The 288,358-nt window shown below is 44.4% G+C and overlaps 1 protein-coding gene and 1 long non-coding RNA gene across 7 annotated transcripts; one reads left to right on the forward strand and one right to left on the reverse strand.

The window, feature by feature from the left end:
• Positions 1-30,798: 30,798 nt before the first annotated feature.
• Positions 30,799-116,366, reverse strand: RBPJ (recombination signal binding protein for immunoglobulin kappa J region). Of its 6 annotated transcripts, XM_058670245.1 has the most exons (13): positions 115,777-115,801; positions 94,251-94,301; positions 84,732-84,914; positions 66,916-66,954; positions 57,164-57,259; positions 52,814-52,979; positions 47,039-47,213; positions 45,395-45,532; positions 45,134-45,246; positions 37,123-37,263; positions 33,624-33,779; positions 33,139-33,242; positions 30,799-32,987 (listed from the first exon to the last, which is right to left on the reverse strand). In XM_058670245.1, the coding sequence occupies exons 3-13, from the start codon at positions 84,746-84,748 to the stop codon at positions 32,669-32,671; spliced, it is 1,464 nt and encodes a 487-aa protein (XP_058526228.1). In that variant the 5' UTR covers positions 84,749-84,914; positions 94,251-94,301; positions 115,777-115,801; the 3' UTR covers positions 30,799-32,668. The 6 variants fall into 6 exon arrangements, with proteins under 6 accessions (XP_058526228.1, XP_058526229.1, XP_058526230.1 ...); XM_058670246.1 differs by lacking the exons at positions 94,251-94,301; positions 115,777-115,801 and adding an exon at positions 116,011-116,366; XM_058670247.1 differs by lacking the exon at positions 94,251-94,301 and having other exon boundaries at positions 115,777-115,841.
• Positions 116,196-219,669, forward strand: LOC131481408 (uncharacterized). Its single transcript, XR_009246307.1, has 3 exons — positions 116,196-116,325; positions 119,657-119,812; positions 219,553-219,669. It is a non-coding gene; the product is annotated as an uncharacterized LOC131481408 (long non-coding RNA).
• Positions 219,670-288,358: the final 68,689 nt, after the last annotated feature.

Raw genomic sequence — 288,358 nt, forward strand, 5'->3', positions numbered from 1 at the left:
AAACTCCCAGTGGCCATTGTCAGGCCCGGTTTTCTTAAGGCCCACCAGAGGCAAAGACAAAAGCAGTGTCAACATCAAAAAAGCCAAAGGAACATTATCTGCAAGGCAGAACGTGGCACTACGTTTCTCAAGAGCAGGAGACATGGATCGGAGTGGAAAGTTCTCTGGCTCTGAGGAGTGTTGAGGGCAGGGGGCATGGAAATATTTGTTTCTACTTTAATAATAATAGCTATTGCTTTACTTTCCTTCATGTGGTGGTTTCACAGCTCACGACTTGTTTGCCTCTATGTAATTTCTCATTGTTAATTGTACTTCCTTTCCAGAAAGATCTCCAGGTAGAAAGAGCAAGTGAGTACCTGGCCAAAAGTAGAAGCATAGGAACAGAATCAAAGCTGGCCCCCTAGGACTCAGACAGCTTTGAATGCTGATGCTTTAAAATGCCTTTGCTTTTCAGTACACTCTGTGTGTTTCCTCACGACCACTCAGCTGATGTGTATGTGTGAACCAATCATATAGCCATGCTCTTTGCATGTAAGGAAGCTCTTTGTGTGTTTTTTAAAAAGTATTTAATGGATATTAAAATTCAGCAACTAATGTCATTTTACACTCTTCTACCGCAATTGGTGTCTTATGGGAACTTCACTTCCTTGCAAAACCGGTGTTGACATCTCTGTCCAGAATGTAGGAATCTGTGTTTAAGATAAGATGCAAGCTTAACCTTCAGCTACCAGAAAGTGCTTTTCTAGACTAGTATGTATTCATGCATTCAACTAGCACGTGTTCCTTTGCTTCTTTTGTTTTTTTCTTACAACAGCGTAGTCCTGTCCATTTAAATAAGGTAACTTGGGCACTTTTGATAGAAGCACATTTACATGCTCGTGTGGGAGTGAACAGTCTTCACCTTCCTGTCTGTATACATGTAAGATGTGACCTTATCTTTTCTTGTAATCACGCCACAAATCTCTATGTTTCAAGGCCCATGTTCCTTGCGGTACCCAAGGGCCATAGACCCTAGTGGTCCAATGTCATGAATGTGGAGAAAAAAGGTGGGGAGTGACAGGAAGTGATTGCAAAGAAGGCAATTTTTTGTGAAATGTAATAAGGCATCAGCATCACACATGTTCATCACAGGGAAATTGGTCATGTATGGAGAGGAAATACTGGGGTGGAGGTGCTCATTTATTATAGAGGATTTTTTAGGCTAGGTCATGCCCAGTCAGCAATCTTATTGTGTAATCTGTCACTGGCCATCCCAGTAAGATCACAAGGTAGAAATCTAACCAATAGGGCATGGCATGAGAGCCTAGTGACTAAATCCTTGCCTTGCACTCCCAGTATCCCATATGGGTGCCGGTTCATGTCCCAGCTGCTCCATTTCCCATCCAGCTCCCTGACTGTGGCCTGGGAGAGCAGTCAAGGATGACCCAAAGCATTGAGACACTACACCCACATGGGAGACCCAGAAGAAGCTCCTGGCTCCTGGTTTCAGATCGGCTGAGCTCCGGCCATTGTGGCCACTTGGGGAGTAAAGCAGATGGAAGCTCTTTCTCTCTGTCTCTACTTCTCTCTGTATATCTACCTTTCCAATAAAACTAAAATGTATCTTTTTTACAAAATCTAACCAATGGTAATCTGTACTGCTAAAATTGCGAGGATAAGAAATACAAATGTCTCCAGTCTTTGAGTGAGCCCTGTGTGACCTATAGTGTTCCTGACAAAGTAATAAATGCCCCCCTCTGACAGTGTTAGCTTACAAATTAAGATGGATTAGGCTTCCCATTATTATGAACCGCTGGAAAATCCAAGTGAAATTCACAGATTTAAAGGATCAAAATATACATGCCCCAATGCTTTGTAATTTCCAATTAGCAATGGATAGTTTTTCCTACGGCCATGTGGCATACACTAAAACACATCCTGTATTTTGTCTGACTACACTATCTTAAAATGTTTTAAAGCATGTAAAAACATAAATAATGTTTTGCAGATATAGAACAATTAAAATTGGCTTAATTCATTGGAAAGCCTTCTGCATCATGAAAGCTTTAAAAAGGAGAAAGCTATAAGCTTGTGGAGTATGCATGTGACCTTTGGAAAGGTCTGATTTTTACTGATTGGAAAAAATTCCCACATGCAACACTATTCTCATACTTTGCTGGGTTAACTGCCTTCATCTTATGCCTAAGTAGATTCATAATTTGTATTTGGAATGAGGGGAGACAGTAGAGTTAGGGAAAAAAAACAACATTGATTTTCTATAATTTTCTAGTGTTTTCTGCTGTCACCAGAGTGTTAAGTGGGAACTTGCGTATTGGGATGGAGAAATGCATTTTTTTTCTTTACTTAAACTCGGTATTTTCTTGGCTTCCTGTGCTGCTGTCACTTAGACAATCTCTTATCAACAAAGCTGTGGAGAGTGAGAGTGTGTACTACTAGGGTTTTGTGACACATGTCACTGTCTACTTAGCAGGTGCCTTCTCCATGCACATGAAGTGTTGTCTTCGAGGGGTTGAGTGATGATAGCTGTTGAACCTCCACTGTATTCCCTTACTGTGCTTCACCCAGTACTTTACACACTGTGAGTATTCAATAAATGTCACGCCCGACTCCTGTCCTGCCTGCCATGCTGTTTGGCTTCTTCTCTTTCCATTCATAGGAGTGATTCACCATGAAACAAAACACATCCTTAGAATAGTGTGAAGGCAGCAGAATTTCTAAAAGACTTTCTCCCACTCTGTGTACATCTCCCCAAGGTTCTGGCCTTGCTGCAACCTGTCCTTCCCCATCTTCTCTCCCTGGCATGTGTGAGCAGGGAAGGGGGAGTATCATCAAGATGTTACTTGTGAATGGTGTTAAAACACCGATTTTTAAAAAGGGATTGGAAAACAGGTGTTGAGCCTACCAGCTGAGATACCCAACCCCTGTGTCAGAATATCTAGGTTCAATACTCTCTGCTCCTGACTCTAGCTTCCTGCTGATGGAAACCCTGGGAGGCAGTGGTGATGGCTTAAGGATTTGTATCCCTTCCGTGTGTAGGGATCCTCAATCGAATTGCCAGCTCACAGCTTTGGCTTAGCCTGCTCTTGGCCAGTGAGACCATTTGGAGAATAAATCCGTGGATAGGAATCTTTCTGGCGCTCTCCCTCCTCCTCCTCCTTCTTCCTCTTCTTCTTCTTCTTCTCCTCCTCCTTCTTCTCTCTCTCTCTCTCTCTTTCTCTCTCTATTAGAAAGGCAGATATACAGAGAGAAGGAGAGACAGAGAGAAAGATCTTCTGTCTGCTGATTCACTCCCCAAGTGCCACAGCGGTCAGAGTTGAGCTATCCAAACCCAGGTGACAAGAGCTTCTTCCAGGTCTCCCACGTGGGTGCAGGGTCCCAAGGCCCTGGGCCATCTTTGGTTGCTTTCCCAGACCCAAGCAGGAAGCTGGATGGGAAATGGAGCAGCCAGGACATAAACTAGTGCCCATATGGGATCCCAGTGCGTACGAGGCGAAGACATTAGCCACTAGGCTACCATACTGGGCCCTAAATAAATAAATATATGTTTAATTTTATATCCGTGGACCTCTAGAGGGGGCCTTCCTGGCTTCATCCCTATCCCCACATTTATTTTCATTTCTTTCTTCTTAAAATATCCTTGTTCTGGGAGAAGGATTTGTAAGCATTCTATCCCTGAAATCCAAACACTTCCTTTCAGGGGATGCATCTTGGTCTCATTTATTTCATTTTCATTAAAAAACAAAAAGACAGATCTACCATCTGCTGCTTCTCCCTCCAAATGCCTGATGCAACGAGGGCTGGGTCAAGTCAAAGCCAGGAGCCAGAAACTCAATCCAGCACTCCCATGTGGCCGGTGGAGACCCAGGTATTTGATCCATCACCTGTTGTCTCCCAAGATGCATGCTAGCTGGAAGCTGGACCAGTAGCAGAGGAGTCAGAATTTGAACCATGCACTCTGATAAGAAATTTGTGCGTCCCAAGCAATGACCTCACCCCTGTGCCAAACACCTGCCCTAAGATACGTAATCCACTGCTGAGAGCTGGCAAATGTTATCAAGCCTACGTGGCTCTCTTGATTGTGCTCTGCCCTGCATCTGCTCTGCTATAGGGCCCCTCCAGGAGCCTTTCCAAGTCTCCCCAGAGTTAAGTTACACCTGCCCTCTCCCCGCAGTGGTGGACTCTCCGCTCTAAACATGATCTTGCATTCCTCTGCTTGCTGGAATAGATGTTTTAGACTCCACTAACTTCTTTCCACTCTCAAATGGAACAGAGCCTGCTCTTTGCTCACAACTGTCAGCCTGCCAATTCCACCTTCCCTGGAGTCTTGAAAGTGCAATTTGGTGGAAGAGCAAGTTCTTCTTGCACAAAAAGAGCAAACAGACAAGAATGAGTTCTCCGGTGCCTAGCACGGTTCTTAGCACAGCATAGCTGTTCAGTGCATGTCTCAGGGAAAGGATGGATGAAAGCACGAGTCTGAATGCAGCCGTTCTTTTCCTAGCACTCTGGGGAGGGCACCCTTCCCCACTGAGGCTTCCTGTGCAGGCTGTGCAGCAGGTGCTTAGCAAAGGCTGCTGTTGATTGAGCGCTCACATTCCGTTTCCATAATTCCAGAAAACTCTCGTTTTCTAGTTTGCTGGCCATAAAAACTAGGTCTGCAGGTGAACAGATAATATTCTGGATGGGAAGTCTTGAAGTCCATGACCCATTCTCAGAGGCTATCACTCAGGGGGTCCCAGCAAGTCACACTCTCCTCTGGAGGCCTTTTTCTTGTGATTAGTCAAGGGTGAGGGATTGTCATGCTGTCTCTGATACTGCACGTCTGGATGGGTCAGAGCTGCCAGCATGGAGTCATCCCAGACTCTCCCTTCATTTGGTTGGCTCCATGTCAAGCCTGCAATCAGAAAATCTGCTTGACACTCAAGTGCGTGATCACCTCAGAGGAAGGCTCCCAGGGTGAGAACTAACAGGGCCCGAGAGGAATTTCCATGCTCCCAACCATTCTAGGTCATGGTTGCCTGAAGCTACCTATGGGAGGGTTATCCCCACAAATACTAGCCCTGTTCCCAGTGAAATGCAGGAAAGAAAATCCACATATGGGCTGGAGACAGGCTCCCAGCATTTATTCAGCCTGCTCTGCGTAGATGCCAAGAAAGTCAAAGGTGACAGCAGATGATAACAATTAACCCTGGCAGAAGGTGTCTGGCACCTGTGGCTTCCTGTTTAATTCTCCAAAGAGAATAAAATGTGAGAGACACACCATTTTCCAAATGGAGAAAGATCAGAGCCTGTCCAAGGTCAGACAGCTAGTCAATGTCAGAGACAGGACAGAGCCCCATTCTGATTCCACCAGAGTGGGGTGGGATTAGGTGTCACTCTTTAGTCTAAGTAAATCAATAGCTGGCTGTTGAGTCCCCTATCACACTTTCCAGTCACTGCCCTTGTGCAGTAGCAACCTTTTGGCAGGGAAAGTGTTTGTGTTCCCCCGCTTCCTTCCTCCCACCCTCAGCTCCCTTAACCTGGAGGATTTGAAATCTGAGTGTTTTTTTTTTCTGCTTGTACTCTGCATACTTCTCTCTCTCTGTTTATTTTTAGAATAGAGATAATACCTCTGCTACCTCGCACCGAAGCCAGGAGACAGTATCAGTAAATGAGCTTTAACTAGCGTTTGGCAAATCATCAGCATTATGAAGGGAGATCTGCCGGCTCAGAATGGTCAGAAAGGAGACAAACACGTGCCAGCCTCTCCATCGGCTGCAGTGCAAAGGTTCCAGGTTCCCGCTTCCACCTGTCACCTTTGATCAGGTGTGAGGTGCAGGTTACTGGTGCCGCCTCCCACGGGCATCACCTGCAGAGCTCCAAACACATAGTATCCACAGGAGAGGTAATTGCCAGTCCCACCCCAGATCATTTCTCCTGAGCCTCCTTCCATCAAAGTGACATCCTTTCTCCCAAAACCTCAGATTGCAGACCTGGCTTGTCTGTTAAACAAAGGCAGCAGGAATTGGGGAAGGTTTGGGGCTTCACATCCCAGGCCCAGGTAGGTGTGGAATAGTGGGCAAAGTACTCAGGGCCCGTGTCAAAAAAGGTCCTTTTCTCAACTCAGATCACAGCTGTAGACAGAGTGACAAGTGGCTCACCATTCCGAAAGAGGGACCAGATGCAATCCCACAATTTGCTAAGTGGTCATGATGGATGGGAATGGGGTGGGACAGGATACACAGCATGGATCAAACATGGAGCTAAGAGGAAAATGAAGCTATTCCTGATCATTTCCCACCTTACAATGAATGACTTACACATGAAGAGTGTCTGACAGGCAGTAGGTGTTTCATGAACAACAGTCGTCATAAGCAACACCTGATTCCTAGTTCAGCCGTTAGCTCTGTCAGACTGGTCTCTTGGATTTTGATTGAGAACATTCTCACCGAAGCTCCCCTCTTCCTTAGAACTCAGAAAGTCATGGGGGCCATTCAAGTCTCCTTCCTCTGCACTTCACGCCAAGCTCTGCCATCACATGGGTCTTACCATAGAAGGCCATGGTCATCTCCCTCTCTGCCCAGAGGCTCCCCATGAACTAAAGGTCCAAGTTCCTTGGTCTGGCATCAAAATCCTTAGTGATTGGGAGCCAACCTTCCTTAATATCCTTCAGTTTCCTCTTCCTTCCAGAACAAAATGGTTTGCTATGCCGCTCCCCCAAATCCTTCCTTAAACTCATGCCTCCCTCCCTTTTGGAGAGTCTCCTCTTCGCTTTAACTCTTTCTGATGAAATTCTGCCATCCTGTCACTCTTCGTATCTCTGCTCACCTTTTACCTGCCCTGTGAAACCTCCAAAATCTATCATAAAGGACTTTTTCCTCAGACTCTTCAACGTGGTCTTTGCAGGCTTCTGCGTACAAAGCTTATTCCCCTACCTGCTCCTCTTGCTTGTCAATGAAACTCTATCACATACAGGTATTGACAGTTTTGCTTTCAAAGGTGGGATGTGGCAGCCCACACTGAATTTTGGCGGAACGTGACATAATCTCCTTCTACTTTGCTGGTTGTTGGGTTAGGGCTGGGACTGTGACCCTGATGTTTAATAACATGCTGTTGGGTTAAAACAGCCAGATAGCAAGACAAAAAGCCCAAGTAGGCAGCAAGTGGTCTGATTCCTGTAGTATATTAGCTCCTGCCACAATTAGTTTCAAGCTACCAGCATGACATCTTTGATGGGGAAGTGGAAAAAGATGTGTTGTCAACACACCATTTCAGAGTGTTTCTCACCAGGCAGAAATAAGAAGCGTGACTAACAGCAGTATCAATGATAGCTAAATATAGCAAAAATAATTGCTGATGCATCTTGAGTTTTTACTGCCACATTTCCTGAAAATACAATGATTGCCCTTGAAGCCAATTCCCACTAGCAGTAACTCATCACTGGTTCTGGCCAATGAAATGGGAAAAGTCCGCTTAGGGTCTCAAGACTTGTTGGTGAGTGTGGGATGCTTTGCGCTTTGGTAACAAACAACCCTGAGATGAATCAACTGCTGGAAGGTGTTCAACACAACAATGTATGAACCCTTTATTCAAAAAATGAAGGATGGAAGTGAATATTGTGGCTCAGCTAGTCAAGCCACCGCTTGGGAGGCCATATCAAGTCCCAGCTACTCCAATTCCCTACTAATGTTGTTGGGAAGTAGTGGATGGGTGGCTCAAGTATTGGAGTTTCTGTTAGCCACACTGGAGACCCAGACAAAATTTTGGGCTCCTGGCTTTATCCTGGCCTAGCTCTGTCTGTCGCAGGCATTTCAGGAGTGAAACCAGCAAATGGAAAATCCTTCTGTCCCATTCTTTCTGCCTCACTCTTTGTCATTTTTGCCTTTCAAATAAATTAAATCATTTTTTACATAGAAGTATTTGGATTAGACTGATTCATTTAAAAGCTTAAGCACAAGGAAATCTTTGTTTTTCCCACCAAGAAGTTCAGGATGGAAGTCCAAAATGCACAAATGTTGATAGTATGGCTGAAGGCATGGGGCTTGGAACATGTCCTTGAAATCCAAAGGGACCCCTTGGGTTCCCCCAGAACTTGATTTGAAAATCACTAATTTGGGCCCTCATCAGGACCCATAATCTGTACCTCAGAGCCTGTGATGTCACCCTCTATTTATCAGGCCTAGGCAGTGACAGTGTGCTGGGCTTCCTCTCCAATTCAAGCTGTGCTCCTGGCTTTGTCCAGTAAGCAGACCGCCTTCTACTAGGCTCTGGATTGCAAATAATTCCGTGCACCATTCAGGCCCATCCTGGCATCTCCAGTAGGCTCTCCCTGTGTGGATTTGACCAGGCATGTACTGACCTGGTGCCTGCCAGTGAGGGCCTGAGCCTTGCTCCCTCTCTCCAGCCGCTAGTACAATTGTTTCCCCCACAGCAGCAGCTTTCCCAGGCTGGCTTCTGCACAGAATCATCAAAGGCTCTGATCCACTGGGTAACCAGAGGATTCCTCTTTCCCTCTGACAAATAAACACCTAAGCATGGCCTCTACTCCAGAAGGAAAGGATCGTGTTTTCTTGGTTTCTAAACCTGCCCTGGGACAATAAACTAACTGCCCAGAGATGTGTTTCAACCCAGTCTCTTTTTTTCCTTAAAATTTACTTATTTTTATTGGAAAAGAAGATTTACAGAGAGAGAAGCAGAGACAGAAAGATCTTCCATCCATTGGTTTTTCCCCAAATGGTCACAGTGTCGGATGTTGAGTTGATCTGAAATCTGGAGCCAGCAGCCTCTTCTGGGTCTTCCATAAGGTTCAGGGTCTTAATGGTTTTGACCATCCTCCATTGCTTTCCAAGGCCCTAAGCCTGGAGCTGGATCAGAAGTGGAACAGCTGGGACATGCATGCATACATGTGGAATGCCAACCCTTAAAGGTAGATGATTAGCCAGTTGAGCCCACCCACCATTACCTTTTGAGTCCTCAGCTCTGGTAGAAGTTTTCAGAAGGCCCCACTCATTGGGCTTTAATTTTTAAAATAATGAGAAAGAGAGATAAGCACATATATTTTTATCCAAAATGTCCAAGAGAGCCAGCACCGGGCCAGGTTGAAGCCAGAGGCAGGAACTCAATATAAGTCTTTCCCCTAAGTGGCAGGGCCCCAAGCCTTCAGCCATCAGCTCCTAGGAAGCTGGTTTGAAAGCCAAGGAGCTGGGACTTAAACCAGTGCTCTGGTATGAGATGCTGGCATCTAAATGTGGACATGACCGCTGAGCCACAACTCTCACCCCTTGTTGGGCTCTTTATGATACCTAGTGCATCAGCAGTGACCTGGGTGCCTGTCTGCAGGCTCTATGCAGGCTCTTAGCACCACCACAGCTGACACTCTGCTTGTTTGGAGGGAAAGCAGCCCCTTGAAACATGGTGAGGAAAACCGTGGATCCTTTCTTCATGAGCCACAGCACTTGGCTGTGAGGCCAGGGTTCCCTCCCACTCCCTGCCTTGGGCTGAGCTGTCTGTCCCTAAAACCCACACTTTGAAGGTGAGAGTGATACCTGGGACCCTTAGCGAGAAAGCCAAGTTACAATGGTGGCTTAAGGGGGCAGCTCAATCCTCGTCCAATCCAACTGGTGTATGCATAAGAAGCAAGAGATTAGGACTCATACAGCGACACTCAGGGCACTTCTGGACAGAGACAGCCTGTGAAGAGGCAGCAAGAAGGCACCAGCTCCATGCCACAGGGGGGCCCTCCCCAGAAACCAAACCTGCCACCTTGATATCAGACTTCCTGCTCCAGAACTGTGAGAAAATGCATTTCCATGACTGCTGCTGCTGTGCTTGATCGAGCTCGTCCTTGCAGGTAAGATGGCCTCCTTCCTAAAGGGCTCAGGGCTCACAAGGCCACTCTCGGCCCTAAGGGATGATCCAAAAGGCTGACCCACCCCCCCACCCCCGGGCTGATTTTGTGGCACAATGGGCTAAGCCTCCACCTGCAAAGCCTGCATCCCATGTGGTTTGGACTGTCCACTGCTGATTCAGCTCCCGGCTAGCATTCCTGAGAAAAGAGCAGAAGATGTCCCCAGGGCCCCGGGGCCCCAGGGCCCCAGGGCCCTGTTGGAAACCTGGATGGAGTTCCTGGCACCTGGCTTCAGCCTGGCCCAGGACTGGCTGTTGCAGCCATTTAGTGAATCAGTCAGCAGATGGAAAATCTGCCTCTGTCTCTTCTTCGCTCTATATAATTCTGTCCTTTAAGTAAATAAGTAAACATTTGAGAGAGTGGGAGGGAGGGAGAGAGAGAGAGGCTAGAACCCCACAATGCTCCTTTCCTGGACCTGCTACAATCCCTGAAGCCCAGAACTCAGGCCTCACACCTGTTCTAAGATCACTTCTGTCTCAATGTTACCATCTTATCCTCCTGGTCTCTGATGTCAGTAATTCCTCCAGGCACAGAGACAGCAGCTGCAGCAAGAAAGCAGCCAATCATAGCAAAGAGACAAAAGGGGTGTGCAGAGATCCAGAGGCTCCAGCGGTGGGGCCAGTGGGCCCCTAGACTCAAATTCTGCAGGAGTTTTCTGGACATCTCCATACAAAACACAAAATGTCACTTCAATTTGAATTTCAGATAAACCATGAATAATTTCTTACTCTATGCATGTCTCCTGCAATGCTATGGGTTTTTATTTATTTGAAAAGCAGACAGATGAAAGCCAGAGAAAGTTCCCATCCTCTGATTCACTCCTTAAATGCCTGTAACAGCCCCTTGCTGGGGCCAAAACCAGGACCCAGAATTCAACCCATGCCTCCCAAGCAGATGACCAGGACCCAAGTATGTGAACCGTCACTAGCATCTCCCAGGAAGCTGGAGTCAGGGGCAGATAACAAACCCAAGTACTCTGGTATCTGACGAGCATCCCAGCTGGCATTTTAAACAGTTAACCAAATGCCCATTCCCAAGGTTGCATTTGCATTTGCTACATCTAGTAAATACATCTAGCTCTACTTGGCAGACCCCATGGAGGGGGCACTGACTCTTTAGAACAGCAATGACTGGGGGGGGAGCGGTCCCAGGCTGCTGTGACAACACACCAAAGACTGGATACCTTAAGCAACACACGCTTACACCCTTACAATGTGGGAGGCTGAAGGGCCAAAGTCAAGGTGTGGGCTAACATACTTGCTTCAGAGGACCCTCCCAGCATGGAGGGGTTGCTGGCAGTCTATGGCATGCCTTGGCTGGTGAAAGCATCTTGCCAGTTATTTTCTGCATCCTCACATGGCCTCACCTTCTGGATGGCACTAAGTGTTAAGATTTCAACATACATATTTTGTGAAGTCCCAGATCTGTGGAATGGGCACATGTGTCCAAACCCATAGAGCAATCCCAAGGCCCCTCAGAGCTTGAGGGACACCAGGTCCTGTGCCATGCAGACAGCCTCTCTGGCTACCCAGGGCCTGGCATCTGTGGTCTCCAATATGCATCCTTTTGGCTAGTCTCACAACAGCTTGAGGTGGGTGTGACCAACTATGTCCATGATTATAGACTAAGAGATGGACACGCATACACTGGATCACAGGGCTGGTGAGGCCACAGCAAGAAGTCCTGGATGTGCTGTCCATTGGCCCTTCCCAAGATGGACAAGTGACAAGACTCATTAAGGGAAGTCCTCTGATGGAGAACAGAGTCCTTTATAGGAAACCAAGCAAGTGTCTGGTCCAGACTTGCCTGGAAAATCATTGAACAGCAAGAGGCACTGTCTGTCAGAGCACAGCTGATGATGCTTGGGCAGATGGGACACATGGGTTCATGGAGAGGCCAGCCTGCAGCTCCAGCAACAGCCTGCATCGCTGCCTGTGGAAGCACAGTGGGGTTCTGGGTCACAGTCTGACATTTGCCAGTGGCCCCTCTGCCCTGCCCTTTGAAAGTATGCATCTTGAGAACAAGATAAATAAGGCCACTTCCCTGGGCCAAAGCTCTGCTAGGAGACAGGCAAACAGCATTGTCAAATGCCAATTTGCAGGGGAAGACAGGAAAAATTCAACACAACTCAGGTAAGAGGCTGGAGTGGGACTCAGGAACACGCCTAAGTAACCATACCCCTAGGTGACCCAGAGAGGGTGCACTTAAAGACTCTGCATCTTCAACAGCTTTGGTCACCTGTTTCCCCAGGTAAGAGTTCACAGGATGACAGCTCTCACAGCTGCCCCTTTCTGAGAGCCATGGAGGGCAACCAGTCACACAGGTTGGGACTGACCAAGCTGGATCAGCCTGTCTATCCATAGACACTATCAAACAGAGGGAGAAGTGGCCTTGCCAGAGAAACAATATGCATTTGAGGGGCTACCTCCCTTTCTCCCCAAGGTTGGACTCAGGGCTGACCCTTCAGGAACTGCGCAGTGCTGGTGGGGATAGTGAGGGAGCCCAATCACAGATCATATAGAGGAGATCCCTGCGCAAACAAGAAGGCTTGACCAGAAGGCCCCAGGGCCAGTCTACCTGGCTCCTCACCAGCACCACCCTTCATCTGTCCCCTTGCTGGCTGTGAGCCCTGGGACAAGTTGACAATCACCCTATACTTCCATTTTATTATCTAATAGGGGGAGGAGAATGGTAGCCATCTCCAACGGAATTGCAGAGAGCAAAGGAGATCTTCTTTCTAAATAGCATTCATCCTATCAGAGGGTCATAAAAATGTTAGCCACAATTCTCAGGCCAAGGAGACCTGTTTGGATAACAGCCACTTCTGCTTCCAGAGGACAATGGCACAGAGTGGATACTACATGACACATGTTGGACTCAGGGATCTGGGTGTCCACCACCACCAGATTCCACGCAGGTGGCTTTGCAATGTGTGGATTCGCACCTGCATCCTGACCCTTTGCACTTGACAACTTCCTTGTGCATTCTTTCTATTTCCACTCTGAGATTCCAAGCACCAGCAGAGCAGGTGTAACATTCTGCAGTCTTCTATGTAAATGCCAACATGGGATTTGCCCAAGGTGGGTATCTAGAACACAACAGCCCCAGTGGTCACTTGAACAAAAGCCCAAGTGGAGACAAATTTGTTTACCTCTAAGCCCCCTTGTCATGTCTAAGAGTGGATGACCAAGGCCCCCATCCCTCACACTACTCAGCGTTGCTCCTTCTTCAATCCCCCCCACCCAGTGACTCCACAGATGCACACACACGCATGCCCCTGTAGCCTTCCCAACCCAACCCCCCAACAGCACCGGGGTGGCTGTGCTGGAGAATGGGGAGGCAATGGGAAGGCAAACCAGACACTGTTGAGCTTGCTGTGAGCTCTCTCCTGCTGCTTCTGTGAGCTGAGGACAAGGCATGAGGCTGGCTTCTCTTGCCCATGGTGGTGCCCAACACCAACTGAGAATACAAAATGTCGGGCAGCCCTTTCTAGTTCTCAGCTCTGGTGTCTCCTGCTTACCCAAGGGGACGAGTGTGAGCCCAGCCGCCAGCAAGAGGCCAGAGCACGCGCATGGCAGGGCCAGCTGGAAAACATAATCACACATTACTGTGGCCGGTTTTGATTTGTCAATTCCATATTTGCAGTTCAGCAAAAACAAAATATACCTATTAGCTAAAAAAAACACCTTTATAACTAAATTATCTATGGAAAGAATTCATGGAGGTGAACCCAATGCAACTCCAGTTGCTGGTCCGCTGACCCCTTGTTAGTACAGAAGGAGTTTGAGACAGTCAGGTAGACAGGGCACTGGCTGAGATTTCTCATGGAGGGAAGAGTATTTCCCTTCTCCCCAGTATCCCTGCCCTGCCAGGGAGGGAGGTGGAAGCACAGCCATTTTAGTCCAAGGAAACACACCACGCAGGGTTTGCTGTGCAGGAGAGTAAAGCAACAGTACAAGAGCAGGGAGCCCTTTGCAGAATCAAATTATGGTTCCTGGGGCACGGGGAGTGGTGTGACATGACCCTGAGCCCCATCTGAGGGTTCTTATCCTAACTTTAACAGGACACAAGAAAATGGAAAAGGACTAAAGCCATCCAAGCACATTGGCAGGTTGGTAAAAGATGGCCTTGGATACCCACATTGCCCATAGAGGATTAGATGATTGCTCAGCAAATATCTGTTCTCCAAATACCACCATCCGCGCCTGTGTGACAGGCATGTCCTTCCCTGACTCCCAGACATGGGGACTGACGGCACAATTTATCTTGACCAAAAGAAGGGGTAGAGGGCGGTGGCAGGGGGAGCAGAAGTGACAGTAGGCAAGTTTGGTGCTGATGACTGAACAGAGACCAATTACTCTTCAATTTATAACTAGTCCATGAAGGATAAAAGACCTTCGGAGCAGGCCTGACCTTACCCACAGCTGGGAGCCCCAGACAGAGCCTAGCAGGGATCGGCTGTGCTCGGTTGACAATAGGTTTGTGAGCAAGAAACACCTGCTTAATTCTTCTTGGTATCCTTGGGTCCTGGATGCTTTGTTACACAGCATCACCATAGCAGTAGCTCGCCACTTTCTTGCTGGCCTTGCACTGCAAATACACAGGGGCTCTTGCCCTTGGTTGTGATCTTGTTATTGGCTGGCAGCTGGGTTCACACACACACACACACACTCACCTGGGTAAACCCAGGAAATGGAGCTGGCAACCAGAAAGTGGAGACAAGATGCCTCTCTGGCTCTTGGCACCCTCAGCTGGTGCACCCCAAGCTCTTTGCTTTCCTGCCACTTTTCCTCTCTGATTCCCATTTCTCCCCTATCTTGTCCCAAACAAAACTTTGGATCTAACAGTCTGAAGTTGAGCCTTTGCCTCTTCTGACTGAATTTCAGTTACAAACTTTCCCCTCCCAAGCCCATGTATTTTTAAGTCTTGTCCCTTGACGGAAAGACTTCGCTAGCAGGAGTCTGGGCATCAGCCAGCAGGTGAGAGAAGATCTTAAAGACGGCAAAGGCCCTACGTGGTTCTCTGATTTCACACTGCTAGAGCCTAACATGGGGTGGATCCCAGCAAATGGCTGATTTTCCAGGAAGGCTCAGCTCCTGCGTTTAGGGCTTGTCCAAAGCCACACATCTGTTCCTTTCTGTCACTTGTCTGGGAGAAAGTTGGAGCAATTGGCTCTTCTAGCAGGTTGAGTGAGGACGTTGCCTCTCCACCCTCCTTCCGCTTTGGCCAGCTCCCTAGGCCTAGTGGCAGGATGTGTTCAGGAAGATAATAAATGCTCAGAGGGTGCCAGCAACTCTCTCGGGGCCCTCATGTTTATTAAACACGAAATTCCACGTGTAACTAGAATGTCAAAGGTATGACACCACCAGTGTGATCCAATACAGACTGGCAGCTTTAACCACCCATCTCTAGATGGTCTTCAAGTTCTGACTTTCAGGCTTAAAGCCTCTAAAGATACTCTGGGAAAGCTCAACCGACTCAAGGAAGAGGTCGGCAGAGGCCAGCAGAGCCGGGCTGTGTCTCCCCATTGTGTCTCCAACATCCAAAGCTGCAGCTTTTGGCTGGGGCACTGAACATGGCAGTGTCGGTATCTGGCTTACTGGGAGGTTCCCACTCAAACTGGCTGCCGGACCTGGACTCGAGAACACAGCAGTGCTCTCCAGAGCCCCCCAAAGGCTCTCGTGCTCATAACTCAATCCCTTCACCGTAGCTGCCGAGAGCCTGCTGGCTTGCTGGCTCCATGGCAGAGGACATGCAAGACAGCACACTGCCCCGAGAGTGGGCTGGCAGACACATGGAGGAATGCAGGGACTGGTCTGAGAGCAAGGACAGAGGTAAATAGGACAGGGCTAGGTGCTGCAGCAAGAAAGGCAGTGAAAGAAGGCCAAGTACTTGGACCCCCTACATCGACATGGCTGAGTCGGATGGAGTTCCAGGCTGTTGGCTTCAACCTGACCCAACCCTGACCATTACAGCCATTTGGGGAATAAAGTAATGATTGTATGATCTCTCTCTCTCTCTCTCTCTCTCTCTCTCTCACTCTATCTGGTGTTTGCAACTGTCTTTCAAATTAATAAATAAATCTGGAGAAAAAAATGGAAAAGAACTAAAGCAAGCAAGAAATCGAGCTCTGGGGCCTGGCGAGATAGCGTAGTGGTTAGTCCTCGCCTTGCACGCACTGGGATCCTATATGGGCGCTGGTTCTAATCCCGCCGGGCCCCACTTCCCATCCAGCTCCCTGCTTGTGGCCTGGGAAAGCAGCCGAGGACAACCCAAAGCTTTGAGACCCTGCACCTGTATGGGAGACCCGGAAGAGACTCCTGGCTCCCGGCTTCGGATCGGCGCAGCACCTGTTGCGCTCACTTGGGGAGTGAATCATCGGACGGAAGATCTTCCTCTCTGTCTCTCCTCCTCTCTGTATATGCGCCTTTCCAATAAAAATAAATTAAAAAAAGAAATCGAGCTCTGTGTTTGTCTGCTGTTGATCTGAGCATGACAGTTTTTAAAACAACGTCCTTTGCCCCTTTCCAAACACTTGGTCTCCAGCCTGCTCCGTCCGTGGTACTGCCTGGGCCTCCGTGCTTTGCAGCGGATCCAGCCTCTGCGCCTGCACTCCCAGTGAGACATCTAATGAGCTGACAGTCAAACCATCAGCCATCTACCCTGGACAAGTCAGCTGAGCCTGGAAGGACCTAACTGCATGCGCCAAGGGCGCCTGGGCCCAGTAGGCATGCTGCCCAGTGTCCCTGCTTCCTGCGAGAGCATTGCTTTCAGTTAGAAGTGGTTTGTTCCCTAATAGTTCATGTGCTGAGAACTGGTAGCCAGCATGGCAATGTGCATCAACTGGCAGAAACGTTAAGTGATAGGGTCTCCTCAAAAGTGAAAATTTACATAGATTTGTGCAACCCTGAATGATCCCCCAAAACTGAGCTGTTATAAAATCAGTTATGACTAGCCCCTGCACATCACCTTGATGTGGAATAGCACCTGCTTTTGCTTTATGGTGATGGGATTTGGAATAGCTGGGAAAGCTGGACTAAGAATCTTTTGGACAGCTCTTGGGGGTACCTTCGCTTTACACTTCTGTGCACCTATTTCTAAAACATCATTTTGAGACCATCTGTATTGTGATGTGAAATTGAGTGATCGTGCTAAAAGATAGCATCCTTTTTCCTTCCTGTCTTCCATGGGCACCCTACCTCTGGTACCCAGGGGGCAGTTAACATGGTATTTCTTCCTAAAGACCAAGAAGTACTGGTGCATAGGCTATATTCCCCCCACTACACATAAATGTGCTGCCATCTACTGGTCACCTCTGATCACAATCATAGCTTGCCTACATTTAAATTTTAACTAAACCCATGTGAAATATAAAACATATTTAAAGAAACTTTTGGAAACATAATCTATCCTAAAGACTTTATAGCAGGGTTGCATCTTTGAATTAATAGTATTTTAGAGGCTTAGGTGACAAATTGGAGCTCAATAAAATGTCCCACCTATATGTTAGGTGATACAAATTCTCCTATTACATACAGTTAGATACAGGATTGGGGAAAGGAAGAGAAAAAACCAGGGAGACAGGGAAACAGAGAGATGGAGGGAGTGAAGGTGATGTTCTGGAAGGATCTGCGAGAGTCAGGGCACTGGCTACAGGTGGATGCCAGCACCAGGACCCCAGAAGAAGTGAACAGTCAGGAGCCCAGGGAGAAATCGAGGCATAAGGAACCATGTGGGAAGGAGCATGGCCATGAAGCCCTTGTCTAACAGACTGAAAACTCTGGGATGGGGCCTGGCACGGTAGTCCAGTGGCTGAAGTCCTCGCCTTGCAAGATCACATACAGGCATCGGTTCTACTCCCAGTGGCCCCACTTCCCATCCAGTTCCCTGCTTGTGGCCTGGGAAAGCAGTCGAGGACGGCCCAAAGCCTTGAGACCCCACCCCCCTACATCTGCATGGCAGACCCGGAAGAAGCTCCTGGCACTTGGCTTAAGATCAGCTCAGTTCCAGCCATTGCCGCCCTCTCTCACAGATTGGGATTAGCTCCTCCTTCCACCTCTTCTTCCACAGCAGAAAAGTGTCCACCCCTGCCCAAACAGCCCTGCCCTGGGGCCTCTGTCTCCTTGCTCTTATGCTATCTCCCACTTACCCTGGCAAGTTCAGGTCCAGCCCCTAGATTCCAGAGTCTAGTGCATTTCCATAATGGCTTTTAAGGCAGAAAGGGCCAGAGCTCTCTCGGAACCCGATTTCTCGAGCTCCAGCCTCCAGCCTCAGCTGTGGCCGTGTCTGCTTCTGTCATGAGCCCTGACTCAGGGGTCCTCAGCAGAGGGGCAGACTCCCACACTGTGGGAGCTCTTGCCAGCCCACCCTGTGGCCACTGCTGGGCTGGCCCAGACAGGCTGAATGAACAATACATAATGGCGACCCAACCTGTAACTTGACTGACCCCACACGAAATGGACAGTCAGTATTGCTAATCATGGGCGCCCTCCGGGCCGAGACTGGCCACTTGAGCTGAGGCCGCCTTGTGACTGGCTACCTCGGGGCCTCGGGTTGGATCAAAGGAGTCTTCAAGTTAATGTCAACATTTGCTTTGGAACTCTTGATTCATTTATTCTGTCACTATTTGTTTCTGCTTGTCCTTGCCCTGTGTGAGAACAAGAGGCCTTGGGCTGTTCCCTTGTTCCACACCTGTGAGACCTGCACACCTGCGGTGGACGCAAACACTATGTCCCCCTTCTGGGGTGATGTCAGACTCCAGCCGATGAAGGGGCTGATGAGGTCATTTAGAAAACCGGCTCGGGCTGCCTGCCTCACCTGTCCCTCAGGGAAGCTGGCCCCCGCCGTGCTGCAGAAGGGAAGGCTCCCACTGGGGGCCATGGACCCTGACTCAGTTCCCACTTCCAGGTCCCATTATTAACTCAGGGTGCTTTTACAGCCCTTAACCTTCTGGCTGTAACTTGCCCTCTCCCTGCGCTGGGAAGGAGGGAGAGGTGTCGTTTCAGTGCAGGAATACTTCTGGAAGAGTGAACGGAGACAACTGGGGAAGAAGCAAAGCAACACCACAAGAAACTCCACTGGTGTTCCCAAGAGACCATCGTGAGAGTCCAGTGACTGTCCTGTGCTTGGGAAACCTATGCCGAATGAATACCTGTGTCTCATGGTGACACCAAGCCATGTTGACAGCGTACGTCCCTGCTCTCATTCTGAAGCTTCATCAAGCTTCCCCAGCAGTGCTGCAAGGTCTCAAGGGCCCTTTTTGTGCTGCTTGAGAGAGACAGAAATAAACACATAGCCAAGTGTCATGTGGTGATGCATGATATGGAGGGGGGAAAAAAAGGAGGCAGGGAGAGCCCAGCACGATAGCCTAGTGGTTAAAGTCCTTGCCTTGCACACATCAGGATCCCATATGGGCACAGATTCTTATCCTGGCAGCCCCGCTTCCCATTCAGTTCCCTGCTTGCGGCCTGGGAAAGCAATGGAGGATGGCCCAAAGCCTTGGGACGCTGCACCTGGGTGGGAGACCCAGAAAAGTTCCTGGCTCCTGGCTTCAGATTGGCGCAGCTCCAGGCATCGCAGCCACTTGGGAAGTGAATCAATGGACTTTGTCTCTCCTCCTCTCTGTATATCTGACTTTCCAATAAAAATAAAAATGAATTTAAAAAAAAGGAAGGCAGGGAACAGGACATGATAGGAGTGGAAACAAATTTGCAACAAGGTTTAGAGATGTGACCTGCACCAATTGAGGGCAAGGCTTGGGGACAGCAGGCAAGAGTGACCCCGAAGGAGTGAGCACGGCGCATGCAAACGCCCTGAAGTGGAACGTGACATGGTGAGACTGCAGGTTGATATGAGGTGGCTGTGTCCAATCCCTGGGGACTGGGACGTGTGGAAAGTCCTGAGTGGTCCCCCCTTTGTCTCTCCCCTTTTCCCAGGAACAATAAGAAGAAATAGTAAATCTGGAAGCAATGAATTCACCCAATTTTCCCTAAACCTCAATCCTTCCCGCCCTGATCAATCATGTAATCATTATAAAAAAAAATTAATTAAAAAAAAAAAGTCCTGGGGTGACAGCATGTTGAGTGAATCCAAGAAAGACAAGGGAGCCAGTCTGCCCTGCAAATGGGGTGGGAGGTGAGGCCCAAAAAGCCAGAAGGGGGAGGGGAGACTGAGCAGGACCCCGGCGAGTCCCTGGAAAGGGACGAGCTTCAGAGGGACAGGGCTGCTGGCAGGAGGAGGGCACGACCCCTCTTGCCATGGGTGCCATGAAAGGGGGAGAGACCACGCTGGCCGGGCCCACAGTGGTGGCAGCGGAGGTGGGAAGTGGGCAGAATGAGGGCAGATTCTGAAGTTTTCAGGGCTTGGCTTTCCTGGAGAGCTGCCTGTGGAATGTGAGACAGAGATGTGAGTTAAGTTCACCTTCAGGGTCCTGACTTCCTGGCAAAGGGAAGTCGGTGTGTTGACCCAAAGGGGAAGCAGCTATGGAGGCGCCGGCTTAGGAGCCAGGATGGAACCCTGAGGCAGTGTGAGACGTGAGTCGGGGGTGTTTGGTCATCTTCAGGAGACAAGTCAGTGGTGACAAGCACAGTGCTGGCGTCCAGGCGAGAGCTTGCTCAGGAGACAGGAAGTGTGGGGACTGGGGCTCTGTGCCTGGAAAGGGGAAGGGACAGGATGCGCTCCTGGGCCTATCTGCGGCAGCAAGGTCTGACGCGCCAGCAAAGCTGAAGCAGCACAGCCAGGGCAAAGTGTGTCAAAGCCGACGGGCCCAAAGCCTGGGTGTGTGACACTATGCTGAACTTTCTGGCATCTTACTAACCAAATGTGGGCTTGTAGGAAAAAAAAAAAAGTAACAGCTTTGAAAAATGGGAAATATTTCTGTATGCCTTTTACATGCTGCTTCCAGTATGTCACATTTGGTCACAAATATGAAGACGGGCCAAAATAGTCAAAGTAAAACTTCAGGCTACCCAGGACCCCAGTACCTACAAAACCATCTGTGTCTCCTTCTCTGAAGGGAATGAAACTCCAGCAAACATGCTCTGTCAACGCACTCGACCAGGCTTCCAGTGGCATGGCACAAAGAGCCAGGCATCTCCGCTTCACCGAGACACCTGCGGCACAGGCGCCGGGCGCTGAGCAACAGTGGCGCGCATGTGCGTGTCCCTGTTGGGTCCCAACGGGCTTCTTCCGCTCTTTGTGAGCGAAGGAGGCGCACGTCTGCGTTTTCTTTCCTCGTTGCACTGCTGGGCCCTTCAGATCCCTGGGCCTCTGCTTTCTGTTTTGCTTCTCTGCTTTCCTGGCACCTGTGGTCCCATGCCCTAGAAGGCACGTTGTGTATTTGTTGGTTTCACTCACATGTGCCTTCTCCCAGGAAGGAAGCCCAACAGAGTACCCTGGCGACTGCGGTGGAATCTCCACACTTGCAGGATACTGGAGGAGTCCAATTAAAAACAGCCTATTTATTCCCCTCAAACCAAAGAGTTTTAAAAACTCACAAAGCAGCTGGGATTTTGGCGCAGTGGGTTAAGAGAAGCCAGTATCCAGAGTCCACACTGGAGTCCCTGGTATGCCCCTTGTGATCCAGGACTCTGTTAACACACCTGGCAAAGCAGCGGAAGGTGATCTGAATGCTTGGGTCCCGGTACCCACGTGGGAGACCTGGATGGAGATTCTAGCTCCTGGTTTCAGCCTGGCCCAGTGCCAGCCACTGTGGCCGTCCGGAAGGTGGACCAGCAGATGGAAGATCTCTTTCTCTGTTTCTCCCTTCCTCTCCATCACTCCACATTTCAAATTTAGAATGTTGTTCAGGGCTGGCTAATCTGGGGGCTCGGCACTTTCAGCGAGGCTGCCAAAAGCCCCTCGATTTTATGAAAAGCCAGGATGCAACTCTGCATCCTCACCGTCATCGCTTGAGACCATTTAGGTTCTCAGACACGGCAGCCTGGAAATGAGCCTCTGAAGAGCTTGTGGGCGGCAAGGTGGGCAAGGCCTTCGCAGGAAGTTTAACTCCGAGCCTGTAAGACTTTCCTAACATCGAATGATTGCTAAAACGCAGGTGCTAATGGACTATCATCACGTTTATGGACCAAGATGTTTACTCTCTCTAATCGTTCCCATTTCTCTCTGGGAGTGTGACCTCTCAGATCCAACTGCCGGCCAAGCAGCCTAGGCATCACTTGGGGAGCTTGTTGGGAAGGCAGTCATACACAGTAACCCAGCTCCAGCATCAAGTAGTTGGAGGAACGCTGTTCAGAGCAGCAACGCTGGCTCAGTCGGGCACCTCTTGGCCCCTTTGAACTCCTCCCTCCTGATCTCAGCCGCATCAGGGCCGGACCTATGTGACCAACCCCTGGGCGTCTATGTCCAGGCCAGGCTTCGCCCCCAGCTCGGGGCCTCGAGAGCCAATGGCTTACTTTTCCTTTTGACTTGCTAGGTAACAGGCATCTTGGTGTTAACACACCTTCAACCCATGATCTCCTTTTGTGTCCCCATGTCCCCTCTCTCCCTGGGTCATTCCTTGGCACACTGCAACTTCAGGAAGCATTGGTCACTCCTGAACCAAAGAGACAGGGCTGATGGGGAACCTGCTGCCTGGTCTTCCCCAGCCCACCTATGTGTTCAGTGTCCCCCCTTCAGCCAGCTGTCCCTGTAGGAGGACCCTTCTCTGAGGAGCGGATCCGCACCAAGAAACTCTTGGGGTACCCTGCATAGGGCACCTCTGGGGTCCACAGGAATCCAGCGTTAGGGATTTGGTGGGCTTCCCAGAATAGAACACTTTCCTCCTTGTCTCTGCATTTCATACAGTGCAAAGAGCTCCTTCTTCTCTGTCAGTGTCCCCAAGAATGAGATGCCTCACAGTGGCTGAAACAGAACCGCAGGCTGACCACAAAGGCAGTGTCTCTGACCCAGCCAGTTTCCTCTGCTGGCATCGTGTGCAGGTGTTCCCAAAGACAAGCAAATTGTCACAGTGACTGTCACATCCTCCATTCCTCCAGGACTGAGTAATGGCCACTCCTGTGTACATCCCCCTGGATGCCACAAGGGGGCCTCGGCGGTCAGATTCCATCCACTTCTGCTACTCTGCACTAAAAGGGAAGCTCCATGTAAACAGGGCTTTTTCATTGAATGCTGAGCCCAGCGTGCGGCTGTGGCAGAGTTAAATAAACACTTCCCAGCACTAGATTAAAGGCAGAAGCCAGGAAGCTCACTAAATTCAAATGAACACCTCCAAAAGGAGCTGGAAATGGGTACGTGCCTGCTGTTTGGACTGTATTCTGCATCCTCCCTTGATGTGTCAAACCAAGGCCAGTGTGAGCTCCCAAGTTCATTTCCTGTGCCCTGGCCACCCAATGGTCTTAATGCACAATGCCTCACATGTGGTAGGGGCAGAGGACGGGGGCAAGATGCAGGCTAGAGCTCCTGACAGCCCATTCTGCAGACAAGATGTCTGCTCTTTTTTAAAAAATATTTTATTCTTACTTTGAAGAAACATTTTACAGAGTCCAGAATGAGCAAGATCTTCTGTTGCTGGTTCACTTCCCAGAGGGCCACAATGGCAGGTGCTAAGCCAGTCCAAAGCCAGGAGCTCGGAGCTTCTTCTGGGTCTTTCACAGGGGTGCAGGGGCCCAAGGACTTGAGCCATTTTTTGGTGCATTCCCAGGCTGTAAGCAGGGAGCTGGGACATAAGCTGGGCCCCTATGGGATGGCAGACCTAAAGGCAGATGAATAGTTAGCTATGTCACCAGCCAGTCCCACTTTAAAACACACATACACACACGATTTATTTCAAAAAACAAAGGAATAAAGAATGAGAAGGACTGAATCTTGTCACCTGGTTCATATAGCAACAGCTATGGTTAGGCAAGGACAAAAACTAGGAACACGGCAATCCAGGTACTTGGGCATCATCTGCTGCCTGTCCAGGTATATTAGCAGGAAGCTGGATGGAAAGCAGATAGGAGGTGCAAGCGACACAAGCAGTTGCTTAATCCATTGTGCCACAAAGCTGGATACTGGAAGTGGTGTCTAGAACAGGCCAGGTGAGGCACGCAGGGTTTGGAGCTAGTGCCTTAAGAGCTTTTCAGCATCTGGCCACATGGAAGACAGGATTCATCATAGAATCTACAGTTTGGAGTCTTCTGAGCAGCTGCCTGTTGGCAACGCCTGCGTCGCCACGTACCCCGAGCCGAGCGGAGGGACTAGGGTTACACAAAAGACAACGCACAAGACAACACGCAGTACACAGAATGCCGATCGATGATAGATTGATCTTTATTGCAACTCCAGGCTTTCTTTTATACTCTGCTTAGCTCCTCCCAGTGTTTATCCAGTCCTCAAGTGGCCACCCTAAATCCCTCGAGTTCCTCCCAGTGTCTATCCAATCCTCTGGTGGCCACCCTAAATCCCTTGAATTCCTCCCAGTGTTTATCCAATCCCTTGGCAGGTAACTTGACAAACAGGAAGCAGGAACTTGCGGTTAAGCCAGTGGCTAGATGTATCAGGCCAAAATTGCTCATCCTGTTACCCTCTGAGAAACAAGCTAAGCTGTGGAGTTAATCCTTGGGAGACCGGGGCCTGCAGCTGCCCATCATGGTCTTACTTCCTAGCAAGCTGTTTCCTCTTCACCTTTTCACGGGCTTCTCATCACAGAAGCCACAGCACTACAGCACGTTCCTTCCACGGAACCTTCTAGATGTGCAGACAGACGATCACTCCTGGCTCGCATGGCCAGGTACTTCCATCTGCAAAATGAATCTTGAGCAGATGACACCAGGAGAGAGAAGGGGATGCATCTCTGAAGACACTGAAGTCCTAACACGAAGAATGAGAAAACTCAGATGGAAAATACTTGGAAGTATTTCATAAGGTGGGGCTGACGCACTGCTGCTTCTAATGCCAGCACCCTAAGCAGGACTGCAGGGGGGGGTGGTCCACGTGCTGGGGTTCCTGCCCACCCACGTGGCTGACCCAGATGAAGCTGCTGGCTCCCGACTTCCACCTGGCCCAGCCCTGGTTATTATGGCCTTTTGTGGAGTGAATTAGCAAATGAATTATGTATCACTCTGCTTTTCAGATAAATACATTTTAAGTGTTTCTTTAAAAATAACCTTGATACTAATGAAAATTAGGATTTGTTTGAAAAAGAATGCGCTGGGTTAGCACAGTGGCATAGTTGGCTAATCTTCCACCTACAGTGCCAGCTTCCTATATGGGTACCTCTGTGTGTGTGTGTGTGTGTGTGAGATAGCTATTCCACTTCTGATCCAACTCCCTGTTCATGGCTTCACAGTATCAGAGAACGGCTCCAGTGCTTCAGCACCTGCACCTACATGGGAGACCTGGCAGAATTCCTGGCTTCAGGTAGCTTCAGCTCTGGCTGTTGTGGCCACTTAGGGAATGAGCCAGCAGTTGGAAAATATGTCTCTCCTCTATTAATCTGCCTTTCAAGTTAAAATAAATCTTTGTTCCACACTTTTCTGCATTTCCATAAAATGGGCATATGGAAGATGCACATTTTCAAATCTCTAAGTAGTAACTGAAAAGGCAGTGAAACACTCCAAGAAAAACTAGAGCCGATGCACTAAACTCATGTCAATCCTGGAAGCCCTAAACGCAACAGACTCCTGACCCAAGCAGGGCTACCAGGAACACAGCCAAGGACTTTGCAGTCACCTGGGAACTACGTCATTCCCCCCACTGAGAAGTCCAGCAATGGTGGACAGCTGCGCCATCAGTCGGCCCGACTGATCACCTGCAGGATGGCCTTTGTGTCTGAGCACAAATCCACTCTTACTTCAGGCCTTGTCCTGCTGAGGTCTGGTGTCTAACACCAACATGAGGTCCAACCTGAAGTCAGAACTGTCTGACACAGTTACAGAAAAAAATCCATTGCATCCAGCAGGTAGATGGCCAGCATTTTGCCATTCTCCATAGCATGTTTGTGTGGGAGATCTGTCCAGGAGAACAGATAATCACCTATGAGGTCCAGGTGCCGGGATATTTTATAAATAGGACCGCTGGGAGTCTACAAAGATATTTCCATCCAGCTTCACCAGGCCCCTTTCTCCCCTGCAAAACACACAATGAACTGGAACAGCAGCCTCTGTAGACTTGACTCATCCTAGAATTGTTCCATAAAAATTCAGTTCCCTAGACCCTGATAGTTTTCATGGCAGACATGCAGGGTGGCACTCAGCACTGTGACTCTGGACCCCTGGGAGGGGGGTGGTCCAAACCCAAATCCAAGCACTGTTAAACTGAACATGTGTCTTCAAGAAGGTTTCTCAAATATCTTCATCTCTGTTAACAGGAATATTGGCTCCTACGGTTGTAGTGAGGATTAATTAATGTCCATAAAACAATAAGTGAAGACAAAGTAATTCTTGTCCTTCAGCCCAAGCTAACGTACAATCTTAGCTATTGAGAAATCTGGTCTGAAAGTGTAGCCTTCAAAGGGGTCCATTCTGATGGACACCCAAATTGTCCTTTAGAGTGTTATCTAGAAGACTAGCAGAGCAGCTCAAGATGACTGTATAAGCAGACAGCGTCTCTAAGAAGCAATTAAGGTCCCATGAGGTCATAGGGGTAGGGTCTGGAACAATGACTTTATAAGAAAATATAGTTTTCTTTCTGTCACGCTGGGACAAGGCAAGACAGAAATCTGTAAGCCAGAGAGTCTTCACCAGAACCTAACTGTGCTGGTTTCCCAATCTGACTTCCAAACTCAAAAACTATGAAAAAAACCAACTTTGGCTGATATAAGCCTGTAGGGGATATATTCAGAAAATGGGCACATCCTGAAATTGAACTCAGAGTCTCGAGTGTCAGGATGTCACCACTGAAAAAAATCCACTCCCAACACTAGAAGATAAATGTTAAGATTGGCCGCCCATGTTTCTACTTCCAAGTGAATAGCTTAAATTCCTTCTAAAGATTACAGTAGCTCTACTTTTTGAATCTGTCTGCTACCATTCTCAGCTCAGAACTCTTACTCTGTTAGGATCACCAAGCCCGGGATTTTACATTTAGTTTTTATGTTGACCGTCCAATTGTTCTCAAAGTCACAATTACATTTTCCCAAACTTTTCATCCTATCATCTAAATTTCTGAAGATCCCTTTAACAGCTTAGTTGTGAAGTCAAGAAGCAGGAGGGAAGAGAGATCAGTTTTTGACTTGGGTGTTACGGAAAAGACAGCTGCCTTGCAGGAGAAAATCTAGGTAAAGATGAAAGCTGTCACTGTCTATTCAAGAGGCCCTTCTCTATGAGGGTGAGTTTCTGTACTGATGGTTTGAGACTTCAGCCTAGTAGCAATGATGGGATAGTGTAGAGGCAACAAAGGACGGGCAGCTATACTCGCTGTCCTGAATGGGCAGGGCAGTGGCAGGAGACCACAATCCACATACCCAGCTACATGCCAGCCTTCCTTTTCACATTCTGATGTGCCTATTCATGGCAGGACATTCCATTAACGCCATCCATTGTAAAATAACCTACTTACTTTTAGTATGTTTCTTAGCAGTTAAAACCTTTTTTCTGTATCTGAGAATATTTATCTGCATGTTCCATAAACCAAGATTCATCACAATTTCTAGGTGTGTGAGCCTGACAGCTTTGATGAAATCTTCACTGGACACCTGTGTGCCAGACACAGCCCATCTTATCCTGAACACAAAGCAGCCTGTGTGCAACTGTCTAGTGTTGCAGGTCCCCACCGGACTTGGGGTTTACAGCTGTCCATTTTTCCTTCTGCTTTTGGCTGTACGCCAAGGTCAGGATGAACTTAAATCATCTCACGTGCACTTTATTTATAACCATTTCACCTTTCTCTCTCAACTGTTTCCTAGTACTGAATTTGTTCCTAGGGTTTCCTTTTTAGTCCATCTTTCCAGAATTTTTTTTAAGGGGCAAGACTTCCTTTTGTCCTTAGACTGAGGTAGCTCACTTAGCTAGTAAAATCATTTAGAAAGTCTATCATGTTACTATTTTTCCATTTACAACAGGAGGCGCACACTGATTAAAGTCTAGCAGTTAGGGCTGAGTGGCCTAGCACTTACAATGTCTGAAGGACCTGGAGGGCTGACACCCCGCCTAGTCTCTTGACTCCACCTTTCTGCTATTGCAGCCCCTGGGACGCAGCAGCGACGGATCCAAGTTTCGGTCCCTGCAATACAAGGGACACCTCGGTTGAGGTCCCATGGCCTGCGACCAATTGTGTCCCAGGCCATCTGGCAAGCCAATCAGAAGATGCTTCTTTTCTGAATCGCTTGTCGGTCTTTCAGTTAAGATCAAGCTCAGAAGATGCTGACATCTCTCTCAAAGGGCATTTACTAACTCACTATCAAATCTCAACTGTTCAGTCCTCACACTTCAATCTCCAACAGAACTGTTTCTTATTTAAGTCAGTATTTCTACCTCAAGAGGCAGTGGCAAAATGCTTGTTAACTACACTTACATTCTTTTAGACAGCAGATTAGAACAAACTCACTATTATTTAAAAATTACGTCTCTCCTACTTTGGCATTTCTGTTGAAGCTTAAGATGCTCTCTCCAATTCTTGAGTCCCTCTGCAAGGGCACAGTGGGCTGTGTTGTACGTCACTCCCCACCGTGGTGGGCTGCCATCAGCTGCTCACCATCCAGGAATGGGAGAAGGGACCCAAGGGACAGAGCAACATGGGAGAGAGAAAAACCAGAAGCAGACCTCCCCAGAAACCACAGCACAGCTGAAAACGCTGAAAAGCAAACTATGTTGACACAGTTACCTCTGTGGGGGGCAATTTAGGAGGCAAGATTGTAAATATATAAATGGTAGCACAGAATTTAGCTGTTATCTTTACGAAATGTTCTGGAGTCGAAGACGGCAAGACACGCATCAGGCACATCCAACACACAACGTTTACAATGGTTTACATTTTCCTTTTTATTTATTCCTGGAAACTGCCCGTATTGCAGGTTTTTCATGGATGAAATATGGAACTGAGCAGATTTTCCCTTTTTTTTCTACAAAATTATGGTATAAACTTGCTCGATTTTCTATCTTATTGCTAATAAACCTTACAGGCGCACAGTTTGTAAAATAACCCCCTTAAGGACTGAATGCATAGAGCATGCCGCAAGGTACGAGAAATCAGCTAAAAAGGAGCATAGAAACCTACATCTGGACCAACACAGTACTGAATGCCGGCAAACATTTATCACGACACAGGGAAAAATGAATGAAGAGAGATACAGTTCAGTCCTGAATGGGTTAAACAGAAACCCTAATATATTATTGTTTCTAACCATCAATCCAACATCACAGTGCTTGAAAACAAAGTCAAGGGCTGGCACGGAAACTGACACATGGCTGTTCAGTACTCATCAGAAATACAGCTGCTTTCACAGAAAAAAAAAAGAGCTTGGTAGATAATTGAAGAGCATTTTGTTTCAAAAAGGACCCTCATTCCCACTGCGGATGTTCTGGTTTCCATGACTAGTCAGGTTTAGTTCTCAAAAACAGTGTTGGAGAAGCTCTACGGGGGCACAGCTGGTACTAGTTTCATTAAAAACAAAAGCAAATCAACCAGTTAGGACTCCAACTCTTGTGCAGTAACAAAGCTCTCCCCAAGGAATTCGTGCCCCAATGATGGCTGTAGGTGCCAGTTTAAGAAAAGTCAGCAGCAGGTTAAATATTAGACTAGTGTTCAACTGTGAAATCATTCAAAATACAAAGGGCATTTTACAATAAAACACCTCAGTCTGTTTGATAAATTTAATGGAACTGATTCCATGGACTGGATCACAACTCAGCATTCATGTACATTTGTAGAAATTGCATAGGATCATGAGAGTCCAAGACAGCCTTCTGAAACAGCATTCTTCAAAATGTCAAACACCCTGTGCTTTCACCTCTGTACACACTGATCTCAGAGTCTCCAAGAGCGAGAACAACCAGCACCTCACGTCTCCCCATGTGCTGGAGACAACCGCCCTACTGCAGCTGGAGGACCAAGCGCCTCCACACTACACGCTGGCAACTGACCTCAAGACCAGGGAAACGTTTCTTCTCCTTTTTCAAGCAGCTGACAAAAGAACTACTGACAAACAATAGACTACCACAAACCTATTGTTTCACTCTTCAATCTCTGGTAAGAAAATGGCAAAAAATTGGTGGGGAAAATGGACACTTAAAAAAAAAAAAAGGGTGTGTGTGTTTATAATCTGTCAATTGTCTGATTAAAAAGGAACAAAGAACCAAAATAAAATACAACCATTTAGAAAAGCAAAAGTTCATTTTGATAAATCCATGAATTTGAAAAAATTACTTTGAGCTACAAAGCTGGATGAAGAAGTTTGTTCTTCCAAAGCTTCTCCTTTGTAATCAGTTAATTTCATAACATTCCTTAACTAACCATCAATAGGAAATGGAGAATTAAAAGTGGCCCACTGAAAGTAAAGCAGCATGGAAAATACGTTTACACCCAGAATAACAAAGCACTCTGTAGTAATTACTTCCCATGACGCGACAGAGAAAATAAATACTACCCAGAAATAAGCAAGTTTGCAAGTCAAGACGAGTGAAAAGTTACAACAAAGAAAGATAAGGCCACAGTGAGCTCTGCCCTTGATCACAGATTTAAGGTGTGAGGCAGGGTTAATTGACAAGAGAGGAGCCAGTGACTGGAGCAGATCGGAAAAGGCTATATACATACACACAGATATTTACATATAGTATAATGCAGCCTGGGGGGATTAAAGGCTTTCTTTCAATAAGAGGAAACCGCAATAACATTGATTTAACCACCTCATGTGTTTTACAAAGGACTTTCCCCTTGAAAAGCAAGGACAAGGCAATTTAAGGATGTTTGGAACAGTATTTACAGTGGCATAGTCTCAGCACAGAGTATTGAAGACTGCAAAGCAGGGAAACAGGCTCCTTATATTTAAAAAGCCTAATGATGGAAACTTCTCAAAAGTGGCCCAGGACACCAGAAAGACACCAGGAACGCTGCAGGAACTCACAGTTTTGCACTCATAAGGTACTTGTGGCTCCTGTTTTATGGGACAGTAAAAGCTTACCACAATCTAGAGGTAGTTTTTACTCTAAGGATGATTGTATCTTTGCCTGTGTCCTCACACATTGCACACAGGGCTCCTGCACTCAGGTACTCCGATGAGTCTGCTGCAGTTGCTAAGAAGCTGAACAAAGGCATAACCAAAGTACAAGAATGGCAGCAACATCAGGCTGGCCAGACCAGCATCTGAGGCCAACACACAGCCCTGAACACTCAATCATGTCTTAACACATTTTTCTTTTTTTTTTCTTTCTGAGCAGAAGACATTTGTGGAGATGCCCAGTACCGGGGAGGAGACCAAAATAGGCATGGGGAGAAATGGAAACATAAGTTACATTTGCATTTTATAATCTTACAACGACCTGCTTCTAAAGTACTGTCATTCAGCTATTTTAGTTTATCACCTAATAAAAGCATCTTATGTGTAAAGATTATAATGATGGTTTGGCCTAGGCTACCAAACCAAAAAAAAAAAAAAAAAAAAAAAAGAGGCAAAGATAATAAAGCATGCTTTTGTTGAAATTTTCCACATTCTACCATAAGGGTGCCATTACCAATTGATAGCAAATAATTCTCATGATATATTTTCTTTTTTTTCCATTTGTCAACAAGGCAGAAAAAGACCTTGCTGAACGAAATCACTGGGAACATTCCATGTTCAAAATAAAATGTTTAACTTACACATAATACAAGTTATGTACAATATCGGGGCGGAGGAGGACCTGAACACGTTCTGGAACATACAGATGCACTCACGCACAGGGAAGGGGAGCCAACACTCCAAATACCGACATGTTCTGCGCCATTAACTCATTTTAGCCACATGGAATTCCACGCCAACGTTAGAACTTCTTGGATTACCACTATAAATACAATTTCTTTGTAAAAAAGGAAAACACAGAAGAACTCCCAGCAGTGTCTGAGGACAGAGACCAAGTTCACGTCCATTGCGCGTAGGCAGGCAAGGCAGAGGCATCTCTTTTTTAAAGCTTTTGCACAGACTTCATTTAATCTTTAAAAAAAACAAACAAACAAATGCAGACTTTTGAAGATGTGACTTGCTGAAATTTAAACAATTTCAACTCACGGAAAGTCATTAAGACGTCAGCATAAAAAAGAAAAAAAAAAGTTCCAGCCTTGGACCAAAGCAACCTGGAATAGGGCAACTGGATGAAACCAGTGCGGTCGGGCTTGGAACCTGGCTGTACTTCAGAGCAAAGCTCCAAAGGGCAGGGAGGGAGAAGAGCCTATTTGGTAACAAGGTGTACTATATACTGCGATATAAAAAAGGTATGGTGAAAAGGTACCTTTTACTAAAGCTTATACAAGTTCCTTGGTCCGTCAAAACTATGTTAGATTTGTGCCTTCTAGTTTGCTTAACCTTTATTCCAGCCACATATCTATTTCTTGCCCATTTAAACAAAACCGACCAAACAACAGAAAAACAACAAAGACCAAAAAATAAAAACAAAAACAAAACAAAACAAAAAACAGCTGAAAATTCAATTCCAATGCTTTGTACATTTAGCTGTTGTTTTTGTTTTACGGTGGCTTCTGTGTTTCCAATCAGCACTTGCAAGTAACAGGCAGGGGCTTTCTATAGTATCACCTGGTATGAAAAGTTTTCCCAAGAAACCACAGAGATTGTTCATTTTTTTTTCTTCTCTTTCCTTTTTCTGTCAACTTTCTGCCACACTCCAGTCAGTTTAGGTCCCAGCAAAAAGACGGTGGTTAGGACAGCACCGTGGCTGCAGATGACGCTGTGACGCTGGATGAATTTGTACTGGCGTTTGTGTAACTGCCCTCGCTGTTTGTGCTGGGCTCGCTGGGGGGCACTTGGCTGGAGTTGGCTCGAAGGATGGCTCCCGCGGCGCTGCAGTGTGGCCGGGGCCCTGGTTCGGGGGTGTAGGTAAAGGTAAGGCTGGTGGAATAAATGATTCCATCATTACGGACCAAAGTTACTGGAACTTGGACTGGCTGCCGGACCCACCTCCAACCTTCTCGGAATGCAGAAATGTCTGGGACAACACAGAGCATGCTCTCTCCACACCTGAGAAGGAAAAAGAAATCATGCACAAGCCACTTTCAGACAGCAAAGACATTTTAGAAATGATACTGATGTAATACAACCAATGCCAGGAAAGAACCCCAGTTCCCAGCATCCCTCCCCCGACGGAGGGCAGGACAAGTTGTACAAGTACCTGTACATTGTTTCAGCTTCCACATCCCCAAACCACACTCGTAAATTTGGAGTGAAATTCTGTCCTGTGAGTTCAAGCATCGCCACGTCCCCACCGCCATTCAGCTGCAATTCACACAAAAACCACGCCACTGAGAGAAAACTTCATTTGTCATTAATGTACAGCAACCACGTCCTCATGCAACTTTCAGTTCATCTGTGAAAGCTTGTGAAGGATTACAGCTGAGAAATGTTTCTTTCAGTAACATTATTACAAAGTTAGCTAGAAACGCTTCATGGCAAAACGTTCATTTACATTTGCATTGTCTTGAATGCCAGTTCCTTCCCTCCTATTTTGTTTTTTATAACTGATGTATAACAAAAATTCTGTATCACAGGATTTGGAGGAAAAATCAGAATTACTATGAGATAAAATCCTGCTGGGTCACAGTGAAGAACGGTTGGTTGTGTGGAGCTAACAGCCAGCATGTGACTAAGTGGTCTTACCTGGAGACTTTCCACAACAGGCACAGGGGTGACAGGGGCAAGGACGGGGCCCATTCCCTCGTAAAAGGTGTACTCCGCCTTGTCTGTGCTAATGATTGTCCAGGAAGCTCCGTCATTGATCATTTCTTTATTTGGTTCTTTTGGACATGGAGTGGCCTTATGAGAAAAGAAAATTCGCAAACTGAGTTTTATGTTCATTGCAGTTTAACAGTCACAGACTAAGGCCAAGAAGGAGAGGACTTAGTAAAAATTCATAAACTTCCTAAAGCCTGATGCTTCGCTATTACAATAAATACAGAATGTTAATATGGAAAGTCCACAGACAGCAGTCTTGTTATGACACAAAGTATTTCAGAGACATATTAAACAGCTAACACTACCTTCTGGAGTAACATGAGTGTAATACTGTGGGAACAAGTTCATTAACAGAATATCAATATCTGTGACATAAGCAGATATATAACAGCCTTTAGGCTCCTCTACAAAACAAGAATGGGAACCCCTCACACTGACAGCAGCTAAGCAGGGAGCTGACTTCTGACCTGCAGTCCCAGGGACCCAGCTCTGCCGTCAGGGTGCGTGCGGCCACCCCTCTGGAATATGAGCTTCGCATGAAACCACAATCACTGTTCCATCACCTACCTGATCATAAAAGCCCTCAAAGAAACTGTTCTCAGATGAGGGTCAGGTTCACTTCCAAAGCTCATCAGGACGCCCTCAGGAGACCCAGTGTAAACCTGATCCAGGCTAAGCTCTCAGAAGTGTTCCAGGCACTCACACACAGTCTCAGTCCTCACTCAGTACTCAGCACACACACTGTCACAGGCCTTACTTGGTACTCTTAAGTCTATCTGGGATATTCAGAAGGGCTGTTTCCAAGATTTAGAACCTTAAAGCCATATATGAAAAACCCAACGCCAGCATCATACTGAATGGAGAAAAACTGGAACCCTTCCCACTGAGATCTGGAACAAGACAGGGATGTCCACTTTCTCCACTACTATTCAAGATAGTCCTAGAGGTACTTGCTAGACAAGAAAAAGAAATCAGAGGAATCCAAATGGGAAACGAAGAAGTCAAGCTCTCACTATATGCAGATGATATGATTCTTTATGTAGAAGAGCCAAGAGACTCAATACAGAGACTGCTAGAACTTGTACGAGAGTTTGGTAGAGTAGCAGGGTACAAAACTAATGAACAAAAATCAACAGCCATAGTGTATGCGAACAGCCCCAAGATGGAAAAAGATCTAACCAGCAAGATACCATTCAAAATAACAGAGAAAAGTATGAAATATCTGGGAATAAATCTAACCAAAAATGTAGGAGACCTATTTGAAGAAAACTACAAACTACTTAAAAAAGAAATTGAACAAGACCTCAAAAGATGGAGTAACATCTCATGCTCCTGGATAGGTAAAATCAATATCATTAAAATGTCTATACTGCCAAAAGCAATATATACATTCAACGCAATCCCAATCAAATTGCCCAAAACATTCTTCATGGAAGTGGAAACAATGATCCAAAGGTTCATCTGGAAACACAAAAAACCACGGATAGCTAGAACCATCCTGAAGAACAGGAAGTTAGCAGGCGGAATCACAGTTCTGGACCTCTGGACATACTATAGGGCAGTGATTATCAAAACAGCTTGGTACTGGCACAAAGATAGAGAGGAAGATCAATGGAGCAGAATAGAAACACCAGAAGGGAACCCAAACAGGTACAGCCAAATAGTCTTTGACAAAAAGACAAACGACAATCCAGGCAAATGGGAAGGTCTGTTCAATAAATGCTGTTGGGACAACTGGTTGATAGCCTGCAGAAACAAAAAAACAGATCCACATCTCTCACCATACACTAAGATCAGATCTAAATGGATAACAGATCTAAACCTACATCCAGAAACCTTCAAACTTTTGGAAGAAAATGTTGGAAACACACTGCAACACTTAGGGGTAGGCCCTCACTTTCTAAAAAAGTCTCCAAAAGCAGTAGAAATCGAGACCAAAATAAACAATTGGGACCTCATCAAACTAAGAAGCTTCTGTACAGCTAGAGAAACAATCAACAAAGTAAAAAGGCAATCCATAGAATGGGAGAAGATCTTCGCACACGACATAGGTGATAGAGGGCTAATCTCCAGAATATTCAAAGAGCTACAAAACAACCAAAATGTCAAAACAAACAAGCCACTCAAGAAATGGGCACGGGAAATGGGCAGACACTTCACAAAGGAACAAACCCAAATGGCAAATAAACATATGAAAAAATGCTCAAGTTCCCTGGCAATAAGGGAAATCCAAACTAAAACATCAATGAGGTACCACCTAACGCCAGTAAGACTGGCCCACATGAATAAAAGCACCAACAACACTTGTTGGCGAGGTTGCGGGGAAAAGGGATCCCTACTCCACTGCTGGTGGGGCTGCAGGCTGGTACAGCCTCTATGGAAATTAGTATGGAGAATATTCAAACAACTCAAAATCAACATACCGTATGATCCAGCAATAGCACTCCTAGGAATATATCCAGAACAATTGTTTTATGAGAAACCAACATGCACTCCTATGCTCATAGCAGCACAATCAGTAATTGCAAAAACATGGAAGCAGCCAAAATGCCCATCAGCAGAGGATTGGATAAGACAGCTATGGTTCATCTACTCCATGGAATACTACTCAGCTATTAAAAAAAAACAAAATGCAGTTCTTTGTGGCCAAATGGGCCAAACTGGAAACCATAATGCTAAGGGAAATGAGCCAATCCCAAAAGGTTAAATACCACATGTTTGCCTTAATTTAAGATGATATGATGTTATGTATAACATGTTATGTTTTGAATGTTATATGTTGTGTATAAACTAAAATTGAAATGTAAGTGAGGTGGTCACAGAAGGTGGCTAGGAACTCGCATTTACTTTTAACATATTGGTTACTCATTACTATGTCAATTAATTCCATAATGATGTAAATTTTTGCTGATGATATGTTGGAGCTTTCAATTGACTGGGATGATACTCTGCTGGCTCTGTCTTCAGACCAGAGAGGGTCTACCTAAGAAGCCGTTGAACTTGACTGGACAATAAGATGCTGGACTCTATGTTTGGCATACACTTGCAATGGGGGAATCTCAACTGAACTTGAGCTGTGGTTATGCAACAAGGTGGAGGAATCCACCATGGTGGGAGGGTTTGGGGAGGGGCGGGAGAACCCAAGTACCTATGAAACTGTGTCACATAATACAATGTAATTAATGAATTAAAAATAATAAATAATTAAAAAAAAAAAAAGATTTAGAACCTTGGCACTAGATGTCAACTATTCCCAGGAGAGCATTTCCCTCTCCGCTGAATTCTTCCAGGGGCAGGATGGCAAGGCCACCGGAGGACCCTACCCATGAAGGATCCTGAGACCCGAGAGTGAGATCTGAAGGGAGCTTTCACACACTCGGACGCTGCTCACCTGATCGCCTGTCCATCTGCAATTAAGACATACCTGAAATTGGATTATTCTTTCTTGAGAAAGGCACAAGTACATTCTTTCTGTATCCTTCAGGTAGAATGCGCATTTATGGAGTTGAGACACAGGATCATCTGCATCCAGCAAAGCCGTCTGCTTATCAACCTTCCTAATTATCTGTAATGTAACAACGAAAGAATAAAAGGTCATTACATGAGAGTTTTCCTTCTGCACAGTCAAGAGCACACAGTAAGTACGCATTATATGATGATACCTGACAGTATTCACACATCGGCAAACAACAAGGAGAAAGAGAAGAGTGCTTTCAGTTTGCAAGCAGGTTAGAATGTGCAAAGTACCCTCTCCCATGAATATCTCTAAGCTGCAGGGAGGCAGCTGTTCTTAGACCAGCACTTTCCAAATGCTGCTGTGCACACAGAACATCCGGGGCTCCCACGGGCTCCAGGCAGCCTGCCGTGTGCACTGAATACTGCTGCACATTGGGCCATGTCTTCAGTGCTAAGTTCTGACCTCTCCAATAACATGTAATGGCAAATGTTCCAACATCAAAAGTAAAAGGCCTAGCAGGTTACTGTTTTCCACTCCTTATGTATTTGAAAACTTAACTAAAATAATTTTACAGATTAGGAAAGGGATTCAAAGAGGTTAAGTCAAATTGCTTTAATGTCCCGGAGAGGTAGCTAAAGGACCAGGAAGCTGATCCCAGGAAGGTTGTCCACTCAGCCTGATTTTCCAACACATTCTACAATTCTGAATTCCAGAATCCTGGGCAGGTGCTGTAGCTTAGCAAGTTGAGCCATCACCCAGGATGTCTGTACTTCGTAATGAAGTGTCTGATTTGGAGTCCAGGCTACGTTCCTCGGACACAGCTTGATTCTAACAATGTTCACTGGAAACAGATCTAAATGCTTAGATTCCTGCCACCCACAGGGAATACGTGGACGGAGTTTCAGGATCCTGCCCCTGGCTATTGTGGCCATTTGGGGAGTGAACCAACAGGTACAAGCCCAGTATCAATAACTGAGTGGCCAGGGTTTAACTGACAGCTATTCTTTTGTCGTAATGTAACCCACTATTTAGCTGTTTCTTCGGGCCTAAGCTTTCATGGTGGCTGCCACATCTGCTGTCCAACCACGTGTTCTGTGTAACACTACACACAACCAACTTCACTAAAGTCTTCCCCTCAAGCCCCTTCAGCTGTTGGACACACTACTTGTCAATAGCTTCCATCAGGTGGTTCACTTCTGAAGATGCTGCACAGGCCCTGGTCTTGGTGTCCCCTGTGATGTCATGGCTGTGTTTGCTATCTTCCTCCATCCTGGGTACCAGGAGCAGACACGTACTCAGCAGCTCAGGAAGCTTCTTTCAGTATTCCAAACATATTTTTAGAGAACTACTCATGAAACTGGCTGCAGTTCTATCTTCTGCCAATTAATTGGCCTACATATTTTTGAGCAAATTCTTTCTGATAACTTTGAGAAGACTGCTTTTTAAAAACATCTCATGGGAAATATTCAGCTTCTCAGAGTCAAGCCCTTTTGAATGAAATCCAGATTCAAGTTCAGCTCCTCACAGCCACGAGGAAAGACCTGTGCACTCACACCTTCATGTTTTAATATTTATCTTGTATTCACCTCTTCATTTGTTTGGGTCCAGCACCCTCCCAAAATGTGGGCTTCATGATAAAGGAAATGTGCTTTGCTTATCCGTGCCTCTCCAACACTCAGATGCACCTAGCATGAAGAAGGTGATGCAAGAACCATCTTGCAGCCAAGGAATTCTTGGTGCCACAGTTCTTCACAGTAACCACCCATGTGAGGGTGAAACACAGCATGGTGTATCAATATTGTGAAATGTTACGATTTGAGTATTGCTATTTCAAGCATTTGAACTGCTTCAAAATCTTAAATTTTCTAAGCATCAAACTATTACAATGTTCAAAAAAGTTTGGGATTTTAGAGTAGTTCAGATTTCCAAATCAGAGGTTCAATGGATAGTCTATCCCAATGTCCTCATATCCGAAAACCTCTTGAACTCTGAAACAGTTCTGGCCAAGCACTTCAGATGAGGGATATTCAAACTGTATTGAGGCTTACTATGTGATTCATGCCTCACTTGGTGATTGTTTTCTTTAGCTCAACTACAGCTGTATAAAGTTCCCATCTTTAAAGTTGACGCTATTCACATTCACATGTTTATCTCTATCACCTCTCAGAATTACTACCCAGCCAGTGCTGTGGTGTGGCACGTTAACGCCACTGCCTGCAACACAGCACATGGGTGCCACTTGCAGTTCTCACTGCTCTACTTCCAGTCACACGTGCTTGGGCCTGTCACCCAACTGAGAGAGGCAGGTGGAACTTCGAACTCCTGGCTTTGGCCTGGTCCTGCCAGGGCCATTGTTGCCATCTGGGGAGTGAACCAGAGGATAGAAGATATCCAATTGTCCCATGCCATGCAAGTCTGGCTTTCAAGTAAACAAGTGAAACTTTTGTTTTAAAAAATAATTTTGTCAACCTATTAACAACATTAATTTTAAATTTTAAGAGGAAGACAATTCATTTTGAACAAGTATGGATTCTATAACAATCTGTGAGATTAACTGAACTCAAATATTCCAATTCAGTACCAAAGCCTTAAAGCTGTATTTATATTCAGTAAAATTTGAATTTTAGAGAAATAATTTATTTTTAAACATTAGATTCCTGGGGGCTGGCACTCTGGCATAGTGGGTAAAGCTGTCACTTATGGGGCCAGTTTAAGTCACAGCTGCTCTGCTTCCAATAAAGCATTACTGATAATGTGCCTTGGAAACAGTAGAGGATGGATTAGTGCTTGGCCTTTACCACAACACGGAACACCCAGAAGAAAGCCCTAGACCCAGAAGAAAGCCCTAGACCCAGAAGAAGCCCCTAGCTTCTGCCTTTAGCTGGCCAGCTCCACCTGCTGTAGTCATTTGGAGAGTGGATCAGCAGATGAAAGATTGTGTCTTCTCTCTCTGAAACTCTTTCTTACAAATAAACAGTTAAAACTTAAAAAAAAAATTATATAAGCCTAAAGTTTCCTAAACTTTTATAGTTCTCACACGTCTATACCATGTAAGAGTCATGAATTCTCTCTAGAGCTACTACTTGTGTGCCCCACGGTTTTTACACCAGCTGGTAATAATAAGCAGATTCACAGGTCATGGTTTTCATTTTTCATAATAGCTCTTGCTTTGATGATTTCTAATTACTAAGAAAAGGAAAAAAAGAAATTTGAGAAAAAAGGTAGCATGAATTCATTGTAATTGAAGCTGTACATATGAACTGTCAGAAAACATCAAGGGTTACTCCACCTGGCCCAGCCTCCTCTAAGTTGACCTTGTAAACTGCTGGTATATTATTTCCCATATTTCTGAGATTAAATGAGTATATCCTTTAAGAACAAGAAAATTTCTTATTCATACTCTTATGTGTACCTGCTACAGGTATAGCAAGTACTGGCTGAGTCATACCATGGGTTGCTCATCAGCTGGAGACCACATAGTGGGCAATGGTCACTAAGTGTGACAGGAGAGGAAGCAGAACAGTGACAGATCTCAGCTGGCCCAGCGCCTAGTCCTGACAGAGTTGATGAACACGTGAGGCCAACAGCTAACTGGTTTCCAGATAGTGGCTAGGTCGGCTTGTAGACTTTAAGGGAACCTTAAGAGACAGAGTTTGTTTGTTTTTTACTGGGACATTCAGCTCCCTGAAACCTGGGCTTTGGGAGTTAGTATGCCCAAGCTAGGCTCTCCAGTGAGGGGACATTCAAGAGGGTAGCTTTCAGAAAATCAGGGTTGAAAGCACCTTTTTAGAAAGGATATGAAAGGGAAAATGTACTATAAAAGGGAAGGGAAGTGACTAAAGAAGTGGTATAGACATCGAAGGTCCACCCAGGATCTTGAGGACACTATTCAGAATTTTTCAGTCTTGGCACTGCTAGAAGTCTACTTAGCAATATGTTGGTGATAATGCAACTTTTTCTAACATATCCTCAAAGTTAACATTTTATTGTATCATTTTTACAGTGACCGGCACATATTTTTCAGCATAAAGCTTGAACTAAAGAAAAAGCCATTTCAGGCGTGGCATTTGACATGAAATCCTAAGTAAATACAATGCAGTTAAGACTTGAGTCTCTATCCTACAGGGTTCACACGTGAGCTCTTGCCAACAGAAGCACACACCTCTGAAGCCAGCTTCTGTAGCACCAGTGTTTACTTGCACACACACACACCTGACACCAGGAGTAGAGCCACACACAAGAGGAATAAAGTAAGTACTGACTTGCTTGCCTTCTACTTTTTCACACTCTTCCTAACCATGACAGGAAAAGAAGGTGAAAAGGCAAAACAATAAAAACTAGGAAAATACATTCCTTTAGACAGTCATGGATCAATCCAGTCTCTGGTGAAACAGCTGCAGAAATAAAGGCCAATGAAACACTTCACCAGTTATAAACATGTAGAATGTTCTTCCACTTTCCCCTTTCAACTTGATTTTGACTCAGATTTACCAATCAATTCTCTTTCACCTTTAATATAAATAAATAAGGGAGGAAACTGGGGAAAAAGGTAAGATTGCAATAAATTTTCACTTTAACTTCTTAATCAAAAAAAAAAAAATTCCAAGCCTCCCTCAAAATAAGAAATAGCAATTTAATTATTTGTGAGAGTAAGTTAGCATATTCAGACAGACAAGCACAAAGGAAACTCCTAGTAACATGTATTTGCAACAGTAAGTTATTAAGAAAGTACTCACCCCCAGCTATAGGGAATGGCCCAGATTGTATTGTACCTAGGTAAGTGTTACACTGTTGGGAGAAAAGCAGCTAAGAGCTGCTGGGCATCCTGGGCCTGGTTAATGCCAAATTTGTGTTAACTAAACCAGAGTGCCAACATAGTCACCTCTTCTAATATTTTTTTAAATGTGTGGGGGACAGACATGAGCATACCAACCACAGGGTCTGGGCTACCTGCACACTGAGTGTAGAGCCCTGGGTAGGCAAGCAGGGACCCAGGTGGGCACAGCGCACTGCCAGAGGACCAGGCATTGTGGGCTGTGGATTGTTCAGGGAAAGGGTCTGAGATGTGTGAGAGGGAGGACAGCTGAGGGAGATGCGACAGGTGAGGAGTGACTTCTGGGGGGACTTCCACCAACATGGCTACTACACTTACAGGTAAATGAGAGGGGATGAGACTGGGTGGTTTAGAGGAGCAAAACTGGAGGCTCTTTTGGGGCCTCCCAAATACACCCACCTACATATGAGACCTGAGCTAGGATCGTTGGTAGTAACCACTGCCTACCAGCACACACAAAAGTCATGGCGGGGGACGTGCCTGGCAGGGCTCAACCAGAGTACCTGTCAATGAATGTTGGAGCATGGGGTGGACCATGTTATACTGGGTCATGACATTAGCCAGATCATGAGAGAACCAGGTCTAGGAGCAGATTTTGTTGGGGTTCATGTGCTCACCCCTATGGGACTGCCATTAGCTGGTTTGCTCAAGGGCTAGGGTGGTGACAGGCTTAGGCATGACCATGAAACTCAACACTCATGGGTACTGGGGTTGGGAACAGGCTGGGCTGGTCCAGACTGTAGCACCCACAGGCACAACCAAGAATCAGATGTGGGGTGGGCAGGGCTGCAACATCTACCAGGGCACACAAACGCCAAGGAAGACTGAGGGCAGACTGCAGGTAAAGGGGCTAGCACCCACTGGCATGTGCAGGACCTGAGTCTTGGAGTGGGACTGGTGGGGGAACTTGGGGAACTCTCCTGGTGGACCAATGTTCCCGCTGATGAGCATGTGAGTCAGGGCTGGGTATTAGTCTGGCCGGGCATGGCTGCTTTACTTCTTGGCAGGTGGGTTGGTGCTGGGACAGAGTGGGAGGAGGGAGGTTGCCAGGCAGGGCTAGGTTAAACCATAGCACATTGGCATGCACAGGAGACAGGATGGGGTGCAGACCATGCCAGCTTAGGCTAGGCTATCACACCTAATGGTCTGCATGAAACCCAGGGATGGAGGCAGACTGGGCAGGGTTAGGCTGCAGCACCCACCGGTGAAAGGTGGAACTGTGGGTGAGCCAGGTGAGGCCAGACTACAGCATCTGATGGCAAAGGCCAAGCTAGGTGATAGGTTACGCTGGGATGGATTTTGGCAACCACTGGTACACACAAGGTCTGTGGCTGGGAGCAAGCTTGGTTGGGGAGTTAAGGAGACACCAGTGTAGCGCTGAGGTTCCCACAAGTGATCATCAGAGTTGGAATGGGGGTGGCAATCTGGGCTGGACATGGACTGCAGCATTCCTTGGCATAGGTGTGGACTGGGTCTGAGGGATGCCAGACTGAACTAGGTCTCTGCTCCTGCTGAACCATGCAAGAGAGCTGGGTCTGTGGGTAGATTAGGCAGGGCCGGGCTGTAGCACGGAACAGTAAGAGCCAGAACAGGACATGGGCCAAGTCAGGCTGGGCCACGAACCCATCGGTGTGCGTGAGACCTGCCAGTGGAAGGTAAGCAGCCCAGACCAAACCAGGTTACAATACCAGCTGGCATACATGCAGGTCAGGTCATAACACCTACCGGCAGATCTGAGAATGGGTAAGATCCAGGATGAGGAGTGGGCCCAGTGAGGAAACCGTGGGTACCTCTGCTGGGCTGTAACTACCACTGGTGGGCATGAAAATCAGAGCAGGGGGTAGGTCTGGTTAGACAGGCAATGGCACCGCCAGCATGAGTGGACTGAATAGTGCGTTCAGTTGAGTTGAGCTAAGATCCAATGCCCTTTGATGTGTATAAGAGCTGAAGGGGTTGTGGAACAGATTGAATCAGTCTGCTGCACATACCAGCATGCACAGGAACCAAGGCTGGGGGCAGGCCTGGTGGGAGTTACAGGGAGTCACTCCAACTAAGCTGCAGTGTCTGCTGGTATGCCTGAGGGCTGAGTGTGTGGTGGGTCACACCATTATTAGTATGTGTATGAGATGGGGCGGGGGACAGAACTGACCACAGGTGACTGTAACCACCAGTGTGTGTAGGCTGATGTGGGTGATGGACAGAGCTAGACCCCGCTCTGGCTGACACGCACGGAATCAGATAGGGGTCATCTCCGGCAAGACTTCTTTTAGGACACTCCCTTCCCCCACTGCCAACTGGATCACTAAACTCAGAACTCCAACCACAGTGAAAAATCACGGGATCTGTGGTTAGACCATGAAGCGCTTGTGTTAGAATTGGGTCCCTATGGTTATTGAGGCCTGGGCAGTGAACGCCATGCCCAAATGTTCATGGGGGACATGACAACCAGTCCACTGAGGCCTACAGAAGACATCTAGTACCATGGAGGGCAGAATAAATTGGACAGCTCTCCTGGACAAGTAACTGGGCATAAGATGGATTATGTCAGCCAATGGGCCTTAGAAGGATTTCCTCAGTCTTGGAGTAGTAAAATCAATAGCATCTCAGAATTACCCAAACCACCTAAGCAATATCCTTAAAACATGCTCCATGTCAGAAACCCTGGGATGACATCGGGTGGCCATCCCCCATTCCTGGGTACTGATGTTGTTGGGTTGCTGGGAACAGCCCTCCCCCTTCACACCACTCTCCACAGATACCAGAAAAAAAAGAGATTGGAGGCAGTTGTCTCATCTACTTTCCCCCATTCCTCAACTCTCTCCATTCTAACTGGTGGTCCATAAGGGCATACATTCCTCTCAACTATGTCAACTATGTAAAAAATCATAAAAAATAAAATTATCATTAAAAAATAAATAACAATTTTTAAAAAAGAAAGTACTAAAACAAATGGCTGATTACCTTAAAGCAGTTCCAAAATAAGGTAGGGTACTCTTGCTAATCACAGATAACATAGATTATTAATATAAGTTTTTAAATTAAAAATCCTGAAAATGAGATGTATCTTTCCATTCCAATGTCACCAGCTCCCTGTTCTAAGAATCAATTATTCCACATTTCGCTAAAGCAGAAGAAGAGCCATACCAATCTTGGGAGTGCCATGCCAGTCACAGAACACACGAGTTTGACCGTTTGTCCATAATGGATGTAGCCATCTCGGACAGTGAATTCCTCCCCTTCTGATTCATCATCATCCACTGTGGTGGGTGGACAAAGAGATCAACTTATTATTTATAGAATTCATTACTGTTTAGGAAAATAACAAAGGTTAATACAACCCTATATTTTATTATCAAAAAGGTTTAACAACTTCACAGTAAAAATACTATGTGCACATATACTCACAGAGATGAATGTAAAATGCTCCCCACTGCTGGGAACTGGCGTGGAAGTTGCCTCCTTCTACATGCAAGTATCTGGTACTGACCGTCTGGGACCGAAGGCGATTAAACAGAGCCACCTTTGTTCCTGAGGCAATGCACACTGCAAAGAAACACAGCTCCTGTGGACAAGCTCGGGCCAGGCGGCCAGCAAAGGGGCTCTTCCATTGGCCAAGTGACACTTGTTCTTCACCATGATTTAACAATCAACAGACCCCGACAACTAACAACTTAAAGTTCCCAGGAAGTTCAGATGCTATCAGAAAGACAGAAGGACACAGATCTATCCGTGAGTCATTCTGAAATGACAGTTGAACAGGATGCTCAATGTAGTACTGATCACTGGCAGGGAAATCACTTCAAAAATATTAAATAACTGATAAGAGGAATTTGCCTAAATAAATTCTAAAAGTGCACACCCACTTAAATGATGTGTCTCCAAATGCACGGATAAGAACTATTTCCCTGGGATTTCATCAAAACATTTCATGAACCTTGGTTCTAGTTGGCAAAGATGTATAGTGTTACATGTGACTACATGTAACTTTCACTGAATCCTATAGAATATGTGGGTACAGAAGAGCACAAAAGTATTTGGTGGCAACTGTGTCCACATACTATGGTTTTACTTTTTCTTTTACGTAAACACCAAGCATTGTATACACGAATTTTGGGGAAAAGAGGCAGACAGGGAAAAAAAACCTTAAATTGAAATAGTTCTCTGCCATTAAGAACCACACAAGAATTTGGGGTGGGCATTTCACATGGCAGCTAAAATGCCACTCGGGGGGCCCCACAGCCCACATCAGCCTGCCCAAGTTTTGGTTCTGGCTCTGCTTCCAGGTCTAGCATTCCACTAGCGTAAATCCCGCGAGGCAGCAGTGCCAGTTGAGATGGTTAGCTTCTTTCTACCCAAATGGCAAACACTAGACAAGAGTGCCAGCCAGGTTCCAAGCTTCAGCACTGCCAGGCTCGACTGCTGTCAGCATTTGTAGAGGGAACCAGAGGAATAAAGATCAAAAACAAAAACCCTGAATTAACAGAAAACAACAACAACAACAACAACAACAACAAACAAGTTCAAGGGCTTGGGCCCCTGCTACCCACACAGCAGAACAGGCTGGGGTTCCTACAGATCTGGTCTGGCCCAGCACTAAGTAAGTCTTGCAGGCATTGAAAAATGAGTCAGCAGAGAGATGATCTCTCTCCGTCTTTCAAGTAGATGAAAATAAATTTTTTAAAGTTTTTATTCAGGATCTTAGGCTGGTCTTGTAAAACCCTCTTGGTACAGAGCTTTCTAGGTGGTACTTTCTACATTCTGAGTACAGGAATTCGTTGTGGAATGGAAACTGGCTTGGAGACTGCTTGACTGTTAACATCAAGGACTCAAGATATCTCATGCCGATCAACATCCCCCGCCACATCCAATCACTATACTGAAGTGGCTCTAATGAAGTTACTGTCCATTTTCAATTTTTAAAATGTCACATACACACAAAACCAATAATGGATGAACTAGCTATTTAAAAAAATTATTAATTCACACAAGCTTGTCCTAGAACTTCATGGTGGGAGATGGGAACAAGAAAGGAACCCCAGCTCTACATACAGTCTGCATTTTTCAGTGACTGCTTCTTTTTGGAAGGCTTGGAGATGACTTTTATCCGCTTGCTGAGGAACACACCAATGTCATCACTGTTGCCATAGAACATCTTTACAGATAACATGAAGTGTTTTCTCTTGTCGGAATCAGATATGTACAAGGTTTTAGCTGTGCAATAGCTCTGAGAAAGAAAAGAAACATTTTCACTGCATCAACACCTTGCCAGATAAATACTTAACAACTCACAAGGACCTTGACAGTGTCTAAATGAAATAATTCCACTGGATAATCAATAAAAGCAACAGCAAAATCACCAACTGTAAAAATGACTGAAACTGATCTCTGAAAAGAAAGTACAAAATATTAAGTATCAAGTCTATGAAATACAAATACTGTGATCCATTTGACCTCTTGAAAATCAGTTTTGAAAGTTTTTTTCTTGTTTTATAGTACTGCATAATTATCACTATAATTTGGGCAAAAAAAGTCAAACAAAAGAATTCAAACAGAAGTACATTAAAAAGATTTAACAATGGTGCTTCTAAATGTTCTATATTTGCTTTTCTTTACATAGCTAAGCGCTGGAGTAACCTCTTAAAAAAACTAAGAAAGAAGGCTACATTAACTGGGTTTAGGGTTTCGCCATGTATACATTCCAGACCTATTTCCGCTGTGCCCACTAGGACCATACATACATTATCACAAACAGAAGTGCATTTCAAAAAACAGTCAAGGCGCTAAATCAGCTAACCAGAATATAAAATCTGGTAATTAAAAGTATTGTATTGAAAGCCAACACACCAACCAGACAGCAGGCACTCGTATACTTCTAATACCACTGCCACTACTCCAACAATACGTAACGACTTTAAATCTCTTTCTCTGAATTCCTGAACATCCGAAAGAGCCTAAATCACTGATCTGGCTTTCCAGGTATGATAGATGAAGCTCCAATACAGCAAGTATCAAGAACATTTTTAAAAGATCAAAGTTGGGCTTTAAAGCTAGGCTAACCAAGTTTTTACAGCTACATCGTCTTTGTATGCCTTTTAAAAGGCAGAGCAAATGTCACTCATTTAAGAAATGATTAACAAGTTCTATTTTATCTTGAAAATTTATTCACAGGCAGCACTCATGGTAGACAAAATACTGCTAATAATTAATTTCATTTCCCAATGACAAAGTGACCGTCGTATAAAGAAAATTTAAGTAACATGGATATGCTATACTCAGTTAAATTTTCATAGATTTAGTAAAGTTTTGAGAGACTTTGCTCTACAGAAGACAAATCAGCATATAGCTAAGGAGAAAAACAGAGCAGTACTTGGCAGTCAAACAGCTCCATTCACTCAAGACTTCCCAAGCATTCAAGAGTCAACGGCTTTCTGGGAAGACTGTGTCTAAAGGTCCACTCTACTTTTATAATGAGTAACATCACGAAGTCATGAACTGCTCTGTGCCCTATAATGATATGATCAAAACGGGATTCTGTATACTAAAGCAGACATCACAGGGAGCAAAAGCAAAATGTGTGTCTAAATGCGAAGAACTACACTTGAAAGTTGAAAAAGGTTGAGATCACTTTAATTTTAGTATCACTAAATATGAATATGACTTATATCGGGAAAGAGAAAATAATGAAATCTAACAGTAAGTTCTACCAGCAAACACAAGAATAAACAAACTAGCAGAAAAGGTTGGATTATAAAACTTACAGGGATTTCATTTTGTTCAATGCACCTTCCTCCCCATCCCCCAGGGTTGTGGTGCATCAGGTTAAGCTGCCGCTTACACCACCAGCATCCCTCGGCCAGTGTTGGCCTGGGCCGGACCGAGCTGCTCCTGCCCACTGGGAAGCCAACATATGAATGCAAGCTCTCTCTACGTCAATCTCTCTACTGCTCTGCCTTTCAAGTTAGTTAAATAACAATGGAAGGTATCCAAATTACAGTATGCAATGTTTTATATTTTTAAAAATTTACTTGTTTTACTTCCCCTTTTTTTTTCTCAAAATGCTTTTCTAGGATCTGAAATTCTAGATTTAGAATTTTAGATTTAGTTTCATACTTACGAATGCTAGCCCGCTTATATTTAACGCGTTTCATTGCTTCAGCCTCTGCCACATGTTTCTCATCCGAAACACTACTGCTCCTCGCATCTTCAGATGTGCCCTCTGACCCACCTCTCCATGAGCTCCCAGTTCTGTTTGGCTAGGACTACTTGACATTGTTTCCCATGCCACTGTGGTTTATTCTGGTATTATTTTCTTGGTGATTTTCTCTCTCTCTCTCTCTCTCTCTCTCTTTTTTTGGGGGCTTGTGGGTTTGATCTCCACTAGCAGGGTTTTTTTAATTAATTAAGTTATTTATGTAGTTTATTATTTTATGATACAGTTCCATGGGCTCTGGGATTCCCTCTCCGCCTTGATGTATTTACTTTTATTTGATAGGCAGATTTAGAGAGAGGCGAGACAGCGACACATTCTATCACTGGATCACTCCCCAAAAGCAACAGCCACCTTTGAGTCAATCTGAAACCAGGAGGCAGGAAGTTCTTCCAGATCTACTTCAGGCCATCCTCCATTGCTTTCCCAAGCCATACACAGGTAACTGGCTGGGAATGGAGCAGCAGGACTCAAATCAGCATCAACATGAGATGCTGGCAATGCAGATGGCGGATTACCTTGTTACAACAACACCGTGTGGACCCCAACAGCGCGTAGCTTTTTTTTTTAATGTACAGAAATTATGCCATAGATTAACCTTAAGGCAATTAATACCAAAAAGAAAAAAATTATAGGAACATAAGCTAGAAATGACTCAAATTTCATTAAGAAAAAGAGAAGGGTCCTGGCATGGTAGCCGAATGGCTAAAGTCCTTGCCTTGCATGTGCCAGATCCCGTACGGAATCCAGTCCTTCATGTGGGTGCCGGTTCATATCCTGGGCTGCTCCACTTCCCTTTCAGCTCCCTGCTTGTGACCTGGGAGGGCAGTGGAGGACAGCCCAAAGCCTTGGGACCCTGCACCTGCCTGGGAGACCCAGAAGAAGCTCCTGGCTTCAGATTGGCTCAGCTTAGCCATTGTGGTCACTTGGGGAGTGAACCAGCAGATGGAAGATCTTTATCTCTGTCTCTCCTTGTCTCTGTAAATCTGACTTTCCAAAAGTGAATAAATCTTAAAAAAAAAAAAGAGAAAAAAATCTTACTAACCCTTAGAAAATATTAAGGCCTCAAAAAAAAAAATCACAAAACCCAAGCATATAAAAACCAAAATGCACTTTCTTTACCATACTAAAATGCTGAATTAGCTGATGGCACTTTAGACAGAAGACAGCATATAATTAAACTGCAAGCAGCACTAACATAAAGACAAATCTTTGAAGACAAGATCTTCACATGACACAAATATCTTCCTGAAATAACAAACCTAACTGCAAAAAATAATATTGTAGAAATATTTGGATTATAGAAACAACAGAGTTTTAGTATTAAAAGTACAAAAAATAGCAGTATGCTAATGAAGGAAGTAATTCTTACTGTAGGGTTTACCTAGATGTAACTATGAAGAAAAAAATAAGGAAAAATATTTAATGAAGACATTAAAAGAACTTTCATATCCAAAATATTACCATCATATGAGGCTACATTCATAAAAAAACAATGGATGGATTAAAAAGATTTTTTTTTGGCCGAAATTATCTTTAAGTTCTTCAAAAACAAACCAAAATGCCTTCATACAAATTACTCGAGTATAAGCCCTTTAAAAGTTAAATGTTCTAAGTAAAGCAAAATCAATAAAAATTTTCAACAATGACTAATTAAATTACGTGTTCCATAAATCAGACTGCTGGAAAAAAAATGTCCTTACACTAGCACAGTGTGAAGTGAGGCAGCTAGGAGCAAAGGGCTCCATGGGCCACACGGCACACACTGCCCAGGACAACCCATACCACATCCCTTCAGTTTGCTTGAGCAGACTCACTTTTGATCCTTTTTTTTTAAGGTTTACTTATTTATTTGAAAGTAGTCACAGAGCGAGAGAAGAGTCAGATATTGTCAATGTGCCGATTGACCCCTCAAATGGCCACAATAGGGTTGGGCCAAGCCACAGCCAAGAGCCAGGAACGTGAACCAGGTCTCCCAAGGGGCTGGCAGGAGCCCAGGTATCTTTTGCTGCTCTCCCAGGTGCACCTGCCGGAAACTGGGTCACATGTGGAGCAGCCAGTACTCAAACTGATGCCCAACTGGGATGTGGGTGACACAGGTGGTGTCTTAGCCAGCTGTGCCACAGCTGTTTCCCTGTTCTCTGATTCTTAAACTCTGTGCACAGGATTAGAATACCTCTACCAAGTCTCAACCAGTCTTTCTCTAATAGCATTTTCTCATTAAAATCAAAAATTATGGATTAGTGATATTGTACTTCCTGACATTGTACTGCCCCGTTACTAAATGTTTAAAGTATGACCTAAATGCTCAAGAACTCAAGTGTTCTCTTCCCCTTCTGAGTTCCTCTGCCTTGGGGAAAGAGTACAGAGGTGGGAGACCGCAGTACCTGCCTGCCGCGGCAGCCGCAAGGGAACAGAATTTGTACATGCACTGCTCGGCCGTGGCCCAGGGCAAGGCAGCAGTGAGATGACCACTGCTCGACAGTTTGGTAAACTAAAACTGCGCGGGCTGTGGTTGCTTGCAGCTAGCAATGAAGTCTGATCAGAACACACATACAGCAGTGGCTAGAAGCCCTGCTGTCACTTCCCGTGCTATCTACCCATTCACAGGCTGAATATCTAGACTTGCAGCTTACAGGGCTAAGCCTCCGAGACTTCCATTTAACAGGAAGATGAGGAAACAAAACATCCAAGAACAGCCTTACCACTAAAACCATTCTTCATTTTAGCTCAGGATCACAATTCAGAAGTGGTTTGTTGTTCTAGCTCCCTTTTTTAAAAAAAAGATTTATTTATTTTTATTGGAAAAATCAGATATACAGAGAGAAGGAGAGACAGAGAGGAAGATTTTCCGTCCAATGATTCACTCCCCAAATGGCCACAATGGCTGGAGCTGCACCAATCTGAAGTCAAGAGCCAGGAGCTCTTCTGGGTCTCCCATGCGGGTACAGGGTCCCAAGGCTATGGGCCGTCCTCCACTGCTTTTCCAGGCCACAAGCAGGGAGCTGGATGGGAAGCAGGGGTGCCGGGATATGAACTGGTGCCCATAGGGGATCCTAATGTGTGCAAGATGAGAAATTTAGCTGCTAGGCTACAGTGCCAGAGCCTGTTCTAGTTCCTTTTAAGATAAAACAATTTTCATTTTTTAAAAAAATCTTCATTTTAGTAAGTTATTATCCCAAAACTAATTTAAAATCCATAGTACAGTTCTGCCCCACAATGACAGTAAGTAAATCCTAATCCTGGCCAATGGATTCGCATCACTCATCTAAGATTCAGCGCAACAAGGCAGAGCAGAATATGACTAAGTGCTGTGTTTGAGCGATTACACAGAAGATGGTGATTAGCCTAAGTGTATTATCGGCTTTCAACAGCAATCTGACTTCCAGTCTGTCAGAGCTGCTGGCATGATGAGGAAGTCTATGGCAGCCACCTGCACAGGTCACCAGCCCGAGTTCCAGTAGTGACCAGGTCACGGCTACTGAGAATCATCAATACAGTCTTACTACAAGTCATAAAAACAACAACTACAACAGCAAAAGCAAACCACCACAAACAATATGGAAGCACATCCTGGCACCACCTTGCCCTCACAAGCACTGGCAGGCTCGCCTTACCTTTCCTTCCAAGTTCAGCTGCTGCATTTCTTGGTCACTATTTCCTATTCCAATAAATGCACAAGGTTGAGACTCTTGTTCAGAACAACCATCGCGTTCCATTTGCTCTTTTTTTTTCTTCCATCCACTGCCCATAAGATACACACATGGAGGAGGGCAAAAAAACCTAAAGATTGGGACAGAGTGGGGAAATACGACAAAACACAAAGAAGTTTAGTTCAAGAAACCCTCTCCTTCTCTTGACCACTAAATATGAAGCACATACTGAAGCCCAGTGAGTTAGTGTCTTTATAATGTAAGCAATCATGTCCACAGAGAAATCAAAACATCACAAAGACTGCATTTATTTAATGAAACACTGGAGTTACACATCCAGACTAGACACGTTTTTACAACAGGATCTCCTCTGTAATTGTCACAAAGTTCACCATTCTGAACTACTGGAGTTCCAAGAAATGCAATGTTCACCACAGAGTCTGCAATTACTAAGTAAGGTCTGCTTAAAATGAAAATTATTAATTAATGGCATCACTACTGTGGATACTACATTTAACTTTACTTGGCAATTCATGTAGAAAATAGCTTTGTAGCAGTACTCCAAGTAGAAAATTTTAAACATTAGCATAAATCTCAGAGTCAAAAGCGAGCTAAACAGGATAACAAGCTCTGTGAGAGTACTACTGTCTTTTCTACGTCTTAGGCCCTGAATCCCTGGTGCGCAGCACAAGACACAAATATGTGAACTATTTTATTGTATTTTTAGAATTACTATCTGAAAATCCCAATAAATACAGTATCCAGAAAATAAAACCTGGAGTATAAAAGGAGGCTTATACCCAAGACATAGTTCATTCCTTTCTTAAAACAAACAATAGTCATGATAATATCCACTTTTTGTATAGCTGTCTATATAGGAAATTATTTCTTAATTCTACAGTAAGAAAGTAAGCACTCAATTGCAGTGATTATCAGTTGCTGGTGCATGCCTCTAACAATAGGAAAAACAATTTAGAGAGACAAATCCACCAGTATATACCCAAACACACATTGCTGAAATGCAAGCATGTGGACCCAGTGTGGGTCACTTCCTCCAATTGTTCAATGGACACATGAAGTCAAATGGTAGATGTAATTCTGAGCTTATTATCTTGGCCATAATCCATGCCTATTTCAACCCCGTGGGTCACTGTTGATGGACTAAAAGGAGATTGTTCATGTGTATATGTGGATGTGTGCACACAGAAGCACACCTGCTAAGCCACAGCCACATGGCTATCTCGAGCAGATGTACTCTGCAGAGCGAAGAAGCACATGGCTCACAGGCAGGAAGGACAACAGCCAATAGGGCAGCGACAGTAACAGCAGTTGCAGGAATAGAGAGTCAACAGGAGTTAGAACCCGAGGAACATACAACTAGGAAAGGTGAGCCCTGGGGACCAAGCTGAACGAAGAAAGTCCCTGTAGTGCTCCCAGGTCTGTCTAAAGCAACAGCAAAGCATCAGAGCTGCCTTCATGCCCACACACTTCTGCAGAGGCCATGGATATAAAAGTCACAGCCAAGGTAGTGGGCCCTGCTCCAGGTCCCTCCACATTTGGAGGGATGCCTAGATTAGCTGGGCTTGTTTTGGAGCTGATTCAGTTCAAGTCTAGCTTGTGGCACTGGGAGATGTCCAACACTTCTGATGGCACAGACTCAACTACCTAGCTTGGCACACTTTCAGCAAGTTGTGACGGCCATTCATTTTAGAAACATGTCTCCTGTTAGTATTTTATTGAACACTGATATAAGTCAATGATCTGCCAGCTATCAAATCCAAAGAGTGATGCTGTGGTGTTGCATAATAAATGCAGTAGTCCGAGCTCAATGGTTTTCATAAAAGACACTGTTATGGTGTCATACAGAGTGTTAAGATGGTAACAATGTGTGAGGGGCTGGTTTTGCAGGTGTGCTGTGACAGGTTGGTTAGAAATCCACTACTCAGAGCACTGACCAGAGTTTTCCCTTGAAAGTGGTATCTAACTATGCAGTAAACCTAACAAATGAAGACTTCTGACCTGCCTCGGAAAGAGCCCTGGGCTTTGATAGCAACTCCACAACCACTTAAAAAGACCAGCGATGCAAGAAGCCAGCCAGCCCGATACAATGCAAGCTCTGGGATTGTTCCCGTAGCTGATGAGACACACATATCTAGGATTCTAATATTGCTACACCATCCCCTAAAAAAAGTGAATCAAACTTTCACCTCCTCAGATGACAATAACAATAATAAAATACAAGATAAAAAAAGGGAAAGAATACAGACAAAAGCAAATTAAATGGAGTGTTACTAGCCATAAAAGCCCATCTAATTAACAGAAGAAATATCTGAATGTATTCTTATAATGGCTACTTAAAATTAATGACTTTTTGAAACTGGACAGTTGACCAACATGCATCAAACACTCATTAAATGCTGAACCAGTAGGTGATTAGCTTACAGAGCTTGACATCTGTTGTGAAAAAATCTCTAAGTAAACAATGTTCCCTTTCATTATCTCGGCAAGTCTAAGCAATTACGACAACCAATGTATTTTTCTGCCACTTGGTGGCGACATTCACACATTTAAGATTTTATTCATTTGAGAGTTGAAACAATCAGTCTTTATTCTCAAAGAACCCAACAACTTTTTCCTCCTATCTTCAGATGAGGTCTAGAAAAAGCCCTTAAAAATTGGAAGGTGGTTTTTTATTCAGTCCAATATATAAAATAAGAGAAAAGCCAGGCTCGTGCTAAATTAAGTTGTCTGATTACTTTGGCAGAACTGTTAACAAATTCAAGACCTTTTTTGTACACCAGTTATTTCAATTAACACAATTCTCAGAATGACTTTAGCACCACTGTCTCACTAAATGGCTTTACTGTTAATTGTCTCAGTAACATCACTACTGCTACTGTTTAATTCCTTCCCTCAAGATAAAGTTCAATGTTATGTCAAATGGTTAACATTTCCTCCTTCTAAAAGAACAGTTTTTAAAAGAATCGTTTTAGAAGTTTCCCCCACACATACACCCAAGAAGATTTTCTTTAATGAAAATTTACAACTAATCATTAATCTTAATGGCATACTAATGATGGCACGAAAGCTTATATCAAAAACAACTGAAAAATCTCCCACAATCACGTATTTTTAGCACCATTCACTGGAGTCACCGCCAAGAGGACCAACTGTGGCTGTGTCCCCAGGTCACCTCAGCCTTTGTGCTTTAGCCTGCCCTTCCAAAAGGCTGGCACCGAGATGCCAGGAAGCAGGCAGACCCTCCTCCCACCGCACGGGGCCTGCCGACAGCCAGGCCAGGAGCAGCCTCGCCAGGGCTCGCCATGCACCCAGGGTCAGTTTAACACTGGCAGGCCCTCACTGCCACCACCTATTTAACACCAAATTAATGTAACATTAATTGTAAAATACACTGTAAATATTTTAATTGCTTACACATAAATTGTAAATATATTCTAAATTATTTCTACATAAATTGTAAATATATTGTAAATAACTGTAAAATATACCAATTCAGTTTGGACATTTTTAAGAGTTCATAGAAGGTAAGCCTTTTCATCATTTTTTAAAGTCTTTAAAAAATTACATTCTTTGCCTTTTTTTTAAAACTTGGGTCAAGATAGCATTAACAAGAAAACTCTAAGCACCATTAAGAAAAACTAATCATAAAGCCTATAAATGCACCAAAAAGATAAAATCTGTAAGACACTACGCGAAATAATTACTAAAAAGCCACTTTGTTGAAATTTCATTTTTGCCGACTGCTTTGCTGCACAGCACATTTCCATGTGCCCACACTGCATGCTCTGGAGGGACAAGCCCCCGCTCTTCTGTTCTCAAAGCAGACAGACCCAGGAGCGGGGAGCCTGGCCGAGGGCCTCTCACTGCTTACACCTGCTCCAGAGGGAGTGCAAGCTGCACTCAGGACAGTTGCAGCACCAGGTACTTGCTCAACCTCTTCCTTTGTAAAACAGTACTTCAGGGTCTCATTTGTTTATAAAACTGTATCTTCTGTAGAATGGAAGGCTTCTTTCTGAAGGAGTCAACATGTCACAAAAAACTTGAGCAACATCATGTAGCCCAAAAGAAAGCTGTGGATGATCTCATTTTGAAAAGGCAGGGATTTAGCCAAATGATCCTTAACCACATTCTTGCTGGAACAAGCAACAACTCCGCTTTTTCTCTTTGACAAATTCCTTACTTCTCATTCTGTACTGACAAATTAAGCCATTTTCTGACACACCTATTTACAGATCATTTGCAAGTTCACATAATTACTATTAGCCATTCTCCAGGAAAAACAAATAATCTTACCTTTTTTCATTTCCATATGACTTTTGTGCAACTTTTGCATGAAGAATAAGCACTGTTTGATCCCCTCGCTCTTTTAAATAGTTTCGCATAGCCTCCCTAAAAGCAAATATAAATATTACTATTGCAGCGATGAAAGTTTTCATGAAACCTCTCAAATTCTATGCTCTGTAAAGAGTCCTTATGAATATTTCCTAAACAAACAAATCTAAATACAAAACAAAGAAAGAAAAAGAAAATTCATGATTTGAATTTAAAGAACACAATACAATGGGAGAATAAAGACTGGCTATCTTCCATTCTGGTTTTTTGTTTGTTTGTTTGTTTTTGTTTTGTCTTTCAAAGATGAAACTGACCCTCACTCTCTGGAACTTGTGATGTAACGCAGAATCAACATGTCTGCTAACAGGGCTTTAAACTCTTTATAAAGTTGATGACATGCAATGTCCTGCAGTTTCAGAATCTAAACCCTCTCCAGGAGCCCCCACTCAGCTATTAAAATCAGTGTTCTTCACTGAACACAAATGTCCTAACAAATCATTAGCCTACTCAAATTTTTTATCACATGATGCTAAGATGACAATCCTATAAGGGCTAAGAAAGGCCTATTGTTTAAATACAAACAACATCTGAATGATGTTACTGAATACATAAAATAAAGGCTAATTAAAATCAATGAAAATCTGAATTATATTAAGGATAAAGATGATGCTAATTCTTGCAATTATAAATGACAATGCATTAGGCAAGTATCCCACAAAATTCAGTATCTTAAAAATATTTGCTCACCCAATTATCTTGCTGTGTTATAGGAAAAGGTAAACAACCTCTAAGGAGACAAAACTATAACAATTCTTAATCACCAGAATCCCAGTTCTTGACATGTTTTATATAACAGAAATTTAAGCAATAATACTTAAAGCACTACCATCAAGAAAAAAATTTTACTAAATTGCATGCTGTTGTAAAAGTTTAAGAGGACACCTCTATAATACGAACAAGTCACTAAATATGAAGAAGCGTGGACTTATGGCAATAACACCAAGCGGCCCAGAGCCAATCATTTCCCCTTATCTGTTCTGCTCTCCTACCTCGAAATCTTGGATGAGGATAATAGACAACAGGGTGCTCTGGGGGACTGAATCAGATTCTAGTGCCAGCCTTTATCTGTCAACAAAAAGAAAACAAAAAAAAGCCTGTCCACAGCAGGTGGCAGGTGACACCAAATCTAAGCAGACTGAGGACTAACTTGCACCCAAACTGGAACACAATGCAATGATCTAAATAATGATCCAAAGTGGCACAAAGGAAAAACACCAGTAAGGCATGATCAGCTATGGAAAGGGTGGGGACAGCACAGGACTGCATGCTGGGAGTTTCTTACAGAACAGCTGAATCTTGAAGAATGCTCAACAGACACAGGAAGTGGGAGGAATTAAAAACAAGGTATTCCAGGACCTGGGAATTGCATATCACAGCAAGCGATGTGGGCTGTGGGCCAAGGCAGCCACAACAAGAAAACCACCCCAGCTGATGTCTCTGAGCATTCACTCCGTGTCAGCCCCCAACGTGAGCACATTAAGCGCATCATTTCATGTAATTCTCATAACCCTAAAAGGCGAGTACTGTTAATACTTGCTACTGCCTTGCCCAAGGTCTTGCGGTAAGCGTCAGTCAGGAACTGAAACAAACATGTCAAGATTCTGAAGTGAGCCACGGCAGTGAAGAAGGAAGCTTCTGTTGACAAGGCAAATGACCCAGGAACTGTGTTAAAGGGCCAGCTAGATACTACAGCAATTGCAAACAATGGGGGCTGCCTGCCGCTAACAGCTCACCGGTGGGAACCGGGAGCACACGGTCATCCACTGCAGGACACTGCAGATGAAGCCCAATAGATGTTGCTAAGTCAGGTGACCCACCGGACTTCAGGGTGGGTAAGGAAACAAAAGCAATACCAGGAGAATGCCAGGGTCTGACACAACTGGCACAAAGGCCACAGCATGTCGTGTAGCAATTACTTGATTAAATATTTATCACCCTTCACGATTATTTTTCTCTTCTTCTCAGGCTACAAAGACTTTCAGGCCAGGGTTCTGTGCTACGCGTCCATCCCTTCCTTGACAGTATGCACAGAGCAGCACAAGCAGCTGCCATCTGGCAACACCGAAGGACTCAATCCTTCCCTCAGAGTAAGCTGTTAATTCTAATCACTGAAACAGCTGAAACTAGTCAGTCACTGTGCCAGTACTGTTCTACACATGTACTAACAGAACCAACATCTACAAGGGTAACACGCTACCAGGTCTAACTCACAAGGGAGGGGACGGGTTAAATAACTCTACCAAGACAACACTAGAGTCACTCAACATTCAACCCAAGGCCAGCTCCCTTTCTAGACAGATACTTTGCAGTGGTCAAGAGAACAGCCTGGGTGTGAAACCAACCAAGGTGTGAGTCTCTATCACTTACTAACCCTACTTTTCTCACTTGTGAAATAAAACCAGGAGTTATCTCCTGCTGTGACAGCAACGGAAAGTCAGCTGACCCCACAAACCAACACATTGCAACTGTCACCTCGGTGAACTTCAGTCACTTTGTTCTTTGGAAGGGACTCCAATCCCTTAATGACTACACAGGGTGTTGGGGAGGGAGAGGGGATTCCACTGAAGCTTGGGGAGCAACCTGAGAAAGACCTGGGGGCAAACGACCAGCAAAGGTTTGGTAAGAGTCCCAGGAAAGTGGAACACCTATCCATCTCTCCCCTTACAGGTCACGGGACAGCCACTATGTCCAACTACCACTGCTATGCTAGTTTCCAGGACTGGAGGGACTATCCCAAATAAAGGGAGGTTATCAAGATCTTCCTGACAAACACACAGAGGGCTGGCTCCAGTTTCCCCAGTCCTGTCATAGTCACACGTACATTCCTGTGAAAGGAACTAGAGCCTCAGGGCAATAGCTAATATTAGCTTATCCTGTGACAATACTTTGCCAAGTAGCTTCTTTCAACAGGAAAAATCAACAAAAATTGTGTTCTCGGGCAATTAAAGTTTAATCATCTACTTTCTGTGTCTTAAGGAGTCATTCTCTAATTCAAGTAAATCCACAGACTGCACACCCACATGCTCTAGACCCACACAGAGCAGGCTGAGCCTTCACTGTGCAGGAACTGGCCAGAGTGTGAGGATCTTCAGCAGAGTCCAGTTCTGCTACCTAGCAGACACCAGTAGCACCCTGCTTCAAAATGTGACAACCAGAGGGGGGTGGGAGCCACCTGGGCTGAAATCACCGGAGTAAATCAGAAACAACACTGATGTAAGTCTTATTACAGCCTATTATTATAGATGTTTTATTTTACTATTAGTTACCGCTATTACTTTTACTGTGCCTGATTACAAATTAAACTGTACCTATGTAGGTATGTGCCTTTGGGAACAAAAGCATACACACAGGCTTCGGTACTATCTGTAGGCACCCATAGAACGCCCTGCAAAGGAGCGCCACAGCCGAAGGGGAACATTTACTGACCCAGGTAGACCATTAAAAAGTGAAAGGTTTAAAAAGTGAATGTGCAAAACACCCTGGATAGTCTAGGTATTTTTGTCAATTAAGTCTATCTTGGATGTTAGATTCAATAATTTTTTTCTTTAAATAAAGCTGAGCGTTCAGAAATCACAGGTGAACTTCATGCACTTCCACCTCATGGGGCTACCTACCAACAGACAGCCCCCACCCTTCCCCTGCAAAGCCCCCCCGGCTGTTGTGACAGATTCCGATAGTTCCCTCCCTTCCACTCCCCCCAGACAGCACGTCATGAGCTGAGCTCCAAAGCACTTACAATCGACAATGCCTCTCTTCAAGAGGTCTTACCAAAACCAGACACAGGAGCAGTCTTTTCAGTGCCTGACTGCTCTGTCTTAAACATCATCACGGCAGGTATCTGCATGCAGCTTCCCAACCCTGAGCCCACAATAAGAGCTTGTTCTCCCAAGGAGAACTACTTTTCCCCCTAGGGCTTGCTTTGAAAGTAACAATGCAGGGGTAGTACCAGCAGGAAGTAAGGGAAACTAGCAAGCCTGAGGCCAGAGGCCAAACAGGCTGACACTGGTGTCCCCAGAGGTGATCAGGCCCACTTGCTCAGGAGAGGCGCCTGCAAAGCCCATTTCATGTCCCATCTCTTTATGACAGAAATAAAACTGATTCTTAACTCCATGTATGCTTTTGCTAGAAGGGCCAGCACTGGAACCTGAGTAAAGCCACCGCCTGTGGTACTGGCATTCCATATGGGTGCCAGCTGCTCCACTTCCCATCCAGTCCCTGCTTGTGGCCTGGGAAAGCAGCAGAGAACGACCCAAAGTCACGGGACCCTGCACCCACATAGGAGACCTAGGAGCTCATGACATCTGGCTTCAGACTGCCCCAGTTCTGACCTTTGTGGCCACCTGCAGAGCAAACCAATAAATGCAAGAGCTGCCTCTCTGTGCTGCCCCTCACTCTGTCATTCTTTCAAACAAATAAATAAATCTTAAAAAAATTTTCTGACAAATATATAGGTATACTAGTTCAAATCCTGTCACCTGGTTTTGCCCTCTCACATGGCCACAGACCATCATATTATGAATGTAACCCAAACACTCTGTGCTTCACTTAAACAGATTTTAGAAATAAACCATTTCAATGTTTCAAGTCCTTATACTGTAGGAAATATTGGGAACAGAAGGAATCTGAGAGGCCGTTTCTTAAATTCATGTAAGGGTTCCTCAACAATAATCCAAGAGAATTTCAGAAACTGTTTATTTCTATTGGTTCTTACAAGATTTGTTTTTATGTGAAAATAAAGTTAACAGAAGAGAGAGATCTTCCATCTGCTGGTTCATTCTCCAAATGCCGGGATCCAGAAGGTTCTTCCAGTCTCCCATATGGCTGCAGGAGTCTTGGTTTTCCCAGGCACATTATTTGCAGAACATTCAGATCTAGAATTGGTGCCCCTATGGGACGCTGGCACTGCAAGTGGAGGCTTAGGGTAATACATCATGGTGCTGGCCCCTATCCCCACTAATTCTGACCAGTGCAGTTGATCACATATAGACAAGCAGCCACAGAACAGTGAGAGGAATAGGAGATGGGCTTTAAAAAAGTGTTAGTCCAGGACAAGAAGATGGCAGAGCATTCCTCTGCATACCATACTGCAGTGCCTGGCTGTGAGTCCTGTCTTTGCCTCTCATTGTGCACCCTGTGAGGTGGCAGTGGTAGTTCAAGTATTGGGTGCTTTCTACCCACATAAGAGACCCAGACGCCTGGCTTTAGCCCAGCCAATCCTGGCAATTATAGATTTAAGATCCATTCTCTCTCCCTTTGAAACAAACAAAGTTTTAAATGGTAGGGGATGGGGGTTCTGAAAAACTATTGATCAAGTAAAAAGTTTTGAAATGAGACTTTTTTTTAAGGAGAAGTAGGAAAATAACTGTAAGGTTGAAACCTAATAGAGTATGAAAAGGAAAAAACATGTCCCGAGTTTCAAATTAGTGCATTAATAGATTTTTACGAAATAACTGGTCATCGCTTTTCTATTAACTATACGAACTGTTGCTGTTAAATTTGTGTGAGTTCTCATCTCTTCAAGGCTGTGTTTGGTTACTTCAGATTTTGCATCTCCATATAATTCTAGAAGCACTTTGTCAACAGCTACAAGAAAGCCTATTGAGATATTGCTTGGGACTGTATTGGACCTGTGGGTCAATTTGGGAAGAACTGACATCTTAACAATATTGCCTTGTTAGAAGAAAAGTTTCTTACAATTTCAGGTTCCCTCAGCAATGTGTGGTTTCACTCAAGGTTTTGTAGTCTCATTTCAGATTTTCCTTTAAGAGTTACATATTTTTAGTATTACTGTAAAATACCACATTCAAATTTAGTTTCCTATTATTCACTGCTAGAACATGGAAATACAATGTAATCTTATGCTTAGCATGTATCCTACTACCTTGCTAATAAACACCGTAGTTCTTGTAGCTTTTCAAGGACCCAACAAAATTTTCTATTTAGAGATGTTTATAATATTTGCAAATAAAGATAGTTATAATTTCATTCCAATCTGAATCTCTTTAATTTTTCAGGACTTTCTACACTAATTAGAACCCCAAGTATAATCCTGGCCTGATGCTGTTCCCACTGTTACAGGAAAAACACTCAGCCTTTAGCCACTAAGAACAGTCATAAATGATAAAAGGCGTCTAGCAGGTAGGTAACCTTTATCCCAATGAGGAAATTCCTTCTCATTTCTATTTCACTGAAAACTTTTACAAAGACTGAATGTCAAAGCTTTTCTAAATCCTTTGAGATGATTTTTGATCTTCCTTATTGTTCTACTAATATACTGAATTACACTACTTTCCATTCCTCAGATAAATCTCAATCGGCCATAATGTATTGTTGCTTTAATACACTTTTGGATTTTATCAAAATTTGCTAAGATTTCTTGGGATCATTGTTCACAAAGGATATTATTCTGTAGCTTTATTTTCTTATGATGTCTTTGCTTCTGAACATAGGGTAACACTGGGGCTGGCACAATGGCTCAATTAGCTAATTCTCTACCCACCAGAACCAGCATCCCAAATGGGCACCAGTTCATGTCCTGGCTGGTCCACTTCCCTTCCAGCTCCCTGCTTGGGCCTGGGAAAGCAGTAGAGGGTGGCTCAAAACTCCCTGGGTGGAGACCCGGAAGAGGATCCTGGCTCCTGGCTTCAGATAGGCTCAGCTCTGGTCACTGCAGCCACTTGTGGAGTAAACCAGAGGATGGAAAATCTTTCTCTCTGTTTCTCCTTCTCTGTAAATCTGACTTTCCCCCAAAATAAACAAATCTTAAAAAGGGGGGGGGGAGGAAGGAAAGAAAAGACATGGGGTACTGCTGTCCTGACAGAAAGAGTTGGGCTGTCCTGTTCTCTATCTCTTGAGGATATACAAAACTGGCAGTATTTTTTCTTAAACCTGTGGTAGAACTGGACATTGATGCCATCTGGTTCAGTTTCCTATGTCAGCAGGTTTATGATTACACATTTAATTTATTTACCTAAAGGGCTACTCTGGTTATCTGTTGCTTCTTGAAGCTCAACACTCACTTATCTTTCAATCACATTTAGAACCTGCAGTGATGTCACTTTTCTTGTTGTTGACATGATAGTAATTACACAGAATCTGTTTTCTACCAGGTATGATAGTCCTCCTGACCAAAGAAATGGTTTAGCATCATGACTGTTTTTCATGAATTCCTGAAGTTTTAAAACATGTTCTAAGAGGTCTTAAATTGCCTTCACTGGGTACAGAATTCCAGGAGGACAGGTATTTTCCCTTTGAGCACATCACAACTATTCTTCCACTACCTAAGCCAAAGCACAGATTCAGATTAGAAATCCTGCTGTTACCTTTATCTTGGTTCTTATACACATAATTTATCCGTTACCTCTGCTGCTTTTAATACTTAATCAATGATTTTGGTCAAGCTGATTATAATCTGTCTCGCTGTCATTTCTGTACTTAGTAGGGCTCAGGAAACATTGGCATGGGTTCCTACCATTTGAGGACTTCGGGACACAGCACAGTTATGAAGTCACAGCAACTCCATCTGGACTGCCAAGCCTCTGCTTAGGATCTGACCCCTTACAGGAGGCATCTGCCACTTTCAGCCTCACAGCAAAGATGGAAAGCACACCTTTCCTACTTGGGACACTCAAACAGAGACGATGTGATGCTAGATCTCGTTGGCTCCCTATAATCTGGAGCAGCTCCTCAGTCTTCATTTACCATGACCTTGTGATTTCTGAATAGAAAATTTAATTTATTTTATAGAAGGTCCCTCCATTTGTGCCTAACATTTACTTAGACTGAAATTTGTTTTTTTTTTAATAAATTCATCTTTTCTCACCAGCATTGAATTGCTGTGTTTCAATCTGAGAAGCTTAGACTTTTTTTTTTAAAAAAGATTTATCATTATTGGAAAGCCGGATATAGAGAGAGGAGGAGAGACAGAGAGGAAGATCTTCCATCCGATGTTTCACTCCCCAAGTGAGCCGCAACGGGCCGGTGCTGTGCCAATCCGAAGCCGGGAACCTGGAACCTCTTCCAGGTTTCCCACACAGGTGCAGGGTCCCAAAGCCTTGGGCCGCCCTCGACTGCCTTCCCAGGCCACAAGCAGGGAGCTGGATGGGAAGTGGAGCTGCCGGGATTAGAACCGGCACCCATATGGGATCCTGGGGCTTTCAAGGCGAGGACTTTAGCTGCTAGGCCATGCCGCCGGGCCCCTGAAATTTGTTTTATGTAGTTTGGGCAAGAATATCACACAAATGATACTAAGTCCTAACTGGACTATAGAGATTTGTCCACTTCTGGTGAATAGTGTGTATACTTTGAGATAATGTGAACACGTTATTTTTCATCAAGCTTTAATTCAGTAGATTATATATCTTCCATTGATGATTTCTGCCTGAAGCAATCACTAAGGTAGTTGTCAAACGGTGCTCACTGAATGTCATCACTTCGGTGCACTGATCAGGGCACTTTCTTCTGTAAGGAAAGCCACTCCACTTCAACTATTTATTAATTTATTTATGTAAAGAAGTAGTTATAAGTTATATAAGTAGAAAATATATAGCCTGATAAAGTTAACTATTTTAACACAGGATGAATATCTATTAGCTAAAATGCTTGGGTCCAAAAGTGTTTAAGATTTCAGAGTTTTATGCATCGTGCAATGTGTGCACCCTGTAAGGGTCTGAACATCCCTCTTTCAAAATTCAAACTGTTCCACAACGTGCAGCTCTCAGTATCAGGTGGACGTCGGATGAGGGATGCATAGGCTGTGCAGACCCCAAGTCATCACTCTGTGCTAAGGGCCTCAGTCTATCGCTGTCCTTACCCGATGATCAGGATGCCCCGGACTCGGATGGTAGGAACCCAAGCCAATGTCTCCTGAGTTCTAGCAAGTCTTTCATTCATTCAGTGCAATAATTTTTAACAGCAAAAATTTGAGAATAACTTACAAAGCTAGCCATCAACAAGGTGTGAAGATGGTAGGAAATCTGGGAGTTCTTCTAGAGGACTATCACATAGAAGATGTTAAGATGTGATGTGGGGGGAAAGGTGTGGAACAACAGTAGTATAGAAGCCAACTTGAGTTTGAAAACAAACAGAAAGGGACATAGACATATCGGCATACAATTTTCTTCAAAGACAAAAAGAAACTGCTACAATCCAGTTTTAGAATTGACTCAAAGCTTAAAAAAATCACTTTCAAAACTAATACTTTTAAGTAACATCACTAATTAAAATGTAACTGCATAATTAGAACATAGTGTAATATTCATACTCATTAAAAACTGGTTAAACCCTGATATCTTTACAGTTCTTTTCTAAAAGCATTCAATAAAAAAATCCACTAAACCTTTTAAGTCTTACACTCAACAAATTGTGATGGGATAAACAAAACTAGATTTAGGAGACTGTATTGCTGCCCTCGATATATTCATTATGCAAGATTAACACTTAGGCTTACTTCCTGAAATGGCTTCTCTTTCCCCTGAACTATGTATCCTCTCCTGCTGTTTCGGAGGACACAGGAAGTGGGGGAAGGAAGCATGAGAGTAAGTTAATGAGCTAGTCAGCAACACCTGAATGCTTTGCTTGGGAACACCTAACAACATCTAACCAGGCAGGGTATGCAATCTCAGGAAGTGAGGGCTGACCAAGACAATGCTTACCTAGTGAGTCGCTTGGGTGGTGGTCGCTCACCAAATTTCCTAAAAAAGAAAAAGAGCAGTTAAGTAGACTGTGTGATAAACTCCACTGTGAGCTTTTACAGGCACTCCAAAATACACTTCAGGACTTAAACTTCAACCTTACTGAGGAACAGTCAGGTGTACCCAGAAATAACAAAACACCCACTTCAAAGTTCTTCAACAACATACTCTAAGGAGGCGGTCTCCTCCTACTCTGGGCAAGGAGGTCACAGATCAAATGAGGAAGGATAGTTTTATCTTTCAGAGACAGCTCACCAAAAAACCCCCAACGGTGAAGGCCCCGTCTCAGCTCTCCCGGGCAAGAGGTGGAACAGCACTCAGAAGTGGTTTTATCCCCTGCGAGGTACTACACTCCTCCCATCCATTTCTCCCATTTACTAGTTACAAAGCAATTTCATAAGGCACATACTGACCCCATTTTAAAGATGTAAAAAGCAAACTGTCTAATGTCACAAACTGCAGATTCAGAGTAAAGCTCCAGAGTACAAATTACCTTAAGTTCAAATCAATGAGTCAGTATGTATTTGTACTGTAATCGTTAAGCTTGTTTCCCCCAGCTATAAAACAGACATAGTGACATAAGGTACTTCAAAAAGTTCATGAAAAAAATGGAATTAAGACATGTATGCTCTGCAGTAGGCATGTGGTATAACATTTACGCTGCTGTTTGAGACATCTGCAACCTATATTTGGAGTGGCTGGTTCTACAAACTTTTTGAAGAGCCTCATCACAATGGTCACTCCGTTCTTTTTAGCAGTGAGAAGATGGTCAAGATAAACCAGGATGCTGTACAAGCAGGGTCTTCAGAAGTTCGTGGGCAATGTATTGTTATTAGAGCAGTGATGTGGTATAGAGGGTCAATCCGTCTCAGGCTGCTTCACTTCTACTTCAGCTACCTATTAATTCACCTGGAGAAACAGCAAGGGTGAACCAGTGCCTTGAGGCCCAGAATGCACTTGGGAGAACCAGACGACGCTCCTGGCTCTTGAGGCCATTTAGAGAAAGAACCAGCGAATCAAAGAGCTCACTATATCTCTCCCTCACACTCTCTCTTGCCTTTCAAATAAATAAATCTTCAAAAGAATAAAAGGAAGTGTAGATTTTGACAATATCTGCATGGTTTGAAAAATTTTATACCAAAATAAACTTTGACACAGCAGTTAAGTTGCCATTTGAGATCTTATATCCAAGTGCCAGCTCCAGCTCTGGATTCCACCTTCCTGTGATGCATGCCCTGGGCAGCAGCAAGTTCAGGGCTCCAGGAGTGGTGTTCCTACTAGCCACGCTGGAGGCCTGCACTGAGCTCCCGGCTCCTGGCTTTGGCTGGCCCAGCACAGCCTTCTCAGACAATCGGGAGAAGAGAGTGATGGGAGGTCTCCCTCTCCTCTCCCTTCCCACCTTTCAAAATAAATGTAAGGATTTTAAGGAAAGCTACCCTGCCTTTAATTTTTCACTTTTTTCTTCCTTACAAATGCATTTATTTTATTTGAAAGGCAGAGTTAGAGAAAGAGAGAAAGAAAGAGAGAGAAAGAGAGAGAGAGAGGGAGAGGAAGAGACTTATCTCCCATCTACTTGTCTATTGTCCAAATGCAATGATGGCCAGTACTAGGCCAGTCTAAACCCAGGAGACAGAAGCCAGGAACCTCACCCAGATCTCCCATGAGAGTGCAGGGGCTCAAGGTCCTAGACTGTCCTCCTCTGCTTTCCCAGGCCAGAGAGCTGGATCAGAAGCGGAACAGCTGGAACTCAACCCCACACCCCCTGGGATGCCAGTGTCACAGGTGGATAACCAGTCTGCTATGGTACCATGCCAGCCCCTAATTTTTCACTTTTAAATGAACTTCTCAAAGCCCTCTCACAGGTATCCTGTACTTCCCAAGAAGAATTTTCACCACTAACCTTATATACTCACACAATAAACAAGAAATAGCTACAGTAAAAAATCCTTTTTTTTTTGGATATTGATGATTCAATAAAATTCATGAAAACATTTACATTATGAAAACAAAACAGTACTTAACAGAACCACAGCACAGTATACTTACTACCTGCTCAGATTGATTAAAATGAACAAATAAGGCTGCCTCTCCCAGCACCAATTAGGACACAGAGAGACAGATAGGCAAGAACACTTGTGCTTTTCCTTCCTACCTATTTTAAAAACATGATCACTAGGGTCTGGCGTGGTAGCCTAGCGGCTAAAGTCCTTGCCTTGCACACTGGCATCCCATATGGGCACCAGTGCTAATCCCAGCACTCCACTTCCCACCCAGCTCCCTGCTTGTGGCCTGGGAAAGCAGTCAAGGATGGTCCAAAGCCTTGGGCCCCTACATCCACATGAGAGACCCAGAAGAAGCTCCTGGCTTCGGATTGGCTCAGCTCTGACTTTTGAGGCCTCTTGGAGTGGACCAGCAGATGAAGATCTTCCTCTCTGTCTCTCCTTTTCTGTCTGTATATCTGCATTTCCAATAAAAAATGAATAAATATATCTTTTAAAAACTATGATCAGTTGCCAAATGAACAAGTGTAGCTGCTGGACGCCCCCTCCCCACACCCCCCTCAAAAAAGAAAAACAAGCCCAGTATCACTAGCAACATGATCCGTGTTGGAAACTGACCTAGAAGTAAGCCAGACCAGTCAAACTTCCATAATGGGTATTTCATAAACTTAATGCCGAAAAAGAAAAAAAAAACACTTTTAGAAGACTATATTTTAAGTACCCTAGAAGTCCTTTTAATTTAAAACAGTGAGTTAATTTTTTATTGCAATAAATAATCACTGTAATACAAGTTCTCTTGACAATTAAAGATCATCAATATTTTAGCTGTATAAGATGTCAATTTTTCTGCATGCTACATAAATATTAATTTAAAAGTAACAATACTTTCTGGTAAATGTGCTAAAGGAAAATGTTAACAATTTTGGTTTGAAGAAGAAACAACAGTTAGCCAAATGAGCTAGAGTATTTTACTGATTTGCACCCTCCCCTTCCCTACCTGCTCTGTGTTTGTTCCTCAGCCTGGGAAGGGGAATGCATCAAACTTGTGCTTGCCCACATTTCTGGTTTACTCATACTACTATGGCAAAGAAACATTTATATTCTTCAGTATGCAAACGAGAAGTACAATTTTAATCTAGCCTGTTTGACAGTAATTTCTTTCTTGGATGACAATGATCTCACACTGCAATTAAGAAAAATTAGAAAAAAAATGTGCATTTCTACAGTTAAATCTGATTTCATACCACCTAGAAGCATGAGGACTTCTTCAAAGTTGCCATCTATCATCAGATGTTTCCTACCTGTAAATAGTAGTGAGGCTCCCATACATCCTCTAATACTGTGACTATTCAAATAAGTTTCAAGCCTGCATACCTATTACACATACACATACCTACTTCCCTGGTGCTCGTCACAGAGGTGCAATGCTGTTCTATCCCATATCAGATATATTAATCACCAATCTGCTAAGTACATGACCACAAATGTACAGAGGACAAACATGATAAAAGTTATCAAAACTGAAAAATCTTATCATCTTTTCTTGCTAAAAAATGCTTCACTTGAGAAAAAGTCAAAAACCAAAAGAGGAGGGAAAACCACAATAAGGTATAGGTGTTATAGTAATTACACCACCACAGGACAACAGAAAAACAAAGCTACCAACACTATTGTCTAGTAAAGCACCAGAACTCCAATTTTCAAAACCCAGTTTAAAAATCAAATTTAATCATGCAGAAAATTCTGCTGTTATAACTAAAATTTCCTGTACTTCACAATTTTGTTTAATGAAGTGACAACAAAATTAATGAATACAAGAAATACTTGTGAGGCACATCTATAGAGAAGAATTAGACAACAATGAACCATCTGAACTCATAATTAAACCAAACTTTGCACCAAATCTGTAACAGTATGTAAATCTTACAGAGTTGAGAAGAACTGAAATGAAGCAGCACTATACAGGAGGTATAGGAGGAAGAGGAAAGGAACCCAACAGGAGGAAAGGAACCCAATTCAGCATCAGTATCATGTTAGTGTCTGTTCTTTATCTGCTGACAACAATGACACTGAAAGCAAAGCGACTGCTGTGAAGGAGTTACAAAAACACAACACACTCATTAGAAAGACTACACAGAACATTCTCTCCTAATCTCCAGATTCTTTTTTCTTAACTAAGTATATATTTGAGAATCCAGTATGGACCAAGTACAACATTTGGATAATATTTGTGGTTGAAGTAATACAGTTGTATCAATTTTAATTTCAGTATTTTGATAACTATACAGAGATTACACATGGAAGAAATCTTTGCTTTTACAAACCTTCACTGCAGTATGTAAGGAGAAAAAGATATTAGGTCTACATCTCAACTTCACATGACTCAGAGAAAAAAGCCACTTCTCTGTGTGTGCATACATATGCATATACAAATACATTTTAAACAGCAATAACGTGCTTATAGTAAATATTAATGTTTGACATATCTTGGTAGTATTTTATAAGCTTTTCTGTGAATCAAACAGAAAGGTCACAGCCAGCAAAGCATTCATCTCTTAATCAAAATGCTGACCTGACTCTGCCACAGAACCTGGTAGTGACAGCCTCTCAAAAAGCATGCAAACAAGGGAGGTGACCTACAAAGACTCCATAGCCAGCTCCCTGCAAGAGCTTCTATGTTATTAAGACAATTACTTAAGAATTATTTGCTGTATTGAAAGTTTGACAATACAAAAAAAGAAGCAGGACCTGTCACTCACTTTAGGGAGTTTAAATTTGTGCAACCGTCTTGAAAGACATTTTAGTGACACCTACTTAACACAACATTTGTATTCCTTAGACCCAGACATTTTAATTCTGGAAATTTGCATGCAGTAATTTGAAACTGTGCAAAAACATACATAGAATGCTTAATAAAATATAATTTGCATTAATCAAGAATGTTTTAACCCATGCACACAAAAAGCAAGGCTGCCTGCCTGGCTTTTCCCAGGTATGCCCATATTGCACACACACCCTGTGCAGAATTATCAGTGATATTATGGGCAGCAAATCCCCTTTGTTTTACAATGCATTACATACTCTGACAGGTCCTTTTCTCTACTAAGTCTGGCTTCAGTAAACAGCAGAATAAAATTGTATTTTCTAGATATCAACTAACACCCACTTCAAGCACCAGCTCTAGAATCAAAGTGACTTTGCTGCCAAACAACGCCCTAAGCTAACTGGAGGTGTTGCTGTAGAACCCCCAAACTGGGTCAGCTCACCCAATGGGCAAAAAGCCAATCACTGGTGTTGGGATGGTGGACTACAGTAGCTATACTGTTAGGCACAGTGGTAGCTCTTGCTCCCTGAAGAGTTAGGGGCAACAGTTCTTAAGAGATGGAAACTGGGACTGAAAAGCTCATGACTGGCTACACCCAAGGTCCTAGTTGGCTAGTACAGCTCATGACTGCCCTTTGGTTCACTGGTCAGTGATGCTGTGCTCTTTAAGGCATTAATGATGGCCAGCTGGGTTCCAGTTGGTCTGGGGTCATGTGAAGGTGGCAATTACATTTTGCTGAAGCAGGAATTCCCATACAAAAATCATTTCAGGAAAACACCTGCCATCCAAGGTTCTTATCTATTTAAGAAGCAAATGACTCCTTGACATCACTGAGTCCCTGCAACTCCAACTGCATCACTCCCTTAAGTCAGTGAATTCCTTTTGAAAGAGAAAAGGCAAGAATATCCTGGGCTGAGGGATACAGATGAGGGGTTGGGTCCTGCTTTTACATTACAGCAACTCTGTTCCAGCTTAAAAACAGAGAACAGCATATAACAAAAATTTACAAAAGAAAAAAAAAACCCACAATTTTTTACTCAGCAAATCTCACTAGGGTAATCACATGCCAAATGCAAAGAATCAAAGACATATCTTCACAGAAACGTATGACTTCCACAAAGTGAAATGCAATGACAAGGGTTTCCAAACTTAACCATTGAATTTCTGCTAGTAACTCCCTCCGTGTTGCCTTTTCAAATGGTCTGCAGGATTTTCAATCAAGGATGACTGCCTTGGCCTTCTGGTTTTGCATTCTCCAAGGTGGAGAAAGGAAAAGATAAGGATGTGGGGAGAGGCACAGGAAGGAAGCCCCCTGGAGGACTGGAGGCCTGAAGGCCTGAACGCGCTGATGAGCACACACAGCTCAGCCAAGTGTGCAAGCCCGGGGCCAGGAGGAGCCCAAATCCTGCCTTCACGGGAAGCAGCACTGTGAGCTCCGTGCCTCAGTCTCAGCTGAAGTCAGGGATGAGAGCACTTCTGCACAGGTTCTTGGGGGAAGTCAAAGACTCAATCCCTGGGGCTGGTTTTCCGTAATGGGCACCTGCTGACATCCAACCCAACAGTACCCTAGGGGCACTCAAAGCTGATCCCAGTTACTACTACTCTAGGGTGTCACTTCAGTCACAACTAAGTGGATGTTTCTATGTAAAAGAAACAAAATACAGAATGTATTATTTTAGACAGCTTAAAGTGTGCAGTTCCATGGCATTAGATGCAGTTGGCACTGTTAAGCTTCCATGATCACCAGCCATTTCTAGTACTTTCTCATCTCCCTGTTTAACAGCAGAAGCTCTCCATTCTTTCATCTCCCTGCAGTCCCTGGCAAACACTGGCTACTTCCTGTCTTTGAATTTGACTGTTCTAGGCACTTCATATAAATGGAAGCATATAGTATTTGTGCTTTTGTTTCAGGTGTATTTCCACTTGCCATGACGCCTCCCAGGTCCATCTGTGTTTCTCCTTCATTCACTTAAGTCCTGAGGCCCATCGTGTAGGTGGCCATCTGTGTCGTTGCTGTACTGTGGCTGTTATGAACAGTGCTGCTGTGGACATACATGAACACTGTCAATGTTTTGAGTTCCTGCTTTGGCTTTCCTGGAGCATATGCCCAGAAGTAGACTCTCACAGGGCAAGTCTGTATTTAATTTTTTGAGGAAGCATACTGTTTTCTGCAGCAGCTACACTCTTACAGTAGCCACTGCACAAGGGCTCCGATCTCCCCACATCCTTGCCAACCGTTGTTACTTTGTTATTTTTTCTGACAGCAATAATTTGAGAGCAATACCATCTAATGGTGTGAAGTGTTATCTCTCACTGCGGTTTTGATTTGCATTTCCTCTATTAATGATGCTGGCATATTTTCATGTACTGTTAGCCATTTGTAAAATCTCTTTGGAAAGCCGGTCGACTCTTCTCCATTTTTAATGGGCTTTTTTTATGATTCAGTTGTAGGAGTTCTTTATATGTTCTTTATGTTAACCCTTCATTACATATGTGATTAACTACATACAAGATCTTCAAAGGTTCATGAAAATGCCTACTTTAAAGAAAACTATACATGAATGTCGAAAATATTTTGCACCAAAGAAAGATTTCTACATTACATTTTTTCTAAGTACTCCCTATTTAAGGCCATGTGCATAAGTACTTGTCTTGAAGGGTCCATTCCAATTTCATGGTATTTGTTATTATGAATCTCATTCAGTAGGTCAGCCTTGAAGGGGCAATCATATTTTATCCGTCTTGATGTTTCAACAATTTCCCCTTCATATTACTGGGCAGAAAATCAGAACCAGCTAAGGTCCTTTGTTTGGCACTTTTCCACGTGTATGCCTTAAAAAATAAATCATTACTCAGAGTCACAGAAAACATGCTGAATGTTTCTTTGCTGATTTAAAAAAATTTAAAAAAATTGTTTCCTTTACCTATTTTACCTAAAACTGAGATGAATAGGGCCCGGTGTGGGGGACTAGTGGCTAAAATACACGCTTTGAACGTGCCAGGATCCCATTTGGTTGCCACTTCTAATCCCTGCGATCCTGCTTCCCATCCAGCTCCTTGCTTGCGGCCTGGGAAAGCAATAGAGGACAGTCCAAGACCTTGGGACCCTGCAACCAAGTGGGAGACCCAGAAGAGGCTCCTGGCTTCAGATTGGCTGAGCTCCGGCCATCGAGGCTGCTTGGAGAGTGAATCTCAGTGGATGGAAGCAGAAGATCTTTCTCTCTGTCTCTCCTCCTCTGTATATCTGACTTTCCAATAAAAATAAATAAATCTTTAAAAACAAAAAACTGAGATGAAGAGAAGGGAGGAAGGATAGTAAAATAAATAATAGTTATCTCAGATTGTCACCTTCTTTTTCTTTTCTTCATCGTATAATATTCATATGCCTTATGTATTGGCTAATCTCCTAGATACTTGGAAAATACAGCACTCAGTAAACCCTTCAGTCCCTATTCAGAGGGAATGTCCTGTAGCAGAAGCAAGGGGATGGCAGGCTGTGGCAAGAGAATCTCACCTGGGACATTAATCTTACCAGACAGGTACAGTATGAACTTCATGAGGCACCAGGGAACTGGCTCAAAAACTGCTTGCCCAGGGTTCACACAATGGTAAATCCAATTCAGAATGTCACAATTTTCTACATAATGTGCATTAGTACACAATTCAACTACAGTTCAATTCTGGATGTAAACTATGAAGAGTAACTGGATATGAATGTAAGAGTGCACCAACTGAGCCTAAATATTTGTATGATACAGCAGGGATTTGGTTAGCTTCTATCGGACAGTCAACACAACATTTTCTTTTTTCATTACTTTCCCAACCCTTCAGTCACTAAAGAGTGGAGTTGGTTTGGGGCATACCAGCTAAATCCACTGCCTGCAATGCTGGCATCCCATAGGACACCAGTTTGAGCCCTGGTTGCACCACTTCCAATTCAGTTCCCCGTGAATGCATATAAAAAAGTAGTGGAGGATAGTCCAAGTACTTCAGCCCCTGCATCTCTGTGGGAGACCTGGAAGTGGCTCCTGCTTCGGACCAGCCCAGCTCCAGCTACTGCAGCCATTTGGGGAGCGAACCAACATATGAAAGATCTCTTTCCTTTTTGGACTTGCTCTCATTCTCGTTCCCTATCCCTCTTTCCTCTCTGCAACTCTGCCTTTTAAATAAATCAATTTTTCTTTATAAAAGATAAACAGTAAATGTTGCCTTAACTATTCAAAAACAAAGAAATCTTTTCTAAAACTGAAAATACATAAAATTCAGGAGATCTACATATATCTGTGGCAGTACTCAGGCCTTGTCTACTGTATACATACACAAATGTGGATACCTGTGTGTGTACAGTACATGTATGTCATAATTCAATAGTGTTTTCCCAAAGTGCTCCCTCCTGCACTTCCCCTGCACGAGGATCCTGTATTACAGGTGCAGTGAGGACTGCGAGGCTTTCCTGACTTTGTGTTGACAGGGTCAGTCAGAGCTCTATAAAGGAGATGTTTTCTGAATAAAAAAGGACTATGACTTCTGAATAGAAAACACCCTGCTGATTAGAACAATCTTTTGCATTCTCTTTTCTCAGTTGGCAGGAATCATGCAGAAACACTATCAACCCAACCTCTTTCAAACTGATTGGACAATTTCATAAACTATACAGATATGCCTGATACACATTTTTATGACTTTACAAAAATGCATAAATGACAACCACTCAGTAGATAACATACTTTGAATTTTCATCTTTTCCCGGGCAAGTAATATGTGGTAAGATATTCTCCTGAGCCTTTGGGGCAATCCATGGGGCACCATGGGGCAGCACCCTGTATTACACACAGTGCTGTGCTGCTGAGCTTTGATGCTCACTGGATTGGGTGTACTAAATGAATTTTTCACTGGAGATACCTCTGATTTACAATGAACTTTCACAACATAATCCCACCGTAAGAAGAGAAACATCTGTCTTCTTGATTCAGTAGTGCAATCACCTTATTATTTGCCTTTTAAAGACCAAAAAAACTTAAGGAGGGGACCGCCAAAATGAGACCTAATGCAAAAAGGAAAGACAAAGACTCATATTTATAAGAAATTTGGTTGGTTCAAAGGAGCATGTCCTGGGTCCAGTGCTGTGGCAAGCAGGGTGAGTGGTGACTTGTGATCCAAGCACCCCATATTAGAACATCTGCCCATTCCAGTCCTGGCTGCTCCACTTCTGATGCAACTCCCTGTGTCAATGCACATGGAAAGGCAACAGAAGATAGCCCAAGTACTTGAGCCCCTGCCAACCATGTGGGAGACCCAAATGGGAGTTAGGCTCCCAGCTTCAGCCTGGCCCAGCCAGGGGTGTCAGGAGAATGAGTCAGTAAATGGAAGCTCTCTCTGTCTCTATTGCTCTCTCTGTCACTGTGCCTTTCAAATCAATAAATATCTTTTGAAAAACATAAAATAATGTACCGCAGATAGCCTATATGAGTTCAAAGAAAAAAGTTAATGAACTAAAATAAAATGAGAATCAAAATTCTTACATTCACAAAAGGGAAGAAAAAATTTACAAAAGCATTCTATATAACATCATTGCATGAATAAGGAAATGCCTTTTTACCTGAGTATTAACATATAAACAATATATTTCTTTTAGATTGCAATACAGCTTTCTGTTATCGCATGTCATGTTAAAAGGATCAAAATTACATTTGTGGCAAAGCCAAAAACCACTCTGAAGAAGCGGTCTTAACCACAATCCAAAGCTTGAAGAATGGCTTTCTGCCAAAGTGTATCTTTGCCGCTAACCTGGCCTTAGGCCTTCCTGTACTGCTAGGATCAAAAGAGCAGGTGTAGCACCTAGGATGTGCTCAATCAAGCCTCACAATGGGACACAGCTACAGGACTCCAAAGGAGTCAGTCGCAGAAGGGCATGCATGGATGGAGGATATCTGGGTGCTGTACCTTGGACAGGGAACACAGGCCTCCAGCAGACTTGACTTATCACAGTTGGGGTCATTCATGCTACATATTTACCTGGCTTATTTGGGAGGGGCAGGGAAGGGCAGCATTACAAGTTTACATTATGCAAATTACAAAGCTGCTATGTGACAGTTCATTTACTAATTTCTAATTAAATGCCTGGCTAACTGCCTTTAAACTAATTTGTTTAATTAGAAAATACAATAGATTTTGAGGATGAGCTCCACTGCGGCCACTTCATTCTTCTTGTTTCCCCATCAATTGCACATGCATGCCCCCTAAAGCCAGTGACTCATCTCCAGCTTCTAGCACCAGCTCTTCCTGACTTCTCCCTTAACTCACCTCCCACAACCAGCCCACTGGCAAGCCATGGAGCTTCTACCTTCATTCCTTAATCCCCTCAGGGCGGATGAGACTCTCATGGCCACTTCCACCTGGAGCTGAGAATAGCTATGTGCTCACTCTTATTTAAACCTCAGGCTTAACAGGAAAAGCTGAAGTTCAGGCAGTAACAAGTAAAGGCTTTCTGCTACTTCTATTACATATTTATCACACTGAACCTGAAGATACCAAGCCCCACATACATAAAAACAGGAAAAGCCATACTTCAGCTGATAAACCACATTACCTTCCTAGCCTTCCCAGAATTTTTGGCATAATTTATTGATAACACCCTTTCACTTTCTCCATTAAACAAACAAAAAACTTATTTCAGGAAAATCGCATAACCTACAACAATTTCTCAGCATCAAATGTATTAATCCAATGAGAAAATGTAAAACAATGTTACAGGGTTAATTAAATGGGAAAACTGTGATAAACTAACGGTGAGTCAAATTCTAAGATTACTTAGTTCTTAAAGAAAACGGTAGCCTATTTGCAAACTAAATTAGAAACGGAAAGTGGATATTTTAGGGTATAATTTTTGCTCTGGTCAATTTTACATATCTTCAAGTGGTAGACAAACACATTACAGAAATGCGTCAAAGTTATTTATTTGTATTATGCACATTCAAGTTGGTTCAAATGCATCTGATGTTAGCACCAAATTTACAAATACAAGTCTGTGCAAGGCAGTTGCTCACTAAAGCAAACACACTAATAAGAAGTTATCTTAAAAGGGGTAAGGGGAACTGGCAACAAAAACCAAAAGCAATAGAACTATGGTTCTTAAACTGTAATTTTAGATCAACTATTTTGAGTTACACTGTTTATGAAAAAGCTGATCTGAAATGTCTAATAAGCTAACTTTTATAATGAACAAATTGATACCTACTTCACACATCTTATGACAAGGAGGAAAGGGAACTGTTTTCCAAGTCCAAACAGCTAAAATGACTTACTTCATCTCCAAGAAAACTACTTCACTTATCAATGCCCCACAAAGACACAATGCTATGAGTCACTGCTGTTACTTGCTCAGCCAGCAGCACTGTGCTTAACAAAGTATGCTGGCACTTTCGAAGAATGACAGTGCACAGTTACAACAGGTTTTATGAAGCGGTGGCATCAAAGTCTAAATGAAGGGTTTAGTGTTTGGCACAGTGGTTACAGTGCCGGCATATACTGGAAGGCCTGGGTTTGATTCCCACTTCCTGCTAACGCACACCCTAACAGCAGCAGTGACAGCAGAAGTGCCGAGGTCCCCAGGCCTCGACTGTTCCAGTCTCCTGGCAGAGCTCCAGGTGCTGCTGGCATTTAGGGAGAACAAGCAGATAGGCGATCCTGCCCATCCCTGCTGCTCTAAGTATGACTTCTATATAAATCAAGTAATTGTTAAAGATATTTTTAAAGATCTAAGTAAAGCTGTCAATATACATTATATATTCCTTCATGTGAAGCTGAGTCTACAACCAGTAAGACAACTGGCACACACCATACGCAGGTCTTTAGAAATTTCACCAAGCAGTTCTTTATATTAATAATAATAATCTAATATGTACAAGGTTAAGTCAATAATAATGATGTGGTTAGAATTAGCTTTCTATGCTTTAAAATGTTAAAGTATAAAGTATAAAGGAAAATTTAAGACTGAAAACAATCTTAAGTATAGGCTTGAACCTTTCAATGTAAATCAATGTTGAAGAACAGGCATTCTGTTAACAGTTTTGTTCTCATCTGCTGCTATGATTTTAACGTGTCTCCCAAAGCTCATGAGTTGGAGATTTAACCCTCCATGCCACAGTGCTGGGATCTAATAGAAAGTGTGCAGGTCATGAATGAGCTAACTTTTCATAAGGGATGAAAATAAACATTTCTGAAGAATGCTTTGGGCCCTCTCTTCCTTCCCCTGACAGCACCTATCATGCTGCGATGCGGCAAGGAGGCCCTCACCAGGTGTGCTCCCTCAGTCTTCCATGGCTCCACCTCCAGAACTCTGCTCTAACTTGCCCATGGCGTGGGAGTCTGTTGTCACAGCACAAAACAGACTAAGACATTCAGCAACAACATGGTTTGCTTTTAGTATTCCTCAAGAATTAACCCTACAAGTCTGCCCACTATTCAACAAGTCTACTGTTACGAAATAAAAATACCACCTGTTGCCTCTCTTCACTTCTGGGTAATCTCTTACATTCCATGCTATTTTCATACCTTATCCCAACTGACCTTTGGTGATCAGCTTATTTCTCATTCACCTGTCTAGTTCTGTGACTCAAAAGTTGATTTTATTCAACATGCACACTATTACTTGCTTCAGGCAGAAAACAGAGTAAATCCTTTTGTTTGCACAAAATGCATGTGTGATAGGGAGGAAGAGGGAGAAAAAGAAGCTGGGTGAAGGGAAGATATGAAAACAGAAGAGGAAAAAGACTGAGGGAATGCCAGGTTACCAAGTGGAGAAGTAAGAGTAATGGAGAATCTAATGGCAATAAAAGGGCAGTTGTCCACCTCCTGATGTGCCAAATCTGGGTAACCCCAAATATGGTAATGTTTTAGTGAAACATACAGCTTTTCTACTGTATTATATACTGTATATTATTATTAATATAAACAAGGGTCACAATCATTCGTTCCCATAAATAACTTCATATTTGAATATTCACCATTTCCAACTTTTGAGCCCGCAAGTCCTGGTTTTCTTAACCTCCCCTATTCCTATTCCCAACAAAACCCACTTCAGCCCTTTTCATAGTTATTCTAGAGCTTCAATGTTCACATTTATAAAACAGGAATGTGAATTCTAGTAACTTGATGAGCCAGAGAGGGAAACCCAAAAGTGCTTGGTACATGTTGGCATAGTAACATACTCAGGTGTGCTAAGCCTTGGGACTTGGCGACCTTCAACTCACAAGAGAGCACTACTGGCACATGTGCAGACACACCGATCATCTCAAATACTTTCTTACACATTCAGCCATTTTCTCCATTCATACATTAACAGTCTGGTAAACAAATGTGACCTGCTAGGCCATAACAGGACAGATGCGTATCTTAAAAATCTGGTTCTTCCTTCATCTGCTACCACAATTCACTGTTGCAGGTGTAAGGAACACCCAAATCAACAAAATAAAACTTCTTACTGGGGTCAGGGGAAAAGAACAGCATGACTGATAAGGTCCCCCTACCCTCATTTAGGCAACAAATAAGGCATTTTGAAGAAAGAAGGCAATTCCTGCTCTATATATTTCCCTCATATTGCTCTTGAGCTATTCAGTGATGCAAGATAAATTGCCTTCATTCTGCTTTCCAAAAGGAGCAGATACCCCGACCTTCCTGATAGGCACTGACATAGTGAAGCTCGCTTTTTGATTAGGTTCATAACTTGATAGATTATGAGTAAGTGCTTGAGTACTGGGGAGCCGGCATTAGAGTACAGTTAAGTCACCACCCACATCCCATTCTGGAGCACCAGCTTGAGTCGTGACTGCCCTGCTTATGATCCAGGTCTCTATGAGTGCATCCAGCAAAGCAAAATGTGTTCCAAGTCCTTGGACTACTGATATTCACATGAGAGACCCAGATGAGAGTTCTGGGTTCCTTGACTTTACTGTAGACATTTGAGGAATAAATCTGCATCTCTCTCTTAAAAAAAAAAAAGTATATATGAATTTCAAAATCAATTGCATCATAATAAACATTTTAAAAATTCCACTTCCCTTGAGGAGTTTTTCACGATTTTATTTTATTTATGTGGAAAGGCAGTTACTGAGAGACAGGGAGAGACAAAGAGCTCTTCCAGCTGTTGGCTTACGTCCTAGATGATTACAATAGCCAGAGACGAGCCAAGCTAAAGTCAGGAGCAAAGAATTTCATACTGTCTCTCCTGTGGTGGTGGGAGCCCAGATACTAGGGCCTCTTCTGCTTTTCCCAGGCCATTAACTGGCAGGAAGCTGGACTGAAAGTGGAGTAGCTGAGGCTCAAACTGGCACCCATACGGGCTATTGGTGCTATAGGCAGCAGTTTTACCCAACACCACCATAACACCAGACCATTTCTTGAAGTTTCTGAAGTACCTTTAAAAATATCCCAACTCCACAGAAATCCAAATCAGAACTATTGTTCAAAGTGATAAGCTGCAGCAGAGAAAGTATGTCTAATGTCAAGAATACTGCCATTTGCTTAGCATATGTTTACAGCTTCGTCACATCCAGAATCTAAAACACCTTTAGTCTCATAGCTTATCATTCTTCGAGGGTGATTGCGACTCAGTTCCAATAACTAAGAGCATCCTAGAATCCTATCTAGAGAAGGAAATAACTTAATGTTCTTAAATCCAGAATGTGGGGCTTAGGTGCTGCAACTAACACTGACCTCGGTTCCAGGGCCAACTAAATGGAATGAAGTTCAGCTTCCTTCCAAACCACACTCATGCATAATGATAACCAAAGAAAAGGGATACAGTTTTACAGAAACAAATGCACAAAACGAGATCTCAATGTTCCTTATGGCATAAAGTAACATAAAGGTGTCTAAAGATGACAGGAGAAAGATTCAATCTTTTTAACAGTGGTAAAAAATAGGTATTGAAAATAGGGAGAACTGAGTAATGCAGAAGACGGGTAGAAGTGGAGTAGTGCCAGGGGAATAAAATCAGATGCAGTATATTTTGGGAAATAGAAAAAATTCAATTATTCCATATTCTTAATCCACATACTGTACATGTGCACACATCTGCACTAAGCCAGTCATCCCCAGGTCAGTAAACCCGCTGACGGACAGATCGCCACCTTATCACCCGTCATTTTAAAACATGATTTCTAAGAGTACAGGAGCCCCAATCCAGAGGAGGAACTTTGTACTTCAACTCAATTTTGAAGAACTTGCAGAGGGGGATAAATTGTGCCTATTATATTACGTCTTACTCTTTTGGCAAAGAATTCCTTTATTTTTTATTTTTTCAGTTCTCAAGCGTAGAAAACTAATGTACAAGTCCCACTGCTATGAAACAATTTACCAGAAATCTTCAACCTCTTACTATTTTCTAGAGGAATAAACTGCTTTTTGGGGAAAAAAAAAACCACCAAACATAGAAGATATGTTGATCTTGCCCTTCTTTCAAGATTTATATTAAAATATTTACCTGAAGCTCTGTGCAGTAGGCACAGGCACTTTACCCAAGAAAAAATAAAAATCTTAATGTTATCAATCTCACAGAAAAAATCTTTTAACATGAAGATGTGACTACATAAGCATTTGTAATACATATGATTTATAGTGAATTTTTGCAATGTTAATTCTGTATTTTCCTTCTGAATTAACAGAATACCTGTTAAATGAACAAAAACAAATACAAATAATAAAAAAGTAGTGAGTTTACACCATAAATTGTTTTATTTTTACTGCATGGTCATATTCATCCAAAATGAGCATAAACTACAACAATGAGGGCAAACAAAACACATTATCACAAAACAGCAGAAACAAAAAGCAATGTGTCATAGATAATTAATTATTCCCTGTACCATAGATAAGGATTGTTGATTTTTCTAAAATGCAAATCTGAAAGCTTTTGGGGATGAAGTCAGTTTGGAAACTTGAGATTCCTAAGACTGAATTTCATTTGGCTTCCCAGGTGATCACCACTCTAGACTTAAAGTATTCCAGTACTGCATTCCAGCATGCATGTATACTCTTCAAACAAGTTTTACAAAACTACATTAAGTGGTACATTTCAATTCTGTTGTTTTGTTTCACTTGATTAGAGGAAAAAAGATGGCAATTTGTGATTTCAGAATGACCTACTATTGGCTCTGTGAAAACTACTGATCTATGAGCTGATAAATGAGACAGGATGCAAGAGCACTGTACTTAATTTGACAGCCTCACTAGTGCCACTCAAAAGTTACATCTTGGGGGTACTGTGGCATTGAAGGCAAGGCCACTGATTGCAATGCTGACATCACATATAGGTGTCCCAGCTGCTAAACTTTCAATCCAGTACCCTGCTAATGGCCTGAAAAAACAGTAGCAGAAAACGGCCCAAGTGCTTAGGCCCCGGCCACTCCTGCGGGGACCTAGAAGCTCCTGGCTCCTGGTTAGGCCTGGCCCCGCCTACTGTGGTCCTCCAGAGAAAGAACCAGCAGATGGAAGATCTGACTCTTTCTCTTTTTCTGTAACTCTTTCAAACAAATTAGTAAATAAATCTTTAAAAAAGAGAAAAGCCACAGCTGGTATCTTCTCCTATTTTCTTCTGTTTCTTGTTCAGGTTGCCATGAAATGACAGCCCTGCAAAGAACTAGCCTATGATGTAAACCAGAGAAATAATTACAGACCAACGTGAATAATCCCTAAACTACTGGGTGAAATCAAGCATAGTTCATCACTACCAAAAGCTCAGGAAAAATATCTATCCATATTGCCTACAACCTTATCTCAAAGAAAAATTCACTTACACAGCTTGTGATTTTTAAACAAAAACATTTCCATAAATCCACAGCTACACCTGCAATCTAAATATTAGACATCTTAAAATATGCAATATCAAACACAGAAATTATAAGTGTTCTTTCTGTCCCAGACTTTGGAGTCACTGGGAGATTTCTGGAGCATACCTTTTAATCCACGCCATGGTACTTCAAGAACATGTTAAGGAAAGTCCCAGCCTGGAACACTTCGGTGCACCTCAAAACACCTCAGCCAGTGTATCTGTATCATTCTCTTTTCCTTTTGAGATCATAATGGTTGCGAAGAACTACCATGCTTCCATTTCAATGATAGTCTCATAATTTCAAAGACTTAAAAACAAAAACAAAAAATAAGGACTTAAGTGGTGATTTGTTAAAGGCTAGTGCACTGTGTTAACCGAGAAACAAAGAAGCTGCTGCTATCCTGCTCCGGGACACACTTAATGCCATCATCCAGGGGACACACAAATCAGTGGTCAGACTGACAGCTTGTTTTAGGATTCTCTCTCTAGGGAAGACCACGAACTGCTTTGCCCCAAATATTTCTTTAAAACACACACACACACACACCCCAAAAGCCTGAGGGCTTGCCAGATAGCTGCCAGCTCCTCCTCTTAATGGCCACTCTTCTATTCAGTGCCGAGTGAGAGCTGGCAATCACCCACAAGGAAAGGGGTCAACAGGCCAGGAGTTCCTTTAAACAATGGGCTTCCTGGTTATTTACAAGCCTCAATCATTTAATTGCATGCAAGTCATTAAATGAAAAGGAGAGTTTCTGGCAGGTACTTATGTTAATGAGATGCATATAAATGAACATAGGTTCTGATGCTGTAAAGTAGGTATTTGGTCTTTGTCCCAATTTCCTGGCATACAGCTCCTTCCTTCAAGGGAGTAAATGGCTTTTTGTATGCTAATGAGCTGGCTGTGACAGGTAGCCCCTAAATAGTTTTGCAACTGGGACTGTCACTGGAAGGATGGATACGATTAGGACATTCAGCCCTACTCCTGGAGGAGAAAGCGGTTAGAGGCTAAACAGACCACCAAAGACTCCAGAGAAAGGGACCAGGTTTAGAGCGCACTTACAGGTGGAAGGCATACTGTTTGCCCCTCATCTTGCCATACCCATCTCTTCATCTTAAGCTCATAAATACGCTTTTGTAATATTTGATAAAACGAATAAATGTGTTTTCAAAAATTTCATGTGCTAATTAAGGAATGTCCACTTACAACCCATCTAGCAGAACTACAGGGAAAACCACCTGCCTGGGAGCTGACAGGGAAAAGAACAGACCCCAGGAGGCCAAGTCCTCCATCTGTGGGACAGATGCTGTCTCCAGGTAGGGAAGAATCAGACCCAAATGGAACTAGAGGACATTCAGAAGGTGTTCACTCTACAACCGAAAGCTTGCACCTGTGTTGTTTTGGTGTGAGAGCGGAAGGATTTTTTCCTTCTACAGAATAGTGAACCACCAAGTCTCACTGAGGCTCTGTGATTAATCTTAGAAGTGTCTGTCCTGGTTCTTCATCCCAGCCCACTTTTTCTTTTAATTATTACTTTATAATGCAGTTCCATAAACTCTGGAACATCCTTTCTGCCTTCCCCAAATCCCTCCCCTACTGATTTCCCCCATATTATTATGGCAAAGTAGTCCTTCATAAACAGTCATAACTCCATCATTCTGCTATTTACGTGTACCCTAACACTGTAGGTATGGATAATGTCATCCCACTTTCTTACATAAAACATTTATTGCAAAGAAACAGGGGCATGTATCACATTTTAGTCTAAGAATTCAGGTTGCTTGGGCTAGGCACAATAACTCAGTGGCCAATTCCTTGCCTTGCAACCACCAGGATCCCATGTGGGCATCAGTTCCTGTCCCAGCTGTTCCACTTCCCAGCTAGCTCCCTTCCTGTGGCCTGGGAAAGTAGTCAAGGCTAGCCCAAAGCCTTGGGACCCTGCACCCATGTAAGAGACCCGAAAGAAGCTCCTGGCTGCTGGCTTCAGATTGGCTCAACTCCAGCTGTTGCGGTTACTTGGGGAGTGAACCAGCGGATAGAAGATCTGTCTCTCCTCTCTGTAAATCTGCCTTTCCAATAAAAATTAATAATTTTTTAAAAAAATTCAGATTGCTTTCACTGAAAGTCTGCCACTGTGTAATTACAAGAAACCTCCTACACAAAGCAAATGAAACCAGTAACTAATCAGATACATCATAATGAATATAAAGCAACTAAATTCACTTTAAGAAAACTGATCAGAAAATTTTTGAATGCCATTAAAGGGCTTCCAAGAGAAGGACACAAAGGGTCTGTTAGACTCCAGGCATGTGAAACAGCCTATTCGAAAGCTGACAGACAACAAGGAATGAAAGACAATGGCTTTCAAGGGCTAGATAAAAAGCACATACTAAGGAGGAAGTGAACCTATGGCCTGGGCCAGCGCGTGGCACAGCACCAGCATCCCATATGGATACGGGTTCTTGTCCCAGCTGCTCTAGTTCCTATCCAGCTCCCCGTCTGCAGCCTGGGAAAGCAGAAGACGTCTAATTCCATGGACTCCTGCACACCTATGGGAGACGGGAAACAGGTTCCTGGCTCCCAGCTTCCAATCAGCTAAGCTCTGGCCATAACAGCCACCTGGGGAGTGAACCAGCAAGTGGAAGGGTGGAATATCTCTCCCCCATTCCCACCATCTGTTTCTCTCCTGAAAAAACATCAGTATTTCCCAGATTCTGCTTTTCTCAAAAAATGTGCACTCCTAAAATACAATTCCTCCCTCACTTGCAAAGAAACATTAACCACTGGGACATGAGATACAGCTGCAATAGAAACCAAGGAATAAAGGCCTGGGGTCTGAAGCCATGACTACTTCATTTAATTTTCAGAACCCCATTTTTCACAGGAGAAATCTGACTCTGTGCTCAAGTGACTGACTCAAGAAAATATATTTATGAAATCAAAGGAAAACAATGTGTTTTCTAGCAGGAATTGCAGTAGCAAATCAGGGGAAGCAGTTCTGCTAACATGGGTTAAACAGAAAGCCATGTACTGTGCTAGTATTTTTTGGTATTTTATTTCATCCTGATGTACCTCCTTCCACAGGTGAAGAGACTGAGGCTTAGAGAGATTTCAGTAAAACAACACACATAAGAGAACGACAGTGGTAAGAAAGATCTAAAACTCACACTTGAGGCAGGCACCTTAGCGCAACAGGTAAAGGAAATTGCCACTTGAGATGCCCACAGGCCAGAGGGCCTGGCCTCAAGCACCGTCTACACTCTGCTTCTCATCCAGTTCTCTGCTATTGCTTCTGGGACGCCATAGATGATGGATCTGCCCTTCCAATAAAAATAAACACATCTAGAGAAGAGAAGAGAAAAGAAAGAGAAAGACAAAGAGAAAGAGAAAGAGAAAGAGAAAGAGAAAGAGAAAGAGAAAGAGAAAGAGAAAGAGAAAGAGAAAGAAGATCCAAGTCCCTGCCACTCACGTGGGAGATCCAGGTGGGCACCAGCTAAGCCCTGGCTGTTATGGGCATTTGGAGGTGAACCAGGAGACGGACAATTTCAGCATCTCCCATTCTCACTCTCATGTGCCCTTATGCACACACATACTGCCTCTCAAATAAATAAAAATGATCAAACACTCTAAAAATAATGAAACCCACATTCACACTGCTCTATTCAACATGTACATTTTTCTTTTCAAGCTGGCTGGGTAAGCAATAATCTAACTATGTAACTATTTTGCACACAAAATCTAATGACGTTGTTTTAGAAAGAAAATCTATACTAGCTAAACTTACTATAAGTATACTTATATATTGTATACTCTATACTTACTATACTTACCAAAGTCACTAAAGAATCAGAAGAATCAGAACCATATTTAGTCACAAATTAAATCAGTTACTTTAAATAAAATCTAGTTTTCTAATGAAGTCATATACTTGATAATTTTTGAAGGTTGACTTAAACCATGATAATTATAAACATAAATGTTAGTTCATAAAACATACTTCCTTAAAGAAAGCATGCTGTCAATTTTTCCCAATTTGATTTTGTTGCACAGATTACTAACAGTGCTTACTCTCATGGGAAAAGAAATAACCTATTAGCTGAGACAAGCTAATTCATGCAGGTTGTCAGTAATTAACAAAAATTAAAAGAATGCAGATGGCCAGCTCTTATCAATGCTTCCAAATATTATTAAACTAAAAACAGAAAATACTGGTATTCCCCACCCTACCTGCCCCTGGCCCCGGCAATTACGGACAGAAAATTTTCTTAAAATTCAATATTTGAATGGAAACAACCACCTACATTCTATTTCAAAATCAATTCCAGGAGATAAAGCAAACTACTATGCCAACATTTCTTAAGTTAAGTGAATGACACAACTGATTCAAAAACAATGACAGCATTTTTGACAGCTAAAACAAATATTCCTGTGGAAACACAGCACTTGAAAGTTCAAAAACATTTATAAGAAACTTAAATGGTTGGGGCGGCATATTGGCTCAATTGTCTAATCCCCTGTCTCCAAGTGCCAGCATCCCGTATGAGCAACAATGTCCTGGCTGTTCCACTTCCCATCCAGCTCCTTGTTTATAACCTGGGAAAGCAGAGGATGGCCTAGAGCCTTGGGCCCCTGCACCTGCAGGGTACACTGGAAGAAGCTCCAGGTTCTTGGCTTCAGATTAACTCAGCTCCAGCCATTGCAATCATTTGGGGAGTAAACCAGCAAATGAAAGATCTTTCTCTTTCTCCTTTTCTCCATAAAATCTGCCTTTCCAATAAAACTAAATAGATCTTTAAAAAAAAAGGGGGGGGGAACTTTTTTTAAAAAAATAAAATTGCTTTTAAAATAGCTTCAATAAACAGCAGTTATGCATAACTGATTCTACAAATGTTCAGCACAGAAATTAAGACACCAAACTATGTAATCTTTTGGTGGCAAAATTATTAGGTATTGAGGGGAGCAGCTGTCACTGGCAAGCTGGCATTCCATGCTACAGTACAGTTGAGGTCCTGGCTCCTCTGCTTCCTTTCCACCCAGCTTCCTGATAACGTACCTTGTCAAGTAGGAGATGGTGGCTTCAATGCTTGAGCCAATTTTCCATTTATGAAGTTAATTTGGAGAGTTATATTTTAAGGATTACGTTATCATTATGAAATTTATAATTATAATTAACAACAGCATTTATTCCTCCAAACACATTAAAAATGTATTCTATGTGACACTGGAGCACTCTTGGTTAAGCCACCACTTGGGATATCCCCACCTGTTACTCCCCATGTCCAATCCAGCTTCCTGCTAAGGTGGCTGGGACATAGCAGATGATGGCCCAACTATCTGGGTTCCTGCCACCCATGTGGGAAACCAGCATGCATTCACTGGTTCCTAGCTTCATCCTGGCCTGGCCTAGCCTAACCTAACCCTAGCTGTTGTAGGCACTGGGGAGTGAGCCAGTAGACTGAAAGTGACTCTCAGCCTTCCCAACCATAACTCTAGGTGTTGGTACTGGGTTGAGCCACCACCTGTTTCACTGGCATCCCATATTAGTTCAAGTCAAAACTGCTCCAGCTCCCTATTAACATGTCTGGGGAAGCAGGGGATGATGGTCCAAGTACTTGGGACCCCTACGTGGCAACCTGGATGGAGTTCCAAGCTCCTGTCTTTGGCAGGTCCAGTCCTGTCTGTTGTAGCCATTTGGAAATTCAATGGATGAAAAAAATCTGTTCTTCCCTTTCAGTCAATACATGAACAAACAAACAAGATTCCATAGTACACTTGTACTGTGGGAGGAGAGGGCAATGGAGACTCCCAGATTTTCTACCCTAAGTAGCCTAAAGCGCAAATTAGTACTAAATCAGCTGGAAAGCTACAGGCAGAAGCTGGTTATAGTGAGAGTTCCAGAAGTTAGTTTCTGGACCAAGCACACTGGATATGTCAAGCTTTATAGCATGTTGAGTTTACTGCAGTTTACCAGAAATTTCTATAAAGCTTAGGGAGTCATAACAAGCCAAGGCAATCTACCTAGCCCTTGTTAATGAGGAAAAAAGTATTCATTGAATAGGTATTCTAAGAATTTTAACATTTTAATTTTACAACCTGTGTCATCTATATTTTATGTAAAGCAAAAGACAATATTGATTCATAAACCCCACTTATATAAAGTACACATTCAAATTAATACAGAAAGAATGATGGTACCAAGAACTTGGGGCAGGGGGAGGAATGGGGAATTAACTGCATAACTGATGTGGATTTTCAGTTCAGGGAACTAAAAAACCCTGGAGACTGACAGAAGTGAGGGCCAAACAGCAATGTATGCATTTCATGCCATGAAAGTGAACAATTTTAAAAACCTGCAAATACCTAATGAAAAAGGACAAACAGAGCATAGTAACTTGGTGTCTCCTTATATCTTGATAAACTTCCTAAAACTGCCCTTTGCTTTATTGTAAGTCTGTCTCTCCTCCAATTTTCCTATCTTTTTTTTTCTCCTTAATTACATTGTATTATGTGATACAGTTTCATAGGTACTGGGATTCTCCCCACCCCTCCCCACACCCTCCCCCTTGCTATCTTCTTAAGGGGTACCATCTCCACACCCACACAGTCACATCAACCTAACCGTTCCCATTCTGAGCCAATGAGTCTCATAGATTTCAACATTAATGCCTCTTCAGTCTAATGCTTTTCCTTTAGAACAACGCTTACCTGCCCACCGGCATTCTTTGTTCCCACTTAAAGGAGACTTTACAAGTACTGGGCACTCGTGGTTTTGGAACAAACTCCAACAACAAGAACCACACCCTCACTGACAAGAGTGCAAAGGACAGAGTCAGTACCTGGTATTTTTGTCAAAATATCCTGCCCCCACATTTCCAGAATTCCTCTTCCTCTAGCAAATTAAAAAGTTTAAAAGCACAGACGAGGAAGAAAACAATCCTTCAGGAAGCCTTCCTGATTGTCTCGGCTTGCGCTACTTACCTGGTTTCTCTGCTGTGTCCCCTACAAAACGCATCTACGGGGGAGCTAACCTGTACTCTCCCCTCCACTGTGCTTAGCTATGAGGGCCCAGACATGCCATCAGGCACAATCAAGGACCATACTGTCTTCACTTAACAAAATTTTATTTAATCCAGGTTGTTCAAAGTTCTTGCCTACAACAGACTTCCATAAACTGTTTCCTGAATAAAATCTGCTGTGTAGGAAACAGCATCAGTAAGGCAACATCAAACCAAGTAAGCAGGACTGATAACAAGTTATACATGGCGCTCAGTTTCAGTTTACTTGGCTCCATGAAAACTGAGCTGAAACACTGTAAACCTCAAAACCTACTACATGTCAAAAGCAAAGTAGGGCTAGGGTTAGGCAAAACCAAAACCCAACCTTTCAAAGGCCTTACGTTCAACTCTACTGAATCCTAAGGAAAAAGACCTGTTTATACCCTCTCTTTACCCTGAGCCTAATAAACACAATTACTGCTTCTGTATATTCTGATTACTTGATCAGTTTTTGTGTAAAAATCCTTGCTAGAAATGAAAACACAAATTTTCCATTGATTTCACTTTGTAATGCTTCCTTTGTGATCCATACTTGATGGCAAAACAAAATCCTGACTGCTAGTAAATATTTTATATTTTTTAAGTATGATTTATTTATTTCTACTGGAAAGGCAGATTACAGAGAGGAGAGATAGAGAGATCTTCTATTCACTGGTTTACTCCACAAATGGCTGCAATAGCTGAAGCTGTGTCAATCCGAAGCCAGGAGACAGAAGCTTCTTGGGGGTCTCTCATATGGGTACAGGGTCTCAATGACTTGTGTCATCCTCCACTGTTTTCCTGGGCCCTAAGCAGGGAGCTGGATGGGAAATGGAGCAGCCAGGACATGAACTGGTGAACATACAGGATGCTGGTGCTTGACACCTGCTGAACACATTCGTTGGTGGTGGCACGTACTACCTCATGCTCGAAACACTGCGAATTATCAATAACTGCCACCAGGAACTGACATGTATTATTAGTGCACTGGATATACATAAGGAGTGTCTAAATGCTTCAAATGTATTAATAACAGTTATCTACTAAGAACCCTATGGATGGGCATAGTAACTAATTTCATTTTATAGATCTGAGACTTTAAAAACATCAGGCACCTTACACAGAGTAGCATTTAAGTGGCAGAACCAGAATGCAAAGCTTGGTCTTTGTGGCCTTCCAAAACTGCTACTCCCTTGCATGCCATGCATGCATTTAACAAGACAAAGCAGCCTGTTTTTGTAGGCTTTTCTGTTCTGCATCCCTTTGGATAGATAGGTAACTGGCATTAGAAGGATGACCTTGGCATAAAATCAAGTCATGTTACCTTATAGACCATTTGTCTCTGCATATTAATATTTGTAAGTACCTGGAAACAAACTTTCCACAATTAAAAAAAAAGTCCTTAGCAACAGATGAAGAGTTTATGCAAAAGAGCTCAATCTCTACAGAAGTGCCTTTTTGGTTGTTAAGCACTAGCCAATTTAGTGGGTTCAGCTATCGTTACTCTTTGTGCTGAATTGTGCAGATGAAACAGACAGTCTCTTGCATTAAAAAAAAAAAAACAAAGCTACACATTAGATTGGATTTTAGTTTCATGAAAACACTCTTAGAAGCAGTGACCTTTGGGGACCAGACAACTCTAGGAACGTAGTTCAAGACTCGAGACTGGGACCGGCATTGTCACATATGGATTAAGTCACTGCAGCCTACTGGGGAGTGAACAACAAGTTGGAAGATCTGACTTTCCCTCTCTAATTCTACATTTCAAATAAATTAATTAATAATTCTTTTTTAAAGACTGTAATATATGCTATGAATGCCACCCTTCTCTCATTAGGGATGTTGTTGTGTTAGTAAACAGACCAGATCATCTTGGCTGTGAGTAGCTTGCCTCAATCTCTTGTTCCCTAAGTCTTATCACTTCTACTGCACAACACTGCAGAACTCACAGTTTGTGCCAATATACAAGACATCATGACAGACTTGTGTATGCATCAGACAAACATAACCTATGAACCTTCAGTATCCATGTCCTCTTATAATGTCATGGTTGGTTTTCCCTACCTTGTTTTGTTTTAATGTATATATTTTTTTTCTGTCTACTTGAAAGGCAGAAGAAAAATAAGAGAAATCTTTCATCTGCTGACTTACTCCCCAATGCCCACAACTGCCATGGTTGAGCCAGGTGAAAGCCAAACGCCATGAACTCCGTCCAGGACTCCCAAACGGGAGGCAGGGGCCCAAACACTTAAGCCATCAACTGCTGTCTCCCAGGATGCATTAGCAGAAAACTGGATTGGAAGCAGAGTAGCTGTGACTCAAACTGGCATTCTGATACAGATGGCAGATGTAGCAAGAAGTGGCTTAACCCCTGTACCCACAAAGCCTGCCCTGAAAATTCATTCACTGAAATCTTTAGCCCCGAGGTGACAGTATGGGAGAAGGGGAAGTAGTAAGCTTTAGAAGATGATTCAGGCATGGGGGGGGGGGGGGTGAGCTCTCAAGCAGGATTAGTGCACTTCTGGAGATAGAGAAAGCCCGACCCCTCTCCCACCACATGAGAGAAAGTAAGAAAAAGGCATCATCCGTGAGCTAGAAAGATGACTCTCACCAGATACTGCACCTGCTGGAGCCTTGATCTCTGCCTTCCCAGTCTCCAAAACTGTAAGAAATAAGTTTCTGTTGTTTATAAACCACTCAATTAATAGTATGTTTATTTTTTACAGCAGATGAAATGTACTGCAGTAGTATGATGAAATCTAATTTTTCAGAGAATATAATGAATGTGTGTTAAAGCTGCTATCACCAGCCGCTGCTTGGAACACCACATTCTGCGTCAATGTGCCAGCTTCCAATTCAGCTTCCTGCAGGTGCTCCAGGGCAGACAGCAGACAATGGCCTAATGATCTGGAGTTCTGGGCCCCTGGCCTTGTCCAGCCAAGCCAAGCCTTGCTGAAGTCAACCAGATGTTAAGTATCCTTCTCTCTCTGTCTCTCCTTCCAATTCCACCTTTCACATAAATAAAAAATATTTTTAAAAAGAATGTATTTCTTGCTACTTAAAACTATAAATATACCTTACAATTTATTAGCATCTAAAGTTACTTATTTTTAAATTATAAATATAAACAAAAATAAAATAAAATCATAAGTACACATTGCTAGTACATAAGCAGATTCCCAGCTTACACGGTTTTTTTAAAATTTCTAATGGAAGAAAGAAAACAGACACATTTAAAAGGAGAAAGCCATCCTGTTAACAAGTGAACCAGACAAAAAACTTGCACAGTACTACTGAAGAAATAATGTGATTTCATAATTGCAAGACCCAGCATTCTGAAAACCCTCCCATTCCACAATGGAAACCTGCCAACGTTCAAGGCATTGGATGGGAGAGGTCACATAACCAAGCAGAAAGGACGAGAGCAGGACTGCTGTGACGTAGGATGTCACGGCTGCCCAGGATATTGGCATCCCACACTACAGCATTAACTCAAGTTCCAGCTATTCTGTTTTTCATTCAGTTTTCTGCTCACATGTCTGGGAAGGCAGTGAATGACTGTCTTAGTATATGGGTCCCTTCCACCCAAGCGGGAGACCAGGATGAAGCTCTGGGACCCTGGCTTCAGCGTGGCCGAGGCCCCCACTGTTGCGGTCATTTGGGGAAAGAAACAGCAGGTGGAAGACATCTCTACCTCTGTTGAAGAAGGAGATGCAAGAAGAGAAAGAAGGAGAGAAATTTTTAAAAAGACATGTGTACACTGGTGGCAAAGTCCTTCCTGGACCCAGGGATACTGAAGCTGTATACATTCTCCAGTTTTGGAAACATTCAAGTTTACTAATTCATCTTCATACCTACCTTATATGTTGTTCCAAGTGAGCTCTTCTCAAAGTACATGGAGTTAGCTATTAGGAAATCACCCAACATAAACATGAACCTCAGTATGTGCTGTTAGGGACCAGTGCTAGGAAAGCCATCTGTTCGATGGAACTAATACTTCTACTTCCCTGGTGATTACAGCTATCAATGACAACTGCGGAGCCCCAAGAGAAGAAAAAAAATTTCAACTGCCTCAAAACTTTAATTATCCATATAAACTAGCCAAGATATTAAAGTTTAATGTTACACAAAGGGATCTCTAACCTCTAATATTTTTTGGCTAATTGTTTCACTGGTAACCTACATCTGCTCCACTAAAATTTGGTTATAAATCAGAAGTAATTCACTGGGAATGTCTTTATTTCTAAAAGTGACTGTGGATAATAACTACAACTCGCAAGAAATGCTATTTTTAATGTGTATTAAAGTCCTCCTGAAAACACATTCGATACAATAAAATAGATGTTACTGTCACAGTTGAAAATTTTAAGCAATACCAAGCATGAGACTAAATATAATAGAAATTTTAACCTTAAAAAAGCAAACAGAATTAACAGTACACTCAACTTGTATTTTTAAAAATATTTTCAAAACTCAGCGTCTCTTGACTAGGAAGCATGTTATATATCATCTTTAAAAAACACCCAATTTATTATGATGATTTACTTATACAAATAATTTGAAATTACAAATATACACTCACACTTTCACAAATACTAACTATAATTTCATATACAAGGTTTTTTAACACATATTTTTTGGATCAGACATCCATGGTTCAACTTCTAGTATTTCACTTTCTTTTTCAGTGAACATTTTCCAGAACTTTTTGAAAAATTTATCTTCCATATATTTTGATATAAAGCATATTGAATACATATCATAAATTATGCTATAAAACACAGAAAACATCAAAAGTATTTTTATCAAAATATTATAGCTCCCTTAAGTTTTTGTAGCTCAGCTCCAGGCAGTATTTTTAACATTTCAGAGTAAAACTATTTTTATCGCTGATAGATACTATCCATCAGTAATATTTTAAAACATCTTATTTAAAAATAGAAGTGGGGGCTGGCCATGGTGGCACGGCCGAATCACTCACTCACTCACTCACTGGGATGTCCACACTCCACATCAAGAGTGCCAGTCTGAGTCTCAGCTTCTCTGCTTCTAATCCAGCTTCCTGCTTATCTGCCTGGGAAAGCAGCAGAAAGTGATGGCACAAGGACTTCGGTCCTGCCACCCAAATGGGAGACCCTGGTCCAGCCCTGGGTGTGGTATGTAGTTCATGAGTCAATCAGCAGATGGAAGAGGGATCTCTGTCTCTCCTTCCTTGTCACTTTCAAGTAAATAAACATTTTTAAGAAATAATAAAAGTAGTATAGGCACTACTCAGATGTAGAAACTAACCAATCAGACAGAAAATACTAGGCTCCAAACAATTCATGGACACAGCCTGAGGCCACAGATGGAGTACACATCGTCCTTAATGCTAACACATACAGACGTGAGCAAAGATAATCATTATTAAATAACTTAAACTTAAATTTTACCTTCACACATATCTGAAGAATACTTTTGCAGAAACCATCATGAAAGCATCCAACCAAAACTATTTCAAATTCCTTCAAATTCTAACAAGGGAAGAACAACGGCAAAGACACCAGAACAGAATCAGTGTCTCAGCTGGTGTCATCGCAACTTAGCCCTTTCTTCACCACCCTCCAAAAGCATTCATCTGCAGGGACTCACAAATAACAAATACAGAATTCATTTCAACCATGCAACAATTTGTAAAGCAGTCTTTCATTGCTGAGAAAGGCTCATCATTGTAGGCACTCCGCAGTTTCTGAGCCACAGCCCCAGCTGCTATCTTGGTTAGAAATTAAAAAAAAAAAAAATTGACAACAAGACTTTCAAATGACACTTTTACAAAAATTTAACATAAAATTAAAAAAAAAATTCCAGTATCATAGCAGGAAAAATGCTACCTCTGGTTCCAGAAACAGAATCCTGATACATTCTTAATAGTACTACCTTTCATTTACATGATGCTAGAATCATTTTCCAAGCTCTCTGGCACATCGACGACATCATTTATTTAAAAAAAAAAAAAAGTTACATCAAGAGATCATCAAATTAGTTAGCAAGTAATGGGATGTTTTGTGACCGCCAGCCTGTGCTCTTTCCATAGCCCTCCTTCCAAAATCGTATCCTGAAACTCAGTATATGATCTAATATCAAAAAAGCTGTCACACATGGGATGGTAGCACGACACGATAAGCTGCCACTTGGAATGTCCACACCCCAGCTGGAGTGCCTGGTCCAAGTCTCTGCTACACCATGCTTGCCATCCAGATTCCTACTCATGTGCCCTGGCAGACAACAAATGATAGTCCAAGCACTTAAGTTCCTGCCACCCATTTGAGAACACAACTGCAACTCCTGGCTACTGGCTCCCACCTGGCCTAGCACTGCCTGTTCTCAGAGGGAACACCCTACTCTCTTTTTTACCTTTTCCATCTTTCCAATGAATAAACAGATAAACATTACAAAAGCAGTTACATTGGAGTCAGTGCTGCGGCGTAGTCAGCTGCTCTACTTCCCATCCAGCTCCCGGCTTACGACCTGGAAAGCAGCAGTGAACAGCCCAAGTCCTTGGGTCCCTGTACCCAAGTTGAAGACACAGAAGCTCCAGGCTCCTGGCTTCAGATCGGCACAGCTCTGGCCACTGGCAGCCATTCAGAGTGAAACAGTGGATAAAAGATCTCTCTCCCTCCTTCTTCCCTTCTCTAATTGTCCTTCAAATTAAAAAACATCTTAAAAAACAAAGAAAATATAAAACCAATCTCACATAATCAATTCTCAGTTCAACTTCACCCTCATGCCTCATATCTATGTTCTGGCTGGCTGGTGACACAGCCAATCACGTCATTAGATAACCAAGAGTCAGCCATGCAGGGCGCCCAGTAGCATTCGCACATATTAAATCACACATTTACTGCAAGTTCATACTACAGAACAGCAAAGAAACTGGAATTCCAAGACATGGGTTCGACTCACCCACCCACTCACAGGTAACTTTGGTTAAGGTGCTGCAAAGCAGGACAATATCGCCCTCTTCACCAGTCTACATCAGACTGAAACAAAATGCCAACCTCTGGGCAGCTCAACACCACATTCCACTAACCGACTCTGTGTAACGCACACTAGAAGAATCTGAATGCTTTCCAAGGAGCCCACTACAGTTTTGTAACATAAAATGCTAAGAGTAGCTTTCCAAATCAGTGATAAAAGAACATAAGCTTTGTGAGTGGTGAAACTAACACTTCATTTTCTCATCCATTCAGCAAATCTTTTTTTTTTTTTAAGATTTATTTATTTTATTACAGTCAGATATACAGAGAGGAGGAGAGACAGAGAGGAAGATCCTCCGTCCGATGATTCACTCCCCAAGTGAGCTGCAACGGGCCGACGCGTGCCGATCCGATGCCGGGAACCAAAAACCTCCTCCGGGCCTCCCACGCGGGTGCAGGGTCCCAAATCCTCGGGCTGTCCTCAACTGCTTTCCCAGGCCACAAACAGGGAGCTGGATGGGAAGTGGAGCCGCCGGGACCAGAACCGGCACCCATATGGGATCCCGCGCATTCAAGGTGAGGACTCTAGCTGCTAGGCCAAGCTGCTGGGCCCCCATTCAGCAAATCTTTACTGAGAACCCTTTATATACCGAGTTCTGTGTTCTAGCGGTGAAGATAAAATCCCATAAACAGTTAACATCCCGTGTTAGGAGATGATACATACAACTGGGAAAAATAAAACAGGAAAAGAACACAGAATGTGGGGGAAAAAGTCAGTCAGGTGGTCAGGGAAGGGGTGACATCTGAAAAAGATGAGAAGGGAGGAGGGGTTCTTGTTGCCATGTGGGAAAACAGCATTCCAGGTGAAAGGAACAGCATGTGCCACATGGAACAGAGAGGTAAGCACAAGAGTGGCAAGAAGTTCAGAGTGAAACGGCATCCACACAACACAGTTTCAAAGAAGGAAGTGAGTTTTTTTACTGCAGGGTCCTGACAGAGCAGTTCCCCAGTATCATCAATGAGAACATGAGCAGTGAAGATCAGGGGAAGCCCCCAGAGCAGCCCAGGCTGAGGGAGTAGCGATGACAGAGGATGCGAATGCCACAGGAGTGAGGAACAAGCCACAGCTCAGGCTAAAGCAGGTGCAGAGACTGACGCCCTCATAACTGGAAAATACAGCAGGAAAGGGGGTGGGGCTCAAGTGTCCCACCTCACGTGTGCTGAGTTTCGGATGCCTTTTAGTCATACCTAAGGCAGCTGGATACTGTGTGGGGAGCTTACAAGAGGGGTCAGTTACAGATAAAACTTTGGAAGTTATCAGCATGTTAGTAGCAGTTACAGCCATAACCAATCAATCTCTATTAGTGACAAAGTATGAAACACAGGGCTAGGAATGGGCGTGCCTTAAGTTTAAAAGAGAAAGCAGTAACAACAAGGGGACAGAACGAGGGGCAAGCGGACAGAAGGCAAACCAAGAGTTTGGTAGTGTGGTATCCTAGAAGCCAAAGGAAGAAAATGTTTCCAGAGGAGGGAGTGGTCTAAGGGCAGTGCTGCGGAGCCAGTAAGACAAGTGAGATAAGATCTGAAACACACTGAGTTCTGCCTTCAGCAGTGTGCAGACGGGAGGCCTTGAGGTGTGTTTCGTTGGACCAATGGGGCCAAAGCCTGGCTAGTACCAGTTTAGGGAGCATGGCGTGACAGTGACTGGACAGAAAGAACTTGTTAGGAAGTTTACTGTAAAAGGAAGTACAGAAATAGGGAACCAAAGAGGGCTGTGAGGTCCAAAGAAACAACAAATGTTGGCAGACTGCTAAGAACACTTCAGTAGAAGAGAGAATGGGCAGGCAGGCAGGTTAGCTAGTTACTCATCTAGAAGGGCCACGAAGGGATGAGATGCAGTGCTCCAGCAGGACTCCCTGAAGAGGAGCTCTCCCGGGGACCTGCTTACTCTGGCAGGCATCAGAACCCCGTGCAGAGCTCCCTACAGCAGATCGCTGGAAACTCCCCAGCCCATTTTCGTAGCTGCTGATACAGAAGCTCGGGGCAGTGCCCTCAAAGCTTCCAGGTGATTCAACTGCTATAGCCCAAGGAAATGCGAGTTATCTATCTGAGAAACCAAATGAAGCTTCAGCCTACATCATGTTATACCTACCAGAACAAAGAAAAATGCCTGACCATTAAATCTGTTTTTAAATTGTAAAAAAAAAAAAAACACACAAAACACACTCTTTTAGAATCTTAGGGTGAGGAAAAGAAACAAAATCGGCTACATGAAAATTTTAAGCTCTTGTATGAGATCAGATAAAACTGAATGACAAGAATGGAGCAAGAGTATATAGAATAAGTCTAAGTAATACATGGAAAGTAACAAGTTCTTGCACAAAACGAGAAAAGACTGCAATAGGAAACATTGGAGACAGAAATATATAATTCTCAGGGGAAATGCAAATGGCCATACCATCACATAATACAGAGAGGTTTTTGTGACGGCAACTTAAAAAACCTTAAGGTTGGAAACAGCCTCTAAGAATCATGAAGAGCAGGAACGTGGGGTCAGTGCTGTGGCGTTAATGGGTTAAACCTCCACCTCCAACAGCAGCATCCCATAAGGGTCATGTCCCAGTTCTTCCACCTCTGATGCACCTCTCTGCTAATGGCCTGGGAAAGCAGCAGATGGCCCAAGCGCTAGGATCCCTGCACACACGGGAGGCCCAGATGAAGAGCCTGATTCCCAGCATCTGTCTATGGAGGCCACTGGAGAATGGCCAGCAGGTGCAAGATGTCTCTCATTGTCTCTCCCTCTCTAACTGCTTTTCAAATGCAACAATCTTTGCAAAAAGAAGAAAACAAGAAAGGATTAAAACAATGTAATGTTCAAATGGCAGAGATGGAAACTTCTTAAGAATGAAGGCAACAGAGCATACAGGAAAATGAAATAGGCTGTTGATTGAAATGAGGTTTCAGGATCCGGGGAAAGGAGGTTACAGGGGTGCATTTGTCCCAGGGGTTAAATGCTGGTGTCCCACACTCCAGGGCTGGATTCAACACCAGCCACACCTCAGACCCTCCGAGGCAGCAGTGCTCAAGTGCTGGGCTCCTGCCACTGAATCCCAGGATCCTGGCTCCAGCTGCGGCCCCAGCCTGGCTGCTGCAGGCCTGGGGAGAGTGAGCCAGCACATGGGAGCTCAGTGTCTGTCAGCCTCTCAACAACCAGCTAAATTAATAAATAAGTAGATGAACGAATAAGTACTTTAAAAAGCAAAAATGAGACCACGTTAAGCAGTCTCACCTTCCCTGCGGGAGAAAGGAAAAGGACATTAAGCAATTCTTCAAGACAAGATCTGCCCCTGCAGCACGCACATGCACGCACACACACACATCTCAAGAATTCTTGAGGTATGCACTCTATTACACAAATGGTGAGACTTAACTTACAACAATTAACTTGTTGGAGGCTACATAATGTATATATAGAACAATCAAAAGACCTGAAAATTTGTCTGTAGGCAGGAAATAATTATTAGAAACAAACTGAAAATACAAAACAGAACAGAATAAACTGATGACGTAACATCCCAGGAGGTCCAACAATGTGTTTTAATTAAATATAAATTTCACTTAAAATGAATTATGCTACTTCAGTGAATCATTTGAGTTCGAAGACTAGTGTAATCAAGTGTAACTGCATTTCTAGAAAACAGTTCTACTTTTAAAGCAATCTAACAGAGAACAAAATAATCTCCCTTTGCTTAAAGCCTTCTTTCTGGGACTGTCTTGCCACCTTATGGTGAGTTTGAATGCATTCAAGGGAAACATAACAAAAGCTCTAGAAGTGTGGAGTTCTGATGCCATGGCAAAGACATGTGAAAAAAAAACCCCTGACCTTCAGACTTCTTACCTATAAAATGGAGATACCTACCACCTCCCTCACAATGGAGTGGAGAACTCAACAGATATTCAATAAAATGCATTTTCCCTGATTCTCCTAATGTTTGCTAAATTGTTGACATTCTTTTTCTTTTTTGGAAAACCAGAATTACAGAGAAGGAGACAGAGATAAGACTCTTCCATCTGCTGGCTCATTCCCCAAAGCAGCTGCAATGGCCAGAGTTGAGTCAATCCGAAGCCAGGAGCCAGGAGCTTCTTCTGGGTCTCCCACGCTGGTGCAAGGCCCCAAGGCTTTGGCCAATACTCCATTGTTTTCCCAGGCCACAAGCAGGGAGATGGATGAGAACTGCAGCAGGTGGGACAGGAACTAGGGCCCATATGGAATCCCATTAGGTTACCATACCAGGCCCAAAATCATTGACATTCTTAACACAAAATAAAAAATTGCATTTGTAAGAAGTAAGCATTTGGTACAATTAAGAAGCCACTTTGGAAGCATCCATCTTCCTGCTCATGTGCACCGAGGAGGGCAGCACCTGATGGTGATTTGAGACCCAGACGAAGGTATAGACTCCTGCATTTGGCCTGACGTAGCACCAGCTGATGTAGGCCTTGGGGAAGTAAACCAGCAAGTGGAGGGTGGATAGACTGATTTTTCTTTCCTCCCACATCTCCACTTACTTTTCAAATAAAAAAATTTTTAAAATGTATTTTTAAAAAACTTTTAATTGAGGAATATACTCCTAATTGTTAACAACAGCCATGTGCTGTTGTTAACATGATCCAAGACTACAATGGATCACTTGCATATATTTACAGGACTTCTGAATTTCTTATAACAAACATTATTTTTCCAAAGAATCAAGCTGAGTATAAACAGATGTGATATTAATAACACTAAAGAAAAATTTCCACATCAAGATAGTCACTTCCTCAAAATAACTAAGAAAAGCTAAAAAGAAATGTAAATTAACTTTACACCTAGGCTAGCATGTAAATTGATTTAAATTTGTGGGGACAAGCGTCATGGCATAGCATGCTATGCTTTTGCCTGTAGCTCGGGCATCCCATACGAGCACCAGTCCCTGTCCCACCTGCTTCACTTCTGACCCAACTCCCTGCTTCTGGCCTTGGATACAGCAGAGGATGGCTGAAGTTTCAGGGCCCTACACCCACATGGGAGACGCAGAGGAAGCCCCCGGATCCTGGTTTTGGATCAGCCCACCTGCAGCCTTGCGGCCATTTGCAGACTGAATCAGTGGATGGAAAATCTCTCCCTCCTCCTCTCTTGAACTCTGCCTTTCAAACAAAAACAGAAAAATATTAAAATCTTTGAAAAATAATTTAAATGGTTTTCATTCCAATGGGTATGTACCAACTGACAAGTTTTAGCTAAAAAACTATCGGTACAGAAAATGATCTGTCGTTAGAACCTGTTTGCAAGATGTATGTATCAAACGGAAGGTCACGGTTTATACTGGCTTACTTACCAGCAATTATGACATGACCTACAAAAGCTCAACTCTCTGGGTTTCCTTTATTAAACATCACAATAGAAAGCAGCAAATCACACTAATTCAATACCAGTCACTTAATCAAATCATATTACTATAAGCTGTTAATTGCCACATATTACCACTACAGTCTTTAGAAAGCTGAAACAGATTTAATCTGCTTTCCTGACATGTAAATAAACACGGGTGACAAACATCAGATTTACTGAATTCCATGGTCAACCAAGTAATGCCTTGGCAAATACATTTTAAAAATCACTGCAGGGCCATCCTCAAATTCATAACTGGCCCATCTTGCAGCATAAAATCTCAAGTTTTGTCTTTCCCGGACAGCCTTCTCATTCCTTCTGTCCTTCCGTCCTGTCCCCAGGGCACTCTGCAAACAGTCTGAGAGTAGCTGGCCGAATGAAGTCAGACAAGCAGCAGAAACTGGAGCGACCTAGGGCAACTTCACCCACCCTGCTCTGGATTTCAAGCAAGTCAGGTGGGAGGGAAGGTGTTTTGTGAGCATGATTACATGTCTAAGAGATTTCTCCAAAGTAAAGATCAAGAGCAGGAAAACAGCAAAGGGAGAAAGATCAGGCAGCCTCAGATCTGACCACTGAAGATGCACAGCTGTCAGCAATAATCCCATGCAGGCTTGAGTGCTGAAGGATTTGCAATCCTGCTCTAAATCCATACCTACAGGAAAAGCGCGCTACTATACTTAAAGCGGCATGTAGCACCAAGACGTGGCACAAATGCCATAAAGAGAAAACAGTGAGGAGATGAGCCCAAGTCTTTCCTCCCCCAACAAACCAGAGCAGCTAAATCTCACAGCAGGTGTCCCAGGCACTGGCCAATGAGAGCTAACCTGCTTTCTTACATGAGTGTTCTCTTTAAACATGATTGTAAGGTCTTTCCCAGCTTTGAAAGATCCTGAATCCAATGGACTTTTAATAATACATGTGTCAGATACATAGAATGTAGGTAGCATTGAATAGTGTCACTCCACACCACAGGGAGTAGGGAGGGCAGGGAAACAGAGAATCCAGGACAGCATCAGCACAGATCACATTTTATCACCATTCACCAAACCCTCTGTGAAACAAATTTTAAACGTGTCTCTTTCTTCAAAGGAATCAACAGTCTTCACAAAACACATCACCTAAAATGGAACCTCCAGGCTTCACCTTGAACATATTTAAGGTGGGGAATCTGACTCTTGCCATTTCTTTGTACTCCCCTCCCCTCAGCTTCTTTCTACAACTGTGAATATCCTCGGGGTTGGGGGTGATTTTCCATGAGGTTCTATCCAGGTAGGAAAACCAATCTGTTGAACACAGGCTCAACAACTTAAACCAAGTGCCACCTAGTGGGAAATGTTACACAAGTGCATTATTAAATACATTAGGATCCATTCAGTTATCCAGCAAGATGACAAATGCGCCTGTCCTTATGCAGTTCACAGACAGAGCATACACGGTAACTGCACAACAATCTTAAACATTATATTTGGGTCATGCGCAAAGGCTCAATTGGCTAATTCTACATCTCCAAGCACCGGCATCCCATATGGGTGCCAGTTCACATCCTGGTTGCTCCACTTCCCATTCAGCTCTGTGATTCTGAACCTGGGATTGAAGTGGAGAATGGCCCAGGGCCCTGTACCCATATGGGACACACGGAAGAGGCTCCCAGCTTCTAACCATTTCAGTCAGGCTGTTGCAGCCATTTGAGGATTGAACCAGCAATCTCCCCTCTCTGTAAAACTGCCTTTCCAATAAAGGTAAATAAATTTTTTAAAAATGTTAAACATTATAGTAGAGGCATACAAAAACATGCATCCTACAATAAAATCCCAAAACAAACACAATGTCAAGTAGCTGCCCTTACACTTGTTCTCTTCATTCAAGCTTTTTCCATTCCCAATAATTTCTTTCATCACTCACATTTCAACTGTTCGGGGCTTTTGTCCCCCACTCCCAATACCCATCTTGTCATTTAAGTTCTACACTTCAAGCCACAGCTCTTGTCCTGGCTGCTCTGTTTCCAATCCATGCTATCTGTGCCTGGGAAAGCAGTAGCAGATAGTCCAACTGCTTCGGCCCCTGCCATGCAGGGGAAGACCCAGAGGAATTCCTGGCACCTGACTTCAGTGGTCCAACCCTGGCTGTTGGCGCCATTTTTGGTAGTGTACCAGCAGATGAAGATTTGCTGGAAAGATCTCTTTCTCCATTTCTTTATTTCTCCTGTTCTGCTTTTAAATAAAGAAATCTTGAAAGAAAATAAAAAAAAAGAAAAAAGACGTTTCAGGGTTTGGCATCACAGAGCAGTGGGCAAAAGCCAACTGTGGCGCCAACATCCCATATGCATGTCAGTTCAAATTCCAGCTGCTCTGCCTTTAAACCAGCTCCCTGCTAGAGTGCCTGGCAAGGCAATGGAAGAACAGCTATCACTTCTCAGATCAAGTGTGGAGGATGAGCCAAGGGCTTGGGGCCCTGCACCCAAATGAAGCCCCGGGCTTTGTATCCAGCTCAGCTCCGGCTGTTGCAGCCACTTGTGGAGGGAAGTAGTGAGTGGAGATCTCTGTCCATCTTTTTCTCTCTGTACTACTTTCAAATAAAAAACTAAATTTTTTTTTTAAAATGCACTTCAGATCACCAGTTACTACCACAACCAAGTCAGGTATTTTGGTACCTTGTATTTCTCACATTAATACCACAAGTTAATACTTCCTCTCATTTTTCACACAAACAAAAAGACTTAGATTAAGTAACATGCTCACAGCTGCAGATCTACAGCCAGTACAAGGACCCCAAAGCTCCTACCACCATCCCATCTGAACAAACAGCTATTCTGCCTTGCCATTCCTTAAAGATCAGACTTTGGTTAAATACTTTTCTCTGGCCTCCAACTACCAGCATATATATATATATATATATATATATATATATATATATATATATATATATATAACTTACTTACATCCAACCTCACCTCATCAAAATCCACACCCTACTCACCCAGTCTGTATCTCTGCCCAACATTCATTTCTCTTATCATTCAAGGTCCTTCAAGAGGTCCCCAACCCCTTTCCCAACCTAATTCAAACTACCCTTCAACTCTCAACTTTTCCTCCAACTGGAGATAATCAGACACACCAGCAATCCATCTTAACAGCACTTCTCAGCATCCCCGCTGAAGCTGTACTTCTCTGTGCTCTTTCCACTAAACAATGAGCTTCACCAACCCGTTTCTCAGCCACCTCCATAGTCAGAACTGAGCAGTTTCTTACACGTAAAAAAAATGCTGAAAACTGTTTCTTTACTAAATAGTTACAAAAACAACTGAAAAGGAGCTACTAAGCATGGCCATACTTATTTTTCTCAGTCAGGCCTTGGATCTTCTGTGTCTGATTACTCGATGAATAGGTTTTGTACAGAGCTACTTAAATTTCTAAATAAAAAGGCTTCTGACACTCAAACCAAACAAGACTTGAAGAAAAGGATACTGAAAAGATCTTAGTAGGCCTGCAGTTTCCCTAAAAAGGAGCAGATACCTCTGCATTGTTCCAAGCATGCCAGCACAACTGTTCTAAAACAGGTTGTTCATGTTAATTCTAAACACCCACGTAACTAGGTGTACGTTTCATAAGGCAATAAATCTTGCACTAATTTTTAAAAAGATTTATTTTTATTATAAAGTCAGATATACAAAGAGGAAAAGAGACAGAGATGAAGATCTTGCATCCAGCGATTCACTTCCCAAGTAACCACAACGGCCAGAGCTGCACCGATCAGAAGCCAGGAGCCAGGAGCTTCTTGTGAGTCTCCCACAAGGGTGCAGGGCCCCAAGGCTTTGGGTCATCCTTTACTTCTTTCCCAGGCCACAAGCAGGGAGCTGGATAGGAAGCGGGGCTGCCGGGATTAGAATCGGTGCCCAGATGGAATCCCGGCACATGCAAGGTGAGGACTTTAGCTGCTAGGTTACCATGCCAGGACCAAATCTTGCACTTCTACAAAGCAGTTTTACCACACTCATAAAAAATATCAGGGTTTTTTTTACAGTGATAAACACTTTCCCGGTTACATAATTTTTTATGACAAACTATTCTTATTCACTGACAATTCTGATTATCACTTAATTAACACACATTAGCTCTAAGGCTGAGTTAAAACTAAGGAATACAGAAAAGAAACCATAGAAGATCCATTATACAAGCAAGAGCCAACTACCTTCCTAAGGTATTCCCCACTGCAACCTTTCACTGCAAGGACCTGTAGGGAGCCCAAGCAGCAGCATTTTCTACTTTTTATAAATTTTAATTAATGTAAGTATTCCAAGACTGCCAGCAACCTCACCAATTTGACGTACACACCAAAAACCTGTCACGTCTACCTATACAAACTTTCACAAATACTGATACAGACAGAAAGCCACTCATGCTTGCTTGCTCATCAACCCTTCAGTAAGTATGATTTGTTGAGGAAATACATCACCCTTTTCAGGACATCATTTCATTCCCTGAAGCCAAAGGAGACATAAGCAATAATACCATGACGTTGTGCCAGGACTAAGACATGTCCAAAACTGTGGGCAGCTTAAGTGTCTGAGGGATGGTAGCAGCTGGGCATCCAACAGACCTACATCCTTACAGCTGTCCTAGGAGAACAGTAAGAGGCAGACATGGAAAAGTTGGGGGGGGGGCCTCAATGACAACATCTGTGGTCAAGCAGCAATTTACCAAATATATCCACTCCAGTGCCTCCACACATATTTCAGAGATTGCAGTCCTTGGTACTAAACATGCTGGTGCCCTGCTAACACATGACCAGCCAACCACAGGTTGCAATAAGAAAAGCGCATCTTGAGCCCTGCCCATCAAAAATCATCTGAAGACGGTGACTGCAAAAATAATTAGAATATTGGGCCCAGAGCAACAGCTCAATGGCTAAGTCCTTGCCTTTCATGCACAGGGATCCCATATGAGCACTGGTCCCTGTTCCAATGGCTCCCTGCTGTGACCTGGGAAAGTAGTAAAGGATGGCCCAAAGCCTTAGGTGGGACACCTGGGGAAAGCTAGCTCCTGGCTCCTGGTTAAGACTGGATCACCTTGGGCCATTGTAGCCATCTGGGGAGCGAACCAGTGGGTAGAAGATCTTTCTCTCCATGTCTCCTTCTCTCTGTAAATCTACCTTTCTAATAAAAATAAATAAGTTTTTTAAAAATGAAAGAAAATAATTAAAATAGCCCAGCTGTTGCAGGAATTTGGGGAGTGAACCAGCTCTCTGTGTCACTCTGCTTTCCAAATAAGTAAGTCTCCTTTAGAAAAATCAATGCAATGGCAAACAGTTCAAAAGAGGCAAATGAAAATAGCTATGAGGGGGCGCGACTCCCAGCAGCCCTGCTTCCCATCCAGCTCCCTGCTTGTGGCCTTGGAAAGAAGTAAAGGATGACCCAAAGCCTTAGGGCCCTGCACCCTTGTGGGAGACCCACAAGAAGCTCCTGGCTCCTGGCTTCTGATCGGTGCAGCTCTGGCCATTGCGGTCACTCGGGGAGAAAATCGCTGGATGCAAGATCTTCCTCTCTGTCTCTCCTCCTCTCTCTATATATAGGACTTCGCAATAAAAAATAAAATAAATCTAAAACAAAAATAGCTAGGAGGACCAAATACACCACAGGAACTTGTTTTTAAAAATTTAAATGTGTAAGGCTCAGTGAGAGACAGAGTGAGTGAAAGGGAGCACTCCATCTTCCATTTGCCAGTTTGCTCCCCAAAAGGCCACAGCAAATCCAGGCAAAGACAAATCTAGGAATTCCATCTGGAGGTCCAACGTGGGTGGGATGTGGGTGGCCTGGGGTCCAAGTATTGCACAATCTGCTGCTGCCTTCCCAGGTGCATCAGCAGGAAGTTGGATGGAGAACAGAGGAGCAAGGTCTGGACCAGCACTATAGTATAGCAGGCCAGGTGGAGGAGCATCCCCAGCCCCACAGCTAATAAGTTCTAAGTACTTGCTATACACCAGGTAAATGCTTTCATGCATCACCTAATTTAACTTTCACAACCACCAACTTAAGACTGCAGCAAATAAAGAGGCAAGGATAGACTGACTTAACATAATAAAGGTTTTAAGTACACAGAATTGCAGGCTAACTCAGACCAAATCCTCAATGTGAACTTGTAACTCCTCGGCGCTGCCTCTCTTGTCGAAGGCTAGGGGGAGCCATTGAAAGGCTTTTAAACTCAAGAATGGCCTCAGCAGATCTGCTCTTCAGGAACACTTCACAGCTCCATCCAAGTTGGACAAGCAAGCAGGTTGAGAAGCAGACTGCGGGGGCTGCGGTGATCCAGGTGAGACATGATGAGAGCACAAACTGCGGCAGTGAGGCTGAGGAAGACAGAGTCGAAAGATTTTTAAGAGGGAGAACTCCTAGTTCTTGGTGAATCAAAGTAAAAGTTTCAAGACAGGAATCGGGACCCTGGCTCGGGAACCTTACCAGGTGTCATTCCTTTGACAACTACAAAGCATCCGCCACAGACAGACCTTCGAAGGCCCAGAGTCAAGACTCACAGTCCAGTTTGGCTGATACAAAGTATTTTTGAGAGAAAAATACAAAGCAGTAAAAAAAAAAAAAAAAGTATAAGGCTTATTTCAAATTAGCCATCACTATTAACACAGTTGGCTTACAGGTCAATGAAAACATTTTGTGATACCTTTTAAAAAACTATACACACACAAAAAATCAATAGAGGCAAGGCATCCTTAATTTTACAACACACACACCCCACCACGTCACTTGTTTTGCTTGTCATTCTCCAAGATTATGAGGGAAATGCACTGGTTTATTAAGCAAACTAGAACATATTTGGATTTTCTCTCATTGCTTTATCATTACTGCAACATGCCAAGAACTCAGTTCACAACTTGCTTTTTAACTTCCTACAAAGCATGACCTACCACACATAAGCTTATTGCAGCAACAGTTTCTAGACCTTAACCACACCGTTTGTCCAAGGATGCTCTCTGCAAATCTTAAAGGAAAGCTGTTCTATGAAGATGTGGCAACTTATTACAATTCCCATTTTACTACAGAGTTAGGAAACTGGCCCAGGAGAAGTAAGTAAATTGGAAATAATCACAAAGCCAGAAGCCAAAAATAACAACTTGTAGCCAATCCATGAGAAAATACTGCCCCTAGTTGAAATAACACGAGTTTTAGTATTAGGAGGAAGCAAAATGCAAACTAAAGTTAAGTCTTACAGCCTTATTTCTAAAAACGCCTCAAGAACAAGGCTAAAAAGATTTGTAAGAAATAAAACCATTGGGCCCGGCGGCGTGGCCTAGCAGCTAAAGTCCTCGCCTTGAAAGCCCCGGGATCCCATATGGGCTCCGGTTCTAATCCCGGCTGCTCCACTTCCCATCCAGTTCCCTGCTTGTGGCCTGGGAAAGCAGTCAAGGGCGGCCCAAGGCTTTGGGACCCTGCCCCCATGTGGGAAACCTGGAAGAGGTTCCAGGTTCCCGGCATCGGAACAGCGCAGCACCGGCCGTTGCGGCTCACTTGGGGAGTGACTCATCGGACGGAAGATCTTCCTGTCTTTCCTCCTCTCTGTATATCTGACTTTGTAATAAAATAAATAAATCTTAAAAAAAAAAAAAAAAGAAAGAAAACCATTTTTTCCTCATGCCTTTCCCATTCAGGATGCCTAATATTTAATGAGTTATATCTGGCAAGAGTGGCTTTTTCCCCTCAAACTGTTTTAATTTTTTAAAGATTTATTTTATTTTTATTGGAAAGGAAGATTTACAGAGAGAAAGAGATTGAGAGAGATCTTCAGTCCACTGGTTCACTCCCCAGGTGGCCCCAATGGCTGGAGCTGAGCCCATCTAAAGCCAGAAACCAGAAGCTTCTTCCAGGTCTCCGAAGCCTTTAGGCAATCCTTCATTGTTTCCCCAGGCACAAGCAGGAACCTGGATGAGAAGTGGAGCAGCCAGATAAAAGTGCCTACAGAAGTTCCTGGTGCTTGCAAGGCAAGTATTTAGCCACTGAGCCCTTGCACAAGGCCCCCTCAAACTATTTTATCTCATCTACTTAGAAGACACCGATATAAATCAGTTGGTAGAGGTTGATGGGTAACTTACCAACAAAACTAACCACTTAAAAACTATGCCTATGAGCATTTATTAGAGCAGATGGGGCCAGCACCGTGCAACAGCATGAAAAGCTGCAGCGGCTCCACTTCACATTCAGTTTCCTACTAATGCATCTGGAAATGCAGCAATGAATGATCCATGTGTTTGGGCCCCCGCATCGCTGTGGGAGTCCCACAACACCACCCCTTCTCCTGCTCCAGTCTGGCCCAGCCCTGGGGGGAATGAATCGGTAGATGAAACATCTCTCTCCCCTCACCGCATTAACTCTTTCAAATAAATATATCTCAAAAAAAAAGATACGAAGTTACAAATAAGAGGCATATTTTCTTATAAATGTATAGTCTGCCATAGAACCATCTATAATACATGGATAAATTGAAAGCTTTAATAGTACCATGATGGGCAAAAGCCACTGCAGCAGTAACACCACCATCTCATGGAGGCACCAGTTCGAGGTTCGAGTCCTAGCTGTTCCATGTCCAATCTGCTTCCCTGCTGATGGCCTGGGAAAGCAGCTGAAGCTGACCCATGGGTATGGGCCCCTGCCACCCACCCAAGAGATCCGGAAGGGCTTCCTGGCTCCTGGATTCGGCTTGGCTCAGCCCCCAGCCGTTGCAGTCATTGTAGGACTGAACCAGCAGACGGAGGAGTCTGTCCCTCCCTCTCTGTGTAACTCTAAATTTCAAATAACTAAAGAAATCCTTTAGAAAAAAGTCATTACAAAGAATTACAGCTCCCCAGCCACAACTCACCCTTATTTCCAAATATGTTGCTGATATAGTGAAAGGTACTGTTTTATCTGGTCACCAAATACAGGTCTTACATGATTTAGAAAAACTCAAATTGTAAAAGTGCATACTAAATGACATCTGTGCATTCACCCTTACACCTTTCATTTTGCACAGCTTTTATAATTTGTTTAATTAGAACAGTGTGCCAAGACAGTACCTTAAACAGTGCATATACTTTAAACTCTGGAACCAGATTACAAATTTGTATCAAAAAACTTCATCAGGAAACCCATGATTTCCCATGAATTAAAATTCGAAGTACTATTTTTTTACTTGAAAGGTAGCATTACAAAGAGACAATATCCGGGGCCTAGTGGCTAAAGTCTTAGCCTTGAACACACCGGAATCCCATATGGGCGCCGGTTCTAATCCCGGCAGCTCCACTTCCCATCCAGCTCCCTGCTTGTGGCCTGGGAAAGCAGTTGAGGATGGCCCAAAGCCTTGGGACCCTGCACCCACCCGTGTGGGAGACCTGGAGGAACTTCCTGGCTCCTGGCTCCGCATCGGCACAGCACCGGCCGTTGTGCTCACTTGGGGAGTGAATCATCGGATAGAAGATCTTCCTCTCTATCTCTCCTCCTCTCTGTATATCTGACTTTGTAATAAAAATACATTTAAAAAAATCTAAAAAAACATAAAGGTATTAAAGCAGGCCTGTCTGTTAGGGCTTTAAAAAAATAAATAAAGAGACAATATCCACGTGCTGGATTATTCCCCAAATGCTGCAAGGCCAAGGTTGGGCCAGGCTGAAGCCAGGAGTCCAGAGCGTCTCGGGGTCTCCCCCATGGTTGCAGAAACCCAAAGACTTGGACCCATCCGGTGCTGCTTTCCCAAGCATATTAGCAAGAAGCTGGATTGGAAGTCGAGCAGCCAGAGCTCAAGCTGGCACACATGGGATGCTGGCACTGCAGGAGGCAGCTTTACCTACTATTCCAAGGTACCAATTCTAAATTAAGTCTTTACAAAAAAATTTTTTTCAATGAGCTAATTCCTTAGGCTAGATTTTGTATATGTCCTATTGGGTGCATGTTACCTGGAACTTAACAGTGAAACTGTCAGTGTATCTTCTAAAAGTAGTGATCAACCAGCAAAAAAGAATCCTTAACAGCATATTCAGCAGGGTAATCCGGATGGATTTAACTTCTTACTAAAGGACCAGAATAATCCAGGCCATAAAACACTACACCACACCCACATCCACACCATAGAACCCCAAGCTTTCAACATTACCATAACAATGAGAGCAGGCAACAGCGTAACACTGCTTCAACATTAGGAAATGCCTTTTAGATAACCCCTTTAAAGGCTTGTTTCCGAGTGTCTTAATTGCAATTGATTGATGGACTCCACCAAGATCCTAGAAGCAGTAATCATCCACCAGAAACTGCAGTTCAACCGTCTGGAGACAGAAGGGTAGTGGCTCAACTAGAGAGCCGAAACGCAAACACTGCATGGTCAGCTCTAACTGTGAAATGCAATGACTAAGAGAAACAAGTTTATCAAAGTGTCAAGTTGGAGACTTCTCTTTTTCTTATGCAGCCGTAAGAAGTTCCTGGCAATCTTACCCAACTCTAGATCTCAATTCTAGAAAATGTTGGAATTCTCCACCAACATTCATTCAGAGAAGTTTCTTTCACATCCAATTTACCCAACTCCTACCCGGCACATCAAATGAACATCCATTGTGGATACCTGAAAGTATTCATCAACACGAAGGCGGGAGGGGGGTGCGTCTACTTCTAATTCTCCTACAGGACCCTCCAACCACCCACCACCCGCACGAAACCCAGCCTCAAGGCTGGGGCAGTTGCCCTTGGCCTTGGCTGGCAGAATCAGCGGCACAGGGGAAGGAGAGGGCGGGAAGGAACAGCCACCAGGAGACCTGATCTTCCAGGGCTACTGTTTCCAAAGAAAACCACCATGGCCTCGGAGACAAGAGTCCGTGAAAATGCTGCCATCCCGAGAGAAAGAGGTGTGCCTATGGGGGAGAGGGGGAGTCATCCCAAGAGACGCGGGGTGCCCAGGAGCAACCCGAGCATCCCCAAGCATCTCTCCGACTCGCTAGACAACAAACCGTAGCGTCTGTGTGCACTCGGAAGCACCAGATGGAGTCCCCGGGGCTGAGACAGTTCAGTACACAGACACCGGGGGCAGCGGATAAATCAACCGGTGATGGGAGCGGAAGGGGGTGCTCGCAGGACTGGTCCCCGGGGTGGGGGCAGGACAAAGCCCCCCGGGGGTGATCAGGGACCAAACCGCGGGCTGAGAGGGCAGACACCGGAGACAGACAATGGAAGGAAAATCAGACAGGAACCTGGTGCCCTGGCTGCGGCAGGTCACTGGGCTCCCGAGAGCACAGGGGCACAACAAAGGGGACACGGGAGGATGGACAGCCGAGGGCAGCAGACGGAGAAGGGACGCGGGGCGCCACGGGTCGGACAAAGCGCCCAAGGCGGCGAAACAAAGGGCCGGGGGTAGAGAGTCGCGGGGGGCAGCGGGGGTGGCGCCGGGGCACCCGCGAGGCCAGGAGGCGACGGCGGCTGCGGGGAACAAAGCTGCCCGGGTCCCCGGAGCGGGAGGCCCCGCGTGCCGGGCCGCACTCACGCCCGCAGCCGCCGGCCTCGCCGCGGCCGCCCGCCCGCCCGCCCTCACGCGCCGGAGCCCGAGCCACGGCGGCCGCAGAGCGGGCAGGCGCGCAGCCACACGCCGCCGCGCTCCGCGCACGCGACGCCGCCTCCCGCGGGGGCCCCGGGCACCCGGCGCGCCGCGGCCCCCAAGCTCGCCGCCCGCCGCAGGGCTGCCAGGCGCCCGCAACTTTCCCGGTTCCCGGCGCTCCGATTCCCCCAGACTTACCCTGTCACAACAGGCGCCATCTTCCACAAACTCTCGCCAAAACTCCAACCCTCGCGAGATTCCCCCCGCCGCTTTCCCTGGTCCCTCTCCCCCGCCCCTTGCCTTTTTTCCTCGCTCCTCGATCCCACCCAGCCCCCGCGCTCCTTCTCCCCTCGCAGCCGCCGCGGAGGAGCAGACGCCTCGCGCCGCCCGCGGACTCGGGAAGCCTGCTCGCTGCCGTCCCTGGAAACCTACCCCAGCGAAGGAGCATGCGCAGGCGGCTCCCCGGCGGGCGAGCCCTCCGTGTGGTCCATGGGGAGCGCTCCGGTTTTCCGGGTTTTGGGGCGCGCCCTGGAGACTGAGGAAAACCGGAGGGGATTCCTACGGGGACGGGGAATGGAGGGGTCAGGAGGCGGGGCCGAGGGGCAGGGAGGAGGGGTCCTGGGAAAAATGGGCCGCCTCCTCAAATGGGTGTTTTCCAAGTGGCTTCCCGCTCACTCTGGGTTCCCAGCCCTTTTCATTCATTCAGACGTTCGTTGGACGCCTCCTTTATGCTAACGTCGGCGCTAGGTGAGCGAGCTGCGGGTGAGTGACAGGCCAGCAGGTACTGCCTTCATTCATTCGACTGCCGCCCCCACCCCCGCGCGCCCCAAGGCCAGAGGGGACGTGGACACGGGCGCCCTCGTGACTCGACCCTTCCCGAGCTCCACAGACGAGAAAGTTGTGCGGGGGAGCCCTGTGGTCCTGGCCGCTTCTGCCGGGTGCCAGACGAGGTCAACCCGAGGCCTCTGGCAACGACAGCCCTCCTGTCCACCAGCTGTCTGTGCGCGCCCGGCCACAGGCGGGTCCCGGCGCTGCCCAGGGAGCGGGTCCTCCTGTGGGCCTGGCATAGCCGAGGACGCTGCCCGTGGCCCGAAACGTACTCCAGTTAGGGGCCTAAGCCCGGAAGCCCCAGCTAGCGCGGTCCGGCTGAGCACTTACTAGCATGGTGCAAGGCCTGAACCCCGCCCCCTCCTCTGTACCTGCAGCCCTCCCTGCTTTCACTCCCCCTTCTTTTCCCTGTCCTTTCCAGAGATTCCCAGGTCCAGCACTGCCTCCCGCAGGGAGCCCCAAAACCCGGAGAACTGGAATCAGCCGCCCGAAACCTGCTGAAAGCGCTGCAGGATTGGCGCGGCACACACGCGCGCGGCACTGCGCATGTGCCCAATGCGGGCAGCCCAGTCTCACGCTACACCTCCTTCCCACCGCCTTCCACTACGCGGCTCAGACACAACACAGGCCGTGGGAAATTTCCTAAACCTCGCGAGAATGCACCTTCCCACCCCCACCCCCAGTTGCCTAGGCTTTCTCTCCTAGTCTCGCGGAGCCCAGGCCACACAGGTGTAGGTCTAGTGCTGCACCAGGTGCTGTCAGCCCCCGTGTGCGCCCCGGAGCCCGCGGCTGTGGAGCAGACCCTGCGTCTGGCACAGTCGCGCACACGCCCTTGATGAGCAGTGCAAGAAATGAGGCGAGGTGCGGTGAAGAGGGGGGAGCCCGGAGGTTAGAAACTCCGCGTAGAGGTCTGGGGCACCAGGAGCCCTGGCCGAGCCCCGGGGACGTTTCCTGTCGCCTTGCTCGAGACTGGTACTTTCCTCAGATGTGTTAGACGCCGCGCCCCCGTCCTCTGGGAGCTGACAGACCCCAAAGTCGAGTTTGAGTCATGCTACTGAGTCACCTAGTCTGGCCACTACTTCAGTTGCTTTAAAGCAAATTAAGTTCCATTACTGCCCTTCAGCAATTTGTTTTCTTTCTAATCTCCACCGTCGCCTGGTGCAAAAAAGAGAAGCTGCTTCCCACGCTCTCACACTGTAGCTTCATGCAAAGGAAGCGATTTGTACCTTCCATTGCTTTTGAAGTAATTCCTGTATATCTCTTTATGTTCCTTCGCTTCGCTGGAATACAGACTTAAAATGGTTTTACTGCCCTTCACCTTCCCACACTTGTTTTGCAGTACTCATCCCATTTTAGGTATCATTTCATCAGCTCTACTGTTTTAAGTGCCTCCCTTCTTTCTGGATTATTCAGTTGCCTTTTGAGTTCCTGATTTCATCAGCCACATTCCGTGTTGGGCCTGGGGTGGTTTATAGCCAGCCTAGGCTGGTTGATAGCACACACTTGCAGTGTGGAGCTGAATGGGAGTGACATTTGGAAAACTAGTGAATGAATCCCTTCTTTCTAGTTCATTCTTCTGCTGCTCATGGAGTGGATAGGAATTCAATTTTCTGAATTGATGAAATTTCGAGGGGTGTAGGTGTGCATATGTGTTGGCCTGTTGCTTTGGTTATGTTTTATGCAGGGGGGAAATGATCTACTGTAGTATCATAGTGCAAGTCTGATTTAAAATGAAAGAACTCAGAACAAAGTCCTTGGGCACGTACTCTTTGGAACCTTAATCCCAAGGTGTTTTGGTCTGGGCTAGCCGAGTCCACTGCTGTAACTGGACTTGTGCCGTCTGAGAGTCTCAGCAACCTTGGAGGACTATGGTAACTACAAATGTAACTCCCCACTTTAACCCGAAAACACACTCCACCCTCAGCCTTCCTCCCACTTACGTATGTCCAGAACCTTGGAATTATTCTTGCCTTCTGCTCTCAAAACCCAGTAAGACAGAAAATTAAGCTAATCCCATTTTCAGTTACTGTAGCAAAATGCCAGAGGCTAAGTAATGTATCAAGGAAAGAGACTTGCCGAGTTTCACCTCTGCCTGGCTGTGGTGAAGGTATCATGGCAGATGGTGTCACAGTGGTGAGAGCACCCGGAAGAGGTCGTGTGGGGGAGAAAGGAAGGCAAGGGGCCAGCCGTGCTCTTGCATAAGACACCATTGACAAGATGACCAGTATTGGTTCCTATTGAAAGCAGCATCTCGCTAACTCCCAGTTCTTCCTAGCCGGGGTCTGCCTCCTGTCACGTGGCTGCACTGAAACTGAGTTGGTAGCACATGAAGCTTTGGGAGATACTTAATCATATCCAGACCACATACCTGCCAAATACACCTACAGTCCACACCTCACACACAGGCCACCAGGCCTGTCCAACTTAGACCATTTCCCACCGGGCATACAGGACAGACATCTCACCTTCATGGCTCTGTGCTTAATGGAGCCTTCCATGCAACTTTCTAGAGCTCTGCAGTGGTTTTCTCCATTTCACTGTGGGGGCGTCCACCGTGGGGCCTGTGCCCATCCCGCACCTCTTTCACTGCCCCTCTAAGCAGCCACCTGCCTTGCTGTTCTTGCTGGCTGCAGCATCCTTCCTTCAGAACCCTGACGTTACAACCCATTCCTTCATGCTGTCAGGTCCTCAGTCAAATGTCACTCCCCTGATCTGCCTTCGTGAGAGTCACTCCCATACTGGTTATCCCTGTTCCCTGCGTTTCCCATGGTGTGGGTCAGACACTAACATAACATACATTGAACTCATGAATGGCAATTATGGCTGCCCTCACCCTTTAGCATGGAATCTGAACATTTGAAAGGACTTGGTGTTCATTGTTGAGGCCTCAAGCATTAAAACTATGCCTGGTGCATGCTAGGCACTCAGCAAGTTGTTTCAGGTTTGGCTTTTCTCATTTTTTCTAGGTTTATTAATTTTTATTAGGCAGATTTACACAGAGAAGGAGAGGTAGAAAGATTTTCCATTTGCTGGCTCACTCCCCAAATTGCCGCAACTGCCACAGCGGGAGCTGAGCTGATCCAAAGCCTTTCCCAGGCCATTAGCATGGTACTGGCTGGGAAGTGGAGCAGCTGGGACATGAACCTGCACCCATATGGGATGCTGGTAGTTGGCAGAGGATTAGCAAGTTGAGCCAAAGCAACCAGTCCCACTCAGATTCATAGAATGCATAAATTGTCTTTTCTTTTAGGGTGGAGATAATTCTGAAGCCTCACTAAGCCTTAGAGGTTTAACCACAGTGGACAACGTGCATTTGGTGCAGGGGATACCCACACCCAAACGGCTAGGATTGCCTCCTGCCTCCTCCACATCGGATCCAGCTTCCTGCTGATGCGGACTCTGAGAGGTAAACCTGCCATTCACATGGGAAATGTGGATTGACTCACAGGTTACTACTGGCTTCAGCCTGGCCCACCCTGAGTGTTGCAGACATTTGAGGACAGGATGGAAATGGAACAAAGGCCTCTCTTGATTTGTATCTCTGTTTCTACCCTCTGTGTTTATCTGCCTTTAAAATATAATGAACTGTGTGACTGGTGTGGTAGCATGGTAGGCAAAGTAGGCTATGCCTCCCTCTGTAGCACTGGCAGTGCGTGTGGGCACAGGCTTATGTTCTGGCTGCTCTACTTCCAATGCAGCTCCCTGCTTATAGCCTTGGAAACGGCAAAGGACCGCTCAAGTCCTTGGGCCCCTGTACCCGTTTGGGAGACCCAGAAAAACTTCCTGGCTCACCTTGGCCATTGTAGCCATTTGGGCTGGTGTTGTAGACTAATCTTCCACCTGTGGGTGCCAGTTCCAATCCCAGCTGCTCCAGTTCTATTCATCTCCCTGATTATGATCTGGGGAAGTAATAAAGGATTGTCCAGGGCCTTGGGACCCTGCACCCAAGTGGGAAACTGTAAATCTGCCTTTCTTTCTAAACAATGTTTTTAAAAGGTTTATTTTATTTTATTTTAGATTTATTTATTTTTGTTAGATATAAAGAGAGGAGGAGAGACAGAAAGGAAGATTTTCCATCCAATGATTTACTCCCCAAGTAACCACAACAGCTGGAGCTGCACTATTCTGAAACCAGGAGCCTGGAACTTCATCTGGGTCTCTCATGCGCCTTTGGGCTGTCCTCAAATGCTTTTCCAGGCCCCAAGCAGGGAACTGGATGGGAAGCAGGGCTGCCAGGATTAGAACTAGCGCCCATATGGGATCTGAGTGAGTTCAATGCAAGGACGTTAGCCGCTAGGCCACTGCGCCAGGCCCTAAATCTGCTTTCTAGCAAAAATAAACAAATCTTCAAAAATCTTTTAACAGATAAGGTGTAATGAAAATAAATGAATAAAAACTGAAATGACAAAATAAAAACAATGTTGTTAAAGTAGCAGTGAGTAAGCCAGTACAAGCCTGTCAAGGAGGAGAAAAAGGCCTACAGGACTTTCTGCAAAAATAAAAAGCTCTTATTTCTGGGCTACACCAGTAGATTAGACCACATTTATGAGTTTCCTTTACATTTTAGAGCTGCTGGAAACAAACTGTTAGTGGGAGAGGAAAAAAATACAAAGAGGTGTTTTCATGTGTTGCTAATGGCAGTGAAAATGGATATCTTCTTTATGGAAATGATTTTGGCAAAATCTAACACTTCCCGTTAATCCTGCAACTTATTTCTGGAAGCTCTCACAATACATATTTGTGAAATTACCTGCATATTGCAACATTGTGGGAGGTAGAACAAACACTGGTAATAGCCTGAAGTTCAATGAGGTCTGTGTTATTTAAAAAAGAAAGAAAGAAAATCGTGGTCTGTACTTGAAAGGAATAATGTGCACCTATTATGTACTTATATGGAGGGATCATAAAGATTTAAAAATATGGTACAAAGCGGTGATAAATAAGTGAAAATTTATTTTCCTGTAGGTTTTGAAAATGGCTGTGGAATGGCTAACTAGAAACTCTTAGTAGTGAATGCTTCTCCATGAAGGATCAGAAATTGGAGGACAGAGAGACTAGCTTTTCTTAAAAGTCCTTTATCTGGAGTTTTTAGAATTTTATACTATGTACATGTATTTTCTAATCAAAAATATAAAACACAAGAATGGAGGAAAAGAAATGCAACAAATGTCAACATGAAAAAGTGGATCCAGTAAAACTGTTCCCTTTCTTTCACTTGAGCAGAATTATTTTCTAGTAGAAGTTATGTGCATGATCTACCATCTTCGTAGAATTAATTTGGTCCATTCCAACAGCACATTCTGTTCCAACCACAGCACATTCAGCATCCTCCTTGGTGTTTCACAACGACTTTGGCCTCAGAGGACATCCTGGGTAACAATGCACAGACTTGCTTGTTGTACCATGCTAGAACAGAGGTGTGAATTGCAGGAACTGGGATATGGTAGGAGAAACCCCTAACTCCCTCCTGTTTGTGGAACCAGGAAAGCCTCTGCAGGGAGGACGTTTGAGCTGACTCTTACTGTAGTGGGGATTCAGAAGACAAATAAAAGGAGGAAGAAGTGTGACAGTGCAGCAATTAGCATGTTCAGCCTCTGTGTTGTGAGTCTCTTGTATTCCGGGAAACTCAGGGATGCGGGCAGCTGAGTGCGAGGTATCCTAAGCTGGGTCATAGAAAAGTCCTGGTAGAACTATATTCCTCCAAAGTTAGGTGATATCAACATCATCTGAAGCCCCCCTACCCTTCTCTGTCCTGAGCTGAAAACTGAACAACAGGCATTTCTAGCAGGCTGAGTAGGGGTTCCGTTGCAAATGCTCTGTGAACCAAGCTTTGAGAATCCCTGTTAAAAAGTTGAATGTAATCTGTCACCAGGATTCCTGCTTAAAGGAGTAATGGCATACAGTTTCTTTTGTAAATCAGTGAGCAACATATTTATATAGAAAAAGTATGAGATTTGGAGCCCCCTGAGTTTGTACTGATGGTGAAGCAGTTCCTCGCTGGGGAGTTCCTGGCTTTGCTGTGGTAACTGCAACACTGGTTTCAACATTGCTTTCCTTCTAAGATCAAGTTACACCAACACCTCATCTTAACCAACCACACTAAAACATTTGAGGATTTTACCAGACTGGTTCACAGCGCAGAACATAGGATCCAAGGCCACTTCATCTGGGTCCCTGCACCAGGCTTTGGACAAGTTCATCAAACTGTCAGAGCCTCAGTTTCTTGAAAAAGGAGGGAATAGCATCTAATTCATGAGGATTCCAAGCGTTACTGTGTGTAAAGTACAGAGTACCATTCATCTCCAAATTCATGTTCTTTCTGTATGCATGCTTTACTCTTGCCTCTCTCTGCCTCCCTCTTTCTCCAAGTAGATGAAAATGTACACATTTTTTAAAAGACTCATTTATTTTTATTGAAAAGACAGATCAGATTTACTGAGATAGAGATCTTCCAATTTTCTAGTTCACTCCCCAAGTGGCCACAACGGCCAGAGCTGCACCAATCAGAAGCCAGGAGCCAGGAGCTTCTCCCAGGTCTGCCTTGTGAGTGCAGGGTCCCAAGGCTTTGGGCCATACTTCCACTGTTTTCCCAGGCCACAAACAAGGAACTGGATGGAAAGCAGAGTAGCCAGGGCATGAACCAGCGCCCATATGGAATCCTGGCACTTGGCAAGGTGAGGATTTATCCATTGAGCCATTGCACCAAGCCCACACACTTCTAAAAGCGTGTCAAATTGCCATTATTATTTCAAATTTCAATGTTAAAATGCCCAAACATAGTGATGGCTTTATCCACATTGGTGTTAATTCATTTCTCTATTATATCCTATCCAGAAGTGAAAACCTTGGGATGGTCTTTTTGGTGCAGCAAATTAAGCTGCCACTGCCCAAGTTGGAGATGTGACTCTGTTTCTGACCCAACTTCCTTCTATTGTGCCTGGGAGGCAACAGTTGATGGCCCAAGTACTTGGCTGGGTTCCTGCCTCCTATGTTAGGGGACCAGACAGCATTTCTGGCTCCTGGCTTTGGCTTGGCCCTTCCCCGGTTGTTGTGGCCATTTGGGAAATAAACCAGCCCATGGAAGATTGGATTCTCTCTCTCTTCCCTCTCCCTTTCTCCTTGTTGCTCAGGTTTTCAAGTAAATAACTAAATAAATCTTTGTTACCAAGGAAGAAATGACTATATCATGTCCCAAAGGGTCACCATGTCCAGTAGGTACATATGGCCAGTAGGGGCCTCTAAGGATAGTCAGCAGGTTTACATGCAATCAGATGGTATAGCAATTGTGTGTCTTAGAAAGCCTTAGTGATTGCTCCCTTTAGAAATTAGGAACCATTTGCTCCACAAACATTTCTTTGCTCATTTTCACTTATCTTTACGTCTCCTTTGTGTTTTTGTAACATCACCTCTGTCATTTTCTGCTGTGTGCTAATCAAAGCTAATAACATGTACAGAAGATGGAAGGAATGCCAAGAAGGAGTCCATCAGACTATGCAATTGTATAAGGAAAATAAGCTGTAACTCCAGGATTAGAAGAAATAAAGAGAACAGTGGAAACAAGTCACTGAGGAGGCCTTGTATGAACTTGAGAAACAAAAATAAATGTTTGCCTTTTCTTTCCAATTGTGTTTGATTCCGCAGAATTTTTTGGCCCTGGCAACTTGATGCTTTTGCAGGCCCAAGGGAAACTTTGTTTAGCTGGCTAACATATGTAGCAATTCAGGAAGATGAAGAAAAAAAAAAAAAGAAAGAATAGGAGATTTACTCTAGTGATGTAGTTTGTGAACAGAATTAAATGCACATTTAGTGAGAAGGTGTACAATTTAATTTTTCAGCAGTGTTCATAGTTAATGTAATTGAAAGAAATTATTTCCATATGTGATTGATATTTCATTCCTTTTATAATATGAACAAGATGAAGCCAGTTAACGTTATCTATTCAACAAATGACAACACCATGTGAATCCCCTGAGTGCCAGTTAACTGGTTATTGCTGTTTACATTCAAGTTTGGAATACTTAAACTTTCTCACTTTGTTATTTATCACATATTACAATGGTTTGGGGTTCTATGTTAAGCCAGTGTTAACACCCATTGCTTCAAAAACTAACGGAAATAAGAATGAAAGAGGTAGGAATTACCCCCAGTAATACTGGACTAGCTACTAATTCTCAAAATGATCCTGTGCGATAAGTTTTACAAGCTTGCCCAGAGCTGGCTAGCTGCTGGTAGTGGAGACCTACAGTGCACTGTGGGTACTCAGTATATGTAACTTCCCTTAGGAGATTTTCCAACTCATATTCAGAATTATACCTAGTTTTCTTATCTATTAGATAGACTAATACCTCATGCCTTCAAATTTTTTTTTTTTGCATTAGCCAAATCAGATCACTGTTTGGGTAATTAAATAAAATAATTGTCTTTAGGTAAGTAAGATCATACAGTTTAATTTAAGTTAGCACACTTACTTTTTAAGTTTGACAAGGAGAGCTCTGCATTGTCACACAGTGGGTTAAGCTGTACTTACATCCCACATCAGGGTGCTGGTTAGAGTCCTGCTACTCTGCTTCTAATTCAGCTTCCTGTAAACGTGCTTGGGAAGGCAGGAGAAGAAGGCCAGGGTGTAATTTCTGCCTCCTGGCTTTGCCTTGCCAGGAGCTGGCTTAATATAGTTATTTAGGAATTGAACCATCAGATGGATGATCAATCAAATCTGTCTATCCTGTGTGTTTGTATCTATCTACCTATCTTTCTAATAAGTAATTTTTTCCCCTGAGTTTAACTGCAGTTGTGCAGCAGACCAACAGAACAGACATTCCAGAATTACCTCCTCTTTCCTGTGTTACTATTACCTCTATGTCTTGATAAACATAGCTAGCCTTTGTCACCTTTTCAAAGAATCCTGTCAGGAAGGGTTCACTCTTGCTCATGTATTGCTTTGTGTCACAGAGACCATAATGACAGGCCTCAGCTTGTAGATGTGACGTTTGTGGCTAGCACCTTTGCCCAAAATAGACCAAAGGACAACAAGATAGACTTTGGATCCTGTCTATTGAAGCACTGACAAATAGTGAAATATCAACCAATTCTCATCTTGTGAAATCCCTAATTCAATCAGTTAACTGAAAATCCCCTTGAACATTATAATCCCAGTCGTAAATCATCTTTTGAAGTACTTGCTGTTATCATAATGTCAAGTTTAAAATTGTGAATTTTTCAAATTGCAATTGTCATTATGTTGACATGTAGGAATTTTAAAAACAAATTGTCATAAGGAAAAAGTCCCAAAGATAATTTCTAGTGATGATGTTAGTAAATATTGATTACAGACTTTATTTTATATAATAGGTGTATCCATAGATTTTTTTCATCTGAATCAAATAATGTATTTTGTGTACTAATGCATTGGAGAAATCCTTACAGACTCAATGTTAGTGCCATAACTGGTATTTTTTCTTGTTGCTACTTTGCTGCTTAGTGATTTAATTAAATCTTGTCAGGATTAACACCCTGTGCAATGTGAGATAAATTGTGTTAAAGTGTTATAAATATCCCAATACTGGGAAAAAATTTCTCAGCATCTCAGCTACAAATCACCTCCGATCTAAGGACTTTAGAAACATTTGGAAATGTGTGTGTGCTTCTTTTTCTTCTTGGAGCTTTCCAGGCACGCAGCCTGAATTCTACTCTCAGGATCACTCTTGACTCCAGTGAGTGTAATAAATGATCATCTGGGCCAAGTGTTTGGCTCTTTCTTTCTTCTTCAAATCTAAAGTTCTCTAAAAACATTCTTATGAAATATGAATTTGATTTTCATCAGGCATTTTCGCCTAGCTAGCATCATATTTTCCTTCACCAGCAAACTATTTTATTTTTAACTGGCACAGCTATATCTGCATTTGCATGGTACTTTCCAAGTTTCTGAAAGAAGAAACAAATCACAGAATCTAGGCAAAAAAATACTAAAGAACTGAAAAATAACTTCTGAAAGAGATAACATGCAGAAGTATCTAAATTCATTGAACAGAGTTTTTAACAGGTTAATGCTCATCTAAAATATAACTACTCCTATTAAAAGGGATGCTACAATGTGCAACTTTTAAAATAACAATAAATAATTTGAGTCTAATAGGGGTCATTATATCAAACGTCTCAGTTAATACTTAGGACACCGATGAGGCTGGGTAATTTTGTGCCTGTTCATTCTTATTGATAATTCTCAAAGAGCATGATTTGCGTGAGTTATACTCCTAAAAGCCATATTTATGGTTGCCAGTGAGTTCTTTATTTGTACAGAGATAGAAACTTAAATGAGGGCCTAATGGCTAAAGTCATCACCTTCAATGCACCAGAATCCCATATGGGCGCCAGTTCTAATCCCGGCAGCTCCACTTCCCATCCAGCTCCCTGCTTGTGGCCTGGGAAAGCAGTCGAGGATGGCTCAAGGTCTTGGGACCCTGCACCTGCATGGGAGACCTGGAGGAAGTTCCTGGCTCCTGGCTTCAGATGAGCGCAGCACCAACTGTTGTAGTCACTTGGGGAGTGAATCATTGGATGGAAGAGCTTCTCTGTCTCTCCTCCTCTCTGTATATAGCCTTTCCAATAAAAATAAATAAATCTTTAAAAACAATTTAAATGAACTGATAGAAGTACTATTGTGTCAAGTACTCACAATATCAATCTGTAATTTTAATAATTTGCAAATGTATAAATGATAAAGGATACAAAATAATTTTGTTTATAGTTAGCTAATACATTTAATTTTATTTTCTTATTAATTTTTTAAAAATTATATGGATTAGTCATAGTCAATAACTGAATTTGTGTAAGCAAGACAGTGTAAAGACCTAAAACCCATTGAAATTTTACTGTGTTTGCTATTTAAAAAAATGTGTAAGAAATATCACTCAAAAACTGTAGACCAATGAGTCTTAAAGATACAGAACCAAGAATTCTCAGCAAAATGCCAGCAGGCTAAGAATGGGAGCTGACTTCCTCGCCTTGATACAGGGCACCTGTGAAAAACCTACAACCAACATCATATTTAAAGTTGTCAGGCTGATGGTTTCCCACAAACCTTGGAATTGAAGACAAGGATTTTTGTGTTCAATTCTGTATTGAAAAGTTCTAACCAAGAGAGTTCAGTAAGAAAAGGAGATGAAAGGCAGAAGTTGGGTTAGCCTCATGGCACAGTAGGTGAAGGCATTATTTATGCTGCAGCAGAAGGCACAGCTAGGTGATCCGGCATGGTGACTCATTGGCAAAATCCTCACCTTGCAAGTACCAGGATCCTGTGTTAGTGTCCTGGCTGCTCCAATTTCCATCCAGCTCTCTGTTTAAATAAAATTTAAGGGGAAAAAAAGGCTGAATATTGGATCCCTGCCACCTACGTGGGAGACTCAGATGGAGTTTCTGCCTCCTGGAATTGGGTCCCCTGGCCCAGGAAGCTGGGGCATTTGGGCAAAGAAACAGAAGATAGAAGGGTTCTCACTCTGTTTCTCTCTCTCTCTCTCTCTCACTCTCCCCTTTATTCAGTAAATAAGTAAATGCTTTTTTCTTCAAAGTATCCTTGATGCTTATATTTAAGTTCAATCTATATCATGTCTTCTTATAGTCCTTAGCTATAACCAAAATTACCTTTAAAAATATTTTTAAAAATCACTGAATTGCTTATTTTTAAATTTGTTAGTTTTAGAAGGAATAATACATGCACAATGAACACTATTTAAAATCTATTAATGAAAAGGAACACAGGGCTGCCAGATTTGACAAATCAAAGTATAGAACACCTTTGGATTTCATATAAACAGCAAATACGTTTTTGGTATTGATGTATCCCCTGCAGTGTTTAGGACATGCTTATTCTAAAAATTGTCTGTTGTCTACCTGAAATCAATATTTTATCCTACATATATATTTTTTAAAGATTTATTTTTATTGCGAAGTTAGATATACATAGAGAATGAGAGACAGAGAGGAAGATCTTTCATCTGATGATTCACTCCCCAAGTAACTACAACGGCTGGTGCTGCACCAATCAGAAGCCAGGAACTGGGAAGTTCCTCCAGGTCTCCCACGTGGGTGCAGGGTCCCAAGACCTTGGGCCATCCTCAAGATGGACTGCTTTCCCAGGCCACAGGCAGGGAGCTGAATGAGAAGTGGGGCTGCTGGAATTAAAACTGGCACCCATATGGGATCCTGACACTTTCAAGGTGAGGACTTTAGCTGCTAGGCCACCGCACCGGGCCCCCTACATATATTTTTAAGATTTTTTTATTTGAAAGGCACAGTGACACATGTTTATGTGCTATACAATACAACACACATATACACACACACACTGACAGAAGAGACAGGTGTGCAGATAAACAGAGAGAAAAAGTTTCCATCTGCTGGCTTATTTTCCAAATGCCCTCAATGTTTGAAGAGAGTCAGGAAGCCAGGAACTCCATCGGAAGCTCCCGTGTACAAGGATCCAAGCACTTAGGCCTCCGTCTGCTACTGCCTAGGCATGTTAGCAGGAAGTTGGATCAAACTTGGGCTCCAACTAGGTCTTGTGATAAGGGGTAAGATGTCCTAAGTGATGGCTTAGCACTGTACCACAATGCCAACACATTGGGTATCCTACATTTTGTCTGGAAACTGAGGTGTACAGAGACCCCCTCTGGCCATATTCTCCCAGAGCTGGAGCTGCCCTGTCGCAGGAAAACCCTATTAGATATCTTCAATATACTTATAGGGATGTTCTATAAACAACTGTTTTTTCATGCAAAATTAATCTTAAAAAAGAAAAACTTCTAGGATGTTCATGATTTCAATTTGAACTCATAAAATACTAAAGCAACTTGAAGTAGTTCACATTAGACCTTACTTCATACCAACTAGGAATCTTTGGGTGTGTTTCCTAACTCTGGGGGTCCATTTCCTAAGGAGAATGAGGTGTTTATATTCAGTTTGTGTATGCGTAGTGAATTTACAACTGATATATGCAACACAGATGCAACAACACCTGGCGCAGTGTAGACACTGGATGAGCAGTCCCTGCCCTATATGAATTCTGGGGTCTGCATCTCTAACTTCTTTAAGAAGTAAATCACCAAGACCTCTGTAATGCTGCAGGCCAGAAAAACCATCCATCCCAGTGTAACAGTATCAATTCGCCCTCAGGGAGTCCAGCTGCCTCCTGCGGCCTCTGGCTCTCATTTATCTTTCTCTACTTTCCTCTCTCTCAATGTTCTGTCATCCATCCACTCAAAAATGCCCACTAGAGCCCAGGGGAAGCAGGATGTAACAAGGAAGATAAGGCCATTTGCACACCAATATCCAAACCTGGAGACAGAATAAAAAGGTAACCAAATGAGACCCTCAAAAGAGCTTTAAAAAATCTATGCAAGAAATTAGCAGAGAAAATGCTAAGGAGAGCTGGAAGTTGACTACTTAAGTCAACTGCTGCCTTGCTAGTAAATTCCTGTTACAAATAAATTCGGCCTGCTTATACTGCCCAAAATACTTTGTAAGTAAGAAAGGCTTTCATTCTTTTTTTTTTTAAGATTTATTCATTTTTATTGGAAAGGCAGAACTACCAAGAGAAGAAAATACAGACAGCAAGATCTGCCATCCACTGTTTCACTCCCCAAGGGGCTGCCACTGATCCCAACCTGAGTTGAGCTAAGCTGAGCTAAAGCCAGGAGCTTCTTCCCGGACTCGCACGCGGGTGCAGGGTCCCAAGGCTTTGGACTATACTGCCTTCCCAGGTCACAAGCAGGGAGCTGGATAGGAAGTTGAGCAGCTGGTGCAGGAACCGGAGCCCATATGGGATCCCAGCGCTTGCAAGGCTTTAGTAGGCTATACTTCTGAACCCAAAGAAAGGCTTTCAAACAATACAAGTAGAGAACAACCACCCTTACAACTGTGAAGTTTGTTCTTTAGACTCCAGTACTCTGTAGATACTAAGGTCTTTCAGATGTGCATACTTAAATATTTTTTCCTTCTGTTTGGTTCAATCTCTGGGGAAAAGGAGGATATGAGCATTGAAATTCTGAGTGTCAATCAGTTAAAAAAGGTAAAGGTTCCCACCAACTATTAACATTTACAGTCCAGTTGCCCTCCCCTCACCCACATCCAAATTAGAGCTCTTCAATTCCTATTTTCAAAGGCAGAAGAAATGAGGCTCCCCAAGTGCAGAACATTTTCCCAAGGTCATCCAAGCCAGATCTGAAGCCATCCTTCTCTTCAAAGTGAAGAATATTTTTTTTTATTGTTTTTCACCAATGCCATACAGCCTACAGTATTGTACTGTATCCACTCTAAAAAAACTTACTTCCACATTAGGTGGTTTGCATTAAAAATGTCTCTGAGTTGGATTTCTTGGGGAATTTTGGCATGAAAGGCTCAGCATCATTAAAAACCCAGTCTAATAGCTTCCCGTTTTATTTTGCCTGTTAGGTCACATATTATCAGAGGTAATATTCAGAGATAATGATCTGGTTGTAAAGGCAATGATTAAGTAAATTATTTTAGAACCAGTTTTGGCTATCTTTTCCGAGAAGCTGCTTGCTTGCCAAGGAAAATACAATTCCTGTTTGTGTATTATACATTTGCTAAAATTCATATGCAAAAAAAGTTTTCCCTTTTTTCTTCCAAGTGAAATTATGCATTTTCACGATGATTAAAAACAAAACACCCTAAGATGCTATATTTGTTCACAGAAATTTCTGAGAATAGTGTATTAAAACTGAAACTGAAACAGTGCCCACATGGCAACATCTACTCACATTGAATTATTTATGGACAGAAAAAATATTAGATACCATCGTGTCTCTGAATCTAGACTGTGTTAATAATATTAAAAGGTAAGAAGGAAATGGGGATGGGGTATCTTCTAGGTAAGGAAGCTCTTCTAAACAGGATCAGAAGAACTGAAGAATTACAAGAACTTTGAGGTAAACCTAAGTACCAAATATGATTGGTTCTGCCTTCTTAATTGGCTTTCCCTTCTGCTTACTTACTCACTTACTTATTAAAATAGGAAGTGTTTTAGGCCCAGTGCAATTGCTCAATTGGCTAATCCTCCCCCTTCAAATGTTAGGATCCTGTATGGACACTGGTTTGTATCCCAGTTTGCCCTGGTTCCCATCCAGCTCCCTGTTTGTGGCCTGGGAAAACAGTGGAGGATGACCCAAAGCCTGGGGATCCTGCACCCACATAAAACACCCGGAAGAAGATCCTGGCTCTTGGCTTTGGATCAGCTCAACTCATGACGCTGCAGCAATTTGGAGAATGAACCAGCAGATGGGAGATCTTTGTCTCTCCTTCTCTCTAGCCTGCCTTTCCAATAAAAATAAATAAGTCTTTTTAAAAAAAATGAGATTTCATTGTTGCATTCCATCTTTGAAGTTACTCTCTCATGTCTTTCTCTCATTTTGTTTAAGAGTATGGGAGAAACTTGATTGCATTAAAACAGCTATTAATACAGCTTTTTCTTATCCACCTATTCCTTTTGAAGCCTAAACTTTTTTATAATTCCTCTAAAATCCTTGGTCTCAATTCTACTTCAGTTACTCTTTAGTACTTTTAAAGAATTATCTTCTTAAAAACACTTTTTCAAAATATTCCTTTTTACTTCTTAGTAGCTCCCTGGGTCTTCTGCCTGTAAAATTTGGATTTTCCTAACTTGATGACATAATTTTTGGCATTGTCCCACTGTCCTTTCCACACCACCCTCCCACTCTGAATCAGCCTCTACTGTTTGTAATACCAAACTAATGTGTTAAAGAGCAGGCTTGTGGAGCACACTGCTTTGAACTTGAGTTTGTAGGAATTTATAAGCCAGCATGTTAACTCAAATTATGGCTATAATGAACACGTATTAGTTATTAACAAGATCCTTTTAATACCTCTCCTTCCATTTAATTCACCGTAAAGAGTTTGCTTTATTTTGGAGGTACAAAACTAATGTGGTTTAGTTTGACCCATCTCGTGCAAATCCCCCTACAGAGTTTGTAATACTGCAACCCATAATCCCTTGTTGAGAAAACACACTGATTATTTGTGCTTATGCTTGTTCCAAATATTACAATAGTTTCTGGATTTTTGCCACATTCCTCTCTAGATGGCCATTTGGAAGACTTTGTTTATAATGTGTGTTTTGAATGAAATTTTAAAATTCCAAGACCACAGGATGTAAGTCTCAATTGCGGGTTAACTTAATTTTACATTTTTTTTTTCGTAGAGGCCCTTCTTGGGTTACAACAATAGCAAACATTGAATAGAAAATAAGAAAAGATATGTTTTTTCCTCAAGGATTACTGTTTGGAAAACTGTGAGAAAAACATGCTATTTTCAAAGGTTGGGGGATATTTTCAAAATAACCTATAACATGCAGCTGGCAGTTCAGGTGCATTAAAATATTAAGCTCTGTTATGGAAATCAGATGAAACATTTTCTTTAGTGATTGTGTTAATTGTGATTTTAAAGCCCCAAATTGTAAAACAGCATCTTCTCTTTTGGTTTTGTTTTGTTTTTAGATTTAACAACTTTCCTGGAACTTGTTCCTTTTTTATTTATTTTATTCTTCAAAAAGTCATTTATTTTTATTGGAGAGGCAGATATACCAAGAGGAGACACAGAAAGATCTTCCATCTGCTGATTCACCAAGTGGCCGCAACGGCTGGTGCTGCGCCAATGCAAAGCCAGGAGCCAGGAACTTCCTCCAGGTCTCCCATGTGGGTGCAGGGTCCCAAGGCTTTGGGGCTGTTCTCGACTGCTTTTCCAGACCACAAGCAGGGAGCTGGATGGGAAGCAGGGCTGCCGGAATTAGAACTGGTGCCCATATGGGATCCTGGCATGAACAAGCCAAGGACTTCAGCTACTAGGCTACCACGCTTGGCATGAATCTTACTCCTTTTAACAAATTCTGGGGTTTCCTCATAACCCCCCCCTTTTAAAAAACAAAAAGATTTATCTTATTTTTATTTGAAAGGTAGAGTTACAGAAAGAAGGCAAGACAGAGAGAAAGGTGTTGCATCCACTGTGTTACTCTCCGAATAGCTGCAGCAGCTGGAGCTGAGTTGATCCAAAGTCAGGAGCTAGGTGCTTCTTCTGAGTCTCCCATGTGGAAACGGGGGGCACAGACCTTGAGCCATCCTTTTGTGCTGTTCTCTCAGGCCGTAGCAGGGACTGGATCAGAAGTGGAACAGCCCAGAGACAAGCCGTCACCCATATGGGTGACTTATTAAAGAATCCTGAGAGATGTCAAGGCAAAATGAGTAGGTTTTGATTTAAAATACGAGGGATGATGTTGCGGCATAGTGGGTTAAGCCTTTAATCTGGATACCAGTAGTCCCATGGGAGCACCAGTTTGAGTACCAGCTGCTTCCCTTCTAATCCAGCTCCCTGCTGACTTACTTGAGAAAGCAGAGAAAGATGACCCAAACACTTGGGACCTTGCCATGCATGGGGGAGACCCAGATGGAGTTCCAGGCTCCTGTCTTCCACCTGGCCTAGGCCCTGCTGTTGTAGCCATTTGGGGAGTGAACCAACAAATGGAAAGCCTTGTTTCTCTGTCTTACCCTCTCTGTTCACATTGCCTTTCAAATAAATAAGTACTAAAAATTTAGAGTTTTAGGGCCCGGCACAATGGCCTAGCAGCTAAATTTCTCACCTTGAATGCTCCGGGATCCTGTATGGGCACCGGTTCTAATCCTGGCTGCCCCACTTCCCATCCAGCTCCCTGCTTGTGGCCTGGAAAAGCAGTCGAAAATGGCCCAAAGCCTTGGGACCCTGCACCTGCGTGGGAGACCTGGAGGAAGTTTTTGGCTCCTGGCTTTGGATTGGTGTAGCTATGGCCATTGCGGCTCTCTTGGGGAGTAAATCATCGAATAGATCTTCCTCTCTGTCTCTCCTCTTCTCCATATATATCTGACTTTGCAGTAGAAAAATAAATAAAATTTTTAAAAATTAGAGTTTTATTCATCTGAATATAGCCTCAGTATGTCAAAAAAATGACTCTGATGTGAGTCATTTTTTACACTCTGATTGTGCAGGCCCTTGCAACTTGGATGTGTCCTTTCATTCTTCACCACTTGTGAAAAACGGAGACAGGACAGAGCAGCACAGCTGTACGCATGCGAGCCAGCATCTTCCGTGGATGTGGTCTGTCATTTCTACCTGCTGAATCTTTCTCCTCAAGATATTGAGTTTACATTCCCTCTATAAGTCTCTCTTTCTCCCTCAATCACATTCTCTCTCTCTCTCTCTTTCTCTCTCAAACACACTCACACAAACACACACAGAGTGATTTCTATGATATAACCTTTCTGGAATTTCTATAAACACAGGATATGCAACACGGGTTAACCACTTGTCTAGGAAAGCGAATAAGCAGACAGTTGCCCACAGAACATATTTTATATTTGGATTTTATTGTTGCCAAGAAAGTGATCACTTTGGGTCTCTGCTTGAGACCTGGAAAGTGTGTTAGCTATTTTAAATGGATGGTGTTTGTGAACAGAATGCAGGATGAATTATGGATTCTGAATGAAGCTCTTTTATTGTTGACCTTGATCTTCAGAAAGGGTGTGCTAGGTAGCCAACGGAAACTCATATTAGTTATGAAGGAAAATGTTTTACTTTAAACAAAATAGAATATAAACATTCACAGAAGTTATTAATAGAAAAGCATTTGTTACTAAGGTAAATAACAAGACCCTTAAGTGTTCACTTATGATAGCCCTTCTTAAAAGTTTCTGAAGTAGCATGGAGGGTCAGTGATTAAATAGATGAGCTAAGTATGGCCCTTCCTAGTCAAATCAGTGGACTGACCCAGAGCCTGGTCAATACTGTCCTCATGCAAGGATGCCATCCACAGTGCTATGTTCAGCAACTTCGTTCAGCAGTGGAGTTTGAAGCTCTATTCTGATCTGAACTCCACAATGCTGAAGGAAAGGAGCAAACCCACTGTTAGAGATGCCATGGGTAAGGAAGGGACTAGGAGCCTGGTACTCCTCGTGCTGGTTGTAGATCAGTGCTGAGTGTCCCTAACTCTTCCATTCTACACAAGAAACAGTGTCAGGCAGCTCTGCTATGACTGGGGGTAACAGAAATTGCCAACCCAAGGAATCAAACAGTCCCTCTGAATTCCACCTCCAAAGTAATGCTGTTCAGAGGTGGCAGGGCCAGTGCCATCTCTCCACTCCTCTTTGTGGACTCATTTGGGCTCACTAGTTCAAGGGTGCTAGTGACAGATCTAAGTGAGATCTGTTTTCTCAGTTAGCAAAGGACACTTTGTGAGAGAAATAATTCCCTGTTTAAATACAAGTGGATGAGATCCCTCCAGTCTCATGTCATGGGGTTAACTCAATGGCATCCAAGGCTGAGTTATGTGGAGCTGGCATTTGGCTCAGTTCAAGACACCTGCTTTCGTACAGGAGTGCCTGATTGGAGTCCCAGCTCTTCCCTTTCTGATTCAACTTCTGTTCATATATGCAGCAGATGATAGCTCAAAGTAGGTGGGTCCCTATCTCCCACCTGAGATGTCTGCATTGATTTCTGTGCTTCCGACTTTAGCTTTGCCCAGCCCAGCTCTGGCTATTGTGGATATTTGGGAAATGAATGAGGAAATGAAGAAATCTATCTCCATTGGTCTCTCTGTCCCTCTCTCCCTTTCAAATGAACTATAAGTTAGTAAACAAAACACATGTTTAAAAGAAAGAAGTCAGAATAACTGCTAGAAAAGCAATCTGAGTGTGGCTGCAACAGGTGGGCTCAGACTGTGCAGGGAAGGAGTCCCCAGGAGGAACCATCCCCCCACCTCCAAAGTCCCCTGGTATGGTGGGATATTTTGACACCGCCTGCACTGAGTTGCCCAAGGTCATGACTATCGCCCTGGTTCCAAGCCACACATCAGCTTTGAGTTTGATTCCTGAGGCAGCAAGGTCAGCAGGAAATGACGAGACTTCCAGAAAAGTTGTTTCCCACCCCACCAGGATTAGTTCTAAGCACTGACTGTCATTGGTAAAGTGTGCCTTGGGAATCCCCGCACATTCTTTGTCTTCCCCTGTGCTCAGGCTTTTATCCCACTGTTAGCTCATCAATACCCCACTCTGTTTCCTAAAGCAGTTTCTAACCACAGTTCGTACTATGACTTGCAAAGCAGAATCAGTCCTCTTCCTCACACACGTGTGTGGTGAGGTAGGCAGCAAGTTCAGGGTCATGAGCTTGGAAGTCACTCTCCCCTTCACACCACCTAGAGGTCCCCTCTTGTCCTCCTGTGATGCTCACCCATCATTACCTTGTACCTGAGAGGGGGTGGTATTGCATTGTTGTGTAACCACGCCCCTCATAAGCCCCTGTAAAGGCTCATGATAAACAGGGGCTTTCCCCCTTGGTCTTGTGCCTTGCCTCCATCACTCTGGCACTCTTAACTCTTGGCCTTCCCAGTGTCTCTGGCTTCCCACAGACAGACTCTGAGGACAGGTATCCCCTGAGCATGGCTCCTGTGTGTCTGTATTCCTCATCCTCTGTTCACTGATTGCGTGGTACAGTGAGGATAGCAATGCTAAGATGCTTTGTATTTCTAATTTACGTACTATCAGGAGTTCCAGGAGAGGTGAGGCCTAGTAGTACTGGAATGTGGGCAGAAAAGCCAGGGAAAGGTGAATGTCTGCAGCTTTGTAAGTGTGTCCAAGTAATCCATTGCATGTCTCTTAGGCTAACTTATGTTCCTGGGGAAGCTGGGGCATAGATCTTCAGCTTAACAAATGGACTTCAGGGTAATGACCATTTGTTCCTCTTGGGGTTTCAATTGACTGAATTGCTGTATGGATTTGTGCTTTGCTATTTCTGGTGAGCTCTGTTATCACCAAGCTTGGTTAGTAAAGACTCCTTAATAAACCTTAGACACGTCTGGCATGATCTTGCTTGCACCCTGCTTGTGCACACACACTGGCACATAGGCTTTCTTTCTGGGTAACTGCCAGCCTTCTCATCTCCCCCAACCACATCATCCTCGTGCAGGAAATGTAAGCCTAAATCAAGGGGAGAAAAATGATCTTGTTGTTCCCACTTTCATATATTCAATTAGTTACTGTGATTCATCCATGCCCCCTAAACTTGTCAGTCTGGAGGGAGCATCTGATAGGATTCATTCTCACAAAGGGTAAAGCCTGGTGAACAGGACACCTACCCAAGAGGAGCTCAACGCTTCACCTTCTATGCCTCTCTTTGCATCATCAAACTTACCCAATCCAGTGGAAAGTACTACGGGTCCCATCTTCAACATATATTCTGCATCTAACAACACTCACCATGGTTTTTTTTTTTAAGATTTATTTTTTCTTAATTGGAAGGCAGATGTACATAGAGGACAAGAGACAGAGAGGAAGATCTTCCATCCGATGATTCACTCCCCAAGTGACCACAATGGCCAGTGCTACGCTGATCCAAAGCCAGGAGCCAGGAAATTCTTTACGGGTCTCTCATGTGGGTGCAGGGTCCCAAGGTTTTGGGTCGTCCTCAGCTGCTTTCCTAGGCCTCAAGCAGGGAGCTGGATGGGAAGAGGAGCTGCCAGGATTAGAACCGGCGCCCTTATGGGATCCGGCACATGCAAGACGAGGAGTTTAACAGGTACGCTATAGCACTGGACCCCCATTACATCCTAATTCTGGGCACTGTTCCTTCTCTCTGAGCATCTGAACTACCTCCCACTTCATATGTAGGTCTCCTTTACCTGCAGCCACCGTAGTCTATCCTCTGTAGGGCAACTGGAACGTCTCTGAAAGTTGTAAATCTCAAATCCAAACTTCCCATGCTGTGCATGTTTAGTATTGTTGCTCTTCCGCAAGCACTGTATCATTGTAATTTGCTTTAAAAACATTGTTGTGAAGAGATTGTGTGCTGTCTTAGTGGAAAAAGAGTACTACCCTCTAGATTTAAGAAACAGAGTAGCAGGTGATAATGGACTTGAGGACGGCCTGGGGTGAACAGCAGAAGCACTCCTGCTGGGTCTATGAAGCACCTCGGGGAAGCCTTCTGTTTCCCTGTCCATGTATTCACCCATCTTATTCCCTTCTCGTATCTGCTGTTCCAGGGATACCCAACATTTGTATCTTCAAAGATTCTGTCTACCACATGACCCAGCCCTAGCATTTCTGGCTATTTGTCTGAAGGAAACAAAATGAGTATCTTGAGGAGATATCTACCTGCCTATATTCATTGAAACATTATTCACCACAGACAAGAACTAGAAACAACCAAAGTGTGGGCCCAAGGCGATAGCCTAGTGGCTAAAGTCCTTGCCTTGAACTCGCGAGATTCCATATGGGCTCTGTTTTGTCTCCCAGCAACCCCACATCCAATCCAGCTCCTTCAAGACCTCTGCTTGTGGCCTGGAAAAGCAGACAATGACAGCCCAAAGCCTTGGGACCCTGCACCCAAGTAGGGGACCCAGAAGAAGCTCCTGGCTCCTGGCTTCTGATCGACTCAGCTCTGGCTGTTGCAGCCACTTGGGGAGTGAAGCAACAGATGGAAGATCTTCCTGTCTCTCCTCCTCTCTGTATATCTGACTTTCCAATAAAAAAAAAAATAAGATAAATCTTAAAAAATCTTAAAAAAAAAAACCCAAGGAGCATAAGTATCCACTGATGGATGAACAGATAAAGAAATGTATTATGGAATAGTATTCAGCAGAAAAGTCATATGGAAATCCCATCTTCCATTTGAGAAAACATGGATGAAAGTTGAGCGCAATTTTGCTAAATGAAATAAAACAAAGGAAAACACATGCTGGATACACACATATCTAGCGCAGAGAATAGAACAGTCATTGCCAGAAGCCATGTACAAACTAGCACAGTGCTTGTCAAACATACAAAGTTTCCGTGAAAATATGATGATATTTGAAATTTGTAGTGAGAATGGACCTTAAATGTTCTCACCATCACCAGAAAAATAAAAAATAACTGTGAGATGACAAATGTGTTAGCTAATTTTATCATGGTAATCATTTCACAATATGTGCAGATCAAATCACATTTTACATGTTCACTTTATAGAATTCTATTTATCAATTCTCAATGCAGCTGGAAAAATATATAAAGCCTTAAGAGAGAAAGTAAAGTGTGGATCTTTCATTTCTAAGTGCAGGGATACCTGCTCCCATTGCCACATGTTTCCTCTGCTTAGAAGCACCTAGGCCAGCTCTTCGTCCCAGTAAATATTTGTTTAATGCACACCATTCCCCAAAATAGATTTCTACAACTCTAGTTAGCCTGTTACTTTCCCCCGTTGCTCTGAATGTGTACCATATTGAAGACTTTTCTTGAACTCTTTTTTTTTTTAAAGATTTATTCATTTTATTACAGCCAGATATACACAGAGGATGATTCACTCCCCAAGTGAGCCGCAACGGGCCGGTACGCGCCGGTCCGAAGCCGGGAACCTGGAACCTCTTCCGGGTCTCCCACGCAGGTGCAGGGTCCCATTGCATTGGTCCGTCCTCGACTGCTTTCCCAGGCCACAAGCAGGGAGCTGGATGGGAAGTGGAGCTGCCGGGATTAGAACCGGTGCCCATATGGGATCCCGGGGCTTTCAAGGCGAGGACTTTAGCCACTAGGCCACGCCGCCGGGCCCTTTTCTTGAACTCTTAAGAGCAACTTTGTAATAATGCCTTTCCAGTTTCTCAACTTTTGAAACTTTATGCCACAAAAATGAATGTTTTCAATTCAATTTATAATATATAAACTTATAATGTGCTGCGGAATAAGAAAAGCAATATTCAATATTTATTTATTTTTTGAAAGGTAGAGTTACAGAGAGAGAAGAGACAGAGAGACATCCCAATAGTGTGGATATAACCCATAGCCCTCGAGAGCATCCAAATATACCAGCTGTTCTGAGAAAGAGCTTCCCCATTTGAGAGCTCTGAATTATCCCACGAAGACTGACACTTATTCCCCACATACATTAATTCTGTTTCTCTGCAGCTTTTCTCAATCTGATATTATAGAAATTCAGTAAATTAACAAACAGCAAAATCTGGTTGTGAACACCTATTCCTTAGGACACATAAACAGTGCTCAAAATGAATATTCACTATTTCCTTAAGTAAAGGATTAATTGCTTTATTATTTATCTTCTTCCTTGAAAGAAGACTGACTAATATGAAAAAAGACAAATAATTTTATATATTTTGCTTATAATTCTATTCTGTAAGGAGACCCATTGCTAAATAGAAACCTAAATAGTAGAATATCTTTATAAAGTGCATTCAGTTAAGGCAGACACTGGGCACAGCAGTTAGATGCTACATGGGGCTACTGCATCCCATATCAGAGAGCTTGGCTGGCTCTTGGCTCCTCTGCATCCAATTCCAGTTTCCCAGAAATGTACACCCTGGAGGACAGCAGGTGATACCTCAGGCATGGAGTCTCTGCCACTTTTGTGGGAGGTTGGGATGAAGTCCTGGCTTCCTGGCTTTGGATTGGCCCAGTCCTGGTTGCTGTGGACATGTGAGGCATGAGCCAGTGGATGGGAGATTTTGATCTATAGCTCTGCCTTTCAAATGAAATGAAAAACATTTGATTAGACAGCATTAAGTGATCGCACCTGAAGGAATATTTATTTTTTTAAAAGATTTATTTATTTTTATTGCAAAGTCAGATATACAGAGAGGAGGAAATACAGATAAGAAGATCTTCTGTCCAATGATTTACTCCCCAAGAGAGTGCAATGGCCAATGCTGCACCAATCTGAAGCCAGGAGCCAGGAATCTCCTCCAGGTCTCCCACGTGGGTGCAGGGTCCCAAGGCTTTGGGCCATCCTCGACTGCTTTCCCAGGCCACAAGCAGGGAGCTGGATGGGAAGTGGAGCTGCTGGGATTAGAATCGGTGTCCATATGGGATCCCAGTGCGTACAAGGTGAGGACATTAGCTGCTAGGCCATTGTGCTGGGCCCTTGAAGGAATGTTTAGAGTTCATCTTTCAGCTAACTGGAGAGCACCTAATAGAACTTGAGTGCTTGACAGAAATCATGTTATTTACCGAGCTCAACTAAAGTTGAATTCCTTGCAGCAGCAGAACTGTAAGCTACTTGCAAGTGTTGCGTGTGTGTGTGAGAGAGAGACAGACAGACAGACAAACACACAAAAATTTTCTTACAGGCTGAAGTTATCTATTCCAAGATCCTATGCCATATGGTATAAAGCTTTGGTTTCAGTCAGTCATTGACACAGAACTTTGGGTGTATTTGAAATTCCTTTCAGGGGAAAAAATTGGCTAAGGCTTTTGCCCACATTGCTTCTCACACCAGACCAAAGTAGGCTGGCTCTCTTGTGGGCAAGAACACATCTGGGTATCTCATTCTTAAAGTCAGAATCACAGAAAATTGTTCTAAACATGGTTTGTGCGGTCTAATTTATTTATTTTGTGCTTTTCTATAACACTGTAACAGCATTTCTTTCCTCCTTGTAGCAAAGCCTTTAATGAGGTAAAAACACTCATATGAAAATTGGAACTCTAGGTGCCTGTTAAAGGATGGTGGGACAAGAGTTAACAGTTCATGCAGGGACTATCATTTATGACCCTGATACTCCAAAGAGAGTTCAGGAGATATATTATCCATTCATTCATGTATATTCTTCAAGTTCCATCTGCTAATTTGATAATAAATTAAACAGCAAGGTACCAGCGTCATGTTTCCTCAGGCTCTTGCCCAAATATGCTCACCAAATCACAGGCAAGGTGTGTTCTCTGTGCCCAGGGAGGCTATGAGAGTCTCTCTCACAGATCTGTGACTGGGGACATTGACCACCAGATCACGTGGTATTATTTTGAATCAGGCAGGTCATAAAGTCTTTTTGGAAGTTACTTTTAGACTGTGATAACATGTATGCTGACTCATGTCACAAAGTGAAATCGCATTTCCCTTTTGGAAGACTGATTTATTTATGATTTTTATTAATTACATTGTATTATGTGACACAGTTTCATAGGCTCTGGGATTCCCCCAATCCCTCCCCATACCCTCCGCCCATGGTGGATTCCTCCACCTTGTTGCAGTGTTACAGATCAAATTCAGTTGAGATTCTTTCATTTCAAGCATATACCAAGCAAAGAGTCCAGCATACAATTGTCCAGATACATTCAACAGTTTCTTGGGGAGACCATCTCTGGTCTGAAGGTAGAGCTGGCAGAATATCATCCCGATCAATTAAAGCCCTAACTTAACATCAGTGACAATTTACATTATGGCATTAATTATCATGGTATTGAATAACCAATATGTTACAAGATGCAAGTTCTTAACCACATCCTGTAACTACTTCATTGACATTTTGATTTTAGTTTATATACAATCAGCTTCTATACACCTTAAAATGGCTATAGGGTACTATTCAGCTGTCTCGTGTCTTTCCTCATTTTAGTATTTAGCAGTCCATAGTGTTGAAGCATAATTCTGCTGAACCTGGCGGATTTTAGGATAGTCTAAACTGGCTTATAACTCTAGCAAGGCATGTGTCAACAGTTGAGGTGTAGAACTATTTTAGGAGGGATGTGCAGAGAAATCTTCCATTCCCCAGTGAGGAGTAATTAATATTTGTGTCCTACCTAGTAAGGTATATGTGAATCCACGCTGACCGTTTCCTGTCTGCTTCTAAGCTTTCCTTGTTGTTCTCTGTCTATTCTGATTTTGTTTGTTTGTTTATGATTTATTTGAAAAGCAGAGAGACAGAGAGGGAAGCAGAGAAAGAGATCTGCCATCCACTGTTTCACGCTCTAAATGGCCACAACAGCCATGATAGAGTCAAAAGCCAAGGCCAGGTGTTCCACCTTGGTCCCCTCATGTGGGTGCCTGCGCCCCAAGTACTTGGGCTATCCGCTGCCTTCCCAGGTGCATCTGTAGGAAGTTGGCTAGAAAGCTCAGTGACCTGGACACAAACTGACACCTGACATGATATACGGGCATCCTGCGGGGCCACAGTGCCAGCTCCACCCATGTTTTAACTTTGCCACTGGAAAAACATGAGAAAATTTATCTCCATGTGTTGTAATCTGATCAAGTGTATGCTAAGAAATATTTTGTCTTCATATTTTTTTCTTAAATGTTTTATTTGTAAATTGTTTCAAGTAGTTTTAGAAATATATAAGTTAAAAGTAATTGTAGAAGCCATGGCATAGCAAGCTTAGATTCCGCCTGCAGCACTGGCATCCCATGTGGGAACTAGTTTGTGCCCCAGCTGTTCTACTGCCCTTCCAACTTCCTGCTTATGTCCCAGGAAAGCAGTAGAGGATGGCTGAAACCTTGGGTCCCTGCACCCACATGGAGGCCCTGAGGAAGCTCCTCGCCTCTGGTTTTGGAAGGGCCCATCCCTAGCTGCAGCCATTTGGGGAGTGATCTTCTACCCACTGACATCCACAGATATCCCATGTAGGAGGACCAGGGTTTGAGACTTAGCTTAGTCTCTTTTCTAATTTCCTACAAATATACACCCTGCAAGGTAGAAGGTGATGGCTCAGGCCGTTGTATTTCCGCTACACAGGCAGAGAACCTGGATTGTGCCCCTTGCTCAACTCCAAGCCTTGGCTGTTGTGGGCATGTGGCAAAATCAGCCAGTGGTCGGGAGCCATGTGAGTGCCCCATGATGGAAGCTGATCCTTCAACCCAGTTAAGTTCTCGGAAGATGGCACTCCCAGGCAACACCCAGACTACAAGGTCTGGAGAGTCCAGCCACCTAAGCCAGTCTTAAATTTCTAACACTGGGAAACACTGTGAGAGAATAGATATATAGTTTTGATTTAGACTCCTAAATTTGAGAACGATTCATAACACAACTGTTAGAAATCAATACAATATCTATCATTGGCTCTCAATCCCTCTGGAGGCAACTCACTACTCAGGAGATCTTACTCTTATTTTCATCTACTTGAAAGGCATAACAGCAGAAGGAGGAGGGAGAGAGATAGACAAACACACACAGAATCACTTACCCACTGGCTTACTGCCACAGCACCCACAAACCAGTGCTAAGCCAGATCTAAGCCAAGAGCCAGAAATTCCATCCAGGTCTCATTTTCAGGAAGCTGAATCAAAAGCAGGGCAGCTGGGACTCCCGGGCCCCCAGACATGGGATATGAGCCGTGTCCCAAGCGGCAGCTTAACCGGCTGTGCCAGAATGCCAGCCCCTGCCTTTCTCTGTCCAGATGTTGTTGTTATTAAGAGAAATCCAAGTACTCAATTACCCTACAACTATTTAGTGGGAAGCCACCTCAGAGTCATGCAATTTCTAGTTTGCAGACAGGAAAACTGAGAAGTTAAAGGGCAAAAGATCCCAAGGACATTTAAAGGATGGCAAATTTAGAGCTGGCCCTTCTGTGGTGGCGTTCTTATATTTGCCGTCATCTCTCCTTTCCTTCTTAAGTGATCTAACAATTCTCTGTCACCTTTAAACACACATCGTCAGATTAACAGGATAATTCAAAATGGAGACAACTTTCTGTCTACTATGACATGCCCTTTTTTGTCTAACAATGTGCCAACCAAAAGCTCTGAGTGTATAACATGGTTTGGCAAGAGAAAACATGCCCCTCAAATAAGGAGAATCTGGTTCATGGGAATATCTGCTGTTTGTAAGCACGGCACAGAGTCACAGAAGACTAACCCCAAGTTCAGCCCCTAAAAGTCTCATGATATGGTGGGGACAGGATGTTTTAAGTGGAGTCAAAGCAAGGAATTACCGGATATTGGAGATCAGAAAGACCGCATGCAGAATAGCACAGCAGATGCGACCAAGAGCCAACAGTCCTGGTTCTACAGCCTCCTTCCCAGAATGTTATCTAAAGCCCGTGTTCTACATAAATATGCTAGGATGGAAAATGCATATCCTTTGAAGATTGTTGGGCCAAACTCTCAAATACATTTTTAGTCCATAGTTTAAAGTGTTCAAGAACCTGCTGGGACCTCTGGGCCTATAAGCAATCATTTACATTCAGGGACGGCTCAAGAGTTTCTAGGAAAATGGGATTAAGGGGGTTGCATTCTGGTTGGAGGATGGCGCGGAGGGCTTGTCTGAAGTCTGCACTTGATCAGATGTCACTTTACAGAAGGTTTGTCATGGGATGCAGCGCTGATGGCTCAAGGCTTTGAGCTGACGCTATGCACAGGCTGTGGAAAGCAAAGCCTGCCTTTGCCATTGACGCACTCTCCTCCCTTCCCTCACATTCTTTTTGCAGTCTGTGGGAAAAAAAAAAAAACAGGCTGTAGTATTTATTTGTTAAAATTCCAAGGCAAGGGTGGGTGTTCGACTCAGCAGTTACAAGACACTGTTTGGAATAACCACCTTCCATGTTGGAGTGCCTGGGTTAGAATCCTGGTGCCACTTCTTATTCCAGCTTCCTGTTAAGGTGCAGTAGTGATGCTGAAATTCTTGATCCCTGAATCTCGCATAGGAAACCTAGACTGAATTTTGTGCTTCTCATTTAACTTAGCCCAACCCTGAATGTTACAAACATTTGAGGATTTCGTTTTAGAGAAAATATTTTTCTTCTGTCTTCACCTTTCAGATAAAAAATGAAATGAAACAAAAAAAATGTGGTTTGGGGCTGGCGTGGTGACACAACAGTCTAATTCTCCACCCTGTAGTGCCAGCATCCTATGTGGACACTGGGCTGCTCTGCTTCTAATCCTGGCTTATGGCCTGGAAAGGCAGTGGAGGATGACCCAAGTCCTTTGGACCCCTCACCCACATGGGGGAACCGGAAGAAATTCCTGGCTCCTGGCTTTGGATGAGCTCAGCTCTGGCTATTGCAGCCATTTGGAGGGTGAGCCAGTGGATGGAAGACCTTCTCTCTATCATTCCTTCTCGCTCTGTAAAACCTGCCTTTCAAATGAAAATACATGTCTTTAAGATTTTTTTAAAATTGTGTGTAAAGATATCGAGTTTTGCATATTTCAACCCTATAGAAGTATTCACTGTTTGAGGAGTTAGAAATATTTACCTTGATTGGAATTTTTAAAATATTTATTTATTTTTTATTTTAAAAATCAGATATCTAGAGCGGAAGAGAGACAGAGAGAAAGATCTTCCATCCGCTGATTCACTCCCAAAGTGGCTGCAATGGTTGGAGCTGAGCCGATCTGATCCGAAGCCAGGAGCCAGAACCTTCCTCCGGGTCTCCCATGCAAGTGCAGGGTCTCAAGGCTTTGGGCTGTCTTCCTCTGCTTTCCTGGGGCCACAAGCAGAAAGCTCCTTGGGAAGTGGGGCTGCTGGGACATGAATCGGCACCCATTTGGGACGCCGGCTTGTGCAAGATGAGGGCACTAGCCACTAGGCTACCGCACTGGGCCCCTTGATTGGGATTTAAGCAATGTGTGTGTGTGCATAGAAGCGTTACATAGTACTCTGTACCTTTGTGTAACTTTTAATTTGTCAATTAAGGTTAAAAATTTAGAAACTACTTCAAAATAAATTTTAAGGCAGAGACATCTCAGAGCAGTCTCTCTAAAATGTATTAGGTTATTAGGGGTTATTTATTATTGTTTGTAGATTCAGCAGTTCCTCCATCCAGGAGGCTCAGAATATAGGGATAGTCAATGTTTATTGTTGTTTTAAGCTGCCAAATTTTGAGGTCATTTGTTTCGCAGCAATAATTGCAAGGAGGAGGCAGATACTCCTCAATCCTTATGATCAGACCTAGGGCCCACCATGATATTACTGGGGTGAGAGTTTAGAATATCAAAGATTTTTTTTAAAAAGTTAATTATCAAGTTAATTAACCTGAATGGCAAAGTCACACACAGACTCATGTTATCTACCATTGGCTGCCTCTTTCCCCAGATGATCACAACAGCCAAACCTGAACCAGGCTAAACCAAAGGAGCCAGGTGCTTCGCCCATGTCTCCAACATGATGCCAGGGGTCCAAGCACTTGGACCATCTTTGACTGTTTTCCTCAATTGGCTCAACTGGCTAATCTTCCACTTCAAAGCACCAGCATCCCAGATGAACACCAGTTCATCTTTCTGGATGCTCCACTTCCCATCTAGCTCCCTGCTGGTGATCTGGGAAAGCAGTGAAGATAACCCAAAGTCTTGGGTCCCTGCACCCACGCGGGAGATCTGGATGAAGTTCCTAGTTCCTGACTTTGGATCGACTCAGCTCTGGCCATTGTGACCATTTAAGGGAGTGAACCAGCAGATGGAAGACCTCTATCTTCTCTCTGTAAAATCCACCCCTTTCTAATAAAAATCTTAAAAAAATATCTTATTCAGGGGTGAACATTTGGACTAGAAGTTAAAACACTCCAATCCACACAAATGTTTGTAACAGCTAGGGCTGGATCAGGTCACCCCAAGCCAGGAGCCAGAGAATCCATGTATGTCTGCCACCTGGAATGCCTGCGCCATCACCTGTCGCCTCCCAAGGCGTGCATCAGCATGAGACCAGGTCAGAAGTAGAATGAGCTGAGACTTGAACTAGGCACTCCACTATGGGTTGAGGGAATAGTCTGACCTAATGCTTCAGAGCATCTATGCTTAAGTATTTCTTTCTGTTATAAACTGTTATAAGATACATGAAATTCGCTTGACACATCCTAACTTACATTCCTTGAGATGCTTGTTTGAAATATGAAATACAACATTCAACTATCTCTCTCTAGCCTATATTGGTTTATTTCGACTACTTATGAGTTGATTTTCCCCCCATGTTTCCACATTTAATACTAAACTGGAAATCATTAACATCCAAATGTAATCTTCTAACAGCAGGAGATTCCGACAGTGTTAACGGAGATGAGCTCTTTCCAAGGATTTATTTTTCTTGGTGACATGATCCTACTGTCCATAGCAAAATTCCTTTATGGATGATTCACAGGCAAGAGTCACATGAACAAAAAGTAGGATTTAGGATGAATGTAATTATTTACATCTCATAGAATCCCTAAGATAAAACTAGGGCTCTGTCGCTACATAAACATACACAGACATACAAATATAGTTTGTATGAAAACCTGCTGGGGTAAATTCCCCCCATCTAGATACTTGGAAAGAATAAGAAAGAAGGAAAGTGCTTTTTGAGAGTTTTACAGCTCAGCGAGAAAAGAGAATTAAATTAGAACAGCAGAGTTTTAAGAAATAACTTTTTAAGACAAGGACTAAGAATTGTTAAATGAGCATAGCTCATCTTTCCAGACATTTTCAGGGAACTGGATCCTCCAAGCCTGTGGTTATTTACACTGAAACTGTCAAAGATGAGGGAAAGACAGGCTGGTTAATGCCATCTTTTAGATTTGCTTATTTTGAAGAAACACATCTTGGTTAATATGTTTTCCCTTGGCTACTAGAAAAGGTCCTGTAGCAGGCAAATCCTTTCGAAACATTAAGTTTTTATAATTATAGTAGTATGCAGACAAAAGTTTAAAGATCATGTATTAAAGTGATTTCAGCTTTTTTTATTCAAGTAGTGAGAGTGAAACAATATTCCAAATGCAATCGATTCAGATGAGATCTTTCGCTCTAATTTTAGTATATGTGCTGCCAAAGCGAGCATTGTGACTTTCATGTAAATTATATTTTACGTGTCAAAATGGTTGTCTTTATAATGTCATCTCATAAGGCTGTTTGTGTTTAGACAAACATTTAGGAATGAAGCCTAATGGAAACAGTTTACAACCTCATCATTCAATTTGTTTCTGTATTTAGTTTTGATTACTCAATATCAAGGAACATTTTATTTAGGTAGAAATGCACTTATAAACAGCAACAGTTTTTAAACAGTCACCTTCAATCTCAGAATATAGTTCCAAATAAAGACGAAGGGAAATGTTTAGAATGTTAGAAATTTACATAAAAATGGGATAACACGTAGAAAGTCTCCAATTTATAACAATTTATTTTTATATTTTTGATGGTTTTACTAAGATTGAACACATTAGTCACAAAATCCTTTTTTTTCAGATAGTTAGGAAATATCTTCATAAATAAATTGGTTTGGTTTTGAGTTTTAAAGATTGCTACAGAAATTATTTTTATTTTTTAAAGATTTATTTATTTTTATTCGAAAGGCAGATGTACAGATAGGAGGAGAGTCAGAGAGGAAGATCTTCCATCTGATGATTCACTCCCCAAGCAGCCACAACGACCAGAGATGAGCCAATCCAAAGCCAGGAGCCAGGGACTTCTTCTCGGTCTCCCATGTGGGTGCAGGGTCCTAAAGATTTGGGCTGTCCTCGACTGCTTTCCCAGGCCACAGGCAGGGAGCTGGATGGGAAGCAGGGCAGCCAGGATTAGAACTGGAGTCCATTTGGAATCCATATGGACAAGTTCAAGGAGAGGACTTTAACTGCTAAGCTAATGTGCCGGTCCCAGACATTATTTCTAATGTCATAGTTTCCTCTATTACTATTCACCCATTTAAAAGAAAGAATTTCTGTATTTTGCAAAAAAAAAAAAAAATGGATGCAACTGGAAATCATTATTCTTAATAAATAAAGCAGTCTCCAGAAGACAAATACCATGTGTTTTCTCTAATAAGTAGCGGTTAATATATAATACAAAAGCTATGTAAGGGATTATCTTGTGATTTGATTGTTTTAGCCTTTATTTATACTCCTGTGGAACTGTGGTCTTTCTAGTCTTTGCTTGTTGAACATTACAGTTAGTGGTGCCTAAGCCTGTGATTATTGAGTGGACTGAAATTATGTTTTTGTAAAACTTTGAGAAAAAAAGGAGAGGATTTGAGGTGGGGAGAAGGCAGGAAAGAAAGTATGTTTTCTTCCTGGAATTGTACCTATGAAACACGTGAATCAATTCACTTTATGTAAATAAAGATAAAAACAAAATAAATGTTTTTTCACCCTATCAAAGATGTTTCCTCAAAGGGTGGTAGAATTTAGTTTATAATACATTCATCTATAGACACTTGCTGGATTTTAAAGTTTTGTTGACTTGTTTGGATTTATCTTACTTGTTTAGAGGACAGAATTGCAGAAAGAGGGAGGGGCAGGAAGAATGGAAGAGGGAGAGAGATATCTTTCATTTGCTGGCTCACTCCCCAGATGGCTGCCTTGACCAGGATTGGATCAGGCCAAAGCAGGAGCCAGGAATTTCATCCAAGTTACCTACATGGATGGCAGGCATCTAAGCATTTGGGCCAATTTTCTTTGTGTTTTTTTTTTTTCTTCAGTGCATAAGCAGGGAACTGAATTGGCAATGGAGCAACTGGGAGTTGAGCAGGCCCTCCAATATGAGATTGCTGGCATCCCAGGCATGCAGCCTAACCCACTATGCCATAATGCTGGCCCTGAATTGAATTGCGACATGCATGGTTGGACCTGATTGAAACCAGGAGACAAAAACTCCATCGAGGCTTAGGTGCAAGAACCCAAATACTCTGGCCATTAAACTGATACCTCCAAAGATGCTGCTGGGAAGGTCGTTCACATGGGAGACCTGAATGGAGTTCTTGGTTCCAAGGTTTAGCTTGGAATCTCTCTGGGTCTCCCCCATAGGTCCAAGGGCCCAAGGATTTGAACCATCCTCTGCTGCTTTCCTCTGGGAGCTGGAAGGGAAATGAAGCAGCCAAGACATGAACTGGCACCCTTATGGGATGCTGGTGCTTATAGGTAGAAGATTAGCCTGTTAAGCCACCATGCTGGCTCCAAAATAATTCTTAAAAATAATAAAAACAAGTAGCAGAGGCTTGAATGGGCACTCCAGCATGGGATGACAGAATCCAGAGCAGCATCCCTTGTCATAGCATTACCCCTGTACATTTGTTTAAATTTTATTATTATGGTAAAATACTGATGACAATTGCTATTTTAGCTAATTTGAAGTGTACAATAAGGGCGATTATGTATATTTACAATGTTCTGCAACCACCAATGTTATCCATTTCTAAAACGTTTCCATTGTGCCAAATTTCAAACAATTAAAGTGAAATCTATGGGTTGGTGTTGTGGTACAACAAGTCAAGTCAGTGCCTGATACATTCACATCATCTGTGGCAGGGCTGGGCTGGAGTCCCTGGTCTACTTTGGACCCATCTTCCTGCTGCTGAGCCCAGAAGGCAGCAGATGATGGCCCACACATGGGAGTTCTCGTCAACCTCTGGGAGACCTGAGTTGAGCTCCAGTTCCTGACTCCAGTGTGGCCAAACCCCAGCTCTTGCCAGTCCATTGGGGAGTGAATCGATGCATGGAAGAAATCTCTCTCTGTTTCTCTCTTCTCTCCCTTTCAAATACAGAAAGAAAGATTAAAATAAATAAATATTAAAAATTAAATTTTAATTCAATACTTCAAAAGCTCCTAAAATCCCTGCATGGAGCCGTTCAGGAGGGGTGGCCTCTCATTGTCTGAGGTCAGAGAATGAACTGGATGAGACAAATGCTACTGTTCACAGTAAGGCCAGCAAGCAAATGGGATCTCTTGGTTAGTGAGCAGTGCTGATTTGTCTGTTCTACCGTGCCCTTCCATTCCAGAAACACCGCCTCCCTGTGACAATAGTTCCGTAAAAGACTATTTCACTTCTGCTCAAACCTGTCATCTTCTTGGGAGGTTTGACGCTGCTTGTCTAGGCAGGTTTCAGGATCATCTTACATTCAAGCACTTAGTAGAGCATATGTCTCTCATGAATTGTTGAGCTAAATAAAAATCTTTAGTACATGTGCATTCTATATTTGAATAACATATATTTTTATCTTTTTGAAAGCTTTATTTGCCATTCTATATTTTGGTGAAAAGTTGGAGATAAGTATAAAGTCTGTATAATAAAGTTGCAGCTTGATTGAAAAACGGGATACACACACATGTGCTTGCAGTTGGCTCTCTGGATATGCCAGTTCTGTATCTGTGGCTTCAACCAACTGCAGATCAAAAGTACTCTGAGAAAAATGGTTTGGACAGAACATCTATACTTTTCCCTGGCTCGTCATTATTCCCTAAGCAAACCCAGTGTAACAGTTGTTTATATAGTACCTATATTGTATTGGTTGCTACGAGTAATATAGAGAAATAACCTAAGGTTTACAGGAAGATGTGTAGCTTATGTGCCAGTGCTGTTGGGTGTTATATAAGGAAGCTGAGTATTTGCTGATTTGGTATCTAAGGGGTGGGGAGAGTTGAAACCACTCGCATGTGAGGAGCAGGAAGGCAGGATGTGACAGCAACTTGTAAAACGGACACAGATGCTGCCATCTTTAAAAGTACGAGGGAGGGTAATCCATTTAAGAACATGGATTGTGTGGCAAAATCTTGCCTCTTGAGCCTTGGGACTCTGAGGGGTTGGGAGGGCATTTCCATCTGGGAAAGCTAGGAGTTCACAAGCACTGTCTCCCTCTCACTAACACTTGCCATCCTTTCCTCTGTCCCAGCCATGCTAGAGAGTTGGTAAATTATACAGAGGAGCCGATTCACCCTCCTCTGCTCCTTCTTCCAGATGCGCTCACCCCTTGCATTTCTCATGGTACTGCCTCAACTTGGGCATCCACAGCTTGGCTGGGCCAGAGCCTCGCTCACAGTTCTCAGGATAACCTGCAGAAGCTGTGTCATTACCCTCACACCTGCAGCCTGATCCTGGTCCCTAAAGAGGGAATTCTGTAAGGGCAGGAATCCCATAAGTGTTGATTTTGCCATGAATGCTAGCATGACAGAGAAGGATCACAAACAAATTTTCTGAAGTGCGGCTTTTTTACTCATAGAAGCATTGTAGCTAGACAAAAATGTGGCAGCAAAGAGAGAATGTCTTCTAGCAGAGAAGCAAACCATTCAAATGAAACTTCACCTGAAGAAAAAAGGTGTTACTGAATTCGGCCCTCACTGCAAAGTATACAGTTTATCATCAAAGACACAACCCCACTAAATGGCACACTTGCCTTCCCTGTTTAAAGGGCTGTCTTAGCCCAGCATGGCCTCAGGTGAACATCAAACCAACAGAGCCACACTGCACGTGTGATCTTGCAATGGAGAAGCAGAGACAGGTATTTCTGTTCCCATTTGAATGACTTAAGGTTCCTTGCATCCAGTACTTAACCAGGAAGCCCATGAAAACAGGAAAAGAATCCAGAGAGTGTGGGATCTAAGGCAGAGTTAAGTCACATCTTCACTCATTCGATGACGTGCTTTAGGGCAACAATCTCACCATAGCGTGGAGCCTTCCTCAACACATCCAGCCAGCCTTACCCACATGTTCCTCTACCCCCAGCGCCCTGCGAGCATTCCACAAGTTCGAAGCTTTGTCTCAGTCACCTTAAGGAAAGTATTTTTCAAGTCAGATATTTCAGAGGAGACACTTGTGAAACATACGGCAGTTTTGAAGTCAACTTGTCACTCTTCAGTTCTCTTGTGAGCCATAAAAACTGTGTGGTTTGGAGAGGAGGTGACAATTGCGACAAAAACCCTTCTGCTGGCGTGGTCTCTCACCAGACCACGGATTTGACATGTTTCTTAACCACACGACAAGTCACCTCATCTTCCTGAGTTGTAAAATTTCTTTAGTTAGTGCTTGTACCCCTCCTCCCCCACCAGCTGTTGGGGGGGGGATAAGTAGAATCCCCAAGTGCTATTTATGAACTATCAATGATGCCTTTGAATACACTGCACTTGATCCTAACCAAAAGACCAAAGTGATGAATACACTGGTTCATTTCAATTTATTAGATGACAATTTGGCCATCTCCTCATCACATAAGTGCTGTTTCCTCCACATCGAAGTCCCTTTCTCCACCCCCTAATTCTGAAGAACAAATCTCCCAAGAGCAAAATCTGTACCTTCCCAGATCTCCTTTCTGTTTCAAAAATAAGTTCATCCTTTAGCGTGGTCTGACTGAGTACCTCCTTAATCCTAGGCACTATTGTAGGTAACAGGGATGTAACAGTGAACAAAGGAGCCCAAATCCCTGCTCTCTGTTGTTTTCAGTCCAGACCATTCCAGATCATTCTAGATCATTCTCGATGACTTGGGTGTGTGCAGGCACATAGCAGGCAGCAGAAGATATGATACAAACCAAACGTAGAAGTAAAAGTGCAGTATGTGTGCAAGTTTGTTAGCAGATGACAGATATTACGGAGGAAATGGAGCAGAGAAGGAGAAAAAAAATACGCTAGGGTTGGGGCTACACCTGTGGTCTGGGAAGGCCTCTCCGAGAAGGTGATAGCTCACCAGGACTCATAGGTAGCAGGGGAATAGATAAAGAACAAATTCTCCCTGAAACTAAAGACGACACAATCCCCTTCAAGACAAGCCCACCTGGGCCTAGGTGGGTCCACAGAAGATGTGCTTGGGACCACTGAGTCATGGATGTGTGTGGTTTGGAGGAAGAGGGAAGAACCAATGGCCTTGCAAGCTCTGAATGGAGGCCGTGGAGGGCCCTGGGAATGGGGGTGCCTGCCACTGATGCGAAGCAGCTGAGGGAATGGTTCTCCAAGAGCTCTCTCAAAACTAAGGAGAAAGAGACAGCTGTGTGACCAGCTTCCAGGTCCCCTCCCTCTTAGTTCCCTTAGTGGGGCTGGGGTGGGCACTCTGTGTTCAAGGGTACAGCTTCCCCAAGCCAGTGGCCTCCTTGGAAATCAGCACCTGTTCTACTGCAGGCTTGCTTTCAGCCACCTGAGCTGGAAGGGCCTTTTCGTTTGCTGCCTGCAGGGATTGCCCGCTTGGCTCTAAGTTCTTTCTCTGTCTCCTTGAAGGTTGCTGGGAGGCAGCTTGGGGAAAAAGCCTCTTAAGTTTTATAAAGTCATAGCTAGTATGGGCTTTCTGGAATAAAATATAAATGCCATTTTCCTTCTGAAGCTCTCTGTGAAAGGAATGGTTCTCTTTAATGTAAACTCAGGAAGTTTTTACCCAAGAAAAAGGAGGTAGAGGGGGAGCACTGGGGTTTGTCAAATCAGGAAATGTGAATTAACTGACTGAGGAACTTAAAAAAAAAGCGGGGGGAGGTGTGGAGGAGGCTGAGGCAAAGGAGGAGAAAGGAAGTAGGAGAGAGCAAAAGGTAGTCCCATCACTGGGGAAAGACAGGCCAGTGGTCATTTCATGGAACTCCTGTTAGCTGAGACTTCTGTTTTATGGTGCATTGCTTTGAGAAACTTGAAGAAAAAGAAAACCCCAAACTTACGGCAATTTTCATGGAAGGAAAACCCAAAGTATTAGCGGGGATCTCGTCACCTGCAAGGTAAACACTCACCTTGGGCATGGAAACTGTCACTCACACAGTTGCAAGAGTGCCCTGTTTCGCACCACACATACAACCACAGCCCTCAGCACAATGCAGGGTTTAAAACAATGAATACATTATGGAGATCTAACAGGACTTTGCTCCGCCCCTCTCACCCTTCCCCTGAAATTAGACCTACCTCATGGCTTTAAACATGGCTGGCACACCCTCAGGACAGAGAAAAGACAGTTCTGTCATAAAGCAGGTGTTCAGGGACCCAGAAGAATGAGTCACTGGAAAAAAAATATTGAGGGCGACACACAAGCTCATCTGTTGTCAAATGTGTAGGGCATTTTAGAAAATAAAATTAACCTTTTAATTTTCTCCTTGTGAGTGTCCATTAGTTCGATCCTGAAACAGAAGTCAAAGACATTTTGTCTCAAGTTTTGGCTCTCAATATTTTTTTTTTTCTCCTAATGATTCTTCTACCTAGTGGCAGGGTCAGGGCTGTCTAAGCTACCCTAGTCAGGACGGAGGCACAAGGCAAGCTATCTGAGGATACCCTGCACTGGAGAGATCTGGGAGCTAGCACCAACAGGTGCACACATGCACACATCTGAATATGCAGGTGCTTGTGTGCATACCTGCTGTGCGTGTGTTCATGTAGACACATGTGTGATCTGCACAAGGGGGAACACGCATGTACAAGAGGCAGGGACACCATGCAAAGTGAACGATGTCAGTGTAGTTGGTGTGTTGAAATCTTATGGGTCTTTCCAAGCAGGGAAGATGGACTTTCCCAGAGAAGACCAAGTACTGGAGGAAAACCACTCCACATTAGCTGGGCCTTGGTGTGATGGGAGAAGGACCAGGCACACTCAGGGAAGACACCATCGATCGTGTTCAAATGCTACGGCCTGAGAATCCTGCAAACAAGTCCCTGGGCCCTTGGCCCGGGATTCTGAATCAGGTCTTTAGGTGGGGTCAGGAACAGGCAGTGTGGCCTTCTCTTGGGTGGACTTACTTTGTGAGCCCCGTTCTCCTGGCTGCTGCCACTTGTTTAGTTAACTCTTCCCAAGTGTGGCTTACTACTGACCGCCTTCCGGAAATAATTTTTTTTTTCTGAGTAAGTTAGCGTGACACATTATTTCTAAAAATTTATTTTTATTTGTATTGAAATGAAAGATTTACAGAGAAGACACAGTAAGGTAAAGATCTTCCATTCACCGGTTCACTTCCCAAGTGGCAGCAACAACTGGAGCTGAGCCATTCTGAAGCCAGGAGCCAAGAGCTTCTTCCAGGTCTACCATATGGGTACAGGGTCCCAAGGCCTTGGGCTGTCCTCTACTACTTTCCAGGCCACAAGCAGGGAGCTGGATGGGAAGTAGAGCAGCTGGGACTCATGCCCTTATGGATCATGCCATATGCAAGGTGAGGATTTAGCCACTGAGCCATCATGCTGGGCTCAGGGTGCCAATTTTAATAATTTTCCCCCTTATTTCCATCCATCAGATTTTCCTCCTTCAGCCCCTCACCTCTCCTTCCTTATTTCTTGGTTTGAGTGCAGGGAATGCCCAGCCTACAAGCTGTATAAAGTCCACAGTATCATTGCATCTGGCCTTGCCAATGCGACTGCAGGTGGGACTCAAAATTCAGTAAGTCTACAGCAGGCTGAATAAAAATTTTTTTTATTTGAATTTTGAATTATGTGGTAAGCAGGCTGATTTTTTTTTTTTTTTCTTAATGACATTTAATGAAAAAAAGAAATCATCTGGAGTCAGCAAAGTAGCATAGCAAGCCAATCCTCCACCTGCAAGTGTTGGCAACTTGCATGGGTGCCCATTCATGTCCCGAATGCTCCGCCACAGATCCAGCTCTCATGTACAGCCTGAGAAAGCAGCAGAGGACGGCCCAAAGCCTTGGGCTCTGCACACACACAGGAGACATGCCCCTTGCAGTCATCACTGAGTAAGTTAATCAAGATGAGAAGCTGAAGACATGAGCTTGTCCTTCTACTCAGCCTCGTGTGGAGACGACGCTCAGAGAAGAAAAGAACAGGACCCAACTTCGTAGCAAACCAATCTCACTTATAGGAAAGTTCATATGCCTAGTTTACTTAGATTGAAATACAGCTCATCTGTAAATATAACACCCAGAAAAAATAAGTTCAACATCTATCACAACAGTGGGTTAACAGATTATAGGTGATAATGCTGTATAATTACAAAATGTCATAAGTGTTTTGGCAAGGGGATACTAGAACTCACGTATAAGAAGATTTGTATTTGTTCCACAGTAACTTTTCAGATCCCATTTGATGCCCAATTCTTTACACAATGATTTGGCCCAAAGAGGTATTTCACAACAAATCAAGGAGTGATATCCACTTTATAACTTATTTAATTCCTGCTTAACGTTTGTGCAGGCTGATTTTTAAGATGATCTTTTTGTATGGCTCAAGGATGCTATCAGTATCCAAATGGCCATAGGCAGTAAAAAGTGTCCCTAGCGCTGAAGAAGACATTTGATGATTTTGTACTGAAGTTAAGGGATTGAGATTATGAAAATGAATTAAAACACAGACCTTGTCGTTGAGAGGCTGAAGTCTGGTTGTGGGAGCCAGGCAGGTTGAACAGACACTTCTAATAGGAAGACCCTGGGTGCAGGGACTACCCCAGGGAGCAGTGGCCACAGAGGCCAGGGGCTTGGAGCAGGTACACGCACTGCTGTAGTTTTACAGTTAGCAAAGTGGAACATGGGATAGATGTGTATCTAAGCATCTCCATTCCTACCCCCACCAAACAAAAGCAGTATCTTTGCCAATTGCCAATTTACCAGTGTCTCAGAGTAGCTGAAGATCAGAGAAAAGGAGCAAACTTTATTCAGAGCTCTAATTATGAAAGAATTGAACATTGGTGTTCCAGACATCCAAGGGTTGAAGTCACATTCATGGAGTTACCAGATAAAATCTCTTCCAAACAGTTTTTCTCAATGTTGAGCTTTGTTTTATTGCATTGGCCTAGAAAGGGCATTACTTGTGCATGAAGTGGAGGATACCTCTGGGCTGCTGCCACCCCCCTTTAACTTGACCTTGGATAAGACACTTTCTGGTTGTTTTGTTTCCTTCTCATAAGGAAAGAATAAAAAATGCCTCCCCTTCCAGCTGTTGGACAAAGACATTGAGACTATGCATGAATTCCAGCAAAATCACCTAAGCTTGCTAAAAGATACATATTCTGCCTCACTGTAGTTCATGCTGCTTAATTAGAAAACAGAGACATTAGAGCTTGAATTAAAAACAAAAATCCCAAAGTGCAAAAAGAGAGACCAAGGAGAATTACATCATTTCCTCCGTGTCTTCCCTAAGGGCATCCTGGTATTGGAGAGAATGACTCAAGCCAAAGCAATGAAGCAAAAACAGCCCAATTTCCAATCCTGATTATTTTGGACCACAACCTGACACTGAAGAGGAGGATATTTTGGAAAAAAAGAAAAAAATGAAGGAATGAGGCAAACAAAGAGCATGGTTTTCTGACCTGCCTGAAAGAAAATGAAGCAAAGAGTGATATGAACTTGAATCGTAATGTGCACTCTTCTTTCTCCTCTTCCCTTTGTGCACTAGTCAAAGCACCTCGCAGATTTTACCCAGCAAAGTGCTAAGAAATTTACATTCCACCAGATTCTTGGAATGGAAATACTGGTTTGAAAACATGTCTGACTCCTTGTTTATATTATTATAGGAATATCAGGTGTAGCTGGAAGATAATTCAAGCAGGAAGATCTTTGTATGATGACTTCTCCAAGTAGCTGTTACTCTTGCGTTTAAATCATTAAGTTTCCTGCTATATGAATGCCTCACTAAATAAAATCTTTTGCTTCCAGCCATAGAATGCACTTAGAAATCCTTGCTTATTGCTCAGGTGATGACAAAATACTGATGTTGACCGTACACTCTAAGAAACCAGGGAGCAGGCTTTAGGCACTGCCTGCGGCAAATTCCTAAACTGGGAGTCTGTTTTTCTGGCTGCTGAATTGCATTCAGCCTGTAAATGCTGGACTCCGGACAGGACTTGTCCCACCTCCAAGCCACACACCCTCTAGATTCCCGAACTTAGAAGCATGCAAAATACAGCTTGGGGAAATTCTGCTCCTTGGAGACTGGACAGCTTGGATTCTCCCAAGCGGGACAAAGTCAATGTTGGGCTTCTTTGTAAGCCTATCTTTTGTTCTACCTGGGGTTTAAGAGAAGACATAATTGATCAATTGTCAGCATCATCAGAAAGAGCAAGTTCAAAGGCTATTGGAGCTTTAAAAATCAGGCCTAAGGAAGAGAAGAATCTCCAGAAAAAAAAAAAATTAACAATACAAAGACAGTTTTAAGGTTCAAATTATGGAAAGAGGATTGGAAAATTTTGCCCTCATTAACACTTTTACCTGGGAACGTAGTATCTGCACCACTGAGATTTTTTTTTCTTTGAAACACTTTTTAGTTTAATCTTTAATTAGCTTTTCACAGACTCAGTAGGCTGACCTTGATCCTGGTCAAAAGGCTGAATTGGTAGTTACCACTGAGATTTTCTTACCAGCCATTGCCAGGGATGCCTCATCAATTTTTTTTTAAGATTTATTTATTTTTGTTAGAATGATAGATAAGATTCACAGAGAGAAGAGAAAGAGACAAAGATCTTCCATCCACTGTTCCACTCCTCAAGTCACTGCAATGGCCGCAGCTGAGCCAATCTGAAGCCAGTAGCCAAGTGCTTATTCCTGGTCTCCCAAGCAGGTGGAGGGTCCCAAGACTTTGAGCCATCCTCTACTGCTTTTCCAGGCCACAGGCAGGGAGTTGGATGGGAAGTGGAGCAGCCAGGACATGAACTGGTGTCCATATGGGATCCTGGTGCTTGCAAGGACAGCAGTCATTGAGCCATCACACCAGGCCCAGGGATGCTTTATCTTAAACTCAACAACTTCCAACTCTTTGACTCCTGAATATCCTCCAATGGTGCATTCCATGCACCTGATGTGATGGAGAATGTACAATCCCAAAATATTTCAGAGATACTGGCAGAAAGTTCCCTCTGCTCATCCTCCCTCAGCTTTTTTTGGGGGGTGGGGGTGGAACAGAACATGAAAACCTGCAGGGAATTGTCTGATTTCACCCTCAGGCACATCACAGGACTTTTACATGAAAAAACACTCCTTTTATCCTGCAAAAAAGAACATCCTTGCCTGATGACAAAGGGTGACCCAGAAGGGTCTCAGTTCCCCCCCCCCCCCGCCCCCCACTGTATTCTCATTGCAACACACTGGCAATAATGAAACCTGTATCTCCATGGCCATCCAATTCTCCATTAACCATTGTTCGAACATATACACCTTTAACCATTTCTTCAGATTTTCTTTTCTTTTTGAACACAACTGTGTCACAATCTATATTATGTACATTTGTATGTGCGTGGAACTTCTTGTCCATTTGTCTTTTGTTATGGGGGTTTCAGCTAGGAACCTGGGATGAGTGAGGAAAAAGTGTTTTCTTCCCATTAATGACTACCAAACTATCTCTATTTCCAGGATGCATCCTTCATGCTAAGCAATGCCTAAAAGACACTTTAAAAATACTTCTAGGAAAGGAGGCTTGACAGTTTATTTTGGTGCAAAGAATTTTGGAAACCCAGGTACAGTTTTAGTAATATTCATTTTCCAGGAATTTTGAGAGGGGCCTTCATGTTCAGTGCTGGAGGCATTACAGGGTCCAAGATACAAGATACAACAGAATAGCCTGCTAGAGGAAGAGGTCTTGATAACTTAAGGCAACCCCAGAAACAGTTGGCAGAGGGTTATGGGGCATTGCTGCCATATTGGAGGTTAATAGCCATCTCCAAGAAAGTGGAAACTATCCTGAGACTCGATGCCAGGAGCAGTGAGCTGGGTGGAGGGCAGGTGCTATGTGGGAAAGTTCAAGTGTGCAGTGTGTCCAGACTGGGGAGGAAGAAAGAGAGGCTCAGAAGTAAAACAGGAAGAGTGTTGAGAAATTGCGCCAGCAAGGTGATTAGGAAGGGAGTAGGATGAAGAGTTTCAACCTGGGGTAGCGCTGTGGCACAGTACATTAAGCCATGGCCTGCAGTACAGACATCTCATATGGGTGCCGGTTCTTGTCCCAGCTGTTCCACTTCCCATTCAGCTCCTTGTTGATGTGCCTGGAAAAGTAGCAGAGGACAGCCCAGTGCTTGTGCCTCTGCATCCAAGTGTGAGAGCCAGATGAAGCTCCTAGCTCCTGGCTGCAGCCTGGCCCAACTCTGTCACTTCCACCACATAGGGAGTGAACCTGCAGATGGAGAATTCTCACTCTCTTTCTCTCTCTCTCTGTCTCCCCTTTTCTCTCTCTGTAAATATGCCTTTCAAATAAATACATCTTTTTATATTTTTTTAAAGATTTATTCAGTTTATTACAAAGTCAGATATACAGAGAGGAGGAGAGACAGAGAGGAAGATCTTCCGTCTGATGATTCACTCCCCAAGTGAGCCACAACGGGCTGGTGCTGCGCTGATCCGAAGCCGGGAACCAGGAACCTCTTCCAGGTCTCCCACGCGGGTGCAGGGTCCCAAAGCTTTGGGCCGTCCTTGACTGCTTTCCCAGGCCACAAGCAGGGAGCTGGATGGGAAGTGGAGCTGCCGGGATGAGAACCGGCGCCCATATGGGATCCCGGGGTGTTCAAGGCGAGGAATTTAGCTGCTAGGCCATGCCGCCGGGCCTAAATACATCTTTTTAAAACAAGTTTTGCTTGACACTAAGATTTTTAAAGAAAGTAAAGTGATCAAATGTGTTACCTAGGAAAACCTCCTATGACTCCACTACTGAGAAAGACCCCAGGGGAGAAGGAGTAGGGGTGAGGGTGCAATTCACAGGAGGTTCCTACTGTGTCCCTGACTAGATATGCCAGAGAACTGAATTTACAAGCAGCCATGGAGAAATTCAATATATTTTTGTTGAAGTTTATTAGAACCAGGTAGTGAACCAAGATTTCACTGGCTCTCACAAAAAGTCTGGTGGTGGAAACAGCCATTAATAATGTGGCTGTACAAATGAATGGAAACTACGGTTGTGATAGCTGCTGTTACGACAGATGGCTTTCCCATCAAAATCCGTGGTTTATCCTTGTAACCAGGTAGATTAACTTTGTAGATTAAAGCAGCTGAACTACATTTCCCAGCATCCAATGCAGTGGACGAGGATCATATGACTAAAGGTAGCCAATGGCATCTAAGTAGAAGGGAGAAGGGGAGGGTAGTAGTCTTGTCCCCTGAGTATGTGGAAGGATGTTGTACTCATAATCTGAACATTAGCCCAGGAATGTTGTGTGTGCAAGAAGTAGCCCCCTAGTAGGTGGGCAGTTATTTATTGGTGTCTACTTCATCCGCTTTGGTTATCATAAGCCAATATATAGCCACGTCCTGGTCAACTGCAGGCTGCATGTTACACAGTGGTCTCGTGAGATCACGTTGTCTAATGATGTCACAGTCATCTTGGGGCGGGTACTCTAGGATGTTCCCTGTGCAACAGTGAGTCACCCACTGCATTTCTCAGGTGCATCCCTGACGCTGGAAAAAACAGAAACACAGGAGAGCCTGAAAGCAAAGTGGGGAACCTCATATAATTGGAGAGAGGATGGTTGGCCATTGTCTTTTTAAGACAAAAGTCACCAAATTTTTAATTTTATTTTATATTAGAGACAGAAAGAAAGAAAGTGAGAGAGTTCTTGTCCCCTGACTTATTCCCCAAAGGCCTGAAGAGGCTGAGACGGAGCCGCACTGCAGCCAGCAGCTGGGAAGTTAGTTCGAGTCTTCTCCATGGGTGGTGGGGACTCAGCAGCTTAAACCATCACTTGCTGCCTCTCAGGGACTGCATTAACAGGAAGTTGGAGACAGGAGCTAGAGTGGGGTTGCAAACTCCTGTACTCTTGCCATGGTATGTCGGTATTGTTTTTTTCCCCCTTCACTTTATTTGGCAAGAAGACATTGCAGGCAGGTGGGTGCACACACATAAGCAGAAAGACAGACTGAAAGATTTCCTCCATCTGGTCTACTCTCCAAATGCCTGCAATAGTTAGAGTTGCGCTAAGTCAAATCTAGGAGCCCAGAACTGTGCCTATGCCTCCCACATAAATGACAGGAACCCAAGTTCTTGAACTATCATCTGATGCCTCTCAAAATGTGCTGTAATAGGAACCTGGATGGGAAGTGGAATGTCCTAGACTTGATCCAGGTACTCTGATATGGAATGCAGTCATCCTAAGGGGTAGCTTAAGTTATGGTGAATTATCTAGTCCTGGGGATGACGTGGGTATCTTTTTTTAAAAAAAAAAAGATGTATTTACTTTTATTGGAAAGTCAGATATCCAGAGAGAAGGAGACACAGAGAGAAAGAACTATCCGCTGGTTTACTCCCCAAGTGCCCACAACAGCTGGAGCTGAGCTAATTTGACACTAGGAGCTTCTTCCAGGTCTCCCACGAGGGTGCAGGGTCCCAAGGCTTTGGGCTGTCCTCTACTGCTTTCCCAGGCCACAGGCAGGGAGCTGGATAGGAAGTGGAGTATCCATGACATGATCCCTTTGTACTGGGCTTCAGAACAGCATAGAGTGGCACCCATATGGAATCATGGTCTATGCAAGGAGAGGACTTTAGCCACTGGGCTGTGGCGCCGGGCCCAGGATGTGAGTATCTTAACTGGCATCTTAACCACTATGCTTAACCACCCACTCCTCACTGTAAACTTCTGTGGATTAGTGGGAGTGGGGTGGATAGAAGAGGACAGTTCCAGAATTCCTCAACAGGTGTTCTGTGAACAGCAGGCTTTCAGGGGAAGGTGGTGAGATGTCTTCCTGGCATGTGAAGTCTGTGGTGCCAGAAGTTCACTCTATGCTGTTCTGAAGCCCAGTACAAAGGGATCATTTTGCAGGCAGATTTGGGGGAATCATCTGTCTTTGTGCAACTCTGGGGAGCTTCAGAAAATTCACATAAAAATGTAATGAAGGGGACGGCACAGCGGGACAGCAAGTTAATCTTCCACCTGCAACAACATCTCACATAGGCACCAGTTTGTGTCCCCATTACCTTATTTCAGATCCAGCTGCCTGCTTATGGTCTGGAAAGGCGCAGAGGAGGGCTCAAGTCTTTGACCCCTCCACCACGTGGGAAACCCGGAAGCAGCTCCTGGTTCGCAGCCTCAGATTAGCTCAGCTCTGGCTGATGGGGCCATTTGGGGAGTCTTTCTCTCCATGACTCTTTCAAGTAAAATAAATAGATTTTTTTAAGTGGGATGAAAAGGTTAGTTAGGTCAGTTTATCTTGCTGCCAAAAATTGAAAGCCATGCAGTTTCTTCAGAATCTGAACATTTTGAAGCTCTTTTATAGTTAAGATAAGAGCACAGCTGGCTGGCCTAGTGCCTCAATAGCCCCGGAAAAAGTGTCAGCATAACATATGGGCATGGTTTGTGTCCTGGCTCCTCTACTTCCCATCCAGCTCCCTGCTTGTGGCCTGGGAAAGCAGTCGAGGATGGCCCAAAACCTAGGGACGGTGCACCCACGTGGGAGATGAGGAAGAAGCTCCTGGCCCCTAGCTTCGGATTGGCTCAGCTCTGGCCATTTTAACCATCTAGGGTTCACAACCGTTATGAACGAGTGAATGGAAGATGTTTCTCTCTCTCTGTCACTTGTTCTTTCTGTAAATCTGCCTCTCAAATAAAGATAAATAAATCTTTAAAAAATAAGAAGAAGAAGCAGAGCTGATGATGCAAGGAGATGGAAGAATGTTGGGACAGCCTGGGCTTCGGGGCAGTTCCCAGGGAATGCAAACACAGGGGAAGAATGAGAGGAGGAATCTTCAAAGCTGACTTAGGGGTAGCGAGCTCACACTGTGGTGGGAAGAAAAGCAGAGTGAAGTTTTCCCTGATAATTTCTGCATATCAGAAGGGAGTCTAGAATTTAAAAAAAGTTGGCAGTAGGATGCTGGACTTTCTGCCGTTGTCTATACTCACAATATCTTGCTGCACTTACATAACAGAATGATGGATTTGTGACTGTTGCTGAAGGATCCTATAATATTAGAGGGGAAATCAATGTTGAGGGAGCAGGAATGGCGAGGGTGGGAGGGGAAATCTCTGAGCCTATGGAACTGTACCATTAAAAAAATTAATAAAAAAAGGAAATGGTTAAGCACTGTAAAAATAAAATTAGATGGCTGTAAGATGTTGTATTAAGTTGTTTCGCCTAGCATCCCATATCCAGATGTCTGGATTCCATGCCTGTCTTTAGCTCCTGACTCCAGTTTCCTACTACCACAGAACCTAGGAAGGAGGAGGGGAGAGCTCAAGTAACTGGATGCTTCCTACCCCTGTGGGTGGCCTGGATTGAGTGCTGGGCTCCCAGCTCCGGCCTGACACAGTCAGAGCTGTTGTAGACATTTGGAGAGTGAACCATTGAATGGGAGTGCTCTCTCTGTAATTAGAAAACAAGCAAAGAACTCTTACTGTTTAATTTGAAAGACAGATTTACAGAGAGATTAGGACACACACACATAAACACAGACCTTCCATCTGCTGGCTTAATCCCCAATTGGCCACAATGGCTTGCTGGAGCTGGACCAGTCTGAAGCCAGGATTCTAGAACTTCTTCTGGGTCTCCCAACATGGATGCATGGACCCAAAACACATCTCCTTTGCCTTCCTGGGCACGTTAGCAATAAGATGGATCAGAAGTGGAGCAGCCTGGACTTGAACCAGCACAGTCAGAGGCTTAATTTGGGATGCTGGCAGCACAGTTAGAAGCTTAATTTACTACACCATAGCGTAGACCCCACAAACTTCTCTTTCTTTCTTAAAAAACATTCATTTATTTTATTGGAAAGTCAGATATACAGAGAGGAGGAGAAACTGAGAGGAAGACCTTCCACCTGATGGTTCACTCCCCAAGCGGCCACAACGACCAGAGCTGAGCCGATCCAAAGAAAGGAGCCAGGAGCTTCTTCCAGGTCTCCCACATAGATGCAGGGTCCCAACGCTTTGGGCTGTCCTTGACTGCTTTCGTAAGCCACAGGCAGAGAGTTGGATGGGAAGTGGGTCTGCTGGGATTAGAACCAGCACCCATATGGGATCACCGGAGAGTTCAAGGTGAGGACTTTAACCGCTTTGCTATCGCACCAGACCCCAAACTTTTCTTTCCTTTCTTTTCTTTTCTTTTCTTTTCTTTTCTTTTCTTTTCTTTTCTTTTCTTTTCTTTTTTCTTTCTTTCTTTCTCTCTCTCTCTCTCTCTCATTCTTTCTTTTCTTCCTTCTTTTAAGATTTTTTCCTTCTATTTTATTTTTACTTTTATAATACAATTCAATTTGCTCTGGGATTTCCTTTACCCCCCTCCAAATTTTCTCCTCTCAACTGTTTTCCCCCATATTATCACAATAGTACAGTTCTTCATAAGCAGCCACAATCTTGCTGTTTAAGTGTATCCTGACATTGTAGGCATGGACATTGGCTAACAGTCCAGTATCCTATTGTCAAGATGCATTCAGGAGTTTCATGAGTTTTTTTTTTTTAAGATTTATTTATTTTTATTGGGAAGTCAGATTTATAGAAAGAAGGAGACACATAGAGAAAGATGTTCTGTCTGTTGATTCACTTCCCGAGTGGCTGCAACAGCTGGAGCTGAGTCCATCCAAAGCCAGGAGCCAGGAGCTTCTTCTGGATCTCCCATGCAGGTACAGGGTCCCAGGGCTTTGTGCTGTCCTTGATTGCTTTCCCAGACCACAAGCAGGAAGCTGGATGGGGATTAGAGCAGCCAGGACAGGAACTGGCTCCAGTGCTGGCATTGCAAGGCGTGGACTTCAGCCACTAGGCTATTATGCTGGGTCCAATACACCACTCTTAAAATAATTGTAACTTAACATGCTTGGAAAGGGACTGTAGTTGTGGTGTAGTGGCTAAAACTGTCACCTGAAACCTTGGAATCCCATGTGGGTGCTGGTTCATGTCCCGGCTGCTTCACTTTCTGTCCACCTCCCTGTTAATGCGCCTGGGAAAGCATGTTTGGGCCACTGCTACCCTGGCTTCAGCCTGGGTCATCTGGGCGGTGAAATCAGCAGACAGAAGATCTCTCTCTGTCTCCCTCTCTCAAACTCCTTCATATAAACAAATAAATCTTAAAAAGATAAATTTATAAAAATGAAATATAAAATGGTTGAAAATGTCTTATATGATAATAAGAATTTAACTGCATACTTTGTAAGTTCTGATTATAATGAATTCAAGTGCCCATAATTTCTGAACTAAAGCACTATTGCATTATATGTTTTGTGAGGATTGAACATTGAATATCTTTGAGTGTTATTTGTATCTGCATGGTTGTTAGAATAAAGCAAAAGCTGGGAGTAGCTTTGAAAATGTAGTAAAATATTCCATTGTAAAAACACAAATACGCTCTGGACTTTAAGTTCCTTCCATTGCGGTTTTGTGTTTTCCCTTTGACTTTGTGAAGTTGTGGAAGTGCCTTTTATTCCAAATAATTTTAATAACCAAAAAAGGATGTGACCACTTCCCTGTCTTCTTCCCCTTTATCCTCCTTGTATTTTTCTCAGTTCTCTTACCTTTGACCAAAGGATACAGCCTTCCTCATTTCTTCTCTACTTCCCAAAGCCCAAATTAGCTCTTCTGGCTGGCTGACAGAACACATTTTCTTAAGGAGATTTAGAAAATATTCTGCTGCTTGCGTCCCCTTCTTTAAGAAATCAACAGCCACAAACAACTCCTCTCCCTAGCCCTGTTTCTCCATCTGCCTCAGCTCTCCACTTGATCAATCTGGTCCTTCTTTTCCTGCTCACCTTTCCCTTGGAAAGCTCCGTTTACCTCTTGTACCTTTACGTAGATTCCTTCTCTGCATCTTGTCCTACTTCCTCCAGCGTGGGGCCACCGCAAATCTGTGAACTATTTATTTAACTCAGTCTCCAAGAGATATGTTTGAATTTGCCCATCTAAGGGTGAGCACATTAATGCCTCTTCCTGCGCCTACCTCCCCATGTTTTTCATCCCACTAAAAGGATGAAACTAATATCTGATAGGTAAGATACTGGCTTACGTAATTTGGAGAACAAGACATTGGACATTTCTCAGACCATATGATGGGTGAAAAATGTATGGTTTTCTGAAAGTACTGCAGCAAGAAATGCCATGCATGGGAGATAAAGAGACAATGTGTAATGGTGGGTTCAGGTGGAGGCAAGGGAATCCTCATGGAAAGCAAGGGAAGCCTTGGGCAGTGCTCAAGAAAAATGTTGACTTGTATTTTCTCCCCATACACCCACAGCAGCCAGAGCTGCGTCAGCCCAAAGCTAGGAGCCTGAAACTCTATCCCGGTTCAATCATAGGTAACAGGGACTCAAGTATTGGGCCATCATCCACTGTTTACCAAGGTACATTGACAGGGAGCTGGATCAGAAGTAGAGTAGCCACAACTTGAGCTGGCATGGCACTCCATTGTAGCTTAATTTACTGTACCACAATACCTTTTTGGCCATTTTGAATTATCATATTTATTAGAGCTCCTGGATGATAACAGAATGGACAGATAATAGATATTTTTTGCATCCTGAATCAACTACGTTTAAAGGAGGGCAGGGCTGACCATAGATTCCACAAGTAAGAGAATGGAGAACAGAGAGCATTAAAAAGTTTATGTTGCCCAATTCTGAGGACAACACAGCTAAAGTCTATGATGAGAAAATAGTCAGCAGTGACACTTTACATTTTGGTTTCTATCCTTAAGGTAATTTTTAATTTTTGCTTCTCGGCAGCAGCTTTTGCCCTGATTATCGACATCAGTGATATGAAAGAAACTTTGTATTTGTACTGAACAAGTCACACCAGTGCCTGCCACACTCACACCTGCCTTCTGATCGTGGAGATCCATACTTTGTTCTGTAGGAGCCCATGGCCACAACTAAAGGACAGAGATCTGCCCAAATTCCCCCAGAGGGTGGAGAGGACAAAGGCAATCGTCTACTGACTGCCTGGACCTGCTGCGGATGCTTTGTTCATTGCAAATGTAATCTACAGTGTGCCCTAACACATCTGACAATCTTATGTTAGATCGTTCTAACGGGGTTTGGCCATGAGCCCTACAACAAAGAGCCTAGGTGGAAAATAGAGTGTGGCAGGAGAGAGAGACACAGGGGCAGAAGAGACAGGTAGAAGAGGGGAATAGAGAGAGACCAATTGCTACGAAGCAAGTTGAGAAGCTGGAGACAAGCAGAAACATCAAGTCATTGTGATGGAGGGCAACTTGAATGGCTGCTTAATGACCAAAGCGACTCCTGCGACCTGCAGGAAAGCCAGTGACACTGCAGATAGCCTGGCTATGTGACCACAGAGACGGTCTCCTGCTTCCCTCACTTGCTCTGGTGTTCCTACAGTGATTCCCCGACTTATTGACATAACAAGAGCGTGTCTCTTCCCCTGCTTTTAGAATGAACCAACTCATACAGTAATTTACTGATTAGGTTTTCGTGCCAACCTCTTCTGCTTTCCCAAGAGTGTTAGCAGGGAACTGCATCAGAAGGGGAACAAACTGATCCTCATATGGGATGCCAGTGTCATGGGGGGTGGTGCAGATTAGCCCTCTGTGCCACATGCTGGCTCCTTCTTGTGGTTTTAGCTTTTAAAAACTTGGTTGGTAAATATGCATCTAAAAACACATCAAAATCAACTGTTGCAGTTGATACAGACTTCAGAAATTGCCTTTTCTATTTTTGAGATCATTTTTCATAGGATCGGGAATAAGGGATGATTCAAGTTCAAGTGTGTAACATTGGTGTCGATATATCAGTGTATATTGTCTTGGGATGCTAGAAAGGGGTTGGCTAAAAGTTAAGGACATACAGTCACTTTAATTCAGCATGGAAAGGAGTAGCAATTTTGAAATTGTCTGTGACAGAACAATATTCCCCTAACCATGAAGGATGCTTCCATAGAACACCTCCCCAGGGGATACTTACAATCACAGATGGATAGAACCCTGTATGCCAGCCTGTATATATGTAGGTATCATGGCTTTTGAAGGCTTATTATTATTTGAGAGAGTTACCAAGAGAAGGAGAGACAGAGAGAAAGATGTTCCATGTGGTTCACTCACCAAATGGCTGCATTGGCCAGAGCTGAGCTGATCCAAAGCCAGGAGCCAGGAACTTCTTCCTGGTCTCCTATGTGTGTGTAGGGTTTCAAGGAAATGGACCATGCTCTCCTGCCTGCTCAGGCCATAAGAAGCGGGTTGGATCAAAAGTAGAACAGCCAGAACACAGCCCAGAGCCCATATACGGTTCTGGTGCCGCAGGAGCTTGCTACCTCTTGACACTGGTCCCACATTTTTGTCTAAGTGCCCTGAAAAGATGTCACAGAGTACTGGAGTTCTGTGTCATTTTGCCTGCTTTACATCACTGATCTTGCTCTTTGGGCCACAGAAAGAGGAAGAGACAGAGACCTTTTATCCTCTGGTTCACTCTACTAACTGCAATGGCTGGGTCAGGACCAGACCAAAGCCAGGACACCTGAGCTTCTCCCGAACCTCTTGTGAGTGGCAGAGGGCTCAGTAATTGGGCCATTATCCACTGTTGTCTCAGGCACCTTACCTGGAGGCTGGATTGGAGGTGAAGCAGTTGGTACTTGAAGTTGCACCCATGTGGGATGCTGCCAACACAGACAACAGCTTGACTCATTATGCAACAACATAATTCCATTAAAAAATTTATTCTGATGAAAATCAGAGTTAGAGAGAGAGAGAGAGAAAAGTGGCCCTTTATCTGCTCGTTCACTTCCCAGATGGTGGAACAGTCAAGGCTGAGCCTGGCTGAAGCCAGAAGTTTCATCCAGTCTCCCACGTGGGTACAGAAGCCTGCCATGCCGCAATGCTGACCCTACACTATCTTCCGCTAGCCTTAGCAGGCATCTCAGCTATTAGATTGTCACAGAAACATCCCATATGGGCATGCTGCTCTGCTTCTGTTCCAACTCCTTGCTACTGGCTTGGGAAAGTCGCAGAAGATGGCCCAAGTGTTTGGGCCCTGCCACACACAAGAGAGACTTGGAAAAGCTCCTGGATATGGTTTTGTTCTGACCAAGTCCTAACCCAGTCTTGGTCCAGCCCATGCCCAACCCTAGCTGTTGTGGCCATTTGAAAGTGAATCAGCAGATGGAAAATCTCTTCATCTTTCCCTCTGTCTCTATATTGCTGATATTCAAATAATTGAAATAAATCCACTGAGAGGAGCATAGTATATACAGCACAGATATGCTGGGAAGAAGGGATGATTCACCTCTGGAGTAGGGTGGAAGAGGATGCCTTGAGATTTCATCATGTTACTCAGAATGGCAAGCAATTTATAACTCTAGAATTGTTTATTTCTGGAATTTTCCATCTAGTATTTTCAGACTATGGTTGACAGCGGGACTTCTGAAATTGTGGAAAGTGAAATTGCAGATGAGCAAAACTGCACAGTATCTAAAAGTCCATGTCGCTACTATGCCCTTGCTCACGTAAGAAAATAGTATAATGTTATCAGTCCTGTCATTTGCATCCTAATTTCACCAAATACATCATGTTGGTTAGCACCAGAGCAGCTTCAAGCACTTTTTCTTTCTTTCTTTTTTTTTTTTTATGCCACAAACTGGAGACACTGTTATTCCATTTTTATTTCCAAAAGCAGGGTGGAGATGTGGCTGGCGGAGGAGGGTGTGGTTTGGACGGGGTTGGCTGCACGAGGGAGGCAAACACTACACCATATGCTTGTCATGCCAGTTTAGTGATTAGAGCCCATACAATTTAGGGAGCTGTGTGTTTACACATAAAATACCTCTGACTGGTTTAGAGTCACTCATGACTCCAAGAAAGTATTGCTAAGAAAGAGATAGAGAAAAGGCAAGTAGAAAGAGACAGGAAACAGAAAGTGAGAAAAAGGAAGAAAAGAAAGAGAAAATCATACTTCAGTACAAACCCTGGAAATATAAACAACAAGCTCCCTTCAAGATCATCTAGTGCGGGCTTGGCAGCGTGGCCTAGTGGCTAAGGTTCTCGCCTTGATCCCATATGGCCGCTGGTTCTGGTCCCGGCAGCTCCACTTCCTCTCTATCTCTCCTCCTCTCAGTACATCTGACTTTGTAATAAAAATAAAAAATAAATCTAAAAAAAAAAAAAAAGATCATCTAGTGCACCTTAGCAATTATTCATAAGGGAAACAGAGGCAAAGAGGTTCATTGTTTGTCAATAAGTTGCTACTTATTAACCAAACCAGCACCAGGATATTGGTGATTTCTTAAGGTAGGTATTCATTCATTCATTCATTCATTAGTATGTTAAGACACTTCAGCAACATGCTTTTCAGGAGACATGCAACAGTATAGACCAGCTACCGGAGGGAAGTCTTAGTGTTGAATGGCTTAGAGAAAATGAAACAGGATATTAGGCACAGGGCGATAGCATGTATGAGGAGGAAATTCCCTGTGGAAGAGTTGGCTGCAGCCCATGAGAAGATACCATGCAAAGATGGTGAGACAGAGCCTTCTAGGCAGAGGACAGGGCAAGCTCTGGAACCCCAAAGAAGGACTGCTTTTGCAACATTTGCAGCAAGGTCTGTGAAGCTGCAGCATGGTAAGCAAGCGTGACGATGGTGGCCATGGAGGTAGGAAAGGGAATCACGGACCAGGACAAACAGGGCAGCATGCACCACACTCAAGGATTGTTGTTTACTCCAAATGCTTTGGAAGCCGTTGGAGAGTCTTAAGCAGTGACTTGATTGCTTTACAGTTAAGAAAGCCCAACCTGTCTCCTGTGTGGAGAGTGGATTAGACAGTGCTAGGCTGGAAGCAGGGGGACCAACAGGAGGCTTTTGTGCTCATTTAGGTGCAGAACAGTATGGACAAGGCTGGTGGCCTGGTGAGGCTGGCCGGACCCTAGGGCTCTGAGAAGACACAACTGGGCATGTCCTCTACCTGTTTCTCAATTTTCTTATTTCTAATTAAGGCAATGATGGGATTTATAAGGAAAACAAACTTTCAGAATCCCTCAGCATGATTACCCACATATGAGCCATGTTTTCATCCAGGTAATTGCTCAAACTATTTGTAAACTCTGAGGGAACAGAACCTCTACTGTCACTCACCACACTACAATTTTAGTCTAAAAAGAATCAATCACAGGAGAATAAGCAGATGCCTCAGTTTTCATAAAATACAAAAATAAGCTTCCAGTGTATGATTGAAGTCCATGTACACTTAATTTCATCTATGATATACACATTTACTCACACGTCAATGATTTCCATTGTGAGCATACATGCAGAGGGAAATTGACAGAAATAGATCTATGAAAACAGACCAGTCGACTTTGGGAATATTTTCAACATCGAGGATTGAGATAGCTACCATGAACAACTTAATTATCTAGAAATATCGGATATGAATGTGACTAATTAAACTCTAAGAATTCTAATTTCATTTTCTTTGTGTTTTTGCATCCTACAATAGCTTCAGCAAAGATTGCTTGGATTATAACATGTAGTACTAAGTTCCTCAGTTTGGAATATTTTCCAAATGCAGAAAAGGATTGAGCGTAACATAAAACCCATGGAATATGCCAAAAACCTACATCCCAAATGTCCCTGTAACATCAGTGATTGAATACCCCTAAGATACCCCGGATGCTTTACATATGTCAAGTATAATCCTTAGAGCAAACATACAAGTTTGGTATAATTTTAACTATCTAGAGGAAACACAGCTGAGTTTCATACACAGCAGAGCAACGTCCAGAGGCAAACTCAGTCTCAAACTCAGGCTGATTTTCTTCCATGCTCATTTTAATGATTCATTCATTTCTGACCTGGGAGTAGAGAGACATTTATGTATGAACTCATGCTTGAGTCCAAAACTGATGTTTTCCAACCCAAGGCCTCTTTACTTCTTGTTGTCACAGGGTCAGCACAAGTGGGACGATTCTGGGTGAGGATTTCTCAGACTTGAGCGATCTACAGAATTATTTGATGCGGAATTAAAATGCATCATTGGTTAAAATCCACTTTCAAAGAGCATGACTTGAAAGCTGGTGAACATAAAAGTAGTGACAAGCTCCGTATGTCTGCAGTTTTTACGCATGATGGATCTTTAAAAAAACTCATGTAAAGTGCATATTATGAAAAAAAACACTCATAGATTTCAATTTTCTTGCACCAAAATAATGACTCTTTAATTTCACCTTTTCACACACATTCTGAATGAGTCTCCTATCTCCAAACACATTTGGCAATTACTTTCAGTAGTGAGCATTGTGGAGCAGTGGGCTAAACCTTTGCTTGGGATGCCTGCGTCTCAAGTCAGAGTGGCTGGCTGGACTTCTGGCTACTCGGCTTCCAATCCAGCTTCCTGCTATTGTGTCTGGGAATCAGAGGTGGTGACTCAAGTGCTTGAATCCCTGCCTTCTACATGGGAGACCCAGCTAAGTTTCTGTCTCCTGCCTTCTGCCTGGGCCAGCTGCAGCTATTACTACAGGGAGTAAATCTCTCTCTTTTTGGAACATTGCCTTTCAAATAAATAAACATCTCAAAAATTACATTCAAACAACACCAAATCTATAGAAATGCTATGGTTCACATCATGCTGCCTTTTCTGAAAGTCACTGGATGGCTTCATTGCAAGATGTTACTAACTTTTCTAGTGCCATCTTTTTTATATGGCTTTGTTACTGCACTGATTCAGTTCTGTACTTAAAAAACTTTCATCCTTGAGCAGGTGTCATAATACAGAGGATTAACCTATCCCTTGCAACGTCTGCATTCCATATGGGAGTACTGGTGTGAGTGCCAGCTTCTGTATGTTTCATATCCAACTTCCTGCTAACGTCCTGGGAAGCGGCAGATAACAGCCCAAGCCCCACCACATAGGAAGAATCAGCTGTATTACTGGCTCTTGGCTTCAGCCTGGTCCAGCTCCATCTGTTGTGACCATTTAGGGGGTGAACCAGCAGACGTAAACTCTCTCTCGTACTCATCCAGCCCCAGTTGTTGTAATGATCTGGGGAGTGAGCCAGCAGGTGGAAGTTCTCCCTCTTTCTGTCTCTGTCTCTCCTGGATCACTTTCTAATCTATAAACATTCTTATAGTGCACATAATCCCATCTTAATCATCACTTTTTTATTTTTGAAATTTATTTTTTTATATAATTCTGTAGGCTCAGGGACTTCCCTTCCCTTTTCTTAGTTTCCCTCCCTCTGCTGATTTCCCTTATATTATTACAATATAAACTTCTTCAAAAACAGTCGTAAGTTCATCATTCTGCTTGTAGGTAAGCTCACTAAATTTGCTGCTATTCCTTTCCATCACTCTTGGACTTAATGCTGACTACTATATTTTACACATCTCAAAAGTCAAAACACATAATTTCATTTCAAAGAAAATCTAGCACAGTGTCTAGTCTAGATCTTTACTGTGAGAAACTTTGCATCAGTATTTTACAGTCTTACATTCAGAGAACATGGAGTTTGCTCGCATAGGATGTTATTCTTACATCATACTGTGAAAACAAGATGATTACCTAGGGACAATGAGGTAGCTCTCTCTGTGCTGTCTGTGCCCATGACTTATGAAATGACAACAAAAACAATGTGTCAGAACTGAAAATATGAACTCGGATATTTGTACACTGGTGTTCACAGCAGTAATATTTACAGTAGCCAAAGGGTAGGAATAACCCAGAACCCACCAATAGCTGAATAGATAGATGAAATATGGTTTATCCATACAGTTAACTAGAATGATTAAAATATAAAAAGTATACTGAAGGATGTGGTATTTGCAGAATCCCTATACATTGTAAACAGAAATGTAAATTGGTATGAGCCAATAATTCTACCCCTCAACATATATCTTTTTTATAATTGATTTTTTTAAAAAGACACATTTATTTATTTGTTTGTTTATATTGAGAAGGTAGATTTACCAAAAGAAGGAGAGACAGAAAGATTTTCCATCTGCTGGTTCACTCCATAAGTGGCTACAATAGCTGAGGTGGAGCCAATCCAAAGCCAGAAGCCAGGAGTTCCTCTGGGTTCCCAACATGGGTGCAGGGGCCCAAAGGCTTGGGCCATTCTCTGCTGCTTTCCCTGGCTACAAAACGGAGAGCTGGATGGGAAGTGGAGCAACCAGTGCCCATATGGGATGTTGGTGCTTATAGGTGGAGAATTAGCCTGTTGAGCCACTGTACCAGCTCATCCGAACATGTATCATACAGAAATAATTTTATGTGTACTTCTAAAGGAGATAATAAAGGATTCATGGTAGTGTTATTTATGGTAGTTTCAAATGAAGATTTATCCTAAATACCCAGCAATAACAGAGTGGATAGATAAATTGTGGCACATTCATGCAAAGAAATGTTACACAGCAGTGCAATTAAGCAAACAATTGCTATGCACAGCAACATGGAGGAATCTCAAACCCCGCAATGTTGAGCAAACGAAGGCCAAAACAGAAATGTATGCATTGTATGATGTTATTCATAAAGTTCAAAAGTAGATAAAACTAATATTGTGATTATGCCTGGAATAGAACAGTGGCATATAGGGTGATAATTTATTGAGCTGGGTCATTTGTACACTTAGAAAACAGCATATATCTTCTCATTCAACAACATACTCATTTAAAAAAATATTTTTAGGGTCATCTATTTTGGTTTTACACTTTGTTCCTATTTCTTTGACCTTCTGATGTTATTGCTTTCTTTCTCCTTTCTTTCTCTTTCTCTTCTCCCAAAGAAGTCTGTGTTGAACACAGACTGTATGCAAGGCAAGGTGGAGGACAGAGCTCTCTTGCACATCTACAGAAAGACAGCAACGCCTGGTGTGAAAGCCTGAACAGCTCTGCCTAGAAGCTGCTAGACACGACTTTCATTTATCTCTGAGACTCTTTGCTATCAGAGCTTTATATTCCCTCTTTGGCTTCTGCGTAAAACTGGTTTGACATTGTGACATCGTGATCACTTCCCAGCTGGTGCTTTTGGCATTTGTCCAAGACAATCCCGCTTGCTGATCCCTGCTGGCTTGTTTCCCTGCAGCTGTTCCTGAGCTTTGAACTCTGAGTCTACCATCTTGGATACATCAGATTCCCCCTGGCCTCACTCTCCCATCTTTTTTCTTCAGGAATTTCAGGAATGAAATTTTCATTCAAGTCTCTATTTCTAGTCCATGGAGACTCAAACTTGCTCTGCTCTCAGGGCATCACTCACTCTTCTATGTCTTAAATATAAATTATTGTTGTCTCCTAAACCTCTGTCTTATGTTAAAATCTGAATTGGTCACAGAATTTTCAGTAGCAAATACCAAGACTTCAATAATCTAAACAAGTACCACCACTAATATTCAGCATTATTCAGAAGGTTCCTAACTACATAAGAAGATAGACAAGGAAACAAATAGTTCAAATATTAAAAAAGAAGATACACACAATTGTATGCCTAGAAATCTTGAATGATTCAATTAAAAATAATAAAACCCATGAGAGCTTCAGAGTGACTGAGCATAAGATTTCCAATGTCAGTAATTTTATTCTTTCTTTATATTATATACAATTTATTTTTGATACTTATTACATATTTGATTAGGGTGCGAAGGGTCAAGGGCTAGAGGGAAGTGGGTGTAACCTTTGTTTTTTTTTTCCTTTTTTTCCTTCCTGTATCTGGGGGGAGGGGAGAGATAAGAGAAGCCACACACCCAGCCTCCCAGCCATCCCAAGACCCCTGATATGGGGCATGCTCCAAGGGTCCTGCTCAAGTGATTTTGACAGTTCAGCAATTCTGAATTGCTGATAATCTTGCCACTCCAATGACGATGAAATCTCTCCAGAATCCACCAGCTGACATAGTCCACGTTAGAGTCTCTGTTTGCCCAGGTATTCACTGCCAACTTTTGGCTGGGATAATTGATTTGTTCTGTCTTTTGTCCTCTGTTACAGTACCAGGTGTCCTCTGCAGGCTCCTGTGTACTGCCAAATCCTCCATTTGCATCTGGATATGCTGTTCACTGCTCCATCTAAGCCATTGAAGAGGCCCAGCTCTGACACATGCATTCCACTGTTGGACCATGGACCCTGCAGTTCTCTCCATGGTTGGAGTTTTGAGTCCAATGGTTCAATTGTGAGGATTCCCAAAGAAACTTCATCTGAGGTGATCCCAGACCTGATTCTTGTGTGTGCATGCCTATACTGGGTTCTACACAGTCCATAGCCCCAATCAGTCTATGTGCACACTGTTAGTTTACAATTGCTGGGTTAGTTGTCTCTAGCCCTGTCTTCTATGTAAACTAATGGGTAGTGTTGCAATCCAGCCTGATCCTGCCCACCACACACTCAGCCCCACACAAACCAGTGGGAGCCTAGTTGGAGTGAGCCGCAATAATCCCACCAGGCCTGCCTCCTGCCCTGGTTCCCGTGTTTGCCAGTATGTACTGATCCATTCTGTCCCTCACCTCATTCAGCTCTCATATGTGTTAATGGGCATTGAAAGCTAGTTCAACTCAACCAGCCCCACTATCCAGCCCGCACATATCCTGGTGGGTGCCACTCTCTGTTTAGCCATGCCTGTCTCACCAGTTGGAGTGGCAACCCAAGAGGGACGTGCCCATTATTTTCCCACTGGGTCCACTCCCAAATCTTGCACTCTCTAGGTGGTACTGCAGTTTAGCTCGCCAGGGTTTTCCCCTCATGCCAACATCTGCTACTTGATGTTGCAGCAAAGCCCAACCAACCCTCACCCCCTCTGGCTTATGCATGTACCAGTAGGAAAAGTCATTCCAGCCTGGCTTGTTCCCGATCCAGCTTTCATGCAGGCCAACAGGTGTTGTAGTCCTGCCTGGCCTTGTCTGTCCCCAATTGAGTTCTCACGCTCACCAGTGGGAATAGTGGCCCAGCAAGGGATCTCCCTGCAACACCCCCTACCAGGTTCGCCCACTCTCCCCTGGGTCTTACATGTGTTGGTTGGTTGCTGCGGCCTAGTTTGATATGTATGGCCCGCCGCACCTTGGCATTTGCCAGTGGTTGCTGTAGCCTGGCCGGGCGGGGGTCACCCCTAGTTCCAGCTCATGCTGGTGGGGATTACAGAGCTAGCCTAGCCAGCCCCCAGTCCTGGCCGTAATGTGAACTGGTTGGTATTGTGGTCCGACCTGGCATGACCCACACACCACTCTGGCTCTCAGATTTGCCAGCAGGTGATATGAATTGGTCTAGTCTGACTCGCCCCAAACCTGAGCCAAAAATAAGCCCATGGGTACCCTAACCTGGCCTGGTCTGGGTTGCTCCCTTTCTTGGTTTTTGTTCTTACTTATAGTGACTGAGTCCTAATAGAGGAGTTGCCAAGCTCCTCTATCAGAACCTCTCCCAATACCAGATCTCACACACACCGGTGGGTCCATGGGCCAGTCCTACTTAGTACAGCTCCTGTCCTAGCAGGAACAGTGGCTTTTCCTGACTGGCCCTCACCCATTCTGGTTCTTATTGCTGGGTGCTACAGCTTAGCCCAGCCTGTTCTACATCCAGATACAGCTCACACATGGCTGAACAGGGACAAAGACCTAACCCAACCCATCCTACACCCATCCTGGTTCTCACAAGCTCCAATGGGTACTAGAGTCTAGCCCAGTCTTGCATACCCGAGACCCAGTCCACACTTTTGCCAAGGGAGACTGCATCCATATCCAGATCAGACTGCATGCCCTACTCTGGCCCCCGTGTTCACCACTGAGACCCACAACCCAGTCAGGGTGTCCACTTAGCTTCCCAACCAGGCCTGATCACAGTCACTGATCTCGCATGTGCCAGTGGTTTCTCTGACTCAGCTTGGCACAGCCCCTCTCCTGTCTTGGACTTTGATTTTGGATGCTGCAGCCTGGCCTGGCCCAGTTAGCCCCCAGTCCCAACCCTCACTGGTGGCTGCTGCAACTGACCCTGTTCAGTCTGCTTTCATCCCTGGCTCATGCAAACTGGTGGATATGGCAGCCTAGCCTGGCCTGACCTGCACTCCATCCTGTTTCTGCACTTGTTAGTGGGCTATGGTTTTCTCGGCCCTGCCTGGTCTGCTCCTTTTCAAAACTAACTCACACAGTTGCCGATGGATGGAGCTACCCTGTGCAACACCCAGGCCTGGACCACATGCATCATTGGGAGCTATGACCCTCTATGGGAGTTTCCCAGGTTCCCCCGCTTGGGCCAGTCCCAGACCCAGATCTCACGCATGCCAACAGATTCTTGATCCTTACCCAGCATGGCCTGCCCTTCCATCTTGGCCTTTGCATAAGCTGGTGCAGCTCTACCCCTCCACACACACACACACACACACACACACACACATACACACACACATCCTGTTTTAGGGTGTTCATGCAGATGTTGCAGACAAGACCTGCTCCACTTGTTCCTAGCCCCAGTGCTGGTGAGCATTGGTGAGTTTCATGATCATGCCTAGCTCAGCTCATCACCATCCCAACTCTCAAGCTAACCAGCGGGACTTGTAGTTCCATAGGGTTGGGCCCACATACCCCCCACATAACCCATCCCAGGACCTGGTTCTCTTGCGTGCTGGTTGGTAACATGGCCCAGTCTAATGTGACCCTCCCCTGATCCAACACTCACTGTCAGGTACTGGGATCTAGCCCTGCCAGACAGGCCCTAGCCATAGCTTGTGTGTGTGTTGCCATGTGGTGTTCAGCCATGTTCCATGCTAACAAGCCCAACCCAGGACTTCTATGTGGGCTGGTGCATCAGTCTGACCCCAAAATACCTTTAGATCTTTGCTCTCCAAATCACCAGGTCTCAGTCCCCTCAATGACCTGCAAGTACAGTGGCGCTGTCGTTGGATGTCCTCAGGATTCATTCCTCACCTACACGTACTATGGCCTTATCCATGGATATCCCTAGGCAGTAATTCCATATCTCCAAGACCCCAGAGCTCGCTGCCGAGTGGCCTGTGGGAGAAGCCTGGCTCTACTTGGTAGCCTGGCTGCCCAGGATCCTCCTCGCACCTAGCAGCATTACTTGGGAGCTAGGATCTGCAGCAGGAAGCTTAGGCTGGCACAGGTGCCCCCAGTCATATGGCTGGGGGACCCAGACACCTGTGCCATGCCTCTTCTCAGACTTACCTCAGTTAGTAACTTTATATTGATAATGAGTTATACATACAAACTGTAAAATAAAACCTTTAAAGGATAGCTTTAGGAATAGAATTAAGAAGAAAAGTTTAGACTCTGTTTGAATAAAGCAGTAAAACTTTACTAAAAGACACAAAACTTGTCTTGAATAAATGGAAAGACCTATCAAAATCCCAGATTGAAGCAATACCACAAAAACAAAATCCTTCCAAGTCAACCTAAAAACATTATTGACTCCAGTTAAAATCTCACTAAGGACCCAGTAATAAAAATAATATGAAAAAATAAAAACTCAAAAGTGGTCAAGAGAAGACTGAATAGGAATAATAAAGGAGAAATTGCTTCACTGCCTCAAGGCATTGAACTAAAAATAGCATGGCATTGCCTATAGGTATTAGATGCTTTTTCACATTCCTGGGAGTGATCTGGGAGGAAGAGAGCAGTTGTAAACTATACCTGAGCCTCAGAATAGTCATCAAGAGCCCCTCAAGAAGATGAAATTTCTTCTTCTTCACTGCCCTGAATCACCCTCTTCTCTTCCCTCCACTTGAGGGATCAGCACACTTACAGGAGGCCCTGGCTGGATTCTCAAGGGAGCACTAGGCACGCATGGGATGCTCTCTGACTAGTGAAGGAATCTGGCAGCTCCAGTACCTTTACCTACAGGGTTCTTGCTTCCTCCTTCGTTCACAGGTTTACCTTAGCTCCAGACCTGACCAGGCTAGTTCATGGTCCTTTAGCCAATGTCAGTGGCCTTTTCCCCAGAGATTCAAGTTAAGATAATTCCAAGAAGGTCAATTGTGATCGTTGTGATAGACAACCGGAGTACGAAACACATCTCACTAGGACAGTGGCTTTCAAACTTTTTGATTTCAAGATCTGACCCTGATATGGTAAACCCAAATCAAAGTATTTTCCATACATCTATGCAAAATATTGAGAAAACTAAAGTAAGAAGACAATTTGCTGTTGTCTCATATGTTGGAACTTTGTGCATTGGGAAGTGAATCCCCCAGACCCTGTGTCAGTGGTGTTGAGGGGTGAGAGTTCTGGGAGGTGATTGGGCCATCAAGATCAGATAAGTAGGTGAGAGAGGGTGGTTTTGTTATAACCGCAAGAGCACTCTGTGTTGCTACATGACAGCCTCTGGCAGGCTATGACACTGGGCTGAGACTGGCACCTTGCTTCTAGACTTCCTGCCTCTAGAGTCATGAGCCAAATAAACCTCAGTTCATTATAAATTACTCGGCCTTGAGTGTTTTGTTATAACAACAGAAAGCAGACAAGGACACATTCCATCTACAGTATTATCAAAAAAATAAAACACTTGGAGTAAATGGAGCAAAAGAAGTGCAAGACTGTACACTGGGCATCGCAAAACATCAGTGCAAAGCAGAGCTAAATCCAGGGAAAGACATCTCATGTTCATGGGCTGAAAGACCCAATTAAGACACAAATTCTCTTTGATCCTAGGGCAGGCTCTGTTAGAATTGCAGTTGGCTTCTTTGAAAAAATTGATGAGAAGATTCTAAAATTCACATGAAAATGAAAGGAATCCCAAACAGTCAAAACAATCTTTAAAAAAGAATAGGGGACAGGCATTAGCTTCAGTGGATACAATGCCCCTTGGATGCCTGTCTTTCCTTCCTAGTCCAGTTTCCTGTTAATGCAGATCTTGGGAGGTATCAGGTGAAGGCTGCAGTGGTTGGGTCCCTATCATTTACATAGGATACGTGGATTGAGTTTCCAGCTCCTGGCTGACTTCAGCCTCGTCCAGTCTTGCTGCTATGGGCATAGGGGAGCAGAGCAGCAGGTGGGAGAGCTCTGTCTGTCTCTGGCTCTCTGTCTTTCAAATAAAAATAAATACGTACACAACAAGATAACCAAGGTTAGATAACTCACACTTTCTCACAGATTTCCAACAAAGCGACACTAATCAAGATTACATGGTACGGGTATAAAGATAGATACAGAAATAAGCACATACATCAATGGTCGGTTGACTTTGGCAAGGATGTCAAGACAATACAAGGGTGGAAAGAATAGTCTCTTTAAAAAAAAAAACTGGTGCTTGGGCCCGGTCCCGCGGCCTACCGGCTAAATTCCTCGGCTTGAACACACTGGAATCCCATATGGGTGCTGGTTCTAATCCCGGCAGCTCCACTTCCTATCCAGCTCCCTGCTTGTGGCCTGGGAAAGCAGTTGAGGGTGGCCCAAATCCTTGGGACCCTGCACCTGTGTGGGAGACCTGGAAGAAGTTCCTGGATCCTGGCTTCGGATCGGCATAGCACCAGCTGTTGCGCTCACTTGGGGAGTGAATCATTGGATGGAAGATCTTCCTCTCTGTCTCTCCTCCTCTCTGTATATCTGACTTTCCAATAAAATAAAAAATAAATAAATCTTTAAAAAAATTATAGTTTCCTGCTTTACACTATTTTCCTTGTAGAGGATATCATTGCAGAGAACTAAGTAAAGTTGAAGTTTGGATAAATTACAAATAATTTGAGTATAACTGTGCTCCAAACCTGACACATGACCTATGAAGAAGAAACCATTGCTGTGTGTCTGAAGTGCAGGTGTAACTGTGTACCCTGCTTTCACCCTACAACTCTGTTCCCTTTGCCTCTTCTTTCTGACTTTGGATTTTGCTCCCTGCTCCTTCATGGGACACCCTCCTTTTGAATACTTTATACTGCCACTCATGTCTCCCTCTTCTCCAGACCAGTAACATTTGCTCAAGAGAGATGAGCAAAATCAGATATACAGAGAGGAGGAGAGAGAGCGGAAGATCTTCTGTCCGATGATTCACTCCCTAAGTGAGCGCAATGGCCGGTGCTATGCCGATCCGAAGCCAGGATCCAGGAACTTCTTCCAGGTTTCCCACACGGGTGCAGGATCCCAAGGCTTTGGGCCATCCTCAACTGCTTTCCCAGGCCACAAGCAGGGAGCTGGATAGGAAGTAGAGCTGCCGGGATTAGAACCGGCACCCATATGGGATTCCAATGTGTTCAAGCCGAGGAATTTAGCCAGTAGGCCGCGGCACCGGGTCCAGGAAACTATAGTTTGTAATGTCTGATTGAAGAAACATCTTTGAGCTCTGAGTGGAACCTCTGTGCGACCAGAGAAGAAAGCAGCGAAACTGCTTACACTGCTATGCCTAGGAAAGTTAGAGCCTTCGCTTCGTTTCTCCATAAACAAAGCTTTCCTCCTCCCAGGCTCCCTGTGCTCCCCTCTCTCTGGTGTGCTCTTGCTCTCTGTTTCTGTCTTTCCTTTCACAGCATTACACAAGTGTTCCCAAAAGTTAGTGGAAAATGAGCCTGAAAGTTAAATTTGTTTGGGTGCTAAAAATATTGAAATCCATGCTTGGTTTCTCATTTTACGGACTTTTTCACCACGCCCTGTATATGAAAATTTCATTTTTTTTTGCTCCAAAGTAAACTTCTCTCTTATTTAATTTCCCTTTTTTTGAGGTTTATTTATTTTTAATGGAAAGTCAGATATACAGAGATGAGAGACAGAGAGGAAGATCTTCTGTCCAACGATTCACTCCCCAAGTGGCCGCAACAGCCAGTGCTGAGCCGATCCAAATCGAGGAACCAGGAACTTCCTCCAGGTCTCCCACGCAGGTGCAGGGTCCCAAGGCTTTGGGCCATCCTTGACTTCTGTCCCAGGCCACAGGCAGGGAGCTGGATGGAAGCAGAGCTGCCAGGATTAGAACCAGCGCCCATATGGGATCCCAGAGGATGGAGTGAGGACTTTAGCCACTAGGCTACCACACTGGGCCCTCTTATTTCATTTCTATGAGCTTTTCCAAGTGCCCTTGTGTGTTGGCCCATCGCTGACACAGCGAGTGCTGCTGGCAACCTTGATGTGCATTCGCTTTCAGGAGTGAGTGAGGTCACGTCAGGTGGCATTTCCAAGCCTTTCCTAGGTCACGCCGTGTCTCAAGTGTTAGCCCGGTTAGCAGTCACAGCACAGATTTCCTCAATGAGACTCTTCTGCGGCTGACAATGTAACTATTTATTTGGGAAGTCACCACCATGGACATTTGTGCTGTGGAAAGCAAAGTGTTACCAGGGCTGGCTTTGTGTCTCGGTTTTTCTTCAGTAACCAAGAAAAGCAAAACAAAGTACAAATAACTGCTTATTCAGAAAGAACTCCCAAATAGTTCCTTAAACCTGCTCCAGGCAGCGGATACAGGCTCTTGAGCGATCTGGAAAATATGAAAAACACGTTGGCGGGAATACAAAACTCAATGTGACCTGCAGTGGTGGCAAAAGCAGAAACAGGAGCATAATAATAATAATAAAGCACATTTCTGTATGGCTGGTGATGATTCCACTGGCCCCAGGAGGGAGGAGGAGGTCTTGGAAATAACAGTGCTATTTGTGTTGCTGTGGCTTGCATGGTGGTGGCAGTGCGTGCGTGGGTGGGGCGTGGGGCATGGGGATCCCTCAATTGCTGGTTGATTGATTGAAAAAAGGCAAATGGGGCCGCACCCTCCCTGCAAGTGGTGTTTGCTTCTGTCCTGACTCTCCTCGGGTGCCGGCAGGGCTGCCCGTGGCCCTCACCTGTTGCTTTGTCCGGCCAACGCTGGCGTCCTGCAGCTGACACGCTTGCTACTCCAAGCCGTTGTCTTGAGTGTGAAAACCCTGCCGCCCCCATCTGCTCAGCCACCTGCTTCCTCATCTTGAAATGTCTTCCTGTGACCCCACTAAAGATGGGACGCCCTCTGGAATCACCACCACCCACTTGCTCCAACTGCTGGCACAATCTTCTTTGTCAAGCCACTCTGTAATGAGTGCATCACATTTGGTTGTGTGTGTGTGTCGTGCACGTAGGAACATGCAGGCACTGAGTGAGGCAAGGCTTCACTGCTGGCTCTGCCATTTAATAGCCCCGTGACCTTTGGTCACAGCAATCACTGTGACAACGTGTAACCAGGGAACTTGTGTGCTGGACACTCTACATGCTGCATCTTATCTGATCCTTATGTCAAAGCTATGAGACATCCGGTTATTTTCCTTGTTTTATAGACAAAGCTATATGAAGCTCGCAGAGGTTAAGTAACTTGGTCCAAGTGAAACAACTCAGCGCTGAGTGACAGAGGATCAGGCTGCAAGTCCAAAGTCTTAGTGTGGCCCACACCAGACTGGCATCTTTGTCATTTTTTGTTTTCAACAGCTCAGTGAAGTATGTGTTGTCCATGCGGACTGATAGGAACTCTGAAGACCAAAATATTGAGATGGTTTCCCCATTTTTATGCTGCTAGTAAGCTGGCAAGGCTGGATTCACCTGCGTAAGACTGTAGTTCTTCACCCATCACATCAGTGACTCCTGGGCAAAAGACTTCACCTGTAGTAGGGGTGGGATGGGAGGAGAGCTGGGAAGAGAGTGTTGACCTCTAACAAGCTTGCAAAATGCTGGCAAGGCTGGGCCACATTGAAATAAACTCCCCCCCCCCTTTTTAAAAAAAAGACTCATTTATTTGTATTGGAAAGGCAGATTTTTTACAAAGAGAAGGAGATACCCAGAGAAAGAGTGGTGATCCAAAGCCAGGAGCCAGGGTTTTTCTCTGGGTCTCCCACATGGATACACGGTCCCACGGCTTTGAGCCATTCTCTGCCGCTTTTCCAGGCCATTAACAGAGAGCTGAATGGGAAGTGGAGCATCCAGGACACAAACTGGTGCCTGTATGGTTTACTGGCACTTGCAGGTAGATGGTTAGCTAGCTGAGCACTCAAACAAATTCTTTTTTACTCCCTAGCTTTGTAATTGTTTAATGATGGTGCTTGCTACAGTCTAACAAACTACACAAACTGCATAGAAAGTTTTCAAAAAAAGATTTAATAGATGCGTTTTCAAATGTATTTAACCACAAAGCTGTTTTCTGCTTCCCTTCTCTCCCTCCCTACTTCCCTCTTTCCCTTCTTCCTTTCTTTGCTTCTTTATTTTCTCCCTCCCCCTTCTCTCCCTCCCTCCCTCTTTTGCTTCCTTTTTTCCTTCTTTCCTTGCTTCCCTCTTGCTTCCTCCCTCTCCCTTCTCTCCCTCTGTTCTTTCTCTCTTGCTTCCCCTATCCGTCCTCTATTTTTGCAGTCCCTCTATTAACACTTTTGTGCAGTTGCATTTCCCAGAATTCAAATATGGAAAGTACCACGCAGCACAGGTTCACTGACAATGCACAGATAAGGACAGACAGGTGTATTTGTGTCTGCTGCTGCTGTTTAGGAGTTTCAAGGCTGTGATGAGGCTCCCTAGCTGCCTCCCAGGCTGGCTGCGCTGTGGAGTCCTTTGAGGCCAAACCACTACTTTCGGTCCTCGGGAGCCCAGCACCAGTTAATGGAATTGGTGCTGTAGTTGCTGCTGTCTGGCCTGAGCTCTGTGGCTTCCTGGTTTCTTCCTGTGGGTCCTGGTGTGGGCTCAACCAACTCACTAGATGGCTTCTTAATATAATTCACCTAACAGCAAACTCAGGACAGAGTTTCAAATCACTCCCAGTCTAAGTGTAGGCAGGCACTTAGCCCTTTCAGACCCTTGTGATAACAGCTTTCATTCGGTCAGTGTATGTGCCAGTTTTAACAAAGTGTTGCATTGAAATCCCGCTGGGTAGACAGAGTTGTAGAGATCTCGCAGAGAGTGATGGCCTGGTCTCTCTCCACACTGAATTTGCGGCTACCTTGTGCATCCAGTAGAACGCCTCAGGGACGGGACTGTGATTCCTGAGGGTGGTATGAAGTCTTTGCAGCTGCTGTCTTAAGCTCCTGGGCTGCTTTCTCTGACTGCAGCCCTCTGCGGCAACCTGAGCAGCTCCTGAACAGCTCCTGCGCTCCTGTGCTCCTGGCCTCATGGGAGAACTCCTACTGTTTTTCCAACTAAATTGTATTCATTCATTTCCCAAATACCTGTAACAGCAAGGCTGGGCAGGGTGAGGCCAGGAGCTAGGGACTCAATCCAGGCCCCTGACCTAGGTGGCAGGGTCCCAACTGTTTGAGCCATCATTGCTGCCTCCTAGGGTATGCACTAGCAGAAAGCTGCAAATGGGAAGGAGAGCTGGGACTCAAACCCAGGTGCTTCCCTAAGGTGTGCAGGACTCCCAGGCGGCACATAGACCGTTGTGCCAAATGCCTTCCTGACCTCTGGGTTGTAGATTGCCTTGTCACAAGCAGGGGGTGATTGGTGCAGACCCTGTTCCTAGTCCTTGCCTTTCAGATGAGGAGATGGAAATTGCCAAGTTACTTCTTCAGAAATCATGGGCTGGCAGAGGATGCTCTGAAGCACTCCTCCTCTGCATCCCCACATGCTGCTCCAGCAGTGGATGGCAGAATTCAGAACTCAGTGTCTGGATTGCTTTCTTCTAGGTGGTGCTGTGATAATACAGGAAATTCACAGTTTCCCCCATCCTTCACCTCTCATGAACTTCAATTCCTTAGAGAGACAGATCATCTACCTTGCAGTGGACGGAGTGATTCTTAATACCTAAGATTCAGACAGATTCTAGACACTGGATATTTGGAACTTGCCTTCCTTTCCAATAGCTCGTCTAGCATCAGGCCTCATTTCAGTGGTGAGGAAAACAGGTTCTTCCAGCCAACAATCTGTCAGCCTCTCCCTAGAGGGAATTAGCTCATCAGGATCCAGTCCTCACTGGCAGCAGAGTGAGGAGGCAGGCGGTTTGCTTGGAGAGCAAAAGACAGGAAGACATAACTTTGAGTATAGGTTACATCGGGAGCAGGCAGGTCTGGCTGGGTTCCCCAGCAGGTTTTTTTTTTTTTTAATGGTTAGAGGGCATATCATCAGAGCCCTGAGAAGGCAGGAGTGGGGAGGGTAACTGCAGCATTGCAGATTTGCCTACGGCCAGCCATCCTCAAATCATATCAGCAAGGACGAGCATGGTGCAAAGGATGAAGAATGTTGGCGGCTTCAGTGTTGGCCAGGAGAGACAAGGAACGCAGTACTACTATTCCAAGTTTTGTGGCTGCTTTTTGAAACTCATTCAGAGGCAAAACTTCTTGGTCTTAGGTGTGAATATCTTTGGAAATTCATGAACAAAACAAAGTTAAGTGTCTTGCTTTAGGTTTCATAACTAGATAGGCAGAATTTGGTCAAGTACCTCAAACTCATGTTGTCTGATCAAGTCAGTTTGGTTTGGCTTGAAAAGTACACACACACACACAGACACACACACGTTCCAAGAAACTTTCCATATCAACACTGCCAAAGTAACTTATTTGTGTGTGTGTGTGTGTGTGTGTGTGTGCGCGCGTTTCAGCACTATCAGGTAGTCTGGCGTACAATATGAGATACCTTGCTAAAGAAAGATTTTTTTAAAGCACTTACTATGAGTGAGGTTCTTTTTTATCTGTTCAGGATTTGAAATAAACAATAATTAGGGCTCCTTTGCTTTTACAGAGGCTGTGATCAGAGGTGGGAAAGGGCACTGTAAGATGATAAAGAACATTATATAATAAACCGAAAGGTGATGAGAAAAGATGACACAGAAAGAAGTATAGAGACGGGGTGTGAGATGCAGTGAGCAACTGCAGTCAAGAGCATTAATCAGGGACATTCTTACTGCAAAGGTGACGTTTGAACAAAGGGTAGAAGGAGGAGAGAGAGTGAACCATGTGGTTATCTAGAGAAGAGAACACCACCAATTGGTATATTACTAGGGAATTATTCTCTGGTTCTTTCTTGCCTGCAATTTTATTATTCTTCTGTCCTCAACTAAATTGTTAGGAGTGTGTATTTCATCTCTTGCTTCCTTTGGGTCGAACCTAAGTGCCTTCTGTAGAAAGTTATTTGTACCACAGGCTTTTAATAAATGCTTGTTGAATATTTTGGTTAAAACCATTTTCTCACTATTGCCCTTTTTAGGCAAGAAATGAAGGGAAAAACGACAGTAGCTCTGCACTGTGTCCAATAGTCTAAATTACTTAGAATGTACCAACCAACATTCCATTGTAATGTCCAACATTCTGGGTTAATAGTCTTTGCCTTCCATAAACATTACATCTAAAAATATTTGCAAAAATCTTGGCTTCTCTTAAATTCAAAACAGGAAGACCCTATAGTTTCTAAGCCATGTTTATTCACCTCCAAACCTCAAGCTGGAATCTACCATTACTATTTTGCAATTACAATCTGTTTGTACAATGAGCTCTGACATCTTTTGAAATGGTTTCCTGCCTAAGCTGGAGACATCCTGTTATTCTTAATAATATTCTATGCCACCTTAATGTTGAGGTGTCTTGAATTCCTCAGGACAGAGCCATTCATGGCCAGTAATTTATTTCCTCTTTGATTTTGTGCAAGAAGGGATACTCTGTAGAAATACTTCCTGATTTCCTTTGGGACTAAATTCTTAGTCCTCTTATCAATGAGATCTTGCCTGTGCTAGTGTCTAGTGTTTTCTAGAAGGCAGATAGCTGGTGATTATTCTGTTTGCTCTAAATGTTTTGAAGAAGTAGGTGGAAAAGGAAAAGGAGTTATTACAATTGTGAAGACCCTAAGGATCCCAGTGACAATGGCACCAGGGAAAATGCAGCAGAAGTTTGGAGCTGGAAGACTTTGATTGCATGACGAACTCATATGGGCTATTTGAAATGGAGAAGAGGCAATGTCTCCATGAGATGGAAAGGACCCGGGAGTCAGGGATGTAATTTTCTAAAGGAAACTGAATTTAGCTCCAAATAGGATGAAAAACTCGTGAACTGAAGGGACGCAGATGGCAGGTAATAAGGCAGTCAAACATGGAACAGAAGCCTTGCCACTTTGGCACCTGTGGTCCACACAGATGAGTGGATATGAGACGAATTTCACTATAGTAATTTGCTCTTTTCCCCATTATCTTTTTTGAAACCATTTCTTAAAGATTTATCTCTATTGGAAAGTCAGCTTTACAGAGGAGGAGAGAGAGAAAGATCTTCTGTCCACTGATTCACTCCCCAAGTGGCCACAACAACCAGAACTGAGCTGATCTGAAGCCAGGAGCCTCTTCCAAGTCTCCGTGCAGGTGCAGGGTCCCAAATCTTTGGGCCATCCTCTACTGCTTTCCCAGGCCACAAGCAGGGAGTTGGATGGGAGGCGGGGCTGCCAGGAGATGAACTGGTGCCCATATGGAATCCTGGCACGTGCAAGGTGAAGACTTCAGTCCCTAGGCTAACACGCTGGGCACTCCCCCAGTATCTTTAACTTATGGATTCACAATTCTCTTATTGCAGTTCTCAAATGTATTCATGAATGCTTTACTCACTACCTGCTCTCATGAATCTTAATTATTTCAGGATATCAGGCATAGAAACAGGGACTGTCCTTATTCACGCTGAGCGCATACAATACCACCTGGCCATCTGGAGATGGAAAAGCCACTCTTCTCTGCAGGTGAAACCTTGGCCAAATTTGTTACCTTTCTGAGCTTCACTTTCTTTAATTGTAATTCATAGATAATAGTTCAGAACTCAGATGGTGTTTAGAGACATTATAGCAGGTCTCAGTTACTCTTTTGTTTTTTAACACTTTACAGGCATGAATTTCTTTAATCCTAGTAACAATCCAAGGAAAAGGGTACACTTTACAAACAAGAGAGCACAAATAGTTCCAAGTCATTTACTTACAACTACCACATGGTGAAATCCCGTAGTTGACTGCCACTCTAGACTGTTTTTCTAATGATGGATGGAAAGCCCACAGTGAGGGCTCAACTAATGGGTACTGTGACTGCTGTTGTTATAGGAAAGACATACAGGGTTATCCTTAAGCAGATTCTGTTACAAATGGCTCCTCTGAGACTTCCAAATGACATTCAGATGGCAGAGAAACTGGAACATAGAAGAAAAAAACTTGGAAAATAATTGGACCAACACCATCTCCTTTAGATCGCATGTCCTGTATTTATCCCTGGATTGAGCTGACTGCTCCTCTCCCCACAAAACAGTCCTGTGAAATGGAAATAGCAGGCCATGCTAATTGCAAGGCTGAGTCCATTGTTTAGTGCCATTTAAAATAGTCAACCTGTTGGCTCCACAAGAAGCTAGCCTGTGCTTTTGTGATTCTTTTGGATATAAAACAGTTGAACTATCGAATCTCTTCTTTCAATCAATAAATGGGCTTTGTAAGCTGGTCACATCCCAGAAATGCCTGGTTTTTCTTATTATTATTTTTATATTTTATCACTTTTGCCGTTGTTTACAGCACCTGCTGATGATGTGTTTTTTGGTTGGATACTGTCAGAGAGCCTGAAAGAGGGGTTTCTGCCAGCCACCATCTGTGGACCAGGTGGTAAAAACGACAATTAGGAGGAGCCATTTATTCGAGATGTCAAGATCTAACAGTGGTGCTCTCCCCTCGTGTTTCATTACAGGCTTCCAGAATCCACAAGCTGAACTTGGCATTGTAATTTGAGTATGACTATCTGTATGCTTTTTGGGCCGTTTTGAAGATGTGGAAAGCTCATAGCAATTTGAAGAAAACACAGAAAAGAAATGAACCTGAATTATTTGTAAGGAAATAAATGTATATGCCACAGGTTGCATCAGAAATAAAGGTCATTAAATGAAACAAAGAAGCTTTTAGAGCAGGTCACATGTATGGGTAGTGGTGTCTAGTGGTCAGTACAGGACTCCAGTGAATTTCTCTAACTGGCTTTGCACATGTTTACTCCATGTGTATAAGCACATCACGAACTCCCATTCCTATTCTCTCATCTACAAGAAGAGAATGAAGTTGTACCAAACTCATAGGATTTTCGACTCTTCTGATACTGCCAGGCAGCTTTACTTTGCTGCTTTCTAGAGATGGAGACAAAACCAGCACCAGTGTGCACACCTGGGGGTCCTGCAAGAGAACAACTTCCAAGGCTCCAACTGACAGGCTTGAGATTTTATCTCCTCCTACTCCTTTTCCATATCTGTAATTTTAAGCAGGACATCGGGAGGGACTGGCACTCTGTTAGGTCCTGGATTAACTTAGCTTTTGCCAAGAAATCATCACCGAATAAATGTAAATGGTCTTCTGCCCTAGTTTTCTTGTTCGACCAGTTTTACCACATGCACTGTAATTCAGAGAAAACTGGATGGTTGTGTATGGTATCCATGGTAACCCTCACTTCAACAGAATATGAAATTAACGAGGCCAGATCTGTGCCTCCAACATTCTAGATAAAGGAGCTAACCACAGACAGAGGTGAATCAACACTTCATCAAGGCCATCTGGGGACTTTTTTGCCTTGGGCATCCTGGGAGGGATCAGATAAGGCCTAGTGTGACTTGGCCTGGGTTGGCGACCATCTGGGAGCCATCTGAACCTGGTTTCCCTATCCTTCCACTGCATACAATGGGTCGTCAGTGCCTCCAAATGCCCCACCTCTGATTTCTCAGTGAGTGGATTTACATGTTGTATTTTTCTTCAACAATTAATGATATGACGTGTGAGGATATTTTGTTTCTATTATATTCAAGTTGAGTTTTGCATTTTTGCAAACTGCAGCAATTTTAGTTTTACAAAACAGAAAACCTGAGCAAAATATAAAGCATCCCTACATCCTCTTATATCAGACTGATTTTTTCTTAATATATGAAGCCTCACAACTCCGTGGTCATTAGCTGTTTAAAAGTAGCTCTGTGCTCCATTGTGGCTTGTACACCACATCTCTTCCATTTTGTACAGTTGTCTGACCCCAGGGTCAGAGAGAGTATCCCATTCATCTCTGCATGTTCTGCCTGTCATGGTACCCATCTCATGCTTGTCCTTAGCCTGTATAATGTCTGTGGTCCCAATCTCATGGGAGGCCTCTGCTAGAAGTACAGCCAACATCAGAATGCACCGAAGTTCTGTCATTCTTAGTGTCTGGGGAACTAACAGAGTTGTGTGTTATATGCACCGGGGAGCCTTGCACAAACGCACTGTGTCGTCTCCGCCACTCTGTAACCCTCGTAGCGATGGCAGCTTGCACTCAGCCACTTTTTCAGTCATTTCTTTGCTCACTGATCTAGTCAGTTAAGTAAACATCTGCTGAGAACCTATCAGGCTCCAGGCACTCCCGTTAGTATCATTTCTTCCCAGATGTTCTCTCTCCTATTCTCACTTCTCAAATTTCAAAGTTTCCTCCAGCTAGCTAGCCCAGGAGCTGACTGGCTGTCTCCCATACTCATACCTGCAAGTGTCTTTATTCTAAAAGTCAGTTAACCTTTTGGCCTCTTCATTTTTCCTATCTGACCATTAGCAGAATTCCCCTTGATAAGTCATGGTCTAGAAACTGATCTAGTAAACTAGACTTCTCCCCTGCTTAAAAACCTATCTAAGAGGAAGGGGAGGATGATTAATATGAATACATCAGGAATGGCTGGCCTAGTTACAAATTAATGAGTGCATATGCAAATAAGTAATAAGAATCAGGGCAAACATTCTGAATCCCCAACAAATGATGCAAACCACAGATGCTATAGTATCAGGGACCAAAATATGTGTTTGGGTCCCAACTGAATTTTCTTCCAGTGACCTAACTACTGTGGTGCAGTGAAGTAAGCACTGGATTTCAGGTCAGGGGAACTCAGCTTCTGGCTGTGCCCTTGCACATGGGGGTAGGTCTTCCAGAACAGGCACCCCAACTCTGAGTTTTGAAATCCTCATCTCTAAAGATCTGATGATATTCCTCCTTCTAATGGAAAAAAATACATTCTTAACATCTTTACAGAAAGAATGTCAATGTTTACTCTCCAGGCAGTTAATTAATATTATACAACTCATATGCATGTTTTGAAGGCCTGCATATTACATTAGTAGCTGTCATTCTTTAGGTGTGGAATGTAAAACAGCGGCACCATGCACAGAGAGCCTGGTAGTGTCAAACACCTGCTTGTGATTGTGATTGAGTTACTACCACTCTGTCCCTGCATCATGCAGAGGATCACAGCCCCCAGGGGCCTGACAGCACCAAGGGCAGCTTTACAGGGATTCACATGTGTGATTGCTGCAAGTAGCACCTGCTGGATGACAAGTCACACACAGGTTCACCTTTTACTTCTGAGAACTCTGGATGCTCACCTCAGCCCTTTGATCCCTGAGGTTAAGAGACAATCTGGAACAGCTACCAGAACTTGAATAGGGGTTCAGCCATCCCACTCCCCAGTGGTAACAGCACCTACTTGACTTCGAACATGATTTTGTCCTGATTCATGTTCTCCAAAGCATTCTGCCTTCCTGGTTGTCACAACTATCACACCTGAGGCTAAGAAACCACAAACTTCGTCATCTGTGGATCACCTTGCTCCCTCCTGGCTAGCAGCAAATGGGTAGACCTCACCTGGTGACCCAAGATACCCAGAGCTGGCTCTCCCCACATAATCCTGCCTTTATTTCCCTTTGATGGCTTTCCCCTGTAAATTGACTTCACCTGATGGTATCACCACCATCACTGAAGGATGCTCGCAATCCTGTTTTGGAGCAATCTTCTTAGCTGAGCCAACAATACATTCATTCCCAGTGAAGCCAGGACCTGGAGGGTGAACAGCCCTAAAAAAGGCTTACACTGGAGCCTCGGCCCTTTGCCTGAGCTTTCTGGGGGCCAGCTCTGGGGAGAGAGGCAGGGCAATCAATATCTCATCAGTGCGAGGCCTGTTTCTCGTTAGGGCTCTGGCTCCATGTGACCCTCCACACCCCCTCCCCCAGGCTCTTCCCTCCTCGCAGTGCCCAGCCACAGCTTAGTTTGCTGTTATGATGAGGGTTAATCAGCAAGTAGTTATTGAATGTCTGTTATGTGCAGGGATCAGGCTTGGGGGCTGGGTGGTTTGTGGTGGGGAGGACACTGTAGGGAGAGCCAGGGGCCCCCAGGGATTGATCCTCCTGGCACAGACATCAGTGGAGACAGCAAACAAGACAGCAACATCAGTGGGGACCCCAAGTCCAGCTGGGGAGAGTATTGCTGACTCCTAACTCTTAGTGCTTGGGCTGTCAGGGCATTTGGTGGACACCAAGGGGGGATGGGAGCGGGTCCACGTGGCTCAGTCCTCAGAGCCTGTGAGGATGTGTCATTGGGAGTTTCCTCAGGCAGCAACGGTTCTGGGGTAGATTTTCACTTCTGTCATTCGAGTCCTCTGTGTGGTCCTGTCCTGGTGACATCACCGAGAATCTGTCTGTTGGTTATTTCCCCATGAGCGCCAGCCAGCCTGTGCTTGCACACAGCCAGCAGTGACAGCTAGGGGGATGCTGGTGCCCTGACTGCCAAGGCCTGGGGTCCATAGGCTGAGTCCTCACTCTACAGTGATGACAAGAGGGACAGAGGGGCCTCTGGACTTGCTCAAAGTTGCATAACCAGGAGGAACCTGCAATAAAACTTGAATCTTCTCACTCCCTGTTCAGTTCCCATGTTAAATCCACAGTGCTTCTGTTAAGATGATCCCATTGCTTACATAAGGCAGAAGTGCTCTGTACCTTTGATTTATCCTTTTCTGTTTCCAAAACCTTTGAGCCCAGGTCTGCTTGCCCGTGAGCATCTGTGTCTAGGTGTCCAGCCCTTGTGGAACCAACCCTCTGCAGGAACTACCAAGATCCCAAGCCCCACAGAGAATAGTGGGGGCAGCTCAGGTCAGCCCATTGACACAACGATAGCCCAAATCTGGATCTGACCGGAGGACTGCCCCAGCCCTGGAGCTGGCTGAATCTGAGGAGGAAGATTAGAAACTTTGTGTCATAGTGGAAGGAATTAGATGAAAATACCAAATATTTGATTTGCATTTTTTTTTTCCAGCTGGGCAGAATTTCCATTCACTTTGGGTTTTACCTTGAATGCAAATGGTACTGCCACCAGGGGAAGGATGGCGTCCCTTGGCCCTTCACACAGGAGGTCTGCTCTGGAGTTCCGAGCAGTGGGAGGCTGCATAACCCTGGACTCTGGGGCAGCTGCTTCTCGCACACTCCCTGAGATGACAACTGGGCTTTTGGGGTCTGCTTGCATACCCTTGGCATTGGACTGCTGGCTAAAATAGTACAGGCCGTAAAAATACCAGAATGAAAATACTTGTAAGAACCGCATATCCACAGATTCCATGCACAGACTGTTAAAAACCTTTAAATTATGCCAATGTTGCTCTGGAAGGCCACAGGAGCACACAGCTGAATGGAAAAGGAAGGGATGTTTTCAGGATGAGTTCAGTACCCATCAGTATAAGCTTTTATTTACCCTCCTAAAAATGTCTTCTTCAAGCCTTTCAGACTAATTTATGAAGGTTGACTTCCTTTTCAAATGGTTTTACCAGCCTATTGCCATTCTCAGTATGACTGCTGAGGTGGGTCAGGGGGCAGGCTGACAAAATACTGTGATTGTGACCCATCCATTCCACTCTAAGATACCTCTGTTGCTCCTGTAGTCCAAGCATAGCCTTGTTTTGTCTGAACTTTCAATGGGTAGCTTAACTGGCCTATCTACCTCGTTTTCCTGTCCCATTTCCATTACTCACAAAGCAACGTCTCCTCTCAAATGCACCCCTTGTCATGATCTGTTTATGTTTAAAACCCTCTAGTAGCTCTCCACTGACTGCAACCCAAGCATCTTTTCAGAGCTTAGGGGACCTCATGGCCCAGCTTCATCTTGCTCCCGATCTAACTTGAGACACGCCCTTGAGTGCTTTGTACTCGCTCTTCAAGGTCCACAAAGCTGCCACTGACTGCCTGGATGCTTCTCTCTGTTCTTCTGCCCTCTTCTAATCCACATCCACCCTTCAGCTCCAGATTACTGACCCCAAGAAAAGAGAGAGCAGATTTCCCATTCATTACCCACAGAGGGCTGAACAGAGGGTTTCTCCAAAGCGTGTCTATCCGGGACTTGTGAATGTGACCTTGTTTAGGAAAAGGATCTCTGCAGATGTAGCTAACTTAAAGATCCCCTGATGAGGCCAGCTGAGATGATCTGGGTGGGCTAGATCCTTCTGACCAATGACAAGTGTCCTTAGCAGGAAAAGGCAGCAGGAGAGCTGTCGCACATGAAGTTGAAGGCCATGTGAAGATGGTAGCAGAGACAGAAGTGACACAACCACAACCCACGGAAATATGGAAGCTGGGGGAGCCAAGGAACCAAGTCTGTTGTAAGGTCTTCGAGAGAGTTGGGGTGACCCTACTGGTACCCTGCTTTTGGACTTTTGAACTCTGGAGGAATACATTTCTGTTGTTTGATGCTGCCCAGTTGGTACCAACCACAGCTCCTCTACTGCTCCACTTCCCATCCATCTCCCTGCTTGTGGTTTGAGAAAGCAATGGAGGATGGTCCAAGGCTTTGGGACACTGCAACTACATGGAAGACCCAGAAGAATCTCCTGATTCCTGGCTTCTGATCTGCTTAGCTCTAGCCATTGTGACTACTTTGAAAGAGAACCAGTGGACAGAAGATCTTTCTCTCCAACTCTCTGTAAATCTGCCTTTTATTTTCACTGTATTTGAAAGGAACAGAGAGAGAGATTTCATCAATTCACTGGTTTATGCCCTCAGTGCCTGTGAACAGTCAAGGTTGAGCCTGGTACGCTCATTTCAGTTCTTCCATGTGGCAGGGACGCAAATACTTAGGGAGCCATTACCTTCTGCTTCCCAAGGTGTGCATCAGCAGAAGGCTGGATCACACCCAGGACTGAAATTCAAACCAAACACTCTGCCATGAGATGTGGCTGTCCCAAGCAATATCTTAGTTACCTAGCCAAACTCGCCTTGTTCAAACAGAGAATGAGAGAGCACCCCCACTGGCTGGTTCACCCCCCAGCTATCTGCAATGGCTGAGGCTGAGCTCAGTGCTGAATTCAGGCATCAGGAACTCATTTGAAGTCTCCCACATGTGTGGCAGAGACCCAGCTTCTTGAGCCATCACTGCTGCCTCCCAGGGTCTGCATCAGTAGGAAGCTGGAATTGGAAGCTGCAGTCAGGTATCAAACTCAGGCACTCCAATGTGGAACACAGGTGTCTTATTCAGCATCTTAAAGGCTAGACCCATTGCCTGCCCTGATAGGCATTTCTTTTCAGAAAGATGCATATAGGTATATGCATATGAACACACACCCATTCTCCCCTCACACACCTGCAAGCATACCTTCTACATACTCTGAGGGTTTACAAGCACCTTGAATAAGGAACTAGTAACGACACTTAGACAAGAAGACCTCACCAAAGACATGTTTAACTGTGCAAATTATGGGATTCAGCGTGACTGTGCCTTGAAAAGCACAGATCAATTGGGAAAGGAAAATACTTTGCTCCTGTTAACAAGGAGTTTATTTTCTACTTGGAGAGAAAAATAACGTAACCAAAACCAATTGGAGAAGGACATTTAGGCCAGTTAGAGAGAGATTTCATGTGCGCTATTGGGCTGGAAGCATCCATTGTTTGGCTCTCCATTGGCACACAGAGAGGGCAGCCAGAAATAGGTGAAAGAAAGGATAGCAAGTAAGCTTTGCTTAACAGTTTGCACACCAGTGTAAGCAATAAAAAAGTGAATTTGCCACAGCGATAAAATTTCAATGATAGTTCAAATAACAGTGATTGTTATTCCCTTCCTTTACAAAACCAGTAATGTTATAAAACTTCTTATTTTCAAAGATTTACTTACTTATTGGAAAGGCATAGTGAAACAGAGAGACAAAGAAAGATATCCTCTTTCACTTTCCAAATGGCTGTAATAAGCCAGGACTAGGGCAAACTCAACCTACCAAGGCCAAAAGTTTCATCTGCGTCTTCTGTGTGAGTGCCAGGGGCCAAGCATTTGAATCATCTTCTGTTATTCTCCCAGGTGCATTAACAGGGAATTGGATGGGAGATGAAGCAACCTGGATACCAACCCGCACCCATATGGAATGTTCTGTCATGAATGGTGGCTTTCTGTGCTGTGCTACAAAGCTGACCATTTGGCTTAATAGTTAAGATGCCAGCATCACATGCCAGGGTGCCAGTGCTTTGACCCCTGACTCCAGCTTCCCACTAATGCAGATCCTGGGAAGCAGTTGTTTTGGCTCAGTAATTGGGTTCCTTCCCTCCATATGGGAGACTCAGATTGAATTCCTGGTTCCCACTCTGGTCCTATCCCTGACTAGTGCTGGCCCTTGGGGAGTAGATGGTGGAGGGGAGCTCATTGTCTGTCTCTCTCTCTCAAATGAGAGTATATATGGTATATGTGTGTGTATTCAAATATATAAAAATGAATAATATTAGTGGTTTCCCTGCAACAGGAACATCTTTGAGTCCCCATAATTGCTTTCTGTCGCTCTGTCCTGACACAGGCCCTATCAGACAAGTTTTGAAAGAGCTACACTTGGATTGGCCTGGACCTCCTCTCTTACTCCCTTGACTCACACCAAACAGAAATTCTCACAACCAGAGGCTTAACAGAGAGGATGGGATGGCCCAATGGGGAAGGGAGGGTACTGGTCGTTATAGATCTTTATAGACCCAGGAACACTGAGTTCTTTGCTGGAGAAGTGTGTTGAACCCTTGGGTTTATCTTGAAAGTCATCTCTTCTCTGAAGTGACTCCACCCAGTACACATTCCATTAGGGACACTTTAGGAATGAAAAAGAACCTTCTGGAAGATTGACTTTAGTGAAAACCACTCTTACAGTTGTTGTAAGTTCTATAAGTGGGTTCTCATTTTGGTTTAGGTTGGCAGAATCTTGGGCCTCAAATGTACTTTCTTATCCTAGCATTGTCATCATATATTAAGAGCATAACATACCACCCAGCATGAAAATTGTATGAGTGGTAAAGGAGGTGAGATGACGAGAGAATCAAGAGGGGGAAGGAGGAAAAAGGCAGGAGATAGAATATCACTTGGTTGTGTGGCTGGCTTGAAAGTATTGTTTTTCCCTTTTTAGTGCTACTCATTTGAATACACAAAACCTTTCCCACAGCTTGGTAAGATGAATGATTGCTGCTCTGTTAAGGTTTGGATTTCAGAAGTTCCTAACAAACCATAGGTTTTACACTGAAGGCAAACTTGGATACAATCTCTCATTAAGAAAGCCGTCATGGAGATAGAAAGCCCGAAGTCACTCTATCCAGCAACAATCACACTATTTTAGGGAAAGAAATTGTAGTGTTTGGGAGCCACTTATACCAATTTAATAGACTCCATTGTTAAACTTCCAGGAATTTTACAAGTCTGTTGACATCATGCTGGTAGCCTGGAAAAGGTCATGGTGAAAGTATTTATGCTGTGGTACTCGCTACAAATGAAAGTTTTTAGTTTGTTCTTTTCCCCTGAAGTGCTTGTTGTTAAATATTTACTAGCATACTATCTTTGTAAGTGAGTATTTATAGGTCTAACAGCAACAACACAAAGGAAAAACAAGTACTTCTAGCCAGTCACATTGAGGTAAGCATAGATCTCTCTGAAGACACACCTGAGAGTCCATCTCAAACTCTGTCATTGACACAGTCAGCAAACACTGTCCACTATCTCGTTCCTGTCACCTCGGGCTAGTGTTGAAGGATTTTTGGCCATCATAGAGCCTAGTCATTGAGAATGTCATAATTTATCGAGGAGACAGGATGGGCATATGTAGAGTAATCAGTAAGTACAGAGTGAAATATAATTACACGTGGCATGGCCTTTTAAAGACTGAGGACAGGAGAGTTCGGAGATGAGAAAGATCTCAAGGGGGTAAAAATGAGCAGAAAAATGTGCAAACCATGGTTCCCTGTTAATTCAAAGGAGGAACATGGACACCGCTTCACCGTCATGGAATTCCTTTGGATTGGTTTTCAGCTTGATTAATGTCATGGCCACTCTTGAAATGTCTTATATAAAGAGACCATTGTTCCTTGTGATAATGGTGACATCTCTGGAAGTGTGGCTATTCACGTGTGCCTGGCCCCAGAGTCAATAGTTCAGTTTTCTTTTCTGTACTTAAGATAGAGCAATGCCCTTTGGCTTAGAGCTGTGACTGTCATTTTGATTGCTTAGATCCAAATGACCTGAAGTTGAATCCCAGCCCTTCTAACCTTTAACCAGTATGACCTTATGTGACTCAACCTCTCTGTGCATCAATGACAGCATCAGTGGGATGGGCAAATGTCATCTGTCCCAGTGGCTTGTTTTGAGGACTGAAATGCATTACTTCACATGAAGTACTTAGAACAACACCATGCATGTAATTAACACATGCTTGCTGTTCTCTGCTGCGAACATTCTGTTGAATTTGGAGTCCAGCTGTGCCAGGTAGGTTGCATAACCTTGGGCAGGTGCCTCTTATCTGAAAACCCTGGTTTCCTCATCTCCAGACTGAAATGATGACCTGGAAGAGAGAACAGTGTCTGTGGAAAGGTTTGGCAAATCAGAAAGCTTTGTTTAATGTTTGTTCGGTATTGGTACAAATACTTTTGATATGAACTGGCTCCTGGGTTCCTGGTTTTGTGCTAGACAATGAGTCGGATGTGCTGCTGTGATCTGCAGGTTCACTTCGCTATTTTCCAGCACACAAATCATAGCTTGCCTGCTTGTTTGACATAACATCATATAAGCTTAGTCAGAGTCAGTCCTATAAAAGATGTCTTTATAGTTTATCATCTGTCTGCTTCTTTCCTAGTGAGCATGGTCTCCTCAAGGGCAGGGTTGTTCATCTGTGTACCCCAAGTGCCTGGACAGAAGCCTGGCCTCTGATGGGAACTCACCTTTGTCCAAAACTCATTTCCTCCAAAGTGTGGGGTGAGCTTAAGAGACACTGCCATAGGGAGGGGCCAGTCTGTGTGTACTGCTGGCGTCCAAAAGTGGACCAGGCCATCCATCAATCAGCTAACACCCAACACCACATGTGTGTAAACCACTTGGCTAGGTCCTTTGGGGAGAAGGCAGTTGTTGAGAGGAAGGTACAACCTCTGTTCACTATTTAAGAACAAAATAAAACAAGAAAGCACCATATTTGAGATCTCATAAATCTCAGTATTACTTCAGTGTAGGGCTCCATGGTAAGCCTGACCTGCTCATTTCTAACACCAGCTCCTAGAAGTGGGTGCTTACCTGGATACAGAAGAACCAGAAGGAACTAGTCCATTAAGGGCCATTTATTTGCTAAGGTTTTTCATGTTGGACTCACACACGAACCACAGAACCATTCGCCGTCCTCAAAGGGGTTTAGTAAAAGATAGAGTGAGAAGGGAGGAACAGAAGACTGCTCAGATCCAAACCTGAAAGATGCTGAACTAAGTTAGAGAATTGTGCAAGGGGCAGCCCTGGAGGAGAAGAGAAAACCTTAGCCACCTGTGCAACTGACGCTCATGGTTTTCCAGAAAAGGACTAAGACTTAAGAAATTTTACCCAGGGCCCAGCGGCGTGGCCTAGCGGCTAAAGTCCTCACCTTGAACGCCCTGGGATCCCATATGGGCGCCGGTTCTAATCCCGGCAGCTCCACTTCCCATCCAGCTCCCTGCTTATGGCCTGGGAAAGCAGTTGTGGACGGCCCAAAGCTTTGGGACCTGCACCCACGTGGGAGATCTGGAGGAGATTCCTGGTTCCCGGCATCGGATCGGTGCAGCACCGGCCGTTGTGGCTCACTTGGGGAGTGAATCATCGAATGGAAAATCTTCCTCTCTGTTTCTCATCCTTTCTGTATATCTGGCTTTCCAATAAAAATGAATAAATCTTTAAAAAAAAAAAAAGAAATTTTACCCAGATACATAATATAATCCTTTTTAAAGGCAAAACAAAACAAAACAAAATAGCCAGCATTCAGAAAAAAGACCCTCAATTTTATTTTTGGTTGTTTCTCACAGTGACTGTGAGGACCCATGAAGGATCAGAATTGGCTAGAATTTACTTTTGTTTTGTTTTGTTTTGAGGATAGAGAGCCTCTCTCTCTCTCTCTCTCTCTCTCTCTCTCTCATCATTTTGAAAATACTTGGAGTTTAACTTTGAACTTTCACCAAGAAAAATTCTATCTTATAAACAATGGCATTTGTTGATTGGATGAAGGGCTAGATCAATGTTGGTCTTGGCAACTCATTTTGGCTGCTGTTGCCTGCAGAAATATGTTGGTTGTGGTGTTAAAAAATTATGTCAGTTCCTCATCATGTGTCTCTTTTTCTTGGAGTTCTGCCTGAGAATTAGTTTCCAAAGATACTTCCAGAAGTTAACCTAGAGGCTGGCCTCCACAGCAAAGGAAGTTACACATCAGCTCTCGGAAAGCAGCCGCTACGGTGAGCTTCTGGAAGGGGGAGCTGAAGAAACCCCCGTCTTGGGAGGGAGGCTGTGGCTTGGAGCAGCTGCATGTGCCATGGGCATACTCATATGCTCTCTCTCTGCTCAGCTTTTCACACTCCAACCCAGCACACTAAGGGTGAATCAACACTGAACCCAACGAGAAATAATCACACTCAGTCAATGGAAGCTTGCTTTGAAAGACAATAACCACACTGCAGCCACAATGGGACCATCTTCAGTAGAGTGTTCATTTTGGGGAGCAGTACTAGTGGGAATGTTGATGGAGGGGAGGAGTAAGCTTCCTGTGTTTCACCACTACAGTGTCTGTTTAGGTGGAAGATGTTATGCTATATATTTACCTAAGTGCATATTTGTAGCAAAAAGGTACATATGCCATGCTTTCTTAGCTGGCCTCAGTAGGTTGAGTGGGGCTGTTTATGCTTTATAGTCTTAATTTTCACTTCTAAGTTAAATAACTGAAGTAATCTGGGGGAAGGAAGAAGGGTAGGGAGAGAGGGAGTAGTAAGGAGGAGATGAATAATAAGAACTAAGAGAGAATCCTTCATTATTGACCCCTGAGTGACTCTGGACTGTAGCTGCCAACTAGCCCTATGTACAATTTGTGGTCCCCTCGAGGTCCTTTTGCAGTGTGAAGAGGGTAAGCCACATCCAGCAGTTGGCAGAGGCGGCTGGCATAGGACCAGAGCTGCCACCATGCCCCAATTCTTACTCAAGACAAGTGCATTTTCTGCCACTGCCTGATGAGATTAAGTCATGAGCTGTCACTGCATGCCCCTTGGGAAGACCTACTGGCTGACTCCCCTCCCTGTGTCCCTGGTGGCCAATGGAAACCCTTGGCCCTTGCCTATCCTCGGGTTGCAGCTCTGCTACCGGACACATCTCCTTCCAGCGCTGTGACCCCTGGCATCAAGGCTGGGACTTTGGCACACCCATCTAGAAAGGTGGCCAACTTTGAGCTTGCCAGATTCACACGGAGTTTTCTGACCAATGTTGGGAGTGAAATGAATGTAGTATACGGGACCAACTGTTTTTGTGGCCCAACTCAGGAAAGATGCACTAAGGCACACACTCAGTCACAACCAAGGATACTGCTGATAGGAACTGAGTACTCATGGACTTTGCGGAACATGTGGTATGCTGTGCGTTGTTGGACTCTCTCAGCACTTTATGACAGCAGTATACTATTGGCATTGAGAAAATCGAGACAGGCTTCTTGTGGTTTGCAATTGCACTGGGGTTCTCATGGCTCTTACTGCCCAACTGTGCCACTACTAACTTAAACAAAACAGTGAGCCTCTCCATAGGTCATCTTCTCCCCCTTCACTACTTCCTCACAGGGTCATGTCAGCAGGAGTCCCCCACCCCCAGCCCCATCTCCAGTGGCTGCTGGAAAGGCAAATCCATGCCTGAAGCATGTTGGGTAACTCCCCAACTCTCCCCAAGGAGCTGTAAGGTTTCCTGCCTCTGTGAATCCTTTCCCACACTTTGAGCAGAGTGTGCAGGGACCTTCTGATGACCCATTTTCAAAGGTTGCCGCTCTTGCCAGTGAGAGGACAACTTCCTTTGTTTGGTCCACCATTCTTAGAGGGCAAGATCTCGGTCTCCAATTTCTTCCACCTTAAAAGAATCATTGGCCCTTTTTTGCCTTCATTATAAGGAGCTATGATGGAAGCCTAATGAGATTAAAGCACATGATGAAGGCCGAGACAAGACAGAGTCAGCTTTAGGCCCAGGCCCTGGGCATCATAAGTTCTGGTCTTTTTGAAGTGTTTGGCTATGGTGGGGTAGAGATGGGAGGAGATGAGACAGTGAACTCTAAGAGTGACTTATAAGAACTCTAAGAGTGTTGCTTGCAAGCCCTCCTGGTGCTGAGATGAAGATGTGTTGAGTGCATGGTGGCTATGTAGACCACCCCAGCCTGTTCCCCAATGCATGGACTGTGGTGCTGGAGTGGACGGACCCTACAGGCTGCTGGCTGCTCTAGAAAAAAATAAGTCACAGCTGTTTCCCTTGTTGGGTTGAGTCCTAAAGGTTGCCAGTGGACACATGGCCATGGGCCTAGGTCTCCCCAGAGTTCTGCCAGACACCTCGTGTCCTCAGCCGGTGCTCATGACCAACTGTCACCTGTACACAGGCAGAGTCAGCACTGCAAACACTGTTGGCTGAAAGTCATTCAACCGCCCCCAGAAATGCTGCCTGCGGCACCTACATCCTAGATGGCCACACCTACAGTGGGTGGCAGGGAAGCTTGCTGGGGTCAAGGTGCAGGTGAGTCTCAGAGAGGCACACATCGTGGCATTGTTGTCTTCCTTACTTGTCCCCACTGTCCTGAGACCCTACAACAGTTCCCACTTGGGGTGAAGCTGACCATTAGCAGAGGTGGGATCGTGCTGACTCCATCTCAAAAACTTTGTGAGTTACACCAGGCACACATTTAAGAAATAATTATTATTATTGACTTGAGGCTCCCCTCACCGGGCTCTTGAGCTCAAATGACTTTACATCAATCATCAGAGATCCACTTGTTGAGCGTGGACTTTGAGCTGGAAATTGTGGCTGGCTGTAACTACCTTTTGTGTTCATGTTCAAGGGCTTAGCATAGGACATGCATCTTGTCAATATTTGGTGAAGCAGAGCATTTATTCCTCACGGCCCCCAGAGCTGTTTCTAAATGGACAGTGTCAGGAGCTCAGTGCTGTAAAGCTGATCCAGGCATCAGTGAGGTGCTCCCTTCATTCAGCTTTGGATTCTGCCTGCATAACCAGGTACTGCAATGAGAAATCACTGTGTGCATGTGTGTGTGGCGGCGGGGCTCCACACAGCTGGAGCTCACAGGGACCTCACTCTTTCCTGCCTCTCTCCTTCCTTCCTTCCTTCTTTGGTGCACAGTTCCCAGGAAAAACAAAGAAAACCTTCATTTCTTCCTTTACAGCCCACCTGCTGTATAGGAGCAGCCAATCTTTTACCCCAGTCAGGAGGAACATGCATTGTGCTACCCTAAGTCGTAAGCAGATAGCAGAACTATGCAGAAGAGAAAGAGACTCTTTTTATCTCTGTTTTACAGATGAGGAAACTCAGTTACTGAGAGGTGAAGACACCCTAAGTCACACACCTGCTGAGGGACTAGGATTTGGGCACCAGCAGTTCTGCAGTCTACTAAACCTTGTGTCGAGCTGTCTCCCAGGGCTGTCCCTGCCTGTGGGGCAGAAGGAGGCAGCTGATGAGTATGTTTGAAAGATGGTGACGCAATTGCAGTCCACAATACAGAAAGGAGGTGTGGAGGAGACAGATCCTGTAAGTGGCAGTAACCTTTGCCCCAAGCCAGCATGCAAGTCCTAACGGGATTAGGGTTGCATGGGGAGAATTGAGGACAAAGCCCAGAGTGTGGGAAGCTTGGCAGAGGTTAGGAAGGGTGAGGCTGTTGGCAGCGCCACCTTCACATGGCCCCACAGGTAAGAAAGTGACAGCAGCCATTCACTCATTCATCCACTTAACAGGCAAATTCCATAATCTTTAGCCAGGTTTTGTTATGATGCAGCAGTGAGCAAAATTATTGCTTCTCTCACAGGTCTTGGTTTTCCCAGGGGACAGAGAAGAATAGAGCTGGCAGGGGACACACACACTCAAAGCGACACAAGTAGGAAAGGCACTGCTGAGTAGAGGAAGATCAGGAAAGCACCACTGGGAAGGCTACAGGTGAATAAAGACACAAAGAGAATCAGGACCAAGCCCTGTGGGGATTGGGAAACAGTACTCTGGGCATAGAAGGCCTCATCATGTAATACTTAGCAATCATTGTAACATCTTTGGATTTTGCTTTGGCCATGACTGAGAATCTATTGGAAAATTTTAAGCCTATCAGTGATATATTCTTTTTTTTAAAAAAGATTTATTTATTTTTATTGGAAAGTCACATATACAGAGAGGAGGAGAGACAGAAAGGAAGATCTTCAGTCCAACAATTCACTCCTTAAGTGGCTGCAACAGTCAGAGCTGAGCCAATTCCAAACCAGGGGCCAGGAGCTTCTGGCTCTTCCACGTGGGTGCAGGGTCCCAAGACTTTGGGCCGTCCTCGACTACTTTCCCAGGCCACAAGCAGGGAGCTAGATGGGTAGCAGGGTGGCCGGGATACAAACTGGTGCCTGTATAGGATCCTGGTGTTTGCAAGGCAAGGACTTTAGCCACAAGGCTACCGTTCTGGGCTCGTATCAGAGATATATTCTGAATTTTGATTTAAAAGTCACTACTATATGGTGATTAGATTCATGTGATAAGGGTGGAAGGAAAGCAGACAGATCCTCTATGGCAAGCATATGACTATACTTCAGAAAGTTTGTGTAAAATGAATTTTAAAATAAGCTTATATTGGTACAAAGCAAATTTTGAAATGCATGCATAAGGTTTTCATAAACACATTTACTGTGAACTATTTACAGATCTTTGGTATGTTGGTGAGTTGGATTAGAGTGTTACTGAGGTAAGATATTGTATTTGTAAGCATGTGACACCTAGCTTGATTGTGGGCTGAATATAGAACTTCTAAAAGGAGGATTTAGTTAAGAATGACTCTAAGCCTTTTAGCCTGAATATACAAAGCAACAGAACTGTCATTTACTAAGAGGAAGAAAAATGAGGAGGAATCAGCCTGGGCAGACAGGGGAGACCAAGTTTTAGATATTTACAATTTTTGAAGTCTTTGGGTCATCTTATGTGGAGACGTCAGGTCTCTAGCAGTCAGCCAGAGGAGTCTCGTGTTGAAGAAAGTTGAAAATAGAGCTTTAAAAATGACCACTGTAAGAGCTGTGGGCCAGAGAAATGCATCTAGTAGATGAGGGAAAAGAGAGAGGAGGCCTAACGATGGAGGCCTAGGGCATCCTATTTCAGAGAAGATGAGAAGGAACCAGCAAAGCCAAGGATAGAAGTCACCAGAAGAAGGGAAGGGCAAGTTGGAAGTGGAAAGAGAAAGTTTTGGGAAAGGTGGAGAGGTCAATCCATTGCTACTGTTGGTTTGAATAGGATGAAGACTGAACATTTGTATTGATGATTTTGCAACTGGCTACTCATGGGTATCGCTGAAACAATGAAGGGAGGACAGTCCTCCACCAGTTTCTGATAAGGTTAAACCTTGAGTTTCTCATATGACATGGTGGCAAGAATAAAACAATGGAACGTGTTGGGGATTTTGCATTTCTTTTTTTTTCTTTTAAGATTTATTCATTTTATTACAGCCAGATATACACAGAGGAGGAGAGACAGAGAGGAAGATCTTCCATCCGATGATTCACTCCCCAAGTGAGCCACAACGGGCCTATGCACGCCGATCCGATGCCAGGAACCAGGATTCTCCCCCGGGTCTCCCACGTGGGTGCAGGGTCCCAATGCATTGGGCCGTCCTCGACTGCTTTCCCAGGCCACAAGCAGGGAGCTGGATGGGAAGTGGAGCTGCCGGGATTAGAACCGGCGCCCATATGGGATCCCGGGGCTTTCAAGGCGAGGACTTAAGCTGCTAGACCATGCCGCCGGGCCCGGATTTTGCAATTCTTGACTCTCTTGAGTGTTAAACATGAAATAAATTTGAATTGGTTTTGAATATTAAGGAAATATTCACACTTGACATTTTATAGAACGGTGTACCTGATGCATTGAAACCTACTCTGTGCACCTTTTATTTCCAGAGGTTGTAAATTGTTGATAGTAGCTACTGAGGGTAGAAACAGGAAACACAGGCAAAGATAAGGGAAGGTCAGGGGCTCTGCATCAAAGCTGTAAGAGTGAAAATGAAACATTTTACAACCCACCTGGTTTGTGGAGTCACTCTGATACCAACTTGGGGAGATTGAGATGCTTTTATAGGGAGGTCCATGACTTGTTTTTGGCACCAAGCTGAAAAAGTGCTAAAGCTCTTTAACCTTGAGCACCAGACATGGAATTAAGAAATAAGCCACATCAGTTCTGTCACCGAGTTAAAGTTATGTCATCTTCAACATCCTAATTACACCACAACTTTGGGACCACAATTAAAACCAGCAGGGCAGACACTGGAGGCCAGAACCAGTCAACAAGTCCAAGTCATGAAATGAGAACTGCAGCAAACATTAGGAAAGGGAACCCACTGGTGGAGGGGTGGTTTATAACATGTGCATTGCTGATATCAATACAAAATCAATTTCTGAATTTTCTCTGACAATTATTGAGTAGGGTTGCTTGAAAAAGTGTCTTGAGAGGAAAGAATGGCTGATGGATGTCTGTGATAGCCATTCATTCATTTTGGTTTTGGCATGCTATCTATGGGATAGGTGCGGGGGCACACAAGGGAATAGATATATGTGATCCTTGCCATCATTACCCCTACAAACTAGGCACAGCAGAGCCAGTAGAGCCTGATAACTGAGTGTGATAAGTCATATACGAGGAGGCATTTGGGCTCTGCCATGACACAGGTGAGGCACCTGGTCAGACAGGAGGACAAAGAGGGTTCAGAGACGAAGCAGTGTTTAAGAACTGAACAGGAGGACAATGAAATGCTTTGCAGGCATCTACTACCTGGTAGGAGAGACAACACAATGGTCACAGAGGTCCAGTCACCTGAGGCTATGTCTGGGCCTCTGCCACTAGCCGTGAACCCTGATGAAGTTAGTCATCTGTCTATGCCTTTGTGCCTTAAGCAAGAAAAAGCAACATCTATTTCATGATGTTGCTGTGATGACTACAGTCAGTTCATAAGGTATTAAGCACCACATCTAGCTGTAGTTATGAGGCTAACTTGGGTGAAATATCAATGATATATTGTTAAAGTTTGTATCATGATTATGACTTCAAAGTCTATTTATTTATGAGGGCAATGCTAAACTCATTGAAAGCCCCCTGTTGCCTGTAAAGTTTTGAGTTCCTCAATGGCAAGTGCACCTGCTATCAAATCAGCAACCTGTCCCCCTGAGATGGAAAGGGATGCCAGAGGAGATGAAAAAGTCAGAACTAGATGTAACAAAGGTTGTGGGAGGGTGGATTCCACAGCCACTGACATCAAAGTGTCATCACAGGACACATCTTAACCAGAAACATGTATGAAAGACAAGAGCCTACAGGGTCACCATGACTGCAGGATACTGGCCAGGATTCGTGTGTGTGTGTGTGTGTGTGTGTGTGTTTAAGAATCTAGTGCATACTGGTGTTTAAGGATCTAAGAAAATGAGATGTAACCCACATATCTTAAGTTCACTATTAAAAGTGTAAGAACGAATTTATGGTTTTTACAACATATGAGCAATCATGCAACCACTGTTGCTCTCAGATTCCCGAATGTTTTCATCACTCTGAGGGAACAACCACTTCCAGGTTTTTGAAATTTGCAAGTCTGTGCCAGAACTGCTAATGTGGAAATAAAAGATCTGTGATCAGGACATTCATAAACAGGCTCAGATCTGAAGAGGAAACTCATTTCTAGGCATCCTCTGCAGATGAAAGCAAGACCTTCCATCTCCATGACCCTGAAGACCTGTCCCACAGCAATGCTGTCTTGTGGTCCATTCTGCCACCATGCATATCTCATCACCCTCTTGTAAGTGGCTACTGCCACCCAACATCACCCTGTCCTCTTCACCTTCTTCCTTAATCCCAGCGTACAGAAGAGGGAGGGGGCTATCCCTGCGGTCCCTTTGAGTTCTTTCTCTGCACCCTGGACAGCTCCCCTCATTGTTCTATAGGACATTTCACCTGAACTTACCCAAAAGGAAATCTGTTAACTTACCCAAATGAGCTCTTCTCCCAGGGTCTTTTGTCTCCATGAATGGGTGACTAGAACTCTACCCCCACCCAACCTCTTTATTCAGTTGATTCTGTCTGGAAACACAGGCCTCCTCTGGGATTCCTTCCTGCCCTGTCAATCATCTGTGTGGCCTTGGCAGGCACCCTCTGGACACCCTCACCTGTGGCCTGGTTCACAATCTGTGGCTTCCTGGCACACTTCCTGGCAGTACCACCCCCATTCTCTGAAGGCTCCCAGCGCTGTCTGGATAAAATGCAAAACCCTTGGCTAGGCTCACCATGGTCTCTGCTCTCCCCAGCACGGCTGTCCCCTGCTTGCTGGCCCTCATACTGTTTCTTACCTGGGAGTCTCGCCATTGGGGTTTACACCTGCTTCCTGTTTCCAGACTCCTGCTCCCACCTTCTCCCCAGCTCTTCAATCTGGCTGCCCCTAGATGTTAGGTGCAGATGTTCCTTCTCTTGGGCGGCCTTCTTGGGGTCCTTAGATATGGTTTCAGAGCCTGGAGCACCTCTCCTTCTAAAGCAGGTAGTGCTCACACTGCTGACTCCTCAACAGTGCAAATCAGCATATGCCCAGGCCTTCGAATGTGCCTGGAACACAGTGGGTGTTGGTCAACATTTGACTAGTGGAGGAATGAAGGCAGCTCCCAGTTACAGACAAGCCACAAGGGAAGAGAATTCCTTGGACCAGCTAACCAGTCTTTCTCTGGATACCTCCTGGGATTCTCTTGGGTTCCTCTGTGGAGAGCAGCTTGTTGTCCTAAGTGTCTCTTTGGACCATTCCCAAAGACCACATGACACTGGAAATCACTGGAATGACTTGATGTCTAATGGTGACACTTCCAAATCAAGGACAGAAAACAGAAATGTGAATTTCAAGAGTAGAAATTCTTCTCTCACATTCTTCCCTAACTTTCTCCTTCTGCTTCTAGCCCTGGCCTTCATGCTCCTTGTGAAGAATATTACAGGAGTGTAGAGTTTTTAAGGAGTAGCAGAGGAAGGAAAGTGCCAGAGATGAATGGTGAGAAAGGTAGTTCAGCCGCAGGAATGCACAGTCACAATACTGTATTACTGAAATGGTTAAAATGGTAAATTTCATGTTTTGCTTTAGCACAAAAACAATGCTAAGAAAGTTCTATAGGCTATGGTTCTGGTAGCTAGTGGCTGTGTCATCTTGGTTTAAGATAGTCCTACAAGCTGTGTGGCCTCAGCAGCAAGCTGAGTTTCCTCATCTGTGAAATGGGTATAGTCATTCCTTCACAGCACCATGGTTAAAATGTTCAGTCTGCAGACTGGGTTTAAATCCTGGCTTCACAGTGCTCCAGCTGCAGGGAATTGAAAAAGGCACATTGTGCCTCAGTCTTATCCTATGGAAAATGGAAATGGTCGTTCCTCCATCTTAAGTTTGTTGTGAGAAGTAACTGGGTCAATATGTGAAAATAGCACAGTGTCTGGCATGAGATGAATGCTACATTTCATTGATGATTTTGTGCTTGAGTTAACGTATGAATATATTTCGAATAGTAGCATCTGGTATAAGATAATTGCTACCTATAATTCTTCTTTGCCACCATGTGTCACGAACTGTTCTAGAAACTGAAGGTAGAACCACAGGCCCAACAATGTCCTTGCCTCTTGAAGCATGATCCTTAGAGAAGAACACAAACAGTAAACAAATAAGTACACGGGATGGCAAGTATAGCTCACACCTGCTTTGCAGTGTGGTGTGGGAAGACCACATGTGGTCATCTCTATCATGGGGATGCTGTCCTCGGGATCTGATGTCTCTTGGGGCAGCCACTGAGCACAATGGTTAATGTGCCACTTAGGATGCTCACATCCCTGATCACAGTGCCCAGACTTGAGTTCCGGCTCTGCTTTCCATCCTTGGTTCCTGCTAATATACATGCTGCTGGGTAGCAGGTGTGGCTTAAGCCCCTGGGTCCCCATGTTGCAGACCCAGCTTGAGTTCTTGGCTCTTGGCTCTGTTTTGGCCAAATCTCCAGCCCCTGTGGGCATTTGGGAAGTGAATCAACAGATGGGAGATGTCTATCTACCTTTCAAATAAAATTTTAAAATAGCAAATAAAAAATTACAGGAAAAGCGGTCTTCTTTCCTCTCCCTCTCCACACCTCCTCTCATTTATTCTGCCCTTTTCTATGTCTTTGGAAAGAAGACAGCTGGAGGACAGGCAGCCAGTGTAGTACATGCCCATTGGCAGAGGAGGCGATAAAATAGCCCAGTCCAGGTCCCCGGTGCAGGCTACCCTCTCTGAAGCAGGTCCCTTCCTTATCACTTGGGAGGAAATATGAATCATCTGTTGCTTGGCTTCTATTTCCTGGGAGGTTGAAGACCCTGGAAATCTGCGGTTTGAGCATCAGTTCAGAGAGCGAATGAAAGAGCTGTTGGTGGTGGGGTATGTTTCTGGGACCACTGAGAGTGTTCTCCGCAGCCAGGTGATTCAGCCTGAGCTGGCTCCCCAGCCACAGGTCTCTGATAGCACTCAGCTCACAAAATGAGTTGAACTTCTTGACCTGGGCTGAAGCTTCCTTAGCTGTGCTGGGTGATAGAGAACTTCTGGATCAGGATGGGACAGGGACAGCAGGCTTTGAGTTGGGTGCTTGGGTCCATTTCACGGACGAATGTGATCCACTTGCATAGCCTACAGCCAGGGATCAGTGGGGCCAGGAAAGTAGTTCAGATTCATTCATCCTACATCCTACTGTTTGCCCAGCTAGTCCTAGGTTTACCACGTCAATCAGCAGCCTCACTTTGTCAATGGCCACCCTGGCTGAAGTTCACTTCTTTGAAACAGTGTCAAGATCATCTTGTGGAGATATTAATAGGAGGATTAACTGGCTCAAAAAAATGGAGGGAGGGAGAGAGAAAGAGAGACTAGATGTTAAGAACATTCACCACGGGGCCAGTGTTGTGGTTCAGTAGGCTAAGTAGCTGCCCGTGAGGCAGGCATCCTGTTATCTGGGTATGACTTTGAGTCTCAGCTATTTGATTTTTGATCCTGCTTCCTGCTAATATGCCCGGGAAAGCAATGTGTCATAGTTCAAGTACTTGGGTCCTTGTCTCCTTTATCAAAGATTGGGATGAAGTTCTTGGCTCCAGGTTTCATCCCAGCCCAGCACTGGCTGTTTGCAGCCATTTGGGGAGTGAACCAGCAGATGGAAGAGCTCTGTCTCTCCCCTGACCTTCTCTGTAACTTGCTTCTCAAATAAGTAACTAAATCTTAAAAAAAAAAAAAAAATTCAAAACAAATAAAGTGAATTCATTGAGTGCTTCTGCACCATTCTTGTTTGGGGGTCATGACTCCTATGTACTAAGGATATTGTCTAGAATGTTAATTTAAGAGGGAAGCAAGAAGGAGCCTCAAGAGAGGACCCCTCTGCTGGCTGGAAGATTCCACTCCCAATAGCAAGGCTCTAGGATGCACTAGGTGGGTGCTGGGGGAGCTCAGAAGCCAACCTGACAAAGTTCAGACACTTTTCTCTTACAGAGGTGGGAGGGTGGGTAGTTATCCATTGTGGGATTTCGTAATTTTTCATGATTTTGAAAAACTTCCTATAAGAAAAGCATGGGATTATAAAAAAAATTTATTTATTTTTATTGGAAAGGCAGATCTACACAGAGAAGGAGAGACAGAGAGAAAGATCTTCTCTCCTCTGGTTCACAACCCAAGTGGCCTCAACAGCTGAAATGGAGTCAAACCCAGGAGCTTCTTCTGGGTCTCCCATATGGGCACAAGGTCCCAAGGCTTTGCACCATCCGCTACTGCTTTCCCAGGCCAAAAGCAGGGAGCAGGGTGGGAAGTGGAGCAGCCAGAACATAAACCAGCCCCCATATGGGATCCTGGCTCTTGCAAGGTAAGGATTTAGCCACTGAGCCATCATGCCAGGCCCAGACAGAGGTTTCGAAGTCAGAAATTCTGTATTCTTGGATAGGATATCCAATTACTGAAAGTGCTTATATGTAGAATGTTGATAATAAGCAATAATCCACAGATTATTGTTCCAGCAAGACAATGTATTTGTAGATTCAGAACTTTGTGGAAACAATGAAGGAACAGGACTACAGAAGAAGTAATGGGCTAGTCTCTCCCCCAAAGACTTCAAGTGGAAGATGATGTTCAGGAGAGGGACACTCAACAATGCTTTTATTTGGGAGGAGGAGTGTTGGCTAGTGATCAACTGATATCTCAGTCAACTTGAGGTCATGTGATAGTCTAGAACAGAAGCTGAACATTCTAAGGCCCAGACCAGTCCAGAAACAGAACTGAGAGAAATGGGCAAAGCTGGGGAAGTCGGGCCAAGAAGTCGTGGGGACTGAAGAAAGCTGGAGGGGCAGCGATGAGTGGCAGGCGCCAGCAACTACTGGGATTCCACAAGGATATGAGCCGCCCTTCCTAAGTATCTACATCTGCTTCCATATCTACACACACATACACACACACACAGACATATCTCCAAACACACACATGATCCAAATAAAAGTTCAGGTTGGGTAGCCCAAATCAAAAAATCTCAAATAAAAAATGCTGCAAAAATCCCTATCTTTTTGAATGTTGACATGAAATTTTGTCTCATGCACAACATTATTAGACATATTCTATAAAAGTATCTTCAGACTGTGTGGCTAAAGTGTACATGAAAAAAATATGAATTCCACCCTAAAATAAAATCTGGAATCTGAGACACCAAGGTCCTAATAGCGTGGATAGGGAATACTTAAAACATGCATATTAAATAATGTGGTAAGTTTAGTCTATTTACAAAATCGTAGTCATTGTCACAATCTTTTGTAGCATGTTTTTAGCACTCCATAATACTCTTGATACCCATTAGTAGCTACAGGCCAGACCTCCTTTGCCCCAACCCCAGGCAGCCACATGGTGTCTGCCATCTGTCTCTGTACATTTCCTGTGAATAGAACCACACAATACTGGGCCTTGTTGTGAACTGTTGGTGTCCCTGAACACAACGTGCTCAGGGCCCGTGCACCTTGCAGCATCTGCCGGTATGTCAACCTTCTTGCTGAATGTTAATACCTCATGTGGCTTCAACCATATTTCACTGAGGGACATTCGAGCTGTTTCCGTTTCAGGCTAGTTCTCAGTAATACTGCCATGACCATTCACGTGTGGGTTTTGTGTGTGTGGTTACTCTCATTTCTCTCAGGTATGTGTCTAAAGGCAGCTGGATCATTCAGTATTTCAACAGAAGTAGAACCAGCAGATTCTTCTCGCTCTCTCTTTCCTTATCCCTTTCTGTATGCATGTAAACATACATAGTAAATAAAATGTGTATAAATAAATGTAAAATAATCATGTGGCAAAATACAAAACATACTCTAAGCTCGGTTTTTTAAAGCTTAATGTAGACCTTACGTTTGTAAGAAGGGAGAAGCGGGGCCCAGCACGGTGGCCCAGTGGCTAAAGTCCTTGCCTTGAATGCACCAGGATCCCATATGGGCACCAGTTCTGGTCCTGGCAGTCCCGCTTCCCATCCAGCTCCCTGCTTGTGGCCTGATAAAGCAGTCAAGGACAGCCCAAAGCCTTGGGACCCTGTACCCACATAGGAGACCCAGAAGAAGCTTCTGGCTCCTGGCTTCGGATCAGCTCAGCTCTGGCCATTTTGGCCACTTGGGGAGAGAATCAGTGGATGGAAGATCTTCCTCTCTGTCTCTCCTCCTCTCTGTATATCTGACTTTCCAATAAAAAGGAATGAATCTTTAAAAAAAAAGGGGGGGGAGAAGTGAATCAGTGGACTCCTGTGGATCTTTCTTACTTTATACCCTTCTTAGAATTGTATTAAACTTTCACATAAACACACATCTATTGATAAATAAAAGGTTTTTTTATTTCCTAAGAGATTTTCAGGTGACTTAAGATGTAGACCTGATAGGACAGTTAGAATCCAGTCCAGAAAGAGAACTCAGCACTGGGCTAGGACCTGGAGCCAAGGCCAGTAAGAGAATGACATCACATGCCCACATCCTGGGCAGACACACACACAGGTGGCTTGGAGGGTACACAAGGCAGGGCTACAGATACGTTTTGGGGCCACAAGTAATGGTCACTCTTTCAGGGACAGACTTTCTTCTGGGCTCCTATTGTGGGCTCAGAGGTGAAAGACAGGCTCATGATCACCTGTGGAAGAAACACAGGTCTCCACCATGAAAGCTCGGTGAGTGAAACACAAAGATAATGTTGGTAGCAGAGAGGAGACATGCTTTATAGTGTGATGTGGTGCTGTGCGGATCCACAGGCCAGGAGAAGCGTGCTAGTTGTGATTGCTAAACTAAGCTCCAAAGTCAGCAGCTCTACCACTAGTGGCTCTGTAATGCCAGGCACATGAGGCCATCTGAATGAAGCTTCATTGCTAATCTGCACAAAGGACCAAAATAGCATCTGCTTTCTAAGAGTTTTTTTTTTAATTGAAGAAATAAGTAGAGTACTTAGAAAAATGCCTTTGTCTGCTTTTAAATGGTTGACGGTCACTAGGTATTATCTTTTGGGAATGTATTCATCGCTATTAGCATTTTCTCATCTGTTGTATGTGTGTGTGTGTGTGTGTTGGAGGTGAGAGTGACTGGACTGAAAAAAGCTGGAACCTCTGGGAGTGTCATACCAGAGATTGCAAATAGTACCAGCTCCATAATAGTGAGTTACCACCGTGTCAGCTGTCCAGGGAGAAAGCCTAAGAGCAAAGCACCAGAGAAGAGAGGATGATAGGTTAGTTTTCAGCCAGGAAGTTAGAGAGATGAATAGAAAACCATAATTCAAAGGAGAAAAGGATAAATGCTCTGAGTGTGATCTGTGTGTGTGTGTCTTTGTAGGTGACACCAGCACAACTGGATGCACCAAGAAGCAAAAGAGAAGAGAGCAGAATTAATGATGCCCTGGGTGAAGGAAGAAGAGTGGCAGGAGACAGCCTTGAGGGAAGCTGACTTATTTTGGAGCGAGGGGCTGCTTGGCAGGAAGAGAGCATGGGAGAGCGTTGATGGCGATGACAGGTGAGTGTGGAGAGGGACTAAGTGCTGAGGGCAAGGTGCCTGGGATGTCAACGAGGCTGCCTGCCCTTCCTCCTGAACATAGTCGGGGGTCAGGGATGGGATTTAAGGACAGACACGACAATGTTACGTTTTTGGATTATGAAGCTCTGGCTGCGGTGCACAGCTTGAGGTGTGGGAAGACAATCTGACAGTGGAATTGCAATTATATAAGAATGGCAAAGGCGCTTACACAGAATACAGGATAATAGTTACATGATTTATTAGACCAGCAGTTACAATGATGCCAGCGGTCTGTAGCAAGCTAAATGGCAGGGCTGGGGCTCCGACCCAGTGGAAAACGTTCAGGAAGGGGGGAAATTGACACAGAAACAACGAAGAAGGGGGGAATTTCATTTAAAAAGGACCACCAGCATCAACTCTATGAAAGTGAAACTGAGAAAGTGGCTTGACGGAGAAGGGCTCCTAATGTCAAAATTGAGCCAGGCAGCACCATCATGCTCAGTGGGGCAAAAGAACCCACGTGTGCTCCTCGGCTCCTCAGCTTCCTCCCTGGCTTCGTTCTGCCCTGCGTGGTTTGTCTTAAACACTTGGGAAAGCTCAACGTTTCTCTGATCCCAGCCTTTCAATAGCCTTTTGGTGACTATACTCATTTTTTGTTGCTATTGTCATATTGTATCATGAACTTAGTGGCTGTAAACAACACAGCCTTCGTTTTGCAGTTTGGGAGGGCAGGGATTCTAACAAGACCAGCATCTCAGCAGGGTTGCACTCTTATCTAAATACTTGAGGCGGGAGCCCCTGCTTTTCCCTTTTGCAGCATCTGCGGGCAGCCACCCTTTCTTGGCTATTGGCCCCTTTTTCCGTCCTTAGGGCTGTGACTTGCCTCACTCCAGCCTGCCTCCTCCTTTCACGTGGGAGAATCCTTGAGATTACATCACATCCATTGGCTAATCCAGGATTGCACACTGCCTCCCTCTCTGGCAGCCCCACTGTCTTCAAGTAGCCTTTTCCTCTCTGGCAGGGTTGGGAGTCAGATCTACTCTTTAGATTTTCTGCAAGTTCCTACTAAGTGCCAGTATGTACCAGTAACTTTGAAGAATAACAGATACATAATAAGTGCTTATTAAATACAGGCCACTGTTATCTGATGAATGGGTTCTATATGATTCTTCCCACCACACCCTCTGCCATGTTTGGATTTGATGAATGATGACAATGTCTGAATTATGTGATTTGTGAAAATATGTGGGTTCATAGAAGGTAGTGGAGTGAATATTACAACGTCATGAGATGAGAGAGAAGGTAGACACAAAAGAACACATATTATGTAATTGTATCTACAAAGTTCAAGAACAGAACAAACAAATGCATGCTCAGAATCCTGGTGTGCAGAGAAGAGCTTACACAGCAGACCTGAGGCTGGTGTCCAGGGTGCAAAGTTGGTCCTTAACTGGCACCTAAGAACCTGGTCCCTGGAGTGTTCCCAGTGAAGAGTGAACTGATAAGAGTGACTTGCTGATGGGGCCAGCACAATGGCTCAACTGGCTAATCTTCCACCTCCAAATCCCAACATCCCATATGAGCACTGGTTCAGGTCCCAGCTGCTCCACTTCCTTTCTTACTCCCAGGTTGTAGCCTGGGATGCAGCAGAGGATGGCCCCAAAGCCCTGGGATCCTGCACTTGTGTGGGAGACCCAGAAGAAGCTCCTGGTTCCTGGCTTTGGACCAGCTCAGTTCTGGCTGTTGTGGTCATTTGGGGAGTGAACCAGTAGATGGGAGATCTTTTTCTCTATGTCTCCTTTTCTCTGTAAATCTGTCTTTCCAATGAAAATAAATAAATCTTAAAGAACAAAACAAACAAACAAACAAAACCACAATGGGTCCCTGAGCCTAGACAAGCTAATGTGTCTTGAACCTTGATATTGTGGGAGGCAGAAGGTGCCCACGTGATCAGCCTCAGTTAAAACCTTGAATGCTGGGCCTCTGATGAGCTTCCAGCATAGACCACATTTCACACATATTGTCACCACTTACTCCTGGGAAAATTAAATATGCTATCTTCCACTTTAAGTGCAGAAGCGCTTTGGTTGCTGGTTCCTGACTGCCTCGGGGATTTGTTCCTTGTGACTTGACCCTTTGCTGATTTTGCTTTGTACCCATTTACTGTAATGCATCACAGCTGTGACTAGGTACTACATCTCATGACTCCCACTAGTGGATCATAGAACCTGAACGTGCTCTTGGGGAACCCCAGCTCAGACAGTTGCCTGGGCTGTAGGTAGATAAAAGATTTGCTGTTTAGTGTTGTCCCAAGGTCCCATGTATGGAAGGTTTGTTCCCTGAGGTCTTAGGTTAATGGTTGGTGGTTCAATGTTATGGCCAATGGATTAAGGGTGGAGATTTAATGCAATCCTGCTCTCCTGTAAGTGGGTGTAGTGGGAGGTCTTTAGACCATTGGGAGCCTGTCTTTAGGAGATAGTTCTTGCAAAGAATATGTTACAAAGGATTGGTTGGGCTTATCTTCTCTCTCTGAGTTCTGGCTTGCTATCCTTCCATCCTCTGGCTTCTCCAAATACCAAAACTAATGGGGTCACCAATCTTGCATATGAATCTCCATGACTCTGAGCCAAAATAACCCTTCTTCCTTCCTAGGTAGCTCCTCATAGTTATTTTAATTGTAATGATGAAACAGTGACCAATACGAGACTAAAAAGGAATTTGAGGGGCCAGAATTGTGGTACAGTGGATTAGGCTGCAATCTACATGTCAGAGTGCTACTCCCAGCTACTCTGCTTCTGATGCACCTTTCTGTCAGTGTACTTGAAAAAAACAGCAGAAAATGGCCCAAGTACTTGGGCCTTAGCTACCCAGGTGGGAGACTCAGATGGGGTCCTGCCTGGGTCCTTGCTTCAATCTGACCCAGACCTAGCCATTGCAATGATTTAGGGAATGGACAAGTGAATAGAAGATCTCTCACTCTAAGCAGTTAAAACAATGACCAGCACACAGTAAGTGCTCATTAAATATCCATACTTATTATCTGATCAACAGGCAGCATTTAATCTGTTGGGTTCCATGAGGTGGAATTTGATCATCACTGCCGCAACGTTTCTCTGTGTGTGGAGGGGGAGGGAATGTTTGTTCAGGTGCCCACAAATGTATGCATGTGTATGTTGGTGTACACTCATGTGTATGTGTGTGTGTGTATGTGTGTGTTGGGGAAACTTGTAGGTTTAAGAAAGATCTGACTCTTATCTCTAGAACTTGCCATTAGTTGTGAAGGAATGCACCTGCAACAGTTGAAGTCCATAGACTAAGTAATGGTACTGACTCAGTTAATGAAGTGGGAATATTTTCTGGGACTTATAAGACTTTCGTGGTACATACATGAGGCATGCAGGTAGAAATTTAGATCACACCTTGCAGCTCTTGCGTATGTGAGTCCCTGAGGGGGTTAACACATGTTTTACCAAATCATAAAATTTCTACTTCCTAGTAACATGCTTATTGTGTGTATGCTGGTCTGATTAGTTTCAGTACTATACAGATATACTGTAGTTTCCTAATAAATAACTTTACCAAAGAGAAAAGTTTGAACATGAGAGCTAATAAAATGATTTCTGGCTTTTTAAATAGAATTCTTCGTTAGTCCAAAGCCATACTTTAGAGTCTTACACACATGCTCACACAACTTAAAGAATATCACTCATTCTCTCACACTTCTGGCTTCATAAATAGGACAATTACAGCAGCATGCATCCATGTTATTACAGATCAAATAATGAGAAACAGCATAGTTATCCTATTTTATACATATAAATTAATTTCAAATGTACATTAATTTAAACTTGACTGCTTTTTACTAATCTATTTTATCTCATGCATTCTATTATTTATTCCTCAGTGATTTTTTAATAATATTTCTAAAATGAATTTAGTATACTTACTTGAATTGAAAATAAAACCATACTTTTAATGACAAGAAGTAGATCTAATTTTGCTGATTGGTTTGAAAATTAAATCAAATTACAGGACATTTTCTTCAGTTGGATGAGCCAAACAAATCCACAGCAGTAAGATTTTGACCAAGGTTTATTTAATACAAAGGCATATATAATATATACATGGAAATAAAAATTCTTGTTTTCTTAGCTCATTCTGAGACAGATTAAGCAAAGTTAGTCTTGGCTTTTTCAATAAACTTCACAGAGTGAAATATTAATGTCTCAACACTTAGCTCTTTCTCAAGTTGGATGGTTTCCAATTATTAGCTTTAAACAAAACTGGAGGAATAACTAATCAAAGTGGTATATTCTTAAGAAATTTTGTGTGGGTTAGGCATATCATGCAGAAGGTGTTCAAAGAATTGATGGTCAGTGTTTCAAGGAATTTCATGCATGAACAAAACATCTCAATGCCCACACTCAACAAGACAAAAAGCAGGACTAGGTATGGTTCTCAGTTCTGTCTCCTGGTAGTGCGGAGTGATGAACTAGTTGGGGAAAAATATCTCCAGCCATGTCATTGAGGTGCACCAACAATTATTTAAGACAATTACACAAGGCAGTTCATGACGATGTTTTAGCCTACACTGGACTGTATGTATATGATGGTGGTCTCATGAGATTGTAACAGGTCTGAAAATTCCTATTGCTCATGACTTTATCATACTTTTACATTCAACCACATGGACACTATTGTGCCACAAATATCTACCTCTTTATCACTTAGGCTCTGTCATGCTTCCAAATAAATCAATCAATGTTCAAATCTTAAGAAAAAAAAAGAAAGAAAGAAAAGGACAAAGGGCATAGTTAGTCAACACTGCCCGTCACAGTACTCAGCTTAATGCTATTAAACATAACTCTTTCTCAAAGCATGTGTGCGCAACACACACAATATTTTCTTTTTGAAAATACTAATCTCTTTAGGTATCATATAAATTCTATGAGGTTTCTACTAATTATTCCCCCCATTTGATGAACCAAGCAACAGAATAGTTAATGAGAGGGTAGAACTGGGACTTCTTATTCAATGGTTTCTTTTCTTGAAAAGGGGAACAGAATAAAACTATCCCATTCTCTGAACACATCACTCTATAGCTATACATTCTCTTTATCCGCTGCTCCAGGGTATTCTCATCAGATGCCCCCATATGCCCCAGTAGTCCCTGTTCCCATTTCTATACCCAGCCTCTACCTGGCTTACAGGTGGATGGGATTTATCCATTGGGATAAACCAGACTACAGTACTGAGATGCTGATGGAGTCACCCTTTGGCCACCTGTTGATTGACCCTGACATTCACAGCTCTGAGCCATCCTGCGAATGTCTTATTTAGAAGCTGAAGTGGAAACCGAGGAAGGCTGGGTAATTAGAATTGCAGGTCACTGGTAAAAAGCCTCAGAAAGCATCAAGCCATCCCAAGAAATTATTTTTCCTGGCTTCCTCCATATGAGCTCATAATTCCTATCTCAGATGTTTGCAGTGGACAAATTGCTCTCCACAGCTTTCTTTACAGTCCTGAGGAAGACATTGCACCCTGCTGGCAATGTGGCCCAGGAGACGTGAGTGTTCTGCTCTGATCTGCCCATCTCCTGTGGACTTGTCCTGAGCTGCTGTCGAACACAGGCAGCGTGTCCCAAGGGTGGCAAGAACTCTGAGGATGGAAAAGACTTCAGCCAGTTTGTTGCTTTGCAGAAGGAAAAAAGACCTTGGCCAGTTTGCTCCTTTGCAGAAGGAAAACCCAGTTTGAGAACAACGCCTCCTTCTGAAAAATCCATTCCCTCTCCTTGAGACAACTCTATCCAAAACAAAGTCCTCCTGCAGCTTGTAGTCTGCCCCTGTGTTTTCTGGCAAATTATCAGGACAGTTCCGTGTCTGTACTCCTGTATACAACACTTGAGATTGCTGAGCCATTCCCCAGGCCCTGATCTTGTCCTCCCCATACTAACCAGTTCTAGGGACTGACAAAGACTTTCTCCTCTCACTTCAACTGGACTCAGGTTCCTCTGTATCTGCTTCACAAAGCCTCACCTTGACTTTCCCTCTCTGTCCTTGTAGAATCCAGCTTGAACAGGAACCCTGCAGAGTCGGTTATGCAAAAATCCCTCATCCTTGGTATCAGTTCACCATTCATAGCTTATCGCCCAGATGCGCTTCAGCAGCAAGCCTGTGGAGTTGGTTTAGATAGGAACCTCACCCTGTATTTTCTTTTCTCTTAGTAATTTCCCAATGACTGCCCCTAACTCTGCTCCTTGATTGTAAAGGCCCACTTGTTCTTGTTGAGTTCAACTTCATTTTCCCCTGGCATGACCATGGTCCAGGGGTCCCTGTGCCTACAGCCAATGCCTTCTTCCATAGTTTTCCCTATAATCTTCCTCAAAACCTTTTTTTTTAATCTGAGAAAGGAGAGAGAGAAAGAATAGAGAGAGAGGGAGAGAAATCTCATGGATCTATATGCTGGTTCATTTCTTAAATACTTGCAACAACCTGAAATGGCTCAGATCAAAATGAGGAGCTGGGAACCGAATCTGAGTCTCCCTCCTAATCTGACAGGTGCCAAAACAATTGAATTATCACCTGCAGCAGCCCAGTGTCCATTAGCAGGAAGCTGGAATCAGGAGTATAGTGGGAATTTTAACCCAAACACTGAAATAAAAGACATGGGTGTCCCAACTGTGTCTTTAATGTATCTAACACCTACTCATGCTCTATTACCTTTAATGGGAGTTTGGATATCAAACACTGTAGGCTGTAAGTCTTGATTGGAAAGACCTTAGGATCAGCCTGGTTCTACCCCGCCATTAACCAGTTTTAAAGTCATTGGAGATATTTCCCTAAAACTGATCCCCCCCAAATTCTCTCCCAGATTCAATTGCTCACCCACACCCTAGTTGTGTGCCATATTGGGAGCATCAGAAGATGGAACTGAAGGGAGAACAGACTTTGGTTCTCTCTCTCTCTTTTTTTTAAAGATTTATTTATTTTTTTATTGGAAAGACGGAGAGGAAGATCTTTCGTCCGATGATTCACTCCCCAAGTGAGTGCAAGACTTGTGCTGAGCCGATCCGAAGCCAGGAGCCTCTTCCGGGTCTCCCACGTGGGTTCAGGGTCCCAAAGTCTTGGGCCGTCCTTGACTGCTTTCCCAGGCCACAAGCAGGGAGCTGGATGGGAAGCGGGGCTGCCGGGATTAGAACCGGCATCCATATGGGATCCTGGCGCATTCAAGGAGAGGACCTTAACCATTGCGCTATTGCGCTGGGCCCCAGACTTTGGTTCTCAAAGAGTTGTGCCAGTGCCAGAGGTCATCAGTGGCATGGGAGAGGCAGAGCTGCAGGTGATGGGAGGCAGTTATTACCATGAACTTGAGTGCTCTTTCCTGTACCCAGTGCTATAGGAAGGAACTGAATGATGAAAAATGGGGAGTTGAGAATAGAAAGAAGAGAGAGTGAGCTTTGTGGGCTAAGGTCTTAGGAGGGGAGAATTCAAGAAGAACAAGTGTTACAAATAGGTCCTCTTAATTTTGTTTTTAAGACGCAAAGCAGAGATGAAAACATTTTCCAAATTGTTCTCTATTTAGGACGTGCTTCTTTGAATGTAAATTTCTGCTAATACTGGTCTGACCAGGCAGAATTACAATGATAACAAACTTCAGAAAAATCATGAGAGAAACCTTAGTGATAATTAAAAACAGCTATCTATCCATCAGATAATTTTTAGAGGTCCATAACCCAGATAGTTATGGGTCACATAAGGTTATTTTTGTGCTGTAGAAAATGGTAGGGGACAGCTGGAGGTCATATACTAGAATATCTGAGTTCAAATCCATATCTTAGCCTGTGCCCTTGAAAATGACCAATTGACCCGGTCATGTTGAACCTTGTTTTGAAGATCAAATCAGATCTGACAAACTCATTTAGTCTTGTGTTCTGCATTGTAGATTTTCAATAAGTGCTTTTCATGAAGAGTTATAGCTTAAAATTCAAATGCATTTTTAAGGTAAAAGCATCCTAAAGTAGTTTTCAATGAGTGTAATAAATTAAAAATTCATGCAGCAGAAGATGACCCAGGTGTTTGGACCGCTACCATGCACTGGGCAGGACCCAAATGGAATTCTAAACTCTGGGCTTCAGTCTGGCTTGGTTGTAGCTGCTGTGCCATTTGGGAAGTGAATCAGCAGATGTAAAGTCTCTCTCTCTCTCTCTCTCTCTCTGTTACTCTGCCTTTCAAATAAATAATTAAAAGGATTAGAAATAGGAATTCATTCATTATTTTGAAACTTTGAGTGAGTGTAAAAATACATAAGGAATATCTGAGCAGCCTTTAAAAGTTAGGTTGCAAAGAAATGCATTTGTATGAAATGATTTAGAGTCCCCACAGGGTAAAAAACTGTCTGACTCAGCACTGAAAGGTGCTTTTACCGTGTTTCTATATTCATTAAGCAAGTATTTGAGGCCCTCCTGTATGTATAGCAGTATGCCCTGTGTGGTGAAATGCTGAAATTTTGACCAACAGAATACTTCCACATGAATTGTCTTTTTTGAGCCACACAATGTACAAAAGGTGCAGATTTTCCGCTTTTCCTGTGAGCAAGGATGCAAGGCACTTAAGTGTCTTGTTTAGGGTTCCACATGCAATGCTCTATGTTGGAGGCAGCATCCCAGGCAATGTGGACTGAATTGCACCCTCCTGCCACCTCACCCATTCCTTAGTCAAAGCCTGAACCCTTAAGACCACAGAATGTGGCTGCTTGGACAGACAGCCTTGGAAGAGGTGGTGAGCCCTAATCAGCCTAACCAGTGTCATGATAAGAGGAAGGAGAGAGGCCCAGGATACATATGCATAGAGGGAAGGTCAGGGAAGGGCGCAGCAACAAGCACCCACCCACTAACCAAGGAGAGGATGCACAGAAACACTGTGACTCCTTCATCAGAGTTTTGTCTCTAAAATTATGAGCAAACAGCTTTTCTCTAAGCCGCTATTTGTGATATTTGGCTATGGCAGCCCAAGTGAACAAAACACCATGGCACCTGTCTTACTCCAGTAGTGGAGAACACACATTATCTTTTAATTCCGTTTTCCATTACTTTTGACAGTACCCTTGTATTAGATATATATGAGACAGAAATGCATTTCGTGTTCAGAACTAATATTACTCAGTCAAAAGAAAAGAATGAAATTCTGGCATTTGTAACAAAATCGATGTAACTGAAGGTAATTATGCTAAGTGAAATAAACCAGAGCCAGAAAGACAAATATCACTTGTTTTCTCTTATTTGTGGACATTAATACAGAAAGTGTATTAAAGTTGCGTGCCTGACATATCATTTGGCATTTCTTTATAAATAGTGCTTCTTTGAGCATATAATGAAAATCACAACACACTCTTCTCACATCAGAAAAAAAGAAATGGAGAGAGGGGAATGGGGGAATTCTTGGGGTACTGGTATTGCTTTGTTTTAATTTGGTTGTTGGTTTTAAGTACAAAGAGGACAAAGTGCTCATTTATCTGTACACCTGCATATATTTCTTGGTATGTGTATTAGGTTTCAATAAAATGTTTAATTAGTCTGAAATTAGAGATTGAGTCCTGTCCCCCAAGATATCTCATGAATATATGGAAATTTCCAAATGTAAAAGAAAATCCAAGATTGAGACCTCCCGATGTCAGACATGGGAGCCTCCAGCCGGACTTTGCACTGCGTGGCTCTGTATCCAGCCCACTTCTTTCACTTTCTTAGGACTTGTTTTCATAGCCCTGGGACTGTTTCCTTCCTGATTCCAGGACTTTTTTTAGGGTAATTCAGGATCTTCAAAGTCCAGACAAAATACCACCGTCCTCCTGGTTCTTACCACTCGCTTGGTGTCTGCTGCTTTCGTGAGGTTAGGGGAACACACAGCCTCTGGAGGCTGATGACCCAGATTTTGAATGCCAACTCCTTATGAGCTTTGTGATTGTAGGCAAGTTGTTTGACTCTCTGAAAACTTGGCCCCTCCATTCCATAGCACTGACCTTGGGAAGAATAAACAGGCAAACACCTACAAAGCCCAGTGGGTGTCCCGTGTTCTCTGGTGTTGTGTGTACTCCATGTGCACAATTTGTGTCCTTACTAGTCAAACATTATTACTGTTTTTATCTTTCAGTAAGTCTTAGTATTATGTAATTCTTTTGAAAAATTTCTAAAGGTTTTCATAATATTTTGCCTGTCCCAACCTAAACACATTAAATCTTCATATAATAACAACTTTGAAAAATTTGATTACAAAGCAGAGTGAGCTGCTGCCTGAGATGCCAGTATCAAACACTGGCACTGCTTCACGTCGTGTTTCGCTTCCAATCCAGCTCTCTGCTCAAGTACCTGGGGAGGCAGTGGAAGATGGTTCAGGTGCATGGACCCCTGACACCCACTTGGGAGACCTGGGAGAGACTCCTGGCTTTGGCCTGGCCCATTCCTGGCTGTTGTGGACATTTGGGAAATGAACCAGCAGCAGGTGGAATATTCTCTTTCTTTCTCTCTTTCTAACTGTAATTCTGCCTTTCAAATAGATAAACAAAATTCTCTCTCTTTTTTTTTAAATAGTGCACGAAGTGGGCATTTGGCACAGCTGTCAGGACACTGCTTTGGTTGCTACATTGCATATGCAAGCACCTGGATTTGATCCTGGCTTCACTTTCAACCCAGTTTCCTGTAATGTCCACCTTCAGAAGGAAGCTTGTTGACGATGGACTCAAATACTTGAGATCCTGCCCTTTAATCAGAAAACTGGAGCTTCATCTTGGCTCAACTTTGGCTACTATGGGCATTGAGGATCAAAGTTTTCTCTGATTCTGTTTTCTTTTCTTTTCTTTTCTTTTCTTTTTCTTTTCTTTTCTTTTCTTTTCCTTCCCCCCTGTGCTTTTCTGCCTTTTAAATTAAATAGAAATAGATAAATTTGAAAAATTGAAAGTAAAGGGTCGCTGCTGTGAGCTAATCCTCCACATCATTGTCAGAATCCCATATAGGTACCAGTTCATGTCCCGGCTGCTGTACTTCCTGTCCAACTCCAGGCTTATGGCCTGGGAAAGCAGTGGATGATGTCTCAAGTCCTTGGGCCCCTGCATCCATGTGGGAGACCCAGAAGAAGCTCCTGGCTTCTGGATTTGGGTCTGCTCAGTTCCAGCTGTTGTGGCCATTTGGGGATTGAACCAGGAGATGGAAGATCTCTGTCTCTCCTTCTCTCTGTGACCCTATTTTCCAAATAAAATTAAAATAAGTCTTTAAAACTTTAGAAGAAGCAATATATGCTCTTTGTAAAGCTTTCATAAAAAAAAAAAAAAAAACAAAAACAAAACAGAAAAAGCCGGATTCGGCACAATGGTCTAGTGGCTAAAGAAACAGAAAAGCCAAGAAGGGGAAGAAATCATTGGTCATCAGACCATCCAGGATATTGACTCAACGTTTGGAGAATCTCCTGTCATTTTTGCTGTGTGAGTACACATGATTTTGAAGCAAAGTCATGATCATCTTAAACATTCAGCAGAGTGTTTTTCGTAGGGGTTGATGTCTGTCAACATAAGCATGGATACTAGGGGCTTGCTCTGACCTGGAAGTTTGAGCTATTTTATAGAAACATTACTTCTTCCTGCTCTGGAAAACACTTCCACTTCTGCAGTTATTATGAATTTGTGTTCTGGGGAGCCAGGAAGGGGCTAGAAGCAAGGAATGCCTTTACTTGGCTCTCCTGGCCCATGTAGATCTCAAACCTACTCTATCTTATAAGGAAAATAGTTATGATGATGTTGTTGATGATGATGATGATTGTGTTAATCCATGGCTATCTGTATTCTCCCCAACTAGCAAGGCAATTTGAGGGCAGGGCTTCATTTGATGTAATCTGTTAGCCCCTGTGCCAGCAGGTTATGGTGAGAAAGTATGTGTCCCAAAAATACATGTGTTGAAATACCAGTCTCCCAGGTGTTGGGAGGTGATTGGGTCACAAGGGTGGAACCCTCAGGATGGGATTAGCATGGTTGTAAATCAGCCCTTTGCCCTTTCCACTCTGTGAGGACATGGCTAGAAGATGTCATGTCGGAGCCAGGAAGTGAGGTCTCATTAGACACTGAGTCTGTCAAAATTTTTTTCTCCAAAATTTTTTAATTAATGTATTTGAGGTGAGGAGTTAGAGGAGCGACAGACCCAGAGAGTGAGAGAAAGAGAGATTATTTGTGTTAGTTCCTCATCCACTGGTTCATTTCCCAAACACCTGCAATGTTCCCTAGCTGGGTTGGGTCAGGATGAAGTTCAGGTCCAGGACCTCCATCCATGTTTCCCACATGCATGGCTGGGATCCATCTCTTTGAGGCATCCCCTGTTGCCTTCCAAGCTCTGTGTTAGAAGCTGGAGTCAGGAGCTGGAGCTGGGCTCCAAGCCCAGGAACTGCAACATGGGAGACCGGCTTCTCAATGTCTTGGGTAAACGTCACCTTAGTGCTGACACCTTGATCTTGGACTTCCCCCTCCCAGAACAGAAAGGCATATAAACTACACAGTTTGTGGTGTTTTTAACTGCTGCACAAGCAACTAAGATAGACCCCTAATGCCACCCCTTTGCTAAGATCTGAATACTTGTATTATGTTAACACCTGAGTGATTGGACTTGGCTTTGACATTTCACATGTCCACATGATTCTAGAAGTCCTTGGGGGAGTCTGGGCCCCACCAGGACCTGGGCCCTTTCTATTTTCTTGCAGTGTTTCCAACAGCTCGGCTGACAGTGGGCCTCCATCCACACTGGTGACTTGGGGGAGGACATCTCTCTTTCCAGAGGAGCTTTCAAGGTTTTCACAAGGCAATCATCAGAAAAAATCACTCCACTTCCTACCAACATGTGGCTCTCCAGTGGAGGGCATGACAGTTCCCGAACCACGTGCCTGGAGCTTTCGAGATCGCCACCTCTTTAGAGGGCCAGATCAGCAGCCAGTAGGCACTATCCACCAGCAGTTCTGTGCACCATGCCTTCAAGATGCCACAGGACGCCCTCCTCATGGGTCCCTGGTGTGTGCTGGGGCTCTCCAACCCGCCTTGCTGCTCCACCCTGCAGGTGGCACATGAGGCCCAACCACAGAAGGGGAGCTGGATGCTTTAATCCTGCACCCTAACCTTGGCTTCCAGCCCTAAGTCTCCAAAATGTGGGCTTATGTAACTTATTTGTTTATTTTTAAGCAGGACTCATCCAAGTTGAGAACACTTAAACTCCCTTTAAGAGGAAATTTGGAACCCAACAGTATCATTAACTAAATCAGCAAGCAATAGTTCTGTAAAAATATCAAGCGGCACCAAGTTCTGAGGCCTTTTATCGTTGTGTTGCAGGCAGAATTACATTGTGGGCTGGTTTCTTTGAAAATTGTTCCTGGGTTTGGCCTCTCCATAACTTTCTCTCTTTCTGTGTCTCATAAACCATGATCCTGGGACTATGCCACAACTTCCTGCACATGCAAGGAGGGCTACACTGTCTTTGTTCCATAATTGATCTTGGTAGTTTCTCAAATGTTCCATCGCTCTTCCTACAGGATGGTGAAGATAAGACACACATTTTAGGGTCAGAGAACATGGTGTTTTCTATCAGAGCTCATGAAGGAACCGGTACAAGGGGTGCATCCAGATGTATAGGAAGGAGCCATTCACGGCTACATTATTTCTTTTAAGAGTAGTCTAATGTTGGGCAAGAGGAAAATTAAGTAAAGGGTAGCCTTTTTCAATGTATCCATTGACTATTTAGCAGCCACAGGGTTTTCTGAAGAGTCTTTCTTGATGTAAGAAAAATGTTTATGATTTGTTGAGTTAGAAAGGAAAGAGGAACACAAAGTCGTATATGACCTTGGAGCTTGTTCGTTCATATAGTAGTTACAGAAACACTAGGGAAACTTTTGGAGAGGCTTTATCTCATCAAGGAATGACAGGTGGTCTTTTTTCTCTTCTACTTTTTTTTTTGGCATGTACAAATCTTTGTACAATGACCGTTTACATTTTGATCAAAAAAGTTTGAGAAGGTAGCCGATGTTGTTGATAGATTTGATACCAATTTCCTTGGTCCTTACTGTCTCCACTCTCCCAATGCTCCCCCAGGAATGGCTGGGGTTTCAGAGGAGCTGGGTAAAATGTACTTCGAGGCACAGAGCCCTAGCAGTTCCTGCTGGGGACCCAGAGGATGTGGGCAGCCATGTGCCACATGTATCTGATACATATTCCTGCATGCAAACCCACAGACTTTCCCAAATCTGAGAAGGAGGAAACTGCAAAGCAGGAATGGGACTTTGCCTTTATCGACTTTGCATCCTACCTGTTGTCAAGAAAATCATCCGGTGGAACCCTCTTGCTATTGCCACAGCCCAGGGTCCTCCAGGACAGGCTGAAGTACAAATGGCTATCCTCAAGGTCTAGTGAGGTGGCCTGGTTCAAGCAAGGCAACTGGACTGTGGAGGCTGAGCCTTGACGGTTTGTCCAGCCAAGAGAGAGGCTGGCCCGCTCTCAGGGCCAGCCAGCTCCTCCAGTCCCTGTGGGTTTCCTCTGTGTGCTAAATGACTGTAACATGACGCGGAGCTTCTTTTGGAGCTGTGTCCCATGACCTCATCTAGCACAGGCTGTCCACGTGGGTAAAGTGCTCCCTGCAGGCACAGAAGGGGACTTGAGATGGCAGGCAGACACAACCTATTTTAAGGGATATTTGCAGGAGTGGAGGTGGTCTCAGCTACCCAGTGTGGCAAATTCAATCCAATCATGTCTGCCAACCATCTGTGGACCAATCATCCCATTATGAGAAGGGCATCTAAGAACCCCCCAAACTGCTTAGAGAAATCCCATTTCCTCCACAGGCACCCAGTCTATTCCTTTAGTTTCAGGCTTGGATTCTTGGGGTGGGGTTGCAGAACAGCTTCAGCCATGAAATCAGGGCATCTAGGTGACAATCTCACTTCTGCTTTTTTTTTTTTTTTTTTTTTTTTTTTTTTATTGGAAAGCCGGATATACAGAGAGGAGGAGAGACAGAGAGGAAGATCTTCCATCCGATGATCCACTCCCCAAGTGAGCTGCAACGGGCCGGTACGCGCCAATCCAATGCCGGGACCAGGAGCTTCTTCCAGGTCTCCCACGCGGGTGCAGGGTCCCAAAGCTTTGGGCCGTCCTCAACTGCTTTCCCAGGCCACAAGCAGGGAGCTGGATGGGAAGTGGAGCTGCCGGGATTAGAACCGGCGCCCATATGGGATCCCGGGGCTTTCAAGGCGAGGACTTTAGCCGCTAGGCCACGCCGCCGGGCCCAATCTCACTTCTGCTTTGCCACCCACCAAAGCACTGTGGCTCTGGGCAAGTTGCTTAATCTGAGTTCCACCGTTTATAACAGGAATAATACAACCAGTTGCCTGGGGTTGTACTTGAACATAGCTGCTAGAGTGAGAAGGAAAACTCAACCACTAGGTTCAATTGGCATGTCTGATAGATTGAGCCCACCTGCTTAGTATGCAGCCGGAGGTCCTACTCACAGCTAGGTGCCTGCCTTCCCTGCTCATGGTGGATCCCTAGGCGACTCATGCCTTTCTCCTTCCCTGTCAGAAGGGTTAACGCCCCAGCTAGGTTGGTGGATGAAAAGTTGTGCTGCTCAGAGTGGTGAGGGATTTCCAACGGGGCACGACATACTGCCAGCACATGGCTAAGCATCTGTACCATGGAAGTTTCTGGAGACCTGTGCAACAGTGTCCCATGCTGTGTGTGCCCGACACCCGCAGTGCTTGCCCTGGCAAGCCTGTCAGTGGGGAGTGACCACACAGGGCCAGGAGCATCCCAGATGGAGATGCTGAACTCAGAATAACCCCTTTAGGCACCATTCTTCCAATGGCTTCAAGCTGCTGGGAACCTCTGGCAATAGACTCTTCCCTGGATGTGATTTTTAGGAACTAGGGGTACAAACCACAAAGGTGACCCAGAGCTCTCATTGCAATGTTGGCGGAATTTACGGGGAGTTGAAGTGGGTTTGTTGGCTCCTTTCTTTTTTCTTATGCTCCCTATTTCCACTCTGCCTTTCCCTCTGCCCACCATGACCACCCTGTACCCACCCTTGTGCTGGAATGCCCTCCAGCATAAGCCATCTTCTCTGTGTAGGGTGAAGGTGAACAGGTGGCAGGACCATTCTCTGTCCTCTGTGAGCATCATAAGCTTCTGGGGTGCCCTTGGAAGTTCAGGGAATAATTTTTCTCTTCTGAACATCTGAATTCCAGTCCTTCAGCTGTCATTGGCCACGAGGATTGCAGTGTGGGCCAGGGAGGCGTGGGTCTGCACTAGGCAGGCTCCAGGCCCTGCAGTTCTGCTTTCCCTCCAGGGCGGGCTGGGGAAGACAGGGCCTCTACCCAGAGCCACAGATGAAAGTTTCAAATTTCATTACAGCGAGAAAACACATGGAGGGAGCCCATAGCGCTCCCCCCGCTTCCTTCTCTCAGCCATGGTTTTTATTCCCTCTATCACTTTTCCACATAGTATTTACCAGTTTTCTTTAAGTAGATTCACTTTTTAAATTTTAAAATTTATTTTCAGCAATAAGTTCTATGAAATCTGGGATCTGGTATACAGAAAATGCATTTCTCTCCTACTATAGACAAAGATATGTTGTTTCTAGGGTAGAATGCTCACTTGTGCATCATCCACAGGTCTTCTGAAGACGCCTGTACTTCCTGAAGCCTGTGCCTTGGTGTGAAGTTAAACAAGGGACAGGTCAGAGTGAAACAGTGACTCCACGTCAGGTCCTGGACTAAAGACCAACCAGGCAGGCCAGTAGCTCATCAAGTCTTCCCAGGAGCCCTGTGAAGAATGCATTATCAGCCGCCCCATTTCCCAGATAAGGAGACTGACTCAGCGAGGCAAGGGTCAGATCACGATTGCATGGAAAGCAGATTGGAATCAGAGAAGTTTGAACTAGAATCCATCCAACCATCTCTCTTTCTGTATCCCACTTTTTTTTAAAAAAAAACCAATACAGGCAAGGATACCGCCAGCAGGCATGAAGGCAGCACGTGTCATATCGAAGGATGACTCCATTTACCTGGAGCTTCCAACCCTCGCGTCCGGGTTGGACTGCAAAAGTTTGTGTCAGTGCCATTTCCCAGGATCCCTTGTCAGGGCTGCACAGGAAGCTGTGGACACACCTCTCCTACCTCACCTTATGGCTTACATATGTGTGTGGCTTACGCATCTCTCCCCTTGCTGGGGTTTTCACCTCGTCCTGTTTGTTTTGCTAGGCCAGCACCTAGCCCAGCGCTCAGCTTGTGGAGACACGGAGTACACACGCATGGTATTAAATTACAAGTCATTTGTTTGGAACTCAGCACACATTCCCCTAGAGGAACGCATTACAAATGAGAGTGGAAGCCTTGGGTTTCCAACCAGCCCGCAGCAGTTTACTTAACCCATTGCACGTCTTCCACAGGCACTCAGCAGTTATCTGGAGCCACGGGTGGGACAAGAACTAGGTGGGAGAAAGAGATAGAAATCTTCCTCCTGCTTTTCTGCATGAGAGGTGAGACCTGGATGGAATTTTGCACAGGTCAGGCTTCAACTCTGATTCCCTCCCAGCTGCGCTTTCTCTCTTCTCTCTCCCAACCGTGCGTCACTGTCTCTGAGCTCAGCTCCCATGGGCAACCCTCATCTCCAAGTTCTCTATTACTGCACACCGCTGATTTTCAGTAGGAAAAACATCTGTTGGAGTTAATTCTGGCTAGCTTGTGAGTGGTTGCCTCAGAAATCCCTTTGCCAGCCCCTTGCCCCCAAGCTGGGCACGTGACTGTTGAGCGCACAGTGGTTCGAATGCTGATATAAGGCTGATTCTCTCCAAGCTCTAGATTGATATTACTCTTTCCAAACTCAGTTCTCTCTTCTGTGAAATGGGGATCATTGTAGTTACAAAGAGAACTCGCTCTCATCAGTGTGACCCTGTGTCAGGCACAGTTCTAAGGACTTTCTGTTGATTGATTTGCTTTCTTTTCACAACACCAGGAAGTAGACACTCTTATTAACTCTTAATGGATGGTGAGATTTCTTAAGAGTAAGTTGAAATTGATGATCTTTACTGTTCAGCTTCCTGTCTTCCCAGAAGCCTTCCAGGCAAGAATAAGACTCCGGCAAGATTCCTGGCATTGTGGGAACAGCACAGCCATTCCTGAGGACACAGACCAGGGACCGCTGTCAGATCCTTGGCAGCAGTAAATGGGGCTGGCGAGTCCATTCCGTTAAGTGACTCCAGTTTCCACAGCTTCCTCCCTCCCTGTGCCTCTGAACGTGCGGAATCTGCAAGTGGTCCAAGATTCCTTTTTCCTTTCTGTCCCTTTTTTTATTCTGACTTTTTTTTTCACCCAGCCTGTGGCAGCTGCAGGGTGGTGGAGGCTGGATGGGCGGGTGGCGGCAGCTGTTGGCCTGTGTGGGACCTCTGTCGCCTGGGAGTCAGGGGCCGTGTGTGTGTACATCACAAGCTACCACCTGGCAAGACATTTCCTTCCACCCAAGTTGTTTAAATGTTTTCTGGATGATCTCATAAGTGCACAAGGATGCAGGGGGCTGCAGGGGGCTGCAGGGGGCTGCGGAGCCCATCCTGCACTGTTGATATCCAGATCATCTGGGGTGGCTTTAGCCTCCTGATTAGCAGGCAGCGGATTGGAACCTGTGGGCTCTAGCAACCAGTAGAGTACCCACGAACACAGACCCTATAGTGTAGTCACAAAAAGCAACTACCGTCCCCATGCAGAAGGCGGGTGGCAGGCTCACCTGGCACTCACCCATGGCAGCTGTCCTGGGGCTGAAGACAGCCCTTCTGAAGCTGGATTTGTTCCTAGCAAGGGGCTGGGCGGCCACCTGCTTTCTCTGAGTATTGAGGGTCTCTGATAAGCTCCCTCAGATCCAGGCATGGGTGACCTATAGGGAGCTCTGCAAAAAGGCTCTTCTCTCTCAAAATGAAGGATGTCTTTTTTATGTCCCTTATATATTTCTTGTTGGATTTGGAGATTTTATTGTCCTTCTTCAAACTTCCCTAAATTTGGATAGCATTGTACCCCATATTCCAATCGGAAGTGCTGTCTCCTACGTGGGATAGGAGTGTGTCTACTTGCCCCGAGAAGAGTAGCTTTCAAAGAATTGGTTAACAGTGATGTTCTGCTTTTATATAATGTTTATATTTAAGAGATATTTTGGGCCGGCACAATGACTCAGTGGCTAAAACCTCACCTTACATGTGCTGGAATCCATAGGGGCACTGGTTTGTGTCCCAGCTGCTCTACTTCCCTACCAGTTTCCTGCTTGTCACCTGAGGAAGCAGTAGAGAATGGCCAAAAGCCTTAGGATCCTGCACCAGCATGGAAGACCCAGAAGAAACTCCTGCTCCTGCCTTCAGATCAGCTCAGCTCTGGCCTTTGCGAGAGTGAGCCAGCAGATGGAAAATCTTTCTCTCTGTCTTGCCTTCTCTCTGTAAATCTGCGTTTTCTGATAAAAAATACTTGTTTCTTTTTTAAAAAGATATGTTTCATATGAATTTTGAGATAAAAACAGAAAGGGAAATTAAACTCCTTTTTATCTGTGAGGGAGGCAGAGTGAGCCACACTAAACACCTTCATCAAGATTTCATAGATGGTAAGTAGTAGAATTGAGACAAAAAGTGGGTCCTTTGTCTCAAAAGCGAATGTTCAAACCAGGAGACCACTACTTGATGGGACTTCAGAAAGTGTGTTGAAAAAGCATACTAAAAAGTAAATTTATTTTGGTGCCAAAATACTTTAGAAATTTGTGCGTATTTCTTCCACAGTACATATTTCACATGAATTGGTTCAAAACCCTCAATATTAAAATAGATGCTCCCTTCCGCCACTGAAAACAAGTTACCCTGCCTGGGTTGCTGCTGCATCTCAAGCGTGTTACTTGAAGGCACCTCTATACTGCAGTGCAGCCCTCCAAGCAAGGTATGTCCTCTCACAGCAGAGATGGGGAAAATCGCTGAGGTCGCCTAAGCCTATTCGTCTCATGATGCCGCCTGTTGCTTAAATATCGTTCAATTAATAAGTCAAAGCTGCCATAGTTTCACATTAGGATTCCGTAAAATACTGTTCCACAAAAGTACACCTAACAAAAGCTACTAACTGGTCAGATCATGCTCAACCAACTCAGGCCTCCGCCGCAGTCCCTAGGTTTTCCTCTCCCAGGGCCAGCACTGTGGTGTAGCAGGTGAAGTTGCTCCCTGAAGTGCTGGTGTTCCGCATGGCTTGAGCTCATGTCCTGGCTGCTCTACTTCTGATTCATTTCTTAAAGCTGTGCACTCCAACTCCTATCACTCTGTGTTTCAAAAAAAAAAAAAAAAAACATAAATAAATAAATAAAAATAGTATCATTGTTGTGACATAATGGTTTAAGCCACTACCTGTGCCACAGGCATTTTTTTTTTTTTAAGATTTATTTATTTTATTGGAAAGGCAGATATACAGAGGAGGAGGAGAGACAAAGAGGAAGATCCTCCTTCCGTCCAATGATTCACTCCCCAAGTGGCCTCAAGGGCCGGTGCTTTGGCCATCCAAAGCCAGGAGCCAGGAACCTCCTTCTGGGTCTCCCACACAGGTGCAGGGTCCCAAGGCTTTGGGCCGTCCTTGACTGCTTTCCCAGGCCACAAGTAGGGAGCTGGACGGGAAGCAGAGCCACTGGGATTAGAACTGGTGCCCATATGGGATCCCGGTACGTTCAAGGAGAGGACCTTAACCATTACGCTATCGCGCTGGGCCCACCACAGGCATTTTGTATGAGCCCTGATACAAGGCTGGCTGCTCTACTTCTGACCTAAATCCCTGTTAATGACCCTGGGAAAGTGGAAGAATATGACCCAAGTGCTTGGGCTGCTGTACCTGCGTGGGAGACCTGGATGAAGCTCTTGGCTTCTGGCTTCAGCCTGGCCCAATGATGGCCATTGCAACCATTTAAATAATTATCCAGTGGGTAGAATATTCCTCTTTGTATCATTACCTTTCCCTTTGTAACTCTACCTTTCAATGAAATAAAGTAAATCTTTAGTTTTTAAAATTTTTGATACAATTCTAAAGGCTCTGTGATTTCCCTTACCCCCTGCTCAAATGTCCTCTCCCAGAATTATTTCCTCTGTATTATTATAATAGTACAGTCCTTCATAAGCAGTTACAAGTCCATCATTCTGTTATTTAAGTGTATCACTTTTTTTTAAAGATTTATTTTATTTTTATTACAAAGTCAGATATACAGAGAGGAGGAGAAACAGAGAGGAAGATCTTCCGTCCGATGATTCACTCCCCAAGTGAGCCACAACAGGCCGGTGCGCGCCGATCCTGAGCCGGGAACCTGGAACCTCTTCCAGGTCTCCCACGCAGGTGCAGGGTCCCAAAGCTTTGGGCATTCCTTGACTGCTTTCCCACAAGCAAGGAGCTGGATAGGAAGCGGGGCTGCCGGGATTAGAACTTGTGCCCGCATGGGATCCCAGCACTTCAAGGTGAAGACTTTAGCCACTAGGCCACGGCGCCAAGCCCTATTTAAGTGTATCTTGACATTGCGGGTAAGGGCAATGGCACAGAATCCAGCATCCTATTGTCAAGATATATTTAATAGTTTCATTGGGAGTCCATCATTGATTTGGAAGTAGAGATGCATACCACATTGTATTTTCACATCTGGGTACAATAGTCTCCGTTACACAGTTACTATACATTCCCTTCAATGAAAAGCCAGTAAAACAAAATCAACAACATAAAGAAAGTTAAAAAGTTTACAATGTCATGAACTTAAATAACATGCTACTGAATGACCAATATGTTACAGAAGAAATGAAAAAGAAGATAAAACCCTTATTGGAGAAAATGATGCTTCTGTCTGACCTATGAGTCAGTGAGGAATTTAATAAAAGAAACTATTTTGAAGAAATGAAAATAAAAGCAAAAATATCAAAATCCGTGAGATGCAACAAAAACAGTATTGAAAGGGCTATTAATTTTATATTTTGCATGAAGTTTGCTTTACATCAGAGAGAACATATGATATTTGTCCTTTTGAAATTGATTTTTTCCATTGAGTATAATAGTCTCTAGTTGGGACTATTTGGTTGCAAATGGTAGAATTTTATTCTTTTTTTCATTTTTTTTTATTAGTATCATTTTATGACACAGTTTCATAGGCCCTGGGATTTCCCTTACCCCTCCTTTATTTTTTAAATGGCTGAATAGGTTTCCCCGGAGTAGATGTACCACAGTTTTGAAATAAAGTAAATCTTAAAACAAAACAAAACATCTTCTTGTCATGTCATCTTTTTTCTTTTTTTCCTAGACTTTGTTTTTCATCTTGCAAAAGTTTTTTTTTTTTTTTTTTTTACTGCTTATTTTTCTGGATCCTGTTATATTGTCTCTGCTTCAACTCCATAGGGTGAGAATTTAAAGTGGCAAGGGGCTCTTCATTAGTACTTGAATAACATCTAAGGGAAGAATGGGAGAATTTTAGTTTCTTCCCCTTTTCCCTTATCTTGATTTTTCAGTTATCCTAAGACCAATTTGTAAACATTCACAATCTATTTTCTAGAGCTAATCTTTGTCATTTTGCATCTGTGTTATTAATTTCTCATTCTTAAATGCTCTAACTTCATTCCCTAGCCCCTGCTCTAGGGTTGAGAGCCCAGAGCTTAGAAGCGACTTGCTTTGTTTCCTAAATACCCAAGATACAGCAGGTGCTCAGCAGTTGGGTACCAAATGCATATACCTGAGAGTGATTGAAGGCATGAATGAATATTACTCTTCTTTCCCAGATAAATATACCACTTGAAGGATAGGCCATACCCAGCATCAGACTTCCAGAAAGCAGTCCATCTCTGAATCAGCAAACAACTCAACCGATGTTACCTGCCACCTGTTGCATTACTGGAGGAGCTTATTACCAAGACAGCAGCTAACGTTTTAATCACCCAAAGCCACTGTAGATGTCTTCAGTTCCAGAAAACTCCTTGTATTTCTTTGTGGGACTGAGCAAAAGAAAATGTGGTGCTAGAAAAATGCAAGGAGTCATGAAGAAGCCTGCTATACTGTTGCCATAAAGGAACTGAGCCCAAGTCCTGGAGTAGATAGTGCGGCCTTTACTAGCTGAGTTTGTTCTGCCATTGCCTCATCTGTGGACCCATGACCAACCCCTCACCAATCTGGGATTTAAACAGCTCAAATGGTTAACTTGTTACACCTTGTGGTGATAGGAGCCAGGGCAATCTACTTCGCTGTAGGTCACAAGCTAAATTATGTTCAGGAGCTGCAGGGCCAGTGACTGGGATGACTGGATAAAGCATCCACTCACCTCAGCAGTGCTGGATGGGGCAGCCTGGTCATGATCAGGGAAGCACCTGGCACAGGTGCTCCTTAGGGGCTCTGTTGAGAAAAGCTTATGTATAGAGTTGGTCTCTTCCACCAGGGCCTGGCGGCTACAGAGCCTGCCAGCAGGGGAAGTGAAAGTGTCAAAACCAAGAGGAAGAAATTCAGCATTCTTTCTAAGAGGAGAAATGCAGACACAGCTTTTTTTTTTTCTTTGATAATGGGTAAGATCGGAAGTGCTTGATCATGGATGGTTATGTGTGAGGACAAATAGAATGAGCCTTTCTCACTTCTTGTTTTTCCTCAGTGCATCCTGAAATCTGAGGCCTGAGTTGTCCCTTGGAACAGCCCAGGAAGCCACCTGCTGAGGATGCTACTACTGCTCTGCCTCATTTGATCATGCATTTTAAAGAGCAGTGTTCTTTAACATGCAGAGAGATAGAATCACAGGCAGAGCGCTCTCACGTGGTGATTCACTCTCCACAAACAACTGCAACATCTGGAGCTGGGCCAAGCTGAAGCCAGGAGCCAGAAATTCCACCCAGGTCTCCCATGTGAATGACAGGCACCTAATTACTAAGCCATCACTGCTGCCACCCTGGGTCTAAATTAGGAGAAAGATGGACTCAGAGCCAGGTGCCAGGTGTGGAGCCCAGGTACTCTGAGTTGAGATGAAGTAATCTCTCTCTCTCTCAGAAAAAGGATTTATTACTTTTTATTTGTGAGGCAGATTTACAGAGAGAGACAATTTTCCTTCCTCTGGACTCCCCAAATGGCTGCAATAGCCAGAGCTGAGTCAATCCCGAGCCAGGAGCCAGGAGTTTCCTCTGGGTTTCCCATGTAGGTACAGGTGTCCAAGGATTTGAGCCATCCTCTGGCCATAGGCAGGGAGCCAAATTGAAAGTGAAACAGGTGGGACTTGAACTGGTGTCCATATAGGGTGCTGGCACTACAGAAGGAGGATTAGCTTGCCAAGTCACTGCACCAGCTCCAAGTGAGGGAGCAATCTTAACCCATGTTTGCTGCTGGGACAAATGCTTGCTCCTTACACATCAGGGGTCCCGGTGGGCTACTGGCTTTGGGCTTGGATGGATGTGGAGTGGAATGAAGTCTCTATCCATAGGCTGTGTGCCCTGAGCTGGCTATAGACTGTGCAGGGTTTGCTGAAGACATGAGCTGTGCTGTCTGGCTGCATCTGAGGAAAGCTGTAAGGTGCCAGTGGGCTCTAGTCAGCTCTGCTTGGGGTTTAATGCATGAATAGCTCACACTCTTTTCCCTTCTAGCCCAGAAACAAGCCTTGTTCTAGATCTCCATCAGCCTCCTTCTCCACCCCTCATGGACATGTACAAGAACTTAATCCTCTGGGATCAGGGGTTGTTTGTTACTGCATCACTATCCTATCCTATCTGATCCAGTATTCAATGAGTTACTAGTGCTGGGGGACATTACATCAAGCAGATTTTGTAGGTAAACGAATTGGAAACAATGAGAAATTGTTACTTGTACTTTGGTATTTGTTGGCCTCTGTGTGTGCATTAAGGTGATAGGAAAGTGTGAGTTTCAGGAATGAAACTCTTGTTTATGCCTGTGTCCACATGGCAGAATCCCCAGCAATGAGGCAAGGCACCTGTGAGGAATAGAATCCCATCTTGTCTCATTCAAGAGAGAAAGTCTCTGACCTTGGACTTGTCTGTTCTGGCTTCGCCTGTTTGGGAAACAATAACCCAGTGGAAGGGCGGAGGGAGGACATGTTTTGAGGATGGGTGAGTCACTTGGCCAGAGTTGGGGAAAGGGAAACTGGCTCCTCCCCTCTTCCAATCACTGGAGTTTTGGGGTCTCTCCTGGAGTAGCTTCGGGAAAATACTAACTCTCTCTGACTCACCCTCCTGGGAGTCTTGGAGCCACTGGAAATGCAAGGATTTGGAAGTGTTTTGCAGGAAAGAAATCAGTTCCAATCTTATTTACCAAGACAATCTCTCTTCTTTGTGGAGTACTTACTTTTTAAATTAAATTTTAATTAGTATAAGGTATTGTACATCTTTATGGAGTACAGTATGACATTCCAATGCATTCACTGTGTAATTATCAAATCAAGGTGTTTAGTATTCCCCCTTCCCCTTGATAAGGAAGTTTAGTGTTGTGTTATATATTAACAAAACATTGCGTTTTGTTAGGAAGCTTTGAGTTCCTCTCTTCTAGTTCTTCTTAAACATGTAACAGGTTGTTGTAAATGACAGGCAGGCACCCAACCGGGCTGTAGAACATATTACTTTTGCTAAGTATGTTGCGGTATTGTCAGTGGAATAGTTATTAACATACACACTTTGGGAAATGATCTTCCCAGAGATAGCCCTAAGATAAGCTTGCTTGTTGGCAGGTGCCTGATGAGACTCCCTTTGGTAGCTGGGAAGGCTATGGAGTTACCTTTCGCAGTGGCCTACGAACCAGGGATGGGCTACCAGGAGTTCCGACCTCTGCTCAGCTTCCATTGCTTCCTTCTTGGAAAAGCAGCCAGTTGGTAGAAAAAGCAGAAGCTTGGACAGCAACAAGCCTGCACTTGACCAAGCCTCTTGTGTGATTCTGGACACCCTCCTTCCCCTCACCAGGCCTCCATTTCCTGCTTGGTAGAATGAGCCCACCGAAGCCTGCTTCCCATGGATGTGCAAGTCTGATTTCAACAGTTACCCCCATCTCAGACCTTTCAGCTTCCTGTTTCTTTCTGTTTTCTCAGTGTCATTTCGGTCAGGGCTTCACAATCTCAACACAAGTCACTGTGAGGGCTTCTCCAAGCCCTTCCCTTCGAGGGAAAAGCAAAAGTGAGGGCTGGTTGCATGAATGCTTGCCCTTCACCAGCATCCTGAAATGGATTCAATTAAAAATGAGATGAAGAGAGAGAAACAGAGGAAGAAAGTATGCTTAAGACTCAGAAGGAGAGACTTGCACACCCAGACCCTCGGGCTGTGGGATATTCAGGAAGAGATGTGACTTTTAGTTCCTCATCTTTCCAGGATCTGGATGGCTTCAGGCAAGTAGTGAAACATCAGATTTGCTTGTGGCTTTTCCTGGTAGTGTCCAGGATGACACATGGCTCTAGAATTCAAGTGAATCAGGACTGATGCAAGCAGCCCTGTGTTGGCAGAACTCTGTTTAGATGTCTGATCAGCAAATCAAGCGGAAAGGCAGGCAGAAGCTGGAGTCAAGCGCAGCTGCCCACGGGCGGCACCTTGCCACGTTCTTCACCTGCACAAGCCAGCATGGCGCTTTATGTTCACAAGAGCTCAACCTCACTCACAGCCCTCTCACCTGCCAGGCGGAGCTCTTCATTGGGAACTTTGGTTTTCATCAGAAATTTGGAGGGTGCAAGTAACAGAAAGCAACTGTAGCTATCTCAAGAATCAATGAAATGTTTGTGAAGCAGGGCTGGGAAGCGCATAGAATCTGAGGAATGGAGACTGACCAGCCCCAGGAGGAGCAGAACCAGCAACGCCGCAGGTGGGGGCCGTCCCTCTGGAGCACTGCTAGGATGTGCGAGGGAGTGGGAGTGTTCGCCCTTAGAAAGAGCTCAATCTCGGGCCCACCAAGATGGCTCAATGGCTAGATCCTCATCTTGCAAGCACCAGGATCCCAAATGGGCACTGGTTTGTTTATGTCCTGTATGTTCCACTTTCCATTCAGCTCCCTGCTTGTGCCCTGGGAAAGCAGGAGAGGATGGGCCAGAACCTGTCCTGCATGAGAGACCCCAGAAGAAAATCCTGGCTTTGAATCAGCTCTGTTATGGCCACTTGGGGAGTGAACCAGCAGATGGCAGATCTTTCTCTGTGTATCTCTTTCTCTGTAAATCTGCCTTTCCAATAAAAATTTAAAAATCTGAAAGACAGGGAGAGAGAGAGGAAAGAAAGAAAGAAAGAAAGAAAGAAAGAAAGAAAGAAAGAAAGAAAGAAAGAAAGAAAGAAAGAAAGAGAGAGAAAGAAAGAAAGAAAGGAATTTTATTTTTGAATTTAAAAAGTGTTTATTTGTTTGAAAGATAGAGTGACAAAGCGAGAATCTTCCATCTACTGGCTTACTTCTTAAATAACCACAATGGCCTCTTGACTAGTGTAGGTCAAGTCCAGAAGCCCAGCTTACACACAGGTCTCCATGTGGGTGGCACTCCCATCCCCCTCCCCGCACTCCCACCCAAAGCTGCTGCTGTTTAGGGATGTTAGCAGAGAGCTAGATTGGAAACAGTGAAGCTTGGAATCAGTCTGGTGCTCAACATGGTGTGCAGGCAGGACAGACAGCAGCTTATCCCAAAGTGCCACAATACTAGCCACCCAACAGCAGTTTAAAACAAAGAATTCACCTGCTCATTATCTCTGGGTGAGCACTTTGGCCTAGGCTCAGCTGAGTGGTTCATCAGTAGGTTGCATTTGGAATCAGTTGAACTGGATGATCCGAAAGGATTTCTCTGATTTGTCTGGAAATTGATGTTTATCAGCAGCTAGGAAAGCCCAATAACAAACCCTTGATCCATGTGACATTGTTACTTCACAACACTGCTCATCTTTTTTGGGGTAGCCCGAACTTTACATGATGGTTTCAAGAAAGTAAGAGAGGGCAGGCCCCAGTTTGCCTGTTTGTGTTACACTCTCTGCTGTTCTATTGGTCACAGCAAACTATACAATCAAACTTAGAATCAAGGGGGAGAGAAATTGATATTCTGTCTCGATGGGGGAGGGGCAAAATCATATTATAATAAGGAATGCATGAAGGGCTTGTGGAAATTTATAGTTATTTTTTGTAATTGAATCTACTTTATATTGATCTCCATCTATTTGTACTCTTCAAAGTCAAATTAATTTTTGGAAGAATTATTTTAAAAAATTTTTATTTGAACGAGTTGCAGAAAGAAGGAGAAGCAGAGCCAGGAGCCAGAAACTTCTTTCAGGTCTCCCATGTGTGTGCAGGGGTTCAGGAGCTTGAGCCATCTTCCGCTACTTTCCCAGGTCATGAGCAGAGAGCTGGATCAGAAGTGGAGCAGCCTGGACACAAAGCAGCACCCACATGAGGTGACGGTACTACAGATGGAAGCTTAAGGCACTATGCCACAGCACCAACCCCAAAATACGATTAATCTGAAAACTCTTGATTTTTTTCCTTGAGGGATAAATAGGATGCTTAGAGTAGTATACAGTTCATCTACACAAAGATCTACTTTTGATCAGAATTTGTAACTATTTTTCTGAGCAGATCTAAAGTGCAATAGTAGAAGAAACTATGTAAGTCTCTAATCTTATGCTTGAGACTCAGTCAGATATGGTTTTTAAACTGCCATTCTTGTTCATCTTAGATTTCCTCAGCAACAGCAGTTGCCATGTTGTGAGTACTAGCTGTGCATGAGTAGGCCTCTGGCACAGTGTATCTAATCCATACACCACTCTGCAAAGTAGGAATTGTGATTCCCAGTTCGTAGCTAAGGTACTGCAGCCTATAGTCTCTGCCTTCACCACAAAAGTTGTTCCTACCAGAGATTTAAACTGGGTTGCTCTGGCGCCTCGGCTCTGGCTCCACCCCTCTCAGCCTCCCTGTAATAGTTGTTTTCTGACTATAGGAGTCTGTACTGTGTGAAGACAATAGATAAGGAACCATACTTCACTTACAAGCTTTTGTGAATGGAGAGAACTTTTTCAATATGCCAATGGGCCAATGGCACACCTCTTCCCTTCTCTGTAGCAATCTACAGATTTCCGAGCTCTCACCTTCACTTCTCTGCTATGGAAGCAGTCACACATGTGAAAAACCTTCCATATTCTAACCCTCTTAAGAGAGTGGTTGCCCCTAGGCATGGGCTTTGGACATTGAGTTTCCAGTCCCTGACTCCACAGAGAGGAAGAGAACACAATACTCTTAGAAAATGTCTTCTTATCTGTGAGAATTAGTTAGAAACAGTCAAGGTTTTAACTCTTGGCTTGTCATTGCAATAAAAGCGTATAAGCAAATAAAGGCAATAAATACAGATAAACACATTGACTTACTGTTTCTTCTAGTCACATCTCGATCTTTTGTCTAAGATCAAGTGTTGTGCCTTCTGAAGGATGCTGATCCATTTGTTTTTTTGTTTGTTTGTTTTGTTTTAGATGATGTTAGTAGAGTTGATATGAGTGGGGTAGATCAAGAGTTAGGGAAAAGTGGGTGTAATCATTGGCTCCAAATTTTCTATTTCTCCTTTTTGTTTCAAGGGGTGGGGAGAGGGGTAAGCCATACCTAGTCTCCCAACTGCCTCACTACCCAGGGATGGGGAATGGCCACCTCATACCAACGCAGGGTCAAAATGTGGCACACACTATGAGGGTTCTGCCCAGGTGGTTTTGATAGTTCTGAAATGTTGTAGATTTTTCTGATCCCAGGATAAGAGACCCCTTTCAATGTCCATTGGCTGACATAGTCGATTTCAGAGTCTCCATTTGTCCAGATATTTGCTGTCATCATTTGGCTAGAGTAATTGTCCAATTCATTCTGCTCTCCTTTCTCTGGGACGGTACAGGGCACAATGAGTGGCCATATCTTCCATGTGGATATGGGCCAATGTCCACTACTCCGTCTTTTCCACTGAGGACCAGTTCTTGCAGGTGGGCCAAGAACCCAAGCTAGCTGACCCAGGCCCCACCAGATCCACACTCATAGAGCTCACGGGCCTGGTACCCACAGTGCAGGCGGACCCAAGGACCCAGGCTAGGCAACCTAGGCCCTAGCAGACCCTCCACATCCAGTGTGACCCACATGTATGCCAGTGGATATTGTAACCTGGCCTGGTCTTGGCTGCTCTTTGACTTGTGCTCATCTGCAAGTACTGCATCCTGACAAAGGAGTTCCCCAAAATTTCCCATCAGGTCTCATTCCAGTGGCAGATGTTGTACACATTGGTGGGTCGTTGGCCAAGGTTGGCTTAGTCCACCTCTTGTCCTGGCAGAACAGTGGCCTTGCCTCACTGGCCTTCACTCATTCTGATTCTTGCTATTGAGTGTTAAAGCTCAACCATACCTGGTCCACCCCTGGCACATGGTTCAGCAGGTATTGAGACCTAGCCCAGCCTGTCCTACACCTACCCTGGCTCTCATGAGCACCAGTGGATGCTGGAGTCTAGCTGAGTCTGGTGCTCCCCAGACCCAGTCCACACCCATGTGAGGGAGGCTGCAGCCATGTCCAGCCTTGACCACTGCCCCCATTCCAGTTCTCACACTCACCAGTGTGTAACCCAGCTGGGAATCCCCTTAGCTCCCCAATGAGGCCTTTTCCTAGCCACAGATCCTGTGCATGCCCAAAGAGATGGTTGTTCCATGGGAGTGAGCACCCATATGCTCCCACAGATCCTGTCTCCAGTCTTGATTCACTCAAGTGCTGCTCAGTGTCATGACCCAGTCACACATTATCTATTCACTCCTAATTCTCACTGGTGGACACCTTGATTGAGCCCTGCCAGGGGACCCCCATCTCAGGCTTAGTGTGTAACTATTCCATGATGGTGGATGCTGACTTTCCAAGCTCAGGCCACTCAGGTGAGCTGGTACTTCGGTCTGACCCTTAAAGGCCTTCCTATTCCTGTTCCAAACAACTCAGTCCCAGCACCCTTGCTTGCCTGCTAGAACAGCAACAATGTTCACGGAAATCCCTCGGAAGTCTTTCCTCACCTGCACATGAACTCTCAGGTTTCTACATACCCCACCTGTGCCATCCCCCAGACCCCCAAAGGCCCACACCCCCAAGTCCTGAGAGCTCATTGCCAGGAAGCCAGTGAGCGTCCCCTGGTGCCAGTGATGCCCTGGATGCCAGACCCAAGATGGCACCAGTTGCATTTAAGCAGCTGGTAGGGTGGAAGACCCAGGTCAGGCTCCCTCCCAGGTGTGTTCCCTCCCGCCAGTCTGGCCGATTCATCTGTTTCTTTTTTTTTTTTTTTTCCAGAGTATCACCTTTGAGTTGAATTCTGGTTACTCAGCTTCTTTTTTTTTTTTTTTTTAACTTGCTTTTATTAATTACATTGCATATGTGACACAGTTTCATAGACTCTGGGATTCCCCCTGTTTCTTAAGAGTTGAATGTTTGAAGTTGTTTGTATTTTATCTTTCAGTGATATGCCAAACGTGAATTTGTTTCCAAGCCCATCCTTAATATTGTTAGAATACTTAGCATTCTTCAAGGCCAACAGTGATTTCAAATCACTCAGTCTTCATTTCCAGATTATATTCCATGGACAAGATGGATGATTAGGTCTAAGTCAGACCAGGAAACACATCCACAGTTTCTTTGGATTCAGCAAGGAATGGCAAGATTAGGAGCAAAAGGCAAGAGCAGGCAGCTTAACAGATGGGTCCACACTCAGTGCTTTTCTGGAAGATTCCCATTAGAACTAACAGTCATGGAGTTTCTTGCATGTGCCAGACCTTGCACTAAACACTTCTCAGAATAATTCCATCTTCCTAACCCCAATAACTCAGCAAAGTGGGCATCATCATCATAGTTAATCCCATTTTACAGGAGTATTCAAGTCAGATCATTAACTTGAATTTATATTATTCCACATGGTTGCAGGGTCCCAAGGCTTTGGGCCATCTTCTACTGCTTTCTCAGGCCACAAGCAGGAAGCTGGATGGGAAGAAGGGCTGCTGGGATACAAATAGGTGCCCATATGGGATTGCTTGCAAGGTAAGGATTTAGCACAAAACTATTATGCTGAGCCCTCCAAAGATGTTCTTTCTGCTTCTCGTTTTGTTATTTGCTCTATCCACAGCCTGGTGTGTGGGAGGAGCTGTTTATGTCTTAGTGTATCTGCTAATAAAACAGATAGCAAGAGCTCTGGGTCAGCATCTGTAGAAGGAGTTAAGCAGGAATGCAGGAGGATCAAGCGATAGCTTGCATGATACCTTGACTTTCAATAACTACCTGATAGTCTCACAGTGGTGGAAAAATTCCTTCCCTCTCCTTCAATTTCTCAAATTCTGTGTCCTCAGGAAGTGCACCAAGATCCAGCATGGATTAATGATTAAGAGTTTAGGATGTAGAGTTGGGCTCTGATCCTGGATCTGCTCAGTCGGAGCTGAGTGTCCTTGTTCAGGTTGGAATGTGTCACTGGGAAGTCCATGGACTGGAACCATTTGCTCCCCGTTTGTCTGAATGGTAGACTTCCGGGAAGTAACCAGCATAAGATGGGCACGTAATGTAGGGTCTCTCCAATGGCATTAGTGGCTCTATGAGAAGAGTAGAGACCCAAGCCAGCATGCTTGTTCTGCTGTGCCAGGTGACCCCTTCTTCCGTGTTAAGATGTAACAAGGCAGCGCTCACCAGGGCCTAGCAGACGCCACCACTGTGCTCTCCACGACTGTGAGTCAAAGAAACCATTCTCAGTCAGTCACATGCTGCCAGGTATTTTGCTATTATAATGGAATGGGTTAAGACAGTCCTTAATGCAATAATAATAATAATAATAATAATAAGTTGAGAGTTTTATTTACATATATGTTATAGGCTCATTGTGAGAATTAATTACAATAGCACACAAAGGGCACATAGCATAGTTCATGCACTTAGGAATTATTCATTAAAGGTTAGAGATGAACTATCCTGGCTCTGTCATATACCAGCTATGGGAGCCCATGTAAATGTACCCATCAGGAGAGGCTGGGTCACAGTGTTATTAATGCACAGTAGGTTAATCCTATGTCTGCGGTGCTGGCATTCCATATGGGTACCAGTTAAAATCCAATGTGCTTTACTGATGCTCCAGCTTCCTGCTAATGTACCTGGGAAAGCAACAGAGGATGGCCAGAGTCTTGGGCCCCTGCACCCATGTGGAGACCCAAAAGAAGCTCCTGGCTCCTAGCTTTGGGCTAGCCTAGCTTGGACCATTGCCTCCAATTTGGGAGTGAACCAACCGATAAAAGATTCTCTCTCTCTCCTTTCTCTATAACTTTGCCTTTCAAGTGAAAAACAAAATAAAAATTTACAAACCCTGAAAATATCAGCGTCTTACAACAACAGGTCCATTTTGGACCAACTGACACTTGATTTTCACAGCTCTCTCTATCTAGGGTTTTGCCAGCCTATGGCAGCGAGAGGAAAAGAAAGATGGAAAATATATGCTGGGGACAGGTATCAGCTCTGTTTACATTTCATTGGGCAACACAAGGTGAACATCCACCTCTTGCGCTCAACAATGCCAGAGCGGATGATGCGTTTACAGGGTGGAATATGGAAAGAATGACATTTATACTATTTTGTCACATGATTGTGTGATTTACCAGCTTTTTGTCCTAAACTCTACCTCTCCGCAAAGTTCCTAGCCCATGGTGGTGGTAGGCCTTCCTGAATGAGAAAGTGCCACAGTTTTCTCCAGTTTGTTTGAGGTCCACTCTGCTCCCCATTTGGCTTCAAAAGGCGTCAAGCCCAAAACTGAGTGTGCCTTATTGAGCTGTACATCTGGAGCGACTCAGCCGCACCACACATTTGTTCCCAGGTCACGAAACTGCTCACTGAATTGGCCGCCAAGCCACCTTTTCCAGACAGGAGGAGAGGAAAAACTTATTTGCAAAGAAAAAGAGAAAGTTCCTCTTGGCCAGGCTGAGGCCTCTGTTGGAGGCAGGCCATGCCCTAAACCAAGAATAAAATTGAATTCCAGGGGATCAGTGGGGCAGAGTGGAAAGAGCAGAGACGTGGGCATCAGAGAGTTTTCTGGGCCAGAGGTGTGGCCTCAGACAGGTTAGCTCACCTGTCTGGGCCACAGTTTCTTCATCTGTGAAAGGGTAATGTGGTGGTAGGGCTAGTGACTGACTGCCTCTCACAGGACAGAGCTGCCACACTGGACCAGTTTATCAAGCCAGGTAAACCATCCTCTAAGGGTTTTACAAAACCATTACAGTTAACAATAACATGATTGTTAGTGGAATTTATCTGGTTGTAACACTGCATGCAAACACAGAAACACAACATGCCCTCCTGGAAAACACAAACATCCACAATGAGTCTTAAGGCAAGAATGAGTGATTAAAGGTCAGGTAGATTGTTGACCATGTCAGTTCAGTGCCATTTCGTCTTATTTCCGTATTTCTCTCTGTTGCTGTTACTCAACTTCCACTCTCTCCATCATCAAAAAGTATTTTTAGTTCCTCTCTACAGGAAATCTTTGGCATTGTTCTCAGGGCTGGTCAGATGGGGAACATGAGTGTTTCCGTTGTCCATATGTCTGTAAGTGGGGAGTAGTGAACACATCTGTACATTTAAGGGCACATTCACTCTCGTCTGATGCTTCCTTTCACAGGGGACCATTGCAGGCATCCAGATGAGTTCTTTACTTTGCACAGACCTTCATTGTAGGGGGAACTCCAAGCTGGTAGCTTTCTGGAACTTTTTCCTTCAGCTGTTGTGACTGGGACACTACCTTCCCTATGTGCTTCCATAGCCATTGTTACCCTTATATTATATTGGCCACAAACATTCAATCACATAGTGTTTGCTCTTATATGCTGTTTTAAGTGCTTTATGTTAACTGATGGGACTGTTATAATAGTCCCAAGTGGCAGGGTTTTTGAATCCATTAAAAAAAAGATTTATTTTATTTTATTTGAAAGGCAGAGAGAGGTAGAGCTAGAGAGGAATATCTTCCATTATCACTCTCCAAATGACCATCATGGCTGTCTGGGCCAGGAGGGAGGGGCACAAAAGCCAGGTCATCTTACACTGCTTTTCCCAGGAGCATCAGCAGGGAGGTGGATAGGAAGTAGAGCAGCCAGGACTCAGACCAGCATCCATCTGGGATGCTGACATTGCAGGTGGAGGCTTAACCTGTTATACCACAATCCATTTGTTCACTTGAGGAAACTGAGATGTGGAGAGGTAGTGTCTATACACTACACAGTTGCAGCCATTATCAGCATGAAACAAGCTCATGCCTACAGGGTGCTTCATATTATGGCTGGAACAGGGTAAATGCGTTACACGTGTTTGTTAAGTCAATTTGTGGAGCCTAGGATGCTGCCCCACTATTAAGGGCTAAACACACTCATGCCAACTGGGAGTGAGAAGGTCTGGCTCTCCCTTCAGGGCCATGCTGGCCTGGTGGTTTGACCTCTCTACATGTTAGACCAACTGTATGTAGGATGCACTGGCTGACTGGCTCAGTCGTTCCCAAGGTCCACATGCTGCTAATTGTGGAACATGTGACAGGAAGTACAGTCACAGGCCATAAAATGACCATTGACATCAATTTTTAGAAAAAGCCTCTGGGGTGGAGGCCTTTTTGTATGCACCATTGAAAGAGTTTCCTTCTGAATCCAGAATCCATCTGATCAGGAGGAGCTCACATGTTTCTGCAGGACCTGTTAAGCAAAGGCAGCGATAACCTTAAGGGCGTAGCCAAAAGCACCCAGAGCAGGATCCACATGCAGGGGATTTGGATCTACCCACAGTCTCCCAGGAGGCCTGGGGACCACAATCTCCGCTTTTTGAAGTCTCAGGACAGAGCTGATGTTGGAGGAAATTGGTGAGGTTGGCAAACCTGGCAAAAAGTGGAGAGGGAGAGCCAGCGACGGGATTAGCAAAGGCCTGGGGTCTCCCAGACACTGGTCTCTTGAATGTACTCAGGGATTCCCATTACCTGTGACAATGACAATTGTCATGACCCTCTGGCAACCCGCATTTTTCCCAAAGTTTCCAAGAGGAATTGCTGCTGCTGGTTCTGAGCTGTAGCCGGAGAACCGCTGACTGTCAGACATCATCAGCCCATCAGGTCTGCTTGTGTCCCCCACCTTAATGACCGCAGTAGCCTTGGAAATGGGATAAGCACTCCTACTCTCACTGCATTCGATGGATTGTTTAATTGTGTCTTCCTGACATCCTAGCATTGAAAACAAACAAAAATTCCTTCTTATATTTGGGGAAATTCCTACTTTGGGAGTTTTATTCTCTGAAGTTAAAACCTAGAAAACTCAAATTCTTTCTTCTTTTGCAAGAAGTCAACTGGTGGCCCAGGCTCTGCCAATGGCCTGCTCAGGCCACAGGTTGAAGAACGCAAGTCTGTGAAAAACATTTGATTGGGGGAGTGGTCATCAGTAGAGGCCACAGGTTTTGGGGACAGTAGGTCATCACCAGCGGGTGGTTTTCTCTTGTGGTTTTAGAAATTATCCCTGGATCTTTGATCTTGAGTTTTGTTTGTCAGGACAGTCAACAAATTTACATCTAATATCCTTTTAGGACAATTTTCTTTCTGCGAAACCAGTCAGAGCCAGACTTGGTATTTGCAACTAAGAACAGCGTGCCACATCCCTCAGGAATCCCACAGCTGTGCAGCTGAGCCCACACACTTAGCTGATTCAGGCACACTGGCCTCGACCCTAGCTCACAGTGCGCTCCAGGACCACACCCCCTCCCACCGCTCCGACCTCACCTGGGACTCTCTCCTGCTTACCCGCTTGGGCAAGGTCCTTGTTCATCTCCTTAGAAGTGCCACGCTTGTGTCCACTTCAGGACTTCTGCACCTGTGGGATGCTTCCCTTGAATTTTCATGTTAGTTGCTTGGATCTCAAGTTTCCACTTTTAAATGACATTGCTTCAGAGATCCCTTTCCTGACGACAGGACCTAACCCACCACCCTATCACAGGAGTTTGGTCTTCTCCTTACTGTTGGATATTTCTCTTGCATACTCCTTTGTTTTTGCACATGTCTCCATGTTCCCTAAAGAAGATAACCTTCCTAAGAGAGTTGTACTTGCAAGTTGTTTTTTTTTTTCTCCCTAACTGTTGTTTGTCTTCCTGTATTGTGAAACACAAAATGTTCAAGTTTTAGGAGGTCCAGTGGATCGATTTGTCCATAGATAGTCATGCTTGTAATGTCATTTTATTGTTTTTGGTCTTACATGCAAATCTTTGATCTATAGTATTTAATTCTTAAATGTGGGATGCCAATTGTTGAAAAGCTGTGCTTTCTCCAAAGAATCAGGTTGGCACCTTTGTTGAAGACCAACTGACCATACATATGAGAAAAACCTTGAGGATTTCTGGACCTTCAGTTCTATTCCATTGATCCGTGTAACTAAGTAATGACTTGCTTTTGTATCAGTTAACCAAAGGAAATGGACTGTTTCTATAAGGAGGCTGTTGGTGTGATAGAATAGCAAATGCATGCCTCTCAAACACATGAAATAGTGATAATAATGAACCAGTTTTTAAAAGGAAAAAAAAGAATAGCAAATGTAGACAGGATATTGGCATTATGCTTCAGGGGTAAATGCATGTGTGGAACAGTAAGACAAAGGGATTCTCGTGGGAGTTTTCATGTTTACTTTGGATGTGGCTTTGTGTATTTAATCTTAAAGTCACCTGATCTCTGCTCAGGCGGTTGATGCCCTTTGGTCTGACACCACCTTAATCCAGGGCTGACTGTGGGGGGCTTTAAAAACCAAATGACTGATATTCAGCAGAGGGCTCTACCCACTCCAGCAAAATTTTTTTTTTTTTTTTTTTTTTTTTTAAAGATTTATTCATTTTATTACAGCCAGATATACACAGAGGAGGAGAGACAGAGAGGAAGATCTTCCGTCCGATGATTCACTCCCCAAGTGAGCCACAACGGGCCGATGTGCGCCGATCCGAAGCCGGGAACCTGGAACTTCTGGGTCTCCCACGCGGGTGCAGGGTCCCAATACATTGGGCCGTCCTCAACTGCTTTCCCGGGCCACAAGCAGGGAGCTGGATGGGAAGTAGAGCTGCCGGGATTAGAACCGGCGCCCATATGGGATCCCGGGGCTTTCAAGGCGAGGACTTTAGCCGCTAGGCCATGCCGCCGGGCCCATACTCCAGCAAAATTTGAAAGTTTAACATCTTTCTCAATAAACACACTTGAGACACAGTTATAAAATTTCCAGAAGATGTCAGGCTGGGGGCATCAGCTTCCATGGACTGAGGATCCTGCTGAAGTCCCTCTGGTCTTGATAGGCTGGGGGACACCAGGAAAATCAGAAAGGTGAAAAGGAAACCCAGAGAAATGTCAACTACTGAATCTGGCCTCAAGAGTGAGAAGATAAAACTATGAGGCCTGAAAAAAGACTCTGGAATTTTAGTTGCTTGAAGATGTGGTATGATTGCATGGGTTTGGGTCTGTCCTGCTTGCAAGCAGCAGTGATATACAAGAAGAGCTATGGGAAAGGAGGCTAGACCCAGTTTTAATTGGCTGCCCAGTCAAGCTTCTCTAGGCTGGTCACTGAGGCTGTACCATGTGACTTCATCTTACAGAGAGCTAAGCCAAAACAACATCAGCAAGAACACTGCAAACAGAACGTTAAAAAGCTGGAGGGGTGGGCGTTTGGAACACCTGCATCGTGTGTCGGAGCACCTGGTTGGAGTCTCAGCTGCTCCACTTCCAGCTGCTCTCCCATTGATGCATATGCTGGAGAGAGCGAGTAATGGCTCCAGCATCTGGTTCCTGCCACTCACGCGGAGGGACTTGTTGGTTCTGATGCAGCCCAGCTCCGCTGCTGTGGGTGTTAGAGGGTGGGCATTTGAGAAAGACCTCCAAGGTTGTCTTGTTGCCTTTCAAAAATAAAATCATAAAGAAATGCAAGTTAATTAATTAACTAATTACAGCAAAATGGAACTTGAGGTCCAAATTTTTCATGTCATCATAAACTGGTTAGCTCAGCCAAAGAAATTAACTTCTTTACTTTGTTTTCACATTTTAGCTGTGGCTCATTTTCCTGGGATTTAGAAAAAGAAGGGATGGTTAGAAAGAAGTCTAGAAAAATCCTCCTCTCATTCTTTCCTCCTCGTTAAAGAAATTAACATATATAAATCACTATCAACCTTATTTAAATCTTCAGTTACATTTGCAGCTTGTTTATATCTAATTTGGAAGTGATTTTATTAAAAAGTCAAACTGCATGAGAACTTTATAGAGAACTGACATACCAAAATTTTTACTCTCGATATACTGTTTTTAAAATTATTTTGAAATTTAATGCACAATAAAATTCTTATCCTTTCATTAAGTTTCTTTTACAACACTATCTATTCTTGAAATGTAAGATCTTAATGATTATCCATTGCTGTGTAAGAGCCACCTTAAACTTAGTGGCTTGTAAAAATAATAATATTCACAAACTCTATCACTTCTTCCTTAAATGTCTTTTCATTTTAGTTGAAAGGCAAATGCATAGATACAGAAAGAGATAGAGAAAGGTCTTCTGTCTGTTGCTTCATTACTCCAATGTCTGCAGCAGCTGCAGAGCCGGGACCTGCATCCGGGTTTCCCACATGTGTGGCGGGGACCCCAGGACCTGAGCCATTACTGTCTGTCTCCCACGGTGCACAGCAGCAGGAACGTGGGGCCAGAAGCAGCACTGCATCCTACAACCAGGCATGCCGATATGAGCATCTGCAGGTGTCAGATGCTAAATCACACTTCAAGCCTCAGCAAGGAAAAAGACGTCAGCTGCGTTGGCTCAGCTGGGGCTGGAGGAATCACTTCCGTGGCAGCTCCCCGCCAGCCAAGAGAGGTTCCGGAAGTCCTTCACAGGCAGGACTTGGGTGTTTTACCCTTATGAAATGGAGACCCTCTGGAGTCACCACCATTGTGCTTTAATTATTTCATTCATTTATTTGCATTTTTAGCACGAACATGACATCATGTAATGTCTGCACCAACAGTATGACCTTGGTTGCTATGTTGAGAAAAAAAATGAAGGGAGGGTGAGCTATTGTGGGCAGAAGCAGGACTGCCAGTTAGGAAGTCCTGGCCATCAGCCAGGGCACAGACAACTGTGCCTGGAATCACTGAGGGAGCTGGGGAGATGAGGACATGCCATTGGACTTGACTGACGGCCACTTCTGTGTGTTCCCACTGCTTCGTGGAATTGCTGTTACAGGAAGTTGGTTTCTATGTCAGGTTTGAGGGAATCACCCAATAGACAAATATTCTTTAAGTTCATTTTGTGTTTCACCACCAGATGCCCAAGGAGAAGCTACAGAGTCTTTTGTTTGTTTGTTGCTTTTAAGCTACAGATTTGAACTGAACTCAAGACCTATTTGTGTGTTAAAAAAGACCCCAGCTGTGCCTGTTCTCTGACAAGGGTGTGAGGTTTGGCAACACTGTCCAATGTAGATTCCTTCACTGCCCCAGCCACATGCTTCCCATCCCCAGGCACGTGCCCCTCTCTCACTGGGCAGAAACAAACCCCTCAGGTGCCTTTTGAGCCACCATCTTTTATCCTCTGGTTGCCCAGTGAAGGCACCATCAACGTGGGTGAATCCTACAGCATCCCTCTGATGCAGAGTGGGACTCCTACAAGTCGATCCAACTCCAGGAGGACTGTGTGTATTGCCATATCACCCTGGGCTGGATTTGTAGCCTTTTGCCCTTTTCTCTTTTTCTCCCTTTTGGGAGCCTGCATGCTGTGCAGCTGCTATATCAGCTTGCTGCCAGATGAGCAGAACAAAAGATGCGACTTGGTGACTATTCACATCTGTAAGTGCCTGAAAAGCAAACAGAACAAATGCTCTTAGCAACAGGGGGCTCCAGGCCGACTTTGAAAGGGAGAGGGAGCTGTTTTGCTAAGAGCTGGATGAGATGAGCAAGGAACTTCGTGCAACAGAACATTAAACTCTGATAGCTTACAAGGTCCCTTGGGTTGGGCTGTGGGTCCATGGTGACATTGTAATCTGTATACTCACTAGGCGTATCACTGTCAGCCTATGTGGGGCCTCATTTGGGTGGTGCTTTTACTGTCTCTATCAGGAGGGAGGGTGACAAAGATATGATGAGGTGTTCTGCTTTTCTTGTTAACTTGGGGTCCTCTGGTGCTCCCTGCCATTGGTCAGTTCCTGTTGACAAGCCTTCCTGGAGCTTCCACATCTGGCTGCTTCTCCTGCTCTCCACAGGACCTCAGGGAGTCCCTGGGTGCCAATACTGGAGGAGATGGACCAGAGCAGGAGGTGCACTTGAGAGCAACACCTGTAGGTGCTGAGCCTTTGCTGGGAGCAAGCATGCTCTCCCAGGTCTCATCCATTCAGAGTCTTGTCCCAGCAACCCAAGGAGGCAGGTAGGACCAAGGACCTGGCTCTACAGACCCATAGATGGGGGTCTGGAGCTGTCATACAATGACCAGGTCACACCATGCCAAGGCCTTTCCTGCTGGACTTATTCCAGAGCAGTAACGTGTACCCATCTGAAAAAGCTGCCCTGGCTCCTGTTTCTGGAAAAGAAAGGGGAGTTGAACTGTTTAGAGTTGTTAATGAAGAACAAAGCACAGTCTCTCCTTCCTGGATCATAGTTTTCCCTGCCACCCTCCAAACATTGTAAGAGAGAGAGAGAGAGAGAGAGAGAGAATGTAGTGGGGATGGCAGCCAAACTGTATGGGCACCCACTTCTGTCGCTGGATCCAAGTGGCACTTGACCCTGACCTAGCTCATCTGAGCTCTGGTGACTTCACCACATGACCAAGACAGGCCAATCAGAGGCAATGAGATTTGACAGGCGGCTTCTGTTGAGCCCCGAGGGAAGTGGCCTTGCTCTTTCTTAGCGCTGTGGTGGCTGGCAGACGTTTTGTGCCTGTATTTGTAGACCTGGTCTGAGAGTGGAATCAGTGCATGGAGAAGGGCCAGCCTGAGGAGAGAATGCGTATGATGCCAAATCCCAACCTCATCCCGTGAGCGGCTGAACCCAGGCATGCGCTCATCAGCTAGGCACAGGTGCAACATCTCACTTTGCTGATGTCACTGTGGGGAAGGTTAACAGTTGTCTGGAGCCAGAGGGATCCCAATGTGGACTGCAGCCCTCAGGAAATCTGAGGTTCATGTCACAGTCTGGGCTGTCACCAGGCCATTAAGGAGGCCCCTGTGTCCACAATGAGAGCACTAGAACAGGCCTGGGGATGGATCTAAGGCTGTGCTAATGATCTTAGCAATTGCCTGTGTACTGCTTCCAGTGTTTCTTCTGTATTAGCTCACTCATGTCACCACTATTCTGCCTTTTCTAAAGACAAACCTGAAGCCCCAAGAGGTAGGAGATGACATGCAAAATCCTCTGGCTCCTAAGCAGCAGTTGTGGTGGGGCTGGGTTCCAAATGCAACTGCAGGGCCATGACCATGCTCTCAGCAGCTGCCCACCTGTCATGACCTACAGGAGGGCACCAGCGGTTCCAGCCAGGTCTGTGGGACACCACAGCATTCTTATGGAATCCAGGCTCTTTATACTATATTTTTACTGCCTCTTAAGGCAGGCACTGTTCATAAGGCTCAAGCCACTGCCTAGAATGCCCACATGTCAGAGTGCCAGATTGAGACCCAGCTATTCTTTCCCATCTGGTTTCCTGCTAATGGACCCGGGAGGCAGCAGGTCTAGGTCCAATTGCTTGGACTTCCACTCCCCATGTGGGAGACCCAGATGGTGTTCCTGGCTCCTGGCTTTGCCCTGGTCCAGACATAGCTATTGTGGCATTTCGAGAGTAAACAAGCAAATTAAAGATCTCTCTCTCTCTGTTTCTCCCTCTCCCACTCTGTCACTCTTTTGAATAAAGTTTTTAGTTCATTCTTTTTCTTTTTTGTATTACTTTTATTGGAGAGTCAGATACACAGAGGGAAAGACCTTCCGTCCAATGATTTACTCCCCAAGTGGCAACAACGGCCAGAGATGCGCTAATCCAAAGCCAGGAGCCCGGAACCTCCTCCGGGTCTCCCATGTGGGTGCAGGATCCCGAGGTTTTGGGCTATCCTCTACTGCTTTCCCAAGTCACAAGCAGGGAGCTGGATGGGAAGTGGAGCTACCAGGACATGAACCAGAGCCCACATGGGATCCTAACACATACAACAGCCTTGTAAGAGAAGCCTTCTTGGGATTCCCATTCCCCATATGGGCAAAGTGAGTTATCAGGTTTTCAGAGGGCATCAGCTGGGATGTGTAGGAGCTGGAAGTGAGGTCTGGGGCACAGTGCCCTGCAGACACACCCTTGGCCAAGGGTGTCTCTAACCCCCTGCTGCTGAGGTGAGCTCCCATTTCTCGGGATCTCAGGTGCAGGGAGTTGTGTGAGCAGCCATGGTCTGGCTTTCCTGGCTTGGGGACCATGACTATCTAGTTCCCCCAGGCCTACCCCTCCACACACTGTTGGATTTACAGCACTCAAGTGGTCCTCATTGTCCCCGGCATCTTGCGTGGCACCTGAAGGACACACTGACCCACATCCTGCCTATATTCCTACCCAGAGAGGCAGCTTTGGGGCTATCTCAGGTGGATCAGCCTTCTTGACCCTAAGCCTCGTCCTGGTTGTCCCTAGGTTGGGGTTTGGGCTCAGATGAACCAGAGAAAACTGGATGGTGCACAGGCTGTCTTTGGGTGCCTCAGATGGGTTCCAGCTGAGGTGGCCTCCACCCCCAGCCATGAGGCTCGCTCTCAGTGTGCTGTGCGAAGCCTCAGATTCCAGAGCAGTGATCTGTCCTTGGCTGTGTGTGGTGGAGATCAGCACTCCTGCCAACTGTTGATGATCTGTGGGAGAAGGGAGAGGAGACGCCACTGACATCTCCAAATAGCCCTGTAACTTCGTTGGCCCACAGCTACATGTCTCCCCTCTTGGACCTCTTTCGCGGAGCAGCTACCAAGAAGTCAGTTCTGCAGACTTGGCTCTCACTGCCTCTCCTCTTGCCTTCCCACTTATGCCTTTTTTTTTTTTCCTGTGTAAGAGCAGCCCCCAGGCCTTCACAAGGAGCAGAGTAGCAGGAGGACTGCCATATGCCATGAGGAAGAAAATCCAGTTCAAACTGAGTTAAAGGACAGGAGGTATTTCTTTGATTATACAGCAAACAGTATGGTGACTGGGATGGTTTTGAGTAAGGATTATTCTGACAGCTAACTGAGGTCACCATAGGCCTGTTTCTCTATGTCTGCTTTTCATGGGGTGGGCTTCATCCTGAGGTGTACATGGTGGTCCCATAGTACTTCCAGGCTCTTGCTTTGTGGTATCAGAGAGCCAGGACAGTGCCAGGCCTCCAGTGGCTGAGGATACTAGGTCATGGCTTGAACTCATCTTCCTAGTCGTTCATGTGTTGAAAACTGATTCCCATTGTGAACCATTAAAAGAATGAAGTCTAGAGGCAGGGCTTCTGGGAGAGGAGTAGGATTAGACAAGGTCATTAGGGTGAAGCACCCATGACTGAATACTGGTGGCTTTATAAAGAGCAAGAGAACCCAGCAGAGGGGCCAGCATAGCTGGTACAGCCTCGGCCTATAAGACCAGCATCCTGTATGGACACCAACCTGTGTCTAGGCAGTTTTGATTAACCTTCCTGGTAATGTGCCTGGGAAATTAGCAGCAGACGGCCCAGGTGGGAGACCTGGCTGAAGCTCCTGGCATTGGCCTGGCCCAGTCATGGCTACTGCAGCCAGAGGGGGAGAAATCATTGGATGGGAGATGTCTCTCTGTATGAGAGAGAGAGAGAGAGAGAGAGAGAGAGAGAGAGAGAGAGAGAGAATGAATAAGAGAGAACCACAGAAACACTGAAACACGGGCTCCCTGTGCTAATATTTTGGGCCTTTGCCAGTACGAAGTTTATCACTGGAAATGATCCCTTGGGTTTGGAGCAGAATTGTGAGCCAAAATAAATCCATTTTCTTATGAAAGAGACTGCCTTCAGTATGTAGTGGTAGTCATGGAAAATGAACCATTACACACATCTTTGGGTAGGTCCTGGGTATGTTTGAGGAATCCTACTGGCTCAAACAGAGTTGCAGGCTCTTTCCCAAGCCAGTAGCTGCACCCAGAGGTTTATCCTCATTAGCATAAGCTGGTTGGGGCCCATCCCCTGGAGAGAACTAGGGTCAGTCCCATCCAACACACATGGCTGAGACTTGGGTAGGCTGAGTCTCTGAAGAGAAAATAGGGAACCATTAGCATATATAGAGACATTGCTGGATGACCCCAGCCCATTTGACACTTAGGTGACACTCAAGCCTGGGTGTGAACTTTAGTACCTGCTTGCCTGAAGCCTTTCCATTTTCTTCTATTAGATGCTTGGGAAAACATGTGCTCCAACCACATGGCCTTGCCTTATTTTCTGTTTCATAAACAAATCAAACAGTTTGCTGAAAGCCACCCACTGTGCTTGGTAGGATGTGGCCTTGAGCCCCAGCTCCTGGCCTGCTTTGTACTTCAGTGGCCACTAGGCAGCTAGCTGGCTAGGCCCTGGGAGTGCCCACAGATGGACTGGCTCAAGATAGGAATTAGTGCACGGGGCTGTTCAGGCACAAAGCTCCCCACAGGGCAAGGAGTGTGCTCAGGGGATGGGTGGGACATAGATATGAACATCAAGCAGGTGGCATCACCACTGACTTACACAAGCTGGAGAAGACAATAAAGGCTGGGGGAAGGTCTCGGGAGCAAATCAAAGAATTCCAAAGCGTGTGGCTACTCTGAATGAATTGGCCTTTGCTGGCTGACCTCCCAACCAGTGGGTACTCTGCCTCCCCACCCCGACCCCAGCGGGCCTCCCGATTGGCTGTTACACATCCTCCGTTTCAATGTATGTGATGTCTGTTTTGAACAAGTACAGATCCTCCCCTAAACGATACAATGTGACAGCTATCGACATAGCATCGACGTGTGTCAGGCAGAGGTGTTCCTGCACTGGAAACAGCTGCTGGCTTCCCTTGGGGTCAGGAAGATCAGCATTTGATGAGCTGTCCTTTGCCAAGGCCCACTCCATATAGCCTCAGCTGCACCTTCCTAAGTCCCTGGCAGGGCATCCTGGGTTCCTGCCAAGGATGACAGAGGGCTGAAGATGACAAGAGGCACAGAGGAGGTGGGAGGGCTACAAGAGCCTCCAGCCCAGAGTCAGGGTGCTCAGGTCCAAGTCCCAGCTGTTCCACTTGCCGTGTTGGTGACCTTGGCCCACTGCCTTTTCCCAGCTGTGAAATGAGGATTCTTAACACTTGGCCTATCTGCTTTGCAGGGCATTTGTGCTTAAATGGTACTGCTGCTTCCTCTCAAAGGAAGCTGTTGATTATCCTCAGTTTTGTCATCTGTAGAATGGGACCAGAATGCCTCCTGAAGGCCTCTGAAGAGACCAGGGTGCCCTCCAGAAGGTGATGGTGTAGCAGGCTTTGTAAGTCTCAAGTTGGGTGTGGACCCAACATAAGGAAAGAAGCACCCTCTTCAAACACTATGGAAACACTAAGAGGGACTTAAACATGAACCTGAGCCCACCTGTGGACCACACTGTGGCTGTGGAGGGGAGGTTTGAGCCCTGGCACCTTCATGACCCCAGGGGGTGAGACAAGACGCTGAGGATGTAGAGAAGCATGCAGGGAGATGAGGCCCATCCCATGGCCTCTAGCAATGGGGATCAGTGGGGAGCCCCACAAACTGCAGGAATGGCTGCTGTGGTCCTGGTTGGATGGCTGTTTCAAGGGGCTTGTTGGAATCCCAGTTTTGTTTGGCTGTGTGTCTTTGTGTACAGGTGGCTTGGGGTCGCTGATGTGTGTACGAGGAGCACTGAACCAATGAAGTGCTTGTGTTTGTAAAATCATCACTTTAAAGTAGTTCCCTGCCTGTTGAGAGAGATAACTGACCAAGTTTTTCAAAGGTGGCTGCCATTTTGTCAGAACTTAGAATGATTATGGGCAAGGGTGGTACTGGGAACCTGCCTCTCTGAGGGGCACTGCAGGTGGGAGCTCTGGCTTGAGAACTAGGGGCCACAGGCAACAAAACAAATGTTGTATTTACCATGAACTTGTCTGGGGGCGTTGTTAAGGAATAGTTAGCTGTCCACTTACAGTGCTGGCTATATGGGCGTGAGGCTTGTGCACTTGTATTCTTTCAAAAGACTCGGGCTGAGAAGGGCCCCATTCCCAATGTAACACTCTTTTTGAAATTCTTAATGTCATTTGAACAAGAGGCTCTGCAAGCTGAGTGTCAGGTGTAGTCCTCTAGCCAGATGAAGGCTGCAGAAGAGTTGTGTTGTACAAATGGGCCTGACTGCAAACCACTCTGCCATCACATGCCACTGGGACAGAAAAAGAATGAACTCTAAATAGTGAACTCCCAGAATTCAGCCCTTTGTCAGGATCCAGAGAGTCCTGGGGTAAGTATGGGCCTTGTGCAGAAACCCTCAAACTGTAATGGGCAGGTTTGTTTAAAGATTGATTTATTTGAAAGGCAGAGATGCAGAGAGAGGTAGAAAGAGAGAGAGAGAGAGAATGTGTGTGTGTGTGTGTGTGAGAGAGAGAGAGAGAGAGAGAGAGAGAGAGAGAGAGAGAGACTCTTCATCTAAAGTCTTCAAACTACTCTTGAAATGGTTGCAAAAGCCAGAGATGGGCTAGTCCAAAAGCCAGGAACTGAACACCTGCTCCAGGTCTCCCATGTGGGCACAGGGGATTGGATCATCCTTCGCTGCTTTCCCAGGTGTGTTGGCAGGAAGCTGGATCAGAAGTAGAACAGCTTGGACTTGAACCAGTTCCCATATGGAACTGCCATGGCAGTGCTACCTCAGGCAGGTTTTTCATCCAGGCTGCTCTTCTTAAGTGACAGGCTGATTTACAAGCTTGCTCCACTTCTGGGTAGGGAAAATTCTAGGTGACTCCAATCTAACAGTTTTTATTTCAGGGACAAAGTGGATCACTGCTTTCACTGCCCCTTATTTTATCTTTGCTATTCAGAGCACCAATGGGTGTGGCAAGTGGGTAAAACCTAGAGGCAGAAAACAGGAGCATCCTCCTCGCTGCCACTCACTGAATGACAAGCATAGGCTAATGAGCCTCTTGAATTTGAGTCCAGCTTTTTTTTAAATCTATAAAACGGGGTGATACAAATACAACCAGTTCCCAAGGCTGTGTGAGGACCCAGTCAGTGACAGGCTGCTCATAACACAGTATGGAAAGAGCTAGACAAACTCAGGTGGCATTCATCAATGCCAGCATGGGCTCATGCAAGGACAAGGAAATGGTTTGGCAAGAGAGTGAGGTATACCTGTGTCTCAGAGCAGGTGCCTCTGATGGCCTCGCGATGAATGTTAAGCTCAAGCATGACTGGGGGTGGGAAAGACACAGAACATTCTGGATGTCACAAGCGTTGGAAGCCAGGGTCTGATGCTCAAGGTTCTTATACTACAATGGGAGGCAGAGCTGCCCCTGACACCATTCACCATGGTGGGAAAGAACAGAGAGGATTCAGAACACCAGCCAAATATTTATTGGTTGTGGCAGAAGTACTGTGGGAGTGGGCCAGCTGTTTTTTGCTAGGTAAGGACCCTGCCCACTTGTTAGACTGAGATGGAGATGGAAGTGAAGACACACAGAATCTAAGTGTCAGACAAAGAAGCCTGCTGGGCTCCAAGATGCTGGGTTTGCTTGTGTTGGCTTTTAATGCAGCAACATTCTGCTCAACGTTTGCTTTTAAGACCATCAGTGAAGACAAGTCCATTTCTCTGAGCCTCTGCTCAGCAAAGTGCCAGGGAATCACTGGTTCAAAGAGTTATGAGACCCCGCTACACACAGAGATGGGGACAGGTGGAGGGCAGATGGACAGGGTGATTCTCAATCTGAACAGACGCCTCAGACTGTCCCTTGGGGTAGGTGAAGCATACAGAGGAGCAGGTACCAAGAACAGTGTAAGAAGGGAAAACAGGGGGCCCAGTCCGTGGGTATGAATGGACCCACATAAATGAGGATAAGGTGTGTGAGATGTTAAAAATAAAAAGGAGTACTATTGTGGTGGTACAGCGAAGTGATTTTCCATCCAGTTTCTCACACTGGGGTCTGAGGGTCCGTGAGTGCCTGCAGAGGAATCTTGGGAACACACTGATTCACTGTGAGCACATCTGAACGTTGGATTTGCATATTCATGATGACATAAGTAAGGGAGCCAGTCTAAGTATGATGTGGCTTATGTCAGTGGTCTCCAGAATGCTCTGTTTTGGCAGCCACCCCTTCTACATAGAGACCTAGTTTCCATGCAGCAACACTCACACATAGATAGGATGCACCTGTGCAGCTGTACCAGCTGCCACCAAATGCAAGATCTCAAGCCATTCAGTAAGCACTCACTCTGGGCCCCCAAAATGCTCCATGCCCAGCTCCCTGCCAGTCTCGGTCACTCCAGACCACACCAAAGTTGGGGAGCAGGGAGAGGTGGAGGGGCTGTGTTGTTTTCCTGAGGCCACTAATGAGAGCATTGGAACTGCGGAGACTGATCTCTGGAGGCCACAAGTTCTAAATCCATCTCAATGAAGCCAACCCAGGTGTCTACAAGGCCACCTCTTTGTTTCGGTGAAATCACGCTCCATGTTTCTCTTCAGAGAACAGTTGCAAAAGCATGTAGGGCCTGCACGGACCATCCAGGTTAATCTATCCTGTGCAAGATTTTTCACCACCTCTGCACAGACCGGTTTCCTCACTGGGATGGGGAGCCTTTATGCTGCCAAGAGCCACTTGAGAGTTTATAATATTCCTGAACCATACAAAATCATCACCTGAAAAAATTATCCCTGACTACAAAATCATGGAATTTCAAGTCCCACCTGTGCTTCCCTGGGAACAGCCCAACCACATGACTTTGAGAGCCTTGTATGGCCGCATTTGCAGGTGCCAGGATTAGGCCATAGTATTTGGGGAGGTTTCAGCCTGCTACATTGGACTCACAGGGACTTGCCTCAGAAGTGACACCAATATATTTGGAACTGTTACCGCCTGTTTGAAAAACACTGCTACTACTTTCAAACCAGTAATCTAGTTCTCCAACAGGGTCCCACTGCCTGCGTTCATGTTTATCACAAGGGCACTTGATCTAAACTATTCCAGGCTTGTGAGGAAAGAGGCAAGCTTAATACATTCATGCCATGTTTGTGAGAAGACCAGTTGGTAGGATGAGCAAATGAAGACTTCCAAATACCAGAAAAGAATGGGAGAACAGTCCTCCCATGGCACATGGTGACATAAAGCTGTTCAACTCTGAGGGTCCCATACCATGCTGGCTGTACTGAATGTAGAGACTTAATGTTAGCAATTGAAAACAGCATTGTCTGCTGCAGTTAACTAATACTGTTAGGGTTTTACAGTATTGTTTGCATTTGTAAGACTGCTTTGGTTTCATAAATCACAGGAGGACAGTGAGCCTAAGCAGTTTATTTTTCCCAGACTGTGATTTATTTATTTATTTATTTATTTAATGATGTTTACATAATTGATCAGGGTGGGAAGGATTGAGGATTAGGAGAAAGTGGGTGAGACCATGGCTTTCACATTTTCTTTTTCTTCCTCCTAATCTAGGGGAAGGGAGGAGATAAGGGGAGAAGCTGCACCCAGCCTCCCAACTGTTTCAGTACCCAGGAATGGGGAACGGTCATCCAATGTCATCCCAGGGCCCCCAATGTGGAACATGTTCCAAGGGTTCTGCTTAAGTGGTTTTGATAGTTCTGAAATGCTGCTGATCTCACCAGTCCAAGGATTGGTACAAGTCAGGCTGGTCCAGGCTGGTCCAGGCTGCAGCAACCACAGGCACACTCAGGAATAGGGTGTGGGACGGGCTGGACCGTAACATTCACTAGCTCATACATAAATCAGGATGGAGAGTGCAGACTATGCAGGGTAAGGGCCTAGCACCCACTGGCATGTGTAAGATCTGGGTCTGGGAGTAGGCCTGGTGGAGGACCTTGGGAAACTCCCCTGAGGTTTTCCAAGTTCCGGCTAGTGAGCCTATGATTCAGATCTGGGTGTTGGTTATGCCAGGCAAGGTAGTTCCACCTGTCAGCAAGTGTGTGGGTTGGTTCTGGAGTGGGACAGACCAGGGAAGGCCGGTTCATACCTTGACAAACTGGCATGGAGCAGCCAGGCTGGAGTGTGGACCATGCCGGGTTAGGCTACCACACCTAGAAGTTTACATGAACCAGAGATGGGAGCGGACTTGGCAGGGCTAGGCTGCAGCACATGTCAGCAAGAGTTGGGACTAGAGTGGGCGAGGAAAGGCCAGGTTGCAACACCCAATGGCAAAGGCCAAGATGGTGGATGGACTATGCCTAACTGCGTCAGAACAACTACTGACATGCACAAGATCTGTGGCTAGGAAAAGACCTGGTTGAAGAGCTCAGGGGATGTCCCAGCTGGGTTGTGGTTCACACTGGTGAGTGCAAGAGCCAGAGGAGGGGGTGGCAATCTGGACTGGACATCGCTGCAGCCTCCCTCACATGGGTGTGGACTGGGTCTGGGGAGCACCAGACTCAGCTAGACTCCAGCATCCACTGGTGTTCATGAGAGCCAGGGTAGGTGTAGGACAGGCTGGGCTAGGTCTCAATACCTGCTGAACCATGTGCCAGGGGTGGACCAGGTATGGCTGGGCTTTAACACTCAATAGCAAGAATCAGAATGAGTGAAGGCCAGTGAGGCAAGGCCACTGTTCTGCCAGGACAAGAGGTGAACTAAGTCAACCTTGGCCAACGACCCACCAGTGTATACAACATCTGCCACTGGAATGAGACCTGATAGAAAAGTTTGGGGAACTCCTCTGTCAGGATGCAGACCCTGCAGGTGAGCGCAAGAACCATGGCAGGGAGCAGACCAGACCAGACCAGGTTACAGCTCCCAAGGACACACATGTGGGTCAGGACTGGAGATAGGTCAGGCTGGGCCAGTTTATAACACCCACTGACTGGCAGATCTGAGAACCAGGACAGCGTGCAGGATAGGATGGGTCAGGCCACAGCACCAGCCAATTAGTATTAGGGCTAGGACTGGGAGATGGGTGGGCCTGGCTAACCTGTAGCACCCACCAGCATGAACTGGAACCGGGCACCTACCGCGCTGGGCCAGGCTACAGCACCCACCAGCAAATGCTGAGGTGAGGCAGACCATGCCAAACTGGGGCACAGAACCCTTCAGTATACATGAGACCCAGGAGAGAGTGGTGTCAGCCCAATAGGGGGGGTTCTGTCTTCTCTGAGTATTTGCCTTTCCAATAAAAAAAGTAAATAAAATAAACCTTAAAAAAAAAGAATACTCAGCATCGAATTTCTTCCACCAGCCTTTCCCACAAATGCTGTCCAGTAGGTGAGCCCAGGAGGACATGTTACCACCTGATTCTGCTTTTCAACCACAGCTGAGGGCGACAAGGAGTGGACATCACCAGATGGTTAGCGACCTGTGAAGTAGGCCAGATCAGACAAGACTACCAGGGAGTTCGATTGGGAAAGACTCGAGGCAGGGGGAATTAGGAGGTGAAGCTTAAAAAGGTCATGAAACCCCGAGAGATCTGTTGTGGTGGGGGCTGTCATGTGTTGCCTCTGCCTGCCCTGGGAAGTGCTGCCCACAGACAGCCCCAGCCATCAGCTCTCTGGAGAACTAGTCTGTGTTGAAGAAGTCACGCCACTGAAGATCAAGCAACCTTCCCAGACCAGCCTATGGCCAACTTCTGATTGGCTGGCACAGAGCAATGCCAGTTCTCTGGAAAGTTCCAAGGTGGAACCCAGCCAAAGAGTGACCTGTGTAGTCCATTGAAGTCTAGTCAGTTGAAGGCTTTACCAAGGCACAGGAGACCATCCATCCTGATTTGCCTGGGACACAGGCTCTCTTTAAGCTCATTCCATGAAGTTCAGGAAGAACATGGCTTGACATTTGAAAGCACCCTCCCCCTTCCTCTATCGTTCTCTGTGTTCCTACAGGAAACCCCCCTACTTATTTCAACTGGCCTGGGTAGAGTTGTTATTCTTGTATTCGAAAAGTTTATGGAAATGCACTTTCTTTTAATTCTGTTTTGTGAGGTCCCTTCCTGGATTAGCAGTGTTGAGTAAGTAGGGAATTTCGTTGCTGACCACAGAAACCAACTTCTCACCCTGTCAGAGAAATAGATACATTTATTGTAATGATATTTGAGGTTCTCCAATTCATAGGAAGATGGCAGAAAAGGCCTGGAAAATGGGCAGGGCAATTTGACCTGCCACTAACTTGATCATGGTGACAGCATTTAGCCAAGCTTGAGTTTGTTGCAGCCTAGTTACAAGTGTGTGTTCCGAGAGAACACCTGCTTGTCTGAGCCCAGTCATGTGTCCCACCTTATGGATGCACCAGGTATGGAAAAGGGATAAAGAGAGAAATGTGTAGTTATTTTGACCTTTGCAGTGGGAGTTGGATTACCCACCCCAAATGTACCCTCTGGTGGATTCCACCAAGAAGAGGAAGACCTGACAGAGAAGGTTGCAATTAAATGCTGGAGGACGAACCAGAGTATATGTCTGGTACAGTGTCTTTCTCCATCCTGTGTTAAATTGGACTTAATTAAGGCAGAGGCTATGAAATTCCTTCTTTGTATTCCCAGTGTCTAACGTCTGGTACTAAAAGAAGGGGGCTTAACAGCTGTTCCTTAAAAAGTTGTGGATCAGGTTCTCTTTTTTTTTTTTTTTTGACAGGTTTGTTTTTTCTTCAAAGATTCATTTATTTTTATCCGACAGGCAAATATGCAAAGAAACTGAGGTGCAGAGAGAAAGATCTTCTCTCCACTGGCTCATTCTTCAAGTGGCTGCAATGGCCAGAGCTGAGCCAATCAGAAGCCAGGAGTTTCTCTGGGTCTCCCATGTGGGTGCAGGGTCACAAGGCCTTGGGCCATCCTTTTCTGCTTTCCCAGACTACAAGCAAGGAGACTGGATGGGAATTAGAGCAGCCAGGGCATGAACCGGCACCCATATGGGATCCCGACATGAACAAGGTAAGGATTTAGGCACTAGGCAATCATGTCAGGCCCTAGGGTATCTCTTGCATTCAAAGAATTAAACACATCTGGAAAGATGAACGCTTACTCCAGTAATGCAAGGACGGCACTACAAAAGCATTTCTTAAAGGACCCTAGAAAGCTCAAAGGCTCCATCTACCTGCACACATAACTTTATGAGATTGATCTGTGTAGAAGATGGGTTGCAGGCACCCACTCAAGGACACAGCAGGCAGAGGAGCTCTGGTCCCAGGCCTCTCTAGTTACATTGTTGTCCTGGGTGGGTTCCTTAGTTTCCATGTAATCCACCATGAACGTGCCTGCTGCTGGTTGAGGAGGAGAGCCTGCCCTGGATCCCATGTGGGCTGGTTAATCATCCTCTCTGATTATTGCACTCTCAACTTACTGACAGCTCACAGAGGAGCGAGAAATGTATTGATGAAGTAGAATTCAGGGGTGAAAAGCAGGGCAGCCAACTGGCTTCAGCTCCATTCCATTATCAGACTAAACCTTCATTTGTGCCTGTGGAGCTCCACATGCAGGTAAGTGGCTTGCAATCTGTCATTTTCCATAGGTTTTGAAAGGGTTCCCAGGAGGAAGTCAATCACTTTGGTAAATTGCTGCTTTGGTTCACTGCCACTTTGAAGTTGGTCAATTGTTTTTGTCCTTTCATTTCTTTTAATAAAGAAAATTCGGTCTACTGCTATCAGTGCCGTCACTAGATGAGAACTGCTGGGGTGTCTCAGGACTTCTCAATTGCATTATTACTCCTAAACACTAAGCCTCAATCATTTCAGCTGCGATGTTGGGGCAATGGTCTTGGGTAACCGATGGAGTTAAGAAACCAACACACGGCCAGTAGGAGACAAAAGGTAAGTCAGACTTACAAATACTATGGCATTAAGCAATAACGTGTCAAGGACAGAATGAAGACAGATGGTTCTCAACAAGTAGCAGGATATTTGCTGTCTGAACCATGTGAGTGGCCATAGCATGTTTGTATTTCACTGAGGGGAAAACAGAGGCACAATGATAACCATTTTATGTCTTAGTGTGCTGTGAGAGCTCTTCCAGACTGTTAATAACAAAGGGCAGGTTGACCGAGGTGTCGGTCTTTCCTGCAGTGGTGCTTAGCTCCTGGAAAAGGGCAGAATGTCAGCACAGCTGATAAGCCTGTTGGGTAGAGACCGAGAGGTTGTTCAGGTCAAGACCTCTCTCCAGGCCCCAGCAGCAACTAGCAGGTTCCTCGCTCTGAAGCCTCTGCTCTGTTTTTCTGTGCTTCTACTGGACCTAGTCTGCATCCATTACTCCTGCAGTCTTTTTGCTCTCTCAGCTTTCTGCTGCATCTCACATTGACTTTGCGTTTGCAAACCCTATCCAATGGCATCTGTTCACTGGTATTTCTAGTGGCTTCTCAGCTTCTCTCAAATACCATTTCTTTTTTTTAAAAAAGATTTATTTAGTTTATTACAAAGTCAGATATACAGAGAGGAGGAGAGACAGAGAGGAAGATCTTCCATCTGATGATTCACTCCCCAAGTGAGCCACAACGGGCCGGTGCGCACCGATCCGATGCCGGGAACCAGGAACCTCCCCCGGGTCTCCCATGCGGGTGCAGGGTCCCAATGCACTGGGCCATCCTCGACTGCTTTCCCAGGCCACAAGCAGGGAGCTGGATGGGAAGTGGAGCTGCCGGGATTAGAACCAGCGCCCATATGGGATCCCCAGGCTTTCAAGGCGAGGACTTTAGCCGCTAGGCCACGCCGCCGGGCCCCTCTCAAATACCATTTCTTCCAACTACTTTGTTTCTATGTGGCTCCAATGCAAGCTCTCCTGGAAGGAGAACATGGCTATAATACAGGTGTCTTTGCTTCAGTCACAAAGCACTATTCAATCATTTGTATACAGTATACTGGAATCTTATAACATGTTTTTTTATATATGAGCTAAGAAGAAAACTGCCCATGTAACTAAAGCATTTGGTTTTCACCCCTTCTCTACAACATGAATGTGTTTCTTGAACCCCTATTTTGTGTTATGAAAGAGTTGAGGCTATTGCATTGATAATAAGACCTATGGCATATGAGAGGTACAAAAAAAAAAAAACGAAAGAAAACATGTTTAGTGGAAGTACAGAGTGGAAGCTGCACCACCAATAATTAGGAAAGACATTGAGGTGAGGTGAAAGTAAAATTGAGCACTGCAATGGGTAGAATGTTGCTCCAAAGGAGGGGAAAGGTCAGTGCACTTTGAGTAGGGACAACAGTCCAGAAAAGCAGACATGGAAAGTTTTGATAGGGATTGGTGACTCATCTAGTTTGGACAGGGAGGAAGGAAGGCGGGGGTAGGAGGAGAGAAGGATCCAGCTGAAAAATTTAAATGTCAAGTGGAAGAGTATGAACTTTCTTGGGTTGGCACTGGAAGAGTCAGGATGGTTGGCAATCTGGGCAGTGAAGGCATTGAGAAGTTTTTTAGGAAAAGCCTCTAACAGTTAGGTGTGTAGTGGGCCAGGGAAAGAAACAACAGCTGACAAGGAGGCTTTGATTGTCACTCTAGGGTGTGTTAGGAAAACAAAACGAAACTGTGGAGCTGGAATGCCTGTCAGAGATAGGAAATGGGAACTGGGGCTGATAGGGAGATTCAGCCCTTCCAGGATTAACTCAGTCCGCAGTGACATTGGTAGTATCAGTCCCGTTTTCCAGATCATGATATAGAGATGCAATTTCAAGTTATTGCAACTGTGCAGTAACTTGTTCAAGTTCATTTTTAGTGAGTGATAAAGCCAGGCTTTGCCCCTACTTCTGGAGAACTCCCACAGGGGTTGGCAACTGATTTAACAAAGGGACAAGAAAGAATTGGGTGGAAGACAACAAAGAATGGATGGTGAAGGGTACAATAGCGACCTGGACTCAACTGGAAAGTCAAGTGAAGCAATCTGCTTCAGAGTTGGGAATTGAAAGGACATTTGGGGAGACGACTAGGATTATGAGTTTATTTACACCACCCCTCAAGGCGAAATACATGAAAGAACCTAAACAGCAGTGGAAATTAGGGGGCATAATGAGGTCAGCAGATGCAGCAGTACAAAAATGGATGGATCAATGCCTCCATCTGTTCTCTTGTATCTTAATGGTATGAATGATGGCTCTGTTCCTCAGCCTTCGCCACATTGCCCTATAACCCTTGACTGGCCTTGCATACCCACCTGCTGCACAGTGTCAACACACAGGCCAGCCCACCCACTCTGCTAGCGGACAGACCTCCCAACACCACACAACTCTTCCCATTTGGCCAAGGCTGGCTGGAAAATAGCCAACCCAGGGATTGCCCAACAACCTATGACCATCTGTGAATTATCAGTGCTGGGGAATGGATATTTTTTTCCCCAAAAAACAGCTCCCTAGTTTTCCAGAGAGAAACCAATAAGAGTATGGTAGACCTGTTGAAGCCTAATTCTCCAGTCACAGCTATTGATTGAAGAGTCAGTATCGCAGGCATAGAACTGAGCCTGTCTTCTGGGTCCAGCACAGCACCCATTGCATTATAAGCCATCGTAACTACAAGCGGATGATTCTGTATCTGTATCCTAGCAATGGGCACACAGCTTTTGGCTACATATAGTTACTTGTGTTTTTATTCCAACAGCAGATAATTCCTTTTATTCTACTATGGAAAGTTATGCCCATATTCATCTCCATTAATAATAATTACACTGCTAGTAATGTTGGATACTTTTCTGAGTTTTGTATGTATTGACTTGCTTTTACTCAGGGCAATACCAAGTATTAAACATCCTTTTTTTTTTTTTAAAGAAGTTGTTTTCTTAAGATTTATTTTATTTTTATACAAAAGGCAGATTTACAGAGAAAAGGAGAGGCAGAAAGGTAAATATCTTCCATCCACCGATTCACCCTGCAAGTGGCTACAACAGCTGGAGCTGAGCTAATCTGAAGCCAGGAGCCAGGAGCCTCTTCAAGGTCTCCCACGTGGGTGCAGGGCTCAAGGAGTTGCTTTCCCAGGCCATAAGCAGCAAGCTGAATGAGAAGTGGAGCAAGCAAGACATACACCAAAGCCATATGGGATCCTGGCACTTGAAGATGAAGGATTAGCCTATTGAGCCGCACCACCAGCACCTAGATACCACTCTTAGCTTCATATTAAGAATGTGTAAATTGGGCCGGCGTGATGGCTTAGCAGCCAAAGTCCTCGCCTTGAATGCACTAGGATCATATACGGGCACCAGTTCTAATCCCGGCAGCTCTGCTTCCCATCCAGCTCCCTGCTTGTGGCCTGGGAAAGCAGTCGAGGATGGCCCAAAGGCTTAGGACCCTACACCCGTGTGGGAGACCAAGAAGAGCTCCTGGCTCCTGGCTTCAGATCGGCACAGCATCGGCCATTGCAGTCACTTGGGGAGTGGATCAACGGACAGAAGAAATTTCTCTGTCTCTCCTCCACTCTCTATATATCTAATTCTGCAATAAAAATAAAATAAATATTTTAAAAACAAGAATGTGTAAATACATACAGATATGTTCATTCAATTGCCCGGGAGTTACAAGGTTAAATTAAGTGAAGGCGACCAGCACTACCCTCACTCTGCTTCCTTTAGACTGTCCTTTGTGAATGAACAGTAAGCTGAATGGAGTCAGTCTGATTAACTTTTGTGAGTCTAATGCTTGCTGCCCAGTATGTGGCCATCAGATGTATATCAGATGTATACAGTTTGAATCAAACATCTTTTCCCATCTTGGCCAGCCTGGACTTTAATATGAACATGTCTGTTACCTATAACAGCATGCTATGTGGAGGGTCCTAGTCTTAAGTACAGAGATGGTTCAGATAAAATTGGTGAAGGGTATTGCAACACGGGGTAAAATGAGATACCTGGGAGAGAAGCCAGGATTGGATGCTTGGGCTACAGGGCTCTGTGTACAATGTCATGCTCATGGTGAGATGTTTTGAGGGTGGGAAGCGGAGGCAGCAGAGTGCAGATGACAGTGTCCTCAATGGTTCACTGCAAGTTGGAGGACTGCTTGTCTGTCGGACAGTGATGCTGACAGCCTTCCACATAAATATATGAGCTCTCCCACCTCCCAGGCCTTTTAGTGGGTGTAACAATTTCAGTGGTCAATTTTGTGGGCTAGCCTTTATGATTTTCTTCTAAAAAATTGGCTGTGGCTTTCAATCTGTGGGAAGTCAGGATTCTTGACCAGAAAAACTATTTTCATCAAAGTGTTTACCAGGCCTGAGTTTATTCTAAGGTCCCTTTGTAGTACATTGTCCTGATGCCTCCTGAGGCAGAGAGGGAATCCAGACCCTGACATGGTCCGCAGGAGATGTCTCGGCCAGAGGCTGTCCACCTGTCTCCTGGGCCTACCCCTCTGGTCTCCCTCTGGTTTAGTTGTGGGAATGCCTGAGAGTCTTACTGAAGAGCAGGTTCTGTAGACTTTGTGTGTGATCCTGAGGCCCACATCACATAACCGTTGGGGCCAACTGGAAAAGTGCCACTCAAAAAGAGACAGGGGTTTTTCTCTGGAAGTGAAGACGGTGGAGTGGTGTTGGTGCCACCTGAAGCTGGTTTGGCAGCTTGTGATGTGGGTGGTAGCAACCATGGGTAGCAATGGCATCCATACAAATAGCATATGCACCTGCTACCCACAGGCCAGAGCTCCCTGAGAGTCTTGGTTTATGAAGTAGATGAAGAGCAGGTAAAGTTTCCCCATTTTGTGTTTTCACAACATACCTGGCAGGCAATGATGACAGCAAGGTCTTCTGGCATCCTGGCTGTGTGTCCATGGGTTTGACAACTTGTCAGCTGTAGGCAAAACCTGCTCGTGAGTCATGAGCAGAGCCTGTCAGCATGAGTGCCTGGGTACTTTTGGCGCTGATAGCATGAACAGGAAACCTTAGATTTGGTTAGTTTTATTGAAGAAGAACTTGCTGAAAATTTGGACTCTTAAACATAATGTTAATTTTGTATGGTTTTATTTGAAAAATTCAATCTGTGATGCCTGCTTATTCTAAACTGTACGCTAAAAACCCTTTCCTAGAGCATTTTCAGAAGCCCTCAAGCAGAGAACAGATGCCTAAAACAGCCTCATCTGGAGGAAATGACTGGGCTACTAGAGCAGAACATGCTGTGAAATCACAGTGCTTGTGCTGCCAGTACTGGCTCATCAGCTGCTTTGTACTCTCACCAAGGAGTCTAAAGGCCTTAGGCTGGGCCAGTCACCTCTCTCCAACAGCACAGTGAAGACTGCAGTGGTGGCTGAGCAAGCCATGTGTGATGGTGATGCCTGCATAGGGCCCTCTGGGAAAGAAGGTAGCCTGGGATCTTCTTCAATAAGGTTCTCATTTAATGAATATGGGGAAACCGATCTCAGGAAGAACTGTTAGTCGCACATCATGGAGCCCCTGCCAATTGGCGTGCATCGGGGGGAGGGGGCACTGACCAGAAGATAGTACAACTCACAAACTCCTTAGAGCAAGCTTGGCTTTGCTCTCCCAGAAACAAGTCTCAAAATCACATAGAACAACTGGCCTCAGCAAGGAGCTAATGCTGGTCCTCACATGTTCCCCAGGCGGAGCCACACCAAAGGTCTTACACACAAGTTTTACGGAAGACATGCCTATCTGCCTGTTCCTCACTTGCCTAGCATTTGCCTCAAAACTTCAGGTGGTGCTTCTGATTTGCAAAATCTGTCATATGTCCATGTCCCAGCAGGAAACTAACTGGGAAATATTGCATTGTGGATGCTTCATTGGGAAACCAGGTTCATATTTTAGGAGACTATGAAAATTCCAGAGAGTGTACAACAGCAGTTATCTACTTCTTTTTTTTTTAAGATTTATTTATTTTTATTGGAACGATAGATTTACAGAGAGAAGGAGAGAGAGAAAGATCTTCCATCCCTGGTTTTCTTCCCAAGTAGCTGTAGCACTCAGAGCTGAACCAATCCAAAGCCAGGAGCTTCTTCTGGCTCTCCCACATGGGTACAGGATCCCAAGACTTTGGACCATCCTCTACTGCATTCTCAGGCCACAAGCAGTGAGCTGGCATGGAAAGTGGAACAGCTGGGACATGAACCAGAGTCCACATGTGATCCTGGCGTATACAAGGCAAGAATTTAGCCACTGGACCATTGTATGGGGCCCAGTTATTCACTTCTAATAGAAGGAGATTGACTGAAAGGATATTCGATACAAGGGGACAGTTTTAAGCAAACAGCTGGCGAACAGGAATTGCCTATGGAAAAAGATTTGAATTCTGAGGTATTCAGGAAGAGGTTTTCAAAGACAGTGGCAAAGTTAAAGGAGACCAATGGTGAACTGTGAGGTTCATCTCAGCCGAGGCTGCCATTTGGGGAGTGAAGCAGCAGGTAGGGGATCTCCCTTTGTCTTCCCCTCTCTCTGTCCATAATGCCGACTTTCAAGTAAATAAATAAACCTAAAAAGAAGAAGGAAGCCAGAGAGTAATCTCTGGGTTATTGCTGGGGTTTTTTTTCCCCTCCCAAAACCAGTTATGGAAGAGCAAGAATGGCCATGCAGCCACTTCTCGGGCTTGGAGAAGCTCAGTCCCCTCACTGTGCTGTCACTGTCCTCAGAAGCACCTCAGGAGATAGGATTAATCCCTCCCTCTTTCCAGATGAAGAAACCAAGCCCTGGACAGGTTAAGCAGCCTCTGTGACCCCACAGAGTGTCAGCAGCCGTGTGGGGCCTCAGCCCCTTCATCCTGCATCGCTGTCTGACTGGTTTTTGCCAGTCTCCACCCAAGTCTGGCTCCCCACAGAGGGCCCTGCTGTCACTGTAATCATGGCTGGCACTTACAGAGCACTAGAGACATTTCAGTCACTGTTTTACAAGTACTCATATATTCCTCATGTATTTTCTCACTTACTCTCTGTAAGCCCCATAAAGTCCATAATGCTGCTATCCTCATTTTCCAAGTGCAGAGTCAGGCAGCTGGGGAGTGGTGGGCTGAGGATTTCTATATAAACAGCAGGCTTTAGTGCAGGCACTTTCTCTGCTTTTTTTTTTTAAAGATTCATTTTATTTTTATTACAAAGTCAGATATACTGAGAGGATGAGAGATAGAGAGGAAGTGGAGCTGCCGGGATAAGAACCAGCAGCCATATGGGATCAAGGCGAGGACCTTAGCCACTAGGCCACACTGCCGAGCCCACTTTCTCTGCTTTTTAAAAGATCATTTATTTAAAAGGCAGAATTACACACACACACACACAATTTTTCATCTTCTGGTTTAATCTCCAAATGCCCACAATAGCCGAAGCTGGGCCAGGTCCAAATCAGGAGGAACTCTATCCTTGTCTTTCCCACATAGGTGACAGGGGTTCAAAGACCGGGGCCATCTTCCACTGCCTTCCTAGGCACATTAGCAGAGAACTGGATAGAAAATAAAGCAGTTGGGACTTGAGCCTGTATTCTGATATAGGATACTGGCTTGACAGGTGGCTTAAGCAAGGACATGAACTGCCAAGCTCTGTCACCATGGCATGCACCAGGCTGAATGGGAAGGAAAAGAAGAGACTTCCATTGCTCCCCAGCTTCCCTGAAACGAGACCTGGAGCAATGCTTCTTCCTCCACACCTGCTTACCCCTTTGCAGCCTCCTCAGTGGGAGGGGTCCCAGGAGAATCCTGCCTCCCTTGGAACTCTGAACTGCCGCATTCCTCCTCTAGGATGTCACTCTGGACAAACCCTCTCTAGCATGTCTTCCATTCCAACCCAGTCCTCACTCAACAGAGGATTTTGTAGTGGACAAACGTTCTCAATGGACCATTTGGTTTGGGAGGAAGGGCCATTTGTCTAGGCTGCACCGGATGCAGGCGAAAAATGTAAACCACTTCATGGAACAATGAAAAAAGATGTTGCTGATGCATTCCCTGGGCACTGATGGTGGGTGGGTGGGGAGGGGAGTCTTAACTTCACGGCAGGGTAAGAGAGGAGCCCAGGCAGCAGACAAAGCCAAAGGGAATTCTTCGAGAGCTGTGTTGATTGAGAGGACTTTGAAGAAGGGACTGCATTGAGCTGTGTGGTCTTCCACCACCCTTCATGATGGAACAGCCGCTTTGCTTAGCCTTTGTGTGAAGGCAGTTGTACACTGTGCCTGACTGATGGTCCTGGTGAAAGTTGTCTTGGGAGCAACATGCTGAGGCTGGAGCAGCTCTTCTGCAGGTTGCAGTGTGAAGCTGAGATGAACACCAGGGAAGCCTGGGCCCAAAGTGACTGATCAGCCAAGTCACTTCTCTTTCCCAAAGGCCTGGTTGCATGTGGGAAGCATCCTGAGCTCACTATGGCCTGGGCCCATCCACATATTGTTCTTGATGGGCACATCCTTGGGTTATCCAGAGCAAGACCTCTCCCCTTCTGTCAGCCTCTGAATGTCCTTCACTAAGACCTTGGCCTCTGCCTTCACCTAAGTCTTTCCCATTTAACCTCAACTTGATTTTTCTGATCTTGGCTTTGTCTCCTGGCTTCTCATTTTCACTCCCCTTCACAATGCATCAACTCAGAAATGGCCTCTTGGGTAAAAATTTCCCCTAGATCAATCAACTCCTGGTTATAGCCTTTCTGTTTCTTATTCCACCCTCACTCCTCATTCAGTCTGCCCCAAGTCCATCTGCCAACACTGGAAAGAACTGGGGATTTTTATTGGTGTAAGGGAGAGGGCATGCTGCTCAGGGTTTAGCTGCAGGATGCAGAATACTGTCCATCTAGTTAACAAGGCAATGGACTGAGTTTACAGGAACAACTCCCAGAGCCAAATTATAAAGCAAAGCCACTGAGGTGGCTACCTTCATGAAGTTGCTTACCACATTCACAAACATCTTGTGTAGTTGTTGGCTCTAAAAATAGCTTTGCAATGCTATTATCAAGAAGGCAATGCAAATAGGACACCAAGATGACCAGGAGGCCCACGCCACATGATAGTTCGGGAACTTAATCATGCCTACCACAAACCCGATCTGCAAAACCGATGGCTTACATCTTATCACTAACCCCTCAAGAGTAGATGCTAGGATCATGCTAATTCTGCTATGGTGGTGTTTTCTCCAGAAACAACAGAAATACAAGTTAGGCAACCATCTCACTATCTACCTCCAATTTTTCACTAGTGAATCCAGGTACTAGTGAGATCCAGATGAGATCCAGAACTCAAGCAGCAGAGGATCCTGGGGAATACTGTCAACTATTCCAATGTCTGTCTTTCAGGCAAGCACTCAAGAAACAGGATGGGATATAGGCATTTAGTCTGGCACTTAAAATACCTATGTACCACTCTGGAGGACCTGGGCACCAGACCCAACTCTGCCTCTTAACTTGAAGTTTGTGTTCATGCAGACCTTGGGAGCTACCGATTATGACTTTAGCAATTGGGACCCTGCCACCCACATGGCAAACCTGAGTTGTATTTCTGACTCCTGGCTTTGGGCCAGCCCTAGACCTGATTATCATGGGAAGGCTATTGTGGAGAAAGAAACTTCTGGGTACCAATATTCCTGAAAGGTTATCTTCCGTTATCTTAGGTAAATGGGTGTTGCTGTAAATATGACTTAGTTTCTCATTCAATCTATTTGGGGAGTGGGAACCGTGAGAGTGTGTGTGTGTGTGTGTGTGTGTGTGTGTCTGTCTGTCTGTCTGTCTTATAAATAGAGCAATAGGTTTTAAAATAAGGAGATAGATAGGGAGAAAAAGGGATGCTGTGCTTTAAGCAACCATGCTCATCAGCGGGTTAAGTTTCGTCTTCAGACTCCTTTCTCTAAATAGATTTATCTCCACTTGTTTGGAATAACCGAGGATAGTCCTATTTGGCTCAGAGAAGAATAACTCACATTCAGACTGTTATTTATCACAGATCATATTGTGGCCTCTTCCAACTTGTTGATGCACAGTCATTTAGTAATGGCTCAGGGCAGATAAACAGCACTCCAAGGAATGAATCCATTGCATAGGGCTGCCTGCTGTCCACAATGTGAATGGCCGGAGGTCCACTTTGCAGAACTCTTTCCTAGAGCTACACCAGAACCAAAAAGGATAAAACCCTTCAGCCTTTTCTCCAGCATAAGGGAAGGAGCAACAAATCAATGTGTTACGTAATTATCACCTTGCAGTTTATACCACACACTACTTTTCTCTTGTTGGTTTTGTTTTCAGTCTTTGATTGTTGTCTTGTCTGCCTGGCTGCAGTCACTAGTAGACTATTCCTGAGATGGTGCATCCTACTGGCAACAGGGAATACTAGAAACTTCACTAGAAGATAGTCTATTCCTGGCTCAGCTTTGCCAGAGTTTTGATAGGTATCCAAATGTTGGGCTATTTGTTCTGATTGAGTTTTCTGATTCTCTTGAGAGTCACTCCTACATTTGGTAAGCCAACAGCCTGCAGGGGAAAAAAATCACACATTTCTGACCCATCCTTAGAAAAATGTGTCCCTTTTCTCTGCCAGGTTACTAATTTACATATATTCTGAACATGTGGCCAATTGGTTGAGACTGGAAAGATTATTTTTAACAACTTAACATACAATGGCAAAAATTATTTGGAAATCATTTGCAATACCTTATTTAATCTTGTTTATTCTTAGGGGAACTATGTGCATTATGAAAAATTATAAAGATTAAATGTCAAAATGTAACTTAAAGTGCATATTTAAAATCGTGGATTGGATTTTAGAGTTGGAGAATTTATATTTAGAAGAATACTTTCAGATACCAATATTCCTGATTGTTAACTTCAGGTATCTTGGGTAAGTGAGTTGTTACTGTAAATATATTTAGTTTCTCAACCAATGTCAGACAAATTCTTGGTAAAAACAAAGATACATTTATTTAGAGGAAGGCAATAACATTTATTAGTCACAAACCATGGCATTAAAATATCCCCCCAAAAGGATGTGGTTTTGATGTAAATTGTTACATAAACTGTGCAAGTTATATACCCTTTCAAAGATCTTCATCCCTACGTATTGGAACTTTATTCTCATCCACTTGTTGCTTGGAAACAGCTGAGCTTATGGGTGATAAAGCGCACTCCATGAGTTATTATCCCATCTTGTCAATGAAATGCTCCTCTAACACCAGGGATGTTTTGCACTAACTCCCATACAAATCCACTTAAATCCATGTTAATTACTTCATGGGACACACTTTCCTTTTTATTTTTTAATGGGCTCTTTTATATCTGCTGGCTTCCATTGGGCACAGCTGTTCTCTAGTGGACACTAGCTCTTTCAGGTTACATTTACCTTGGCGTGATTATCGACGAACTGTAGGCCTTAACTTCTTAAGCTGTAAGATGGTTTTGTAGCCAAGTGCAGATGAAACAGTCCCATTCCACGGATTAGCTAGGATGTTTCTGGCTTCAGGTTAATCAGAAACTCAAACTAATCTGGTTATTGTCTGTTAGACAATAACACAGAGGTCCAAAGGTAAGAAAACATGAACTAGTGATGATTAGATTAGGTTATGAGAAACAGAGACCCAAACTAACAGTGCAAGGCCAGAGACAAGGAAGGTCAGGGCTTCTGCAATAACAGCTTTTGATAAAACCTGGAAAAACTTTTATTATCTTCCCCTCTCCTTCTATATCACTAGTCTGCTATTTCCAAAGTGGATATGGCCCTGAACTCATGGACCAAGGTCATGGATAGAATTCCTGATGTCACATTTGTGCTTCAGCATCAAGAAAAAGAAAAAAAATAATAATGCTGTCCTTGAACAACTGTCTTACAAGGTAGCCACAGGTTACCACATAACATTCTGCTTGTACTTCATCAACTGGGGTTTAATCATGCAGAGAGATCAATCTGAATGATGAGACATCTTCATGTTGATGGCTGGGGCCCAGCCCTCACAGAGGTTCTAGTACGTGCAAGGCAGGGAAGAATATACATCGGTAGAGGGATAGTTTCAGGTTAATGAACTCAGAGAGATTCAACTTTGCTTCCATGTGATTCTCTTGGTGGTTCATCATTAGTGTTTTGGCTACATTCTAATTTTTTTAAAAAAATGCTAATTGTTCCAGCAAATTTCCCATCATGACAATGTGCAGAAACAAAAGGTTGTATCTAGAATTTCACCTAAAGGAAACTGAGACAATTTTTCCCTAAGACCTCAACAAAGCTGGATTAAGACCCCCAACTTACTCTCTCTTTAAAAAAAAATAAGGTTTATTGTTTCTAGTGAAAGTCAAAACTACAGAGAGAGGTATCTTCCAATCATTGGTTCACTCTCCAAAGGCCACAATGTCCAGAACAGGCCAATTCTGAAGGTGGGAACCAGGAACTTCTCTGGGTCACCCACATGGGTACAGATACCCAAACATTTGGGCCATCCTCCATGATTTTCCAGGCACATTAACAGGGAGAGCCAGGTCTCCAACTGGCACCCATATGGGCTGCCAGCATCACAGGCAGAGGCTTAACTGGCTACACCATGACAGTCCCTCCAGTTTACTCTTGAATCAAACAATGACGGGAGGGAAGCGATCACTCCCAGGCCACAGGAGACTTAGGGTGGAAGTGAGACCAGTGTCGCCAGAAGAAACCTTCCTATCAGAAAGAACAGTGGCTTTAGTAAGGACAATGAGAGAAAGAGAATTAAGTTCTGGGCCCTTAAGTATGTTGTTTATGGCCTCTTGGCATTCATGGATTTTTAGAGAAGTTATTATTTCTGGTTTTGCTTTTGCTTTTTGATGTTCTTACTGGCTTTTATATCCCTTTCTCTTCTCAGCATCTAATAAGTAACTTCAAGAATATCAACAGCAAACCCCATGTTCTATAGACCTCTATGATAGACTGGGTCAAGATCACTGTGTTCAACTTTCTCTTGCTTCTTGTGAATTCTGCCTCATTGAGTTCTCTACTCCTTCATGCGAATGGATGCCTGATGACAGAACAGAACTTAGGTCCAAACGGGATGTGAAGTATGGCCTTGGAGTGTCATTGCTCTCTTTGTATCACCCAACTGCCAGGGATGAGAGCTTAACAGCACATGATAGTAAGTAGTACATATCTGCTAGAGGTTCTGGGCCTTAGATGAAGCAAGACAACAAGTGTAGATGCTTGGTAACCTGTGGGCATTTTATCCATCTCAGTTCTTTTCTTTCACAGGCTCCTGAATTGATCTGCCACATCAGCTCCAGGGGTATTTCAGTGCCTGAGCCCTAGGGGTTGTTGGGTCCCTGGTTCAGGCAAAACATTAAGACCAAGTTCATTTTTGTACTACTCAAAACCTCATGCTCCAGGTCAAAACACATAGGATGGCAATTAATTAACTATTTAATTAGTTGTCCTGGGAGAGGAACAAATTCAACAATAAAGGAAGAGTCCCTGATTAGAGAGAGCTTCTGTTGAGGTTGCAGGTGTGCAAAGCTGAGTCTAGTACAGGGAGCCCTGAGCAGTGTGGACAGCAAGGAGCAATGGGAAAATCGATTTGTCACTGGTGATAGTGGCTGAATGAAGCACTGATTTAGTGAGGAAAGAGGCCATTATCAGTGAGTGCAACTTAATTATAACGAGATTGTAAAAACTTTTTATTACTGGTGTTGCATGAATGGTAAG

Source organism: Ochotona princeps, chromosome 11 (assembly GCF_030435755.1).
Source record: "Ochotona princeps isolate mOchPri1 chromosome 11, mOchPri1.hap1, whole genome shotgun sequence".
NCBI lineage: Eukaryota > Metazoa > Chordata > Mammalia > Lagomorpha > Ochotonidae > Ochotona > Ochotona princeps.

What these genes read in the sequence shown, in the direction of transcription:
- RBPJ (XM_004579164.4), bottom strand. Translation starts at nt 116,069, where the DNA reads ATGGACCACACGGAGGGCTCGCCCGCCGGGGAGCCGCCTGCGCATGCT. An exon ending in AGCTGAACTTGGAAGGAAAG is followed by an intron (nt 47,214 to 52,813) that starts GTAAGGCGAGCC and finishes TTTCTTTCTCAG; the next exon opens with AGCTATTGCACAGCTAAAAC. An exon ending in GTCACTGAAAAATGCAGACT is followed by an intron (nt 45,533 to 47,038) that starts GTATGTAGAGCT and finishes GTTTCTTTGCAG; the next exon opens with TGTGCATTGCCTCAGGAACA.